The 288,358-nt window shown below is 40.3% G+C and overlaps 4 protein-coding genes, 3 long non-coding RNA genes and 3 pseudogenes across 9 annotated transcripts in view; 5 read left to right on the top strand and 5 right to left on the bottom strand.

Moving 5' to 3' along the window:
• Positions 1-26: 26 nt before the first annotated feature.
• LOC143272913 (uncharacterized) lies at positions 27-3,390 on the top strand. Of its 2 annotated transcripts, none has more exons than XR_013050565.1 (3): positions 27-478; positions 1,116-1,408; positions 1,984-3,390. It is a non-coding gene; the product is annotated as an uncharacterized LOC143272913 (long non-coding RNA). The 2 variants fall into 2 exon arrangements; XR_013050564.1 differs by having other exon boundaries at positions 31-478; positions 1,987-3,390.
• Positions 3,391-16,024: 12,634 nt separating this feature from the next.
• Positions 16,025-102,850, top strand: Itgav (integrin subunit alpha V). 2 transcript variants are annotated; one of them, XM_006996797.4, is made up of 30 exons: positions 16,025-16,565; positions 26,772-26,899; positions 39,080-39,171; positions 42,969-43,083; positions 48,528-48,589; positions 50,536-50,581; positions 52,853-52,978; positions 53,772-53,816; positions 54,593-54,636; positions 55,056-55,112; positions 55,667-55,719; positions 56,520-56,722; positions 60,910-61,101; positions 64,382-64,427; positions 66,357-66,464; positions 68,186-68,244; positions 70,021-70,175; positions 73,750-73,887; positions 76,038-76,105; positions 76,751-76,898; positions 77,432-77,524; positions 79,500-79,579; positions 79,948-80,028; positions 80,430-80,535; positions 81,072-81,230; positions 82,350-82,457; positions 97,756-97,869; positions 97,966-98,073; positions 98,869-98,991; positions 99,250-102,850. In XM_006996797.4, the coding sequence occupies exons 1-30, from the start codon at positions 16,381-16,383 to the stop codon at positions 99,343-99,345; spliced, it is 3,138 nt and encodes a 1,045-aa protein (XP_006996859.2). In that variant the 5' UTR covers positions 16,025-16,380; the 3' UTR covers positions 99,346-102,850. The 2 variants fall into 2 exon arrangements, with proteins under 2 accessions (XP_006996859.2, XP_006996858.2); XM_006996796.4 differs by having other exon boundaries at positions 16,118-16,565; positions 26,769-26,899.
• LOC102915970 (DNA (cytosine-5)-methyltransferase 3-like pseudogene) lies at positions 34,830-38,251 on the bottom strand (annotated as a pseudogene).
• Positions 102,851-107,915: 5,065 nt separating the features above from the next.
• Positions 107,916-160,135, top strand: Fam171b (family with sequence similarity 171 member B). Its single transcript, XM_006996798.4, has 8 exons — positions 107,916-108,337; positions 142,691-142,924; positions 144,832-144,924; positions 147,926-148,084; positions 150,374-150,544; positions 152,074-152,190; positions 154,649-154,772; positions 155,810-160,135. Exons 1-8 carry the CDS (start codon positions 108,112-108,114, stop codon positions 157,155-157,157), a joined length of 2,472 nt encoding a protein of 823 aa, XP_006996860.2. The 5' UTR covers positions 107,916-108,111; the 3' UTR covers positions 157,158-160,135.
• On the bottom strand, positions 131,823-138,029 carry LOC121829184 (small ribosomal subunit protein eS10 pseudogene; annotated as a pseudogene).
• A 21,359-nt stretch (positions 160,136-181,494) lies between the features above and the next one.
• Zswim2 (zinc finger SWIM-type containing 2) lies at positions 181,495-198,375 on the bottom strand. Its single transcript, XM_006996799.4, has 9 exons — positions 198,145-198,375; positions 196,899-196,975; positions 195,212-195,252; positions 190,726-190,936; positions 189,174-189,425; positions 186,425-186,509; positions 184,846-184,955; positions 183,769-183,922; positions 181,495-182,814 (listed from the first exon to the last, which is right to left on the bottom strand). The coding sequence occupies exons 1-9, from the start codon at positions 198,307-198,309 to the stop codon at positions 182,008-182,010; spliced, it is 1,902 nt and encodes a 633-aa protein (XP_006996861.2). The 5' UTR covers positions 198,310-198,375; the 3' UTR covers positions 181,495-182,007.
• A 17-nt stretch (positions 198,376-198,392) lies between these two features.
• LOC143272916 (uncharacterized) lies at positions 198,393-212,353 on the top strand. The gene is made up of 3 exons (XR_013050567.1): positions 198,393-198,714; positions 202,311-202,409; positions 212,084-212,353. It is a non-coding gene; the product is annotated as an uncharacterized LOC143272916 (long non-coding RNA).
• Positions 212,354-262,245: 49,892 nt separating this feature from the next.
• On the bottom strand, positions 262,246-263,519 carry LOC143272914 (mitochondrial glutathione transporter SLC25A39). The gene has a single exon (XM_076569776.1). The coding sequence runs from the start codon at positions 263,480-263,482 to the stop codon at positions 262,406-262,408; it is 1,077 nt and encodes a 358-aa protein (XP_076425891.1). The 5' UTR covers positions 263,483-263,519; the 3' UTR covers positions 262,246-262,405.
• A 3,247-nt stretch (positions 263,520-266,766) lies between these two features.
• The window catches only part of LOC143272915 (uncharacterized), a 25,826-nt gene continuing 4,234 nt past the window's right edge, over positions 266,767-288,358 (top strand). The window contains exons 1-2 of the long non-coding RNA XR_013050566.1: positions 266,767-267,200; positions 279,338-279,534. This is a non-coding gene — a long non-coding RNA (uncharacterized LOC143272915). The remainder of the gene's footprint in view (positions 267,201-279,337; positions 279,535-288,358) is intronic.
• On the bottom strand, positions 284,264-284,980 carry LOC102915656 (mitochondrial intermembrane space import and assembly protein 40 pseudogene; annotated as a pseudogene).

Consider the following 288,358-nt stretch of genomic DNA (forward strand, 5'->3'; position numbering starts at 1 on the left):
CTGTTTCCCAACGACATGGTCACTGCGGTTGCTGCTGGTGAGAGCGGAAGATCAAGAATATTCTAGGATGTCTTCCCTTGCTCAGTAGTAGCGTGATCATCTGGCATGTTCAAGGCCTGGGGTTCACTTACCAACACTGCAAAAAATAAATAAGTAACACGCTAAGTATTATTGACTTATAATAAATAAACTACAGGACGGGATTGAGCAGTGAAGAGGGAAGTGCTGAGACAGCAGGGTGAAGGAGAAGCAACACATGCTGGATGAGGCAGACCAAGGGGGGGGCGGGGACATCAGAATAAAAGTGAAAAAGAAAGGTCAAGACACACACAGAACACTCCTTCGTTTAAAGAGGACTGAGCAGAAGACAGAATGGCGATTTAAGAGAGCCGGCATCAAATGGACGCCTCGGAGTTGACAGTGATTAAGAAGACCAAAGGAGGTATTTGGCCAAGAGCTAGCCGGCCATCTGTTTCCTGTAAGTGTGTGTTATATTCATGTCTGTAGCTCTGAATACGCACTTTTATTAATGTTGACATGTCTTTAGAGGGAAAACAGCTTAAAGGTTTGATGTCCTTCCTCAAGACATATTCCTGACTCTAGCCAAGCCTCACAGAGAAATATAGCAGAAATTCCATTTTTTTTTTTTTTTTTTTCAGGATGAACTACACTGAGGTAGTGGTTGTTTGGCTTCCACTAGAAACATTAGGAAACATAATTTTAGATCCATGGAAAAGTATTTTCCGACAAGTATGATGTTACAGATAAAATTTCCAAACCTGGAAAATATTTAGTGGAAATGTATTGTTTTTCTCAGCTGCTTGGAAAGCATAACTGAACACGGACTCATTAGAGGGGACTACTGGTAATGTTTCAAACTCCAACCCACGAGATCACACTAAAAGGAAAATAATATGACCATTCTGAGTAAAGTGACTCAGGAGGTGGAGGTAGAAGGTCAGTTAAGTTAGATATATCAGGAGTTCAAGGCCAGCCTGAACGACATGAGGTCCTATGTGTGTGTGTGGGAACCCAAAAAAACCAAAAATCAAAAACCTAAGTGTGTAATAATCAGCACTGTAATTCCCTTTTTGTTTTGTTTTATTCCCCTAAAGAAATCACCTCCCACCTTGTGATAAACCTTACCTGGTATAAATGTGACTCAGTGGACAGCCATTCTCAACTTCGGCTGAATTTAAGAAACACCCGAGGAGGAATTACAAGCATGAATACTGACACCTGGCTCCTCCCCCAGGCGATCAGCTGTTGGATTCAGACGGAATGCACTCCAGTTATGAAAGTTTCAAAATCTCCCTGGGAGATTCTTACACCCATCAAAACTTGTGAAACACCAAAAACCTTAACCCAGGGCCACAGGTGGCTAGCACAGCCTTTCCCAGGAAGCACGGTGAGCAACTGAGGATGAATTAGAATCTGGATTTCCCCAAGCCTCCCGCGCAGCATTGGAAAGAGTGAGAACAGTCTGTAGGAATTCTTGTCAGTTGCCAGTGTCATCTTTCTCCGATGCTAGACAGTAATTATGCAGCTAACAACAGATGAAAGAAGACCCGAGCCTCCATTCTCTAAAAGGCAGGGAAGTAGTCTTTAATCTATCTCTAACGCACTCTCTGGGAAGACAAAGGGTGGATGGCACGGCTCAGATCTACCCATGGAAGGTTGGCACATAAAACGGAGGCTGCCTAATACGGAATGGATGTCAGATAAACAGTTTCCTTTTTTGTGTGTACCAAAATATGTCTCAAATATCACACGGAATGCATGTATTGTAAAGGCATTCACTATTTATTTGTGATCCAAATTTGTCTGCACAGCCTGCATTTTTCTTCTGCTAAATCTGGCATCTTTTTACATATTCCCAGGAGAGTCTCTAGGTTCTACCAGGGGGAAGTGGGAAACGATACCATATATGGCCAAGTGCCTGCCCACAAGCTGTCTAGACTAATTGACTGTGTTGTTTCTCAGCAGCCCAGATGGCCAAGACTGACTTCCCCAGGCCAGGCTGGTGACTCATTCGGCTGGAAGATTAATGGGAAATTTACTTGCTGACTCAGGAAGACGTGAACCTTGGCAAACGTTTCCTTCCATTTAAATCCAAAGTGGGAGAGAAATCCAAAATAAATATTAACTACAGGGAAATATGGTAAAATATTTTAACATGAGAGAATAAGCAAGTTAATCATGTTTTAGTTTATTAAATACTTTTTTTTTTTTTTAAAGGCAGGATCTCACTATGTAGCCATGGCTGTCCTGGAACTCACTATGTAGACTAAACTGGCCTCGAACTCACAGAGATCTGCCTGCTTCTTCCTCCCGAGAGTGCTGGGATTAAAAGTATGCCACCTCTACGCCAGGCTAATACTTTTTTTTTAAAAGAAGAAGACACTTTTGTGGTTTATCAACTATTGCCACAAAGTATTTTTCTTTTTTTCTTTTTTTGGTTTTTCGAGACATGGTTTCTCTGTGTAGCTTTGGAGTCTGTCCTGGATCTCGCTCTGTAGACCAGGCTGGCCTCGAACTCACAGAGATCCGCCTGGCTCTGCCTCCGGAGTGCTGAGATTAAAGGCGTGCGGCTACCGGCCCTGGTGGCCACCACGTATTTTTCTTGAGAATTACTGCTGCATATGCTCTCTCAGGAGACACTTTCCAAGAATATATTTCAAATTTGTCTTTTGATGCTGCATATAGTCTATAAATATGGTGGCAAAGCCTTGGAGTAGAGATTAAGTGTGGGTAGGACAACAGCCTTCCCTTTGTTCCTAACACAAAACAAAAATTGCAACCATGGGCATGTTTGGGTCTCAATGCCTGAGTAAGTATTTGATTTGCCCTTTGTCCCTGACTTCAAAGGTTGGCTTCAGTCTTTCTTTATTCTGTCCATAGCATTTTTTTTATTGATTGATTGATTGTTAGTTGTTTTGTTTGTCTTGGTTTTGGTACTTTTAGACAAGGTCTCATATAACTCAGGCTGTCTTCAATCTCATTATGAGCCAAAAATTACCTTAAACTTCTCCTCCTAACTTTAGCTCCAGAGTTCTGGGATTACAGGTGTGTACCACCATGCCTTGTTCATCATCATGTTTAAGTAAGACCTTTTGTTTTAATCAAAATCACTTAAGGACTAGTTAAGGCAGTATTTGAAACTAAGTTTCCATTAGCCAGTTCTGGCGCTCTCTCTCTCTCTCTCTCTCTCTCTCTCTCTCTCTCTCTCTCTCTCTGTGTGTGTGTGTGTGTGTGTGTGTGTGTGTGTGTGTGTGTGTTTGCAAAGTGTTGCAGAAATGGTAAACCTAAGGAACAGGAGTCAAAGTATTTACCAAGACAAAATGGATATAAAAATTTTATGAAAGGCTAGATACTGTGGACAGACAGACACACACAGAGAGAGAGAGAGAGAGAGAGAGAGAGAGAGAGAGAGAGAGAGAGAGAGAGAGAGAGAGAGAGAGAGAGAGAGAATCACTTCCTCTGAGTAGGAATAGGGTCCTTACAGCAGTTAAGAGAATAAATCTAAAGGGAAGTAGAAGACTAATGCAAGTCTAACTTGAAACCCGGGATAAGAACCTGAAGAGAATATCAGAAAATGGAAGGACCTCCCATGCTCATGGATTGAAGAATTAATACTGGGAAATTGGCTACACTATCAACAGTAACCTGCAGATTGATAGCAATCTCCACAAAAATCCCAATGTCAGGAGCCTGGAGAGATGGCTCAGCTGTTAAGAGCACTTACTCTTCTCCCAGAGGACTGGGTTTGGTTCCCATTCACTCCCAACTACCTGTAACTTCAGTACTGTGGGGGATCTGAGTGAGGTCTTTGGTCTTCTTGAGCACCTGCACTTACAGGCACACACTCACACATACACACAAATCATTTTAAAAATCCATTCCAATGCCGATCTTCAAAGAAGTAGAAAAACAATATTAAAATTTACATAGATGCATAACAGACACCAGAATGCCACAGAAGGATGAGAACAACGGACAAAGAGAACAACCCTGGAGACGTTCATATTTGGCTGCAGATAAACTATTTCATATTCGCCTTGGAGTTGAGAGCTGCGTTTTTGTGTCAACAAGGGAAAGATAGCCTCTTTCCACAGTCGTTGCTGGGAAAACTGGATATCCATGTGTAGAGAAACTAGATCCCCATCTCTTGCTCTGTATGACAATCAGCCCCACAAGAATCAAAGACCTTAATGTAAGACCTAAAAATATAAAACTGATAGAGGAAAATATGGGGGAAACATATCAGGATAGACAAGGGCTTTCTAAATTAAGACTCTAATCACTCAGATTGACAAATGGGACTTCATGCAATAAAATCTTTCTTCATAGCAAGGGACAACATCAAATGTAGAAATGGCCTACAGGATGGGAGAAAATATTTGTTAGCTGTACATCTGACAGAGGATTGCTATCTAGACTATGTGGTGATATTGTGTCCCCCAATATATTGTGCATCCTAATAAAATTATCTGGGGTCAGAGAACAGAACAGCCACTAGATACAGAGGCTAGAAAATGGTGGCACTCACACCTTTAATCCTAGCCGTCTGGAGTCAGAGATCCATCCAGATCTCTGTGAGTTCAAAGCCTCACTGGAAACAGAGCCAGGCATGGTGACACACGCCTTTAATCCCAGGAAGTGATGGTAGAAAACAGAAAGGTATATAAGGCGTGAGGACATGGAACTAGAGCCTGGTTAAGCTTTTAAACTTTTAGCAGCAGTTCAGCTGAGATCCATTTACTCAGAGGCTTCCAATCTGAGGAAACACGATCATCTGAGGAACTGGCTAGGTGAGGTTAGCTGTGGCTTGTTCTGTCTCTCTGATCTTCCAGCATTCACCCCAATACCTGGCTTCAGGTTTGATTTTATTAATAAGAACTTTTAAGATTCATGTTACAAGAATATACAGCTGGTTGTGTTGGCGCACAATTTTAATCCCAGCACTTGAGGGGCAGAGGGAAGCGAATCTCTGAGTTTGATGCTAGCTTAGTCTACAGAGCTAGTTCCAGGACAGTCAGGGTTACACAGAGAAACCCGGTCTCAAAAAAAAAAAAATGTATAATATACAAAAATTCAACATACTAAACACTAAAAAAAAAGAAAAGAAAAGAAAAATCAACAACCCAATTAATAAATTGGGCAATAAAATAAGCAGATGGTACTCAAACTATGAAATACAAATAGCCACTAAACACATTAAAAATATTCAACATTGGGGGCCGGGCGGTGGTGGCGCACGCCTTTAATCCCAGCACTCGGGAGGCAGAGGCAGGCGGATCTCTGTGAGTTCGAGGCCAGCCTGGGCTACCAAGTGAGCTCCAGGAAAGGCGCAAAGCTACACAGAGAAACCCTGTCTCGAAAAACCAAAAAAAAAAAAAAAAAAATTCAACATTGGGCCGGGCGATGGTGGTGCATGCCTTTCATCCCAGCACTCGGGAGGCAGAGCCAGGCGGATCTCTGTGAGTTCGAGGCCAGCCTGGGCTACCAAGTGAGTTCCAGGAAAGGCACAAAGCTACGCAGAGAAACCCTGTCTCGAAAAACCAAAAAAAAAAAAAAAAAATTCAACATCACTATGCATTAGAAAAATGCAGATAAAAACACCGTTGAGATTCCATCTCACCCCAGTCAGAATGGCAGCCATCAAAAATGGTAGTGAGGATGTGAACCAAAGGGAACTCATATGCTTTGCTGGTGGGAATCTACATTAGTCCAACTATGGAAATCAGTATGAGACCTGCCGTATGACCAGCCACTTCTGGGTATTACCCAAAAGACTCCAAGTCAGTACATCACAGAAATACTTAGGCATCAGTGTCTATTGTAGCTTTGTCGTGGAACCAGCCTCCGTGCTCCATCAACAGAGTAATAAATAAATAAAATCTTGTCTGTAAACACATTCATAAAGGAGAACAAAGTTAGCTCATTGGCAGCAAAGTGGAGTCAATAGAGATAATTACATTACAGTAGTCAAGTCAGTCTCCAAACGACAATCACCACACCATTTCTTTCATTCCTGTGTCCTTGACTTTATGGATACATAATATGTGTATGTATAACATGAAAGTGGGAGCGAAACTGTCCAGGGGAACAACGGAGCCCAGTGAGAAAGGAGGGAAAAGGGAGAGTAGTGGGCGGGGAGCAGACCCAATGTACATCGTACACTTGTGTGAAAATGACTTCACGTAACCCAGGAAAACAAAAGGAAATGGAAAACCAGTGAGGGAGAGAGAATGAACTCTCTGGTCTTGTCACCTGTGACAACTGAAGGGCAGCTGTTTGCCAGAGCATGAGAGGGCAGCTCACTGTCTTTGAGGCAGTACATTTATGGCACTTTTTGTCTTCCCTGAGTGAGGGGCTGCTGTGGGCCATTGGGAGTTAAGCTCTAATTGTATGGAGAAGGCATCCCAAGCCCCTGGGTCAGGTCCAAGAAGCTCAGTCTGACCATGAAAGAGTAGATAGCTTTGCTTTTTAGCTTCGGCCTTCTTTCTCTCATACAGTGTTCAGTGAGCACATTCTAGAGCAACACACAATTCTTTTGTACTAATAATTGTTCTTATTAAATAAGTTCATAGTTGCTGTGCATGGTAGCATGCACCTCTGTTCCTAGCACCTGAGAGGTAAAACAAGCAGATCGCAATAATGAATCCCCAAAACTTCCAAGTATATTTTAATTCCTCTGTAATGAGAGGTACTCCTTTTCTCTTCCATCTTCTTCTCTCTCAAATCTTTCCTGGGGAGGTTTACCCTTTGAGCTTAAGGATACCACTAGCCATGATATTGAAATATGCTACTTGTGAACAAAAAAAAATTCCTAAAAAGAAGCTGTCTGGTTGTGAACAAAAAAACTCCTGGAAGGAGTCTGTGTCTGCAGAGACTGATGGGCAATTGGAATTTCAGTACTATGGAGAGAGTGGAATTTTGTAGGTTCAAAGGCTAATTACCTTATCTTGAGCTGATTTTAGTCTTCTGGAACAGCCATTCCTTGCCCTATTTTATCTGAACTAATACCTTGTGATAATAAATAAAAAACATCTTAAAAGCTGTTAATTTAAACCAACATCTCATGATAATAAACAAAAATCTCTTAGCAGCTATTAACTTAGCAGAACACTAGCCTCCACCACTCCAAGAGTGAGGAATGTCATCAGATAACATTTTAGGCCTATAAAAAAGCTTCCCCCATCTCCATATATCTGCCTCTCTGGTATGCCTACTAGCGCATTTCAAACTTGCCTTAATTTCTAATTTTCTTAGTTCTGCAAAAACTATAAAAACTTCATGAAACTGTTTCCACATTGGAGGACAGGATTTTGGGGTAACCTAAATCTGTATTCCTGAGCTATGGTATAGAATAAGTGTTCTGCCATGGTCTAGAATACAGGCTCTAGAATAAGTCATATCTTCTCTTTCTTTGAGGTAAGGACTGTTTCTTTTGTTGATGTACTTTTTGGACCTAAAGCAAACCAATCTGTTTCTAGGAAATGTTAAGTAGCAACTTCCATCTCAGAGAAAAGTCCTCAAATAACATATTCTGCAAGTTTCATGGCACTGCAGTTGTTGATGAAATCATGGTGAGTTCTCAAAGTGTTTTGAAGGAAAATAAATATCATCACACGTGTTTGCGGTTGACACTCTCAGAAATCAAGAGTGTTTCTCCATACCCTGAACCCAGTCTGGACATGTAATTCGCTTTTACCCAATATATTGTGGTGGAGATGAAGTTGCACAAGCAAGCCTGTGCCTTAGGAGGTGTCTCAATTCATGTTCTGTTGCTGTGAAGAGACACCATGATTATGCCAACTGTTATAAAGGAAAGAATGTAATCAGGGCTTGCTTACAGTTTCAGAGATTTGGTCCATTATCTTCATGGTGCAGGCAGATATGGTAGCTGAGAGTTCTATATCCAGATCCACAGGCAGCAGGAAGAGAGAGACACTGGGCCTGGCTTGAGCATTTGAAATGCAAAAGCCCACCCCCCCAGTGACACACTTCCTCCAACAAGGCCACATTTTAATCTCTGCCAAGTAGTGCCACTCCTTGATGTCAAAGCATTCAAACAGATGAGCCTCTGGGGCCATTCCTATTCAAATCACCACAGGAGGGCTTTCAGATTCTTTTTGCCTCAGGACAGTTCATCCACTGAAAGCTATGTTGGAGAACTGCTCCAGCCATATAGAGGATGAGTCATGAGGGGAACCAAGGTGCCACTGTGACATTGGCATTGCTGTACACAGGAGTGAGGTCAAGATGGTTCATCAGCTAAGAGCACTGGTTGTTCCTCCAGGGCCCCAGGTCTGGTTCCCACATGGCATTTCACAGCCCCCGTAACTCAAGTTCCACGAGAATCCAATGCCCTCTTCTGGCCTCCTTGGGCACTGTCAGTATTGCAGCTCAGATGGAAAGGAATTCCTAGCAGTGGAGAGCCAAGGAATACCCCAAAGTCACCATAAGCATAGCCGCTTACAGCCCTGCTCCAGGGAAAGGTTTCCCTAATGGAACAACGTAACAACTCTGCTCCAGCAGAGGAGGGTTTCCCCAGCCAAGTTGTTGCAGTTCTGCTCAGGACTTCCATACTTTGATAGCTGGACCTTGGTAGTCAGCTTCCGGAGAAGGAAGTGGCCAAATAAGGGAATAGACCTTGGTGGCTAGCTTTAGGAATGTAACCTAATAGTCTTTAGCAAAGCAGAAGGAATGGGGGAGATCCTGTTCTCCAGGCCGGATCTGGCTAGAGTTCCTTCAGGTAGAATTCTCAAATTTCAGTGTATCCTAACCTCCTTCAAGGGCACTGCTGAAAAGAGAGCTCCTGGTGTCTCTCCCCCAGTACTCCGCTATAGTAGGCCTGCCTCAGGAAACTGCCATCACATCTCCATGCAAGGACAGCAGATAGAGAGAGTCCTCAGAGCATCTTAAGAACACACCCTGGCAAAGAGTTCCTTCAGCATGGAGGAGGCCCGAAAAAGCCATCCTATGACTGTCCATTGCCCCTGCACACAGAGACACTGGAGTTGTCTGATGTCTCTTTGAGACTCCCTGGGGACACTAGGAAGGATGTTGACAGTCTCAGATAACACAAACAGCACCACATTATTTACTGAAGATCAAGCCGATCTCATCCCGCTGCTGCAGGATAATCCCACACATTTCTGTGGCTTTGTTCTCTCTGAATAGAGAAATAACTAGTGAACCTTGTATTCCCTGAGCTCAGGGATTGGCTTTCACAGATTGGTGGCTCCGCACCACATTTAGAGATGAGCTTTGTGTCCCAGCCTGGCAGAGCTGTCAAAGGCATAAAAATTAAGAGAGAGAAGGTGGAGGTGTTGATATCAGAGCAGTTTCTGGTTGCCTTTCTTCTTTTTATTTTTCTTTCCACCACACTATACTTGTTTGGTGATGCCTGAATTAGTAAAGGAAAACCTCCCAATACTAGAACTGGAAAATCAGGGGTGCAGATGGTACAGAGATAGAGAAAAACAATTACCTTCAACAACTGATACTTGGCAGCTCTGGAATGATAAGTTGGAAAGGCCTTTAGGATCTCCTGACTGATTCTCTACCCCTTGAATGAGGACCCTTTGCAGCTCTGCTCCGCTTGGGAGCCACTGGCCACATGTGACCCTGAAACATTTTACACTGCAGTTTCACTCTCCAGCCATACTGGTAACAGTTCAGTACTCAGTGGTGAAGCGAGTAGTTGGGGAGTTTAAAGATGAGTATTTCCGCCGGGCGGTGGTGGCGCACGCCTTTAATCCCAGCACTAGGGAGGCAGAGCCAGGTGGATCTCTGTGAGTTCGAGGCCAGCCTGGGCTACCAAGTGAGTTCAAGGAAAGGCGCAAAGCTAAACAGAGAAACCCTGTCTCAAAAAAAAAAAAAAAAAAAAAAAAAAGATGAGTATTTCCATTGTCACAATGTTTTTCTTTCTTTCTTTTTTTGATTACTGTATCCCAGTCCAACCAACCATTATCCATTTTTAGCTTCTTCCTCTTCTTCTTCTTCTTCTTCTTCTTCTTCTTCTTCTTCTTCTTCTTCTTCTTCTTCTTCTTCTTCTTCTTCTTCCTCTTCTTCTTCCTTTTCTTCTTCTTCCTCTCCCCCTCCTTCTTCCTCTTCTTCTCCTTCTTCCCCTTTCCTTTCCTCTTCCCCTTCCTCTTCTTTTTTTGGTTTTTTGAGATAGAGTTTCTTTGTGTAACGGTCCTGTCTGCCCTAAAACTCCATTTGTAGACCTGGCTTCCCTGGAACTCAGAGGGATCTGCCCACCGGTGTCTCCAGAGTGCTCAGATTAAAGGCATAAGCCACCACGCCCAGTACTTATTTTCTTCTTAATGAATGTCATTTACTGTTACATTTTGGGTCAACCATAATCACTAGGCTATCCTTAAAAGTTTCTTCCATGTGTTCATCTGACACTGGCTCAGGTATTTGACAACATGTATTCTCTATAGAGAGTACTTCATTAAAGTTACTGCTTACGAATTTTGTTTTATTTTGTTTGTTTTTGTTTTTCAAGACAGGGATTTTCTGTGTAGCCCTGGCTGTCCTGGAACTCACTCTGTAGACCAAGCTAGCCTCGAACTCACAGAGATTTACCTGCCTTTCTCTCCTGAGTTCTGGGATTAAAGGTATGCGCCACTGCCACCACCCAGCTACAATTTTTATTTTCCATAATTTATATGGAAATAGAAGAGCTAAAAAGAAGCCTAGTGTGCTGGTACATACCTTAATTCTAGCACTCAGGAGGCTGAAACAGGAGGATTGTGAGTTCAAATCCAGCAATTTATGTTTTGTTTCATGTATTTATTTGTATGTGGCAGTGCTGAGGATTGAACCCAGGGCCTTATGAATACGAGAAAGATACTCTACCACTAGCTATGTTACTGGCAATGTGGGCTATGTAGTGAGATATTTTCTGAATAATAATAAATGATAATAAAAACAACAGCTAAAATGAGGTATTCATAGTAAAAAAGTAACAATGTTAACTCAGAGTCAAAGAATCTTACTCATGTCTAAATAGTAGAATTAATTTGGGTAACTATTTGCAGAAGTAATTTCTACTCCAAAACTTAAAAAAAAAAAAAAAAAAATCAAACTGGCAGGGCAGATCCTAGCACTCGGGAGGCAGGCAGGTGGATCTCTGTGAATTCAAGGTCAGTCTGGTCCACATAGTGAGTTTCAGGACAGCCAGGGCTACACAAAGAAACCCTGTCTCCAAAACAAAACAAAAAACAAAAATCTAACTGTAGAAATACCTTTATCCTTTGAAATGCTGAAACTGTATCAAGCCTTTAATTCATTTTGCTCCCATGATCTAAGCCTAATTGAATTATGTAATTAAGAGCTCTGTATTAGTGAACATAATCATCTCCTGTTAAATCCAAATATTTAACATTTCATGAAAATCCCCTGGCACATTTCCATAATGATAGAAATTAGAATTCCAAATGTAGAAATTCTTAATTATCCCTTCAGCTTTAGAGGAAATTGGTGGAGACTTTAGGGAAAAAAAACAGCAAAAAAACTCAAGTCACCAGGTGGTGGTGATGCACGCCTTTAATTCCAGCACTTGGGAGGCAGAAGCAGGTGGATCTCTGTGAGTTCGAGGACAGCCTGGTCTACAAAGTGAGTTCCAGGAAAGGCACAAAACTACACAGAGAAACCCTGTCTCGAAAAAAAAAAAAAATAACAACAACAACAAAAAAAACCAAACAAACAAAAAACCCAAGTCAATCGTTCTCCAAGAACAAAGCCAGGAAAGGGGCCAGCCCAACCAAAAAGTAGAGGATCGCTCACAAGAACTTAATTCATAGATGTTATGTGAATACCAGCCACTGCAGAGCCTTCCACAGAGTCTACAAAACTCTCAGTCACTAGAAAGGGAACTTACTCCGGCTTCAGTAAATAATGATAACTTTGGATTAGCAAGAAAACTGTTGGACAATGCTGTTGTTTTAGCTACTTAAACAAACAAACCAGATATGGACAACATATGTAGATTAATTTCTTTTTAAAACAGGCAAGAATACAAATATTTGGCACTCACTTTAAATATCTTGTTAAAGAAACTAAGGTGAATGTATCAGTTAGTCTGAGTTTATTGAGAGGTAGTTCAGAAGTTAAGAGCACTGGCTGCTCTTCCAGAGGTCCTGAGTTCAATTCCCAGAACCCCTACGGTGGTTCACCACCATCTATAACTGTATTCCCATAGGATCCAATGTCTTCTTCTTGTGTGCAGATGTACATGCAGACAAAACACCTATATACACAAAATAAGTAATTTTTTTTCTTTTTTCTTTTTTCTTTTTTCTTTTTGTTTTTTGAGACAGGATTTCTCTGTGTAGCCCTGGCCTTACTGGAACTCACTCTGTAGACCAGGCTGGACTCGAACTCAGAGATCCAACTTGCCTCAGGTGTGGGACATTACGCCCCGCTAAAACAAATACAATTAAAAAACAAAGTACAATTGGAAACCAAAATAATAGCAGCTTAAACGAAGACAGCCACACCATTTTTTCTTGCATGGTACCCTGTGAAGACACATAAAACAAGCCTAGAATGGGTATCATCTTAGACCATGACTTCCATTGCTAAATGCGCTCAACATGCTCACAAAGCAGCTGTGCAGCTATCTCTACTCCCAAGCAAGTCCCCAGCAGCTGCTGTGAAGAAAAGAGGCAGGAAGTAGTGATCCTGATACTTATGGTAGGTACCCTTTCTTCCCATCAGCCTTTCTGAAGATCCTGACAACTTGTACTGGTATCTTTGGCTGTCCAGACCGGCACTTTTCCAGCCCTTCCTACACCACCATTTGTGACGGCCTTCTGGTTGTAAGTATTTACATTTATCATAAACATGAAGGGAATACATTTTAGAAGTTTAACTTATAATCTCCACTAACAGCAAAGTCGTATTTATAAAACAAACAAAAAAAAAAAGAATAGGAGGAGGAAAGCATTAGCATCCCTTTGAGGACTTGCTGGCCACATTTCAAACTATCCCACATGATTTTGTTTATGAGTCATGACACAGACACAAGTACTTGAAGAACTACTGTGTTCTTCTGATGTTATAAACACAGCTGTAGTCTCAGTACTTGGGAAGTGGGGACAAGAGGATCAGGAGCTCAAGGTTATGACCTAGAGAATGCTCAACTCCATAGACAGTTTGGGGCCAGTCTTGGGTGCACGAAGTCTTGGTCAAAATGAAGGTGGGAGGAGAAATTCCAAGCTGGGTATAGTGGCTCACTTCTGTAATTTCAGCATTTGGGAAGTGGCGACAGGAGAACTGTGAGTTCCAGTCTAACCTGGCCTAAAAACTGAGACTGTCTTAGCTCACTCCCACCCCCCACCCCCGCCCCCACATACACACACACACAAAGGAAAGGAAAAATATTGTGTTAGCAAATTCTAAACATACTGGAAATGCTCAGCTTTTTGTGACTAAGCCCCATGTGGAAGAGCACATAGAATAACTTTTAGACCTGGGATTTATGTGGTTAAAGTACTATATTAAGACAGGATTTATAGGACTATAACCATATAGTTAGAATAGGTCTATTTTAAAAACATTACAAAAAACAAAAAACAAAAACAAAAACAACTCTCCTCAAGTAGTTATCTTGTAAGAAGATGCTGTAATTTTTAATCTTAGTTCAGTAAAAGGCATGATCCTTTTTAAAATTTGTGCATGTTGACTATATGAATGGGACTCAGAAAATCCCAGGCTCATCTTTAGAATTGAGGTTACCTGCTGTCTGGAGAGCAGTGTGGTTTTCAGAGTGAGAAGCAGAGGACACTGGGAATACACAGGACAGTCTTGCTGTCCATGTGTCATTATCTCCTTAAACCCCAGACTTTAACCCCAAGTGGTGGCAGAGAATGAAGAGCAGGTACGTTTTTTTTTCTTTTTCTTCTTTCTTTCTTTCTTTCTTTCTTTCTTTCTTTCTTTCTTTCTTTCTTTCTTTCTTTCTTTCTTTCTTTCTTTCTTTCTTTCTTTCTTTCTTTCTTTCTTTCTCTTTTTTTTGGTTTATCCAGACAAGGTTTCTTTGTGTAGCCCCCTAGCTGTCCTGAAACTAGCTCTGTAGACCAGGCAGTGATCCACCTGCCTTTGCCTCCCAAGTGCTAGGATTAAAGGAGTGTGCCACCACTGCCCGGCCCGACACAGGATCTTATGTGTAAATATTCACAGAGTATTTCCTGTGATTGGTTTTGCAAAGATGCTGGCCTGTGCTTGGTAAGACCCCCCTCCCCAAAGGTTATGTAGCGTATCTTTTAGTGAAATTTTAAAAATCAAAATGATTAACCCAATTAAGTATATACATGACACTGCACAGAATTATTTAATGTTATTAGATGAATGTATGTTGTCACTGTGTAGATGTAACCGTCTTGTTAAATAAGAAACACAGAGCCAAATACAGAGTTAAAAGCCAAGAGGTCAGAGCAACAGTTAAGAGCTGAGACTAAAAACCTTACCCTTCACTGCCACTGCTGTCCTACCTCTCTGCAAAAGACCTACTTCCTTGTGTTTGTCCTGTTTATTGACTTTCTATTCTGTCTTCTCGTTGGTTATAAACCCAATCACATGACCTCATCACTGCCCATCTATACAGACCTCCAGGTCTTCTATGGTTGGTATTGAGATTAAAGGTGTGTGTCTCCATCCTGGTGGTATCCTTGAACACACAGAGATCTGCCTGTCATGTGATCGGGATTAAGGGCGTGTGCTACCATTGCCAGACTTCTGTTATGGCTTGCTATTAGCTCTGACCCCCAGGCAACTTTCTTTATTAACATACAAATAAAATCACATTTCAGCACAAATAAAATATCTCTATATCACTGAGGTGCTTTTCTGTCGTTTGAAGCATCTCCTCCTCTTCTCTCCTCTTTCATCTTCTTTGAGACAAGTTCTCACATGTAGACCTGGCCAGCTTGGAACTTGCTACACAGACTAGATCCTTCTGTCTCTGACTTCCTAGTGCTAGGATTAAAAACCTTTGCCATCACACCTGGCCCATTCACCAAATTCTTCAGCACGTTATGTACAACACAGGAAAGACTCTAGGCAAACTTTTAAAAATTGATTTTTATGTGTATGGGTGTTTTGTTTGCATATATATATATATATATATATCACGTGCATGTCTGGTGCACATAGAGGCCAGAAGAGGAATTGGAATTGGAGATGTTTGAGTCAACATGTGGGTGCTCAACCATTCTACAAAGAAGGGCAGGTGCTCTTATGCATTGAGCCGCATCTGCAGTCTCCAAGCTCTGAGCAAAATTTACTCTTCAGTCATTCACTGATTGAAAGGTTCATTGATTAGGTAGTAGGAACTGGAAATGTAAAGAAGCAGGTCAAGATTTCTGTCCAGAAGGAACACTGTTGTCCACAGCAACTGAACTTCAAGGGTTCTTATTTCCGCGGCCTTTCTTCTTCCAGCTCTAAAATCGTGTCTACCTGAACTCCCTAAATCAATGATCAGTTTTTCAAAATCTCGTCCCTCCAAGCAAGAATCCAAGAATGAGGCCTGAATTCTTCTGTGTGAATTTGGAAGGCTCACCACCTAACCTTTCCCTTACCAACGCCTTTGTCAGCCTGTGAGATCCAGGTCCACACACCGCAGCCGGGAGGGCTGTGCTAAGCTAGCCTTGGAGTTTATAATTAAGTTCAGTGTGTGGGGGATGGAAGGGGAGGGAAATAGCATATAATTACAGAGTTCTGTTGCTGAGTGCCTGCCGGGCTAAGTGGCAGAAGTAGGAGAAGCGGATAACGCTTTCCGCATTCTTAAACAAAAGTCGCGGAGAAGTTCCAGGAGGAACCTGGGAACGAGGTGTCCCCGGGCCTCTTTTCGTTTCATTGTCGCCATCCTCTGGCTTGCTGGGTTGGGCCGGAGGCCCAGGTGGAGGCGCGCGGCCACTGTCCCCCTGGTCCTTTGGATCTGGGCTGCAGTCCCGGGGCGGGTTCTGAGGACCCGCTGCCAGCGCGCACGGAAGTGCGCTCGGCCCTCTCCGGTGGGAGGCCACCGTGAGCGCGACTTCCTTTTTCGCCGGGCGGCCCGGCCTCCCTGGCTCCTCCTTCCCTCCCCCTCTTCCCCCAGCCCGAGCAGCTCCCGGTCCGAGGGACGGCGCTCGCCTCGCCACTGCTGAGCGCCAGCCGCCGCGCTAGGGAGCGACCTCGCCGGAGTCCCGCGTCGCGCACCGCGCCCCCTGAGTGGCCGGCCAGCTCAGCCGCCCGTCTCCCCGCCGCCCGGCCGCCCTTGACCGCTAGCGCACAGCACAGCAGTTCGGGCGCTCACAGGCGGCGGGCCCCGAGCCCCGGGACAGGGACAGGGACTGTATAGCCTTTGGGCTCCGCGCCCCGGCGATGGCTGCTCCCGGGCGGCTGCTGCTGCGCCCTCGCTCCGGTGGCCTTCTGCTGCTGCTGCCCGGCCTCCTGTTGCCCCTCGCCGGCGCCTTCAACCTGGACGTCGAAAGCCCCGCCGAGTACGCCGGCCCCGAGGGAAGTTACTTCGGGTTCGCCGTGGACTTCTTCGCGCCCAGCACGTCTTCGTAAGTGGCCGCGCTGGAGTCCCCAGGCGCCCCCTCCCCCACCGCGCGCCCCCACCCAGCCTATCCGCACCCGGTGGTTGGCTCCACCAAACCGGCCTACCCACTCCATCCCGCGGCTGGCTCAGGTCCTGCAGGGATGAAACATTTGTGGGGGATGACCTAGCCTGGCACTCACCATTCACTTTCACCCGGTCCCCAGCTTCTTCTGATTGCCCGGGGACACTGGGAGAGAGCTTTGAAGGAGCTCTGTTAAACATCCAGGAAAAGTGAGAGATCAGTACAGGCTGGTCCCGCGGGACTTTTGGCTTCTCTGTCATTCTGTGCCTTGCTCACTTGGTCCCAGAACTTCTTTTTCTCGGGTACCAGTTAGTCTCTTCCTAGTGCCTTTCGCCCTCCCGAAACTAGCCCTTCCCAGACTCCCTCCCTTAGTCTGATTCTTTTGATTTTCTTTTCTAGACACTAGGATGAGTGATCACATTGTTGCCTTACATTGTAAAGGACTGAGACCTCTGCGTATTTGAGGTCCACCAGATGAATGGAATGTGTCATCTGTTCCTTTTCTAGTCCACTATTTAGGTCATTGTTCAGAAAGAACGGGGGTGTTTGCTGAGTTTTCACTCGCTGCAGGCCACTTCAATACTGGAAAATTCAGCAGTTCACTTAGGCTTTCAAATTACCCTCGTTCTGTGGTGCCACGTCCCTGAGGGATTTGTAGCAGTTATTGTCATTTTTGGATTAAAAGTTGTCTTTGATTCAACACTGGGCTGGCACCATTCTTACCCCTGCATGTTAGTGTTGGGAACATCGATTTAATGGATGTCTATGATGTTTGTTACATTGTTTTGGGTGTTTCTCGGTGTTCGAAAGTGGTAACACCTTTTGTCTTAACATTTTCCCCCCAAGATGTCTGTTTTGGGGAGAGGCACTACATAATTTTGATGGTCACTACTTGGGGGGGGACCATTTTCCTGATATATGCTTAGTTTGAAGGTGGTTTATTGGGACAGTCTTCAGGATTTATTGACATCATTTTCCTGAACACTGCCGAGTATCGCTGATACCAGTCTTTAAGGCAACACATACCTTGGGTGAAGTTGGTGAAAACTAGACGTTTTGTAGCACATGGCTTTCTTCACACTGACTGTGCTTTCTGTGAGACTCGAGCGCTCCAAAAAAACGATAGAAGCACCAGCTGCAGGCACATTTAACCACTTCACATTGATGTGGTTGATCTCTTTGAGGGGGTAGAGTAGAGCTTGGGAACCTACCCAAGGGCTCAGGCTGCTGAGTCAGCAATGCACCTCTGAGCTGCACCCACACCCCCTCGATCTAATCATTGCTCACCATTTGACATTTTCTCCTTCCTGGGTATGTTAAAGTGTGTGCTTTTTATATCATGGGCATTCTGGTTGCTCCCAGGGTGCACCATTTAGATTGAATTGTACAGAGGTTCTGACTGAGAATATATTCTCTGCCTTACATCAGGAATTAGCATTTAGATAATTCAGAGTTGATGGAATGTTGTACAGGTGCTATTCGTTGTTTTATTGTTATTACTATTGCTGCTGTTTGCTTCTGTTAATCTATGGCAAAAGTTTAGTGCCCAAGACACATGGCAGGCTGGTAAGCTTTTCAACATTTTTGCTATGGAAAACAGCAGTATGGAGCTATCGGTGATATTTGCTATTGCTGATTACAAGGCATGTGACTAATCTTTGGAAAACCATATGGCCAAAGAATATGCTAGGAGCTCACACATTTACAAGACCTCATGCATGGATGTTAAGAGTAAGGTACTGTGGAACTTGAGAGATTGCACGTGGTATTTTGAAACAGTCACCAGCGACTTTGGTACCAAGAGACCAGAGTTCTCTGTCTAGCCTAACTTAAAAAATAGAAAGCAACTTTGAGCTGTTGTTACCCCCTCAGCCACAAAATAGACCCAAACAAAGGTTTCTGCTTATTACACTTACTGACTTTTTCAGATTAAATGAAGATTATTACAGAATTATGCTTAATCTTAAAACAAAACAAAAAACCAACACAATGCCAGGCGGTGGTGGCACACGCCTTAAACCCAGCACTCTGGAGGGAGTAGCAAGTAGATCGCTTGAGTTGGAGGCCAGCCTGCTCTACCCAGCTAGTTCCAGGACAACAAAGGCAACACAGGGAAATCTCATCTCAAAAAGACAAAAAGAAAAAAAAATCCAAACAAACAAAATTATGCTTAATCTTGTTAAAGGCACGCCTAAATTCAGCAAGCATTGAAATCAGCAGAACTGTATTATCAGTTGCATAGATTGTTATTTCATGTTACCATAAACTTTTAAAGGAAAACTATATAATCAAGTGTTAATGAAAGAGCTTCCCCCCACCTCATGTTAGATTAGTGAGGAGAGTAGCAGTGATTATGTACATTTATGATTATTCCGGTTTCAGGGATCTAAATACTGAAGAATGGTTCACCTCTCATTTTCCTTATTATAGAAGATTATGATTGAACCATCTCCAGATTGCTGTGGGAATGAATGCATCGATATTTATTAAAAAGAAGTGCTAAGCAAGACTGCTGAGAGGAAGCTGGGCATTGTGGTGCACACCTGTAATGTTAGCAGGAGGGAGATGGAGGCAGGCGGATCAGGAGTTCAAGGCACACCCCAGCTATGTCCTGAGTTCCAGGTCTGCCCGAGTGACAGGATCTCTGTCTCAAACCACAGAAAAGGCCCTGGTTTCAAGTTCTTTTCTCCATTAGACACAATATTACAATAGTATGCAGATTATTTAGCCTGGATTAGCCCATGTGAACTCATTTTGTCTAAAAATGAATTATATTTGCATCAAGAGATGTCAGTTGCACCTCCATTTCTATTAATGGAACCCACTTTTTCGCGGTTGCCCTGGAGATCATTTCATATTCCTCCCTCTCTTTTTCTATTTTACTTTGTCTCCTACTACACTCCTCCGAGATTAGTCACCGCTTAGTCACCAGGCAGAGTGTTTCCAGTCTCTGCTTCCTTGGGAATGCTTCCTTGCTCCTCTCTCTGCTCCCTGTGTCTGCCTGAGCCTGGGTCTGGGTCGCTGAGAGCCTCTTTAATCTGCCTGTCATTTGGTTGCCAGACCTGCAAAATGCCTTATATGTTTCAACCGGTTTAATATTTCTGAAACGTTGTTCTTTTTATCTTCATATTCTGTTGCTGAATTCTTTTCAGCAGTAGTTCCATTGGCAGAGAAAACCCAAACCTTGATGAAGGCCTCCCGTAGCCCATGGTTTTTTAAAATTTCAATGTTGTAATCATTGTCACAGGATTTGAGGCTGAGGGCAGGAGAGGATTGTCCCAAGTTTGAAGCCAGCCTGGGCTATATAGTGAATTCTAGGCTGGCTAGCTTTGACTACAGAGCGAGACCTTATCTCAATACTCCCCCCTCCCCCAAAAGGATTCAGTATATTTTCATAAACTTGAATGTGACTGTTACTGTGTTGGTTAATTTTTTTCCATCATAAATAATACATATGTATAAACTATAGCTTTATTATTTAGAAAGCACATCTTAGGTCTGTCTGTTACTTCTGATTAAGGCCATAGATTTATTGGGCGAATGTGGTGGTGTATGCCTTAATTCCCAGCTCTTGAGAGGCAGAGGCAGGTGTACTTCTGTGAGTTCCAGGGGAAAATGTATGAAATTTGGTAATTACTGCTTCCGTTTTGCTTTACATAGTTGTTGACCTGAAGCATTTGTTTGTAGAACAAATCTGAAACTTGAATTACACCTCAACTGTTTTATACACATTTCTTTTTATATACATACATAGTCTTTTTTCAGGAGTTCCTTATGGTGTGGGCTCACCCTAGAGTCAGCTGCATATGTGAAACCTGCTTTATCTTGGAAAGGCCAGTGATGAAAGCAGCCGAGTAACTTAGTTCATTTGGAAAGTTTGAAAATGTACTTGTCATGGGTTGGCCAGCCGCCCTGCTTGGTAGCTGGACTTCCATTCTGTGAAGCAACTCCGCTTCCTGCCCTGCCCTGGGTAGGAAGTGCATTTGAAGGGCATCCTCACCAGACTGCCTGAAGCTTTCCTCAGCTTCCGCTTCTTTCTCTTCCTCTCTACTCCATTTTCCTTCCCATCGCTTATCTTCCATCATTTCCTCTTTTTTTTCTCTTTTTTTCCTTCACCCTTTTTTTTTTCTGCTGCTTCCCAGCATCTTCCCAGTTCTTAGCATCATAAGAATAGCACACTCATTTCTGGAGTCCCGAGGAGGCATTCCTGGAAATAAATCCAGTTATCTCAAAGCACAAGTGAAGATGTGGCTCTTGATGATGTTCTTGGACAGATGTGTTTTGGAGTGAGATGGCGTCTGTGAGGAGAAAGCTGAAGGCATGTGAATCTTACATTGCTTAGCTTCAAAATCTACTTGTTCTTCAGGGAGGTCTTATCACCCATGTGAGCAGGCTCCCCACCTGTCCAGGAAATGCCGAGAGCCGGCTCCCCTGCCCTTTGCTTTTCCTCTTTCCAGTTAATTACTGGAGCACTAATGGCTCTTTGAGAACATCCGGGAAAGAAAGGCTCCTTTGAAAGCAGATTTTAATTTTCACTTGCTATTTCATTAGGAAATAGCTTATTAATGATATCAACTGCTGTTTGGAATGCTAGTGGCACCATCTTGTATTATTCCTAAGCTTCAGACACTGTAAGTTTTCACTTATCTACTCACCACCTGGGAAATAATTTCTTTCAAGTAGTGACTGAATATTGTACCTCTGTTCCAGAGAACTGAGAACAGAGATTTCAAGTGACTCCTCGAGTGACCCCTCAGCTGACTTGCAGTGCCTGTGAGGCGTCCCCTCCTATTTGCCTTGGGCGGTGCCGCTTGTCACAGTGCAGACAGTTTCTGTCCCTTACTTCTACTCGAGGTCAACCATTGTAGACAATCAACACACGTCCAAGTAATATCACTTACTTTTTGTAAAGTTTCATTGATAGGCTTCTGGGTTGTTTTTGTAGCATAAATAACTATATAGCTTTATAGTCCTTAATTTTCTTTCTTCTTCTTCTTCTTTTTTAGGCAAGGTTTTTCTGTGTAGCCCTGGCTTTCCTGGAAATCAGTCTATGGGAATATATTATGGGAATATATATATTCATCTCCATTTTTAAGATTCTTTACTTTCTCGAAATCTCCATTTGTCTCTTTCAAATACTAAAGGATCAGTATCACTTAAATATTAGTGGTGGTACAGACCTTTGATCTCAGCATTCAGGTGGTAGAGGCAGGTGGATCTCTGAATTTGAGGCCAGCCTGGTCTACAGAGTGAGTTCCAGGGCAGCCAGGGCTATACAGAGAAGAAACTCTGTCTTGAAAACAACAACAACAACAACAACAACAACAACAAATCCAAAACAAAAACCAACAACAACCCCCCCCCCAAAAAAAAAGAACCAAAAAAACCCTAAGTATGTTTAAAGTAACTTAAATATTACAGTGACATTTGGACAAATAAACTTTATTATTCTAAATTTTTATTGCATTCTATTTATTTTCTTATTTGTAGGTAGAGGCACACTCTGTCACCATGGTACACATATAGAGGTCAGAGGACAACTTCAGAGAGTCCCGTCCTTCCACCATATGGGTCCTGGGGATCAAACTCAGATCGTCAGGATTGGCAACAAGTCTCTCTACCCACTGATCCTATTCTTTAACTTTTTAAAAATCGTTAACCTGCAGTTTAGATCCTTAGAGTCATCACCTGTTCCTTTTTATTCTTCTCCTATTTCTGTGCATTTCACCAGTGGGCAGGACTGCACATGAAGGGATGTGTAGGGAAACTGGGTTGAACATCAATATTAGCTCTTCTAATTACCGTCCTTTCATGCCTGTGATGTGCAGACAGCCTGATGAAAGCCGCAGCCCGGTTTCGGGGCTGCTCTCAGGCACTCAGGCTGTGTGCTGCCAACAGTGACATTTTTATTCAATACCCTCTCCTACTGTGCCCTTCTGCTTTTGCCAAAGGCCGTCCCCTAATAACTACGGAGGGCTCTCTGTTTTACAGTTGCCAAGTCAAGAAAATATCTGAAGTACAAAATTAAATAGAATTGTTACATGAGGAAATTATTTTAAGGATAATCTAAAGAATTGGATGATTAGGAGAGTCTGATTTCTGTGGCCCCGGAGTTGGAATACATTGGAAACGATTTACTGATGTGTGGTTAGTGTAAGACTGAAACCTGTAGTTGATGAATGTGTTGTTACCTGCCTAGGCAGAAGGGTGAATTAGAGCCCTGCATTCAAATAAGCACTTCTTCATAAGTAATGAATAGTTTTGACAAAAAAAAAAAAAATTATAGAAGACCCTGAAAAGAAATGTGCAAATGGCAATCTAGACGTGAGTTGCTTGTGGGTGTCAAGGAAGATCAGCTGTTCTGACTTGGAACCTCCTGTGGTTCACACAAAGAACTCTGCAGCGAGGACCCAAGTCCTCTTCAGGATGCAGACGTTGAAAAGCAGCACATAGACAGTCTCAAGAAACCAGATGACTGACCGCTGACTGGCCACTTTATGACTCAGCCTTCTCCCTCCCCTGATCCCAAAGCTTTCATTTCAACCTCATGTGGCCAGAGAGAAGGGCAGAGCATAGGGAAACGCTGGACACTGTCACTGCATTTAAGCCTGAAGGGTTAGGGAAAGGGACATGTTCTAGATTTGACAGCATCCCATGGAATGAGGACTGGGCTCCCTATTCCCACCCCAGTGGGAGGACAGCATCCCACAGAGTCCCACTCTGTGTATGAGTTACTTTTCTGTTTATTGGGGCTTACAGTTCCAGGGGAATAGTCCATATGGTGGAGGAAGCATTGGCAGCATGTGGCTGGATTAAGAAGCTGAGAGATCACATTTTCAACTACAAACTTAAAGCAGGAAGAGTGAACTGAAGTGGGGTGAAGCTCCACACTCTCAAGTCCCATCCCCGTGATGTGCTTCCTTCAGCAAGGCTACATCGACTGAGGTTTCCATAACCACCCTACATTGCACCACTGGCTGGGGTCCAAGTGTTGAAATGCCTGAGCCTATGAGGAGCATTCTCCTCCCTTCTGAGTGCTTATCCTAGTTCTCTACTGATGAAACCACTGATGGGAAAATCACAGTCCACGGGCCACATCTGGCCACTGCATGTCTGTGTAAATACAATTTTATTAGAACCAGAAGTATTCTCTTTCTCAGAGAAATACTGGGGGGAAAAATCATTTTCTTAAGATAAAAATGGACTTTCATGGTACCCTCTCCTCCAGTTAAGAAAAAGTTTTTTGAGAAAGAGTCTCCTATAGCTCAGGCTGTCTCTGAACTTGGCTTGTAGCACTATGTAGCCAAGGATGACCTTGAACTTCTGATCCTCCAGTCTTTTCCTATATGATGAGATTACAGACTTGTGCCATCACACCTGATTTTAGGTGGTACTTGGGATTGAACTTTTTGATTGTACTGTGTGTTTTTTTTTTTTTTTTTTTTTTTTCCCAAGCTAGGCAAGCGCTCTGTCAGATGGGCTACATCTCCTCCTCACCTTCCCTGTTTGGGGTTATTAGAGATCCAACCTTCAGTGATGCTAGTCAAGTGCTGTGTCACTCAGCTACATATCCAGACCTGTGGCCAGCTTTTTTTGATCTAATTGAGAGGAGAAAACACACACACACACACACACACACACACACACACACTTTATACATTTACAGCCAGAAAATTTGCATAGTCTGACTTGCCTATGTTAATCAACATGCTCTGAGAGAAACAGGGGTTTTGTAATGACAAGGCATTTCTTTTATCTTGTGAGTGGTTTGAATCTCACACTCAGCCTATTTTTTCCTTGTGAAAGATTCTTGCTAAGGGAAAATGCAGCTGATTTCTTATTCAGAATCATTTTGGCTGTGATGAGAGAGGGGCCGGCACTGCTGTTTTGCTTCTGCCAAATATGACTGCATAAAGATTTATTAAACAGGGTGTGGCTTGCTTGGGAGTTTAATTTGCATTTTGAACGTGTGAGTTTCAAGGTAAGTGTCAGAGTAAAGGATACCTATTACTTAGCAGTCCACTCAGCAGATTTCTGTTGATCCAAGTGAGATCTGACGGCTACTACCCGGAATAAGTGAGGTTGAAACTGATTTTTAAAAATTACAATAAGTACATTTCATTTTTAAGATGTAGCTTCGTAACTATAAGTTTTCCTTTGCCAGAATTTAAGTGACTTGTTTAGCCAAATGAAATGGTGACTAGGAACGTATCTCCTTAGTGCTGCCCCCCCCCTGCATTCCCTCTTTTGACACCCCTAAACTAAATCTGTCAGTTTCTTGAAAAGAAAGGAGGAGAGTTTCTTTTATGATACCCCTCTCTCATTCTTCCTTACCCCTCAGAGCTCACCCTTGCCAAACTTCTCCTGGGTGCAGATGTCCATTTTGTGTTGGGACTTTCAACACATGATTTCTCACAGACCTCTATCTGACCTCCAGGCCTCACAGACATAGTGATGGGACAGACTGAGAACTGAGTCCATGTTTTCTGGGATCTGTCTTCCTCTCCCCTATTCGCTCAACTAGCACGCCAGATAGTGAAGAGTTGGGTGATGTTTTTCTGTCTTCTCCATTTCTGCGTTCAAAGTCATTGGTGCTCTCTCTCTCTGTTCATTCTACTCCAGCATTTCTCAAATCTCCCCTATCTTTTCCCCCATCTCCTCTGGCTAAGACAGGTCACCATTCCCTCCCCGAGCTTGCTTTCTTTGTTCCATTTTGTTTGTTTCTTTGATTCTCTAAAGGCAAGAAAGTCACCTTCCTAAGGTTTGAAATGGAACCGAGATAAAACTGATGGTCTTACTATGTCTGAAGGGCACTTCGTGACCTAGCTTTTGCCGGGCTGCCAGGCTGTTTTGGGCCATTCCCAGCTTGCTCTCTCTTCTTAGCCACACCACTTGTCTCTTCTGTCCTGGAGACTACGTTATTTCCCACCCGGGATCTTTTTGCCGAGCTTAGGGTGCTCCCATTTTTTCACCCTCCTTTCCCTCTGTCCTCCCCTCTTCGTCAATCTCCTCTAAGCAGGTTCCTCTCAGTTCACTGTGAGTTCCCGAGAGACCATTTCCCTGCGTGCTTATCTTCCGGTTCTCCTATGAGCCCTTCCTGGAGAGTGTTCCCTTTATCTCCAGGAACTCTTTCCCCTCCATTCCTGGAAGATAACTTTCCTTTATCTAAGGGAGGCCTGCACTCCTTATTTCCAAGAAATCTTCTCTTAGCCAATTGTTTGTCTCCTTCCTAGCTCCTGTCAGGTCATGTCGAGTGGTTTGTTTGTTAGCTGGTTTCTTGTGGGGAGGGCAACGTCTAGAACGTCTAGAATGTCTTTAGTGCCAGAACCGAGCCCGATGTAGCACGTGTGTTCAAGCCTCACATTAATTTTTTTTGGATGACTAGAAAACAAAAAGTTGGCCAGGTGTGGTGGTGCATGCTTTTAATGTCTGTACTGGGAGGCAGAGACAGGGGAATCACTGTGAGTCCTTTAAAAGAGGAGGGGAGGAGAAAAAGGAATAGGAGAAAAAAGTACTGTGTGTGTGTGTGTGTGTGTGTGTGTGTGTGTGTGTGTAGGCATGTGGACTATGGCAAACATGCATGGAGGTTATAGGTCAACTTTTGGGGAGTCAGGTGTCTTCTACCATATAGCTTCTGGGAATTGAACTCAAGTCTTCAGATGGAAACAGTCACCTTTACTATGTCATTGGCCCAAAAAACTCTTATGTATTTAAAATGTACAGTTTGGGGTTGGAGAGATGGCTCAGTGGTTAAGAGCACTGGGTGTTCTTTTAGAGGACCCAGGTTCAATTCCCAGCACCGACAAGCAGCTCACAATCATCTGTAATTCCAGTTCCAGGGGATCTGACAGACACCCTGTTCTGAACTCCTTAGGTACCAGGCACAAATGTTGGACACAGACATACACGCAGGCAAAACACTCATACACATAAAATAAATACATCTAAAAAAATTAAGATGCACAGTTTGGATGATGTACATTTTTAAACGAACACAACAGGAATTATAGTGGGGAAATTACACCATTCGAAAATAGTTTTTAAAAGTATTGGTGGATTAAATCAGAAGAATGTTTCATCATAAATCATAATGTAAATCTTCCGCTTTGTGTCATCTGAACTATCACGGGCCCTTTTGTCTTGTAGCAGGATGTTTCTCCTGGTGGGAGCCCCGAAAGCAAACACAACACAGCCTGGGATTGTGGAAGGAGGGCAAGTTCTCAAGTGCGACTGCTCATCGAGCCGCCGGTGCCAGCCCATTGAATTTGATTCCACAGGTAAACTTCCATTTGTCCATTCTCCGGTGTCCGTTCTCTTAATTCACGCCGTTTGGTTGGTTGGTTTGTTTTGGAGACAGGGTCTCACTGTGTATCCTTGGATAGGCTAGAACTCTCTATGTAGATCAGGCTGGTTTTGAACTTATAGAGATCTGCCTGCCTCCATCTTCTGAGAGCAGGGATTAAAGACCACCATACACAGGTTCATTTGCTCCTATTTTTTTGCTCTGTTTTTGTTTTAATGTAACAACAGGGCTGGAGAGGTGGCTCAGTGTTTAAGCACACTTGCTGCTCTTGCGGAAGACTGGGCTTCAGTTCCTAGGACCCACTTGGCATCATACAACCATTTGTAACACCATTTCTAGGGGATCCTCCAAAGGCACCAGTCGTGCCCGTGGTACCCATACATGTGTGCAGGCAAAACACTCACCCACATAAATAAAAGCAAATAAATCTTTTAAAAAGTAACAGCTTAGTAACATCATCACCCCACATGCACAGGGAGAGTGATCTATATACGTGATTTGTATGTTTTGCAGCAATTCTGTGTATCTCCATTGTTTTGGATGTCTTCCAACTTAAATGGACAGTGTCAATATGTAGACATTTTGGGAAAAATCTGTTACGATAAGTTTATATCTCTTCTGGGAAGAGGGAGGTCTCAAGAACATCGGAGATTGCTGCTGTTTTTCTTGGAGCCAAACTGAGGCATGACTCACTGACCACTACAGATTACTCTCTTCATGAATGTGTCCCAGGCCTGGTGTGATGCAAAAAAAAAAAAAAAAAAAAAAAAGAAAGAAAGAAAGAAAAAAAGGTGAGGAATCACCTTGAGTATTCAAATAGATTTAAATGGCTAAAAAAAAAATCAACAAAATTTTATCTAAAATGTATTAGAAAAATTATTGTGTTACTGATAACAGTATAATTTTATTTTTGGAACACGTTTCAATGTAAATCAAGGTGGTGGCGGTACAAAAAAAAGTTAACCTCAGGAAGATGAGAGATAATTCAAATTTTATATTTATGTCATTGGAATAGAATGTGCAGGCTCCCTCATACATTTATGTTGGTATATTCTTATATATATACCTTGGATAGGCTAGAACTCTCTATGTTGTTGGGGAGAGGCTGGAGAGGTGGCTCAGCAGCTAAGAGCACTTGTTACTCTTGTAAGGACCGGGGGTTTGGCTCTCAGCACTCACATGGTGTGGCTAACAACCATCTGTAACTGCAGTTTCAGGGGTTCCGATGCCTTCTTCTGACCTCTGTGGGTATGAGGCACGCATGTGGTACTTACATATCCATGCAGTCAAAACACTGCGTGGATATATATATATGGATATAGATGAGTGTACAGATCATTCATGTAGCAGGCTAATGTAGTCTGTTACTTCTGCTACATGTCAGAGCCACTATTAGTTTCCTATTGCTGATATCATACGTTATCTCAACCGTAGCTTCTTTTATTATTGCTGGGAATTGAACTCAGGACCTTGTGTGGGAACGCATGACCTCTGAGCTTCCCCTTCAGCCCCCAGATGTCTTTAAACAAGTATTTGTTACCATCACTCCTGGAAGTTAGGTATCTAAAGTGGATCTCACTGGGCCAAGGTCAAGTCAGTGACCCTGCATTTCTTTTGGAGCCAGCAGGGTGAGGGGTGGGGGAGTGGGGGGGGAGGGGAGAACCAGCAGCTTGGTTCCCCTTTGTTCAGCCAAGGCCAGCAGTGTCAACAGGATTCAATGCTGCCTCACTCTACAGTTGACTGCCCTGCCTCCCCTTCCATACACCAGACTTTTCAAGGTTCTGCAGTTGACCACACCTGCCAAGTCTTTTATGGCATGTGATTTTCCATATTCGTTGGGAAGATTCTGGAAAGTAGGGCCTACATCTCTCATGGAGTGGCATTATTCTATTGGCTAGAGTCTCTTTACATATTTTTAAAAATTCATATTGATTATGCTGAGAGCTGCTTCCAGCAAGAGCTGTGTTTATATAAATAGGCTTTGCTCCTTCCCTTGTTTCTTTTCTGTTGGCAACTGTGGTTATTTGGAATTCAGACGGGACTTAGAAGACGGAGATTCAGGCTGATACTAATGACCTTGGGAAAGGGTTTTCATTTGCTAGTATCAGTTTCCCTGTTGGTCAGAGAAAGCAGGGCTGCCATGTAGATCAGGGGAGTTCATAACTATGACCTCGCTTTACAGACAACCAAGCACTTCACAGGGGAAGAATGGATTGTTTATTACAGCCCCTCACTAAACCTGCACAAAGAATAATCATGAAAAGGGACTTAGGAAAAAGGAAAGACATAAAGATAATTGTGGCTGCTAAGTGAATTATGTCTTGGTTTACATTTTAGTCTCTGTTACTGTGAGTTTTGGGGAAACCCTCTCATTGCCAGATGCTTTCTTTTTCCAAGGAAACAGATGTTGCAAACGTTTTGATGACTGCCCAGTTTTATTAAAAAAAAAAAAAAAGAATTATTTCCAGCTGGAAGTGGCCTCATGTGCCTCTTACTCCAGCTCTATCGTGGGCAAAGACAGGAGGGACCTTGGAGCATGCTGGCTGCCACACCAGTTCCAGGTCCAGTGACAGACTGTCTCAAGGGAAGAAGGCAGAGAGATAAAGGAAACACTCAGTTTTCTGGCCTCTGCATACGTGAGCATGGGCATGCGTATCCACACATCCGAGTGCATATATAACACATGCCTGCCCCCCTCCCTCTTCCAAAAACACTGGTCTCCACTGGGGAAGGAAGGGGCATGCCTCTTTCCTTGGAAATACAGGCTTGGCTGCAAGCTTGAGAATCATGTCTTTTGAAAGCAGAAGAAAGCCCTAACTTCGTCCTAGAGAAGGTCAGATGTAGGATCCTATTCTTTTTGTCCTGAACATCTTGCTGCTGCAACACTCAAGCTTGTTTCTAGAAGGTTTCAGCTGCAGGCAGTAGACAAGCCTGGCCACGCAGACTCTCATCCAGAAGAATGTTGTGGAGTTATTTCCCCACACATTCCTAGGCATTGCTTTAAATAACAAATGTAAAACTGGCCTCTGTGTCGAGCACTTTCCAGCTCACTGAGACGAAAACACTTAGGTAGACTCTAAAACATATTCCTGCAAGTTTAACTTCCTCCAGTTGGTGAGTTTTTGTCTCTCAGAGATACGTCCAGATTGAGTAGCCTTATAAATACAAAGTTACAACAAATGAAACATAACCTTCTCCTGGTTGCTACAGCCTGAATTTAGACCAAAGTTTTCTCCCTTAATGAACATGTATCTCCTGTTAGAATCAATCATCTCCTGGTTCAGAATTGTATGATTGGAGGTCTGATAAGCCCCTTTGGAATAGATAATTTTGTCCAGTTCTTTTTATTAATGATTAACTAACATATAGCTAATAATATTTTATTCAATATCTGCAACATTTGACAAACCAGTTTCTCACGATCCCTTTAAATCCTCCTTCTGCTCACGGTTTGATCCGACTCATACCCATTCTTCAAGACTGGGGTTGATTTGGTTTTTTTCCTTTGAAATCTCCAGTAAAGAGATTTTGTTTGAAACTGTCTGGAGCTTTCAGATCCCTTCCTCCCCAACACTAGACGGGAACAATCCGCCATTGAGAGAGCAGCACTGTCCCACAGGCCTTGTTCTTTGTGCTGTTTCCTGCAGAAGCTCCGGCACTGCTGGTGGGGTGAAGGGGGAGGGTCTGAGTAACTATAAATAAACAATGCTGGTACCCAGAAAACAAGCTTCAGCCGCTGTCTTCCGGATACGCTTTGCTGACTCCTCTTGTTTACCTTTAGAGGACAGCTGTCTTAGGTAAACAATGTTTCTGGATAGTTCTGTGGAAATTAGTAACAGCTTGCAGCTTTGGGAGGGACACACAGGGGGTATGAGGGAGGGAGGGGACATGCACCTAGCCAGCCAGATCCCCTGGAGTCCACCCTGGTGATGAGCAGAGTGACAGATGTCATAGCCACATTGCTCCACATCTATGTTTCTCCACCGGCAGAGGCCTTGTGTCTCATTCACTGTTGCCTTCCTAGCATTTAGACAGAAGGTTTAATGTATGATCAAAGTGATTTCTTCCTCTGACCTCTGAAGTTTCACATAAATAATTAATTCAATTGAGAGATTTTTCTTTCAACCAGATTTATTTTTAGTAATATCTGAGTCGAAGTGGCATTTGGGGTGAAAACCTGCTTAAGGAGGTTTTTAAAGTGTTTGTTTTATTCAAGGATTAATGTGGGATGACATTGTTTTAATAACTTATTCTAGCAAACAAAAAAACAACAAATTCTCTAACGACCTAAACCATCTCATTATTCATAAAAGCCATAGTAAAGAATAGGACCCAAATGACTAAAACCACATTTAACTTCTAAATAAAAGTTTACTCTCTTATTTCTTTTTACTATTTCAGCATTTCTGTTTTAAAAAGAGTGGTATAATCTTGTTCTAAAAGATGTTCTTTAAGCATAAAAAGAAGAGACAAAACACTTAGCTTTGGGGTAGCAGTGTATCTTCGTCTTCAGATTCAGCATTATGTTAATTATAGTCCAGTTCTCCAGCAAGCTGAAGGCCAACTGTCTGGCAGTAGTTTGTGAAATACTTGGAAGGAGAAGACCAAGGAAATAAGTGTTAGGTGCTCACAAGGAGGCTGGGACGGTATGCGCTGGCCATTGCTTCTGTCTGTACCATTTCGTCATGAGAGTTTGGTAAGGTGCAAATAACAAATTTTGGAAGCTTGAAAAAAAATAGGTGTTTAATTTTCAAGTCTCTAGTGATTTGTGCCATGATTATATTTATTTTATTTATTCTTTTCAAGACAGGTTTTCTGTCTGTAACTGCTTTGGCTGTCCTGGAATTAGCTCTGTAGACCACACTGTCTTCAAACTCACAGAGATCCACCTGCCTCTGCCTTCCGAGTGCAGAGATTAAAGGTGTGCCACTATACCCTATCCTCTGTCGTTTTGGGATAATACAAGTGAATTGTCCAACGCATTTTGTAATTGTGGACAGAAATCTTTACAGTCTTGAGGTGAAGTGGTGTTTGAGGTCAAAAACAAAAACAAACAACAAACAAAAAGCATTTCTTCCAGTCCCAGATCCCCTGGTCTGAGTTCTGTTTCCTTTTCAAGTGTAGCTCCTCAGTCCAGCAGTCTGGGCGTTCCGGCATAACGAAAACGGTGACTTCAGAGCTGTGACTCAAAATATTTACTTCCCTCTTGTGTCCCAGATTGGCTGCCAGCTCCGGCCAGGTCCTGAATGAGCTGCTTGTGGGTTTGTTTGGAGAGAAGCCTTTCCTTCTTCCTCCCGCCCGCCCACTCTATTCACACTTCCTTTCTGTGAAGACACTGTCTGATGTGGAATCTGGTATTTTAGGACTTGGGCTTTGCAAAGAAAATTCTGATTAGTGAAGACAAACTCCCTTTAGAGCAAGCTTCTTGAATTGATGGTGATTTGAAGTTGTGACTGTTGACGCTGGAGGCAGTGAATGCAGTAGATGGCGTGTGTGTGTGTGTGTGTGTGTGTGTGTGTGTTCATGATGATTGACTTAACTTTAGATGTCAATATAGGCCAATGCATCATATCAGCTGTGTTTAGTGATGCAACTGAAAAGTTTTTAAAGATTTTTTTATTTTTACTTTATGTGTATGAGTGTTTTGTCTGCATGTATGTCTGTGCACCATATGTGCAGTGCCTGTGGAGGTCAGAAGAGGGCGTTGGGTCCCCTGGAACTGGAGATACTGATGGTTGTGGCCCACAATGTGGGGGCTAGGAATCATTGGGATCCTCTGGAAGAGCAGCCAAAGTTTTAAACCTCTGCACCATCTCTCCAGCCGCAAGACTAAAAAAAATTAATCACATGGCTGCTGATTCCGAACAGTTCTCGGTTTCAGAGAATCTCCAAGGTCATTTTTGAAAATGAGTGCCCCTCCATGAAGTACCACTTCCCCTAAGGCAGTGGTTCTCAACTTGTGGGTCATGACCCCGTGGACAGTTCATACCAGTAGCAAAATTACAGTTATGAAGTAGCAACAAAAATAATTTTGTTTTGGGGGTAGTCACCCCAACATGAGGGAGGAACTGTATTAAAGGGTCGAAGCATTAGGAAGGCGGAGAACCACTACGCTAAGGAAACTGGCCTTCTACTATTTAATTTTTTTTAAATTTAGTTTTTAAAGATAGGGGTTGTCTTAGGGTTTCTATTGCTGTGAAGAAGACACCATGACCATAGTAGCTCTTATAAAGGGAAACATTTAGCAGAAAATTTAAAAACTAATTTAAGGCAGGCTTGGTGATACAAACCTTAAACATTTAGTTGAGGTGAATGCTTACAGTTGCAGAGGTTTAGTCCATCGTCATCGTGGTGGGAAGCATGACAGCGTGCAGGCCGACATGTTGCTAGCTGCATCTTGATCGGAAGGCAACAGGAAGTGGTCTGAGACACTGGGTGGTATCTTAAGCACATATGAGACCTCAGCCCAACTCCACAGTGGCACCCTTCCTCCAACACCACCCCTACACCCGTAAGGCCACATCTCCCATTAGTGTCCCTCCCTTTGAAGGCCATTTTCTTTCAACCCACCACAGGGGTCTACTTGCTATGTAGGCTGAACAGACAGGCTTCGAACTCATAATTTATCTGCCTCAGTGTCCTGGGTGCTGTGATTACAGGCTTGCATCACCATGCCTGCCTTAAATTAGTTGAATTTTCTTCTTTCATCAAAAAACACCATGTTTCATGTCTGATGCTTTAAAAAACAAACAAACAAAAACCCTGATTGTTGATTTGTTCTCACTAAGTGGTAAATAGTTTTTCATATGGAAAAGAACAATGGATTTTATACTTGTTGACAAGTATAAAAACCAGATATATAAAATTTGCATGTATTTTCTGTGACTTTTTCTAGTTTTAATTAATCTCATATCCAGAGACGGGTTCCTGAGAATCATTATGACAGATATTTTCTTCCTTCCTTCCTTCCTTCCTTCCTTCCTTCCTTCCTTCCTTCCTTCCTTCCTTCCTTCCTTCCTTCCTTCCCTCCCCTCCCCTCCCCTCCCCTCCCCTCCCCTCCCCTCCCCTCCCCTCCCCTCCCCTCCCCTCCCCTCCCCTCCCCTCTCCTTCTCCTCCTTCTCCTTCTCCTTCTCCTTCTCCTTCTAACAATCCTATAATATATATTAAACATTACAACAGGAACACAAATGCTTTTGGGATACACTGTGAGCTATTCCATCAGGATCTTGTGCATGACAGTGGGTACCTCCCACCCTCACAGTGAGCTGCATGGAGGCATCTGTATGGTAGGAATCAAACCGGAGAACCCTGAAAGCAAGCAAGCAAATGGAAGGAAGCTCTGCAGAGGCAAATGTAGCTTGATTTTTCCGCCTAGCCCACAGTCAGGACAAATCTCTGTCACCCGCCAGTCCCACAGCCGCTCAGACCCAACCAAATAAACACAGACACTTATATTGCTTTCAAACTGTATGGCCGTGGCAGGCCTCTTGCCAACTGTCCTTATCTTGCTAACTGTGCTTTTATCTTAAATTGATCCATTTCCATACATCTATACCTTGCCATGTGGCTGGTGGCTTACTGGCGTCTTCACATATCTCCTCTCTGTAAGTCCCGCTTATCTTTCCTGCCTAGCCACGGCCGATCAGGTTTTATTTATTAACCAATCAGAGCAACTTGACATACAGACCATCCCCCAGCACAGCCAAGTGCAGACCATCTCAAACACCTGCACTCAGGCCCATGGTCCTAATCATCCTCTATACGGACCTGCTGGGTAACGCCACAAAGAACCTGAGAATGGGCTCCCACAGGACCTACAGAACATCCCACAGCAGGCAAAAGGCCATATAGGAGGAAGGTTGCCTCATGCGGTTCTAAGAAAGTCTCCCTTTTCATTGTATGATTCAATTGTAAAAAGGAAGTGAGTTCTGAGAAAAATATTTGAAGTATTCTAGTAGGGGGAAAAGGTGGTTCTTCACCAGGGGGCCCAGTCTCAGGCCTCCAGCTTGGCTCTGGTACTGATTTGGGATTGCAGGGCCTGTCCCTCCTCTGGTGTCAGGGCCGAATGCTTGCTCTTCACCCCGGGGGTATAGCGGCACCCGCACAGCATTCTGAAAGACTGCTGCTGACACCCTGGAGGTCACAGCCTCAATCTCAAGGAAGCAAGCTGCTGTGGCTTGGTCTTCCTCCTCAGTCAGCAGCAGATTCCCGCAAACATCCAGGAGAAGGGCTGCAGACTCCGTGGGTGTGGTCGTGCGTACTGCAGGACCCTTACCAGCTAGGGCAGTGGTCACGGAAGTAGAGGTGGGGTTGCGGTTGCGTCCAGCCATACTCAAGGTTACAGGAGCCCCATCCCTACACACCTCTCCTCACCATGTTTGTGACAGCTTCCAAGTTCTTCAGTCTTCCCCTTTCAAAACCAGATCCACTTTCCCCAAATTCCAAACTCTTCAGCTCTTTCTCAATGTCCTCTAAAAGGGTCAGCACCCGCACTGGCTTTCTTCCACACAGGCCCTGCTGTGTACATCTCCACAGGGCTCGCCCCATCCAGGTCACAGAAAGCCTTCAGCCGGTGGCGGTGGCGCTGCTTCCTCTGCCTTTGCAGCAGCCCGCTTCGAGAGAAAGGCAGACAGAGAAAGCAAACCCCGCAGGCCGCGGCATGGATTCACTCTGAGGTCCCAGGGCCCACCAGGATACCCCCACACTCGAAACAGTAGCATCTGTTGTAGTCGGCTGTCACAGATGAACAAGATGTCCACGAGCAGCAGATGGAGTGGTAGCTCGGGCTCCTGTCCTCATGGAAAAGGAAGAGGGTCTCCAGGAGCTTGTCCTTACGTGGGGCACACATTCTTCCCTCCAACAAGGGGTGCTGCATATGCACCTGGAGACTTCCACAACGGGGCGATGTCTTCCATGTTCCATGCGTTCACGGTGACTCATTACTTGATGATCGCTCTGCCTGGTGGGGGTGAGGCAGTGGACAGCAGCTGCCTGGAGTCTACCAGTACCACATCCATGTTGTGCTTGGCAGTCACGCTCAGGAAGGGTTTTGGCCACTGCTCTTCTAGGTGGTGGGCAGGGGCAGGGCTAGAGCCGCCTGGAGTTTCCAGGTCTTGGAGCAAGAGGAAGGTGCCTCCCAGGAACCCACTGAGGTTGTCTGCTAGAAGGATCTGTGCCCCAGGGATGGCGGGTGGCTGGAGACTTTGAAAGGTATAGGAGAAAGTATTTTCTATTCCACTTTATTTTCATCTTATTTCTATACTCTTCAAAGATTTGTTTTTCAGTTATATGTAATTTTGAATGTCTGGGTCATGTGTATGCAGGTGCCCTCAGAGGTCATTGGATGCTCTGAGGCTGTGCGCTGAACTTGGGTCCTTTGAACTATTTCTCCATCTGTCTGTACTTCGTTTGTTTGCGGGGAAGGAGGCTCAAGACAGGGTTTCTCTGTGCAGCCCTGGCTGTCCTGGAACACTGTAGCCCAGTCTGGCCTCAAACCTCAGAGATCTGCCTGCCTCTGCCTCCAGAGTGCTGGGATTAAAGGTGTATACCACCACCACCGGGCTGTTGCTTTCTTTTTGATTTTTTTACTTTTATTTCATTTGCATTGGCGTTTTGCCTGCATATATGTCCGTATGAGAGTGTTGGGTCCCCTGGAACTGGGGTTACAGACAGTTGTGAGCTGCCATGTGGGTGCTGGGAATTGAACTCGGGTCCTCTGGAAGAGCAGTTAAGTTCAATGCTCTTAACCACTAAGCCACCTCTCCAGCCCCTGTTGCTTTGTTTTTTAAAGAGAGAGTTAGACCATGGTGACCGTAACGAGTCTTGCTTCTTGACAATACACGGCAGCAGTTCATGCTACTATATGCAAACTTAGAGCAAGGTACATTTGTGGAGAAAACATTTAAAATAGTTTTGGAAAGCGGAATAATTAAATAATATTTTACAAAGAGGAAACATCTTCCAAACAACCAGGACTAAAGTAATTGAAGAAAAATGACTTAGCACGGAGGGTGCTTGGATGATCCTTGGGAGGCCATTCTCAGCACAGCAGAAAGACACTTGACAACTGTGTTCCTGGCTTTTCCTCCCCTAGTCTTAGACAACCCTTAGTTCTCTTATAAGTCCAGGATTACCTACTCTTCCATTTCTTTGCACAAGAATTTCTCTTGGACTAGAACAGTGATTCTCAACTTTCCTAATGCTGTGACCCTTTAATACAGTTCCTTATATTGTGGTGACCCCTAACTATAAAATTATTTCATTGCTACTTCATAACTGTAATCTTACTACTGTTATGAATCATAATGTAAATATCTGATATGTGAGCCAAGGGGTTGTGACTCAGATTTAGAACTGCTGGTTTAGAAAGTATTCCTTTCTTGGTACTGTACAACTGTATTCAAAGGTTCTCATGATTGTATTGTATTAGACATGTGTTTCCAGAAGAAACCCTGGCATCATGCATTAGGTCATGAATGAATATCATCTGGAATTTTAGGTAGCATCAGAATTTCAAGTGGAAGGAATGAAGTTTTCTAGGCAAGTGAGTCTTGAATACAAAGGCTGTGTGTAGAAATGAGACTGCCTAGTTCCATGGACTGAAGACAGCAGGAAGGGAAGACTTACATATCATAACAGGCATATCTTGGGGCTTTGGTAGAAGTATATCCATTAGGATAATACTCAGTCGTATGCCATGCTCTTGGAGGTTTTATCACCCTACTTTAGCCATGGACCTGTGTCCTAGACCCCAGTGATAGGCTTTGTTGAGATTCCTATGTGTAGTGAAAAAACACATACATGTGACTTGAGGGTATATGAAAGTTTCATAAATAAGACTGAAATAGGCCCACAGCGGAAACAGTAAGAGATACAAAGGAGTCATTAAACTATTATATGGTTATGGTATGGGGTATTGCACAATACCGAAGATAATGCCAGAGATTTACCATCACTGATGGTTTGGAGGGGAAAAGGTACATATGTATTTTAGTAATAATTTTAGTGTGTCCTAGATATTTTGCTTGAAGTACCTGTTTATGGCTGAAGATTTATGCCTTATGTTCATGAAAGCATTTTTTAGGATAGAAGCCAAAAATATTAGCAGAGGTTGTTTCTTTGTGGCATTTAGACCCATCTTTACATACACCTTTATTTGTGTGTGTGTGTGTGTGTGTGTGTGTGTGTGTGTGTGTGTGTCTGTGTGTCTGTGTGTGTGTGTGTGTGTGTGTACATGCATGTGAAGTCATGGGCCACTCATTTACTCTGTCTTTTACTACCTTGTGCCATTTATAAGAGTTGCACGTGATTTGATATCCAAACACATCTTTATGCTATGGCAGGATTACCTGGGAACATAACAGGTGGTCACAGTGTTTGTTAGCGTTATCTAGCAATTTAACTACTTGAACTGAAAAACCTGATTTACAATCACTTCTCCACATCTGCGATATGATAAGTGATCATGTTAATAGCAAACGAGACATTTACAAGTCATCATGCAATTTTCTTCCTTTTTAAAGATTTAATTTCAAATTTGTATGTATGGTTGTTTTGCCTGCATGTATGTATGTGCACAATGTGCGTGCAGGGTTCGTGGACACCAAAAGAGGGTGTTCTGGGACTGGAGTTCCAGATGGTTGTGGGCTGCTAAGTGGGTCCTGGGAACTGAGACTCCAATACTCTGTAAGAGCAGCAGGGACTTTTAACCACTGAGCCATCTCTCCAGCTCCTCACGTTTTTATGACTAGCTAACATTCCTAAGCTCTGTAAAAAACAAGAGATAACTGCAATGTAGTCAAAGTGTTTGGCTAATCAAAGATACACTATTCTTTTTTTTTCTTTTTCTTTTTTCTTTTTTTTTTTTTTGAGACAAGGTCTCACTATGTAGCTCTGGCTGTCCTAGAACTCACTGTATAGACCAGGAAGGCTTTGAACTCAGAGGTCCACCTGCCTCTGCTTCTCTGCCTCCTGAGTGACTAAGGGCATGTCCTCCTCCCCGACAGACACACACACACACACACACACACACACACACACACACACACGCACACACACACAAAGGTATACTATTCTAAATCTGGCTGGATAGAAATGAATTTTCTTGTACTAAGAACAGTCTATTTTGTTTCTGACCACTCAACATTTTTTCCAGGTAATCGAGATTTTGCCAAAGATGACCCATTGGAGTTCAAGTCCCACCAGTGGTTGGGAGCTTCTGTGAGATCAAAGCAGGATAAAATCTTGGTAAGTCTTTAGGAATTACCTCAGGTGAGTGGGGCCAGTTTATGTGGCACGGGAAGTTTTGTATGTTCAAGTTGGTCTGGCCAAGGGCACAAGGTATCATGAAAGACCAGCTCTGATCCAAGGCTGACCGTGTGAGCATGCTATCACTCTTGCCCTCCTGAGATGAGACTCCTGCTTCTTCTGCCCTCTGATCTACACTGTTCATTTCTTCCTGTTCCATGGTAGTCCCCGCCAGTTTATTTCTGTCTGTCACATTTAGGAGTAGAATGCTTTCGGCTGATCAAATGCTTTCCTATTTCTTCTTTAAAAACTGCAAAAACAAACAAAAACCCAATAAACAAAACAAACAAACAAATAAAAAACTGCAAACAACCTGCTAGTCTTCCGTTCTGCTACAGCCCTGTTTCTCTGCCCAAACAGTTGTTTAAAATGTCCTTTGAACATGAACCGCCTCCACTTCTAATGTTATCCTCCCAGTAATCTGAGCCAGGCATGAGAAGGCCAAACCAAGGTCACTCAGACTTCAAGATTATTAAAATTTTACTGCTCCCTCATTTTCAAAGAGATGTTTGTTACCGTAATGTGTTATTTTCTGCATGGGTACTTAATTCTTATCTTCTTACCCCTCAGCATCATTGAACAAAGTCAGCCCTGTTCTCTCACACACCTTTTTAAAAAAATACTAAGACGATTTTATTTTGTGGGTGTGGGTGTTTTACCTGCTTGTATGTCTCTTCACTGCATGCATGCATTGCCAACAGAGGCCAGAACAAGACGTCAGATCCCCCGTTACTGGAGCTGCAGACAGTTGTTAGCTGTCGTGTGGGTGCTGAGGACCTAACCTGGGTCGTCTCGAGGAGCAACCAGTGCTCCTGACTCATGAGACGTCTCTGAGCCGTTTCTGTACTCTCTCTCCTCCCCACACACGTTTTGGCCCCCCGCTGCCCGCTTTGAGACATGATCTCACTCTGTAGCAGGGCTGTCTTTGAACTCACAGTCTTCCAGCCTTTACCTTCCACGTTCTGAGATTACAAGCACATGTCTCCATGCCAGGCTTAGTCTTATGACTATTTTGTAGTTTATGTGACACCACATGTTCATGTTTTATTCCTCAGTATCTTGCTCACTTTTTTTTTTTTTTTTTTTTTTTTTTTTGAGACAGGGTTTCTCTGTGTAGTTTTGGTGCCTGTCCCGGGTCTCGCTCTGTAGACCAGGCTGGCCTTGAACTCACAGAGATCCGCCTGGTTCTGCCTCCCGAGTGCTGGGATTAAAGGCGTGCGCCATCACCGCCCGGCCTTGCCCACTTTTTTGATGTCTCAGTAATGGTTCTTCTTCAGTTCCTAAATGTTGGGGTGTCCTTGAGCACTGCTAAAGGCTCCATTGTTTTCTCTAGCTAAACCATTTACCTAGAGGCTCCTTTCTTGTTCCATGTCTGTGAATACAAACTGTTCAACATAATCTTCAAGTCGATGTCTCTAGCTGTTAGTTGGTCCTAAATCTTTAAAGGCATTTTCCTAAATTATCTCTCTGCCATTCTTAGTTGTCTGTTTAGTACACCACTGTGAATGAATGTGGTCAAAGTGGGATTCTTGTTACCCTCTATCAAAGAGCGTGAACAAATAAGCAGAAGTAACTTTTTCCTGGATGACTTCTCTGATGTGTTGAGAGGTATGGCTTCCCACTCTAACTACCCATGATCCCTGTGAAAATATATCCACCTCCAAAGAGATCTATTGATTGCTCTCCATCTTCGTCATCTGCCCTGCAGTGGACTGTCACCATTGCTCATCCAGGCCAGTGCAAATGCTCTTCTCATCAGTCAGCTTCCTCATGCCCCAACCTCATCCTGTTCTGCATAGCAAGACTTAAGGGGATCAGCATTTCACCCTTTTGATTAAAACAGTAGAGTGGCTTTCTATCTCTGAAGTTGATCAAACTGGCATATATGTGCTATTACAATCAGGTTTGCTATAATGGGGGTTACTATTACTGTGATAAAATGCCATGACCATGAGCAACTGGAGGAGAAGGTTTATTTCAGTTTACAGTTCCACTTTATAGTCCATTATCCAAGGAAGTAAGGGTAGGAACTAGAGGCAGAAGCCATAGAGGGGTGCTGCTTACTGGCTTGCTCCTCAGGGCAAGATCACCAGCCCAGGGCTGGCCCCCACCCTGATCTGTGTCCTCCCACATCAATCTTTAATCAAGAAGATGTTCCACATGCTAATTTAATGAGGGCAATTTTTTTTCCTCTGTTGAGGTTCCCTCTTCCAAAATGACTCTAGTGTTTGTCAAGTTGGCATAAAAACCAGTCAGCACAAGGTTATAGACTGTCTTTCTGTGTTACCTCAATCCGTCTTAAATATGTCAATGACACGTGTCTTTCAGCTTATTTCTTCCACATAAATCGTACGTAGTTTCTTCCATTTCAACCAGTACCTAGAGTTTATGTTCCTTCTACCTGGAGGGTGTTTTGTCGATTCTTATTCAGTCATCTCCTTTCATTCAGTGTTCACTTTTAATTTCATTTTCTCAGAGAGTCCTCTTTAATTATTTCATTTTTACTTATCATTTTTTAAATGTGATGATGGGGTGTTAGGGGAAATCTGTTAAAGAGTTGAGGTTTCTTTTTTTTTTTTTTTTTTTTTTTTTTTTTTTTTTTTTTTTTTTTTTTGGTTTTTCGAGACAGGGTTTCTCTGTGTAGCTTTGCGCCTTTCCTGGAACTCACTTGGTAGCCCAGGCTGGCCTCGAACTCACAGAGATCCGCCTGGCTCTGCCTCCCGAGTGCTGGGATTAAAGGCGTGCGCCACCACCGCCCGGCTGAGTTGAGGTTTCAGTAGGACATGAGAAGGCATGTCAAGTGTCAGCACTTAGAGCTGAAGGCTAGTGGGAGGGAGAAAGATGTATAAAGCAAAAGCAAGCTCAACACGCTGCTCATCCACTCTGCAGAGTCCAGGACAGACATGCAGAGAATGACTCTTGTCTTTGAATTCCACCAGAGTGGATGTGAAATAGTCCAAGGTCAGAGTTTCTCTTAAAAAGTTATTATAGAAGTATGCTGAGCTTTCTTTTAGCAGCTTAAAATGTTAAACTTTTGGAAGTTTTGTATGCCATTGAAACATTCATTATTCTACCACTTCTATGAAATATTGAAATTGGACCTTTGGGAAGTTTATTTGGAAAGTACATAGAAGAAGCACGGCAGGGTATTTTTTGTTTATTACTCTTATTACTTGCTGTATAACTTAGGGGTATCTCCTGCAAGCACAAGGATGTGATGTAGTTCAGAAGTTGACTCAACCTGTGACCTTAAAGTCCAAAACACAGCACCCAGAAACAGTGCTACTTGAAACAAGAGCTTTGCTGACTTTTGAAAACACACAAATGTAGACTCCAAGTATAGTCTTTCAAAAATCTATTCCTGATCTTACCTGAGAGGCTTAGAAAGGACAACAGAATCTGAAAAAGACCTTTCTTGTACATTAAAAATTTTTTCAAGACAGGGTTTCTCTGTGTAGCCCTGGCTGTCCTGGGACTCACGTTATAGACTAGGCTGGCCTCGAACTCACAGAGATCAACCTGCCTCTGACTCCTAAGTGGTGGGATTAAAGGTGTGTGCCACCACTATGCAGAGAAAAAGACACTTCTTTAAAAATCTTTATTCACTCTTGTGAGAAAGCAGAGGGTAGTTCTGAATTTCCCAATGCTTGGACTCTTGCATTCTGAGTTAGCATAGATATATGAATTATTAACTTTTCAGAGGATTCCTGTATCATGGACCACACCTTTGTTTTTAGGCTTGTGCTCCATTGTACCACTGGAGGACCGAGATGAAGCAGGAGAGAGAGCCTGTTGGAACTTGCTTTCTTCAGGATGGAACCAAGACTGTTGAGTATGCGCCATGCAGGTCAAGTATGTATGAGAAGCTGCACCTGCTTTCGACAAGAGACCGCAGGAGCCTAGTTGTTGTGTGAGATGCATTGTGTGTGTGTGTGACTGTGTGACAAAATATGTAGACATCGTGAGGTTTACAGAGCAAATGAAAAATATTCTGCTCATACAAAGACATTAGAAATATGAATTAATCATGCTTCTAAGAACTCAGTTTGGCCATCTTTGGCTTCTGATAATTATTATCTGATTTTGGAAGTCTGTTATTTCCAGTTCAGTGGAAAGATACTCATGGGAGCTTTTCTCAAGGAGAAATGGGCATCACAATTAAAGATTGTGAGTCACTAGAACAGGCCTGGAATCTACTTTTTTTTGTTTTTGTTTTTTTTGGTTTTTCGAGACAGTATTTCTCTGTGTAGTTTTGGTTCTGTAGACCAGGCTGGCCTCGAACTTACAGAGATCCGCCTGACTCTACCTCCTGAGTGCTGGGATTAAAGGCATGAGCCCCCGCCACCCGGCTGAATCTACATTTTTAACAAGCTCTATAAGGTAGTTTTGTTGGGCCCTAAAGTTTGAGAACCATGGTTGTAGAAGAATAATGATGCTAAAAGTAAATTTTAAAAAGATGGCTTTCTGAGCCAGTTGGCAAAGGAGGGTGAAGATAGAGTTGAGGTGTCTTCAGTCTCCATTTGCCAGGCTTTACTTTCATTGGAATTTTAACTAACAGTGAAAAGCCCACATGTCTGTTGGTTATCCCAGCAACCTCAGGTTTTTCCCTAATGTTGGTTGAAATTCCAAAGAAAGTAATGTCCAGGTGATTTCAAGCACATATCATTTTGGTTACACCTTTTCTCTGCATATCTTTCTTCCACATGAGATCCCAGACCCTTTGCAAACCTACTCTTTGTTGGATTGACCATCCTCTTTAATACCAAAGACATAAAAATAAATTGTTGAAAATGCAGTCTTGCCTGATCTATAGGGCAAATTCTGCAAGGTGTTCCATCTACACCTAAGACCATAGACAGTACTGAATCCTATGTGCTACTAAATTTCTTTTCACGGAGTGTTTATTTAGGGCAATTTCCCAAGTAGTAACTTCAGAACATGATTAATAGTGAGTAACTGAAACAGTGAGCAGCCAAATTGTGCTATTAAAGGAGATTCCATGTATTGTTTCCACCTGGTACAGAATTAATTAGCAAAGTCCCAACACCTAAGCCTCTTCCTGCGAGGCTCATCCTTCCTTGTTAGGTGACATTATAACAGCAGGTCAAAGGAATGGCACAGGCTTCTGGCTTCTATGTATTTGGATCTCCAGGGAATTGCAACTTTTTTAATTGAACAATTATTAGTTAACCCCTTGATCATCCTACCTATTGTAAGTGGGAACAAAGGAATGATACCTGTGTAGAGAGCATGCCCTGCATGGGTGAAGACAGAGCTTCATCCTCAGGGTTTGATGCCATCTGTCTCATTACATTTGTGATGGCGTTTAGGTCATGGTACCATCATTTTTGGTACTGTAAAAATGTGAGGACTATTGTGTTTCTAATGTCCATATTGTAAAGACACTCTCATTTTGAAAATATAACTCCATAGCTACGTGGAGGGGGTTAATCATTATGTGTCAGTAAAGCTGATGTAGAACACATATGCACATACATGCATATGCATGCTTATAGACTAGTGCATGTGCATGTGGCACACGTCACACACACACACACACACACACACACACACACACACACACACACACAGGCACACCAGTGATCTTTGTTCTCATTTGAGAAATGCAGAAACTGAGACTCAAGACAGGTGAAGCATTTTCCCCCCACCTAAATTCCCTGGTACTGAATGGCCAAATAAGAATTTAAACTCAGGTGGTCACTTTTTTCTTTTTGGTGCTAGGTGTTGTGTCCAGGGCTTCATGTATATCAAGCACTTTCACCCCTGAACTATGCCCTCTGACCTGTAGGTCTATTGTATTCCAAAAGATCCCTTCCTTGCAGAGAATACGCTTTCCATTCCAACCGCCTCTGGAAAGCGTTCTAGTGATGAGTCCTGTGTATCTGTTTCTTAAGGCTTCCATTTATTTGCTTCAGACATAAAAATTATGAAGTAATGAAGCCTTATTTTCTAAGATAATTAACATTCTAACTATAGTGGTCTATAATTTGTGAACTTGCTTTTAAAAATACTATTTTATGGAACTAGGCGGTGGTGGCACATGCGTTTAATTCCAGCACTCAGGAGGCAGAGGCAGGTGGATCTCTGTGAGTTTGAGGCCAGTCTGGTCTACAGAGAAGTACCAGGACAGGTAGGGCTACACAGAGAAACCCCGTCTTGAAAATCAAAACAAAAAAATTAAAAAACAAAACAAAACAAAACACCTCTTTATGCCCCCCTCCCCTATTTCCTGAAATATTTAACTGTCTGGCTCTTTTCAGAAGATGTTTATGGAACTCTGATCTAACTAAAACATCTCAAGAAAAAGCATCATAAAACATATAAGCAGAGGAAATGCCTTTCTTTAGCAAACCAGGAGTACATGCTGCTTGGTCAAACCTTTGAAATATGAGACGCCTGCAGGCTCTAATTAAGAGGGGGCCACTTACCCAGAGGGGACACTCAGGAGGAGGGAGAGCTTGAAACTCTGGGTCACAGCCTCAGAGTCTACAGAGTCTACCCTGTAACACTGGGTAATTCCCTTAAGCATACTGAGCTCTCGCTTCATTACTGGTAGAACACTGGTCCTGGCCAAGCGTTTTAGAGGAACTCTTTGATAGTTTGTGTTTTATGCATGCTTCAGTAAACTGGACAGTCCAGAGCAGGAGGATTCCAGTTTTTCGAGGCTGCATGCTCACCTTTTTGTATCTTTGCTTGTATTGGCTGTGTTGGTTTTTGTATGCGTGTGCTGGTGTTTGTTTCTGGGTTTTTTTTTTTTTTGTTGTTGTTGTTGTTTGGTTGTTTGGTTGTTTGGTTTGGTTGGTTGGCTAGCTGATTCATTGATTTTGTTTTTCACATGACCTATGTGTACAGCCTGGATAAAGCGCTTCACTGCTTGTTTTCCAGTTACTTCTTTATTGCTTGTGATTACTTTTGGCTTTCAATGACAGTATCCACGACCATAGTTGGCCTTAAGCAGTAGCCAGATGTCCATCTGTTGAAAAACTGCCTGAGTCACATGGTGTGAACACTTATGTTCCCACTGACTCCTTTGTCCCTGATCTCTAATTTTGATAACCATATTTGGATGCTTTTCTCAGTTAAGTTTTCTAGTTTTTTTTTTTTCTTCTACTTTTTCCTTATCCAGATAATAATGGTCTGGTTGTTGAGAGAGGTAGCCCAGCCAGGTAGTATTCAAGAACATAGTCGTAGTTAGCTGGTTGACCATTATCAAGATAGTTAATTTCCCCAAGCATTAGTCTCCCCTCTGTACAAACGGTGACTAATAATCACATCTCCCCAGAGATTGTTGTAAAACCTGAAAAGAAAATGCGATGTGAATAGCTTCCAGTAAGAGCCTAATGCACACCAGTTGACCGCATTGTCCTAATCACCAGTAGTCATATTATTTCCAGGCCTGACCAGTGGGAGAAGTGTTGGAGAAGTGCTGGTCATCTGTGGAGATAAACACTGAGCCCTTCACTGAACTAAGTTGTATTCAGCACAAAAGTTTAAATTGTCAGACACACCCAGCTTAATATGTGCTGGTTAAGGAAATTTTAAGGAAGTTGTGTATTTCAGCTGGATGTCCCAGGAAACCAGCCAAAGCAGACAGTGTCATAGAACTAAAAAAGGCAAGTCTTCGTAGATAACTGAGGATTGTTCCCTGCTGTAGCTTGACTGGAGGAAATGCAGGGCTGCCTTGAGGTTGAGGCACAATTCCTTGGTATGATTCACCAGACGCTGGAAAGCCCAGTCTACATTTTCCTGGTCCCTCTTGGTTAGAAAAATTTACATTAGAGTAGTGTTACACTCTTGTGACTGTTTTCTTAAAGCAGAAACTATTTTATTGTGTAATCTTGGGGCAATTCCCAGATTTTAAAAATGGGTTCAAAAGTTTTGAAGGGATTATTTCACATGCACACATACACATACACACAAAAATTTTTGGAAGTTTGACATTATGATTAAAATGAACTACTTTTGGTGTCTGTATTGAGTGACCTGGGTGTGAGGAACTTTGGATATATTTGCAACATCGGGGCATAGATTCTTTGGTAACTGAAAGATGGCATAAAAAGGAAGAATTTAAAAACAAGCATCTCTGTGCTGAGTGCAGTATCGTTCATGATTAAAGTTAGTTCAAATTAACTTGCTAATTACTTAGTTCAAAATTGGTCACTTTTTCTGAGACACACAAAAAAAGAGTAATTACAGGAAAGCAAATTATTAACTGTTGTGGTTGGAAGACACCTTGAGAGCCATGTTTAAATGAATTTAATTAGCTCCTATGTCTATAGTAAGAATAGTTGCATATTTTACTTTTCATAGAACATTAAGTTTGGACTTTGCAATTTTCTGAAATTCTGCACCATGTTATTTGTAGTTCTTTTTTGTTTGTTTGTTTTTGAGAGGGTCTTTTATGTAGCCCCGGCTATCCTGAAACTCACTCTGTAGATCAGGCTGGCCCTGTAGATCAGGCTGGCCTCAAACTCACAGAGATCCTCCTGCCTTTGCCTCCTGACTGCTGGGATTAAAGGTGTGCACCACCACTGCTGGCTTAGTTTTTCATTTTTATCATCATCTATAAAAACGCATACATAGGAAATATATGTGTGTGTGTTTTTGTTGTTTTTCCTAAACTTAGCAAAGACACAGCAACCGCAAGGCACTAGGAAGAAAGAAGCATTTCGGAAAGAAGGCTTAAGTTTGGGCATGAAAGCTCACTGGTGTTTCATGTATAATGGGTCACTATTGGTATCTTTTCAAAAAACAAGATATAATTGAATAGAGAGTGTACCTTATAGAGTACTTTGCATAGCATAGTGTCTTGTGAGATTTTAAGCTATGTATTTATTTTGCATACTCAAAATGTTTGACGAATTGTGATACAAGCTATACTCTTCCTGTGAGTTGTGTTTGAAGCAAGTAGTTTAATCCAGCTGTGGGGACATGTGCCTTAATCCTAGCACTTGAAAGGCAGAGAAAGGAGGATCCTGAATTTGAGGCTGGTCTAGACACTACATAGTGGAATTCTGTCTCAAAAAAAAAAAAAAAAGATCTTAGCCCTTGGCAACCTGCCCACAGAGTCCACTCTCCAGTGTCTCTGTTTTTGTATCTGAGATGAAGAAATTGTCCTGAGAAGCATGTGAGCTAGTATGACAGTAGCCAGGTGCCTGAGTGAGTCCTTTGAAGAAACCATGGGTTCAACAGTAGCAGATTTATTTGTTTCACGCTTTGTTTGTGTTATTTGCTTGTTTTGGGGTTTGTGTATATTTCCAATCTTTTTATTTTAGAAAATATTGATGCTGATGGACAGGGATTTTGTCAAGGAGGATTCAGCATTGATTTTACTAAAGTAAGTTCTCATTCAAGACAGTTCAGATCTTTACTGACTCAGCTGGGTTTGAAAATGCATGGTCCTTACTTCAGCTTTCTTATAATTATTATTATAATTAATGAAAAGAGTCATGAAGCCTTCTGTTCATTTTGATATTCTTTGGCTTACAATGTTCCCTCTTTCATAAACATTGCTTATGTGAAATGGTGAGACAGCAGAGTGAGAATGGAGGAAAGGAGAAAATCTCTTCAGTAAATGATTCTAACTATGAAGACATTACAGTTTCTAGGGCAGTGAGATTGTCTCAGCCAGTAAAGGCATTTGCCATCCAAGCCTGATTACTTGAGTTCAATACCTGTAATCTGTATGAACTGACTCTATGAGTTTGTCCTCTGATCTCCATATGCACACCTCTTTTACTTACATCATGCCCAAAACACACTCATACACACACATATACACATACATATACATACTACACACACATATACACATACACACACTCACACACATATACACATACACTACATACACATATACACACATATGCTATATAAACATACACACAAAACACTCACATATACACATTCATGAGCACACAATACATTCACACACATATATACATACACATACTACATACACATTCACACACACTCACACATATATATACACATACATATACACATACACACACACTACATACACATACACACACTATATAAACATACACATAAAACACCCCATACACACATTCACAAACACATATTTACACACACACTTAAAATTTCCACTTATGGAGATTTATAGACTATTAGTTTCCTTTTCAACTGAAATTGGCTCTTCACAAAAGCTATCAATAGGGCTTTTGTTACAAAATCAGCTTGATTACATAAAAGCCGAGAACCGTATCTGTTTACCATCTGTTTTTGGTCTGTAGGTGCCAAGTGAAGGTGAGGCGGTTTAATAATGGGGAAATCGCTTGAGCAGGATTCTGTTTTTAACTAAACTGACATGCCCTGCACGCCCGATAGTCTTCAGTCCACCCAAGTAAAGACCCCATCGACATTTCCAAAGACAAGTTTTATAAGCGTGCTTCTTTATGGTGTTCTGTTCACTTCACCATCTGTTCGTCAGTGTCTAGACATTTTGAACATCGAGTTGGTGATATCAACCCCTCTTGGGAGAAGCTGCAAAAGTAGATTGATTAAATGAGCTTCCGGCCCTGAGAGGTGGCACATACCACAATCCCAACACTCAGGAGGCTGAGGCAGGAGGATTGCAAGCTTTGGAGCTACTCAGCCTCCACCAGAGTAAAAAGTAGCAGCCAAAGCAACAACAGTAGCAATGAAAGCAGGATGGAGAGTGATATGTACATTTGGGAGGAAAACAACGCCTTCCCTCTAGCAAGAAAGCAATTCCGAGACACCATGCACAAACACAAAATACCTTTGGTTAGACCCTTACACTTTGTTACAGGTTTAAAAAATGCTGGTGTCCTTCACTGAAACTTCACCTCGGAAGCCACACTTCGTTAAGACTCTGAGATACTAAAATGGTTTCTCTTTGGCAGAACATTCCTCAGTGATCATTGGAAAACATATCTTAAGTGGTCATAAATCTAATAGACAAGTGAAGAAGCAATCTTTTCCTTATTGTAGCAAGTGCTGTTTCCATCAGTACTTCAGAGTGTACAGGATAGTCAAGGTCTCCCGGAAAAATGTTTCCATGTTAAATGAAGACGTTAGACTCCTTAGTACCTTTAATAATGATAATTAAGTTCTTAATTCTTCTAGAAAAGTAAATGCATACTACTGAAACTGAGTCAGCTGAGTTAATGGCTTGTTATTTAATTATAATATGTTAATTTAATACATGCATAAGTATCTGTAATGTTTAGCATACCGATTTCTGTGTCCAAGCTAATTGTTTTAAGCATCTCCCTTCTGTTCTCTGATTTGATCTAGGCTGACAGAGTACTTCTTGGTGGTCCTGGTAGCTTTTATTGGCAAGGTAGGTTCATATTTTTTAACTGAATACTTGGCTACTTATTTGCCCATGAAGTATCTCAAATTATATTAAAGAAATGTAACTTAATAAGTAACTTAATTATCTACTATACAATATTTTTAGAAAAGAATTTGATGTGCTTTCTATGGTATATATTAAATGTGCATATGTTTGAGACAGGAAGTCAGCAGTTTTAAAAGTAAATTTAAAGTAAACATATAAAATCATTTTAAATGTTTTTTTCTTTTTAAATTGTTAAGTGCTGTGTATTTTATTTTTATACTCCAGAGGCCATGGCACATAAATTAGTGACTGTACCCTTCTGAAAGCTCAGGGTTTTAAATTGCTCATTAGAATACCCAAATGATGGCTTTAATTTTTCTAATCCCTGCCCTTTAAAGTTAGAAGACTTGTGAATGTGGCGGCGCACGCTTTTAATTCCATCACTTGGGAGGCAGAGGCAGGCAGATCTCTGTGAATTCGAGGTTTACCCAGTGTGTTCCAGGACAGGCCTGGCTACATAGTGAGACCCTGTCTCAAACACAAACAAACAAACAAACAAAAGATCTTAACTTGATAATTAAATTGGCAATGATATAAAGATAAAACACTATCCAGCCATTCTAGAAAAGTCTAATTTAACCGTCATCTAAGTGTAGAAGAGGTCATTATTGCCAACAGTTTGAGGGAAGAGGTGAGAAAAGACGAAAGTCATGCAGCAGAGACAACACACTAAAATAGGCAAAAACATCATTTGTTTGATTTGTTAGAGATGCACATTTATGTGGCTAATATGTTATTTGTTTAATTTCTCCTAAAAAGTGCTGTTCACAAGGTCAGAACTTCCCTTTTTTTGACAGCTCAGTTTTAAGGGTCTTTGCTTGGAAGCACGGAAGACAGCATGACTGTATCAGTTTGAAAGTCTTTTAACTTTGAGTTTTACTTTTTTATTTTGCTCTGTAATTTTTCCAAATGAGTCTCTTTGTGGGGCACTTCCTGCTTTCATTCCATATCTTGAAAGAGATGGAAAAGACAGGTATTTATTGCAGGAATAGGGAATTTGATGAATGAGAAATAACAATAGAGTCCAGAAAATCCAGGCATCAAACCCGTGGGCCAGTCCTCGAGGTGCACTAAGATGTGTGAGTGTGGGTTTCGGGGATTCATGCAGCTATGGGGAGGGAAATTTAGGAAAAGTAATTGAGTTTTAGTGTTGTAAAACAAACGCAGCATTTTGAAGTGCAGATGAAGGAACCAGGACCACTGCTTCTTGTTAGGCATGACTGTGTGGACAGTTTCCCTTTATAACCTGGGTGAGCAGTTTTCCTGATGGAGTCCTTAGCAGGCCTGTGGGGCTTCAACCCCCAGCACTGGGGTGGGGGATGATAAAACAGAACCAACAAACTTGGGTTTATTTTTCTTCCGACTAAGCGGAGCCAAGGGAGGTAGATGAGTATTCCTGGGAAACAACCATGAAAGAGTCTAGATTTTGTGATTCTCACCAGCCCACTGATTTAAAACACATCTTCTATGATATATTGATATCGTGATTATATCAGTGGCCTGCAATATACAATTAAAGACTCAATTCACAGAGAATATTTTAGACAAAGTTGTTTTTTTTTTTTTAAATGGTTTAGTGTAGCTAAAGTTTTCCTGGTCCTGCCTGGCCCACAGTCAGGACAAATCTCTCTCACCTGATAGTTCCGCAGCTGCTTAGACCCAACTGAGTAAACACACAAAGACTTATATTACTTATAAACTGTATGGCCATGGCAGGCTTCTTGTTATCTAATTCTTATATCTTAAATTAACCCATTTCTACTAATCTATAAGTTGCCACATGGCTTGTGACTTACCGGTATCTTAACATCTTCAGCCTTTCACTTCCCCGAATTCTCTTCTCTGCTTGTCCCGCCTATACTTCCTGCCTGGCTACTGACCAATCAGCATTTTATTTATACAGAGCGATATCCACAGCAGTTTAGGGTTATTTGGGACTAATAGTTAGAAATAGTGATGCCTAGTCAGGATTGATGGCGAACATTAATAAGCCCATCACTCAGAAGCTGGGACAGAAGAATTGAGAGTTCAAGGCCAACCTGGGCTATATAGTAGGACCCTCCCACCCCACAAACAACAAAATGAAACAAAGCACTAGAAGTAATAATGTCCCCCAGGACTTTTGTCCACACAGGTACCACCCATTGCTTGTACCCCGAAGTTCCCCTTAGAAGTCTGTTTCACACATTCATGTCTGCCTCCCCTCAACAGGCCAGCTCATTTCGGATCAAGTGGCAGAAATCATATCTAAATATGACCCCAATGTCTACAGCATCAAATATAATAACCAATTAGCAACGCGGGCTGCACAAGCAATTTTTGATGACAGTTACTTGGGTAAGTAAATGCAAAAATATAGACTCTTTGTATGGAGTTGTGGTGTATTTGTCCTGTTTTGCATAAACTACTTCAAGTAAAAAAAAACAGTTTATGTGAAATAGATTATTTTTTTAAAAAATATCTAAGGGGCATATAGCATTGGATGGGTGTTGAATGTTTAGGTTATGCGTGTAATTTGGTCATTGAAACTGAAGACAGTGCTTATTTATATACTGCTAATAATAATAGCTAACCTTGGAATGTGATTCCCGCGTTCTAGGTACTAAGTGTTTTCTTTGTGTTGCTCGTGGAAGCCCCACAAGTCTGTAGAGTGCACCATTCCCACTCCTGTTTTGTACGTGATGGCGCTGAGGCCCAGCTGCTGGTCGACTGTGCTGTGTCCCAGCCTAGGCATTTTGGCTACTGAACTTTTAGACAAGGTTCTGGTTTCAGGATTTATTGGTGTTTGTTCTCGCCCTTTAAATTTCTTTGTTATTTATGGAAACAAGTCACACCACAGAAGTAGGACTTGATGACTGAGAGAATCTGTTATTCTTTGTTCCTTTGTTCCTTTTGGGAAAACTGCAGATTTACCCTGTTTTTTTTTTTTTTTTTTTTTTTTTTTTTTTTTTTTTTTTTATACTCCTTTGTCTTAGTTTTCTAATAGGGACACCCCCATGTTGAGGATTTAACTGACTCACTGCCTTTAAAATTCGCCTACCATATGCATATGAATCTTTACCCCAGAGGAGAGAGAAGCTTCAAATACTCTGAAGGGATTCACCATGTCTCCCCTTTCATTCCTGTCTAGGTTACTCAGTGGCCGTGGGAGACTTCAATGGTGACGGCATTGAAGGTAAGAAGAGTTTGGGCCACCCTTAATCCTGGTCAACTAAGCATTTGAAACACAAGACACTGAACATTTCAGCAGTTTGCGTCCATCACTATGGAATATACAGAAGGAAGGAGGTGTTGGGGGTGGAAACCCCTGTTCTCTGCCACGAGGTCTGCCTGGCAGGGTGGCTGTGGCCCGGAGTTCTTTCCCTGTCCCTTTCCAGGCCCTGCTAAGTCCTGTCTGCATGGAGAGGCTTTTCCTCCTCTGGGCTGCCCACGAGTCGGCTCTTCCTCCTTCCTCTTTGCCTTGGTTCAGAAGTCAGTGTAGCAATCCCGGGCATCAAAAAGGTCATGCTTCTGGCCCCAGCCGCCAGTCTCATTTCAGTTGGCTTTGTATTGTTTATCATTACTGTAAATATAGCTTTCCTTAGTTTCTTAGTTGATCTTTCTATTCTTGTTTAATAAAATGGCGAGTGATTTGAGGTCTTGCTTGCTTGTGTGAGGTCCTGGCTGTCCTTGAACTCACTCTGTAGACCAGGCTGGTCTCTGCTGTGATTAACGGTGTGTGCCACCACAGCCAATGTATTTGAGTTCTTGATAATGTTTTTTTGACTTACAAATTACGTTTTTATAATTTAAAATGCAAGGGTCACTTCATATGCAACATCAATTCAAAACAAATTTCTAGTTTGTTTTCTACTAGATTAATAAAACTTAAAGCTTTCTGGAAGAATACCTATGTTTATAAATTCCAGTGTTTGTCTTAAAAATGAGTAATTAAGTTTTTTTCCTCCCTAGATTTTGTTTCAGGAGTTCCAAGAGCAGCAAGGACTTTGGGAATGGTAGGAGTGATAAAGATTATTTTAAACATTTGGGCAGGGGCTGGGGAGATGGTCCGAAGATGGGAGAGTTCTTGCTACACAAGCCTGAGGACCTCTGTTTAGTTCACCAGTGCAAATGTAGATGCAGACCCATCACACTGTAACCATAGTGCTGTGGGTTCAGGTGTAGAGTCTGGTGGATCCCTGGAGCTTACTAGTCAGTCGTCACACTAATGCACGAGCTCCAGGTTTAGAAATAGAGACTGTCTCAAAAAAGGACAAAGATATTCAACTTCCACCTCTGGCTTCCACACACATACACGTGCATCCTGTCCTCCATGCACATATCTCCACAAACATGTTCGTAACCCCCACCCCACCCCAGTCCTTAGCTATCATCCGCTTGACTGCATTTCATTTACTTTTGTTTTTCTACACAGGTTTACATTTATGATGGGAAAAACATGTCCTCTTTACACAATTTCACTGGCGAACAGGTATGCTATTAAAACGTCACCCGTCCATGATAAGAATTCACTGAAGAAAACGTGGCAGTGCAAATACAGATGTCATACACAGTGTAACGTGACACAGCTGTGGAAGTGTCCTCCTGCCGCTGCTTTCTCTCGAGTTCGAGTGTGTGTGAAAGCCACAGTTCATGTCTTCTGTTTTCAGTTTGGCTCTCTAGTCAGTCAGTTACCAGTTGGTAACAATAAAGGAAAAGTTTCACAGTAAGCAGAAAGAAAACAAGACCTCCCAGTTTTGGTATCCCAGGGCTTTAGCTTTCTTATTTCCTGGAGTGTGCTGGGCTTTGGGAGAGAGAAACCTCATGGTGGAGACTCTGGAATGATGAACACGAAATGTGTTTCACCCGTAAATTTAGAAAAATTAAAAAACCTTATTAAGTGATTGTCATCATGTTAGTAGAATAGACAAAGACTGAAGCCCTAAATGCACAGAAAGAGGAAGCATCCTATCAGTGGGCTATAAATGTGAACCACATGATCTGGTAGGATGAAGTGTAAATGTTTTGTTCCATCTTCTTCTGCAGATGGCTGCATATTTTGGATTTTCCGTAGCTGCCACTGACATTAATGGGGATGAGTAAGTTTTTAAAAAATGTTCCCAGAAACCGTTTTCCTCTGTGTTTATAGATGCTTGACTAAAACTAAACAGTATTTCTTCTGTTTCTTTGTCTGCTCCCTGTTAATCCTCTGTCACTCTAAGGAAGGAATTTGACACTCCCTAATCATGACTGTGGGGGAGCCTTCTAGTTGGTCCTAAGCTTTAAAATGGTCTACAACAGTGGTTCTCCACCTTCCTAATGCCGTGGCCCTTTAGTACAGTTCCACAAGTTGTGGTGACCCCAGACCCTCAGACAAACAGTTATTTCATGGCTGCTTCATAACTGTAATTTTGCTACCGTTACGAATCGTAATGTAAATATGGGCAGGATATTTGATATCCTGCACCCACGGGTTGAGAACCGCTGTCTTAAAGCATGACACTGTGATTCTATGCGTGATCTGCAGTGCTTCTATGTTGCCCTAAGAGGCTTGCGGGGGGGGGGGGGGGGGGGGTGGGGGGGGTGGGGGGGGTGGGGGATGGGAAATGGAGTTTTAGTGAGAATGTGCCGATGGGGGGCTGGAAAGACTGCTCAGTGGGTAAGAACACTGGCTTGTCTTGCAGAGGGCTTGAGTTTGAGTCACAGCACTCACATGGAGGATCATAACCATCTTAATTCCACTTCTAGGGATCCAGTGCCCCTTTCTGGCATCTGAGGGCACCAGGCACACACAGACATACATGCAGGCACAACACCCATACACATAAAATAGAAAATTAAGAGAAATGCGGTTAGATGGAGTTTGATCTGGTGTGTGAGGACATTCTCTTTTTTCCAGTTATGCAGATGTGTTTATTGGAGCGCCTCTGTTCATGGACCGAGGCTCTGATGGGAAACTCCAAGAGGTGGGCCAGGTCTCAGTGTCTCTGCAGAGAGCATCGGGAGACTTCCAGACTACAAAGCTGAATGGATTTGAGGTTTTTGCCAGATTTGGAAGTGCCATAGCTCCTCTGGGAGACCTGGACCAGGATGGTTTCAATGGTAAGTTCAAAGTGATTTTCTGTGTCACCTGAAGAAGTCCAAAAATGCCTTCTATAGAAGCTCTTATGAGCAAACCCCCCACCCCACCCCACCCCACCCCCACCCCCGCCCAAGGCGAGCACATCACTGACACCAAATTTAAAAACAATTTTTTTTTTTTTCTGAAAAATGAGCCAACATTTTGAAAACTTGACTTTCATGAGCTAGAATGTCAAATGATTAAATTCTGAAGGGACCTTCCTTCCCGGGGAGCCCTCTGCATCCTGCTGCATGGCGGTGCCCTCTGCTGTCCATTGGGCTCCAAGTGAAAAAGAGCTCCCAGGCTCCTTGTCAAAGCAATGCTGACCGAATGCCTGCCTCAGGTGTGAGTTTCCACTAATATTTTTATAGCCGTAGCTTTATAGTGGCCGTGGAACCTCAGAGAGAGGTTGTATGTTTTTTCATGGGGACCTGTAAAAGGCTTAAGCCCATTGTTTTATAGTAGTCCCATTTCAATAGTTGTAGATCCCTTTAAAAAGAAAAGCTGGCTTTTGCTACATAGCTCTTTTCCAGAACCTGAAATACAGATTAAAAGTTAGAAATAAGAAATATAGATTACAAGGGTTTTTTTGTTTTGTTTTTTTGTAAAAGAGTAGTAAAGAGAGAAGAATTGTTGATTTGTTCGTTTTATCAGCTATATATATATATATGGGTACGCCCCCCAAATGTAATAGAAAGCCATTAAGAAGGAAACTTGAGAATTTCGATAATACAGATGTCACTGACCCTCTAGTGGAAAGGAAATGCCTCCACTCTGGCCTTGAGGACAGTTGCATGTCATACACCAGCCTGAATAACCGTAGAGGATTTCAGGGTTAGTGAACACCCAGCCCAAGTTATATTTTGCTTCCTAAGATAGTCTTAGCTCTTTATTTTTCACCAAAGAACATAGCAGCAACTGTAGACTAAAGCTCATAACAGGCTGTGGGAAGACAACAGTCAGCCAGGCCATATCATTACTTAGTGACAACAAAACGTTGAGATAAGAAGGAAAACCGTTCGGATTTTCTACCTTGTGGGTCCCTTGCATTGTAACTGGGTCTGTGGAACAGCTAAGACACGTGTGTCGCTTTGTCCCAAAGGTCTTCCAGTCACTTTAAAGACATTTCCTGGGTATTGCCATCTTACTTTTCATATTTTTACTATATTATTTGACAACAAAATGTGTAAACAACAGCAAAAATCTTTTAGTTTTATAAAGTTTTTTTTTTTTTTTTTTGGTCTGTCCTGGAACTCACTCTGTAGACTAGGCTGGCCTCAAACTCAGAGACACCCACCTGCCTCTCCCTCCCGAGTGCTGGGATTAAAAGTGTGCACCACCACTGCTCCATTTATAAAGATTTTTTTCATAAAGAAGCTTTAGATAAGTTTGGAGATAAATACCTAGGACGTGTTGAAGGTTTATAAGAAAGTGTGAATGGTAACGTCTCCAGTGGAAGATTTGCTGAGGTATGTTTATGTAAATATGCTCAGATGTGCTGTTAGCTAACTCCAGTCTAGTTTTGTTCAGATCTGAGTGCCTCTGTTTCAGTCCCCCAAGCCCCAGCAAAAAGAAAACTTAGATATCATCAGAAGGTGAATTAGTTACTTGCTGCTGTTACCTGATATGCAGCAGCGTAAGAGAGAAAGCATTTACTCTGGCTCCCAGTGTGAGGGGATGCAGTCCCTCATGCCACCGAGAAGCATAAAGGGCCTGGTCTCGTTGTGTCCACAGGAGAAAGCAGAGAACAGACAGACAGGAAGGGAGGCCGATGACAAGACCCAAAGGCCTGCTCTCTCTCCCTGCAACAGTAATCTACCCCCTCAGTGAGGGTCGACCTGTGGTGTTCCACAGCCTTCCAGAACAGCATCATTACTTGGAGACCAGTGTTCAAACCCATGAGCCGGTGGGGGTGGGGGACAGGACACTTCACATTCAAGTCACAACAAAATGACACGGAAAGCAAAACAAGTAACTAGTGAGGTTTCGTGTTTTTGTGTGGACAGGGTCGTTTAGTCCAGTTTTTGTCATTATTGCCCAGCAAAATGAAGCGGAGCAGAGGGAATGAGGTGACACCTAGAAGGGACAGCCGGAGCAATCAGAGGAGGAAGTGACTTCCTGACCGTGCCAGCCGGTCCAGACAGGCAGCCTGGAGGGAAGACGTACACAGAGTGCGGAAGGGTTTAGAAGAGACAGTTTATATCAAACAGATTAGAGCCATCTTTTGCTGGGAAATTACTAATTAATATTTTATTATTGTTATTAAGAGATTTTCTATTCATTTTACATACCAACCACAGATTCTCCTGTCCTCCCTCCTCCCGCCCCCCCTCCCCCAGCCATCCTCCCCAACTCCACCCTCCATTCCCACCTCCTCCAAGGCAAGGTCCCCCATGGGGAGTCAGCAGAACCTGGTACATTCAGATGAGGCAGGTCCAAGCCCCTCCGCCCTGCACCAAGGCTGCACAAAGTGTCCCACCATAGGCACTGGGCTCCAAAAAGCCAGCTCATGCCCCAAGTGGGTCCCAATCCCACTGCCTGGGGGCCTCCTAAACAGTTCAAGCTAAACGACTGTCTCACTAAGTCCAGTCCCATGGGGGCTCTTCAGCTATTGGTCCACAGTTCATGCATTTCCACTAGTTTGGCTAGCCGCAAAAGAAAATTGACTAATTAATATTTTTACTGCATATGTCAATTTGAAGTTATCCTTTAAAACTTGGAAAGGGTTAAAAGGACTATTTACACAATGTAACTAATTATTTCTAAAGAATGACATATTCTTAGGGCTTATAGATACCAGATAGTCTTTTAAGTGCTGAAAATCAGAGGTAAATCAAGACTGGGTGTGGTAGGGCACACCTTTAATTCAAGTGCTGTGCAGGCAGAGGCAGGCAGATCTCTATGAATTTGAAGCCAGCCTGGTCTACGTAGCATGTCCCAAGTTAGCCAAAGCTGCATAGTGAGATCCTGTCCTAAGCAAAACAAAACACCAAGAAACAAAGAGGGTAGTCACCTACACACATTCTTAGCCAGGCAGTGGTGGCACACCTTTAATCCCAGCACTGGGGAGGCAGAAACAGGTGGATCTCGGAGTTTGAGGCCAGCCGGGTCTGCAGAGTGAGTTCTACATAGAGAAACCCTATCTCCAAGAAAACAAACAAATAAACAAACGAGAGAAGAGGGTAATCACGCACACACATTGTTAAGGAACCCAGCATGCAATACAGTGTGTATATGTCAGAAATATTTTTTTAAAAGGCCACTAGAATATGATTCCCGTGGTGTTTGAGATACTCCCAGGCATGGTGGTCTCACAAAGAATGAGCAATTCAGACATGTTTGGTATCTCAAGAGATGTCACTGAGGAGGAATAAGGTGGTTTAGTACAGTAAGGATATCAAAGCAGTTTGGTGTGGTTGGTACAGGGTGGCTTTTAGAAGCCACAGAGACATCCATGTCTAGGCTGGTAGCATCAGAGAAAAAAGAAATTGGTATATTACATTCATTTTCAATCTAGGAGTGGCCACCATGACCATTTAGTAACATTTAGGGTTGTTTTAAAGAATTTAACGTTTTACATGCTTATTTTGTTTCAGTATAAATTGAACAAAATCAAGAAGTCAGAACTTTGAAATTTATGAACCAGATTTTAATTTTGTAAAATAAAGCTCATGCATGAATTAGAAGAAGGACCAGAGTGAATTTCAGATGAGGATTTTCATGTATCCTCACCCCATCTGTAATTTAAGATGAAGAATTTTAGGTCCAGAAAACTGAAGTCTCTTTCTTGTCCAAGGTCAGACCCAGAACACCTGCCTCCAAATTAATGTCATTTTGCACAGTTTTCCTTGGATCTCTTTGAATTAGAATGCCACTTTTTGTTTTGTTATCTGTTGTTTTGAGAGTCTCACTGTGTAGCCCAGGCTGACCTTGAACTCACAATCTTCCTGTGTTAGTCCTTTGAGTGTTGGGATTATAAGCCCGTGACCCTGTGACAGCCTAGACTGTTACTCTGCAGAACTTCAAATCACCAGTTACTGTAACAGATGGGCTGTATGAATAGTATTAGCACCGAGAATCTCTTCTGGCCATCCTTGCCCACTTTCCTAATTCCCCATTCTTCCTCTTCTGTCATTCATTGCCTCCACCCTGCTCCCTTTGTCCACAGATATTGCAATTGCTGCTCCCTATGGTGGTGAAGATAAAAAGGGACTTGTTTATATCTTCAACGGGAGATCAACAGGCCTGAATTCGGTGCCATCTCAGATCCTTGAGGGGCAGTGGGCTGCTCAGAGCATGCCCCCAAGCTTTGGCTATTCCATGAAAGGAGCTACAGATGTAGACAGAAATGGATATCCAGGTACTTTCCCACAAATACACATGGCTCTTGGCTTTTTCAGTTCCAACAGTATTAGTTATTCTGTTCTTGATGTCATTCCTTTTTATGTTTAAGTACTGATGAAGACTTTACTATCATCGTCAACAGGGGCAGGAAGAAAGCACAGCCATATTTGATGGGAGTATACAGTATGAACATACACTTTTTATTTATTGTCCTAAAGCTTATAGTAAAGTATCAGAAAAAAAATTATAGAAGCAATCAGCAAAAGCCAAATGCACATTCTAAGTTTTGAAAGTGGCATCCATTGATGCTTTCAATGAGCTAGTATTTTTATGGACTAGTGCAATGACTGGTGTGTGTGTGTGTGTGTATGTGTGTGTGTGTGTACTCATGCATGCGCGCAGACACACATGTATGAGTGTACCTGTGTGTGGAGGCCAGAGATTGTATCTAGTGTACAAATGCATATAGCACCATACTTGGGGGATACAAACTTGCTTTACTCCTGGAGCCACCAGCCCAGCCTGGACCAATCACTCTGATTAAAAAACAAAACAAAACAAAAAACAAAAAAAGTACCATTTCATTGAATTTTCTCAATTACAATTGTGTGAGATGTAAATTAAATTAGGTCACAATAAAAAAAATGAAACAAAAACAAAACAAAACAAAAAAATTAGGTCACAATAAGGCCATTTGGTGGATGTGAAAAGTAACTGAAAAAAGGTAACTCGCCCAAGATTTTCCACTGGGTTAATCTGCAGAGTAGGACCATCAGTTTAGATTTTTACACCCTTTGAGTATTATAATGGATCCAGAATCAAATGGCTCCTTTTCTTTACATGAAATCTATAAATTTAGAAAACCCAGATGACCTTTGTTGTTGAAATAGCTAATCCGGATTCTATGTCTAAACTCAGTGGCATGCTTATGAGCACAGTATGTGCATTACAGAGCTTAGCATAGCAAAGTGTGTCTTTCTGTTCTCCCTCTGATGCATCTCTACTCTGTGATTGTTTGAGGCAGGGTTTTGTTATGTACTCCAGGCTGTCCTGGAACCCACAATCCTCCTGCCTTTGTCCTCTGAGTGGCTAGGATTACAGGTGTGCAAGAGCATCCCTTCATTCACACGTATGTACACCCACACACATATGTGTGTATACATATATATGAGTATATAGCACATGGGTTTTTGTTATTTTATGTGCATGGGTGTTTGGCCTGCATATATGTTTGTGTATCATGTGTGTCCAGTGCCTGCAGAGGGCAGAATAGGGTGTCAGATCCCCTGGAACTGGAGTTACAAACAGTTGTGAGCCACCCTGTGGGTGCTGTGAACTGAACCTGGATCTGCAGGAAGAGCAGCCAGGGCTCTTTAGTGTGGAGTCATTTCTCTAGTCTCATATGTTTTTCTTTTTGTTTTTTTACTTTAAAAACAAACAAACAAGCAAACAACAACAACAAAAAACCCCAGCATCATGGTTTATATGCTGTCATTGTATATTCCTTTAAAATTTTAGGAACATTTATTCTAAAACATGTATTTCATGTCTTCCATTCTAATAAATAATTGTGTAGTATTTTATTTTACCTTATATTTTGGAATTTATATCTGATGTATAATTTTGTTGTATGCCCCTAAATATTTCCTTAGGACAAAATTCTGTATTTGTTATTCGGCAGCATGCTGTTTGTATGTGTGTGTGCACATGCATGTGTGTGCGCTGTGGTAGTGCTTCTTAGTATATGTGGCTGTGGGTGCACACATACTTGTGCATGCACTGTGGTAGTGCTTGTTTGTATGTGTGGCTGAGGACATATTAGGAGAGTAGAGAATGTCTGTGGAGGTCAGAGTATAACCTTCTGGTTGATTCTTGCCTTTCCACCTTATTTGAGACAGGGTCTGTATGCTGCAGCGTAGGTTGCCTGGGAGCTTCCAATTCTCCCATCTCCTAGTAGGGGCATGCTAGGACCTTAGATTTGCACTATGTCCTGCTTTTCCCTGGGTTCTGACAATCTGAATTCAGGTCATCAGGTTTTCCTGGCAAACACTTTTTTCCCAGTGAGCTGTATCCCCAGCCCCAAGAAGCATGCCCTTTTTGAAGCCATTAATATACATTGCCAATTTTCAGTTTTATTTCCTCCACAAAATGGCTTTTGTCAACTTTTTTAACACTCAATAGCAATGAACAAGTGCTTAGTTTCCCACACTTGTTGTTTTATAATAGTTTTGTCTATATAATAGGCGAGTAATAATTTCAGTGGCTAGTTTTTGGATATTAGTGAGGATAAGTATTTTTGTATATTGTATATTCACTTTTATAAATACTTAAAATATCTTTGTCTTCATTTGAAGTATTTTTTTCCTTTTCATTCATTTTTTAAAACCTGTCCAGTGCCTCAAATATTGAGATACTATCTTCTTAATTCTTGTACTTATTTCCCAGTTTCTCATATTTGCATCGCAGGTGTACAGAAATTTTAGATTTTCATGAAATCCAATCCCTCTATCTTTATATTTTCCTATATTTTTCTGTGTTGAGAGAGCCTCCTCAAATTTAGCTTGAGGAGAATGTGGGATAGAGCTCTGATTTAATTTTATCCAAATTGTGAGCCAGTTTTACATAAGAACAAGTGCATTTTGTCCTTGCTGCTTTGAATCCCATCGACTCCCATATACAGAATGTTTGTTTGTTTGTCTGGGGTTTTGAAACAAGAGAGAAAGAAAAAAATAATTTCCTAATGAAGTTAGAAACTGCACAGGCATCTAAAAGTTGTCTTTTGGGGGGGGGGTGTATTTGGGCACAGATGCTTCCTTACTGTTGTTCTTTTTACTAAATTCCTATTAAAAAGATTATTTTTTTAGCTATTTATTTTTTCTTATTATGTGTGTGGGTGTTTGCCTACTTGTATGTACATGTACTGTGTGTGTGCAGTGCCCACGAAGGCTGAAAAAGTACACAAGATGGAGTTCACCAGTGCGCTTGGAAGTGGAGTTACAGAGGTTGTGAGCCACCATGTGGGTGCTGGGAATCGATCCTTTGTACTCTGGAATCAAACCCTGGGCCTCTGGAAGAGCAACCAGTGCTCTAGCCCTTAGAAATACTCTTATCTACCCAAATGAGAGTCTAGTGGATAGCGATAGTTTACTCACCATTTTGAAATAGTTTTGCCTTGTCCATTTCATCTTAAAATTTCCTGGCTTTGAGAATAAAACCCAGAAACATGAAGCATGTCATAGAATAATGCGTATTTTAAAAACCATTTTTATAATTAACATTTTTTTTATTCTCTCAAGACTTAGTTGTAGGAGCTTTCGGCGTGGATCGAGCTATCTTATACAGGTATGTACCGTATTCTTGAATACAGGAATATTCTGAATTATTTGAAAAAAATTAGTTAAGTACTTGTTTTTGAATTTCAGTTTAATTTCTTAAAGTAGTAACATTATTTGTTCTATTCAGGATTTGCTGCAAATAGTATATAATCAAGGAAGTCTTAAAGAACAGAGATCTGTAGTTTTAAGAAATATTTTTAGAAAAATATTCAGAAATTCCCTTCATTAGCTTTTAAATTTTGTTTGGAGACATTCTTCTGCAGTTTCAGTCAGTCATCAAAAATGTGTGAGTAGTAGCTGGGAGTGACCTTGCCTGTGTACTGGCCTCTGTTCCTAGACTCCGACAAAAATGAATTTAAGACGATAGAGGTTTTCATTTTCCTAGAAGAGGTGCTTGTGCCTCAGTGCTATGTGACCATAAAGGTGGTATGTCGTAAATATCAAACTCATTTATTTAAACCAGAGCCTAGTGTATAAATTCTCATTCCTCAGCTGTACCCATGCTCTCAGCTCTGGATGTCATCACTTTCTCTGCTTCAGAACACCAGCTGGCCTCTTAAGTAGGTTGAGGTTCCTGCTCTGTTATGGGCTGAACTTGGCAAGAGCGTTGTTACCACGGGAGTTGTGTAAGGCACTGCGATCCATCAACTCCTTCATAGCCGTGGAGAACATAAACTTTCAGATTTCTAGACTTTTATCATTTGAAGCAGCTTCTTTGACCTGACTCCACTGGTTTTTAATATAATTCTTAGAGTTGTGCATCTGAATTTTGCAAAATCATGTTTAAGGCTGAATATCTTTTTATTTGAAATGCTTTGAGACCAGAAGTGTCTCAGATTTTGTAGCTGTATGGGTTTTCAAGTATTTGTAGAGACTTGCCAGTTAGGCATGTTTAATCTAAAAATCCAAAACTTGAAATAGTCCGAAACATTTTTGAGCATCTTGTTGGTACTCAAAATTTTGAAAGTCCATAGCATTCCAGTTTGGATATTTTAGGCTATGGGAATACTCTCACTGTATATTTTAGTTATAAAATATTGTTAATAAAGAAACACCTCCATGAGGTAAATATTTAAATAATTGAGAAGGTGAACATGGGCAGGAGAGAGGACCCTAGTTTAATACCAAGCACCCACATAGCAGCTCATAACTGTCTGGAACTCCTGTTCCAGGGGATCTGACACCCTCACACAGACATACATGCAGGCAAAATACCAGTGTACATAAGATACAAATAAATAATTTATTTAAACATTGCAGTTAGGAGCATATGCTGCTTTTGCAGAGGACCCAAGTTCAGTTCTTAGCACCCATGTCAGGCAGCTCACAGTGGCCTGTGACTCCATCTCCATGGGATCTGATGTCCTTTTGTGGCCCCTGCATGCACCTGCACTCATCCCCAGCCCATACACATAATCAAAATAATCAAAACAAGTATTTAAAACGAGCATACAGTAAACATGTGTATGCTATACTGTAAATACTCTACTCATTAATTTCCTTTGTGTGTGATCTGTGGGCATTCTGTCTGCGTTGCAGGATCTTTTCTCCTTTCCTCTTCACATGCCTGTCAGCACAGGTGGGTTTCCAGCACTCACATGCCTCACTGTGTCCCCTCTGATTAGTCGGATGTCCTACAGCTAGTAACAGTTGTGCTTTATTGTGCTGAATTCAGATAGGCTGACCATTAGTCTCACTTGCCTGGCATTGAGCAATTGCCAAGACGCAGGCAGGCCTGAATCAGGTCAGTTGTGGGTAAAATGAGACTGTCGGTCATCTTATGTTTACATCTAGGCTAGTAGGCTAGCGCAATTGTTGATGTTATTACCAACAGTAGTGGCCGTTGAATTGCATCTGTGGTGAATAAGAATTTAATCAATCTATTTTTAAATAACATTTTCTCTCTTTTTCTTTTTCCTCTTTAATTTAAAACCAGAGCCAGACCGGTTGTCACCGTAAATGCTGGCCTTGAAGTATACCCAAGTATTTTAAATCAAGACAATAAAATCTGCCCGTTGCCTGGGACGGCTCTCAAAGTTTCCTGGTAAGGAGCTTTGGTTAGGACTAGTTGTGATTAAGATGAACAGCTGAGTCACTGTAGCGGCAACAGAGTTAGGTGGTGGGGCTGAAATATCACTGAGGCAGCTTCTGTGAATGCAATCTGTGTCCATGCCGGATTAGATTCGAGAAAGTCAAGTTTCAGGAAAGCTGTCTAGGAGGTCCCAGAAACGATAATATGAAAGACCTCAAAGCATTTTAAATTTAATTCTAAACAGGCTCTTCTGAAAATTTGAATTTATAAAAAGATATGTTTTTCTCGGACTACCTACATGTGAATAATGTTACAAAAATTATTTTCTCTAAGTGAATAATGTTACAAAAATTATTTTCTCCAACAGTGTGCTGGTCTTTTGCTTGTTACACACACACACACACACACACACACACACACACACACACACACTGTATTTTCACAAATCCAGTATCTGAGTTCTCTATATCATAATGTCTTTTTTGTCTTGCATATGAAATTTTCATGATTTCTGCTACATTTTCATTTAACTGTACTATAGTTATTTTTTTACTTAAATGGAGTCATGTTATTTTAAAATTTTTCATCTATGTCAAAGTAAATATAAAAATTAACTAATGAAAAATCTTGGCTCACATATAATGAGAGCCACGAAGTGCAGCCTGTCTCGAGGAGCACTTCCTGGTTCCTACACAGAAAAGCTAGCTAGAATCATGGGTGTGGTAGGACACGAGCAGATCGGAAAACTGCAGAGAAAAGAGTCTGAGGAGGGAGGGCTTCCTCCTGGCTTCCTGGAATTATTTCTGTAAACACTGGAAGCCTGCCGTTCTTACTTGACGTTGAATTCGGTTAAGCAATATGGAGCGCCAGCTCCTTGCTGTTCTGGTTGGCAACCAAGCTGGCAAGGCTTTGGCTTCCATTTTTGCTGCTCTTCTCGGCACTCACCTTTCCTGGGGGTGGCGGGTAAGTGTTGCTAATTTAGTCAAAATTAGAAGGTTTCAAACAGATACCTAGAGCAGTGTGTGAGACACAACACCATTTTATAGAAGAGCCTTTTTACAGTCGTGACCAGGGTGCAGAGCGGCAAATATATTTTACATCATATTTCCGTGAATAAGAGACCATGTCTCCAAAAATAAGGCAGAGAACAGTAGAGGAAGACACCCAAAGTGGACTTCTGACCTCCATATGTGTTCACACAGGCGAGCTCCTCCCTGCATCTGTACGCACACGTGCATGCAAACACAAACACACAGACACTTAATGCATAAATAAATAAATAGAAGATACTAAGACGTGAAAGAAGGTGAAAGTTTTTTTGTGGCACAGACTCCTCTGTACCATCAGGTTTCTGCACCTGTATTTGTCAGTTCATCCAATTATGGATAGAAATAGCCAATAAAAAACTGTCTGTTCTGGATATGTGGAGACTTTTTTCTTGTCATTCCATAAAGATGCAATATGGCAGGTATTCCCGTAGGATTTACATTGTATTAAGTATTAAAACTACTCTGGGGGTGATGTGCTGTATGCAGACACAACACCGGTTTTTATCAGAGCCCTCAATATCCACTGATTTTGGTCTCTGGGAGTGGACGGTTGGTTCCTAGAACTACCCTCCACCACCCCAGATACCAAGAGGTGGCCACATTAGAAAAGTGAATTTGGGTGGTATTCAATATTATACCTAAACTAGATTGTAGGATTAACATTTGAAAACATTTTTCTTGCAGTTTTAACGTCAGGTTCTGCTTAAAGGCGGATGGCAAAGGAACTCTTCCGAAGAGGCTGAGTGAGTATCTTGTGCAGAATCAGTGTGCTCGGGGTTCTGCAGGTACACTGCTTATGTTACACACAATCAGGGCACACAACCAGTTACTCAAGTAGTTGTTGTTATCATTTTAATCTGCACTTTTATGCTGAAGACATTAGGATACATAATTATCTATCATTACTTTCTTAGGCAGCTCATGGACCCATTCCGATATAGTATATTTGTTGCTGGACATTATGAGCATGGGAATGGTAAATAGGCAGCATTTAGAATGTTGAGTGGTTAATGATGTGAGGTAAAGAGGTGTCACTGGGGAGAGGTCATTGTTTATGAGTCCCTGCTCTGCTGAGAACCGGGGAAGGCTTCAGCCTTCCTTAGAAAGGGTGAAAAGTTTGTGCTACTACATTTAGTCTGTGGAGCCGACACCATTCCTTCTTAGCTGAAATGATTGATGTGGTCCTGAGAGCAAGCTTTGCCAGCTGAGTGGATAGTGACTTCTGCTAGCGAGTAGGGATAGGGTGGAGAAGAGTGCCAAGAGAGCTGGCTGCTCTCAGTGTGGATGTGCAGAGGATGGCAAACGGGGCCTCTGGAAGACCAGTCTTGTGTAGAGACCTCAAGGAAATGAGAGAGCGGGGGTGGGGGTGGGGGGGAATGCCTGGGACTGTTTCACACCTGGAAACGGCCCTGAGAAGCCTGTGGTGGAGTGAACCCACTGTGTTTGAAAAGCCGCCGGGGTAGGGCAGAGCAGCTGTCAAGACCAGAGAAGGGATACACCTGCATTCGAAATTAACATTTAAAGAAATTTACCAAGAGACTAGAGGATTTAAAAATTTGTGCTCTATGGGAGGAGGGAGGAGGGGGGTGTCTGTGGATAGCATGAGGAGTGAGTAGAACATTTCTTAATAAAGAAAAAAAAATTGTGATGTAGAGCTGGGAGGCGGTAGCACACACCTTTAATCCCAGCACTCAGGAGGCAGAGGCAGACAGATCTCTGTGAGTTCGAGGCCAGCCTGGTTTACACAGTGAGTTCCAGGACATCTAGAGTTTTTTTGTAGAGAAACTTTGTCTTAAAAAAAATAAAGTGTAAAAGTAAAACAAAAAAAGAAAAAGAAAAGAAACTACTTAAAGAAAAAAGTGTTAGAAGGCAGTAATTATAACAATTGCCCGGGTATTAATTTTAAATGATTCTTAACCTATTAGGCTTTCTTTAGTCACATGCTGCAGGAAGGACATACTCAGTTGTCACTTTAAGGGGCAGCTTCGTTGGAAACGCTGTTTCAAGTCATATAAACTATTCATAGTACACAATACAATGATTAGATGCGCACCAATCAATACTTCTTATCAAAATCAGCAAGACACTTGGATTAATAGTAGAAGTTGTGTGTGTGGTGTGTGCCCATGTATATTGTGAGGGGGTGGAACCCAGGGTCTCACACACTCTACTACCAATCTGCACCACTCATCCAGTGATAACAGTCTTAATTTACTTCTATTTCATTCTGTGATGTCCTTCCCTTAGCTTAAATTAAAAGCCTTTTTTTTTTCCTTCTGATAACCTGGTTCCATTACCGTCACTGTAATTATGTATGGCACTTTTGGGGGATGAGTGAATTATTTAGTTATTATTTTCTGGAATTAATGTGTTCCTGTCTCACCACAATGCTTAGGCATTTAATGAATGTAGAAGTGAGTTACTTTTCAGAAATGAGTTTTCCAGGAGACCTCTAGATTGCTAGGACAGTGACTTGCCCCCAAGGAATGTGTTGGTTATAAATGCTTTGGTTTGTATAGACTTCCAGGTGGAGCTTCTTTTGGATAAACTCAAGCAAAAGGGAGCAATCCGACGAGCACTGTTTCTCCATAACAGGTCCCCAGGGCACTCCAAGAACATGACTGTTTTCAAGGGGGGACAGATGCAGTGTGAGGAGCTGGTCGCCTATCTGCGGGTAAGAAGCACTCCGCGCCGTTATCTTTTCCTGTTCATTTCTCTTTCCCGTGGATGATTTTTCTCTTCTGTCAGTCAGCTTTTCCACTGTCAAAGCTCAGTGGAGATATAGTTCACCCCTGTCAGATGGGAGATTGAGGAGGCCCTCCACTACAGTATTACTAAATGAGTTGTGAGAAAACTTATTTCTTAAATATTGCTGGACACTCCAGTATGCAAAGAGTAGGCAGTCTGCTCAAAGTCCCCGGTGGCTAAATTTGAAATCTGAGTTGTAAACCACTGTGTGAGTCTAGTGTGAGGCAAGAGATGGAGTCCAAGGCAGGGATGGTTTTGACTGTAGACATCAACCAGGGATTGAGATTTACCTGGGACCTTCTGCAGTTTGAGACTTGACTGAGCCTGGCCTGGCACGGAAGGGTCCTGGCACAGAGGTACATCCTGACTCCAGCATGAAGAAGTCCAGTTTGGGAACCTGGTGACATTGAATCAAGCAGGAATCCGTTGACTTAGTCACTCATTTGCTTTTGTGTGTTTATTTATGGTGTGTGATGGTTTCACTTGCATGTATGTACATGTGCCCTGTGTGTGCCTGGTGCCTGTGGAAGCACCAAATCCTCTGGAACTGTACTTACATACACCTGTGAGCTGCCATGTGGGTACTGGGAACTGAAGAGGTGGGTACTGGGCCTTCTTTAGGGGCAGCAAGTGCTCTTTCATGAGCCGTTTCCCCAGCTTCATCAGATTCATTTCAGAAAAAGAAAAACAACAACCCAAACCCCCTCACATTTCATGGTCAGGAAGTAAAGAGAGAAGCAGCAGCCAGCTTCCTGCAGTCCCTTCAAAGGCACATCCCAAATAGTAAGACCTTCTACTAGGCTTGCTTTTCAAAAATTTGATGTGTATGGGTCTTTTGCCTCCTGGTGTGACTGTGTACCATGTGCATGTCTGGTGCCCATGATGGTCAGAGGGGGCATCAGATCCCTGGAACTGGAGTTACAGATGACTGTGGATTGCCATGTGGGTGCTGGGAATTGAACTGAGGTCCTCTGGAAGAGCAGCCAGTGCTCTTAACCGCTGAGCCATCTCTCCAGCCCCTAGGCTTACTCCTGAAAACATCTGTGATCTCCCAATATTACCAAGCCTTTACCACATAGACCTGTGGTGGATACTTAAGATCCAAACTACTTTAGAAATCAGTAATAGAAAAGTAAGTTGAAAAGTGATTTTCTGAAAAAACACCAGAAATGTGATTTGAGGTGAAAGTGATGATAATGGAGAATTATTTTTACCTAATTATCATGAAAATTCTATACATCACAGTGGACTATCATGGAAGTAGAATATAGGGGAAATGTATGTGTACTTTAAATGTTATTTAATTTAAATGAAATGTTTGACAAATTTGAAAAAATTAACAAATACCTATAAAATTTGAAATTGAAAAGGGACATAGTGATAGATAAAATTGAGACTTAAATTACAGAATTTCTTGAATAATTATGTACCAACATAAAGGAAAACTTGGATTAAAAAAAAGAAAAATTCTTAGACACATATAACATGCCTGCTATAAGAAGATATGAAAAACTAATAGCTGTAGGATCACTCATATCTTTATATGAAATATATTCATTATATATAATGTTTATATGTAATCATTATATGATTTATACTCATATCTTTATATGGGTGATCCTATTGCTATTTTAAAAATGGAACTTTCATTGTAAGTCGTTTTGGGGTTTTGTTTGTTTTTGAGATAGTGTCCTCTGTCATCTAGGTTGGTCTTCAACTTAACTTTGTAGCTGAGGATGACCTTGAATTTATGATCCTCCTGTCTCCACATCCCAAATGCCCATAAAAAAAATCTTTACACAAAGAAACATAAGGCCTTGATGACTTTTTTATGCAATACTCCAAGAATGAGCCATTTCTGATGGTAAACACACTTCAAGAGAAAAGCTGGAAAATTTCTAATGTTCTCTGAAGCTTTACATATGTCAAGCTACCAAATCAATAAGCAGACCAAAATGAATTCATTCTAGGGTGAACTAACACTAAGAATTTAAAAGGAGAACTTTCTACATGAATAAAGAAAGACAAAAACCTGACCATCTTCCTTGGCTGCAGACTTAAGAGACAGGAGAGGCAAGCATCTAAGTCATTAATGTGAACAAATCCAAATTTAAATTAACTGAAGTCTGCCAATGTTTGTTACTAGTCAGGGTGTGATGGATGGAAATTCATTCGTTGCTGGTGACCCTTTAGTAGTTATGAAGTTTTGGGACAATAACTAGTATAGTAACACAGAACTGATGAGTGTTGCCACTATTTATAAGAATCATCATTGCAACAATTTTTTTGTAATAACAAAACCAAATCCAAATAACACAAGTAATCTTAGACAGAAGAATGGATAAACTGTCATAAGATAACATATTGACTTGAAGTGAAGATTAATCTTGAATATATGGATGAAGCTCAAAGTGTTAAATAGAAAGAAAATGATTATGTATGCGCTCATTTCCAGTTAGCCAAAAGAAAAAAAAATGAAGAATGCACTGCTCTGTGTTTATCAGTGTTTATGCAGTATTTATCAGGTCTATATAAAACATGGCACCAGCAAATCAGATATATAAATATCGACCATTATGAAAGAAGTGACCATAAAAGATGTGAAGACAAGCTTGAAAACCATGTTCTCAATAGAGCAAGCAGGGACGGCAAACTGAAATTTCCGCAGCTCTTACCCTGAGAAGGGGAGGTTGAGAGGGAAAGGCAGAAGTCGAACAACTTAAACTACTTTAGTGTTCTGTTTCTACGTTGGGTAGTTACCATGTTGACATAAAGTAACAGCTACATTTAAAAGATGACAAGAAAATCACTTATTCTGGGAATGTGAGTGACCATGGCCTGGAAGCTGCCCTTCCCCCCACCCCGAGCACAGTCTAGGCTGCGTTGTGTGTGTTCTTACAGATACAGAACAAAGGAGGTTGGCAGGGTCATCAAGTAGGTGAGAGAGAAAGGACAGTATAATACCTTCTGTAGAGTCCAGATGTCATATTTAACAAGGGAGAAAAATCTACAGGATGTAGATCTTTATCTCGTTCTTTGGTTGCTGGAGGTAAGAGATCCACCAGGCCCATGAATTCCAGTAGTTAATCACAGAAGTAAGTTGGATGCTGAGATTTATAGCTAAGAGTTATTAAAAAGACAAATGATAGCCTCTTTATCTGCAGTATTACATCTCTCCATAATTGGCAGAGGTCAGCGGTTGGCAGGCTATTATATACTCGTGTGGTTTCTCCAGAGAACTTTGGTTGACAATTAATGTGCTTCATAGGTATTTTTGTGAGTCAAATTTTACATTATGAAACAAAACTTGATGAGTAGTTCTTACTGAACAACCGTGTGAGTTTCTCTTCATGCTTACTACAGTTACCACAGTGTTTTAGAGGTTGTTAGAATTGAAGGTTCGAAGGATAAATTCGTCTGGTTTTGTGGCTTCTCTGGTTGTGGACTCCTCCAAATAGTTTAGGTTGATGTCGTCTTAACTTGAAGCTCTTTTGTTTCAGGATGAATCTGAATTTAGAGACAAACTCACTCCCATCACTATTTTTATGGAGTATCGGTTGGACCACAGAACGGCTGCTGACGATACAGGCTTGCAGCCCATTCTGAACCAGTTCACTCCCGCCAATGTCAGCCGGCAGGTAAAGCACTTCCCAGTTTATTTCTTATCTTGTCCTTTGATCTTTTGTTAAGGTTTTACAGTTTGTGTTCATAAATATCATAAGGGATTGTTTTTTACAGTGTTGGTAGATGTTTAACTAAAGAAACCAGAGGAGAAATAATCCGAAGAGTTAGGTCTGAAATCTTTAAATCTTTTCAGTAGTCATAGGCACTGGAACACAGGGTCACATTTCATATACATAGAAGAGTAAAGTGATCCAAGGAAAATAACAAAATACCAGTTTGTTTGTATGAATTTTTTAGTACTTACTGAACATCTACAATGCTTCTTTTATTTTGTATTGAAGAAGTGTATATATATATGTACTTTTATGTATATATCATATATAAGTATTGCTGAGTCCAGCACTGTTTAGTCCTGGAAACCTGACTGGGAGTGCTGAGGGACTGAAGGACAGACAAGCATACATGTACAGGAAAGCTGGGGTCAGGTGGGGTGTGTGAATTCTTATAGAGTGGCACCATCCATCACACAACTGAGAGCTGTAGTGTGATTGTTACGTACAGCACAGCGGGAGGGGCTAGGATGTCTCTGGAAGTGAGCAGTCTCGGGCCCTAAACATCTGGGAGGAGGAGGTCTCTGGAGGTGAGCAGTCTCGGGCCCTAAACATCTGGGAGGAGGAGGTCTCTGGAGGTGAGCAGTCTCAGGCCCTAAACGTCTGGGAGGAGGAAGCTGCAGTTGCTAGTTCTTACACATACTGCCAATTTTTGCACTGCGACCAGAGGAAGGCTTTGCCAGTTCTGACCCTGACCTGTATGGGGAAGGCTCTGCCATTCCTACGGGTCTGAGGCATTGGTCCTCAACACAGCCATGCCCATGTCAAACAATACACATTGGCTCAGGACTCCATCTGCTCTCTACACGTTCCCTCGGCTCCCCACAAGCAATTCTTTTCATAAGGCAACACAAAACTTCAGTTTGGTAATTTTGCAAAAACCGTTACAAAACATCTCTCTTTAAATATTATTATTTCCTGTCTCACCCCTGTGGTTTATTTCCTGTTCATAGGGCTAGGTTAACACTATTCTCTCAGAATTCATTAGTGTGTGTTAGGTTGTCATATTGTCTTTGACCTCTTTTCTAAAATCTCACGAGTAGCTTTTATTCTGGGGGCATAACGGTAATACGACAACATAGAAAGCAAATTGAAATATTTTTAAAAGTTCATTTAAAAGTTCATTTTTTATATATTTTAACAAACATTATGTCTTGTTTTGTACCTTGATAATTTACTATATAGGCCTTTTTTTTTTTCTATCCACTGGGACTTGTGAACAGTTCTGTGTTCACATTTGATGTTTGGGGTGGGTGGATGTTGTACCGATAGTTCATTTAATATGTGAGCATCTCAGTAGGTGTGCTTTAATGTGGTACTTTATTCAGAAATAACTTTTTACTTGTGTATTATAGTATGCATTTTGAGATATGGTCTGTGATTTTTTATAGTTTTATAATATTTTAGAAATCTTTATCATTATCATTACTATTTTTTGAGACAAAGTCTGAAAGTAAAATAAACTGAGAATGACTTTGCCTTTATTTTCCTTTTTTCCCCTCATGTTTTTGTTCCATGTATCCTACCAAGATCTGTCTGTGTCCTTGTATTCTGTCTTTTGAGGGTTTTTTTTCTTCCCCCACACTCTTCTTTATGGTACATTCCCATGGCCAGATCCAGAAAAAACAAGTTTAGACTTTACGCCGTTTTCTTCAGATTTATCATTTTACTGCTGTTTTTTTCTTTTCTTTTTCATTTCTTTCCCAGTGGGTTTGTACATGCTGGGCTTATTTTGGCCATTTTCTCCTTCCTTGATGTGTGCAGTCAGTTTCTCTGATAGCAGCAGAGGCCACACTGTCTTAATGAGGAGTTCTTACGAGGACATTTATTTTGTCCCAGTTCAGACAATTCAGACAGGAGCACAGTTAAAATGAACCCTCATTTCTTGTACTAGATTATATTCCAAAATGTTAACAGCTAATTTGAGATATACAAAATTCTAAGCACTTATATTTCATCATTTTTTTTTCCTTATTCTTGATTGCCTACACTGACATGTCTAAAGATGAGCGGCCAGAATCCATGTTGAAAATAATAACGTATTTTTCTTTTAGGCTCATATTCTACTTGACTGTGGGGAAGATAATGTCTGTAAACCTAAACTGGAAGTTTCTGTAGATAGGTAAGTTTTACTCCAAACAGTAAATATAAAATATAAGAAATTTAAATGGAAAAGCACACTTTTCTTTTCAAAATGCTAATGTTTTTAAGGAAAAATTCTTGCAGTAAAGGATAATTTATAATTAGCATATGATAATTCATGATTAGCATTAGTATAAGACAATTAATACCATAGTTAAAAAATACCCACTATGCTTTGACTAGGTGCCTGGCTTGGCAGACTTATGACCATTAGCTTTGGTTGTACCATGAGTCCTACTAATCGTCTCGATAGGATCATTGTGGACATGCTCTGAACTGAGGAATGTCCTCACCAATATGACATAGGGAAGACTGTCATGGAATTATGACCAAAGAGCAATTAGCAAGAAAAATCAAGGAATTAGAAGCACACGCACAGATATAATGTGACTTTGGTAATATGTGTGGACAGCAGTGGTGTGTGACTGGCATCAGTGTTCTAGTCACAGAGAAGAGCACTGAATTTGCACCCAGTGTGCTCTTTTCTGTTGAGCTGTGGAGGAGCCTTGAACTCTCCTGGGACAGGGGAGGATGTCAGTGCGGTGACTTATCTCCTGTTTCTTTGAACAGTCCCATGCTCCCCAGGAAGTCTTTTTCTCACTGTTGGATTTGAATTAACTTGCAGTGATCAAAAGAAGATCTATATTGGGGATGACAACCCTCTGACCCTGACCGTGAAGGCGCAGAATCAAGGGGAAGGAGCCTACGAAGCGGAGCTCATCGTCTCCATCCCACCGCAGGCAGATTTCATCGGGGTTGTCCGAAACAATGAAGTAAGCAAGCTGCCCCTTTGAAAACCACAGCACACTCCCAGGTCTTATTAACATTAATGAGGTAGTCCCTGTTTAGTGAGGCCCAAGCTTAGCCATTCTCTCTAAGACTAAATTGCTAGACAATAGAGTACCCATCTTACATAATTCCTTTCAGGCCTAATACTTTGAATAATATATTGATGTGCAATCATTACGTTTGCCAGCCGAGCATCTGAAAAATGAGGTCAGCTAGATAAAGTCTCTAAGCCTGCCCATCACATTATTAGTCAGAGGCAGTAGGATCAGAATCTAAGTCCTCCAGGGAGCTTCCCAAGGCTTTCACATTTACATGCAGTGGTTGTCCACAGTGCTGGCTTCTTTTTCTAGCTGCTCAAATAGATTTATTTGCTTCATAGAGAAAGGAATTTAAATATCTACTGGATATGGGATAGGGACTTTGTAGTTTCTGCTTTCTTGGCTACTATTAATTTTCTTTCTACATTCCCCCCAACCCCACTCTTTATTTTCTTTTTTTTTTTTTTTGTCCATCAAAGGCCTTAGCAAGACTTTCCTGTGCATTTAAGACAGAAAACCAAACCCGACAGGTGGTGTGTGACCTTGGAAACCCCATGAAAGCTGGAACTCAAGTAAGATGTTTTAATTCAATTGATTTTTCTCCTTATAAATAGAACATAAATATTTCCCCCTATAAATATTTTTTTTCTCTAGGTTTCTTTATAGTAACTTCAAAATAAGTTGGGTTTTTCTTTGCTATTGTGTTTGTGGGCAGTGCTAAGGACTCAGCCCAGGACCTTGCACATGCTTGGAAAGTGCCCTACATACTTAGCCATGTTTTCTTTGTGTTTTTAAGATAGGCTCTTGCTATGTAAGGTCAACATGCCCACAAACTCCACTTCTTCCTGGCTATGCCCCCTTACGTGCTTCATGACAAGGGTGGCGTGGACCACCAAGGCAGCTCTAGGCAGTGTCTTTATTTTTATTTATTTATTTACTTACTGTGTGTATGAGTGTTATGCCTTTGTATGCATGCACGTATGCTACTCACACTGTGTGGAAGTCAGAGGACAACTTTTGGGAGCTGATTCTCTTCTTCCACCATGGTAGGACCTGGGGACTGAACACAGGTCATCAGGTCTGGTAAAAAATGCCTTTACTCAGCCATTTCACTTGCCCTCAAAGTAGTATCTTTAAGTTAGTGTTGATTTAGAGTTTAGTTATTAGTAGAGTTCTATTCAGTTTAACTAGGATATTAAAATTATAGTTAAAGCTGCATACTCTTCCACAAACTTCTCTTCATGCTGCCTTAAATCTGGTGAATAGACAAAAACACGATTTCAACTAAGGACTAAAATCATAATTTTAGTATTTTGAGCTGCCAGGGTGTCTATGGAGCCTTGAACGCCACCTTGGCAAACACTAGGACCTGTTACTCTTAGGTGAGATGATGCCATCTTACTAAAGCCTTATATCATCTTAGTAGGAGAGACTTAGTTGGGTGAGGCTCCCCTTCTGATGGTGAGCGGGAAGCTTTAGGGCAGGAAGCCAAGCACTCAGGGAGGCTCTTCCAAAGTCCTCTGGAAAGGAAACAGTCCGTGTGTGTTACTGGTACTGAGGAAATTATAGCTGTACATGAGATGCTTTCCAAGCAGCTTCACTGACTGGCACACTGATGGCAGTTATGTGCAGATCTGTTGCCATGATCTAAACACTGCATGCTTCTCTAAGTGTGTTTCCACAGGCTGTCGTTATTCTGCATAGATGCTCCCTGCGGAAGAGCTTTTCATTTTCTCATTCTCTCTGGTTTTCTAGCTCATACCTCCTTTAGTTCCTAGTTTTTCTAAGTAGCCAACTCCAGTAATGTGAGTGCAGCCACACAGAGGTACCATTTTTACATATCATTTATGTGATCCCCAAGAAGCCTGCTGTCTTTTTTTTAAAAAACTTATTTATTTTTATTTTATGTGCATTGGTGTTTTGCCTATATGCATGTCTGTGTGAGGGTGTCTGGTCCTCTGGAACTGGAGTTACAGGCAGTTGTGAGCTGCCGTCGGGTACTGGGAATTGAACCTGGGTCCTTTGGAAGAACAGCCAGTGCTCGTAACCACTGAACCCTAAGTCTGCTATCTTATAACTTCCGTTCAGTTTTCTTTAAAATCAATCAGTACTCTGCCTGCTCAGGATGTCAGGTGCTGGGGAGGGGACTGGGAGAGGTGTGAGGAGAGAGAGCATGCTCTTGGTCCAGCTCCTCTAACTGTGCTCTGATAAACCCTCCAATGTTTCCTGTCTGGCTTCTTAGCTCAGGTCAGTGGTCAGCTTCCTAGAGCGACGCTTATACTCAGTTGCAATGTTTTCATTGCAACAACAAACATTGTAATCTTTAGAAAGACAGTTAATATCATAGGGAAGTATGATTATAATTAATAATTGTTAAGGAGCCTCCACTATGACATCAGTGGAAAATCAGCTGTAATTATTTTTGTTCACTTTTACCATAAACTCATAAAAAGCATATTTCAGAACGCACCTTTTTATTTGGATGTCAAGTTTGAAGTTTCTGATTTAAATGAGCCACTGACCATCACTGTACCTTTCCCTCTCCAGCTGTCTGCTGGCCTTCGTTTTAGCGTGCACCAGCAGTCAGAAATGGATACTTCTGTGAAATTTGACTTGAAAATCCAAAGGTATGAAAACAATGTATTAGGCTAAAATAACCATTTTTCCTTATAAATATATTCTATACTGCTCCTTAAAGATGGAATAATGTAAATTAAAATTTCAGTACTTTATTATAGGGTTCTTTAATCAGTATTTAATTATACAAATGATTGTCTTGTTAATTTGAGTTTATAAAACAAAAATTAAGCACTAGGAAATAAAATTTATCTTCAGTTTTGAATTACACGGTAATTAAAATAATTGCTTGATTGGTAGGACCTGAGTTTCTGTACCGCTTTGAATTGTTTAGTTTTAGTTCCTCTGAGTTTTCCCTTTTAGAGCTTTGATGATAAATGTGCCCAATTCAGTCCTGAGCATGTTTTTCCTTTTTCAGCTCTAATTCTTTTGACAATGTAAGCCCAGTTGTGTCTTACAAAGTTGACCTTGCTGTTTTGGCTGCTGTTGAGATAAGAGGGTAAGTGTGAGTCTCAAGTTGAATATCAAGTTGTTGTGATTGCTTCTGAAATGTAGCTACTGGACCCTGGCTTCCCATGGGCAGCCCCGCCAGCTTAGTGCTGGTTTCCCAAGGCAGTGGGCTCTGTAGAGATAAGACCTTGAAGGTGTTCCAAAAGGCACAGTAACAGCAATCTTAAAATACATTGATTGAACTTTCATGGCACTTGCTTACCGATTAATCTGATGCACGCTGATTTAGCAACAGTCAATTTTATGCATAGAAAGCTTGTTCATTCACAAGCTTTTCCTTTGAGGCTTTTTAAAATTAGGTCTGATTTTATTCAACTGAATACAGAATACTTAGGAAAATGCACTATGTTGTTCGATATTCATGGTAGGTTTTCTTTGGTCATTGTTTAGGGTCTCAAGTCCTGATCATGTCTTTCTTCCAATTCCAAATTGGGAGTACAAGGAAAACCCTGAGACTGAAGAAGATGTTGGGCCTGTTGTTCAGCACATCTATGAGGTCTGCAGTTATTGGACCCAATAGAAGGCTGGAGAAGGGGGCATGGGGTGGTGGAGAGAGCAGCTAAACTTTCAAAACCCATCTTAGACTATTTTGATGTGGAGTTTGCATAGTTTGAACATAATATACCAGAAGTACTGTTTGTAAGTTCATTTTTATAGACAAATATCTTTGTTTAAAGAAAGCAAAAGCAGCTCTATCTGAATTAAAAAAAAAATAATCCTGTGTATGCTCCACAGTATTTTGAAATTCTGACTAAAAACTGGAAATGCATGTAATTAAGCAGTTTTATTTTCTCTACAGAGGCTATATAGTCAGCATTCCATTTTCTTTACATTGTCATCCTGGTAGATCTTTCTATACTTGAGAGATAAACATTGCTTGATTTTTGTGCATAATGGTCATGATTACAGTCTAGCGGTAGAAACTGCTGATATTCAGATCCCATTGTTGATATGATTTCTAGTGATAACTTAATGGAAGGAAAGTGGAACTAATCTTTGTCCAAGGTGCTTACATTTTCTTTTTCTTATTAGCTGAGAAACAACGGTCCAAGTTCGTTCAGCAAAGCAATTCTAAATCTTCAGTGGCCTTACAAATACAACAATAACACTTTATTGTACATCCTTCATTACGACATTGATGGGCCAATGAACTGTACCGCAGATACAGAGATCAACCCTTTGAGAATTAAGGTAGTGTGTTTTAAGTAGCTCTTTATTACTGTAGATTTTTATTTTCTTTCTAAACGTATAAATGAAACACATGAAACGAAAACAACTATTACAATGTATGAACTCTACAAAAAAGTATTTTAGTTCAGCTGGGTGGTGGCGCACGCCTTTAATCCCAGCACTCGGGAGGCAGAGGCAGGCGGACCTCTGTGAGTTCGAGGCCAGCCTGGTCTCCAAAGCGAGTTCTAGGAAAGGCACAAAGCTACAACAGAGAAACCCTATCTCAAAAAACCAAAAAAAAAAAAAAAAAAAAAAGTATTTTAGTTCATAACTAGTACACAAAAAATTAGTCCATTTATGTGATAGGTAAGAATCATTTCTGTAAAATTATAATGAACCATAGGTTTATGAGTGTTCCATAAGCCTCAGGAATTATTCTTGACCACAGTATCTCAGTTTATTAAATGTATTATATAAGGCTATTTTATTGTAGGAATTTCTGTCTTTAGAATAACATACACCATTTTACTTGTGACTCTTGATTTACAGGGCCTAGGAAAATGTTATTTTATAGGATTTTTTATTTTTTTTGGTGATAGTGATTCTTCTACAATATATATTCACATAAGAATATTACATCTTATATAATCTAAGGAAAGTTCAGGAAACAAATAAAATAAGCCAGGCTCTATGGCACATACCTGTAATCCCATAACAAGTTTGAGGCTATCTGGGATTACGTTTTGTGTTCAAGGCCAGTCTGCTCTATATAGTAATATTCTGCTTCCCAAACTCCAAACAAATTATACTCAAAACTCCTATGATGATGCTCATCATAGACGTACTGTAGAATTTCAGGCTCTCTTCAGTGTTGGTATTGGTTTCCCTCTAGGGATGCATGGGAAAAAAGCAATGGTTAGGAAACGGGTAGATTAATGATAATTTGTAGGGTACATTAATGACTTTGGTCTTTTATTTTCTGTCTTTTCTGTTCACTGACCATTAAGCGGTACATTTTCGGTCTTCCCACATTTTCATGGACTGTGTGTTAATCCTATCTAAGTATCAACGCCCAGATGTCGATGTGAACTGTTTCCCATTATCATTTAACCCCTGTCTGACAACGCAATCCACGTCTAGTCTGTGCAGACACCCGAGAAGAATGACACCTCCCCTGGACAAGGAGAACGCAGTCATCTCATCACCAAGCGGGATCTCACCCTTCCTGAGGGAGATGTTCACACTTTGGTAAGTGCCATCCCACGGACGCACAGGGTAAAGATCTAAAAATACGTGATTGTGGGACAGATGGATGACCACGTGGCAGCAGCAGTGGGATCTGCGTCCTATAGATCGTTTAATAAAAGCGTTTTGTATCTGTCTTCCTTGACTGTGCTCCTCTAGCTAGACTTTTCCGATCTCATCTTCCTCTTTGATAGTTCAGTGCCGCATGGCAGGAGGAGCCAGGAGGCCCAGTGATGAAAATGTATGAAGGAAATGTGTTGTTTATTATTTAAAATAAGTAGCTCTGAAACCAACACATAGAAAAACTGGTAAAGCCCTTTTGCAATCACTATTTATTATTAATTATTATTATTTTTATTATTTTGGTTTCTCAAGACAGGGTTTCTCTGTGTAGTCCTGGCTGTCCTGGAACTCACTCTGTAGACCAAGCTGGTCTTGAACTCACAGAGAACTGCCTGCCACTGCTTCCCAAGTGCTGGGATTAAAGGGGTGCACCACCACTGCCTCATAATAACATTTTATTTTATTTATTATTTATTAATCTATTTGAGACAGGCTCTTGATGTAGCCTGGTTTTTCTGAAATTTACTATGTGGACCAGGCTGGCATCAAACTCACAGAGATTCACCTGCCTCTGCCTCCCAAGTGCTGGGATTAAAGGCGTGCCTCACTATCCCCTACAGTCACTACTTTTTAAAAAAAACCTGTGTTTTTGTGTTACATTTTCATTTGTGTGTGTTTGTGTATTTGTGGCACACACTTGCCATGGTATACCTGTGAAGGTCGGAAGACAGCTTGTGGGAGTGACTCCTTTGCTTCTAATACGTGGGCCCCAGGGAATGAAGCCCCCAGGCTTGGTGATGAGAACCTTTGCCTGCTAAGCCATCTTGCCAGCCCACAAACACTGTTTTTCTATGACCTAGTTCTAGGGTCCTTTACCAGGCTCATTGTTCAGATACTAACTTTCCCGGGCATCGTCTTTTCAAGGGCATCATCTCTCCTGGTTTTCTATCTGCCTCCTCCTCCTCCTCCTCCTGCTCCTCCTCCTCGGTCTCCATTTTCAGATCCTACATTGAACTTCAGGGTCTGTTTATCTGCTGATTAGAATTCCTCTTACATGTCTATCAGAAAATAGCTAATCTAAAAATATATCATGGAGTTTTCCCAACGCCTCTCTTTCCACGGTGACCCACATGTAGTGAATATAAACTGCATTCTCTGTACAAATCCTTCTTTATCGCTCAACACCGCCCTACATTTCATCCAATGTCATCACTATCTACCTTGTAAAGCACTGAATTCTGACCCTCTTCACCAGCTCCACTCCTTCAGTGTGACTTAGACCACCCTCTTTCTCTTAACTTTTACCTGCTGTGACCTCTGACTTTATGCCCTTATCTCCCCGAGTTTATTTGCCACAGAACCTGTTGGGGTTCTTTGACTCCAGGACCTTCTCAGCTGACTCAGAAAATTACAGGTGGCTGGAGACAGTGCCCAGTGGTTAAGAGCATCAGCTGCTTCTCCAGGGGATCTGAATTTGCTTCCTAATACCCACAGCAGGCTATAACCACAGCTCCAGAGGGAGCCAGCATGTCTGGTTTCGAAGAATACCATGTTTGCAGTCGTGTTTGCTTATCCTCATACAGTTACATGTATTTAAAAATAAAATATTCATAAAAAAAAAATAATCAGAGCTCCTAATGTAATAGGCTTTATAGTGTCATAGTCTGTAACCCACACACACTCCGGGACTGGCTGTCTCTCTGTTTGTACCTTTCTCTCTCCCCCACTTCGCTTTAAAAAAATTAGTATTTATTTATTTTTATATCAAAATGTTTTTCATACGATATATTTTGATGAGTTCCTCCCAGATAGTTCTCCACATTCCTACTCACCTAATTTTATGTTCTTTTTCTTTTTCTCTTTGAAAGAAATAAAAAGAAAAAAAAATACAAAAAAGTCCCACAAAAACACAGAAACAGAAGGGGGGGGGAGCAAAAGACCAATAAGACAGAAAAATGCCAAAGCAAAGCAAAATGGAAAAAGTCCACCAGAATACTATTGAGTCTCTCTTGTGTTGGCCAACTATTGCTGAGCACGGAGCCTGCCCTGGAGTGTGGTTGATATAGCCAGAGAGACTCTATTGGGGAAAGCGATTTCTCCCTTTGCCAGTGGGCATCAGTTACAGCTAGGTTCTTAGTTAGGGGTCAGACCCCATGTTCACTTCCCCTCAGTTCCCCGCCTTTGGCTTGAATCTGGGCAGGGTTTGGACATGCTGTTAGCGGTTTCTATGAGTTCATATGTGTACCAGTCCTGTTCTCTCTAGAAGACCTTTCCTCAGTCATCCATTACCTCTGGCTTGTAGAATTTTTCTGCCTTCTTTTCCACATAGACTTCACATTAAAGCCTTAAGGGGAGGGGCTTTGATAAAGACATCCCATTTAGCACTGAGTACTTCAAAGTCTTTCGTTCTCCACACATTGTCCAGTTATGGGTCTCTGTGCTAATTCTTGTCTACTTCAAGAAGAAGCCTCTCTGATGTGGGTTGAATTAGGCACTGACCTATGGGTATAACAGTATGTCATTAAGAGTCATTTTATTGGTATGTTCCTTAAGCAGAATAATAAATAGTATTAGGTTTTCCCCTTCTCCTATGACCTATCTAGTCTCAGGTCTTTGGCCACTCTTGTGTAAATGGACCACATTTTCATTATCCATTCATCGGTTGATGGACAGCTAGGCCCTTTCCAATTTCTGGCTATAGGAATAGGGTGGCAACAAACATGGATGAACAAGTATCATGTAGAGTCCTTTGGGTATATCCTCAAGAGTTGTATAGCTGCATCTTGAGGTAGACCAATTCCTAACTTCCGAGTAGCTGCCACATTGGTTTCCACAGTGGCTGTACCAATTTGCACTCCCACCAGCAATGACTAAGTGTTCCCCTTTCCCCACACCCCCACCAGCATGAGCTGTCATTTGTTTTATTGATCTTGGGTAAGATGAAATCTCAAAGTAGTTTTAATCTGCATTTCCTGACCAGGGATGTTAACATTGCTTTGTTTCCCAGCCTTTTGTGTTTCATCCTTCAAGAACTCTTTGCTTAATTCTGTGCCTCATTTTTAATTGTGTTATTTGTTTTCTTGATGTTCAGGTAGTTTCTTTTCCTTCCTTTTGTATTCTAATACTTGTAGCTTGAATCTTTAAAAGGTCTTATTAATAAAATCAAACCTGAGGCCAGTTATTGGGGTGAATGCTGGAAGATCAGAGAAGCAGAACAAGCCACAGCTTCCTCACCTCGCCAATTCCTCAGCTGATCCTGTTTCCTCAGACTGGAAGCCTCTGTGTCCTCATCTGAATGGGTCTCAGTTGAACTGTTGCTAAAAGCTTAACCAGCCAAAGCTTCTAGTTTCTGGTCTTCATGCCTTATATACCTTTCTGTTTTCTGTCATCATTCCCTGGGATTAAAGGCATGAGTCACCATGCCTGGCTGTTTCCAGTGTGGCTTTAAACTCACAGAGATCCGGGTGGATCTCTGCCTCCCAAGTGATAGGATTAAAGGTGTGTGTGTGCCACTATTTTCTGGCCTCTGTATCTAGTGGCTGTTCTGTTCTCTGACCCCAGATAAGTTTATTAGGGTGCACAATATTTTGGGGAACACAATACCACCATAGATACTAACCTATCAGATGTATAATTGGTAAAGATCTTTTCCCTTTCCGTAGGCTGCTGCTTTGCCTGAATGGTAATGTCCTTTGCCATATAGAAGCTTTTCAGCTGTGTGATGTCTCATCTACTAATTGTTGGTCTTAGTGCCTGGGCTAACAGTGTTCTGTTCAGAAAGTCCTTTCCTGTGCCAACAAGTTCAAGCCTGTTCTCAATTTTCTGTTCTACCAGATTCAGGGTATCTGGTCTTATTGGAATTGTCTTTTGTGTAGGGTAATAGATATAAATCTGTTTTCATTCTTCTACATGTAGCCATCTAGTTATTTATGAAAATGCTGTTTTTTTTTCCAGTGTGTATTTTTTGCTTCCTTGCTAAAAATCAAGTTTCTGTAGATGTGTCGACTTATGTCTGGTCTACGGTTAGATCTATAGATCAACATGTCGGGTTTTACTTCAATACCATGCTGTTTTTATAACTAGAGCTCTGTAGTACAATTTGAAATCTGGAATGGTGATACCTCCAGCAATTCTTTTATTATGCAGGATTATTTTAACTATCCTGAGTTTTTGAGTTTTCATATGAAGTTAAAGATTATTTTTTCAATTTCTGTAAGAAGAGAACTATTGGAATTTTGATGGGGCTTGCTTTTGATAGGATGGCCATTTTCACAATGTTAACACTACTGATCCATGAGCACATTCTGGTCTTTTCTATGGTTTCTTTCTTCGCTGTCTTAAAGATTTAATACAAGTCTTTCACTTGGTTGGTTAGAATTATCCCAAGATTTTATTTATTTGTTTGTTTGGTTTTTGGCTGTTGTGAAGGTGTTGTTTCCCTGATTTCTTCCTCAGTCTGTCATTTGTATGGAGGTAGGCTACTGATCTTTGTGTTAAATTTCATATCCTGCTACTTTGCTGAAAGTAGAGGTTTCCTGATGGAGGCTTTAGGGTTTTTTATGTATAAGCAGATATCTGCAAATAAAGATATTTTTATTTATTCCTTTCCTATTTGTATCCCCTTAATCTCCTTCAGTTGCTCCAGCTAAGACTTCATATTGAGTAGGTATAGAGAGAATGGACAGCCTTGTCTTGTTTCTGATTTTAATGGAAATGCTTTGAATTTCTCTACACTTAGGTTGATGTTGGCGATAGGCTTGGTGTAAATTGTCTTTATTATGTTGAGGAATGTCTCTTGTATCCCTATTTTTATCATGAAAGGATGCTGCATTTTGTCGAAGATCTCTTGTACATCTAATAAGATGATCATGTGTTTTTTTTGTGTTTGAGTTTGTATAGTGGATTACTTTTATTGATTTATATATGTTGAACCATCCCTGAATTTCTGGACTAAAACTAACTTGATGATAGTGGATAATTCTTTTGATGTGTATTTGCAAGGGTTTGTAATTATGTATTGAGAAACTTTTGTGTCTATGTTCATAAGGCATATTGGTCTATAATTTTCTTTTTTTGGTGGATCATTTTGTGTGGTTAGATATCAGGGTAATTGTGGCCTAGTAAGGTAATCAGGCAGCATTCCTTTAGTTTCTATTTTGCAGAATAATTTGAGGAATATTGACATTCATTCTTCTTTAATGGTCTGATAGAATGTTGCACTGAATTCATCTGGCCCTGGACTGTTTTTGGTTGAAAGAGTTTTAATTACTGCTTCTATTTCACTAGGGGCTGTGGGTTTGTTTAAATTACTTATTTGATCTTGATTTAACTTTGGTAGGTTGTATATTTCATATATTTCTTTAAGGTTTCCAGTTTGGTGAAATGCAGATTTTAAAGTATGTCTTTATGATTCTCTGAATTTCCTTGATGTCTGATGTAATGTTTTATCTTTAATGGCACCAATTTGGATCTCTTCTGTCCATCTTTTAGTTAATTTGGCTAAGGATTTGTCTGTTTTGTTAATTTTCTTAAAGAACTAACTCATCATTTTATTGGTTCTTTGTTGTTTTTTGTTCACATTCTACCGATTTCAGCCTGAGTTTGATTATTTATTGCCATCTGTTCTTTTTTTTTGTGTATTGTTTCTTCTTGTTGTTCTATAACTTTTAGGTATGTTGCTAAGTTATTAATATGAGATTTCTCCAGTTTTTTTGATGTAGGCACTTAGAATTGCCTTCATTGTGTCCTATAGGATCAAGTATGTTGTATCTTCATTTTCATTCAATTCTAAATAGTTTTTAATTTTAGCCATCTTAATTTTAGCCTTGACCCATTTTTCATTCAGTAGTAAGTTCAGTTTCCATGAGTTTGTCAACTTTCTATTGTTAATATCTGGCTTTGATCTGTGGTGGTCAAATAGGATGCAGGTGTTATTTCATTTTTCTTATATCTATTGAGAGTTGCTTTGTACCCTAGTATGTGGCCAACTTTGGAGAAAGTTCCATGAGTTACTGAGAAGAAGGTATATTCTGTAGTGTATGAGTGAGATGATCTGTACATGTCTGCTAGGTACATTTATGAAATTATTTAACTCCAGCAGTTCTCTGTTTAATTTGTGTCTGGATGATCTGTTTATTGGCAAGAGTGTTGTATTGAAGTTACTCATTATCACTGTGTAAGAGTCAATATATGATTTTTGCTGTACGAGTGTTTCTTTTATGAACTTGGGTGTCCTTGTGTTTGGTGGACAAATGTTCAGAATTGCAATATCCTGCCCACGGGTCTTTCCTTTAATTATGTTGTGTCCTTCCCTATCTCATCAGATTAGTTTTGCTTTGATGTCTTATTTCTGAGCAATTAAAATATCTATATCTGCTTGCTTCTTGTGTACATTTGTTTGGAATACCTTTTTCTGTCCTATTACACTTAGGTGATATCTTTTCTTGATATGAAGTGTGTTTCTTGGATGCAGCAAAAAGATGGATCTGTTTTATAATCAAATATGTTAGTCTAGGTCTTCTTATTAGGGAATTGAGACCATTAATATCAGGAGTTATCAATGATTCCTGTTTATTTGTTCTTATGCTGTGGGTTTCCCTTCTTTTGATTTACTGTTATGGATTATTTATTCCTGTGTGTCTATTTAACTTCTTCAGACTGAAGTTTTCCTTCTAGTACCTTCTGTAGAGACAGGGTCTTTCCCTGAACCTGACCTCTTTGATAGACTAGACTAGTGGCTAGCGAGCCTCAGGGATTCTCCTGTTCCCTTCCTAGCAGTAGGATTGCTGGCATGTGCTTCCGTGCCTTACTTTAGTCTGTGGGTGCTGGGTACTTTACTGACTCGCATACCTCTATTTCTTGCTTAATTCTATTCTGTTGATTTCTATGTGTATTCTATGTGTATTCTTTTTTTTTTGTTTTATTTATTTTTATTATTATTATTATTATTATTTTACAACACCATTCAGTTCAACATAATAGCCACAGAATCCCCTGTTCTCCCCCTCTCGCCCACCCCTCCCCCCAGCCCACCCCCCATTCCCACCTCCTCCAGATCAAGGTCTCCCCCGAGGACCGGGGTTGACCTGGTAGACTCAGTCCAGGCAGGTCCATTCCCCCCTCCCAGACCGAGCCAAGTGTCCCTGCATAAGTCCCAGGATTCAAACAGCCAACTCATGCAACGAGCCTAGGACCTGGCACCAATGCACAGCTGCCTCCGAAACAGATCAAGCCAAATGACTGTCTCACCCGTTCAGGGGGCCTGATCCAGTTGGGGGCCCCTCAGCCTTTGGTTCATAGATCCTGTGCTTCCATTCATTTGGTTATTTGTCCCTGTGCTTTATCCAACCTTGGCTTCAACAATTCTCGCTCATATAAACCCTCTTCTTTCTCACTAATTAGACTCCCAGTGCTCCACCAGGGGCCCAGACGTGGATGTCTGCCTTCAGATTCCTCAGTCCTTGGATGGGGTTTATGGCACCACTATCTGGGTGTCTGGCCATCCCATCACCAGAGTAGGTCAGTTCCTGCCGTCTCGCGACCATTGCCAGCAGTCTTTTGAGGGGGTATCTTTGTGGATCTCCGTGGGCCTCCCTAGCTCTCTGCTTCCTCCCCTTCTCACCTTCTCATGTGGTCTTCATTTACCATGGTCTCCTATTCCTTGTTCTCCCTCTCTTTTCTTGATCCAGCTAGGATCTCCCACTCTTTCCCTCGACTGTCGCCCTTCATTGTTCCCACTCATGACCAGGCTATTCATGTAGATCTCGTCCATTTCTCCGTGTCTTTTTTTGGGGTCCCGTTTTCCAGGTAGCCTCACTGGTGATGTGAGTAGCAGTCTAGTCATCCTTGTTCCACATCTAGCATCTTCCTATGAGTGAGTATATACCATATTTGTCTTTCTGAGTCTGGGTTACCTCACTCAGGATGATTTTTTCTAGATCCATCCATTTGCCTGCAAACCGTGTGATGTCATTGTTTTTCTCTGCTGAGTAGTATTCCATTGTGTATATGTGTCACAATTTATTTATCCATTCTTCAGTTGAAGGGCATCTAGGTTGTTTCCAGGTTTTGGCTATTACAAACAATGCTGATATGAACATAGCTGAGCAAGTGCTCTTGTGGTATGATTGAGCATTTCTTGGGTATATGCCCAGGAGTGGTATAGCTGGATCTTGGGGGAGATTGATTCCCAATTTTCTAAGAAAGCGCCATATTGATTTCCAAAGTGGTTGTACAAGCTTGCATTCCCACCAGCAGTGGAGGAGAGTTCCCCTAGTTCCACATCCTCTCCAGCATAAAGTGTCTTCAGTGTTTTTGATCTTAGCCACTCTGACAGGCGTAAGGTGGTATCTCAGAGTTGTCTTGATTTGCATTTCCCTGATGATTAGGGAAGTTGAGCAATTCCTTAAATGTCTTTCAGCCATTTGGGATTCCTCTGTTGAGAATTCTCTGTTTAGTTCTAAAGCCCATTTCTCAATTGGACTGTTGGTCCTTTTGATGTCTAATTTCTTGAGTTCCTTATATATTCTGGATATCAGTCCTCTGTCAGATGTGGGGTTGGTGAAGATCTTTTCCCATTCTGTAGGCTGTCGCTTTGCCTTGTTGACCGTATCCTTTGCTCTACAAAAGCTTCTCAGTTTCAAGAGGTCCCATTGATTGATTGTTTGTCTCAGTGTCTGCGCTACTGGTGTTATATTTAGGAAGTGATCTCCTATGCCAAGGCGTTCAAGACTATTTCCTACTTTCTCTTCTAGCAGGTTCAGAGTAGCTGGATTTATGTTGAGGTCTTTGATCCACTTGGACTTAAGTTTTGTGCACGGTGACAGATATGGATCTATTTGCAGCCTTCTACACGCTGATATCCAGTTATGCCAGCACCATTTGTTGAAGATGCTTTCTTTTTTCCATTGTACACTTTTGGCTTCTTTGTCAAAAATTATATGTCCATAGGTGTGTGGGTTAATGTCAGGGTCTTCAATTCGATTCCATTGGTCCACATGTCGGTTTTTATGCCAATACCAGGCTGTTTTTATTACTGTAGCTCTATATTATAGCTTGAAGTCGGGGATTGTGATGCCTCCAGAAGTTGTTTTATTGTACAGGTTTCTTTTAGCTATCCTGGGTTTTTTGTTTTTCCATATGAAGTTGAGTATTGTTCTTTCCAGATCTGTGAAGAATTGTGTTGGTATTTTGATGGGGATTGCATTGAATCTGTAAATTGCTTTTGGTAAGATTGCCATTTTTACTATGTTAACCCTGCCTATCCATGAGCATGGGAAATCTTTCCATTTTCTGAGATCTTCTTCAATTTCTTTTTTCAGGGACTTAAAGTTCTTGTCATATAGGTCCTTCACTTGCTTGGTTAGTGTTACCCCAAGGTATTTTATGTCATTTTTGGCTATTGTAAAGGGTGATGTATCTCTAATTGCCTTCTCAGCTTCTTTGTCCATTGTATATAGGAGGGCTACTGATTTTTTTGAGTTGATCTTGTATCCTGCTATGTTGCTGAAGGTGTTTATAAGCTTTATCAATTCCTGGGTGGAATCTTTGGGGTCACTCAAATATACTATCATGTCATCTGCAAATAGGGAAAGCTTGACTTCTTCCTTTCCAATTTGAATCCCCTTAATCTCCTTATGTTGTCTTATTGCTCTGGCTAGAACTTCAAGTACTATATTGAATAAGTATGGGGAGAGTGGACAGCCTTGTCTCGTTCCTGATTTTAGTGGAATTGCTTTGAGTTTCTCTCCATTTAATTTGATGTTGGCTGTTGGTTTGCTATATATTGCCTTTATTATGTTTAGGTATGTTCCCTGTATTCCTGATCGCTCCAAGACTTTTATCATGAAGGGGTGTTGGATTTTGTCAAATGCCTTTTCTGCATCTAGTGAGATGATCATGTGGTTTTTTTCTTTGAGTTTGTTTATATGGTGTATTACATTGATGGACTTTCGTATGTTGAACCACCCTTGCATCCCTGGGATGAAGCCTACTTGATCATGGTGGATAATTGTTCTGATGTGTTCTTGGAGTCTGTTTGCCAGTATTTTATTGAGTATTTTTGCATCAATGTTCATGAGGGAGATCGGTCTGTAGTTCTCTTTCTTTGTTGCATCCTTGTTTGGTTTAGGAATCAGGGTAATTGTAGCCTCATAGAAGGAGTTTGGTAATGTTCCTTCTGTTTCTATTATGTGGAACAATTTAGAGAGTATTGGTATTAACTCCTCTTTGAAGATCTGGTAGAATTCTGCGCTGAAACCATCTGGTCCTGGGCTTTTTTTGGTTGGGAGACCTTTAATGACTGTTTCTATTTCCTTAGGGGTTATTGGACTATTTAAATAGTTTATCTGGTCTTGATTAAACTTAGGTATGTGGTATCTATCCAGAAAAATGTCCATTTCTTTTAGGTTTTCCAGTTTTGTGGAGTAGAGGTTTTTGAAATATGACCTTATAATTCTCTGGATTTCCTCAATGTCTGTTGTTATGTCCCCCTTTTCATTTCTGATTTTGTTGATTTGGATTCTCTCTCTCTGTCTTTTGGTTAGTTTGGATAAGGGCTTGTCTATCTTGTTGATTTTCTCAAAGAACCAACTCTTTGTTTCATTAATTTTTTGTATTATTCTCTTAGTTTCTAATTTATTAATTTCACCTCTCACTTTGATAATTTCCTGGCGTCTATTCTTCCTGGGAGACTTTGCTTCTTCTTGTTCTAGAGCTTTCAGATGTGCTGTTAATTCATTAGTGTGCGATTTCTCCAACTTCTTTATGTGGGCATTTAGTGCTATGAATTTCCCTCTTAACACTGCTTTCATAGTGTCCCATAAGTTTGGGTATGTGGTGTCTTCATTTTCATTGATCTCTAGGAAGTCTTTAATTTCTTTCTTTATTTCTTCCTTAACCCATTGGTGATTCAGTTGAGCATTATTCAGTTTCCATGAGGTTGTAGGTTTTCTGTAGTTTTTGTTGTTGTTGAAATCTAGCTTTAAACCATGGTGATCTGATAGAACACAGGAGGTTATTCTGATTGTTTTGTATCTGTTGAGATTTGCTTTGTGGCCAAGTATGTGGTCGATTTTAGAGAAAGTTCCATGGGGTGCTGAGAAGAAAGTATATTCTTTCTTGTTAGGATGAAATGTTCTGTAGATATCTATTAGGTCCAATTGGGTCATGACATCGGTTAAGTCCTTTATTTCTCTGTTAAGTTTCGATTTGGGAGATCTGTCCAATGGTGAAAGTGGGGTGTTGAGATCTCCCACTATTAATGTGTGGGGTTTTATATGTGGTTTAAGCTTTAGTATTGTTTCTTTTACATATGTGGGTGCCCTTGTGTTTGGGGCATATATGTTCAGAATTGAAACTTCATCTTGGTCGATCTTTCCTGTGACGAGGATGTAATGTCCTTCTTGATCTCTTTTGATTGATTTTAGTTTGAAGTCTATTTTGTTGGATATCAGGATGGCTACCCCTGCTTGTTTCTTAAGACCATTTGATTGAAAAGTCTTTTCCCAGCCTTTTATTCTTAGGTAGTGTCTATCTTTGAATTTGAGATGTGTTTCTTGTATGCAGCAGAAAGATGGGTCCTGCTTTCGTATCCATTCTGTAAGTCTATGTCTTTTTATAGGTGAATTAAGTCCGTTGATATTAAGGGATATTAATGACCCGTGATTCTTCATCCCTGTTATTTTTGGTGGTAGTGTGTGTGTACTTCTCTTCTTTGGGGTTTACTGTTGTGGCTTTATCTATTGCCTGTGTTTTCAAGTGTGTATCTGACTTCCCTCGGTTGGAATTTTCCTTCTAGTGCTTTCTGTAGGGCTGGGTTTGTGGATAGGTATTGTTTAAATCTGGCTTTGTCTTCGAATGTCTTGTTCCTTCCGTCTATGATGATTGAAAGTTTTGCTGGGTATATTAGTCTGGGCTGACATCCATGGTCTCTTAGTGTCTGCATTACATCTGTCCAGGTCCTTCTGGCTTTCAAAGTCTCCATTGAGAAATCGGGTGTTATTCTGATGGGTTTACCTTTATAGGTCACTTGGCCTTTTTCCTTGGCTGCTCTTAATATTCTTTCTTTATTCTGTACATTTAGTTGTTTAATTATTATGTGTCGAGGGGACTTTTTTTGGGGGTCTAGTCTGTTTGGTGTTCTATAGGCTTCTTGTATCTTCATAGGCATTTCCTTCTTTAAGTTGGGAAAGTTTTCTTCTATAATTTTGTTGAATATATTTTCTGTGCCTTTGAGTTGGTATTCTTCACCTTCTTCTATCCCTATAATTCGTAGGTTTGGTCTTTTTATGGTGTCCCAGATTTCTTGGACATTTTGGTTCATGACTTTGTTGGCTTTAGTGTTTCCTTCGACTGATGGAACTATTTCTTCTACTGTATCTTCAATGCCAGAAATCCTCTCTTCCATCTCTTGCATTCTGTTGGTTATACTTGCATCCGAAGTTCCTGATCTTTTACTCAGGTTTTCTATTTCCAGCATTCCCTCTGTTTGTGTCTTTTTTATTTTTTCAATTTCCCTTTTCAGTTCTTGGACTGTTTCCTTTGTTTGTTTCATTGCTTTTTCATGATTTTCTTTCAGTGCTTTATTGTTTTCTTCCAGGATTTTAATGTTTTCTTCCAGGACTTTATTGTTTTCTTGGAGGGCTTTATTGTTTTCTTCTAATTTGTTTGCCCTTTCCTCTAGTTGTTTACAGCGTTCTTCCAATTTTCTTGTCTTTTCCTCTACACAAGCCTCTACCTTCTTCATGAAGTTACTCATAAGGCTACTTTCTTCTGCTTCTTCCAATTTTTGGTGTTCAGGTCTAGATGTTGGAGGCGAGCTAGGTTCTGGTGATGCTGTATTGCTCTTCATTTTGCTGTATGTACTTCTGCTTTGACGTCTGCCCATCTCCTTGTGGTTTCTTCTTGGTCTTATCAGTGTACTTGTTTCACAAAGAGCTGACAGACTCAGGAAGACTCTCTCTCTTGTCCAAAAGGGAGTTCTCTTGTCCAACTCTTTGGTCCAGAAGGGAAGTCAGGGGCAAGCTCTGGTCCAGAATGGCAGTCGGGGACAGGCTGGGAGCTGGGGGCCAGTCTCTAAGTCTCAGGAAGTGGCTGGGGTCTTGGGCAGATGGGCGTGGGGGCAGGGCGCGGAGACTGCAGGGGCTGCCGGGGGCTTGGAAAAGGGGATCCCTCCCGGTGGGGCTAGAAGGGGAACTGCCCGGTGGCCAGAACCTGGTGCCAAGTTGGGCAGGTCCTCCCGGGGTGGCTGGTGGCCAGGGATGGGGTCCGGGCTGGACCCAGGCACTCACCTCTGGTCCAGAAGGGAAGTCGTCAGGGGCCGGCTGGGAGCTGGGGGCCGGTCTCTAAGTCTCAGGAAGTGGCTGGGGTCTCGGGCAGATGGGCGTGGGGGCAGGGCGCAGAGACTGCAGGGGCTGCCGGGGGCTTGGAAAAGGGGATCCCTCCCGGTGGGGCTAGAAGGGGAGCTGCCCGGTGGCCAGAACCCGGCGCCAAGCTGGGCAGGCCTCTCAGGAGTGGCTGGTGCCCAGGGATGGGGTCCGGGTTGGACCCGGGTACTCACCTCTGGTCCAGAAGGGAAGTCCTCTATGTGTATTCTTAATGATGATAGCAAATTGTTTTTATTACTATAGCTCTATTTCCCTCTTCCTTTCTTTCCTTCTTCTTGTCCTCCCTCCCTCCCTCCCTCTTCTCTCTCTCTCTCTCTCTCTCTCTCTCTCTCTCTCTCTCTCTCTCTCTCTCTCTCTCTCTCTTTATCTTTCTCTCTCTTCCTTTCTTGATCTCACTGTAGCTTATGTTGGTCTGGAATTTGTACTGATCCTCCTGCCTCAGCTTCCTGAGTGCTGGGAATACAAGCTTGAGCCACCATGTTTGGCTTTTTTTCTTCTTTTCAAGGTGATTTTGGATGTATGGTATTTATAGCAACTCCTTATGGACTTTCAGGTCAGCTTGGACATTTCTTCGGGCCATTTGTATCTTATTAGCAGTTCGTAATTCTGACTGTGAGTTTGAAAACTCCTGCTTCCTAGAACACAGGCTATCCGGTTTGGTCTTCTTTAATTCCTTTCAGCAGTATTTCTTAGTTTTTAGTGTACTGGCTTTGCACTTGTAATTGTTGAGATGTTTATTGTCCTTTTGGATGCTGTTGCTAGTGTACAAACTTCAAGTCGTTTTTGTAAGTTGAACTTGTACCCTGCAAGATCTGTGCTGTTTTGTTTCTGTACTTACTTATTAGCTCTTTGTTAGTTTTAGTGTAGTTTGTTTCATTGTTTGTTTTTGAATACATTTGTAACACATAAGATCTTTTCATCTACTGAGAGACAGCTTTTCTTTACCTGTTCACTACACTGCTGCTGAAGCACGCTGACTAGAACTGTGCAGTTGACCAGAAGCGGCATGACCAGACCCCCTTGCCTCGTCTGTGGTCTTCTCTGACTGTAGGGTTAGTTGGGATTCTGTCAGATGCCCTTTATCGGGTGGAGGGAGCTCACTTCTCCTCCTTTCCTCAGCTCCTGGTGCCTCTCACTGGACAGCACTGCTGTGAGGTGCATGCACGTGACACAGTGCAATGTGACCAGCACACGGAAGGTGGTGGATATTTGTTTCCCTTAGCCGCCAACCTTCAAGTTCTCACTGAAAACACTAATTACGGCAGATGTCCTCAGCATGTGATTTTTCTCTCTGCGGGTCTCACACAGATGAACAATTAAAGATTCACTGCTTTCTTTGCTTTTCTACAGTGTTGCTGTGATCCGATGTTTATGTCTTAAAATGACCACGTTGAGGGGTTGCCTAAAGAAGGTTGAGTTGTCATAAAAATGAACTTTTTGGTATTATATATTTATGTTTCTAGAATAATTTATGTTAAAAAAAAACAAAACACACTGCTTTTGCTGGTTATGACGGCCCATACCTTTAATCCCAGCACTAGGGAGGCAGGAGCAGGTACATCTCTTTGAGTTCCAGGCCAGCTTAGTCTACATAGTGAGTTCCAGGACAGCTAGGGCTATAAAACAGGGCCCTGTTTCAAAACAAACAAAAGTTACAACAAAAAGCACTGTGACAAGAGCACAGAGTTAGCTGCTGGCTTGGCTGTTAAGCGTTATCCCTAAAATACAGAGCGATCTATGCAATTTCTCTTCCACCTTCCTGTAAGAATGCTTAATGTTCAGATGTTAAGTGTTAATGTTAAAAAAAGACAGTGTGATCTTATTTTGTAAGTAAAAATGATTCATTCTGGCAGGGTTGTGGAGTTGCGAAGTGCCTGCAGGTCGTCTGCCAGGTTGGTCGACTGGATCGAGGGAAGAGTGCCATCCTGTACGTGAAATCCCTGTTGTGGACCGAGACGTTTATGAATGTAAGTAGATAGATGTACCGGCAGATGCACACATTTTTCAAAGGAGTAATCAAGGGCTGCTACCTAAGAAACCTTCCTGTTGTTGTTTCCATTCAGAAGGAGAACCAGAACCACTCTTACTCCCTGAAGTCGTCCGCTTCATTTAACATCATCGAGTTTCCTTACAAGAATCTGCCGATCGAGGATCTCTTCAACTCCACACTAGTAAGTCACTGCGTTCAGAAAGGGAACGAATGCATGCAGCGCAAACACTTTCGATTCTTTTAATGGAAGTTTAACTACAATAATTGAAAGTAATGAAGCTACTTGAGAGGATTAACATTTTAGACTTGAAAGCATTTCCTTCTTTTTATTTTTTAATTACATTTGTTGTGGTGGTGGAGGAGGGGCACATGTCACATTATTCATGTGGAGGTCAGAGGACAATTTTCCAGAACAGATTTTTTTTTTTCTTCCATCATTTCGGACCTGAGGATTGAACCTAGATTACCGGAGGATTGAATCTAGATTATCAGTTGTGGTGGCAAGTGTCTTTAGCTGCTGAATCATCTCACTGTTCCAGGATTATACTCTTGTTCTATGGTATACTTTATTTCCTTATCCTAGAGTTACTAGAGCTGGGCCTTTGTCTTTAGTGCTTTGTTTAATGTAACAGAGTTTTTACTATATACCAAATTTATTGGGAGATATTTTTGGTTACTTTCTCCTCACTAAGTTATAAGGTTGGTAACTAACTACAACAAGTAAACAAATTCTGAAGATATTTAAATACTGAAAATGGGATCAGCTGTCATGATCTGTATTGGGTTATTTACCAATCATCTCATACAAAATCTGATGGGAGCTTTGTGTGCATGCTGTTGACACCTAACGTGCTCTCGCTGAATTATTGTATCAAAACAGAACATGATGTGAATACCACTAAAATAAAAATTAAAAGTAAGTCATCTACTGCTAAGTCAGAGAGCTGTCTAAAGCTCAATGTGTTTTCCCCCACAGGTCACCACTAACATCACCTGGGGCATTCAGCCGGCACCCATGCCTGTGCCCGTGTGGGTCATCATCTTAGCAGTTCTCGCCGGACTCTTGCTATTGGCTGTTCTGGTGTTTGTCATGTACAGGGTAAGTAATGGACTTTGGGAGGGAAGGGGAGAGACGAGGAGGAAAGGGGAAGGGACAGTGGGGGGGGGGGGGGGAAGGATGAAAAGAGTAAAGAAAAGAAGGAACGGAGCCACAGTGACGCTGCTGGGTCAGCCGGGCTTATTTCAGGATGGGAAACTAAACAAAAATGCCGTTTGAACTTTCGAGCTGATGATAGAGTCACTCAGTCGTATTTGTCGCATTCTGTTGAGAGAGCTGTGCTTTTTCTCTAACTGACAGATGGGCTTTTTTAAACGTGTCCGACCACCTCAAGAAGAGCAGGAGCGAGAACAGCTCCAACCTCATGAGAACGGCGAAGGGAACTCTGAAACCTAACTGCGATTCTTAAGCTGCGCCACTTCCGGATCCACTAAAGTTGCCACTTTGGTGATAGATTTATATATCTTTCATGAAGAACAAAATCCCAAGATTGTATTGCTGAGGGTACCCAGTAGCCTCAGTTTACCCACAAAACTGAAACGAGTATTTGCCAACTTCTCTTTATAAATAGGTTCAGTTTAACATTTACTTCACATACACTGGCGAGTGTTTTTAGGCATTTAAGTGAGGAAATTTCAAGTGATAATCCTTGTTCAGTGTACATAAGGCACTTGAGTTACCACATTATATAACACGGTACCTCTTCAGTTACTGTTTCTAATTTACTATGTGGGGTTTCTCTCTTCTTCGGTGTTATGTTAAAGCAATTAGGATTTTTAAAGCAATTCAAATTTAGACCTTAGCGTCAATAATTTTGCACAGGTACTTAGAACATTAGTACACATTACACTACAGTTGATTTTGTAAGCTACTGAAGACTCTGCAATTGCATGGACTTAGATTTTAATATCATTTATGTAGTAGAACTTTAAAAAAAAATCTGATGCCATCAAAATTCTTTCCTGGGGCTATAGCTCACGTCAAAGCATGTGCAAGTCCCTGAGTTTAATCCTCCACACTGGGGGAAAACAGTAGCTTCCTGTATTAACAACGGTACAGTATTTTTATATGAAAATTAGGTTTTTATTTATGTTTAGTCTGCATTGTATTTTATTTTATTTTAACTTTTGTAATTTAAATTCTATATCAAATCCTTTAAGCCATTTCATGCTGAAAATTCTATAATTGAAAACACTCATTAAGCAATAGTTTGATCTCATCTGAATCATGATGATGACTGAAGCCATAGGGGTTGGAAGTTGTTTCTGAGGCACATCTGTTTCCTTTGTCTGGCTGTTTGCTACATGTGAAAGATCGAGAGACCCTCTTTGTGGTCCTCTGCTGTAATTGCTCACCAAAATGACATTCTTTAGGTAGACTGGGGCTTCTAATTGGTGTTAATTTATTTTTCTCCTGTATTCATATTTTCCTTCTATTTCCAAAATGGAGAATGGGTCAAGACTGTCTTTATAACCTGTAGGAAGGAGCCTGGATCTCCCACCCTTACCCCACGAGAAATGCTTGGAATTAGCCTTCCAAAGGTAGCTCCTGGCTTGCTTCTAGCATGGGTGAGAGTACCTCAGGTTAAGCAAGCAATGCATAAAACCTGCCTCAGCTGTCAGAATAAATGCTAAAAGAAATATTTTTATAAGCAGCTCAGGTTACTGAAAAACTTCTGAAGCTTTCTTACATTTGTTAACACAAATTTTCTGGGGCTTTAATAAAGGCAGCAGAGTTAGCAAGTTATGGTCTTAAGTGGCTCTGATTTATTCACAGTTCCTCAAGGCCATGGGATGACTATCAATTATAGCTATTTTTGTGCAATTACATCATGCTATGCACTAGAAGTTGAGAATTTTAATAGCTTTTTAAACTGCTGTTCTCATTAAGGAATGAAAAAATATTTCTCCTAAATAATTGAATATTTTTCTACATTTTAAAAATAATTGAAGTTTGTCTCACCATATCTTGTGTTAATTCCATGTGCATATGGCTGAGCTAATTTGGAGAATTTATTTTCATAACATGAAGCACATTTCGGTGAGTTGTACAAGTTAGAATATAGATAGGACCCTATATTTAGCTTTAATGAACTTTTAATAACTTTTGGGATATAAAATTTTTTAATGGCTTGAAAGATCATAATTATATACATAAGTATATTTTTAACCAATAAATTTAAATTCTTTTAAGAAATATTTTTATCTTAGGGCCAAGTGTTGCCCACCACCATGCAGTCACTCAGTTGGCCTATAAAAACTTTCACCTTTTCTGTCTTCCTTCATTATAGCTGCCATTCCTGAAAATCAATGAAATTCATTCTTTGGCAATAGAATCAATATTGATTTTTACAGTTATTCCTTTATGGCTTCTTTGCCAAGGAGTAACTTTCTGTTACAGATTGAAAGATGTTGCAACTGGAAATTAACATGAGGTGTGGTTTTCTACAGTAGTATGGATTTTCTTTGAAAAAGTATAACTTTGTATCTCTGTAAAATTAGGAACTGTAATTTCACAGTCAACTCTGAAAAGAATGTTGATTCTTTTTCTTCTATAGCAGCATATGAATATGTTCGACAGAATATCAAAAGATCATTTTAGCTTCATATTTACTGAGAATTAAAATTCATTTCTAAGTATAAAGTTTTCATAATCTAGTTCAGTTAAAACAAATTGAGTGATCCAGAGGACATTTGACAAGTGTGAGAAATATTGACACCAATATTGATTTCTTACAGAGATATTTTTTAGAGTTGATACTTTAAAACATTTGTGTCAGGATCACCCTCTGCCACACACACACTTATGTTTAATTATCATCATAATTCTGAATAACTATAAAAGGTGAAGCCATCAAAATGTTATTGTCTTAATTCTACCTGAATTATGAAATTACTTATTACTTAATCCTCACGAATACAACATTATTTACATAGTGAGGAAATTGACTAATAACAGACAAATTTTGCTGTTGCTTTAAGACAGCCGTGGGGGCTTTGATAGTGAGCCTAACCCCAAGGAGGGATTTCTGTGGCAAAGTATAGATAGAGCAGCTGGTTCTTGTAGGGCAATAGAGTGCTAAGGTGGTATCTGTTCCCATGTGGCAGAATGTCATGAAGAGCCTCATGGAGAAGAAGAGTAAGTTGTTCTAGAATACCTGTGTGGCCATCACCTATCTGAATGTCACCTTGTTTTTATTCATGGGTGGCTTGTACATTTAATTTGATGAGTAAGGGGAAAAGACAAACAAAATTGTATTACAGGATCTAAAAAGGCAAATAAAATTGCGTAATGTCTAATGATTTGTAAAAGGTCTCTGAACTATGAACCTGTGGATGTGCCGTCTGCAATATACACTGGCATTCCTTGTGATTCCTGCTATGTCATGCTTTCTGTGAGGGGTACTGAATCTTTGGTGTTTGTTGTCATTGTTCTCAAGTGCAATATAACAATGTAATGAAACATATAAGTCACTATTAATTTAGTAAGCCTAATCTCAATAGAGACTTATTAGTATTTTTTTTTTTGTTGTTGTTGTTAGCAGAAAATTCTGCTGTAGCTGTAGATACACAGGTGAAGTTTTTTACTTCTAAACTATTCATTCTGCATTTTATTTTAGGTGGAAAATGAACTATTCCATATTTGTTTTAAAACACTTTCAGCATCTTGGGGTAACTTGGAAGATGTGTCTATCAAATTACTTTGCTCTTTAAGTAACATGGAAGGTAATTTTCTTTGGCTTCTCTCGTGATCGCCCACATTGGGTGAGACATAAAATGAGTCTGTCCTGAAATCTGTCGTTTGCTAACTTGGTTTGAGTTAGTACAAGTAGGTACCACGTTCTGCTTTGTTTCCAATGTGTAACTTGGGACTGTACAATAAACTTGAACATATGGTGCCAGCTTATGTGTGGATTTTTCCCTCTCCTACGGTCTCTTGTTTCTTGTTTTGTTTTGTTTTGTTTTGTTTTTCGAGACAAGGTTTCTCTGTGTAGCTTTGCGCCTTTCCTGGAGCTCACTTGGTAGCCCAGGCTGGCCTCGAACTCACAGAGATTCGCCTGGCTCTGCCTCCCGAGTGCTGGGATTAAAGGCGTGCGCCACCACCGCCCGGCAATTGTTTCTTAGTCTCACAAACCAGCAGTAACACATCAAAACAGCGACTTCAGCGTGGTGACACAGCTCTCTAAAAGTTCAAATTTTTAAGAGGGTTTAGCTATCCAGACAAAAGAAATGCACAAACCAAGAGCAAAAAGATCCTAATGTTAAGCCACATTCTTAGAGAGGAAATACATTCTTAGCATTTCAATAGCTCTGGAAATAATAGAATCATGCAAGTGAGATCGCATGAAATTAAAAGGCTTCTGCACATCGAAGGACACGGCAGAGTGAAGAGGCTCTCTCCAGAACAGATGAAAATCTGCTTTACGGCCAGCAGAGGATTAATACCTAGAATATGTAAAGTACTCACAAAACTAAACCATCCAGTCATTTAAATGAGCAGACAAAATACTCAGGCTTATTTCTGAAAAGATGAAGTCTCCGTAGCCAGTAAATACATGAAAAATGTTCAATATCTTTAGCCATCAGGGAAATGTACATCAAAACCACAGTTAAATTCAATGCCAACCCAGTCAGAGTGGCTATCATTTAAAAAGCAAGCAAACAAACAAGTACTAGGGAGCACGTGTCAAAAAGGAACTCCTTGCCATAACTGGAGAGGACATAAGCCAGAGTAGCTACTATGGAAATCAGTATGGAAGTTCCACAATAAACTAAAAATAGAACTGTCGTATGACCCAGCAATAGCAGTTCTGGACATCTAAGCACACAGGGTACACTTGATCACCCATGTTTATTGTGGCATTGTCCAGTCCTAGTCACAATAGCCAAGCTATGGAATCAGTGTAAGAGTCCATCGATGGATGGATGGATAAATGAAATGTGTTTACAATAGAATTTTATTTTCGCAATTAATAATGCCATTAGTTGAAGGAAATAAATGGGACTGGAGCTCATCAGATTAAGTAAAATAAGAATCAGGAAGACATGTTGTTATGTTTTCTCTCGTTTGTTGATTGTGGCACATGTCTAAAATGACTGAAAGGTGAAGGGGAAGAGGAAGGCAAGTGGTGGGGAAGGGGAGGGTGGAGAGAGGCTAACACAGGGTGTGTTCAGAGTACATGACACACTCGAGACAATGGCATTGTGCAGCCCATTGCTTTGAAGGCTAAAATACACTAAGAAAATAGAAGTCTTTAGGGTAAATACAAATTTGCTGGAAATTTAAGAATATATTTCTAAACAAATGATCTCTAATTTTCATTGCACAGAACTTGATTATTTTCACTCCCATCAGGTTGCTTTAAGTAATATACATTTACCTCTTCATTTCTTAAGTTTTTATGTCTGTACAATTCTAGTGGAATAAAACATTCCTAATACCCAAATCCAAACAGCTCCCATATTCCAAACTTCCAGCTGTGAGATTGGTGAACAGCGTCAAGTTGTGTAATTGGTTAAGACTGTGCATGCTACAAAATCTGAAACACTGCTGACCCCACGAATGTCAGATAAGAAAGCTCAACATGGAAGAAGTGTCCTATACAAATTTTATGGAAGGTGCTTTCCAGAGTGGTGTTTGCAGTGTATCACTCATCATAAATGTTTGCCATGGGGACAGCAAGCTGGATGCAGACATTGTACAATGTAACACTGAAACCACATTAATGTACAGTTTTAGATTTCCTGTCCCAATAGTCACTGAACTAAAGTGGCTGGAAAGTGATACACACATGATTTTTAGAAATGATTGGATGGAAAACTATTTGTTAAAAATGAAACATTTTTCCTGGCACATTGGTGGGTTTTAGTGTCATTTTAAACACCATGCTCCTAGATCGCCTTTCTCACGCTCCTTTTTTATCCAAGGAATGTTCTTGCAAACGAGGGGCCGTTTGTTGCAAAGCACTCTTGCTTTCGTTTCAAACAGCTTCAGTTAACACAGCAATACAGTTCTGAGCTAGAGAGACGGCTCAGCGGAGCTGTAGACCACAGCAAAGCATGAGAATTTGACTTTTGTCTTCAAGCCCCAGATTGTGGTTAGACACTAGAAGAAGTCTTGGCCCTGTGGGAAAAGTTTGGTAAAGGAATATGCTTTTGTTTACTTTAAGGTAAAATAACTACGTAAGATGTACTTCAGATACTGATTTTTAAATGTATTTCACCCAATGTTTTTTTGATTCATGAGTGATTAGCCCTCATTGAGTCAGATAATGTGGATTTTGTAAATTCCACGCATAGTGCCCATGTCAACTGTATGAGAAATGGAACATATAAGAACCATCTGAACACTTAAACTTATCTCTAAGAACAGGCTACGATATTGACCGACACAGATCACTTGTAATAAGGCCATGTTGTAGCACATTTGTTTACAGAAGGTTTGATTGTGGGAAAATAAAGGTGATTTATCAGCAGTCAGGTCTCTGGAGCTGTCTCCACGTCCTCCTTTCCTCTGCTCGGATGTTGAGGTAGCTTGGACTGCAAAGCAGGAAGACAGACAGCTTGAGGAGGCTGAGGAAGGCTCCCAGCCAGGAGCCCCTCTGCCAATACCACCTGCTCACACAGGCAAAGCCGACAGAACCAAAGTGCAATGTGAGGCATCTCCCTTTGGCAGCTGTTTTCCAAGCAACATGTAGTCCATATATATTTTATACAAGATTCACTTAAAAAATCAATAAAAGTTGAGACTAGACATTTCAAACTGTAAATGGCAATGCCACATACTCCTGGTATAAGCGTGGGCAAAACGCGGAGCCTCTCAGGTGTTTACTGCTTCCATCTGTTTAATAAGACAATGGGAGTTACTTTCTAGAGCTGCTCTGAAGAATATAAGGAGAGAATGCCTGTAAATGTCTTATTTTATTTTATATAGGCATTGTTTCTATATTCTTGACCACAGCGATTTCCCACCACTGTGTAGACTGTCGTCTCCACCAAGCCGGAAACATTGAGAGGGATGATAACCTTAAGAACGGGGAGGTTGAGGAAAAAGCAGCTCACGGGTTCTGCCAGCTAGGAGGTAAAGAGTGATGTCCCAGCCAGATGAGACCCACAATACGTACTTCCTGCAGGTGCTCCAAATACAAAGCAAGCTCGTTTGTCAAGCTAGGTCCCTTCCCTGTAGATGTATGCGGTACTCGGTTCCACCAGCTGATCTCCATAACGTCATAAGCAGCCACCCAAGATCTCAATTTGGGCGGTTAGACCTCAAATTCCGCACACTCAACCCTGTCCCCATCAACTCCAATTAACTATCTCTCTTGATGCTAATCCCAAATACCGATTTCCCCTACCTTTCCTCTTGTTTCCTCATGCATCTTTGGCAGCTTCCCATTTTGTTATTGTTGTTGTTATTTGTTTGATTTTGTTTTATAACAATGCTTAAATATGGCTGTGTCTTTTCCGTCTTTCCCCCTCTAATCTGTCTTTCATGCTGATACACAGTGGTCCTGAAAATACATGGCTGATTGGGTATCTCTTTCCTGTTTAGTCTCCTCGAAACGGTCTTTAGTGTAGAACTCTGCTTGCTTATATAGCATCCAAGAATGTTGGAGCTGCCATCTGTGAAACGCCAGAACAGTGCCCTACACTCTAAGTACATACGAGTGTCTGCTAGTTATTTTTAAACAGCCTCGTATTTTCCACTTTCCTTTCACTGTGGGAAAGGGTCAGTCCTCTGGTATCTGCTCTCATGCTTTCCCAAGCACATTGCGCTTTTATGCATCACACACACACACACACACACATACACACACACACACGTGCGCACTTCCAGTTTTTAGATGACCTGGTTGCTCCTATTTCTATGTGAGCTCCTATTTGGTACACTCTGCCTCCCCCAGTCCCTTCCATAGACCATACTTAATTTCGTTCAACTCTGTGTGACCTCTAAATGCCTGGACTGCTTCCTCAGTTGTAACCACCACAGTGGACTGTGCTTTGCTTCTATATTGCCTTGCTCTCACAGGTGGTAAGCTTGTCGAACGAAGGGATTCTCTTTTATTTATTCCAAGCTCCTGACTAATTGCGCAGTGAGTACCTTGTTAAGTATTTGTTAAGTAAGTAAGACTTTTGTTTGTTTGTTTTTGTTTTAGTTTTAGACAGGATCTTTCTATATATATAGCCCTGGATGTCCTGGTATTCACTATGTAGAACAGGCTAGCCTCAAACTCACAGTTATCTGCCTGCCTCTGCCGGGAGTGCTGAAATTAAAGGTGTGTGCTGCCATATCTGGTAAGACTTTAAAAAAAAAAAAACAAACAAACGGGCCAGGCCACGGTGGCACACACCTTTAATCCCAGCACTCAGGAGGCAGAGCCAGGAGGATCTCTGTGTAGTTTTGGTGCCTGTCCTGGATCTCGCTCTGTAGACAAGCCTGGCCTCGAACTACACAGAGAAACCCTGTCTCAAAACAAACAAACAAACAAAACAAACGAAAAACCCCAAAACACATGAAAAGTGTAAGTTACAACAGGTAAAAGTATAATTAGGAATATTTTATGATAAGAAAGAAATTCTCATTTAAGTAGAAAAAGAAAGTTTATTGAAAGTCTGCAGAGCATCAGTTGATCTTGTAAGCAGGCCAAGGCACAGCAGAAAGTATTCAGTTAAAGGAGCCTGGCCTTTGAACCAATGATACCTCATGGTTTCTTGAGGGTAATCTTTGTCTACATCGGGGTCAAGTGGGAGGAATTTCATTCCACTTTGCACACATTTCCCTGTTGCCTCGGTGAAGACTGAGGATCGGAAGGTCCTTCAGCTCCGAGAAAGTCTCTCCTGTTAGTCTCTACCTAGCTAAGCGCCCGGGCACCAGCATCACCTTGCGGAGCACTTGCCCGGTGGCGGCGGCGGCGGCGGCGGCGGCGGGGGCCCGGTCCCCGCTCGCCCCTCCCGGCGGTCACGTGCACGAGGATGCGAAGCCCGCTCGCCACCCTCCCGCCGACCCGCTCCTCCTCCTCCTCCTCCTCCTCCCGCTGAAGCTGTGCACCACAGACAGCGCGAGGGGGAGCGAGCGAGCGGGCGCGGTCGGGTTCCGCAGCCCTGGCGCCCGCCGCCGCCCGCAGCCCCGCAATATGCCTCCGTGGCCCGCTGGCTCTCGGCCATGGCGAGGCTCTGCCGGCGCATCCCCTGCGCCCTGCTCCTCGGCCTGGCCGCGGTGCTGCTGAAGGCGCGGCTGGTCCCCGCGGCCGCCAGAGCCGAACTCAGCCGCTCCGACCTCAGCCTCATCCAGCAGCAGCAACAGCAGCAGCAACAGCAAAAGCAGCGGGAGGAGGCGGAGGAGGAGAGGCCAGAGGTGCCTGGGGCATCCTCTACTTTGCCGGTTCCAGGTAGGTCCCAGCAGCCCGGCCCTGCTTTGCATCTGTGCCAGCGATCTCGTCTGGCTTCGCGGGATTTTTAGCTCCTTCCCCATCTCCTCTTTGCCTATCCTTGCCGGTCCCTATCCCTCCGCATCTTTCCAGGTTGCCCGTCCGGCCTTTGGTTCTTTGCTCCGGTGGGAAATCTTCCCCGCAGAGCACTGCGGTGGGCTTGAGAAGGGTCGGGGACCGTAAAAGGAGAGGGGCAGGGGGAGTCAAGGTGGGTGCCTGCTTCCACTGATCTTTTCATTTTTTATTTATTTATTTTTTATTTTTCCCTCCCTTCTTTCTGTACACACACACACACACACACACACACACACACACGCTCTCAAATCCCTTTTGCATTCTGTTCTCTCCTCTCCTAGATACCGAGCAGTTTTGCCATATACACCCACACAGCTTTTGCACTGTTTCTCCCTGCCTGCTGTATTTAAATTTAGAACCGGAAAAAGAAATCTCGATTTATTTCATTCTATTTCTCTTCTTATCCCAGGAAAGGTTTAAAGCCGCTTGCAAAAAAAAAGGGGGGGGGCATTTGTTACAATAAGGTGAAAGAAAACAATGAAACAGGAGTTTGTAGTTGAAGGAAGGGATGAGGGAGGGAGACAGGTAAGCGTGGAGCGACGCTTTGCCCCTCCCCCTGAGGGGAATCTCCTTGTAGTGGAACTTAAAGGAGCCTTCTCCTGACACATTCGGTAGGGGCGATGAAATACGGGTGTAGTATATATGACCATTTCAGTCCCCTATTTTCTGTCTTCCCCTCCCCCAGTTAAAGCTCCTGGGTAAGCAAAGAGCTCGGCTATCCATTTAAATAGCCTTTACCCAGCCCCCAACCCAGTTAGTTACCTTCTACACTGTAGATTCTGCCTGGGTTTGGAAAGCAATAGGGATTTTTATTTTTATTTTTTTTTAAGCCACCAATTTTCTGACTAGTGGGCTGAGGTTTCACAAACCGAAGATGAGTGCTATTCTAACACTGATTTTTGTTTTAAAATCTGCCTAGTAACATGACAGAAGATGCTGAAAATGAAATTCTGTAGAATGGAATCAGCATCTTAGTTTATCTTGCTTGCTCATCTTCAGAGAGCAGTTCGGAGGCATGCCAGCTGTGATTCATGACACAGCCCCGATGATTTAATTTCTCGGAGTGCTTTGAGTATAGGATGAAATCACCACAGCGCGCAGGAGAAAGCTTGTGTTTCTGACACCCTCTTAAAACGATTAATAGCACTCAAAGGTGGCTAAAATGGAAAGACATGCAGTGTGTTTGGATCTTACTCAGTTTTTAGTACCTGAAAGTGTTGACACCATGGAGTGCACAAGGCTGGTGTTAGACATGGTAAATGTGGAGAAGTTGGAGATAGTGTTTTCATTACAAGAGAGAGTTCTTACATCAGCAGTGCAGTAGAAGTCTGGGAGAGTATTGATGAGTTTCATGGTTTCTGATGTTTGGGTCTTTTAGGAATATTAGTGAAATGGGTTTGATTACCATAACATAATGTGGTCCAATGAGGGTTATGAATAACTGCAATAATTTGAAAACTTTGTATTTAGAGTGAAAGTTAAACTTTTTGTTTTCTGATATTTATGAGAGGTATTTGGAAAAGATGATTATTTGGAAAGCTAGCAATCCCTGTTTTATTTAGCTTTATTGAGATAAAGGATCTGCTGCCCAGGAGTTCACACTGAGGTCTGAAGAGTAGCATGGCTCTTTTGTCTTTCTCAAACACTGTAAACCCCAGTCCAGCAGCAAACAAGTGCAACCCAGTAGATTACAGTCAGTTAGCCCATATACAAATGAAGTTAAAATGTCCCCTGAGCTCATTGTGATCTCCACAGTGAATGGGTCCTATTTCAACCTTTGTTCTTTACCCAGATAAACATTTCTATAAAACTATTAAGTGGGAGAATGGCCTATGCTCAGCTCATACAGTTGTGTGGAGGAAACTGGTCCCTTTGGTTTCTACCTTCCTGCAGTGCTTGTCCTGGCTCTCCAGGATAGCCACACTGCCCAAATGTTTCTTTCATTTGTAGGGGGTTCAGGGGCCAAACTTCTGCACTTCCTGTTTTCTCTGCACGGAGTTCTGAAACTTAAGTGGGGGGGCATGCATGCTAACTCCTAATCTGCAGCCTCTTCTGCCTTGGTTGATCCCCACCCCACGCCTACCCTTCTTTTTAATTTTAAAAGTATTTATTTATTTATTATTTATTTATGTGTGTATGTCTATGGGTGTGGGGGTGTAGGTGTCATGATTGGGGAGTCGAGGGGACAACTTAAAGAGCTGGTTCTCCTTCCACCACATGGGCCCTGGGACTCGAACTCAGGTCATCAGGCTTGGTGGCAATCCCTTGACCTGCTGAGCCATCTCACAGGCCATCCTCAGTAAGCCCATGAGGGCATAGACTTTGCTGCGGTCACTGATGTATTTCTGTCACCTAGAGATCACTTGGTATGTCTAGACACTCATCTGTTTGTGGGTGAGTGAGTGAAGAGGTGGATGAAGAGGCTGGCATCAGGGGACACTCATTTCCCAAGTGTTTGTTGAATATTTAACATCTTATGAAATTCTTCATTAGAATTTGTATAAAAATAAATGTTCTATGGAAAGACTTGTAAGTATAGATGATAAAGGATATATCTTGGATCTTTAGCGTTCACTATTTCCAGTGTTTGTTTTAGTTTGTCTACCTGGAACTAATTGATACTGATACTTGAGGCAATTACTAGACTCTGTCAAGAAGATTCTGAACCTGAGTGCACTTATAATCCCCTTGTGACCTAGGTGGCATTAATGTATTACATCTTTAAATAGTTGTGGCTGAGCCTGATCTGTTCTCTGCCGCTGTGTGACACTTCTCATGCCTTGGACATGGAATGCGAAAACTACAGAATTTTCCTCAGGCAAAATTTAGAAAACTAAGACACATTGAGTGATGTATGACTGAGCAGAGAAATTGACCATCGGCCTTGGTAGTTATTCCCTACAGTTTACTCTTCTGAAAATTTCTCTGTGTTGTTGAGAAATAAGAAAGGTTAAAAAAAAACCACGAATATATTACTTTTAAAAATTAGGATTTAAAAAAGTATGGTTCTATTTTCTCATTAACTTATAGAATATTGTCTTTAGAGAGTGATAAGGAGAAAGGCCAAATTTGGGATCTGTCAGGTCCCTTTGTTTCTCTAGCATGTGCAGAAGTCCTCATCTCCCCATCTGTGCTAGTGTTTGCTAGAAATAGATATTTGAGGGGCTACCAAAGAATTAATTTGGGAGCTGGTGGTAGTTGAGTCAGCGATATCATATTCACTCTGATGGCCCATTAGGCAGGAGACATGTGGAGCTGGAGGCACGGGGAACTGAGAAAATAATGAGTGGCATTAAAATTCCCCAGGAGAATGTCTTTGGCACATAGAGTCATGAAAAGCTTAATTTTTACGGTCTGAAAAATTTTAATCATGTGTTTATATCTATGTAAATAATTTTGAAAAATGCTGAATATATATAAAATAAACAGATAGTGTGATAGACTGTACCAGTCACTTGGTTTCACGATTCTGCCATTATTGTTTCACTCATCCATCTAACCATTTGCAATTCATGGGTTTCTTTTCCTTCTTTCTTTCTTTCTTTCTTTCTTTCTTTCTTTCTTACTTTCTTTCTTTCTTTCTTTCTTTCTTTCTTTCTTTCTTTTTTTTGTATAGTTCTTTTTTGTGGGGATGCGTGCACATATGTAAATGTACATGTTACTGTGTTCTTTTGATAGACAGGTTTTTACATCTAACCAGTACCGCTCTGGGCATGCAGTGTTTATATCACGGTGAGAAGTTCTTCTTCACCCCCTTCCCAGGCTATCCCTGCCCTTCACTCAGAGTTCAGTGCTGTTTTGATTGTCTTCATTGCAGTTTAGTTATGCATTTTCTAGAACTTCAAATGTGGGTTCTCATATCATGTGACCCTTTGTGTTCAGCTTCTCTAGCTTGGAATAATTTTTATTAACTTCATTAATTTTCTAGCACATTAGTAACTTACTTCTCTTTACTGATGAGTAGTGTTCCATATTGAGAATTGCACCGGTTCCGTTTAGTGCTTCTTTTGTTATGATTGTTCAGATTGTTTCTGGTGACGGAGGCTGCTACCATCCTTAAAGCTTTATGTGAACATGCTTTTTATATATCCTGCATAAGTGCCTAGGAGTGGAATTGCTGGGTCAAATGGTGTACTTTAACATTTGAATATTACCCAGTAGTCTATGTAGCTGGGACCTATATCACTTAATCTAACGATCAATTAAATTACAGAATTATGCTTTTTCTTGACTTGAAATGATTTTTGTATGAAAAGTGTACAGGGCCTATCTACAGTACTCAGTATGATATTCTGACACACATAATGGAATAGTTATTATAGTAAAGCACTGTAAATGTCCATCTTCACCTTGAAGTTACCAAAAATGTATTCTTAGCAAATTTCCATCATATAACACAGCGTGGTAACTCTCAACATTGTAATTCCTTATTACCTATATTTGATTTGCTTGCTCAGTCTACATATTTGCAACTTTGTACCCTTGTCCTGTGCCTTTCCTTTGTCTTGGTAGTCATTGTTTTTCTCCTTATTTTAATCTGCTGTCTGTGAAAACATGTTTATTTACTTTTTGTGATCAAGGAATTTGAAAAATCAGTAGGAAAAGTAAGATTAGAAATTGTTCCATTTGGAAGTACTCATGCTTTAGAGGCCATATTCCCAGATGGATGATTATGATTTCTTTCCAGGATTTTAACAACCAAAGGGAACATTTAGTGGATGCTGATTACAGGTTGAAAAAACACATGTCATTGTGTTGAATTTGAGTCCAGTTGGTTTTGTGGTGGTTTTTTACAATGTTCTTAATGTGACTCAGTAGAAACTGTACCAAATATTTTTCTGAAACAAAACTCTTCCCTCAAGAATACAAATATTGAGCTTGATTCTCTTTCAAAGTTCTGTCTGACTGGGTCAGCCACAGTATTATTGTCATCCATTTGCTTGGCCTAGTGTGATGTTTAATTTTCTTTTGTCCAAATTGCCTTAGCTAGAAAATGAGTGCCGTGTTTTCCATCTATAGTCGATAGAATTTGTGTTTTGGAACATTTACCTCCCTAGAAGATTCTAAAAACCATGAAAGCTCAGCATTTAAGTGTTTAATTGATACATAAGCTAGACAAACAGCTTCAGTTTGGGGCCAAATGGTTGTGGCACACACCTTTAATCCCAGCACTCTGGAAGCAGGGCAGGTGGCTCTCTGAGTTTGGCTAGCCTGGTCTATAGAGGAGTTCCAAGGATACACAGAAAAAACCCTGCTTCAAAAACACAAAACAAAACAAAACAAAAGATTTCTGTTTGGGGATGCCTTTTGAATTGGCCTTTTGTGAAGAAATAATCTGTATGTCCAAGACGTTAGATTTCTATACATATTGCTTTTCATGGTTGTTCATATTGTTATTAGGCTGTATTCTTGGGCATAAAATGAGTGAAGGATTCCAAATGCTGCTTCATGGAGAGCAGTGGATGCTGAGGAAGTAGCAGTCACTCTCCATCATTTCCAACGTGTCAAACTCTCCTCAGTACCTAATGAACCAAAGCGAGCTAGCCCCAGTAATGCATAAGGCCTTTCAGAACCTCGAGTTCACAAAGGAAGGTCTCTACGTTAAGGTTTTACATCTTACACAGATTTGGAATTAATTTCATTTATAAATGAGATTTCAGTTTCTTTTTAACATGTCCCCCCAAGTAAATTTCTATGTTTTATAGTCCTGGAGGGAATCACTTAAAATTTAGATAAATTTTTGTCAGTAGCAATGTCTATTCTTTAGTATAGACTTTGAGACTTCAGTAAAAAAATGTTGCTTATACAATTTATTATTTTTATTTAATTTCCCCTCCTTTAAAGATTGTATCTGTTTGTGTACCTCAGGATGGCTTTGAATTTATAATTTTCATGCTTCAGCCTCTTTAGTGCTGGGATTATTAGTGCATGCACCACCACTCTTGACTTAATGGACATATTTTAAATTCATTTGTTCTGCTGAAATTTAGAGTACTTACTGGGCCAAGCCAATTATCATTCCTTTGTATGGACCTCAAAGCTGGGTAATCCCTTGGGTAGCTGGAAGTCTGTAGATGTGCCTGGCTTTAACTAGGGGCTCAGGGTGAGAAGGCCAGGCTTACAGCGGAGCTTCCTGCTCTAGGTGTATCACAGGCTTCCATGCTTCGACCTCTCTGTGTTGCTATTCCAAAGATCTGTTGCTGTCATTGTTTGTCTGTTTTGTAATAGGGATGTGACTAACAAATCAGAGGGCTAAACAGATGATTTATTGTCCTTAACCACGTTGATTGTACTCAGAGGCTGGCCGGAGAATGCAGACACCCCGGCTCTTGTGATGCCTGCCACTTCTGCCTGCTCCCTTGTTTCTCGGGAAACAGTCCAAATTAAGTTATCTGAATGTGGCTCAGGATGGTTAAATGGGTTATGTTTCTTCAAAAACATAAATACATGCTCCATGTCTTCCACATTTGCACGAATAGGATTGGTTGATAAATGTCTGGGTGACCAAGGCAGGGTGTGCAGGGTTACCAAAGGAGTGCCTACTGACTGTGAAAGTGAAATAGAGAGAGACCCTGCAAGGGGCGGGGAAACAGCAGCCCACATGACAAGCACATTCAGCTAAAGCACAACAAACTATATATGGTTTAATAATAAAACGTGTGCTGTGAAATAAAAATTGTGAGTAATTAAATATGTGGGGTACTACTAAGTTGTGGTGGCTGGCCTTGAATTTGTAATCTTCCTACTTTAACTTCCCGAGTAGCTGAGATTATAGTTATAGGCTTGTATGTGTGGCTCAGTGTTTCTTTGTGTTAATTAGAGTTCAACTTTTATTATAATTATAGATGAGAAAACTATAGTAATGCATGAAATAACTAATCCTTTTAAAATTTCATTTACAGTGAGGCAGTGTCTAAATTTTAAAACACGTAATTAAAAAATCAGAAGTGTTGCCATTGTAGGTGGTACCTGGGTCTGTGCAAGTGTTTTGGGAACCAGGGCCTCTTGGACTAGAATGAAAATGATCTTGTCTTAAGGGATTTTTTTCTGGAGATGTTTGAAAAGTGAATAATGGGAGCTAAAACAGGTCATTCAAAGAAACTGTATCACCAGCTATTTACCAAATCCAATAAAGCTGTCCATTAATGATAATCTAATTCTTAGAAAATATGAGAGAATGAGTTTTCATCGTAATTTAAACATTTGTTGCCACCTGGTTCAAATTTGTGAATTAGAAGAACATGAGTTTCAAAATTGTTTCTCTGCTATAGCACTTCCACTAGGGAGGAGGTCTCGAGACTCAAGAAACTTATCAAATGTAGGAAGTAAGCTAAGTGTATATCTGAGAGGTCATACAATTCATTGTGACCATTTTGTGACTTCACTGACCACCCCTCCACCACCACCAGTAGGAAAGCACTCTCCATCATGAATCCTTGTATATGTGAAGGAGTTTTTGCCCCTCCTACCTCATCCTGCAGGGCTTCTAAGCAGCCAGTGGAAAGATATGGAGGGCTCTTGAGAACCCTAAGAGAGACACATCATCATTATCAGCTAGTGTTCAGTGTCTATGAGATTTTTAAGAAAATCCTTAGTCCCCAAAGTTTAAGAAAACTTTGCCTGGTTAGTTAAACATTTCTAAATGGACTAATTGGGAAAAAAACAAAGGAATTATTCAGACTGAAATGATTTTTTTTTGTGTTTTCTTAATGTGATTTTTCTTTTAATTTTTGTGTAAATTATGGTGGGTACAATTATGATGCTTGACAGGAATATAAGCAATTCTTCCAGGAAGCCTAAAAACAGCAATTTCTTGGGACTTAGCCCTGTGGCCAGTTCTTTCAGGGTTGGCTTTTCAATTCTGTTTGCACAGTGACTACCAGTACACAATACCCTTTTGATAAATCATATGACTTTGAATTGTTTTACATATAGGTTCTGTTATGCAGTAAGCATACATATACCCCAAAACCTGTTACTTTGGCAAACAGCTATAAAATCCATCACTTGGCTATTCCACAGGAGGACGGAGTCACTGAGATGGAGGGAATGACCTTCATCCAAGCTGTGATGATACTCTCATCTTTGGGTTCTGCCACACCTGAGTCTAAGCCTTAAGCTGTTCTAGCAAATAAGGGCTCACCCTGGGAGTCAGAAGCTCCCAAAGAAGGCTTTTATGAAACAATACTTAATGTATTAAACTTTGGTCTTTAAACAATTTACAGGTCAAAGTAGTAACTTCAGCCTGCAAAGATTTAAATCTTGTGATTTAACTATCAGTTTTCATTGCCAACACCACATCAGGCTTTGGAACTAATACCATCTTTAAATTCAGTTGAACATATTTTTCTTACTTTTTTTCATTCACGCCTTTTCTGCTTTCAGGAATAACTAATGGATTTGGGATTTGGAAAAGCTAGTGCTGTGAAGAATGAAAGGACTCTGGCAGCTGCCTCTGTTTTTAGGACTTTATCTATCTTGTAGCAATTATTCCTGCATTTGAAAACCCAGACAGGGAAATGCAAAGATTCAACAAGTATATGTTGAGACCCCCTCAAACTGCAGTTACAGGGAAGAATGTGGCAGGACAGACATGGAGGTCGCAAGGATGGAGATATCTATCCCTGACAAATCTTGGGGCTTGTGGCCATTTCACTTCCTGTGATTTCTGTGTGTAAGGACTCCTGCTGGGACCGTGTGGGCCCAGCATACATGTGGTGGCTCCGGCACAGGTTTGACAAAGGCAGAGGAAAATGTCTTGACTCAGTTTCTCCCCTTATTCTTCCCGTATCAGCACTCCTTACCAGAAATGCAGTAGAAAATCTGTAATTCTTGAACAACAACCTAATGATTACATTAAAAATTGCATTTACACATTAGTATTACCATAAAAAGTTGCTGACATTGTCATATATGCTCACTAAATAGATTTATATTTGACAACAAAAATCAGTGGGTTTTTTCCATTTGATTACTATTTTTGGCTCTTAATTTTTCTGTCATGAGGTGACTTCATGTACTGCAGTGTCTTTAAATGCCAGCTAGATGCTAAGATTCCCCTGAGCTCTTCACGTGGAGATATAATGGGCATTTCTGCTTCATTATGTATGAGACTGGAGTTTAAGTTTTCCACCACACCATGCAGAATCGACATCTGCCTCACATTTCTTACAACAAAACAAAACAAACAAACACCCAGTGCTGGAGCTGGCATGGAGGCCTATGTCTGTAATTACAGCATTTGGGGGTGGAGGGGTGGGGCAGAGGCAGAAGAAAGAAGAGATTGAGAAGAGTTTGGGCTACATGAGGTCTTGTCTCAAAAACAAACAGAAGTCCTAACTAACCAACCAACCAACTAACCAAACAAACAATCCAACTTCCAAACCAAAGATCAAAACCAGTATTAGATATCAAGCCCAGAGCCGTCATGCACGCTAGCTCTGTACTCTACACTGAGTTATATCCCCAGCCCTAAATATTTTCATTTTGAAACCAACTTCCCAAGTTGCTACTATTTGCCAGGTACCGTGTGAGCTACCTGCGTTACTTACTTGTCTTGTCATTAACAGACACAGTATAAGGAAGGAAGGGCTTGCTCTGGTCCCCAGTTCAGTCACACGACCTTGAAGCACAGCCTGTTATGTCCCTGTAGACCAGGGAGCGGAGAGGATGGGCTAGAAGCAGGGTGAACCTCAAATGAGAAACATGAGGGTCCCTTCTTCCAAAATGACTCGAGTTTGTGTCAAGTTGACATAAAACTAGCCAGCACATTAACATACAGTAGAAAACTTCCCTTTGCTGGTAAAAGCATGGGGGTGTCATGGCCTTGACCAAATGTTGTTCTATTCTTACTTAGCATGTCAGTTCTCCACATAACTTAACAGAGATGGGGTGTGTCTTGACATCTGTTAAAGCCTTCCTCTCTTGTCCCTCTGTGGCATGTGCCAGCCTGCTGACCCTCATGAAAGCATGTAAACGTGCTTTCTTTCCCAGTCAGCAGCTCCAGACTTTGTGACTTCATGTTGTTATGTTATCTGAATGGAGACTTCTACAAAATACAAGTTTCTGCATAGCGATCGCCTCTTTCTGCTGAATGAGGAAGCTCTTGAGGCTTATGATGCATCAGGACTCTATTCATGAGTCCTGGTATCAGGTGAGGCTAGAAGTGTGTTCACAGCCAGAAGCCACATAGCTGGAAATTCCCAATGCTGAAGAAAAGGTATCAAACTGACTATAAGCTGTATACCTTGATATATATTTTTCCTATATATAGCATGCATTTTATTCAATTATCTGTTTAAGACTATCTGGGGTCTGGATGATAAAATATGGCAGATGAGCTTTGTTATTATGAGGTTCACAGTTTAGAAAGGAACAGAAAGGTTTTATAGTTTTTCTTTTACCACTTCAGGCCTCTGGTAAAGCAGTTTCTACGTAAAAAAAAAAAAAAAAAAAAAAAAAAAGTCCATTAAATTCTGTAAATCTTCCAGGCTGGGAGAGCTGAGACATGAAGCAGGTGGCTTCCCGGGGAAGCATATGGACAGATTGTGGCTGTTCTCCCTCAGGCTGGGGCCCAGGATTCTCAGGGCACATGTATATAGTTTGTCGTCTTTTTGGGCTTTCAGAGACTGAGGGGAAAGTTATACCACATCACCCCAGTGACAGGGAGAACTATTATTTATAGCAGTAAATCAGTATAAATCTCTGCAATGGAAAGACACCATCTTAACCCCCTTAGACCTCTATTTCTACTGTTTCATTCATCACCCTCCCAGAGACTCAGAAATCATGAAGTCTGGGTTCTCCCCTGCAATTTAAATATATGGTCACTGTGGTTTTTGTGTCTGTTCCTGCTATTTTATTTGCTTAGCCATTTCCCCTGGCCAAATCCCGTTCCATCTGTTTGGACTCTGGTAATAATATATTAGGTCTCCCTATGTCTCTTCCTTCTAATTCAAACAACCTGGTGCCATGCAACTTCCCGGCTTTCTTTTCTTGAAGGATATAATTTCTAATATAAAAATGAAATTTTACCATATTGATACTATGTTATGTTAGAGGTCCCCATCTACCTGCTCCCCATGACTGTTTATAATGAATACTTGCAAATATGAGGGAAAATTGAGACAGAGTGATGGATATTCACATACACTATCAAGGTAGAGCACACGTTAAGATGTCACCATATTTACTTATCTCTATTACCCTCTATTTTTACTCTCTCTCTCTCTCTCTCTCTCTGACTCATGCAGCTTTGCAGGGTCATCTGAAAAACACATCTGAGTTTCATTCTGAAAATATTTAGCTTGCTTTCTTAATATCTAGTTAACTTTCAGCAGATAAGTTTTTAAATGAAACAATTTAAAAAACTTTGCAAAAAGAACTATGCAAACATCAGTGAAGAATAAAATACAACAAATGAATAAGTGAGTCTGATAGTCCATGGGTGTAGAGGATTGGTAAGATTCACTTTGATGTTACGTTGGTAAAGATGGCACATTTATATCTGCATGCCCACCCAGGATGGTAGCACAGTGTTATTTAAGGTAGTAGTGTTCTGGCTGTATTACTCTCTGCCACGCGTCCTATTTGTTTTCTTCTTTGGTCACTGTTTCACCAGTCACTGGCCGTTGTCCCCCTACCCTGTGTATGACTCTCATGGTGGATGTATACATGCTTATACAATTCTTTTCTGTCCCACCCTTCTGTCTATGCTGTCCCCATTGTTCCGTGTTTGTGATGGAGATTGGCGAGCCCATCCTTGGTCTTTACCCTGAAAGAGTCAGGTATGCTGTGAGCAGAAAAGAGGAAGGTCAGACACAGAAATGGACATCTCGTAGCAGTTAATGTCTGGCTACATGACTTCTATCCTTGGGGTTTGTTTGTGTAAAACACCTTCTTGGAGTCAACACGAGGATGGATTCTCATGTTTGCATCAGCAAATCCTGATGGGATTTGTATAGCTATTGGCCAAAGAGTCTTAACTAGTTCTATGTTGTTTCCCACACTGTCTTAAAGCCAGGCAGATTTAAGATCTGTTGACTTCCTCTTCCTTTTGGCACTATCCTGCTTCTTTCTCATCTCTGACTCCAGCAGAAGTCCACCTAAGTCGGCCTTCATCACATTTGCTGACTTTCAATGATCTCTCAACAAACCACTTAGACCCTTTATTGGATGAGTCTGTATCTGAAACATGGTGTTTAAATGTCCCCATTCTCAGTGTCTCATTATTCTTCCTTTAGAGTTTGTGAATTCCTTTAGACCATAAATATATTTATTCACCCATTTTGTATCCAACCATGTCTAACATTAGGTGGCTGAGAAGTATGCTGAGTGGGACTTATTGGTAATTGTCTGTCTGCTTGTTAGTGTGAGGATCTGAACTGTATTTCTATGGTCCTCTGCTACGTGAGAAGCACACCAATGTCTGCAAAATGCTTCTTAATTAGCAGAGTTTGTTTCAGATTTATGAGTTTAGGGCAAATGCTGATGGCATTATAATGAACTGAGAGATGAGTTCACTGAACCCATGAAACACTTTGAGATTGAGAATCGTCAGTCCCTTTGATATCAATATCTCAAAGTACCATTCTCAAGTCTAGAGCCCTTCTTGGGGAAGATTTTCCCCCCTCTGTTCTACATTCTTTTTGTTTCTTTTCACTTCAATTTTTTTTAATTCTTATAGCACTTAGTTTGTCACTTTTTGGTCCAAGCTGTGACCTCATGCCTCCTCACTCCTGTTCCCCCCTTGTTCTCACCTTCAGCATTTCCTCACTCTACAGGATTAATTTAGATGTCCTTAGAATTCTTTCTTCTAAACAGGAATCTTTGCATTTTTCTCCCTCCTCTCAAAATATTGTTCACGGGCCTCTGACACATAAGTCACATTTCTAAATATACACTGCAAAATTGGTATACTAATTTGTCCCCAATCATCACCAAATGAAAGGTTGATATTTGTGTGTATCACAAAAACATGACAAGGTTATGCTATTTTTTTTGAGCACTTTATGAAACTAAGTAGCTAATTATGTAACACTTTAGGGCTGTAAGGTTGGAGAGGGATGAAATAGGTAGATCTGAGCTTTTACGAAGTTGGAGGGTAGGAAGAGTAAGATGAGTTGAGGGTAGGAAGAGTCTCTGGGCTTGGGGTGTGAGGAGGCTGGGCTCTGCTAAGGTCAGAGCCAACCTTGGTCTTTGCACACTCCTGTAAGCTTCCATGTTTGACGGAGGTGACTGAGAAGTCATTCAGGGCTAAGCGATTTGGTGGTCAAACATGCACTTTGGTACTAAGACACAGGGAGTCCAGATTCTTATCTGTTCCCTTTTATAGGGTGTTTTTAGGTGAACTACAAACAAAGGTCTTTGAGTTGGAGATGTGGATGATGACAGTTTGTAGGCAGAATTGTGGTAGAGATGGCGTGTCTGACACCCAGGACTCAGTGGACACTCATCAAGTAATTACTACTACTGTTCTTTTTAAAGAGAGTTCATGCTGTAGCCCAGGCTGACCTTGAACTAGCAGCAACACTCCTCCTCCTGGGACTGCAGGAATGAGCCCTCACACTTGTCACTAGACCTACTAAGAATGATTTTTAGGAAATTATATATCATAGAAATATGACCATTTTATCTTACTGACTTTTATTCTATGATATTTTGTTAGAAAGGGTTGAATAAACTAAAGAGGAAATGTACCCATCTTATGTGATACTAGTTTTTTTTTTTTGTGTGTGTGTGTGTGTGTGTATGTGGTTTTGTTTTTCTATTCTAAAAGTGAATCTATGCTTCTGCTAAGAAGTGTTAAGGCATTTTATGAGATAAAATTATTTCTGTTTTTCTTTTTCAAACAACCTAGAAACAGTATCGTCTTTGAAACACTGCCTAAAGCAAACAAGGGAAATATATTGAACAGCAAAAAATTAGTGAGGTATTCATTCATCTGTGAGCTTCAGTTTTTCAGTATTCCATTGATCCCTTTTGTTTTGCTGAGAGAATAAATTGGCTCACAAGAAAGGCCGAGTCAAACAATGGTAGCTTGTCTTTCTTTTTTTTCCTGTCCAGGAAATCTTAGCTTGAGCTAACAGTATTTTCAGCATACAAATAAGCCAATTAAAGCTGCCCTGGTCCTTTGGAAAACTTATTGAAAAAGATGGCGTTTTAAATAAGAAAACCCCAGTGCTCAACAACCCTCCTTTGTCTCTCTGAATTTGGCATTGTTGGGTAGTTTCATTTGTTCACTAAAATGTGAGTCCTGAAACACTGACTTTAGAAAGCAATTCTGCTGGAAAGCAGATGAAATCCGCGCCCCCCCCCCCCCCCCCGAATACTTAACCTCAAAGGAGTAGTGAATTATGTTTCTCTCTAGTAATGTAGTCACTCTACAACAGAGAAGAGCATTAGCATCCTAATGGAGGCAGCCAATTGATTCCTATATTGATTAGATTGAGAAGACTGTGTTCTGTGAAATTTAAGGCTGATTGAATCCTAAAATTGTTATGGCAGGTGCATTTAAATAATTTAAACATATCATTTTAAACAAAATTCACAAGCAAAGCAGCATGCTAAGGCACTTTCCTTGAAATGAAAAACCACATGTTAAAAGTATTCACAATTTATTTATCGTTCATTCCATGTCTATAAGTAGGAAACAAAAGAAAGCCATGAGTTATTAAGGCCAAACAGGATTCCTCAGGAGTTTATTAAACGTTACTGTTTATAATATGGGTTTTCCAAATTAAAGGAATAAATCCAGTATGAGCTTAAAAGTTGGTAGGACAAAACCAAATAGGGGTGTCAGGATTTAGGAATCATTTTTAGTTCATTTTGGTTACGAGTGAAAACAGGTGACTCAGTCATGTTCTAGTTCAATGTCATGCTGGGTGCCTTTTAGATGTGAGTAAGACTATCTTAGGAGTTCATACAAAGAAATGGAATCACTGACTTATGTTGTCTGTATAATGTTTGTGTGTCTGAGGCTATCTACTTAATTCTCAAAAGAAGTTGTAGATCATGAAAATGGCCTTTGTCTACTAGTAATCAAAAAGTAGTCCCACGTCCTGCATTTCCTGGTTATTGTGACTGCGTGCTTTCTTTCATTTTGTCCTTTTTAGTGAGTTGTCCTTCTGCATTCCTTGTTTGTTCCTTCTGGGACTTTTCCCTCTTATTCCTGACGTTGTTGTTCTTTGGAACAGTAATCTTTTGGAGTGTCTGTGTTTTGCGTGTTGGTTTTTCCACTGTCTGATCAGGCTTTTAACACTGTCTTTTAGACTCTTTTGTGGCATTCTTTTGCATTTCACTTGAATCACATTTATTAATGACTGCGTTCTTGCTTAGTAATTCCTTACATAATGTCATAGGATAACATCCGCCAAAACAAATCAACCCTGCATTTAATCTTACAAAATTTTCTGTTCATATAAGTTCATAGTAAGTAAGTCTTAGCCAATCCAGAACTTATTTTGTGTAAGGCATGGGGTAGAAATAAAGTAAAATGATTTAAGCTCTTGAGCATCTTTAAACCTTTATATGTTGTATTTCTGGTTCTCGGTGAACCTCAAGAAACACTGGAAAGTTAAAAAGTATCCATCCCTTTTAATTATGTATTTATGTATTATGTATTTATTTAATTATGTATTATTATGTATTAATAATAATTAGTTATTTCTACCTTGTATGTCATCATTTTTATTTAAATATATATTCTAATCTCTTAAATTATTTATGGAGTAATTATTGCTTTAGAAAAGCCTTCAATATGAGCATGATCTGTGAGACAAACGATTTCATGCCATATATTACATTAGTGCGAGAGACTCAATACTCAGCTCAAGAGGTTAGTAAACTCATTTATTAATGAAAGGATGCTGTGTGTAGTATCCACTAAGACCTGAAACAAGATGATGTCTGTTAAATGAAGAGATCACCATTTAATACCAGAAAAACAAGCAAGACTCCCAAATTTGCTTATTTACCGATGTGGAGTGTGCTGCTGACCCATACAGTCTTTCTTGCCAGTTAAAAAACAGACTTTACAGTATTGTGTTAGCATTCTGGGACTGGATGCCTATTGGAGGGGTGGAAGTGTGATGGGAACAGCAGAATCCACTCTCTCAGTTTGGCTGGGTGGTCAGAGGGCTGTTGGCAGGGTGGGTCCATTCCTAACTTACTGATGCTCAGGTCCCTTGGCAGGTTAACCAATTTTCAGACCAGCGCTGTGGTTCTAAACCCATAGAACTGGCATACTGATTAATGTTTCATGCTTCTTCTTGTGCCTACCTATTACCATGGTTACAGAACATTCTGTCTTAGTACTGTGAAGATTTCTTTTATGTAGCATGATCTGTTTCCAGAATTGACTGATCCATAAATTTGACTATTTTATATTTTCTGCAGAGAGGCTATTATTCAGATTTGGGGGTAGTAAAAGGCAGTATGTCTGGTTTTGGGTGGATTTGCCTCTATACAGCTTTTGGCATGGCTTGAGTTGGGGGAACTACATTTACGTTCATATAATATTCTGTAATCTACTAGCTATTATGATATCATTTGATACTTCATTTGTTTATGTTTAAACAAAAATGAGATTTTATTTGTTTATTTATTTACTGGTTTTTCAAGACAGGGTCTCTTTATATAGCACTGGCTGTCCTGAAACTATCACTATGTAGACCAGGCTGGCCTTGAATTCACAGAGATCTGCCTGAGTCTGCCTTCCGAATGCTGGGATTAAAGGTGTGTGCCACCACCACACAGCTTAAAACAAGATTTTCTGAAACTGGGGAATACTATATGCACTACTCTGTAGCTATGAGATACTGAACAACAATACCGACAATTTTTTTGTCTTGTTAAAATTGGAGATAATACCTAAAGTATTGGTGAGACTTAAAATAACCTGATAACGTTTGCCTAGAATACTTCCCGGTGGTGGTGCTTCTTGCTTAGTCAATGTGTATTGACTAAATAAATCTTCACTTTAAATTAGACTTTTTCTGTCCACTTCATCCTTGATCAATTCAAAGAATGTTAAATGAACAGCTCATTTTATTCTTAATAGAGGTGATGAAAGCAAACCAAGTGTTTCTTTCAGTCGCAAATGTGGATCATGGATCAGCATTTGCCATAACATTTAGTAAGCATCACCACGACTATTATGTGAATTATATTATATCAAATATTATATCAAAGTTTTGTTGGAGTTGTTTAGTTTTGTAGAAACAGTGTGTTCTGAGGCTCCCATAACAGGGGCCGAGTTCTCAGCCCCCTTTCCATTACCTGCTCAGTGCTCCTGGCTGAAGCCTGGCCCTCGGCTTCATTAGGACTGGTGTCTTTGCCCACCTGCCTAAAGTTCCCTCCCGTCTGGATAGCCTCTGCTTGCTAAAGTGAAGAGACTTCCTGACAACAGCTTTCCTTCTGTCAGGAATTGTTGTGGACCTTGATCTGGCTTTATGTCCTGACTAAGCATTTCCATAGGGTTCCCCTCACCCGAGCTCCCTGCGCTCAGTTGAAATGGCCTATTGATCTGTCTGCAGCCTTGCCCAGACTTTCTGTTCATAGAACATGGATCAATGTTATTTTGTTCTGTTCCGCTGGTCATCAGTGACAGCCTATCACCCCAATTGACACTTATTGCTTAATAAATAATTGTTAAATAAATATTACCTTCAAAGCACAGAAATCTCAGCACATTAAAAAAACCCAACATGGTACTCATTACTTGCCAGGTTGCTTTTGCTTTGGATCCATGCTCCGACTTTTGCTCTAGTTTTGATTTTTCTTTCTTTGATCCTGGTGTTTCAGCAGTTGTCTTCAGTTTCTCACTATGCAGCTTATTACAGATTGCTCCCAGAATGGTCCTTTTAATACCCTGAATGTCTTGCTGAGAGGCTGGACCTTCCTTCCATGGGCAACATCCACTTGTCCCTCTGCTCCCTGCTTTCTTGGTTGCTGTGACTGTCATTCCGTCTTTCCCTTCAACACTGCATTTCTTCCCTTTGAAAGAAAACCTTGGTTACACTCATGCTTCCCTTTCTTCTGGATGTGTCTTCACCTCAAATTTTAGAACTTATGGACTCTTTTGGTTTTAGTATTAACCAATTCATAAATGAAAACATTCAATATCCTGGACTAGAACTCATATTCCCTCTTCTGTACACCTATAATTCTTTATCCGTACCATTTTCATAGGATCCTCTCACTAGAGCTTGGCCTGCCTTGAGTGTGGAGCTGAGGAAAATCAGATACAGTGTCAGCATGCATAAAATGTAACATTGCTGCTGACATAGTGCATTGAATAGACTGGAAACTGGTGTGAGCGTTGCTCATGCCTTCGTATGACGTTGACACCTTCATCATGCCTGGTTAGCATCCAGTACGGTTTCCTGAGGGGAGTTTAACTGGCTTCCAACACTGAAGTGCTACATGTGGACTTCCCTTTCATGCCAAGTATGGATTGCAATTGCATTGTGTCATGTCTGTTTCATCCTTTACAATCTTCTGGTGTACTTTTCACTGAAAAGAATTAATTAATGAATGGTTACATTGCTTGCAATTTCCAGGACTGGCATTACCTATAAACTCTGCCTCCCATTCATGCTTTGAGTTCATGTTGGCTAAGGTTTTGGGCAGACCATGTTCTTCTGGTACTTGATTTTTTTACCCCTTTGGCTACCAAGTACTCCTTTCAAATGCCAAATTACAGGGAAATCCTGAATTTTTCTAAGGTATTCAGGGAGCCTTGGAGAAAATGCTGGGACTCACTCCATTTAAACCCAACCACTCTTCCAGGTTGGTGGTCTCATCTGGTTAAATGGAGTGTTGACAGGCGGTTTCAAACCATTTCTAAAAGACACATTGAATGAAGTGCGCTCCTGGCGGTTTCTAAGTAAGCTCCATTTTCTCTTCTCCGATTGAAACAGACTTTGCACGGAGCGCTCTTAAAGAGGAAAGTGGGTCTTATTAAGCCATTTCCACTTTATTTTACTGTGAGTAAAGGGTATGAACCCATCAGAAGAACCATAAAAAACGAAAGGACACCAGCAAAGCTCTTGTTGTTCTCTGTCTATCGTTTGTGTCTTTAATTTTCCTGCTAAGAATTCTCTCAACCCACAAAAGAGGTGTTGTGAAAAACAAAAGCAAATGACTATGTAGGGAGGGAAGGATAAGTTACCAGGAAACATACTGATTTTAAAGCTTTATTGAACATTCTCTCTTATGCTAGCTAGCTCCCTAGGGAGATATGGGCAATTACATTGATACATTGACTATAGTGAAATAAAATAGGAACATTCTCCTGCTGAAAATATAAATTGGTTTCTCGTTCTGGAAAGCATATTAGCAATTCCCATCAAGCAGCTTTGAAGCATCCATACCTTTGACCTATTATTTCTCCTCCCCACGAAGTAATCAAAGGCTCAGACAAGGTACTTAGATTTTAATTAAAGCATTGTTTGCAAATGTGAGAAATTGGACATGATTAACCACACTGTAATAGGGTATTTCAATAATCTGTGGGGTTTTCTTTAATAATATAATGCTGATTTTGAAGAATATTGAATATCGTGGACTTAGGCTTATGATACGATCTTAGGAACAGCACATCGGTTATTAGTTGATTGTTTTTATTCCTCCTGCCTTAAACACTTGCTATATTGAGTCAGATCCTGATCTCCTGAGGTTGTTGAGATGGTCAATGGGAACAGTTCAGTGGGTTTCTTTCCAATCTGTTCCATATTCAAACACACACACACACACACACACACACACACACACACACACACACACACTGCAGTGTCAGCTCTATAGATCTATATTACTCTGTATGTTTTTTTTTTTAAGTGCCGAATATAAACCAAGTTACTTCTGGGAAATAAAGGAAGAAAAACTTTATTTTCCTTAGGTTTTTCTAAATTCCAAATTTTCTATATAGATTCTATTTTTACAAAGCAATTAAAGGAATTGAGTAAAAAATACTACCAGGTATTTAATATGGGAAAGACACAGAAGCAAATGACCAGAAACTATTAGGAATCAGTGGGTAATTCTCCCCTGTCCCTAACAACAACCTAGCAATAGCTATCAGAAGGCTTAGCTGCTGCCAAGGTCAGCTTTACTTTTCTCAGTATCCTGTATCTGTGGCTCTGGGATGCTCACTCCTCCAAGAGAACACAGTAGAGGTACCATGAACAACTAATTGTCATCCTGGCTCAGCGGTTCTCAGGCTTCCTTGCAGTTTAAAAACATCTCAGACCTTTTGAAAATACGACTCACTGGTCCCCATCTCAATGGTTCTGATAAATTTGGGCTGGAATAGAGCCAAGACTATGAGCAACATTTCTCCAGGGCAATCTGCTTCTAACCAGAGTTGAGAACTGCTATCCTAGGTCAAAAGAGTTAAGTATTCTGGAAAAGGTAACAATGATAATGTGCTACACACGTGTAGTCCTTTTGTGTAGTATATGTTCATGTTCTTGCCTGTGTGTGCACACATGCATTTGTGTGTGCGCACATATGGAGTCCAGAGATCGACATCAGATGTCTTCTTCAATTGCTCTACACCTTATTTATTTATTTATTTAGAGACATGGTTTCTCTGGGTAGCTTTGTGCCTTTCCTGGAAGTCACTCTGTAGTTTTTTTTTTTTTTTTTGTTCCGAGACATGGTTTCTCTGTGTAGTTTTGGTGCCTGTCCTGGATCTCGTTCTGCCTCCCGAGTGCTGGGATTAAAGGCATGCGCCGCCACCACCTGGCTGGCTCACTCTGTAGTTTGACACGGAGTCTCACACTGAACTTGGAGTTCACCAGTTAGGCTAGACTGCTCATCAGGCCCTAGGGGGGTCCTCCTTTCTGCTGTCTGCCCAGCACTGGGATTACAGTCATTTGCCATTACACACAGCTCTTACACTGGTGCTGGGGTGTCAAACTGAGGTTCTCATGGTGCACAGCAAGTGCTTTACTGATTGAACCATTTCCCTGGTCTCTTAAATTGATATGATCTTGCAGGATTCTCATTCAGCATTTTGTATAGTCAAGCAATCAATCGTGTATGCAGAAGATAAGCAGACACATGCATTTGCAATACAGGGCCTTTAAAAGTAAAAGGTATGTTCCTCAAATGTTTTTGGTAAGATGTGTGTTCAGAGTTTGTATATTGGGGCTGTGCCGACGGGCAGCCAGAACCCTGGCCCACCACTGTGTGGCTGCTGGCCACAGGGGACATTATGATAAGCAAGTATGTGGTGGAGAGATGGAAAAAATTTTGAGGGATTTTGGGAGGGACATTTTCAGTATTAGATGCGGCCCTTCTTAGAATATCAAATATATGTATATCAGTGGACAGTTCACCCACTGGCCTGGAAAATACATCATCTCATCTGGTCTCTGTCCATCAGTTATATCAAACTGGGACTACTTAACATCACATCATTAAATTTCAAGGAAAGCTAGGGCACGCTGTATCTAACTCAAATAATTCACACCTAATCAGTCCCCAAGGGGACATTGTGCCCTAGCTAATGAATCTAACCTAATTTCCACTGTTCATTCATGAGAAGGAACACTGAGGAATTGTGGTTTCCTGGAAGGCATTTTTGTCTTTCCCATATCTATTCCCACCAACATATTTGAAAGACCTAGCCGACAAATCATTGCTATTCAAAGGTCCCTGGTGGATGACTCTCTCTGTCGCTGTCTGTCTGTCTGTCTGTCTGTCTCTCTCTCTCTCTCTCTCTCTATATATATATATATATATATATATATATATATATACACACACTATATATATGTATATATGTATGTATGTATGTATGTATGTATGTATGAGAAATAATATAAATAAACCAGTCCACAACTGGTTTATTTATATTAAAAACCTACCAACTAGAAGTAAACTCATCTTACAATTAGTAAATGATTAAACCTGACTCTGGTACATCACTACCATGAAATATTACTGAACTGTAAAGACAAAAGAACTGTTGATACATACGACTTGGATCTCAAAGTCTCATGTTAAATAAAAAAGACAAGCTCATTTAAAAAGCGATTGTATTAGTGACCTTTCTCGTCGCTGTGACAAAGTACTCAATAGAAGAAACATAATGGAGGAAGGCTTTCTCTGGGCTCACACTTGGAGGATAGAATCCTTCACGGGAGCAAAGGTGTGGTGGCAGGGAGAGCTGTGTGGACAGGAGTGCATGGCGGCAGTCTTTTGAAACTTGGTGGGAAGGCTCCAGAGAACCAGATTGAAGCTAGTCCGGACTATAATCTTCAAAGGTTATACACAGACTGACTCACCTTCATCGAGCAGACCCCAACCCAAGAGGTTTCTGTAAGCTTCTCAAACAGCACCCTAAGCTGGGGACCAAGTATTCAAACACATGAGCTCGTGGGAGACAGTTCACATGCATACAGCAGTGCAACAGCCATGTCCCAAATGAGTCCATTGGCATAACGTTTCTGCCCCTGGTACTGGAGATTGAACCTCAAGCCTGGTGCATGATAGATGCTCTACCACTCTGCTGTATCTGTAGCTCTTTTTTAGATTAACATCATTTTTATGTACTCTTTGAAATTTTCATGCATATATACAATGTATCTTGATCACATCTATCCATCACTGCCCACCTTCAATTCCTTCCCCTCAGGATCCCCATCTTATTTCCCCCATAACTTCATGTGGATTATCCTATTTTAAGTGGCAGTTTATTAAGAAGCTCATTTCTTTGGTTGTAAAATAGATTTTGGAGCAACTGCATTCAAAAAGTTCTTAAATCATTTTCACGAATTTGTCTCTTTTTTTCCTAACAGTCTCCCTACCTATATTCTCATTTTTATTACTAGCTTCCATTTTTGTTCCAGTATTTATTTATTTTATTTATTTATTTATTTATTTATTTTTTTTTCTGTGTAACTTTGGAGCCTGTCCTGGAACTCTGTAGACCAGGCTGGCCTCGAACTCACAGAGATCTGCCTGCCTCTGCCTCCTGAGTCCTGGTATTAAAGGCATGCGCCACCACTGCTCAGATACAGTATTTTTTTTAAAAAAAGATTTATTTACTTATATATTTTATGTATATGGGTACTTTGTCTGCTTGTATATCTGCACAGCAGAAGAGGGCGTATGACAGTTGCTAGCTGCCGTGTGAGTTCTGGGAATTGAACTCAGGACCTTTGGAAGAGCAGTGAGTACTCTTAACCACTGAGCCATCTCTCCAGCCTTGTTCCAGTATTTTTTTTAAAGCTGTATAAGAAACAATGGGAGATTCATGTTTGCTTTCTTTCTTTTCTTTTTAAAAAATTAATTAATTAACTAATTAATTAATTTATTTATGGATTGTAGTTTATCCAACACAGACCAGTCTTCTCCAACTTCACTGAGGTGGTTGACCACATCCTTCACCAAAGAGGCCTCTGAACTGGAATTCTGTTGCTCTGCCAGTCCCCAGCCTCAGCTTTCAGTACTAGGGTTACAGCAATCCTTCTGTAGTTGTCTCTGTCGGCTTCTCCTCTTGTAGATCTTGAGGTTGCTCACTCTGGAGACCTTAGGGCTGAAGCCAGTCTCAGGACGGGTCTGGTGCAGGGTAGCAGGGTCTGTCTCTGGAAGCTGGTGGAGATAATTGTGGGAATACCGGAGACCCTCACTGGTAAAACACCCAGAGAAACGTGTCCGTGCTCACTGCTTCTTCACACGGCCTTCACGTCATGAAGACTGGGCACACGCTTGTGTGCCAGTTCTGAGTGTGTGGGCATGTGGACATGTTTCTTGACTATCATTATCCCCTCCTTAACAACTTCATAAACAGCAATCGATTCTTTGTGGACCTTGCGCTGCAAGGTTGGAGGCCGAAGCTAGAAAGGAAGCCATGTTTGTTTCTAAGGAGAGGCGTCATTGGCTGCCCCTTTTTTGTGTGATTTGAAGTCCTTTTGACAGTGTAAGAAGCAGTGTCTGTGTGGAAGAGGTTGCTGAAGGAAGCTGTTAAGAATCAGAAAATTGCTGGGGGGTGGGGGTGGGAGTGGCGCACACCTTTGATCCTAGCACTCAGGAGGCAGAGACTGGCAAATCTCTATGAGTTCAAGACCAGCCTGGTCTACAGAGCAAGTTCCAGGATAGCTCTGTCTCGAAAAAACAACAAAACAAAACAAACAAACAAACAACAAACAAAATCAGAAAATTTGTACTTTGTCTAAAGTACAAAACTTAACAAATGCATTCTCTCTTTGTTCCATTTGCTGCTTGAGTCTTAGCTATCTCCTTTGTATCATTCTTTGAGGTTACTAGCTGGTTCTGAGTGCTCCTACCTTGTGGTACCATAAAAAGAAGTCCATTCATTAATCCAGCCCTTCCTTCCAAAGCAAGTATTTAGTATTTGAGGATATTGCAATAAATAAAATGAAAAAGTCCAAAATTTCCCAAAGCTGGAATTCCTGTTAGGGAGACAAAAATGAACACAATGAGGAAATGACATGCATCTTAAGAAGGTAGGGTGGGAAGGGTTAGAGGCTGGGGACTTGGCTCAGTTGGTGCAGTATTTGCTGCAGAAGCGTGAGAATCTGAGTGTGGCTCTCTAACACCCGTGTACAAAGTTGGGCATGGTGGTGTATGTGCCTGTAATCGCCATGCTGGGGAGGCTAAGACAGGATGTTCCCTGGAGCTTGTTGGTCAGTTGGTCTAGCTGAATTGGGAAGCTCCAGGTTCAATGAGACACCCTGTCTTAAAAGGGATAATGATAGAGGAAGATGAAGAATGAGCCTCTCTTCACATGGGTACACACATAAACATGTGCATGTGCAAATGCCACAGCTAGCATGCACACACATGTATGTGTACCCGAAAGAAAGAAAATATTATGGTAAGAAAAAAAAAAGTTTGAAAAGATTGTTAAGCAGCAAGCCTGATTGCTTAACGTTTGTGTGTTATGTGTCTGGGAATCTTAATTGCTCTTGGTCAGCTTCTGGAGTATGACCCTCGAAATATTCCTTCGTAACTGATTGGTGATGATGTCTTATGTATCAGAAGCTATAGTTCCAGCTCATCAAGGCTTCCCAGGAGTGTTCAGTAAGTTCCTGATGTGTAGCTAGTATTTATGCTGGAGTACTGTGGTTTGCTACCCTGACTTGTCATGTAACAGGAGTGTGTTCATATAACCAGTGTCTCTATGATAGCCTTGGGTTCTAAGGCTTAATGAGCCTTTCCCACACAGAGACACCTCACATTTTTCTTTGTAGCACACCACTAGAGATAGTTCCAGAAGGCATAGGCCCAAGAACCCTGTGTACAGGTATGGATTATACCATGGGTATATTTTTCCTTTTGTTTTTCATTATCCTCTACTGTAATTAATCTTCACAATGGGTATAACCTGTCAGTTAGCCCTGAGAGTCATTCTGGTGTGTCACAAAACTTGAAGGTGGCTTTAGGAACCCGTGAGGGAGATTGGGTCATGAATGAAAGAAAGTGTCAATTGATGAAGCTTTTTATGAGTTTATGCCACATGTCATTTGATATCTGGGAGGTGTGAACATGTATGATGTGTTCAAGAAGTGTAAGGAAGCTTCAGAGAACTAGGAATTAGCAAGGATTAAGAAGGGAGATTGTACCCAGAAAAGAGAAACAGCAGGACATGCCATCAGACAGAGACATTCTTGATGACATCAGCATGTGCTTGTTGGGTGAAGCACTGTGTTCCCATCTTTTCTCTGCTGAAGAATATCTGCACTTGTTTCTATTTTTGTTTGTTTAGTGCACTTTTTCTACTTTTTTCTTTTTGTAGATTCTTCATATCTTCTTTATTGTTTTCTTTTTCTTAGTCTTTTAAAATTTTTTGTTAATTCAGAAAAGCTTCACATTCTTTCTTGGTCTCTAATGACAAATTTGACCATGGTCTTGGGTGGTCCCTCAGCTTCAGTCTAACTCTATCCTTGCAAATGAGAAGAAAAATCACTCCTCCCAGCATCCCCACATACCCTGGAGAATGTCTCGCTACAGACTGATGTCTGTGCTGAGTGTTGAGGAAGTACTCGAAGCTTTCTGGGAATAAACTACTTCTCCTAAACATCTTTGACACTCACTTCTGGGTTGACCTCTACACAAGAGACCTCTTCTAATCTCAGGCTGAGCTAGACACCCAGTCCTTCCAGGACAACCTTAACCAAGGTTTTTTAAACCCTTAAATTAGTAACGTGCTCTTTAACTTTCTCCCAGTGGATTATAGGTTCTTTGTACTTCATGCCTTCTCAGATATCCTACATAAGAAGCCTGTATTGCATGTATTTACAAGGAAGGGAGTGATTTTTGTGAGTGACTCTAAGGTGGTGTGTGGTTTGAATGTTATTGTCTGCCATAATCCCATAGTCTCATAGGGAATGGCATTATTAGAAGGTGTGGCTTTGTTGGAGTAGGTAAGGCCTTGTTGGAGGAAGCATGTCGCTGTGGGGGTTGGCTTGGAAGTTTCCTATGCTCAGGATACAGCCCAGTGTCTCATTCCACTTCCTGTTTGCCTGCAAGATGTAGGACTGTCACGCTGCCATGTTTTCCACCATGATGATAATGGATTGAACTTCTAAAATTGTAAGAGACTCCCCCCCCCAAATTAAATGCTTTTATTTGTAAGAATTGCCATGGTCATAGTGTGTCTTCACAGCAATAAAAGCCTTTACTAAGACAGGCAGTATAAAAAATTGAGACACACAAAAAAAGCCAGGATGACTTTTGGACAGTGTGTTTAGGAGCCCGGGTAAAGCTAATTCATTTCCACTGAGGAAAAGGGCTCTGTGGGCAGGAGCGAGTCAGATCCCGATAGCTCAGGGCTCTCATTTCCTCCCCAGCTGAGTTCCTTGTTCTTGAATTGTAAAGACTCTTTGTGTGATCTATTTTGTTAGCTTTGGCGAACCACACTTCAAGTTTTCAGTCCTACTGGGAACAGCCAGGATTTTATTTGTTCTGTAACATTTTTTTTTTCATCTTTGAAGACCGTGTCCTTGTGGTAGCTCTTTAATTTCTGAGATTTGACATTTCCTCTCTAATAAACACTAGTTTATAGTTTATTGCAAATAAGTTTGTTTCCAAGATAAACAGTATTTTCTTTCTCTCTCTCTTCCTTTTTTTCTTTCCTGTCTTTCTTTCCTTTCTTTCCTCCCTTCCCTCCTGTCTTCTCCCCCTTCCTTCCTTTGGCTTCCCTCTCCACAGCCCATAATATTTATGCATCCAATTCTGGGAATTAAGCATTGAAAAGGTGGCTTTTCTATTTTACCAAGTTTTTTTTTTATTCCATGCCATTTTGTGCCTTTAAAGAAGGTAGTCAGTGTGTCCGTTTGAAATGCTGTAAAGATTAAGCCGTGTAAGCCCTCTCCACACTGCCTTACAGAATGCATAATTACATGTCCTTTCTCTTCCTAAGCTCCTTTGCTGGCCTATTCTCCTTTCTAAGCTTTCAACTCCTGTTTCAGTTAAATAGGGAAAATGAACTCACATCCTGGAAGAAAGGCTTGCAAAACCACCCTCTTGGTGCTTGTTTGTAACTGTGATAATAAAAGGTTTAATCTTTTCTGTGGCCTGTTGTCTTAACATTTAGGAAGCTCTGCCCTTGCCTTCTGTAGTGAACTTTTCAGGTTAAATGTTTTCATGCAATGTCTTAGCAATGTATTCTTCCCTGGCAACTGTGAGATTAAAACTTTGTACTTAGTTCTGAAGTTTGCATCCGGCAGCGATTTCAGAAGAGCAACCTGCTTCTCCCAGGAGCTTGGCCACTTTGGTCTTCTCCATTCTCCTCCTTGCTCTGTAACTCTCCTTTCCTCATCTTCTCCTCTGTCCTTTCCTTGCTCCATCCTTTTTCCAACCGGTATATGCCCACATGGCAACCCTTATCAAGCCCCATAACAGCATGAGGCTGTGTGGGAAACTGTTGGTTATTGAGATGTCTAGTCTTTTGAGCGAGAAGACAGATCTGTAGAAAAGGCAAGCAAACACCAGCAGATACCATGTGCTCTGGGACCTGTCAGAATATAATGTAGATGACATGGAGAAAAGATGTATATTTGAAAAGGGGTGTTTGACTTAAACCAGAGTGAATTGAGATTTGCATAGCAGAAGTTTTATTTTTATTTATTTATTTATTTATTTATTTATTTTATCAAAGTTGTTTGTCTTAGGGATATTATCGCTGTGATAAAATACCATGACCAGAGCATCTTGAAGAGGAAAATGTTTATTTGGCTTATGTTTCCACATCACTGTTTATCATTGAAAGAAGGCATGGTAGGAACTCAAACTCAAGATAGGAACCTGGAGGCAGGAGCTGACGCAAAGGCCATGAAGGATGCTGCTTACTAGCTTACTCTCTATGACTTGCTCAGACTGCTTTCTTATAGAACCCAGGACTATCAGCTTAGGATAGCCCCATTCACAATGGACTGGGCCCTCTCCCATCAATCACTAATTAAGAAAACATCCTACAGCCTTCCTTGTCTGCAGCCCTATATTTTGGAGGTGCTTTCACAGTCAAGGCTCCTTCCTCTCCAATGACTCAGATTGTATCAAACTGGCATAAAACCAGCCAGGATGGTATGTATTTGAGGTGGAAGTAAGAAATGGATAATTCTATCATAGCCAACAAGTGGGTTGGTCTTGGATAGTGACTAGTGATCCATTTAAGTATCAACACAGAGGAGGATTCTGCAACATTTTTCTGTAACATAATAGTTATATTAGTCCTTGCAGGCCGTATGGTCGCTGACACAACTGTCAACTTTGCCAGGGTAGGAAAGTAGCCATAGATTCATAGATGAATGAACTTGACTGTGTTACCAGAAAACATTTTTACTAAATCAGGCAGGGGGTCAGAGTTGGTGAGCAGGTTGTGGTTTGACAGACCGTGATGGAAGAGCAGGAGTAGAGAGAAGTAGGTTGCATAATGGCGGCAGATGCCAGAGGATTTTGGATGCTAGCCTTGAGCTGGGAATCGATATTCTCTTTAATGAAAACCAAGCCTGCTCTATCTCCCCTTAAAGTTATAAATACACAGACGTTTAAATTAGAGCCAGATGTTTTCTATTTATAGCTTAAGATAGCTACATGCCCAGCTATTAATTAAGACATATCTGCGACTGAATATTAAATGTATTAAAGTGGTACATGGAGAGCAAATGTGACCTCTGAATGCCCCAACTAAAATCTGAGTTGGGTCAGAGGCAGAAGTGTGGAGTCTTTAGACTTCTTACTATGACTGCTCCTTAGGAAGGGACCAAAAAGTCAGCTTGTAGAGAAAACCAGAGACTGCTTGACCAGGCCCTCTAGAGTCTCTAAACTCAAAATGTCAAAATTCCCCTTGTTTAAAATACCAGTGTGAACTGATCCCAAAGTAGATATTGAATCCGCGTCTTGGCGGTTGATAGGCATCGTTAGCATATCAGCTCTGAAGCAGCCTCTGCCTCATTTCACTGAACACCGCGTTAGGTGCTACAGAAGGTGCTTTTGTCCGCTTCAGTATTGCTGTTGCTTCCACCATCATTGGAAATTCTGCAGTCTTCTCCTCCTCCTCGCGTGGTGTGTCCCCTCTAGCCAACCTTCCCCAAGGCTCCATTAACGTTTGTATGCCCAACACTACCCCAGTGCTGCTGCGACCTGAAATTGGCAGTTCGTGAGCCCTCACTGAGTGAATTCGTCGTGGTCAACATTTGTCCTTGTTCATAACAAACGTTTTGAAAATTGTATTACTGTGTTCTCCATTGCTGCCTATTTTTCATTGAGGATTACATCTTCTCCTGAAGTCTTTTGGATTTATTTCCTTAAAGTATGTACTGCTCAGTTTATGAAGGCTTCTATTTTGGCATTATAGTCCTAGGAAGGCGTTGCAGTGTGTTAAATGAAATTATTGTGGTTGCGCCAGGGTACTGGGGAGAATTCAGGCTGGGTTTTACACCAAGAAATCCGGACCTTAGGTGGTGCTGGCTTTGTACAGTTGTAACCTACATGTTGGATACAACACCATGAGATGTTGCCAGATTCCCTCAGAAAGACGTAGGCTTGTAATTGTTTTCACCTATCCCACGTGAAGATGTTGTCACCAAAATATATGCCTGTAAGTATTTTTAGAAATTCTTTCCAAAATTTGACTTACCCACCCTATAGAATAGGAAACTGTTCTTTTAAAAGGACATTTCTTTGTGCTAAGTTAATATTCATTGAATTTTGGTGATTCACACCAATTAATACACATGATAAGTGATAATCAGTAATCACAGGACCTAGATCATCAATATGTGCTTTATTTTAGGTTTTTTTTTTCAGCTTTTAAATTATATGTTTCCTAGTGTGGCTGAAATCATTTGTTATTGGCCCATTTTTAAACCAATGGTGACATATTGAAAAGAAGATTATGTGGGCATGAAATAATGATTATAATTAAGTGACAGAGAAAATAATATGTTCTCAGAAAGCTGAATAAACAATGGAGAAAAGTAGGTAGATCATGGAGACAATTGCATTGCTGGTTGAAATTATGTATGTTTAATCATGGGATCTGCTTCATGTAGTGGCAAGTGTTTTTGATGGTAGAGGGAGTGGGGAAGCAGGGGTGGGGGTGGGGTGATGTGGTATGTAGTGCCTCTGGCTGCCAGTGCCGCCTGCTTCATCTGCTGCTGCTCCGTAGAAGTCAGAGCATTCTGTTTAAGTGATGAGCAGGTCATTCTTCATAACTTGTGTCTTTTAAATTGTTTTGACCAGACTTTCACGCTTTCAGCCTTTTTCTTTTCAAAAAGCGTTTGCTGTAGCTTATGCTGGGGTGAGAAACAAATCGTGTTCAAGGACTGGGGAAAGAAGCCAGAGATAACAATTGAGTGTTTGCTTTTAAGGATTGGTGAGGAGGAAACAGACCAGTCAATGTGATGAGGGTCACAAGTAAGGGATAATGGGGGACAAAGAGCCCGGGAGGTGGTATCAGAGGGACTTACTGGCTTCATTTCTCCTTGCCTTAACATTAGCAGATACCTTTTAGGTTTGCTGGATAGGATGACATGTAGTTCCAGCCATGAACCCAGTGTGTGTGTGTGTGTGTGTGTGTGTGTGTGTGTGTGTGTGTGTGTGTGTGTCTGAAAATGCCCGTGTTTTAGGATGCCAAACAACTACAAGAGCAAAGACGGTTAGTCTTTTTCCAAGTTGGACTAGAGAAGAATTTGCTAGCAAGGCCTCCTTGTGCCCTAAGCTTATTAGGTGATTGAAAGTGTAGCTATAGGGATGTCATCGGGGTGACACTGTAGTGTTGGTAATCTTTTTTCCCCCCGAAGTACGTCTTCTGATCAAATTTGTAGCACATTCTGGGGAGGGATTGTTTTAAATCATTTTATTAATTGAGCCCAGCTTTGGGTCATCTGGAGCCTGTGTTCTTTATTTTGATTTCTGTTCTTTCCTAAGCTTAGAGCAAATGGAATTTTCAGTTATTTTGTGAATTTCCTTTAGGATCTTATCCACCCATTAGGATTTTTTTTTAATAGAAAGGCTCTGAGAATTATTTAAACTGATATTTAAAGCACATGAATTAATAAAACCCTCTTTAGGTTTTCTTTCTTTCTTTTTTTCTTTTTGTTTTTTCGAGACAGGGTTTCTCTGTGTAGTTTTGGTTCCTGTCCTGGATCTCACTCTGTAGATCAGTCTGGCCTGGCCTTGAACTCACAGAGATCCTCCTGTCTCTGCCTCCCAAATGCTGGGATTAAAGGCATGCACTACCACTGCCTGGCCTTAGGTTTTATTTCTTAGTGCACTCTGGAAGGAACTATTTTAAGTACATTTTGTTGCTACAAGTACTTTACAAAATTTTAATAGGAAATTCATTTAACTTTTGCTTTTACCCAGGTTTTGGTTCATCTTTCTTTCTTTCTTTCTTTCTTTCTTTCTTTCTTTCTTTCTTTCTTTCTTTCTTTCTTTCTTTCTTCCTTCCTTCCTTCCTTCCTTCCTTCCTTCCTTCCTTCCTTTTCTTCTTCTTCTTCTTCTTCTTCTTCTTCTTCTTCTTCTTCTTCTTCTTCTTCTTCTTCTTCTTCTTCTCCTTTTTTTGGTATTTAATATATTCTTTCTTTCTTTACTTTCTCTTATACAATAGAATGGCTTATCAGTTAAGCGCATATATTTGTAGTTGTACCCTGTGGCTTTTAACCTTTGTGTTTGTGAAGCAAGCAACACCACCTCTGGCTGTAATAAATGCAGGGAGCTCATAGGAGGGATTATGAAGATGCTCGTAGTCCGAAAGGAAACTTGGGACAGTGCTGAAACAATATGGGTTAGAACTCATAGGTTTTCTAGGACAGTTCAGTTCTAGAGCTGTTAGCCTCTGTGCCTTTATTTCCTTTCAGGGTACTGGAGGTTTGACCCCAGTGGGTGAGGTGGCTGATGGAGTAGCAGCTGCTGGTCTCCTCCACCTCCCCACTTAGATTTTTTTTTTTAAGTACTAGCTGGACCCATTCAACTACATTTTGTATAGAAATCCATTGTGCCGTTTACATGACAGTATTTTGCTTATGCAAGAGTTTAGTTCCCATTTAAGCTGGAAGGTGTCAGCCCAGAAGGCGTCAAACTTGTACAAAGAACTACAGGCCAGTAAAGACTGCTGCAAGTGGGAGGATTAGTCTCCCCAGGAAGAAGCACAGTGAATGGTTATTTAATACCAACTGGTCATCCCTGAAACATACACAAGTAATATTATGCAGACAGAGTGGCTTGTACTTAGGAATACACACACACATACATACGTGTGTGTGTTTGGGGGGTGGTTGTGTGTAACTACAATTGATAAAAAAGGGTCATGAAGTTGAAAGAGAGGAGGGGTATATCTGAAGGTTTGGAGGTAGGAAAGGGAAAGGAGAAATGATGTAATCATATTAAAATATCAAAAAATAAAAAAATAATTTTTTAAAAGTTGGGAGCCATGATTTAGGGTGTGTGTATGTGTATGCACGCACACACATGGTCAGAGAGCACTTTTTTTCCTTTTAGTTGGTATGAAGAATTAAAGGTCTCAATAATGATTGCAATGATGTGTTCTTTGAGATACAGTCATGCGACATGTAAGCTCATCTTTAGACTTTGGAGAGGATCAGAACATTTTGTTTTTCAGTCTGCTGAAATGCACCTTCTCAAGGATGGAGTGATTGTTAATTAGTTCTATTTATATTTAAAATGATCCAAAAGCAATTTGGGTGTGGTTAACAAAGTTGGAATAAACAGGCCTGATAGTGATTTGTTAACAGTAGTGTGGCTTAGTCAGCATTAAGTAGGATTTCTCTTTCTACTGCACATGCTTTTCCTGATAAAATGATGCTAAGTAAGAATGGATTTGTTTTCGCAAATACAGAGCATCACTATTAGTCCTTAATGAGGTGTTTACAAAAGTGCTGGAATGGCTGTGATGTGGTTTCCAACTGTAGAAAAAAATTATTACTAATAATCACATTAATAACAAAACATATTTGCATTAACTTCATTTTGTTTCCTTAAGTAATTACCATTCTCCCGGTGTTCCAGATGAGCATTTGGACTTCAGAGTGACAGACCTGTGGTCACATAGCTAAGGAATAGCACAGTGGGTCTCTGCTCACTCCAGAGCCCACATACAGGATGCTGTGGTACTTTCTTCCAAAGGCATTTCTATGTTGCACATTCTTTGTTTTTGCCAGAAACCATGGGAGGTAAACCCCAGTGAGCATACAGTCAAGATCTACACTTGAGAAATAAGACCAGAGGGTTCAGTAATGCTGGCTTTAGTTCTCCTTGTCTTCACTTTAGATTAGTATAACATCTTATGTGGGTAAGGAAGAATTTTGTTTTTGATTTTGGAGAAAGGTTTCTGTGTGATATTTCATGTAGTTGAAACAGAAACTCATTCCCTGCCTCCTAGCCAACAGAAAATGGAGTGTATTCAATTAGAGTTAAAATTCTGTAAGTTGAAAATAGACAAAGTAAAAAATGTGTTTTCCTCAAGATCAGTTCACTGCTCTCCTTTTAAATGACAAAAATTACAATAATAATACTGTGCTTTATTAATAATAAGTATTCTAATTTACTTTGTTTTACAAAGAGTAATGAATTGGATGGAATGTTTTTACCTTTTTGTATAGCCATTAATATATATCTCCTAAATTTAAAAAAAAAAGATTTGTCTTGTTATTCAGAAGTATTGAATGACATTTTAATGTGCAATGCCATACATTCTAGGGTTCGACCTGATTCAGTTTCTGTTTTTTTTTTTATTTCCAGTGTCTGTATTTATGTTAAAAGTCCAGGTGAATGACATCATCAGTCGCCAGTACTTGAGTCAAGCAGTTGTGGAGGTATTTGTTAACTACACGAAGACAAATTCTATGGTAACTAGAAACAATGGAGCAGTATTGATAAAAGTGCCCTACCAATTAGGACTCAGCTTAACCATCATTGCTTACAAGGATGGCTACGTCTTGACACCTCTGCCTTGGAAAACCGGAAGGATGCCAAGTAAGTACTTCAGCGGTATTTTGAATTCACCAATGTAAATGATTTCTCTCTCTGGTGGGGGAAAATCTGTTGAGCTGAAATTGAGAATACCTACAAGAATCCCATATGGTATGTTTAGAAGTAAAAGGAAAATTTGTAGAAAACCCTCTTTGCCTATTTGGATGTTAAAACAAAGCACCACAAACCAGGAAGCTTGTAAACAACAGAGATATTTTACACAGTTCTGGAGGTGAGGAAGACCAAGGTTGAAATGGCACTGGGTTTACTACTATCTGGTGAAGGCCTGCTTTCTGGTTTAGACAGCTACTTTCCATTTTATAGATGTCTTCTTCTCACTTTGTCTTGACATAGAAGAATCTTTGGTGCTCTTTTTTTTTTTTTAAAGGCAATCCAATTCCATTGATGAAGCTTCTGCTCTCTTAATTACTCTGGGACCCCCCCCCCCTTTTTTTTTTAAAACACCAACAGCTTTCTTTGGTGGTGAAATTTAGGTTGACAACAATACTGGCATCATAGCAAATCGTGAAGTCACTTTATCTTCCACAGAGACTTGTACACTACCCAATTGTGGATGCCTTTGGTAATTACCCTTTCCTGCTAAGTAACTTCTCTGATGAAGGTTGAGTGAGGCACTGATCTAGGGTGTAGCAATAAATCATTGGCAGTCATTTTATTGCTATGTTCCATTATCAGAATGATCATAGTAGGTTTCCCCATGACCTATTTAGTATCAGGTTCTTGGTCACTTTAGCAATGTCAGGTATGGGTTCCATCTCATGAAAATGAGTCTTAAGTTCAATGAAGTGGGTTGGTTAGTCCCATAATATTTGTGCCACTATTACACCTGTTTATCTTCCAGACAAATCACTGTTGTAGGTCTCAGGGTTTGTAGCTGAGTAATAGTGATGATTACCCCCTCTCCTCTGGTTAGTGTGTAGAGTACTTTTCAGCGCCACAGATGATAGTCAGTAGGGGTAAAGCTTCCAGTTAGTCCTCACTCAATTCCCACATGTTCAATGATATAAGTGTGTGATGTCTTCAGCAATAGGGCCTTTATCGTCAGGATGTGAGGGTAATCAGTAGCCTTGGCAATTGTCTGTGATGTTTGGGGGTGGGGAACCTATGGAACTTCTCTGTCCAATGATTCAACAAGATGTAACCCATTCCCGGCACTGACGGATTTATTTAGCGGCATAAGATGTCTAGGTGGGGTGTTCTTTCTTATTATATGATGATTCAGTTTAAATTTCTCTCAAATCTGTATATATTTTAGGAAGCTTCTACAGTAGTAGGTTTCGATGTGACTTTGAAAAGGCCTTTAGTGGGAATGTCCCTCCCCATACTCCCTCCTTTCCTCTGCTCTTCCACTCCTCCCCATTTATTCTTCCTTTTCTAATTCCTCTCTATTTCTTTATAACTACATTATATTTCCCTTTCCTTGGAAGGTCCCCTCCTCTGCCTTGGACCCTTTCTGGGTACCTATCCTAGGTGATTATTTTAATCCAAACACATACATCTCCAAAGCTTTAAAGTTAACATCCATATATAAGAGAAAACATACAATATTTGTCTTTTGGCTCTGGGTTACCTCACTTGGGATGATTGTTTCTAGCTCCCTCTATCAATTTACCTGCAAATTTCATTTTCCTTAACAGCTGAATATTATTTCATTGTGTCAATGTACCACTTTTTCATTATCCATTCATTAATTGATGAATCTAAGCTATTTCCAATTTCTGGCTATTATGAATGGAGCTGCAATGAACATACATGAGCAAGTATCTCTGTAGTAGAATGTAGAGTCCTTTGGGTATATCAAGAATCTTTTGAGGCACACTATGACAGAACTATGCCTGCCTCAGTTTCCCCTACATTAAACATTTTGATTGTATTGTCCTATTTCACAGTATATTCTTCAGTTACACTTTCACTGTTCCCTCAAAGCCAAGCAAATATATGGCTCTTTGAAGACACTGTTTTGATTACTGGAAAATTAGCTGGTAAGTACACTACTTTCTTACTAATGAAGTTCTTAGAATGATTATTTTATAAGAGAATCAGGGTTGATTATAACTTGACAAAAGTTCAAGTTGGGGATTGGTGATAGGTTGATCTGAACAAGTTCTTATCTTATCATAAAATTGTATTTCTGTGTATTGAAAATAACTACCTTCAGTACCCACTGCACATGGGAATATATGATATGAGGAAACAGTAGAAATTGCTGTCTGTCCTCTCTGTCTCAACTCTCAGTGGGGCTTTTATAGCTGGTGAAACAGTGACAAGGACAGACATGTTTCCTAGACCTCTGGGCTCCCTAACTGTTTCTGTCTCCTTCTGTGCCTCCAGTGTGAATCTGGATGCTAATGTGGGAGAGGCCTGTCCCTGGGGAGTTCCGATCGACCGTCTAGGCAGCCTTCACTAGCGGTATTTGTTACTTGCAAGTCCACAAGAAAGAGTGCAAAAGGCCTCGTTGGGGGTATTGGTCAGGCAGTTGTCCTCCCTGATTCACCAGCGATGACGATGACAGTTTGACCCTTTCTTCACCTCCATGTGTCCCGTAATTGATTCTTAAGAGAAAGATAGACATTTTGCTTCTGTTTTGATACACAATACATAACGCCTTTATAAATTACAACTATTTGTTTGATTTGTATTGGTCTATTAATGTTCAGCGCTAACATAATGGAAATGACTAAAAGGCAGAAAATCCTCACGAATGAGTCAGTCAAGAGAGGCATGGCCTAAAGAATTGCTTGTGAAAACTCACATTTAGAAGCATTTCTGAAGTATTAAATAAGAACACTTAATAGTACTCAAGTTAAAACTTGAGCTTGGGCTTGATTAATCTTGGAGTGACTTACTAAGTAAGGCTGTAGACCCTCTTTCCCTAGATGTTAGAGCATTTGGTACTCATTTTGCTAGCGTTCAGCAGAATATAATGTGGAGTTTTGTGTGGAGATTAGAAAGTGAAAAGGAGCCACATGGCTACAGAGAGTCCTGGTTTCATGCTGCTGGGGTTTTAATGAAATTAGATACAGATGTTTCTAACATTGTTACATCTCTCCATAAAGTACCTACTTCTTTTCTTAATGCTCATAAAATATTTTGTCAAGAAGGGATTTTTTTTTGGCTTGGGTCGGGGGAGGCTAGAGAAATGGCTCAGAGGTTAAGAGCACTGACTGTTCTTCCAGAGGTCCTGAGTTCAAGTCCCAGCAACCACATGGTGGCTCACAACCATCTGTAATGAGATCTGGTGCCCTCTTCTGTCATGCAGGCATACATGCAGACAGAACACTGTATACATAAATAAATAAATCTTTTTTTTTTTTAAAGAAGACATTTGGTTTATAAAATAGAAGTGCATTCAGTATATATATATATATATATATATTTGTAGACAGGGGAATAGAAAAAAATGAAAACTTTTCTTAGGAAATGCAGGTAATTTACACAGGATGCATATTTTTACTTATAAGAAATTTGTATATTCAGCATTATTAAGCCATATGTTTTTAAAATTTTGTTTAGGTTAGCATATGAAAATGTATATTTCGTCATGATATCTCCATACACAAAGGTCACATATTTTAAAATAGAATGTATTAGATAATATTTTGAGTGATCCAAAAATACCAGATTGTTTCCTCAAATAGCTAAATAATAATGAAGATATAATTGTGCTATTTTATTCCAGTGTTTTGCAGGTGTTATTTTTCTCCCTTTATGAAAAATTCCTAGAAACTGATTTTAAGAATTATCTGACATTATCTTTTAATATCACACAAATCTTTAAAAGTTGATACATTTTTCATCCTAATAATTTAAATGATTTCTTCTGCATTTATCTGTTATCTTATTTGAGTCCAAGGCCAAAGGTAATATATCTGATAACTTACAATTTTAATTTTGGAATTGATCTTTGGCTTGTTAAACTGTGTTGGTTATAGAAATATCAATATGTCACTGAATTCTCAATTGATAAATATCCAAAGAGAGTCCATTCAACACCACTGAAATGAAGTAATATACACATACATCTGAAATCTGGCATTTGGAAGACTTTAAAATTACTGTGTATCTGATGGAGAAACCTACCCACTTTAGTATGTGGCTGGATGTCCCGAAGGGTGGCTATTATTGAATGTTGCTAGAAACCTATCCTAAATTAGCATAAACCCAAAGGAACCATTTATTTTTTTCAAAGCAGGCTCTACTTTAGGCAAGGTTTAATCCGAAGGACTCAAATTGGAATAATTGAAAAACAATTTTTCCTCTCTCCATTTCTCAATTCCACCCTGTAAACACTGCCTCCATTTTCAAACAAGCTCTCATTTTGGGTTACAAAAAGGGACCCTGTGGGAAACAAAACAAGCCTTCCATTCTGTATCCAGGCAAGCACACACCTTGGTAGTTGTGCTTGGGGCTAAACCTATCATTAAGCATGAACAAGATGCTTGATTGGTCTTGGCCCATTCTGACACACACCATCAACCTCACTCCTGTTACAGAACCACGCAAGCTGAGGATGGTCAGTATATGGTTCCCTAAAGTGAGATCTGAAAGAGCCATGAAGAAATTCTGGGCAGAATCAAGCAGTTCTGGTCTGGAGGTGCTTTGTGATCTAAAAGAACCATATGTAATGTGAATACTGAATGCTATCTTTTCTATTCCAGAACTTTACATTAGTATTATTCTTATTACTGACATCTTTTCCCACAACTTCTGCTTGTACTCAAGTTTCTTACGTGTATCCATGTAAGCATCAATGGCTTATTTGTGGTTCACAGATTGATACTATTGTGGAATAAAAGTACTCTTTATATAAATAGAAAAAAAGGAAGCTTCTTGGTTCTGAATTTAAAGTAATTATGTGAGATGTTGATGACACTCAGAAATAATTATAACCACATCCTGTAGAAGAAAATGTCCTGACCAGTGATGCTGTTTTTAATATGCGTATGTTTTTGTCCATTTGTTAATGGGATTTCCTTTGTCCAGATGCCAAATCTCAACCAAGTGTTCAGTTTTCAAAAGCCTTCATTAAACTTCCTGACAACCATCATATTAGCAACGTGACTGGCTATCTAACAGTTCTACAGCAGTTTTTAAAGGTGGACAATTTTCTGTATACGACTGGAATCACTCTTAACAAACCAGGTATTTTCTAGTTTTTAAATATGTAATCACATTTCTAAAAAACATCAGTACATAAATTTTTCATCAAATACCATTTATTTATGTGCATGATATTACACATTTGATTTTTACTAAAGCTTTGCAAAATACATGTTGCTTTTGAAATATCTAAGTATTAATTGTTTATAAGCAATTTCTTTTTATTCAAGAAAGAATAGTTAAGCCAGGTGTGGTGGTCCAGTCCCTGAGAGGCCAAGAGGCAGGCAGAGATCTGTGAGTTTGAGGCCAGCCTGGGTACAAAGAGGGTTCTAGAGCAGCCAGGGCTGTTACGCAGAGAAACCTTGTCTCCCACAACAAACAAACAAACAAACAAACAAACAAACAAAAAACCAGAATAATTATACCACAGTCTTTGGCATCTATTATGTCAAACTAAATGCCCTTTCATTTTAATTCATTAAATTTCATTTGAACCAAAGTAAGTAGGCAAAATACAGAAAAAGCTGTGATTATTGCAAAATTTACAATATGATACAGTTAGCAACTTTGACTTAAATACATATCCCATTGACTTTCTATGCAGTTAGTCTTTAGCAAACTGATGAGAAGTGTCAGTTAAATAGCCAGAGAAAGTATGCTATCAGCTAGTCTCTGAGTTATGTTTACCACGGTGACAGAGCTGAGTCAGCGATCGTGGTTTCTACTTGATCTGTCTTAGCTAGGAAAGAGACTAGTACACAGTCCGCAGCTTTGTTGTTAGGCTCGTGTGATTTAAAAGTTAAGGGATGAATGGAATTTTGCTTTTAAAACAAAATTTAAAACACAACCACATTTGTCACACCATTTCTCCTATTTGTGAATCTAATTGAAACGCCACTGTTTAAAATTACCTCAGAGGGCGGGTGGGAGGAGGGAGGACAGGGGAATCTGTGGCTGATATGTAAAATTAAATTAAATTTTATATAAAAAAATTACCTCAGACAGTTTATAATTTTAAGTATTTTGGTTGTGTCAAATTTTGGTTCATTTGGGTACATCTAGAAATGAGAGTAAAAAGAGTATATTATATAAATAATATATACTATAAATTATAAATAAAACTGGTATTTCCAGTGTTGCAGCCAGACGAAGCCCAATCTTCTGTCAAACCTGTTTGCTACTGCACACATCAGTCACTGCTTGAGGACACTGCCTGGTCCATGAAGCAGGTTTTGTCCTTACATGGAGCATATCGGAGTTGACACGTTAATACTCCTATTTCCTTGCTTTGGCTAGTGGGCTTGTTCTGGAGTTATCTCCCTGATTCTCCTTCTTTACTGTGTCCTGTGTTGGCTTCTTTCCATGTGTATTAACCTTCCACTTCATGAGTGGTTATTTCTGGGGATTACTTCCCCGGTCAGTTCCTGCTCAAATTATCCCAAAGCCTGCTTCTTGAGGAAGCTGGTCTAAGACATCCGACAAGGTTTTTCTAGATGTAAGTTAGAGGATGCGCAAAGTAAAGACAGTTACATGAATTCTACACCACTGGCTGTCTCAGGTGAGCTCATGCTGTGCTGGAGGATGTTCAAGACAAAGCTCATGAGACTTGGGCAGGGTCACAGTGAGTTTTCCTCTCAAAATCCTGCTTTAAACATGCTGAGTCTTGTAAGGGGACTGACTTCTCTGCTTTGTCTAGCCTGGTGTCACTGGTCACACATGCTTACTGAGTTTGAGATGTCATCAGAGCACCAAAGGACCAGGTTTTGTATAAAAGCCACATGCAGCTGGCAGCCCACCTATTGGATTACACAGTTCTAGAGCCCTATGAATCTACAGGTGCTTTTTGGTTTTTAAATTGAAAGTTAGGATTAGCGCTTAGGGCATAGAGTATGTGCACTCAATGCAGTATGCCTGTGGAGGCCAGAAGACATCTTCTAGGAGCCAGTGCTCTCCTTCCAAGCAGGAATCAAACTCAGGTTGTCAGGCTTATACAGCAAGGACCTTTACCCACTGAGCCATCTCGCTGGCCTGGGATTACACCTTCAAAAACATTTGGTTGGATTCCAGTGTCCTTAAATCAGATGACTCTGAGACAATTAGACTAACCGAAGCTTACACCCATTGGCCAATGTTACATTCTTAGCCAGTAGCTATTTATGAAATATATTAAAATTATATTTAAAAAAATCTTTAATGTACAGCCAATAGAGTATGCATTAGAATGGGTAACAATGATGAAATAATAGAGTAAAATGAATTTTAGAGTCATAACAATTTATTATGTATATGCAACCTCTGAGTATAATCCTAATAAATTATACTCTCTTTTAGGTTTGGAAAACATTGAATTGACTCCTCTTGCTGCAATATGTGTGAAAATATATTCTGGAGGAAAAGAACTAAAGGTGGATGGCTCTATTCATATATCTCTTCCTCTTCTACATACAAATCATGTAAACATGGGAGATCGCATCCCTGCTTGGACATTTGATATGAACACAGGTATGGTAGCTAAGATAAAATAGAATATTTTTCTTTTGGACATTTGGATATTTAATCTTAGAGCTTTATACATATCAAGGCTTTCACTAACATTACCACTCTGCACACTTTGTTAAGGACCATAATTGACCTCACTGGTGCATGTGTTTGTGAGGGGGAATGATGCTAATTCACTGTCTTGATTGCTTTTCCAATTGCTGTAATAAAATGCCCTGTGACAAAGGCAACTTAAGAGAGAGAGATGATTTATTTTGACTCATAACCGTGATGGTTGTAGTCCATCGTGGTGGGGAAGCTTCAGTAGAGGAGGGGTTGAGGCAACTGGTCACGCTGCATCCATCGTCAAGAAGCAGAGAGTGATGAAGGCTGGTGCTCGGCTGGCTTTCTCCTTTCACACTGTTCCGGATCATGGCCCGGTGGCTGGTGCCACTCACAGTGCGAGTGTCTTCCTACTTCAATTGACCTTCTCAAGATAATTCTCCACAGGCGTGCCAGAGGAGACCCATTTCTCAAGGTGATTGTAGCTCTCATCAAGCTGACAATTGAGGTTAACCATCATACACATTATGTAAAAACAAACAAACACAAATTTGAACATTATTCACCTACATTGTCTTGTGTTCCTCTAACATTTTGAGGAAGAAGTAATTTAAGATGAAAAAATATTTCCTCAGGAAATTTTAGTAGACAGTATGAGAGTATCTAAAATCTTGGTTAAAACCATCAAAAATATGTGTGAATATCTTGACAATAAATTCCACAAGAGATGGAAGGAGTGATGGTCCCCTTTAGGGACTCACCTAGTTACAGATGCTGCGGTGATCTGGGTTCTACTTTGGTCATTTAATCATTTCCTCCTGGATCTTCTGACTTCATTCTCCATTGCAAAGAAGACCAGCTCTGGGCTTGCTTCCCAGCTACAGCAGCACGCCTGCAGTGAACTGCTTGAATTTCTGACACCTCAAATGAAAATTGCATGTGAAGTCTGACTCATTCATAGGTGCAGCTCTGGATGGAAAAGAAATTGTTCTGCAAAAACTATCAGTAGCATTAGAACAACGGTTCTTAAAGTGATAAGGTCACAAAACATATGCTGTACATGTGTTTAATCACAATCTCAGGACAGGTGACAAATAACTACCTGTTGATGAATTGGGATTTATTCCTCTCTTGTTAAGTGTCTGGTGCTAGAGACTGAACTCTGGGATTCAAGCACTTTACATCTTAGCTAGCCTTTAAATTAGAATTTTATTCCTCACATCCTCAGGGTACCTAAGTTGAGTTTTGTTATAATGAATTTGTCTCTTTTAGTCTTGTCAAATCATTCACAATATGTCATCATGTATGCATTCTACTGAGTATGGTGTGATATTTAAGATTTATCATCCTAGATATTTAGTATCATGGTATTTATAATTTCTGAAATGTTCTGAATTCTTTACATGACTACCAGCAAACTGTTTGTATACTTTTGGTTTAAGGTTTAGAACTATCCCTAATTGTTGTTTTTCACTTACCATATGTTTTAGGTGCTTGGGTGCATCATGGCTGGGGAATAGTCAAGGAGCATAACAGTCATTTGATTTGGACCTACGATGCACCACATTTGGGCTACTGGATAGCAGCTCCATTCCCAGGAGCTAGAGGTACTGTAAAAGTGAAACAAAGTAATTTTAAAGAATAACACACATAGCATGCTGGAGTCAATATCAGCTGGCCTCCAACTTAGCCTAAGCATTGCCATGTAGCAGGTGAATGAAACCAGACAACTCCTCCCCCACCCCCTTTTCTTATACACAGGACCAAAGGATTAAGCCTCTTCCTGTCACATCTAATGAATCTATGAAGACTGAAGTTGCTTCCAGTATTTTCTAAGTTTATGTTTTCATGAGTAAATTCTGCCCAGCACAGTTAGATCCTCTGGCTTTAAGAAACAGGGACATTTTGAGTAATTTTTTAAAAGGTGAAGAATGTGTGTAGTTTACAGGTTCCTGGGGAAGGCAGACATCTCTGCAGCTCCAGAGAGCTGACCAGAGCTTGCTCAACTCCTCACCAGGTGGCTGCCACCGACGCCAGTCCTTTCCAGTCTTTCTGCCCACAGTGCCTGATCTTTCTGAGGAGGAAGACTCTGGGGGACATGAGGGGAAAGGATGTTGGATAGTGTCTTTAGATTGTTTTGAAAGATCAGATAGATGATATGATATACAACAAGATCATTGACCTGGCAATTTGAACAGAAGGTGACTGGAAGCTGGTGGCCACACATCAAGAATTCTTCACTAGGGATAATCCATGCTGATCTAACACAAAGTATTTAACATGGTATCAAATTATGCAGGGAATCTGAACCTAAGGAAACCTCACATTTATCACATCCAGTAAATTTATCAAAAATTAAAAAAAAATCATTATGTATTCAATATATTAAATCTTCCTGAATAGAACTGGGCATAATGATGCACACCTTTAATCCCAGCACTTGGGAGGTAGTGGCAGGCAGATCTCTGAGTTTGAGGCCAGCCTGGTCTACAAGGGAGTTCCAGGACAGCCTGAGCTACATAGTGAGATTCTGTCTGGATAAAGCTGTAATAAACAACAACAACAACAACAACAAAACAAAACAAAAACAAAAACAAAAACTCACCCCCACAAAACAAGCAACAAAACAACAATAAAATAAAAAACAAAACAAAACCCCCACAAAACCTTCCTGAATACAGAAACATCCTTTCACATGGTGGAGGCTGGATGGTTCTGTTACCCTGGCCATCACTCTAACTCAAATTAAATAAGAACCCCATAGTTCTATATTTTGCTACTGCATAATTTAACTTTCCATTTTTACAACTTCCTTAAACAATTTCCTTCAAAGTTCTCTTTAGGGCTCGGAAGCCAGGACCACATATTTTAGGGTTTTGTTTTCTCAGCATCTCAGCAGTGGGATTCTTACCGGTTCTGTAAGAGCAAGCTATTGTGCAGCAGCCAGCCATTTTAGCCGATATATTATTTATATACAAGGTATTTGAAGCATGTGAGTGTTTGGGGTTGGCTGCTCTGCTCTTGGGCTTGGCATGGTTCAACTCAACATGTTTTCTCATTTCAGAACTCAGGTTGAAGGCATAGTGACTTTCTGGGACGTACTCTTCCCATGTCAGAGAGCCTTAACAGGATGGCCGAGCCACATCACATGCTTTGGTGCCACATTAAAAAAAAAAAGCCTCTTCCTCTTGGATCAGTTCAAACCAAGCGTGATCCCAAATGTGGATTCTGCACTTCTCTCCCTGTATCTTTCTGTCTGCTTCTAACAAAGGGCTTTGTTCCATATTTATCAAATAGCACAGAAAATATGGTATAGGAAGGAAATGAGGAATCTCTTAATTTTTTTTTTACCAGCATTTACAAAGGAAGAATTTACTGACCCCCAAGTAGCACTCAAAACTGCAAACAGATGCTACCAACCTGTATCCACCTGTTGCTTCCAACATTTATGGCGAATGTTTATTTTCTTTAAGTTGTTTTCAACATACTGACTACTTTCTGAAAAAGAATGCCAAAATGCTTACCCATTATTCTGGGTCAGGGGCATGAAAGAGTCCCAAAGGAGAGATGGGGAAAATGATTTTAGATTAAAGCTAAACACTCTGTATTTTGTAAAAGTGAATTACATGGGAATTCCAAGGCATAGTGAGGTGGGTTACATTGTTTTCTTAAAGGTAAGTTAAACTGAATAGGCTGAATACACAGTAGGGAAACAGATTGAATACAAAAATTTAGATGATTTGGATGCATGTTATTAATCAGGATGCAATATTAAGCAAGAAGTTCAGTTTCTGAAGGCAAGTGGTATTTTGGAAAAAGTTATTCCCATAGTCATGCAACCTCATTCCAAGTGTTCAAAATTCAATGGTGAAAGCAAGTCAGTTGATTAATCCCACAGGGCACAAAAGATGTACTTCACCCACAGCAGTCTACCACTTCTTTGAAGGAAGCAAACCAATACAATTGAACACATATACTCAGTCTGCCTCATTCAGGATAGAACAAAACTAAAAATCTAACCCCAAATAATATGTTTTTCTGTGTTTATGTTGAATCATCATACAGGTTCTGGTATAAATGAAGATTCTAAAGACATAACTGCCTACCACACGGTGTTCCTTACAGCCATATTAGGGGGAACAATAGTTATCATCATTGGATTTTTTGCCGTACTACTTTGTTATTGCAGGTGAGAACAGCACTAATCTATGTGTATAGACAGAGTTTTCATATTATAATATAATTTCAGTATGTTGTGTGCATTATAGAGTTTATTTATAGAAATAATTATTAGGGGCTGGAGAGATGACTTAGTGGTTAAAAATACTTTCTCGGCCGGGCGTTGGTGGCGCACGCCTTTAATCCCAGCACTCGGGAGGCAGAGGCAGGCGGATCTTTGTGAGTTCGAGGCCAGCCTGGGCTACCAAGTGAGTTCCAGGAAAGGCGCAAAGCTACACAGAGAAACCCTGTCTCGAAAAACCAAAAAAAAAAAAAAAAAAAAAAAAAAAAAAAAAAAATACTTTCTCCTACTGAGGCAGCAAATACGAGGCTGGCAAGGGTATGTACCAGGTCCTCTGCATATATGTTGTAGCTGCTAGGTGGCTTTTTTGTGGGACTCCTAACAGTGGGAGCAGGTATGTCTCTGTTTCTTTTGCCTGCTCTTGAGACTCTTTTCCTCCTATTGTGTTGCCTTGTCCAGCCTCCATATGAGGGTTTTCCCTTGTCTTATTGTATCTTGTTTTGCTGTGTTTGGTTGTTGTCTCTTGGAGGCTTGCTCTTTTGTGAAGGGAAACAGAGAGGAAGTAGATCTGGGGGAGAGAAGAGGTGGCAAGGAGCTGGGAGAAGTGGAGGGAGGGGAAACTGTGGTCCAGGTGTACTGTATGCAAGAAGAATCTATTTAAAAACAAAACAAATAACCAAAAACAAGCAAACAAACAAAAACAAACCACTTGCTCTTCCAAAGGACCTGAGTTCTGTGCCCAGCACTCATATCTGCCTATAACTCCAGTTCTAGGGGCTCTCACATGCACATACGTACACATAAGTAAAAATTAAAAAATTACAAAGAGATCACTTAGCCTTTAATATATTTAGATTGGAAATCAAAACAAATGTATTCTAATAATCATTAGATATGTATTTATATGTTTTGGTATATTTTTCTTTGGTGAATCTTATAGATTGTAACTTTTAAGTATCCTTTACTGTTTGCTTTTTCTCCTCTAGGGGTAAATGTGGAACACCACAGAAAAGAGAAAGAAATATCACTAAACTTGAGATCCTCAAGAGAGACCAGACAACATCAACAACACACATAAATCATATCAGTTCAGTCAAAGTTGCATTAAAAGCTGAGGACAAGGCACAGTTATTTAATGCCCAAACCTCATCCTACAGCCCCCAGAAAAAGGAAAGCACCAAGAAGGAAGCAGAAGAAAGAATTTCCATGGTGAAAACTCGGGACAATTTTAAAATCTACAATGAAGATGTTTCCTTTCTGTCAGGCAATCATAGTAACTACTCAAGAAATCCAACACAGTCTTTGGAGCCAAGTATAGGAAGCAAACAACCTAAGCATATTAACAACAATCTCTCTCCATCACTAGGTGACGCTCAAGAGGACAAGAGGTATCTCACAGGAAGTGAGGAGGTATATGGGCGTTCCCACATTCCTGAGCAGCTCATGCACATCTACAGCCAGCCCATTGCCATCCTTCAGACATCAGACCTTTTTTCCACACCAGAGCAGTTACATGCTGCTAAGTCCGCCACTTTGCCACGAAAGGGGCAGTTAGTCTATGGCCAACTGATGGAACCAGTGAACAGAGAGAACTTTACACAAACATTGCCCAAAATGCCAATGCATTCTCACATCCAGGCCCCAGATGCCAGAGAAGAAGACATTGTACTTGAAGGTCAGCAGAGCTTGCCATCCCAGACTTCCGATTGGAGCCGATATTCCAACAGCTTGTTGGAGTCTGTGTCTGTTCCTGGAACTCTAAATGAAGCTGTTGTGATGACTCCCTTTTCATCAGAACTCCAAGGAATTTCAGAGCAGACCCTCCTCGAGCTGTCCAAAGGCAAGCCCTCTCCCCATCCCAGGGCATGGTTTGTGTCTCTCGATGGAAAGCCTGTGGCACAAGTGAGACACTCCTTTATAGACCTGAAAAAAGGCAAGAGAACCCAGAGCAATGATACAAGTCTAGACTCTGGGGTGGATATGAATGAGCATCATTCAAGCAGAAAGCTGGAGAGGGAGAAAACATTCATCAAAAGCATGCATCAGCCCAAGATCCTTTACCTGGAAGATTTAGACCTGAGCAGCAGTGAGAGTGGAACCACAGTGTGCTCCCCTGAGGATCCTGCATTGAGGCACATCTTAGATGGGGGTGGCGGAGTTATTATAGAGCATCCTGGGGAAGAGTCTCCAGGAAGGAAAAGCACCGTGGAAGATTTTGAAGCCAACACATCTCCCACTAAAAAAAGAGGCCGACCACCACCACTAGCCAAAAGAGATAGCAAGACTAACATCTGGAAGAAACGAGAGGAGCGTCCACTGATTCCCATAAACTAATTGTGAGAGCCATGTATCTCTGTCATTTCATGGTGTGTATTCTTGCTTCTTGTAAATTGCAGTATGAATTTAGGAAGCTGAGACTGAGCAATCTCATGGGCCTTTGACACATCTCAAGCAAAGTAGATGGTAAAATAATAATTCAAAAATCAGAAATGCTTTCTCTGGCCCATTCTTTTCTTTTGCTTTTGAGTGATGAAGCTATCTAAGTTTTCAAAAATGTAAAATATGTTATCTGAAAATGTTGCTCAGTTTGCCAATTGGTACCGACTCTTAAGACTACAGTAGTGAAAAGTGTGCTAAAGCTGCTTTCTAAAATCTTACCTCTGCCTTGGTCTCGTGGGACATGAAGGCAGGTGTCTTCTTCGGGCCTCATCCTCCTGCAGTGTGACTATGATGTCTCTTCCTGCCTATGCTTAAAAACAACTTGATAAATGTTTGGACGGATGTTAAAGACCAATCAACACTTTCCTTCTTAAGATTCATGGTTTGTGGATTGTCAGCACCAAAGTAAATCCTGTGCTCCTATAACACGGGCAGGAAGTCCCCAGTTCATCAGAGGAGACCCAACTCTGGTTATTTGGGGATATAGGTTTACAGAGAAAATAAGGCATTGACTTAGGTAGAAATTTGAGAAGTGAAAACTCTGCTGTTGTCTTTTTATTTTCAAATGAAGTGACCTTAGTTGCCAGGTGAGAGGAGGCTATGGTTTGCTTTGAGGTTCACTGATCTGCATAGGCTAAAATCTGTTTTTAATACTCTTGTCACAACCCCAATTCAAATTCAGTCATTTAGTGACTATTACACTTGATTAAAAAAATACAAAAATTTCTTGTGAATGCCAAAAAATGAAGACTGTGGAGATAAAGGAAGTGAATATTCCATGTAATTGGGTAGGAAAGGAAAGGCCATTTTCCTGATATTCAAACAATCTCCAGGGTATGAGTTAGGTTTCTTCATGTTGACACTGCTAGGAGATGTTTGAAGAAAACATTCTGGGTTTCAAGGGGGAGCTTGCTTTGTCGCTTGTGTCCATACAGCCTCACTGGTCAGTTCCAGGCATTTATCAGTGTCCTTTCCTCAGCGTGAGCTTACGAGCTGTTTTCAATTATGTGTCCTTAACTCTTCTACAGATCAAAGCTCTTTGATCCAGTCAACCCATCCTGTTCTACCTAAAAATTCTCGCGAGGACACATTTGTGCAGCAGCTCTCCCTTCCCTTTTGGTGGGAAGGAATGGTTCTTCTCACCCCCTACCATTCAATGTATGACAGCAGAGGAGATTCAAGCCATCTCAACAATTTAAGGAAACTAAAATAGACACCCCAACTTTGTAGAATTGTAGATAGTTATTCAATGGAAGTCAGCACCCCACGCCCCCATCAAGACAATAGACTTCAGCCAGTTTTTCCTGCAATCCCTTCTGTAGTATCCTACCTGTTGGAACTCACCCGGCTTTATGAATTCAACCCAAAGAATGCAAAGACCTTTGCCTATGTTTCTGTATATGACTACTCTCCATATGTGTTTGGGTGACACATAGGCTTCCTTTTGGGGGTAGAGTGACAAGGCTCACATTTAGACAAGGGGGCTTTTATTGGTCTCACACAGAAATAGCTCATAAACAGCATGGAATGACTTGGAGAAGTTTAAGGAGTTAGTGCTCTGTGGAAGTGCCTTTGACTCGGACTTGCGTTAGGAGGATTAATAACATCTTTCTTCAGTGTACATCTTGTTAGCCAAATTAAACAGATGTGCAGGTATTAAAAACTATGGAGCCCTAGTGTTTCACGTTGGAACAATGAATTTTGCATGTAACATTTTCTTTTGCGTGCTGTTTCTTGAGTCCACAACATATTGGTAAATTGTTTATATTGGAATGTGGTTAGGAACTACATAGTAAAGTGCTGCATCTCCTTAACACTGTAAGTGTATAGCCTCACCTTTAAAAAGGTTTTGTGTCTCCACTGGGCAATGAAATACACATATAAACATATGAGTATATCGCCCAAGTACGCCAGTGACTTCCCTCATTCTTGTCTAAGGGAAATGAGATGATGCATCCTAAGGGCTTTTGTAGAACTTTAATTTCACAAAATCACTTCAAAAAATACTGCATGTGCTGTTTTTGATTGGGAATTTTAGGCAGCTTATCTTTTCTAATCAGAAGAATGTGACTTCTCATTTGTGAGCAGTTCACAATTCCCTGTTTAAAAAGCCGAAGCCATCTACTTTTTCTTAACCCACATGATAAACCAACACTATTCACTACTTTCTTAAATTTTTAAATTGAAAACCAACGCAGACTTTTGCATATGTAAACTAGCAAATTTTGGTTACAAATTGCTGACATTTGTGGATCCTTTGTACATAGTTTGGATATATCTTGAAGGCAAAGCTATCAATTAACCAATAGATTCATTTACTAAAGCACAGCTGTATGCAGTTTTGATGACCTTGAAACTTTATAAAATCCATTTTTATGACTTTGTGCAGTTGAAGAGGGATCATGCCCTTTTATAGTTCACAGTATGCTACGAAGATCACAAATGCTGAGGAATAAGAGCTCTGCTTTGCTTTGGCAGTTACTGTCTGGCCAGTTTCTATGTATTTGGATCCTCTGCTATCGATATATACATATATTATAGGGTTTTAGAGGTTTTGGGTTCAAATATTGTCCTTCCAAACTTCCCAGAAAGGTGAAGCTCAAAACTACACATTAATTTTTATGGCTTGAGTTACTTATTGTCGTGTGCTGGCATCATAGAGAGACCTGACTTGGTTTCCACTTCAGATCTAGAGTTGACGTCTTGCCCTCTTGTTCTCAGGTGTTTCTATTCTTTTCTTCTTTGTATTCTTTCATTAGAGAAATCTCATGTTTTGGTGTATTTATTGATGTTGCTGTATTTCTTGAACAGTCTGAAGATTTGTAAAATGTTATAAACAGTTCTTTAAGGATAATAAAAACAATCTAAATATATACTTGTTGCAGTGTTTAATTTCAAGTAACAAGCAAAAGCTTCCTCCCTATATTATTATATAATATAGTAAATAATCACTTCTTTTTGTTCATTACATCCCATGGTAAAATGAACCCCATGTATATAATGAACTCGATAACTATTTTTATGTCTCCGTAGTTCCCAGTTTTACTATTGAAGCTGAGTATAGACAACTAGTTTTCCCTGAATGGGATTCATTAATCTCATAGCCATTTTTAAGATTATAATTTATTTTAAATTCTAAGTGAAAAAATGATATAAAGCCCCCACACCTCTTTTCAAAATACTCTTTGGGCTTTTGACCTCAGACTAAGTGATGACTCAAAGGCCCTTCACACTCAGATATCCAAAGTCCTCTCTTAGCCAGCTGAACAACATTTGGGTTCAGGCAGGTGGTAGTTGGGGGGCTTTAGAATACCTTTGAGAATTATCCTGGCTGCCATGTTTTTAGACCTCCCTAATACCTTTTATTCATTATGTGACAAGATATACTTTTCAATACATCTACTGGGTATTGGACTCTGAAGTCACTTGGCATGCAGTACTGCAGACACACTGATTCCACTGGCACTGTGCTAGAACCTGCCACCTGGAGCCCTGCAAGCTCCAGCACGGTTGAGGCTGCCTGTGTGTCAGAGCCCGGGTGCCTGAAGGCTATCGGATTCTAAGAAGCGATGTGGCTAAGTCATGATCAGAAGCATAGCTGCCGGAGCAGTGAGATTCATGAGCCGATCATGACACTCTGCTCTCAGAAAGAAAAACAGTGTGGGAAGAATGATGGGAAATGTAAAGAGCTGCAGAAAAAGAAGCTGGGTAGAGACAGGGATATTTTAATGTTACGGAAAGTGATTCTTCTCATATACTTAATGGTTGGAACAGATAACCAGGGCCCTGCCCCTTCGACTACATACTGGAAAATATGAAACGAGGCCTTCGTGTTGTTTTATCTTAGCTCCATAATTAGCACCTTTCCTCTGCATCTTTAATAAGAGATTCCGTTGTCAGGATACATGACAAGATAGCTTCCTTCCAGAAGTATGCTCTCACACCAAGGGAAGGGTAGAGAAAAGTGCTTTACTGTATGAGATTTGGATTTGCCTCTCCGCCAAAATGAAGATTCTTTCTTTTCTTGATATTTTTATCTTTATTGAATTCAGATTCTTAATTGTTTAATGCCAGAAAAGTAGTCAAGAACTCGGTAACAGTTTTTAATGCTAAATGTAAAATATTTTGGTATCATTAATATAAACTCATTACTATAAATGCACAGGAAATTTCTGGGAGGGGAAATAACTTTTCTTCCTGAAATAGCTCTGCTTAAAGATCACATTTTTTACTACCTGTGACACTTGTCAAAATATTGCAATGACGTATCTCTCCACTTTGCTTGCCATGACAAGTAAACACCTTGGCGTTTCTGGTCACATGATGAAGTATATGCTGATGGAACATTTCTTAGCTGAAACCTGCATTTCCTGGTCTTTATAGCTAAACTAGGTGTATTGCTAAATAATATTCCATAATTTTGTAAGGATAGCCTAATTTTTTCATGAGTTGGCTCTTTTCCTTCTTTTGTTCAGGTTGACAGTGGGTTTCATAATTCATGTGTTCACTGTTTCTAATCCCTGTAGACCTTATTAAAATACTAGACTAACTCCAGACAGTGATTCAAAACAAACTAGATAATTACAGCCCCAGGAGTCTCTCAGCTTGTTATACTTCGATGACTTCATTAAAAAATCTTTCAAAAATACAGCACAGAAGAGGACAATTGTGGCTACTAGGAAAGGTGAAATACTGTCTCAGACTACTTTTTATTTTGTATTTCCATCTTTTAGCTCAGAAAATATATCTCTGTCATATACCAAAAGTGCTTGTTAAAAAGTTATGCACAAGTTTATCTCTGCTAATTAGCACTTTGTATTAAGTGTATTTTGAAATCTTAATTTCTAACTTAGATAATCTCTGAAATATTTGTATCCATTAAATAGAAAAAAAATTAATTGTTAACATGGCTTTTACAATTTTTCCTGTTGCTCATTTTTTCATTTAGTGTTTATTTCTAATTTTTAAATGTTTTAATTCCATGTATGATTTATTAACTATTTTGTTCATTCTTTAAAGATTTTATATAATTACACAATATGTTTTGAACTGTTTAATAAATATTATTTATTTGGATACTGACTGTTAAGGTAGATGTCAATGGTGAGAAGGAGAGGTTTGTAACTCAAGATTTTCTTTTTTCTAGGGAGCACTTACAGTTATAATAACAAAGGAAGAGTAGGAAAAACAATTACTGGCCTAGGCAGATATTTTGCTTTCTTTCTGTGTTGATAAAAATGACAAATTATTTCTTAGTAGGATCCTAAAAGTCAATTTATTTTTATTTCTATTAATTAATTAATTTATTTATTTGCTTGTTTTTTGGTTTTTTGAGACAGGGTTTCTCTGTGTAGCTTTGGAGCCTGTCCTGGAACTCATTCTGTAGCCCAAGCTGGCCTCGAACTCACAGAGATCTGCCTGCCTCTGCCTCCTGAGTGCTGGGATTAAAGGTGTGTACCACCACCACCTGACTCTAAAAGTCAATTTTATACTAATGATTACTAATACACATACTCATTTTCTAAACTCTTGTTTGTTTCTCAAAAAGTATTCCTGCCTGTGGTATGTTATTTTCCTTACAATCAAAGAACAAGTTCTAAATTATTTACAACAGAACTGTACTTGTCCTTCTTCTTATTCAGACGTATCTATCTCATCCTGCTTTCTTTTAGAAGTCAAGGTGAAATTTAATACTATTAAAATTAATTTTAGTAAAACAATTTCAGTGTAAGTCAGATAATTTCTAAAAACTCATCTGTCCAAGACATACTCCTCAATTCACTTCTAAAGAAAAGAAAGCTGGCATGTTAATTATGTATGCCTCACTATACAAGATGTTCTAGGTTCTTATACTGTACTGATAACTTATATTTTGTTTGCTAAGACCACAGTATCCCTGTGAACGTGAACTGTGCTTTAATACCTTTCATTTCCAATAATACCTTTGTGACATACTAATAAACCGATGAACGAATACACGGGAATGGATTTTGTTCAATGGAAACATCTGAAGTGTTCTGAGACGTGGGGGGAGTGGTGTTAGCAAGATGGTAGAGCTCCTGTGGTCTGGGGAGGGGACAATAGTGCTTGCTGCACAGCATGACGATCTGAGTTTGAATCTCAGCACTATCATAAAAGCTGGAGGCACGTTCCTGTGACCCCTGTGCTGTAGTGGGGGACAGAAGTAGGAGATGCTCACTGGCTGTCAGCCTAGGCCCGGGTTTAGTAAGAGATTCAATCTCAAAGGAATAAGACAGAAAATCATACAACAGGATATCCACTGTACTCTTCTGGCCTCTGTGTATGTACCCATAGACAGGTACATGCGTATGCCAGACACATATTTGTGCTGTGACACACACATCACACACACACACCACACAACACACACACACACACACACACACACACACACACACACACACACACCACCTACCCATCCATGTGCATATGACACACACATGTGCATAACACACACACACACACACACACACACACACACACACACAGCCTCCTTGCTTGCATCTACAATAGCAATAATTTAATATCTCTCCACAAACCAGAGTCTTTATAGCAACATTGGGATATAGGTAGGAGGCTATAAAACACTGGTAAGGGTCCAAACTGTAAAAGCCTATTTATATTGTTAATATTTAAAAATTAAATTGTTTTAAGACAGTTTCATACATGTATGCAATACATACTGTCCACTCTAACCCCACACCATCCTCTCCACAAATCTCTCTCATGTTCGTATCTATTTTATTTGTTTTGTGATCCCCTGGCGCCTGATGGGCTCAGCAGGAAGTATAATACTAAAGACAGTGGTGTTCCTGCCAGAATCTACCGATATTTCATACCTAAGTGATAAATAATGGGATCCCCTGAGCACTGCCCTTCCTTGTATTAATACTGGGTCTTGTGTGGACCCAAAACAGTTACAGCTATGAGTGAATGGCTGTAATTGTTGTATGAGTCAAGAGAATGGCATTTTGTAGCCCCTCACCCTATCTTCCACTCGTACATACTTCCTGTTGTCTTCCACAATGCTCCCCAACCTTTAAAGGCTATGGTATGAATGTCTTATTTGGGCCTGGTCCACGTGGTCAGTCAGAAGACATCATCAGGGGCATGACTCATACCTGGTACTGTAAGTCCAGCTAACAACCCAGGGCTGGTGAGGTCACAGACTCAGGCAAGTCATTTACTACTGATATTTAACTAAAATAACAGTGCAGCAAACTTTCTACTAAATATCTGTGCATACACTGTGTCTTAGGGTTTCTATTACTGTGACGAGACACCATGACCACGGCAAGCTCTTATAAAGGAAAACTAACTGGGGCTGGCTTACAGTTTCAGAGATTTAATCCATTATCATTATGGCGGGAAGCATGATGGCATATAGGCAGACATGGTGCTGGAGAAGAGTTCAGAGTTCTACATCTGAATCCAAAGGCAGCAGCAAGAGGCTGTGACATACTAGGCCAGGTTTGAGCTTCTGAGACCTCAAAGCCCACCCCTAGTGACACTTTCTCCAACAATGCAGCACCTACTCCAAAAGGCCACACTTCCCAATAATGCCATAAGCATATGGGACCGTTTTCATTCAAACTACCACACGCTGATAAGCAAAAGATGCTTTCAGCCTTAATCAGAGAAGTTTCTCTCTACAATAAACAGTGGTGAATGCAGAGAGTAATGGCTTCCCAAAATGCCAAGGAAAAGGGATGCTTTGAGAGGAAGGGATTGGTTTCAGATGTTAGGCTGGAAGTCTGCTTCAGCCCAACTCTGGGTTCAGAAATGGCTCTGCCCACTTGCAAATGCTACTGACGTGTTTGATTTTAACCTCTGAGCCCTTTAGGTGTCAGCCTAGCCGAGTGGTCTAAGGCGCCAGACTCAAGGTGACATGTTTGATTTTAATCTCATCTTTAAAAACATCAAACAAGGGAGCCAGAAAGAGTCATGGCCACCAAGTCTCACATAACAGGCCTGCCATACTTGTTCCTAGTTGTGGACCCTGAAATGGTCCTGATATGTGACTGCAGCCTATCTTAGCTATCAGTGGAAAGCAGTGTTGTCCTCTTTTAGAAACCCAGAGGGTAGAAACACACTTGTCTAGTGGCAGGGCTGCAGACCATGGTCTCCGCTGTGGAACTGACTTTGGTTAATGATTTGTTCCCAGTACGTCTTATCTATGGACAAGGGCCAATACTCCTGGCCCAGAGACTTACCCAGGAGCCTAGTGGGAGCTGTCCTAGGGACCCATAGGAAGCCACACCAGTTAGCATAGGTAGTGATTTCCTTGTTGTCTGAGGACTTTACGCAAGCCCTCATCCCAATAGGGCTCCACTTCTAGGAATGTATCCCCTGGTAATAACATTCAGACCAAATATGGATATGGTAGCAGCTGCATGACCTGGTTTTAGCCCTACTTGACTATAATCCTGGAGGCATTTATATAAACCGAGAGACCAAAAAGGACAAGGACTTACCTTGACAAAACCAGTTGGTAGTTACAGGAAGAAGTGTTTTTGCTTTCAGATGCTAGCATTCAAGGCTTTGCAGGTAATAGATGACTTAGCAAACATGAAACACCAGAGAAAATTAAAGATCCAGGAACCAATCCTGAAAAAAAGGAGGCCCACAAACTACTTGAAAAGTCATTCACAGTGATTCCCTTAAGGCTCAGTTAACAGCAAGAAAACACCAACAGAAAACTACACAAGATCAGGGTAACAATGAATGATGAACCTGGAGATTTAATTAAGAAATAGAAAGAGGACAACAGAACCAAGCTGAAATCCCAAAGCTGAAGAAGGAAACAGGAGAACTGAAAAATCCAGTTAGGACCTTCAGCAATGGAGTCCATCCTGTAAAAGAAGTAATTAGATCGAATACAGTGTGCTTAAGGTTAGTGTATTAATAATAAGAAATATAAAAAAATGAAGAAGCAAAGGACTGATGTGATACCATCAGATATCTCAGTAAATAAATTATTATATTTTAGAAGGAAGAAGAGTAAGATAGAGGAAGAGAGGGAAATGAAAAAAGAAGGAAGAAGGGGAAGAAGGAAGAGAGAGGGGAAGAGGGAGGAAGAAGAGACAGGGAGGGGGAGTCTATTCAAAGAAATACTATGTGAGAAATCCCCAAATATTGGGAGATGCATGGACACCTAGATTAATAGAAGGATTTTAGGCAACATTGAAACAAATACTATAATTAATGATAAATAAATGATCAAAAGAAGATAAAGACTTTTTCTAGCAATAAGAAAAAAGTGATGACTTCTACCGAGGCGCATCTATGGTGCCATCAGTGGGCTTCTTAACAGATCCTTGTGAGTTTAAAGGTGGGGTGGGATGATATACTCAAAATGCTTAAAGTTCCCACAACTATAAGCACTGTTCTAGCCAGAAAAACTGCTCCCTTAAGATGAGAGAAACATTCCCAGATGAACTAATGCTGATGGAATCCATTGTTATTAGATCTTCCTCAAGAGGAGGGATCAAAGGATTCTCTGTGTGAAACAACATAAGATGTGAAAATATAGAGCTCACTGGTTAAAGTAAATACACAGTCTGACTAATACAGAAATAGTATAGAAATTACCTGCCTCTTTTGTACAAAAGCTGAAAGCAAACGTATTTAAAAATGTAGTTCCAATAATGTTAATTTATTATTAAATTACTAAAAGGCTGTAATGCATAACATCAAGAGCATGAAGATGTTGGAGGAGGGAAGTAAAGTGTAGAGTTTTGCGTGTGCCTAAATTTAAATTATTATTTGCTTAAAATAGAACATTATAAGTGTGTTTTATGTAAAGTCTCATGATTAATTAAAGGGAAAATTTTCTCTAGTGTGCACACAAAAGATCAGAACAAAGGAATTAAAATCTGCTAGTATAAATTTTAGAAAATCATAAAGGAAGATGGAAATATTGAAAAAAAACAAAGAAATTACAAAGTAATCAGTAAACAAGTTAGAACATCAACAAGAAGTCCTTATAAATCAATCATTACTTTAAATGCAAAATAATAAATTCTCTAACCAAATGATGCACAGGGCTTGCAACTAAAAATCATCAATCAAATATCATTCTTTACTAGTTCTTCAAGATCAAAAAATATGTTGCATACAAGAGACTATTTTAGCAGGGCTGCCTATGAGTGTATCAGGCAAGATAGCCTTCAAGTCCATAACTATGTGATAACATCAATGTCTTTGGCAATGAGTCAATCAAGAGAATCTAATATTTATAAATCAGTGTGTCCTGAACATTGGAGTATTTACTATACTACAAATATTAACAGATCTTCATGGAAAATTTTACAGGAATACAAAAATATATGAAGTCTCCAATAACTCACTTTCAATAATGGATAGATAATACAGACCAATATCTCTAAAAACAATTAGATAAGGCCTAGAGCAATGGCTCAGTGGTTAAGAGCACTGGTTGCTCTTCCAAAGGACCCATATTCAATTCCCAGCACCCTCATGGCAGCTCACAACTGTCTATAACTCCAGTTCCAGGGGATCTGACACCCTCACACCAATGTAAAAATTAAATAAATAAAAAACAGTTAGAACTACATGGAAACAGTAGACTTAAAGACATTCTAGACCAGATGGTTATAAACGTTCACAAATAGATCATGGCTTCCAACAGCAGCAGAGTACACAACCTTCTGTAGCATATGTAGAACATTATTCAGGAATACTAAAAAATTGTGTGGCTACTAGAATGATCTCAAATGCAGATCATGATGGTAACTCAGTAAGATTCTTGATTGCCACCCCACTAACACATCAAGATGAACTGCTATTCATGTACCGAACTATCTTTACAAGAGCTGAGGAAACTCTTTCGAGAAATCACAATGTCTGTCATTAGCACAAAAACTTAAAGAGGTGATGCTGATGACAGAGGCAGATGCCTGGTCACCCACTCAGGTTAGAAATGTGCCAAGCCTTCATTCAGTTTTAAAGCAGTCCAAGATGGAAGTAGATGTACCTACCCCTTTAGGGAGTAAGAAGAGAGTCAATCTCGGCTTTGGATTTGAAATCCAGTACCAGGACTTCTGCAATGAAATCCTATTTTGGGAAAAGCCACATAAACCCTACTCTTCCAGCCAACACTGATGGATGAAGCTGCTGGAACTGTTAAGCCAAGTGGTTCCTGGTTACCTTACCTCACAACCATGGGCAGCAGAGCAGAGAGCAAGACTCTGAGGACAGTGCCAGGCTTATTGCCATGAGACACAGCGCATAGTAGACAATGAAGGCCACGTATACAAGCCAGAATTTACACTTGGAACCTCACAGGCCCTGCCATCAGCCTGAGCCCTTTGGTATAACAGGTATAACAGACTCAAGCTTTGGCCTGTGTAATTTCCAGCCTTGGAGTAGGTAGGATGCATCTGCCATATTCCTGAGACTGCAAGCCTCTGGCTATAACATTCTGTCATGATGCAACTTAATAATAGCCTTTGTGTCCAAGGGATTGTCTCCTTCACTTGTTCCTCCAACTCTGGGTGGTAAAAATATCACCATGCCAGTACTTGTAGATAGGATTCCACAGCTGCCTTGGCACCAAGCCTGGATACCAATGGGATGGAGTCCTCTATGGGTCTACATCACTGCCAGCTCGGGCCTGGGTCCCAGTGCACCTCAACACTCAACAGAACTCAGGTTCTGTTCTTGTGAAACTGACGTATCCTTTAGAGCCAGCATAGGTGGCCGAAGGACTGCCTTCCACCACCCAGCCCCAAGCAGCACAGCAGAACAAGACCCCGTTAACAGAGGTAGGACAGTACACTAAGTGCAAGATTTTGTACTGGATCTTAGTGCTGGACTGGTGAAACTTAATGCCACACAGGCCCTTGATAGCCTCATTTCTAGCCCTGCCTGTGGATAGATGAGACCACCAGGCCCTCTTCCTTCCCTAGGGCTGTGCTGACCATGGAGGGCTACAAACTCAAGGTGGGACACAGTTTGGTGGCACTGGTAGCCACAGGTGTGATACCAGAGCTGAGATCGGCCTTTCCCAGAGCCAGGCTACATCCTACAGTAACTTACTAAGCCTGTGCCCCAGGGAATCTTTTTTAGCCAGTACTTCTAGATCTAATTCCCAACTCAGCTCTACCTCCTGGGTGAAAAGAAGTTTTACTATGATATCTTGTGTTTTTTTATTTGGATGATTAAAATGCCAGTTAAGCATACCTATAGTCTATGATTTGATTTTCAAATAAAATCAACTTAAATTATCTTTGATCCATATTTTAAAAAAATTGGCATAGAACTGTTATACGGACTGCTCTGAGGGTCAGTTTCCCTTTCAGAGTTCTCTCCTTTCCTCTTTACTCCCAGGGTTTCAAAACATTGAACAAGTAAACATCTCAGAAATGCCTTTCAGTTCTAAAGTCAGCTGGGCGGTGGTGGTGCCTGTCTTTAATGCCAGCACTCGGGAGGCAGAGGCAGGTTGATCTTAAGTTCGAGGCCAGCCTGGTCTACAGAGTGAGTTCCAGGACAGCCAGGATGACACAGAGAAACCCTGTCTCAGGGGGGAAAACATTCCTAAAGTATATGGCTGTGAAAGTGTTTATTTACAAACTGAAATAGACTTTCAAGCACTGAGACTCTCAACCCGTGATCTACCACATTCTCTTTTATATGAGTCATTGTTTTTCATGTATAACCTGAAAAACCTCCCTTCATCTCCAGGAAATCATTCACACACACAAATTATAATATTAACCACATATTATTTGCCTTATTGATCCTTGCCCTCTGGCAATTTAATTATAGGATCAAAATGATTAAGGATCAAAAATGGCTCCATGCTTATCACTCATTATTGTGGTAGAACTCCCCCTTCTCCGCACTCTTGGGTTTCATCTTTGAATTAAATTTTAAGCCCCACTGTATCATTGGTAGTTGTCTCATAGATGCACACCCACCTACAGTTCATGTAGGTATCTTGTAGATGTCTACTGTCTTAGTTAGGGTTTCTATTGCTATGAAGAGACACCGTGACCATGGCAATTCGTATAAAGGAAAAACATTTAATTTAGGTGGCTTACATTTTCACAGGTTTAGTCCATTGTAATCATGGTGTAACATGGTGGCATGCAGGTAACGTGGTGCTGGAGAAGTAGCTGAGAGTCCTACATCTTGACTTGAAGGCAACAGAAGTAATGTGTCACACTGAGGGAAGCTTGAGCAAAAGAGACCTCAAAGCCCACCCCACCGTGGCACACTTCCTCCAGCAAAGTCACACCTACTCCAAAAGTCAAACCTCCTAATAGTGCCATTCTCTTTAAGGATCATTTTCTTTCAAACTACCACACACACTAACCTACTTTTGTGGCTCAAGGATTTCAGACAGACACTCTTGCAGTCTGAGTTTGTCCCTCTGTGATTAAATTTTGACTGCTTAGGAGTAATGCTAGGTTTGAGAAGGTATTTCCTGTTAGGTCTGTTAGGGATGCAGCCATCAGGCTTTAGGTGGCCTACTCTATATGGGTAGTTCAGCTATAAACTGACTTTAGAGCTTCTTGCTCAAATAGGGCTGGTCCTGGCAGTAGAGACTTTTGTTCATGCTCATAGGCAGTTGCTGCAGACTCAGCCTACCCACTGGAAATCACTGAATGGATGTAATTTACCAGCAACTTTGAACAGCTGTGTTGAATGGACTCCAGACTGCTAGAAATCCTGGTTGCTAACTAGATGACCTAGTCATGCTGTAAGAATAGAGAGGGTATGTCTTGCTGTTGCTCCATGCTTTTCTCATTACCTTCCAAATTTAATTGCATCTTTTCCAGATTGTCCATTTGAAATGCAATCATCTTTGGAATGGAGGCTGCTGAGACAACTGAGCTGGGTTTAAGCTCCAGCAGGGAAAGGTAGTAACCCTGGACTCTGAATAAGACCCTACCAGTAGTAGTTCTGGATCAGTTTTCACAGAATAGTTTATATGTCTGTTTTTCCAACTCACAAGAATGACCAGGAGCTAGAGACACTGCTCAGCAGTTAAAAAACACTTGTTGTTCTTGGGGAGGACCTGAATTCAGTTCTAGTTCTAAGGAATCGGATGCCTTCTTCTGACCTCCACCAGCACCAAGTATGCTCATGATTTCATACATACAGGCAATATACTTATACACATAACATAAAATAAATTAATCTAAAAAGTGGACAGGGGTTAAATAATCCATGACAACAGCAAATTTATTATTTATCGGTCAATGACATTTTAACCATGAAAGAAAAGTTCACCTTGGGAAAAGACAGTAGAGGTAGAACTTGTTTCACAGTAGAAAAAAAAAAGTGGTGCCTTTAGTATTTAATGCTCTAATTGGCTCCTTTGATTCTGCAAGTATATAACTCTGCAAGCATATACCTCTTAGTATTTCATTATAATGGTTACTTTGAACAAAGACTTTTTTTTGCCATGTATATACTACTAATTATAATAATAGTCCTGAAAATACTTACTCAGTGTATCACAGATAAGAAAGAAGCTAATCTACTCCCACTAGAGTGATTTGCTTATATGAGCCCCAGAGAGCACTGTAGCAAAACTCTTGACAAAAGTCCTAAGTGGGATAATATTCTGTCAATGAAAAAGTCAGGAATACTCAGCATGTCTTACCACAGGGAAGGGAATAAAACTAGCTTTCTGTCATTTTTCTCAACTTACTACAATCTCAAGTGATACTTTCAAATACTTATTTCCCTCATAAAGTTGAAAGAATCTCTAATGTTTCTCTAAGTATTAAGCTTTATGAACAGGATGGGAGAAGTCAGGGCTATATAAAATTAAAAGGACAACAGGAAAGAATCCCACACCCTCTGTATTTCTCCCTCAGGAATGTCAGAACATCACTTATACCTGCTAGCTGTGACTTCATAAACTTGTAAACACTGTCAGGTCTCAGCTTCAAGACATCAGACACCCCCTTCCAGGTGGACTATTTTTCTCCTCCAAGCCATGAACTTCATTCTTGAGTTATGTCTATACCCTGTTTCCAAGTCCTCACCACCATTCTTTCTTCAAACCCACACAGTTTGGCCTTTGCTCACATCAGTCCACTTAAACTGTCCTCACTAAAGTCATTGATATTTCCTACCACACAATCAAACCTGCATTCTTCAATCTCAAGTTAGAACATTCCTGTCTCTCAGCCCCTTTAGTAAGCATCTATTACTGATTTGTAGATGTCGGTGTCCTCGAGAGCTCTATCAAAAGCCCTGTTTACTCAATACCCACCCTTAGTTGATATTACCCATTTATGTAATTTTATACTGCATCCCCATTCCCCATATGTAGATGTAACCAATCGTCTTCTTAAAATAAGAAACACAGAGCCAATGTAAAAGAGAAAGCCGAGAGGTCAGAGCTCAGAGATAAAATCTTAACCTCCTGCAGTGCTTCTAGCTTCCCCGAGAGAGCTTCTTCCTGTTTGTCTGTCTTGAAATAGTCTTTCTGTTCTGCCTTCTCATTGGTTGTAAACCCAACCACATGACTGCCTCATCACTGCCTGTAAGTACCTCCCTCCAGGTCTTAAAGGCGTATGTCTCCAATACTGGCTGTATCCCTGAACACACAGAAATCTACCTAGCTCTTCTAACCACCACGCTCTTGCTCTGGCTCTAATAGCTCTGACCCCAGGGCAACTTTATTTATTAACATAAGATTAAAATCACATTTCAGTACAAATAAAATATCACCATATTTCCCCTTTTCTATTTTAATAAAAAGAAAAAAGGCAAAAGGTTATAACTAACAAAAGAAAAACTATATACAAAAGTACAATAGCTATATACAATATATACAAGTAACAAATACCTAAACGATGTCTAGTCCATTTGTATTTGACAAATCAGAAAAAATAATTCCCTTATCTATCCTATTTTAATAAGTCCAAAATGTGTCTAATTCACTTTCTATCCTAATTAATCTTCAACTATAACTAACTAATCTTCAACTCCCTCAGAGACCCAAGAAGGAAATAATATTAGCTAACAAAAATAAAAACAGGAAGTGCATGCAAGCAGCTTCCAAAAAATTTGTGAGTTGACAGAAACAACCAGCTGCCTGGACAGTCACCTGAGGTTTCTTCGCAGTGTTGGGGCATCATCTTCAGCCTATAGGCTTATCGTATCTGACAGACTCATTTGTGAAGTAGGTTGTACACAAGGTCAACAGTTCAACCTCACATTGGGTGAGAGCAGTCCATGTACCAGAAATGCCTGAATTCCACTAGTGTCATGTCATGATTCAGGATTTTAAATTCTGGAAATTGTTGACAGTTTTTGAATTCAGCTGTCCATTCTTCTTGGCTGTGTATATATGGCTTCATCTCAGCATCCCCTTCTTCTCCACATCCCACTATTAAATGCCAGTCTACTATTGAGAGGCGTGAGCTTTCAGTTGCTGTTCCATTGCACAACAGAAGCCATCGGCCCACTGCCTGTTCAGCTGCCTTCGAAGAAAAGGGCACTGTACCTTTTCCAGATTGTGAAGGCCACTTCAGGAATGGTGCCATATTGACCTGTCCTCAGAAGATGCCTTCTGATAAAGCCATAACCACACTTGTTTTGGCAGGAATCGGTAGTCCTTTGTTTCGTGTTCTGTCTGTCCATTTTGTCCTGTTGATTCGAGGATACTTTGTTGCCCAGTGGCTAACTTTTGCCACAATGAAAATTAACTCCATATGCAGTTTCTTCAATGCCCATATTTTCTCTGAAGTAGATTGGTACTGCCAGGAGCTGACATGTCTCAAAAAAGAAAAATTTCTAAGTTATTAAAACATTTTAAATGCCATATTCGGTAGATCTCTGCAGGGTTTGAAGATGACCTGTCTAAAATATATCTGCTCAATTTTTAAAACATATCTAATATGACTGCAATTTCTATTGTAATGTCTAACTACTAACTTTCATTTCTTTATATCCTAATAGTTGGTAATAATGTAAAGTATTTAAAACTAGTAATTGTCTTTTTCTTTTCTTTTTTTTTTTAAACAAGAACCTTAAATCTAATCTCCTTTGCTTAGCCTTTTTCCTAACCCTTGACAACAACGTGTAACCAACCCCCCTAAACAATGAAAATTATCCCAGACCCAAAACCCATTAAAAGAACCAAAAAACCACCCGCCCCACGTTGGGCGCCAGATGTAGATGTAACCAATCGTCTTTTTAAAATAAGAAACACAGAGCCAATGTAAAAGAGAAAGCCGAGAGGTCAGAGCTCAGAGATAAAATCTTACCTCCTGCAGTGCTCCTAGCTTCCCTGAGAGAGCTTCTTCCTGTTTGTCTGTCTTGAAATAGTCTTTCTGTTCTGCCTTCTCATTGGTTGTAAACCCAACCACATGACTGCCTCATCACTGCCTGTAAGTACCTCCCTCCAGGTCTTAAAGGCGTATGTCTCCAATACTGGCTGTATCCCTGAACACACAGAAATCTACCTAGCTCTTCTAACCACCACGCTCTTGCTCTGGCTCTAATAGCTCTGACCCCAGGGCAACTTTATTTATTAACATAAAATTAAAATCACATTTCAGTACAAATAAAATATCACCATACCCATAACTTTAAATTCACAAAACATCCATTTTGAGTGGTACACTTGCTTACTTCAAGGATGAGGCTGACAGAGGTTGTTTGCTCCAGTACTGTCTGGAAACATGGCTTCCTAGCTATTCTGGCTGTGGAGGAGAGACTGGAACATACAGGAGCTTTGTGTCATCTATGGCAGGAAGAAACTATTTTTACCTTCTCTCTAGAGCCTCAATCAGAGCTAGTTATGTGAATTTGTAACTGCAATGGAGTCAGGAAGGGGAGAAGCTAGTGAGCCAGGTATTGGTGAGCACAAATTGTATACATCAGAAAAGAATTACCATGGACTTTTCTTCTTCCCAAACTTATCAATAATATTCTAAAGGGAATTTTGGTCTAATTTTCTCCATCACTGCTTATGGGAGAGCATTTTTAAAAAATCAGATTAATGGAAAGGTTTTGCTTCTTCAGGCTCTGTCTCAGTTGAAGAGCCTACCTAATCAAGCCCTTCCAACAATGGTGAGCCCATAATTGATCGTGGCAGGAGTATGGTCAGGGCTTAACAACAGTAAGCCCTGCTTAACTTGCCAAATCTTATTTACAGGTGAAAAGGTGAAGAAAGCTAAACAAAATATCAGCATTTTAAGTAGGTTCTGTGTTAGTGTTCTCTAGAGGGACAGAATTCATAGAATGGATGTGTTAAAAGGGGATTTATTAAATTGGCTTCTCCAATATGGTTGAACTGCTCCAACCATGGCTGCCTTAAACTGTCAAATCTGGGACTCTGTAAGTTATTCAGTCTGGCTGGGTGCCTCAGAGTTCCAGTCTGGCACTGAAGGCCCGGAGGGCTCCTGCAGAGTGTCTAGTCTTCATTCTACATTGTAGTCTGTCTTAATTGGGTTTCTGTTGCCATGCTAGAACACTCTGACTAAGCAACTTAGAGAAAAAAAGAAAAGGATTTATTTCAGATTATATATCCCCCATCACAATCCACTAGAAGGGAAGTCCAGGCATAACTCAAGGTAGGGACCTGGAGGCGGGAACTGAAACAGACATCACGGAGCAGTGCTGCTTACTAGCTTGTGTCTCATGGCTCTCTCAGTCTGATTTTAGCACCAAGGGCCACCAACCAGGGTAGCACTGTCCCAACATTGAGCTGGGCCCTCCAACATCAATCATCAAGAAAATGCAGCATTGGCTGGCCCACGGGCTAATCTGGTGGGGATATTTTCTCAGTTGAGGTTCCCTCTTCCCAAATAACTTCTGCTTGTGTCAAGTTAAAATAAAACCAGTAAGCACAGAGTCCAAAGAAGCAAAGGAATTAGCAACAGCAGCAGCAGCAGCCTAGACAAACTTGCAGCAAAAGCAAAGGCCTTCTATGTCTTCTGTATCCTTTTATTTGGGTCACTACCAGAAGGTGATACACATATTTAGGATAGCCCTTGCCTTACCAGTTAAAGCAACAAAGACAACCCCCCATAGCCAAGTCCACAGGCCAGCCCAATGTAGCCAGCTCCTCATTGAGACTCTTTTCTCAGGTGAGTCTGGGTTGTTTTCAAGTTGACAAATTAAAATTAACCCTCAGGTGGAATCAAACCCTTTCTTTTGTTGGTGTTACTGCTGAGTGCAGAGCCTGCCCACCAAAATTCTATTTAAAGAATTATTTTTGGAAACAGATAATGGGAGTGATTCAAGAAAGCCATTGAGACTTCAGGGTTTGTGAGCTGGATCACTTTCAGCATGTTGACAATGAGGTCTCTGTCTCTAGTAAATGGAACACGGGCATCTTTTGACATTAGGTAGATGATCAGTTATTGAAATTCTTCACTGGTGAGTCATTGAAAGTATGCTGCTGGAATGGCTAAGATAAAAAACACTGAGGACAGCTTATGTTGGAGAGGATGTGGAGTAAGGGGAACACTCCTTCACTTCTGGTGGGAGTGCAAACTTGTATAGTCACTTTGGAAATCAGTATGGTGGTTTATCAGAAAATTGGGAATCAACCTACCTCAAGACCCAGTGATACCACTTTTAGGCACACACACACACACACACACACACACACACACACACACACACACACATATATATATGTCTCCAAAGGATGTTTGTTCAACCATACCACAAGGCAACAATATTCATAAAAGCCAGAACCTGGAAACAACCTAGATGCCCCTCAACTGAAGAATGGATGAAGAAAATGTGGTACATTTGCATAATGGAGTATTACTCAGTGGTAAAAAAACAATGACAACATGAACTTTGTAGGCAAATGGATGGAACTAGAAAAAATCATCCTGAGTGAGGTAATACAGACCCAGATAGACAAACATGGTATGTACTCACTCATATGTGGATAGTAGATACAAAGCAAAGGATAGCCAGGATGCAATCCACAGGTCCAGAGAAGCTAGGTAAAAAGGACCTTAAGAGGGACAGGAATGGAGGTCCCCAGGAAGGGGAAATAGTCAAGATCTCCTGGGTAAACAGAGAGGGGGTAAAAAGGAGGGGATGGAGGTGAGGAGTATGAGGGATCAAGATGGCTGAGTTGGGGGAGGGATGGAGTGGGAGAACAATGAAAGAGATATCTTGATAGAGGGAGCCATTATGAGCAAGGGAGAAACCTGGTGATAGGGAAATTCACAGGATTCCACAAGGATGACCCCAGCTAAGATTCCTAGCAATAGTGGAGAGGGTGCCTGAACTGGCTTTCCTCTGTAATCAGATTAATGACTACCCTAATTATCATCATTGAACCCACATCCAGTAACACCTACATCCAGTAACTGATGGAAGCAGATGCAGTGATCCACAGCCAAGCACTGGGTTGAGCTCCTGGAGAGAAGTTGAAGAGAGGGAGGAGGGATGATATGAGCAAGAGGAGTCAAGATGATGATGGGGAAAACTACAGAGGCAGCTGGCCCAAGCTAGTGAAAGCTCACAGACTCTGAACTGACAGCTGGGGAACCTGCATAGGACCGAACTAGGCCCTCTGAATGTGGGTAACAGTTAGGAGGCTTGATCTGTTTGTGGGGTCCCTGGCAGTGGGACCAGGACTTGTACCAGGTGTATGAACTGGTTTTTTAGAGCCCATTCCCTGTGATGGGATACTTTGCTCAGCCTTGATGCAGAGGGGAGGGGCTAGGCCCTGAGTCAACTTAATATGCCAGACTTTGTTGACTACTCAAGGGAGGCCTTACTCTCTCTGAGGAGTGGATGGGGGGGTTGGGATACACGGGGAGGTGAGGGTGGGTAGGAGAGGGGGGGAACTGGGGATGGTATATAAAATTTAAAAAAATTAAATTAAATCTTTAAAAAGTAAGTAAGTTGCTAAATGAGACTGATATTTACTCCTTGGTAGGAGTTATAAGTCCTTTGAAAAAACAGGAACTATAATGGCATTGAGAATGGATGGGCACTGTTAAGCTCACAGCTACCCTGGAAAGCAATAAATGAAACACTGTGGGTGATTAAACACCAAATGTGAAAGCCAGAGGACTTTCCTGATGACTAATAAACACTCCTGTGTGTCAGGAAGGCAGAAAGAGCAGAGGGCCCAGCCTTAGTGGTGTGGCCGAGCTCCAGGAAAGGTTATATGTTCAACCAGTGCAGGCAGGTTATGCCAAGTTCACAGCATGGTTAGGAAAAATGTAGAACCCAGGCACATGGCCATAGATTATCTTAATGATCTCCCCCTTTAAGTTTTGCAGCCCTGACCCTCTCTGAAAATGCAGAAGCAGACACTGTCCTTGTTCGAATGCAAAATGTTTCTCCATACGGCTTCATGTGTTCATTCAGGACTTGTCTTTATCTTTTATTATGGCCAATAGGTGTATAATTAGAGCTAACTCTTAATCAGGCCAGCCAGGGACGTGCTGGTCCTCATAAGGCCTAATATCTTCAAGAAGAGATAATCCTACTATTGTGTATTGTTAGGTGTTGGAGGAGAATATGTAGGTCTGAACTAAGAGATTATTTACCCCAGGTTGCTTTCTGTTGCTGTAATAAACATCATTGCCAAAAGCAACTTTGGGAGGAAAAGATTTGGCTTACACTTCCCTGTTACAAAGTTGTAAAGTGGGCTGGTTTCATTTGCAATCCATCACAACATGGACTCGACACATCCAGTGTTGGCCATTAGCAATGTCAAAAGATAATTGCTTGAGCAAAGAGCTCAGAGTCCCATGTTATCCTCCAGTTTTGGACCACTGACCTCCCTTTAGCTTACAACTATGAGTTGATTGTGAGAAGCAAAAGCCCCCGCGTTTGGTTTCTGAATGGGTCAGCTGTGTAGGAAGGTTAAAGTGCATGGGTCACTAGGTATGGCCTTAGCAGTGGTAACGAAAAAGGGATATTTTTTCCCCCAGTGGGTGGAGTTACGGCAGTACCTTCACCAATGTGTCGTTCTCATCCCTTCATTACACACTAGGTTATCTATGCTTCTGGGACCCAGCCAGCCTGGTAGGAAAGTCACTGCCTATGAGACTGTACTACGTGAATGGGGGGCATTTCTCCTTTTGTCATGAACAAGAAGATACTCTGCCTGAAATGTGTCTAACAAAGTAACAACAAAATTAACTAGCGTCTTTTTGAGTCACCGAAATTCATATCCTAAACTGTGATTAATGTTTTGCGCTTGGTATGGGATTAGGTCAGGTGTATTTTGTATGTAGCATACTATGGCAGTAATAAAACCCAAAGTCATTCTAAAACCTTCACAAACAAGTTTGATGAGCATAAGACTATACCAGTTTATCTTCCATACAAAACTATTTTACAGCATCATTTCTCCAGGCTGGCATCTGGATGTCATTCTGTTCTTTTGTAACTCTTACACAATTTTGCTTTCTAAAACATTTTATCCTTAGGGATGATTTTGAGAAGACTGAAATATTTGTTAGAAAATAAATAGTATTTGGCTAACTGAAAAATTACTTTGGCATCTCCTTAACTTATGTTTCAAACAATTAGATAAATTCTGGGTTTGCTGACAAATATATTTGACCATCTATTTGAATACCAGAACAAGCCAAACTTTCAGTTTTAAAATGCAGCTTATGTTCAAATTCATTGTTGCTACATTTTTATAATTACTTCCTCTTTTTAATTAGTCTCAAGTTAATTAATACGTTTTAAAAATTCAAATGCCTCCTACGTTCTTTCCTTTCCCTCTTCAGTAGGGTTCTCTGATCTCTGAGGGAGGGACCTAATGGAGATTTTCAGTTTAGACTCTTTCTCTGCATAGTGTCTGGCTGTGGGTCTCTGCACCTGCTCCCCCCTGCTGCTGGAGGAAGCCCCTTTGATGACTGGGCAAGGCATTGATCTATGAATACAGCAGAATATCAGTAGCAATCATTTCATTGATTTTTTTTCCAGTTGTGTTTGGTTCTACCCTAGGTCTCTGGGCTATCCTGCCTTTGTCTGGTTCCTGGCCATCCAGGCGGTGTAGGACATGGGCTCCCTCTTTTGCCATGGGGCTCAAGTTAAACCAACTACTATTTGGCCACTCCCATATGTTCTTCACCACTGTTACCCCAACACATCTTGCAGGCAGGTGTGTCTCTGACTCATTTGCCTACTCTTGGAACTCTTTTCTTACTGGTTGCCTTGTCCAGCCTCGATGTGAGGGCTTTTGCCTTGATTTATTTTGTCATGCTTTGTTGTCTTCTCTCGGAGGCTTGCTTTTTTTCTGAAGAGGAAATGAAGGGGGAGTGGATCTGAGGGAGAGGGGATCTGTGGGTGGGGAGCTGGAAGGAGTGTAGGGGAGGAAACTATGGTCAGGAGGAACTGTATGAGAGAAGAATCTATCTTCAGTTTAAAAAAAAAAAAACCAAATGCCATTTTCTTTTTTTTAGTGCAAAATAAATGATTTTAATTCTTAGCTTTTTAATGGAATCACAGTTGTTCATTTAAAATATTAAATATTAGTCTTCAAATGCCATTTTCAAAGAACATCCATACTTTTAGAACTGTTTGACAAAGCTATGTGTTCCATTATCATCACGACAAAAATATGGGAGGTATCCTTCCATGGTACAGATAATAAAAATCAATGATATCATGATGTTTAAAAAGTACTATCAATCTTGAAAGCCCTCAAATGCTGGAAGGAAAGAGCTAATTAGCATCCACAAGTTCTCCTTTGATTCCATACACATGGCATTGCGTGTGTGCATTCATACACATATACACATAAAATGAAGAGTATTATTTGAGAGGCTTGGGAGATGACTCAGTTAACAAAGAGCTTGCCACACAAGCATGAGAACCCAAGCCCAATCCTCAGCACCTATGTTTAAAAAAAATAAAAGCTGCCTGTAGTGTTTGTAATCCCAGCACCACAAAGGCAGAATAGGAATCCCTGGGGCTCGGTGGACAGCCAAGTGCAGCTGAATCCACGAGCCCCAGTCTTAGTGAGAGAGACCTGACTAAAAAGATAAAGTCGATGTCTACTGCGTTGGCTCCTGCTGTCCACATGTGAACCCTCCCTCTCAATTCTAAAGTTTCTATCAAGTATTTCAAAAACCACCAAGTCATAAAATATAAAAGTAAAATAAGCATCTGAAAGTTATATTTTTCAGAAACCAGGATTATTTTAAAATAGCTCAGGTTTAGAAAAGAAATCATAAAATACATATTTCTTAAAAGTAAAATGGCAAAACCACTATAAATGTGTCATTGTTTATTGCATTATGTTTCATTTCATGTGCAATAAAACTCCTTGAAGGAAGCCTAATAAAAAAATCACTACTACAATCTTTGTATAGGTTTGTAGTGATTGTTTGTGTAAGAAAAATGAGAAATCTATGTAGTTTCCCCCAAATAATCCTGCATGCAGTGTTAGCCTCTGGCCTTTTTAGAGCAGTGACTCAAAGCAGGGGAGAATCTGTTTCTTTCATGAAAAGAATTAATCAGCATAAAATAAGATATGAATGCTCTATTACTTATTCGCAATTCATAACATCTTGAGTATTCTCATTAAAACACATATTGCATAGTCTCCCATGTAACAGGGTGACCTCTATAAGCTCAGTAAGGTACTCAGAGACAGGAAAGCAAAAATGGCAATAGAATATTTTATATATATCTGTCAAGAGTGTACATGACTTCTTATGTTCTACAAGTAAAATATTTTGCATATTAAATATTCAAAATTTTATGATGTAATAAAAATATTTTTTCATAATTGAATTCCTTTCATTATTAAAGACAGGGCAGCACTTTGTGTTTGTAAAGGGGGGTGTGCAGGTCGTCTGGGTGGACGGCTATATTTTTGTCTAACTTTCCCTGTGGGATTGTTGTGTCTTTTAGACAGACTAAGCTTTGCTGTACCCCAGTTGATAGGAAGATTTAAATCTTCTGTAGGTAAGGTACTTGATCTTTTGTCTTGTCTTACATTAGTACCGAGAGATTTCTTTGCATTATAGTTCACATGTTCACAAACTCTGGTTGTCTTTTGACTCTGACCAGTGTGGTAGTTTTCATAGACTTGTGGGCTTCCCCTTCTAGTGAGACAAATACCCTTATGAACAAGGGAAGGAAGAAATGTTTGAGATGATATTTGCCCCAGTGACCCAGTGGCTGGATCTTGCAAATGTGTGGAGAAATGTCGACCAACTTTATAATCATAGACTAATTTTCTTGAATCTGAATTATCTAATTTGACTGAGCATAGGTCATCTATTGTTAAATTCTGATAGTTGTCTGATGGACTTTGAAATGTTGCCAATGTCTGAGAATTACACTGAGGAATGCTAGGTAAAATTCTAGTTCTATTTTGTTGTAAAACTAACCCAGTACCAGGAATAAAAAGATTTGGCTCTTGCTGCTTTGACAAACAGGTGATGTCTTTGTTTGAAGCCAACTGATGTGTTTGTCCATCCAAGGTGGCGCCTTTCCAGATCAGAGGGTTGTATATGACTTGTCTGTCTATAGGGCAGGCATTGCACTTGTACAATAGCCAATTGTCAATACATTTCCTGTGAAACTTGAAACAAAATGTTGCAAGTTAATCAGATCTACAGTAACACAACTTACATAAAAATTTCCAGCCTAGTTGTATATTGAAACTATTGAGCAAAGAGGAAGATAATTCTAACTTATCAAGTTTAATGAAAATATTTTTGAACAAGTTCATTAATAAATACAATTCCTGTACTGACTGATTTCCATTTCCACAGTAAATGCTAAGCCCTTTATATATATATCATCTTCATAACTTGGTTAGAAACTCACCATTCAAGGAATTTTTTCATGCTAATTACTTCTAATGAAAGAAAACTCTTAAAAATTAAAAACTTATAACCAACTAGAATTGAAAAAATGAGTCTAACAATTATGAGATGCAAAATAACACACAGAGTTTCGGTTATAAAAACACTATCAAAAAGTTGAAGTGTGACTTTAAAGCTCTACATGCTTATTTAAGCAATGTTATTTCAGGGAAAATATGATTATTAACTATGGCTGACAATTGACATTGGACTTCAATTTTAGTGAGTCCATATGAATAATTTTCAATAGTACAATAGAACCCAAGGTTTTCTTAAGTCAAAGATAATAAATCTAGTGAGTCCTTATGAATAATTTTCAATTAAGGCACTTCAATTTCATCTAGAGAACTGTAAAATGACATGGTACAATTCTAAGATTCTATAGGCTTTTTTCATGTCACATGTAATGAAAGTACATAAAAGAATACAGCTAAAATGCCATTTATCCTAACTAGACGGTGTATAAAGAAGCAAGTCTTCCTCGGTGCAAATTTGTCATGGGGGACAAGCTACATTCTCTGCAACATCTTGTCCATATGTGCTGTGGCAGTGAGAAAGCATCTCGGCACAGAGCACAACCGAAAAATGAAAGAGAAACGTCAACAGCCACTTCATTCGTGAGAAATGGCCCTTTAGTAAAAGTAAAATGAGAAGGACATAGCTTTTACCTTGTGAGTACATGGTAGCAGTCTTGTATATTGACCAAGACAAAATGACTTCAAACAAAGTCGACACTGGTACCCTGGAGCAAGCAGCTTGCTGTTCTTTGTAATCAGCAGGAGAGGCAGTGCCTTTACAACATGTTTTGGTGTGCAAAACTGACTGAATGAAGATAGATAGAGACACCTGAGTGCCCATGTGTGATAACAGATGAGAACGCAATTCAGAGCACAAATTTTCTACATACGTAATACAATGGAACCCAAAGTTTTCTTGAGTCAGAGATAAGAAGTCTGTTGTACAGATCTTGAATCCGGTAGAGCCGACTTCATCAGGGACATATTGTAATTTAGCCACATCAAGTAGAAATATTAATGAGATTTTTATTTATACTTTAAATTCAATAAAAGGACAAAAATCTGAGGGTCAAACGCTGAAATTATTTCACTTCTAAGTATATAGTTAGACATACGTTTAGAAAATACAAACTAGTTTGCTTGTCAACTGGTGAAGTGGACAAGAGTAAGCTCAAATATTCAAGGGTACTGATATCAATTGGTAGATTACAACTTGTGAGAAAATTCATGGGGGGGGGTACATGCTTACTCCAATATTCCCAATATTCTCAGAATAACAGTGCAACTTTAAAAGCACTGGCTAACATCAAGGAATTCAGTGCTGTTAGCAAGCAGTAAAACAGACAAAATGGTATTTAAAAACAATGGCACATTTCAAGGAGATATTTTGGGTCATATTCACATAGTCTACAGAAAAGTTAACATTTTGTGTTATCTACAGATCGATGCCCACAACAGTATAAAATTATTCCTGTTTCAAAGATGAGAAAACATGCAGAGAGAAGTAAAGTTTGTATCCCAAAGCCATCTGACAGCCTGTACTTGACCAGGACTGGATTCGAGCAGGCTGACTCAAGTCTCTTGCTCTTCCATGGGGTGCGAAATGTTACTTGGGATACATATGCAATTGCTTAACAAATATGAAACCAAGGAACACGTATAATCCATTCAAATAAAAAATTATTCAAAGACCCTGTGACGTAAGAAGTGTAAAGCTGAGACTCTCACCCTTGCTTTTCCTGAAGATAAGGTGTATTTTCTTCTCCCTCATTTTTAATATCTAAATATTTTACAACATCTGATTTTTTTTCTACTAATCTCCATCTTTGGTTTCTCTTCTGAAATAGATGGAAAATGAGTAGATGTTATTTTGTAAGCCATAAAAATTGTTTTCTGATTAAATTATCAAGGTTGCATATTGATAACATAATATTGTAAAATGCTCATTATAAGAATATCTACTTTATCACATTAAAATTATAAATTACTAGTGTATCTCCTGTCCTACTGTGAGGCTACTAGAATGACTTTACTTTCTTATTTTCAACACTGAGGTTTTAACCAATGGAACACTGAGCTTTACACACTACTTTGAATTCATTAATTTATTTTTAATTTCAAAAAGTTACTTTTTTATGCGTATGACTGCTTTGCCTACACGTATTTCTGTGAACCACATACATGCCTGGTATCTATGGAGGACAGAGCAGGACACTGGATCCCTTGGAACTGGAGTTACAGGAATGTTCTGAGTCACCGAATGGGTCCTCCAGAAGAGCAGCAAGCATCCAGATCTTAACCACTGAAAAAATCTCTCTCTTCTCTTATTTTATAAGTTCTGAGGCAGGATTTCCTAAGTTGTGGAGACTGGCTTCAGATTTGTAATACCCAGCCTTCTGCGTAGCTGGGATTATAAGCATGTACTGCCATGCCCAACATTACTACGGCTCCTCCTCCTCTTTTCCTTATTTTATCTAGTGTTCTCTCTATCTTTGTCTCCCCATCTCTCTCCCTCTCTCTTCCTTTTCTCTCCCCCCGCCATGTGTGTACACGCAATGGCACTTGCATTAAAGACAGACATTAAATTATAGGAAGAGATCCTCTCTGTCTACCATGTAGGTCCCAGGGATTAAACTTGAATCACTAGGCTTGACAGCAAACACCTTTACCCACTGAGATATTTTGCAGGCTTGCCCAGTTATTTTTAATATAAAAAATATCAATTATAATCATAGGTGTTTTATTTTATGGTAAGAAAAAGGTAACATTATTCAGCACCAGGAGATATATTATATCTCATCTCATATATCTCATGCTAGGTTTCACTAAGTAGTTCAGACTAGCCTCAAACATGTGACTGTCCTGCCTTAGCCTCCTGAATGCTGAGATGAAGGTCTGTGCAACCACACCTGGCTTCCAGAGATGCTTTTAAAATGTATAGTTCAAAGGATGCCTGGAAGTTCTATGTATTATTATTGTGGGCATGAGAAATTTTAATAGAAAATCATAATGGTTATCAGAAATGTTATGGTAAGCCTGCCCACAGACTGGGGGCTCTATAATTCATTTTCAGGCTGAGGGCTACAGTGCCTGCTGTTAAGGTTTCTTTGTGATACAGTGCTTGTTATTTTATAAAGCATCAGTACAAAAATTGGTTGCTTTGTGTACACAAGAGAATTCTAAAAAGTAATTTTTAAATTGAAAGTTGATTAGTTCATTCCAGAGTGTCACGTACTTTACGTGCTCCTAGATTTACTGATCTTTACAACATGACAAATGCCACATTCAATTTAAGTGCGTACCTTACCTCACGAAATGCAAAAGTGTGGGCAAGATGGCAGCAGCTGTTGAAGCATCCTTGGCATAAGTGATACTCCACACACTCAGTGCACCTGAAACACAACACATCAAAACACAAGAGAGAAAAACCCAGTCATTGCCATGGTGTTGACTCATCTTCCTGCGAATGATCCACACATGGCAAAATCCACTCTGGTTACATTGTAAGTTAATTTCCTATTGCTTCTGTAGGATTGTTTTTTAGCTTAAATGACACTCATTTATTATCAGATAGTTCCAGAGAATGGAAGCTTGATGAGTCTCAAAAGGATAAAAATAAGGTGCTGGGCTGGCTGTGTCACTTTCTGAGGCTTCAGAGGAACATTGTTACTTGGCTGTACCACATTCTAAAGGCAGCTTACACTTCCTAGCTTGTGGTCCTTACTCCATTTTTAATGTAATTAATGGCACTATCTGCCATTCTTCCATAGCTGTATTTCCTTGTCACTTTCCATGCTCTCTCCATCTTTCAAGAGCCCTTGTGATTATTTTGGGCTTATCCAGGTTGGAGTCATCTTATTTAAAGATTAATTAATAAGAAACCTTAACTCTGTTGTAACCTTAATTCCCCCCTGACATGTAGCCAGACATTCAAATTCTGTGATAAGCCTGTGGATATGCTTGGAGACTTACTATTTTGCCTCCTCCAAGTCCTTTCTATGATGCTTTTTCAGTTCAATTTAAGCCCCACTGATTTCTTTCTCTAGTGTTCTGTGGGACCTAAGCTCATAGACCTATGATTTGTCATATGTCTATGCAGCACTGACTTCCAGTTGTTTCATGAAGAATAGGGTTACATTTAGCAGGAATCTTTGACCACAGAATCATATTCTTTTTTCCTCCCCACAAAAAGATAAATGTATGAAGTCTCAACAAAAACTATTAACATAATTTTAAAATGTAGCTTTTCACAGAAGCCCATTTTCAAGCTTATACTATTAGCAAAAATTTTACCACATAGGATTTCAGTTTACTTGCTACAAAATTCACCAAACAAATATTGTGGGCATTAGCCAAACAAGTTTATTTTTAAATTCAATTTTTCTAATGTTTAGAAAGCCATTTCCCTGAGAAATAAGAAAAATATGTTCTCAGATGTTCAGAAGACCCAAGTGTTAATTTATTTATTATCACTACTCATATGTACAGTTTTTTAGTAATCAACATCACAAGCCAGCAATGATGTAGTTCTCTTGATACATCAGAGTAGGCTGGGATAAAAACTTAAATAACTCTGCACTGTAACATACTTCCAATGCTTTACCAACTAGTCTAAAAAATGAGTCAGCTGCGTCATGACACACTGATGGAGAGACAGCTATTGCTTGTATTTCATAGAATTGGCCTTTTGGGTTGTCTGAAACGTTTGATTCCTTGAACAAAGAGTGGAAGATGGAGTCACAAATGCCACACATGCAGCTTTTATTTGTAATCGAAGAGTAAGTTGTTACTAGTAGTTGTTAGCCAAATCCATGGACAAGTCATGAGAAGCCATCCTCAGATGAGACTGAGCGTGGAGCCAGGGAAGCATGATACAGAGTTCCTGAAAGGACAGTCCACCAGGGCAGGAAACAGACAACACCTTGCAGAGGAGTTGACAGCATCCACAAATCCATGACAGCAGTGTTGACCATCTTTCATAGAAGCAGCTGAGCCACACATTAACCCTTTGAGGGATACCTGAGTACAAGGGCCAGGAACTTCCTGCTTTGTCCCATGGCTCCTCTTCACAGCCTTATCGCTCACATATGGTATTTGGTCCCTAACTGTTCCAATCTGCTTTTCATGAAAATGATGGAACTGTCCACACAACAGCTGCCAAAGACCAACATCCCGGAGCTAGCCCACCTCATGCTAAATGTCTGTACGAGTTCTGTCCTCCCCTTGCTCGAGTTAGATGGCTCTCTGGGGGCCCTCTCAGGACAGCCGTTTTCCCATACTGATTTCCATTAAAATGATTAATTTTCTTCTGTGTCGCACAGAAAACAGGATTAAAATCGAAGAAAAAAAAAGGAATAAAGTACTATTGGGATGAAAAAAAATTCTGGTTTTATCAGAAAGTTAAAAAAATATTTAATTTGGCTCATCATAGTAAGTACATTGATATATTTCAGAAAAATTGTAATGAAGATTGAAACAAAATATTTTAAAAAATATATATAACTTAAAACATTATTCAAGAAAACATAGTTATCAAGGCATAGCAGTTGTGTAGTGGTGGCAATTATAGGAAGGTTTGGGGGTTGTAAACTTTTTTCTCTACTAATAGCATTACTTTTGTTATCACTGAAGTAAATATGAATGAAAACAAAGCCAATACTAAAAGTAGATGGTACACAGTCTGTAATTTGGGGCAGGTAGAAATGGATGAAAAATTCAGCTAATCAATTACTATTCTATTACTACTAGGAGACTTTGGCAATGACCCCCCTCATCCATAGTCCATAGTATTATAGGATGTGAGATATCCAGCAGGACCCTGAACAACCCTGACCCTGAAACTCAGTTGGCCAAAGACATAAGAATAATGTCGGCGCTTCCAGATGCTGCTTCACCATCAACCCATATGAGAATGCAAAGCCAATATTCCTGTGAAAGTGAGGGAAGTAAAATGAAGTCCTAAACCAGCTGTCATTGCACAAGGCAAATATGGAGGAGAGAAAGGGGGCAGCTTAAAGACGCTCTAAATGCTGATTATGACTCTGCTGGGGACTTACCTGTAGCACTTCCCCTCGATGGGTAGCTGTCTGCAGTTATTACAGGGAATTCCCAGGTGTCTGTCTGGTCGTTCTTTCTCAGACATAGTCATCAGTTTGTTAGAGTTTTTGAATTCCTCCAAGATAACTTTTAGTGGTGCAAACTCTTCCCTGCACAGCGGGCATTTTAACATGGAGCTGTTCAACACCATGTCTTGATAACTAGCTAAGATCTTCATGCATTTTATATGAACGTTATTGCCGCAGCCAAATCTATCAGAAATAAAAATTCAAGTTTATCACTCATGGTATGTATTTGTTGGAAACACTCATTTAAATTAAAAGTCTCTCTGGGACCATCTTTATTCCTTATAAAAATGCACTTTGGACTGATTTATAGATACAGCTGGATTACAAAGAGACAAAAATATAATTTGTCATCTTTATCAGAATTTCAAATATTAGATTTTCCCCATTTAAAGGGAATGGTAAAAAGTTTTACATCATAAAATGACGTTTCATTCATAAGGCCAGAATGAGAGCAGCTTCAACACAAAGGAAAATTAAAGCTGCGATTTTAAATAGAGGGTGGCGTCCGACTCCTCTTCTCTCTCTCTCTCTTGCTTTTTTTGAGAAATCCTGTAGTACCTTAAACACTTGAGCAACCTCAGCTGGGAGAAATTATGTTGGGGAAATAGTGAGCAGTTTTCAATATTCGATGGAAGCAACCACGTGGAAACGTGCAAAATAGGTGTAAACTATTTGGCAAGCATTCAAGAGAAAAAAATGAAAAGCTTTCCAGCAGCCAATGGCTGCTTCAGTTTTTAAAGTCCAACTTCGGAGTGTCATGGAAAATAGCATGAGTGACATTCTCTCAGTGAGGACTTTACTAAGTAAAAATTCGAACAATTTCAGTTAGAAGATAGAATTTCTTAAAAATTGAAAAGAACATTTATAACTTCAAAGTAAAATCATATTTACATTCGGAAAATATTGTTGCAGTCATATATCATTACCCTCCCCTCTATAAAAAAAAAACAGGGGCTGGTGAGAAGGCCACGTGACTAAAGGTACTTGGCGCCCAGTGACCTGAGTTCACACTGATCCCTGGAACACACAAGGTGGAGGAGAAAAGAAACATTTGCAAGTTGTCCTCTGACCTACAAACATGCCAAGGCATGTATGTGCTCCTACCTCCCCAAATCAATCAATCAATCAATCAGTCAATCAATCAATCAATCAATCAATCAATCAATCAATCAATGTAAAATAAACCTTTAAGGGCTTTTTAAAAATACCAGAAAAGTCCTCCTATTCTTCATTACTTAGAGCAGAGGGATGAATAACTGTGGAATGATACTTGTAATGTTCACCCTTAGGACACAGCCTAGAAATATTAAGAGCAGTACATCTCATGAGACACATATTAGGAAACAAAAGAACATAAAGGAAATAGGAATTAGACACAGGGGAAGCTTTATTTTGTCTCTCAAGGAAACTCATAATGTAACTTCCTATGAATATTAGACTAGAATTTTCCTAAGACTTTAGAATCCAAAGATCAATCCATCACCTGCAGAAGGTGACGGGGAGTTTCTTCTCCAACAGCACCTCTTGACAAATGGGGCAGATGTCCTCTGCACTGATGTCCTTCTGTTTAAGGCAGCCATCTTCTTCCACACGTGCGTTCTCACCACTTGCTCCACACTGGGGAGTGTGAACCTGATGTATCCCCCGTAGCAAGTTATTTATTTCTCCTTCCACAAGACCCAACTGGAAAGCAGCTGGTGAAAAATATCAAAGCCTTAGAATTTGGTGGTAAGAAAGGAAACACAAAGATGTAATAGCAGAGTGAGTTATAATTTTTTTTTTTTCAAATGCTGGAAAGATGGTACTAGTTGGATTATCAGGGTCACACTGACCAGTTCTTTGTGTTCTGTTTGGAAGAAAAATGGTTAAAAAAAAGTAATTTATAAAAACAATTCAATTGCCTCCCCCACTTGTTTCTCAAAATAGTCCAGGATGTATCACACATAGGCTTGAGATGTGACAATTGTAACCCTGGTTTTGACATCATGGTGACATTTTGGTCTTTTCATGTACCTGTAAACAAACACTTCATCAATATACAACAGTATTAAAATAAGGGCTGGGGAAATGACTCATTAGTTAAGAGCACATATTACATTTGCAGAGGACACAGGTTCAGTTCCCAGACCCTTGCAATTACAGCTCCAGAGATTCCAATACTCTCTTTTGGCCTCGGTGAACACTCCCCATCCCCCACCCTCACCCCCATAGTGTATACACACAGAGACACAAACACATACACATTTAAATGCATTAAAACGAACAGTAGTAAGAATACAGAAAAGAAAAATAGGGACATATGAGTAGGTATGTTTGGCTGTTAGTTAAATGAGTCGATAAAGGAGGGGTAGATTAGTTGTGCCTGCCTTCCTGTTTTAGTTTTGTATCCATAGAAAAGAGTGCTTTGGTTATCAAGTTCATGTCAGATGTGGACAGTGTTCTGCAGGACATCCCATTAGGCTCTGCTCTGCCTGTGCCCTGGGGGTGTACATTCTTGAGTTAGGAATTTTCTCCACCCTGCTGTTCTTACAATCCACTGTGTTGCTGATCGTATATAGTTTTAATCTTGGAACCCGAGATTCCTTCTCCCTGTCTGTGGCTCCTTCCCCTGCCTGCCCCCTCTCCCTAACAGAGCACAATTTAAACTCCAGTTGTTATCCCCCCCCCCCCCCGTTCTGTTTATTTTGTATACTTTGAATACATGTAAGTTAAATATTCTATGCAGCAACGTGAAAGCTCTGTTTTCCTGGAAAGATTCCTCTCCAATTAAACACCAAAAAAGGAACAGAAAAAAAAGATGGTATTTTTGTTTCAATAAAGAAACCTCGTTTCTTATCTGAGGTGACGTGGCAGGTGCAGGTGGTCTGTGGGAGGAAATCAACTTTAATTACCCAGGACTTGGAGGAGGGTTGTTTGTCATAGAAAAACAACAACATCTGCTTTCCTAAAAAAAAAAAAAAAGAAAAAAAAAGAAAAGAAAAGAAAAAAAAAAAAGAATTTCACAGAAGCAGCTGCCCAGGAATTGTTCTGTGTGGTATAACACATATTAGAAAATAACAGAAACACTTGCGATTGTATGGGAAAGGTAATGTGGGAGACCAAGAATATTCTTCAAGATAAGAACAGGCGGCTAGCCTTGTCGACAAACCTCAATTTATTACACAAATAAAATATCACTTATTTAATGTTCCTGTGGTCTTGTGAGCATGAGGCAAATAGAGCATTTGCATATTTATTAAGTTTTATTTAGTGTGTGGTCCTCCCTTATTTTTAACTCACTTCTTTTCCAACTCTAATGAAATTTGCAAGGCTATCACCCATCTCCATTTGCTATTTGGACTTCTCTATGTATAAATTATCCTTTGACTGATTATTGGAATGAAACTGAAAATTCTTTCAAAACATTTCAGAGATTACACTTCTTTGCAAATGTGCTCCTTATGTTTTCTCCGTGGCTTTATTAATTTTTTTAAAGCATATGGTTTCTTTGTGCTGCTAAACCTAGTTCTTTTTTCTTTTCATGTATGTGCATTGTTTCAATCCTTTCAAAGTTATCTTTTTTTAAATAATGGCAATAGTCTTTCTAATCTCTTTTGCTGGCTCTTCTATTGTTTTTGTTATTATGGAATCCACGTGTGGTTGTGCTGGTGCAGGTTGGAGGGCACTGTTTGGCTTGAATTAAGCATCTCTGTATCACCACACAGTTGCCTCAGTAAATTATTGAGAGAAAACTCTTTCATCCTTCTTTCAAGTGAATTAAACCAAGAATAAGGCAGAGACATTAAATGAAATCTATTAAATAAATAAATAATAAACAGAAGTATACATTTTCTATATTTAAAAAGCTATTTGGAGGCATTTTTGGATTTTCTCTATAGGATCGTTTGACATGTGGGTGAGTGGAAACAATTCTCCTGCTTAATTTAGTAGTCAGGAATAATTGGCTAGGAATTTGCATCTGCTGTTCTTTTCATTTTACATGACTTTGTCTAAAATTACAGTAATATTAACATGTCAAAATGTTTCTATGTATCTTTATTTTTTATTAGAGACTTAAATATGTAGTTAGTACCTTAAAGTTCTATTAGACATGAACCTAAAAACACAGAGAAATATTGACACACTTCTGAACTCGATGTAAATCAGTAAAAAGTACTTGAAAGAGCAATTTGCATGAGAAGCAAACAAAATTTTTTAACACTTCTATTAAAAATAATGATCTGTGAGGCTAAAAAGATCAAAACAAGAAAGCTTCATCTAAAAGAATATAAAAAGTAGAAATGAAATAAAATTTAAATAATAGGAGGTTAATTTTGATATACCATATTCAGTGGAACATTAGTCATTTGGTGAATTTATGACAAATACATAGACTTGAAGGTAGGAAGTGATAGAAATTGTGTGGGAAAAGCAGAATACAGAATTTCAACAAAACAGGTTTCTATATATATACATGTTTATGTTTATATGCACATATATAAAATCATAAAAGCAACATAGAAAATAAAGTTCCATATATTCTTATGTGTTAATTTGGAAGTTTTAATGTGTTTTTATTTATCTATTAACAATTTAATAGAATGACAGATGATTTTGTACATCATTGAATTAAAAAAAACCACTAGATGATATACTTAAGTTTGATTAGGAATATACTTTTGGTAGAAACAGGTTCAATGTTCAAAATATTTCTTTCATTAGGAAGAATAAAATTTCAAAATTAATTTATAGTCAATATAAATAATTTTATACTTCCTGAATTGATAGTTAGAATAACAATGGCTTCTGCCTTTAAGAAATGAAAAAAAACCCACATGAATTATTAGAATGATCCATATATAAATCCTGTTTATTTCTGTTCTTTAACTGGAATATAGAAGCTTGTGAAATGACATGGAAAAACAATATGAAGACTTGCAAGAATGAGACTTTTGGAGGAAGTCAAACATTTAACGTGGAAGTAGAAAAGAAAATATGTATGAGATCATACAACCTTGCCATCATGCAAGAAAGGATTTGAAGAGATGACCAAGGAGGCGCAAAGGGCAGGCTGTGAAAACAGAGAAGCTGTAGAGATGAGGAATAAGGGCTTACGGTGGTTGAACTATGGTACAAATTCCAAGGATAGGAACATTTAGAAATAGGTCGGGTGTAGAATAAACAGGATCTGCAGAATGACTAGACATGGAAGAGTAAAGACTTGCGTGATTTCTAGGTTTAGAGAGGAAATAGAAGGGGAAGTCAGTACGTGTGGTGGTTTGAAGAAGAATATATTTGAATATATTTGAATGCTTAATCACCAGATAGTCCTCCTGAGTGTTGGGATTAAAGGAGGGCACCATCATGCCTGGTTTAGCCAAAGTAGTTTTAATTGCAATTATGTGTCATGGTAATACTGGTATCTGAAAATTTTTATTTGTCCTATATGAAATTTGTATATAAAACCACTGTGAATCTTTGCTTAGGACAAGGTAAATTATTTTCTTCCAAATAATGCCATTGCTTCATCTTTGCTTTTCTAATTTAAATTTTGAGCAAACTTTCAAGGGAGCATTTGTTATTTCTCGTCAGTTTTTATGTTTTCATTATTAATATGTGCGTGCACCTTCAGTTGAGCAAGCACCACATTGTACGTGTGACACTCAGAGGACATTTCAGGAGTCCTGTCTTTCCTTCCAACATGTGGGTTCAGGGACTGCATTCGGGTCCTTGGGCTTGTGCTGCAAGTAATTCTGCCTGTTGAGCCACCTCCCCGGTCCTCATCCCTGTTTTTATTAAGGATCTGATTTTGAACGTAATATGTAAAACTTGCATTTTTATTTAAGAAGAACCTGTTTGGGGAGAGATAGTTTCCAGGTTCTTTAGGAAAATAAAGCATTTGAGTTTAGAATATGTTTCAATAAAAAGTTCTTATTTTTTGTTAATTTCAAATTAGCAAAAGATTAGGAAATAAAAAGCCAGAAACTTACATTCATGGTCCCTGGGAAGCTTGAATTTTTTCAACAACACCCTAATATTCACAAGTAGAAAAAATTAAAACATTAATTTTAATACAATCTCAAGACATATTGTTTAAACATGTAGACTATAAAGAGAATTATTTGACTTGTAATGCAAAAAAATGTTATGAATAAACTTCAACTTAATTTTATGTTAATCATAGTTGTGTTTTAAAATAAGTTGATATTGAAATTGACAAGCAAATTATGTCTGTGCTAATGAGTTTGATCAGAAAGAGTGCATTTATTTCTCAAGACACAGTCCTTCCAAGGATAGTGAAGAAATCCAGGTATTCACAATACTTTCTTTAATTTCCTTGCAAGTGAGTGACAATTAATTGTTTTTCTACATCTACCATTTTAGTGTACAACAGAAAACTTTTAACTCTCACTAAAATTGTGACATTTAAAGAGGGAGGAAATATATACTTTAATTAATGCATCAGCATTAATTACATTAACATTAATATACACTATATACTTGGATAATATTTGCATTTAGTTTATAGTTAAAACATTATATGAAATGAATTGTGGTATATTAAAATCAGAAAACAATGACCATACCCTGCCTTGTCATAAAATAATATTGGAGACACCTATCATAAGTGTTATAGTGATACACTGTACATTTGAAAGGACAATATCTTTATCTTTCTCTCAGATACAGCCAATAACCTATGTTATCAGAGATTCAATAAAAGTGACCAAAATGGAAGAGTCTCAAACCTATAAAGTCAAGGCCTTAGAAAGCAAGATACACAGGTATGTCCTATCATGACTGGTTATAAATTATAAGAATGTATTTACTGGGGCTTCAAAGAATACAGGGGCTCAGTGGTTAAGAGCCCTTGTTCTTTCAGAAGACCTGGGTTCAATTCTCCACACCCACATGAAAGTTCACAACCATCTGTAACTTCAATTCCAGGGGATCCAACATCCTCTTTTGACCTCTGTGGGCACCAGGTACTCACGTGGTGCATATATACATACAAACAGGCAGGCAAAACACACACACACACATACACACACACACACACACACACTAAAAATACATCTAAAAATTTTAAAATAATTTTAAAAGGGTATATTTACTAATTTGTTGGTGTGAGTATAGGAAGGCGAAGCAAGCTTAAGTTGGGCCTACTAAATGCTGAGATTGTCTTCCATGTGTGGAAGATAGTTACCCAATACATAGGTTTCCCTAACACTGTAGAAGTTTCAGATTTGAGAAGTGACCTTCAGTTAGAGACCTCATTTTTATCTCAAAATATTTATATTGAAAGTGAAAAATGTCTGAAGCCTGAAATATAGAAAGCAACATGATTTTCATGATAGTGTATTTCAGGAGACAGGAAGTTGTTGAAGAAAGTAATGTCTCAAGAGTAACCATAGATTTGATCATTAGATTTTGACATTTGTGCACATGCTATGTATCAATATTTTTCTACTTTATATTATTAAACTTTTTCTACTGATTTACTCACTTTTCAGACTGAATTGGAATACTTGGAATGATAAGAAATACATTAGTAAAGTGTGGCTACTTTAACTTTTAATCCCCCAATACCAAACTTCTTTATTTTTCCTATACTCAAACCATGAAAAATGGTAAGATGTGTTTCTTTGTGGAAGGTCGTTGCTAAGTCTCACTCACCAGCATATATGCTTGCACAGTTCCCCACTCTTCAGAAATGTGGGGCAGTTGCATTCATGAGGGTTTCCTAGCAAAACCTTTAAAAGAAAAGTAAGACAGGGAAAAAAAATCCCAGTTAATTTTTAGAGTTAGGATAAAACTAATTTGATGAAATAACTTTATTAAAAGAGATCTAAAACATTAATTTAGTGACTCTGAACTGGATCTGTGATTGACTGGCACCCTCTGAGGATTATCCTTTCTTGACTTCCTAGGCTGTTTCCACTTCTATATTCTTTGCCTTGGTCAACAACTAGTGCTATGAATCAACACATTTTTTAAAGGGCATCTGTACTCAGGTGGAATTAAATCTAAAATTAAAAGCTTTCACCCCAAACCATTACATTTTTAAGGGATAGAGTTAAAGGCATTTATCTTTTCTAAGACGGTTTGCTCACTCTGAATTTGGGGGCAGGCATCTGAACTATTTTCATTAGAGAGTATTTTACTTATTCAAGACTATACAACTGTCTAAAATGGTTCGTTAAACTCAATTGTGTGGTCAGCAAAGTAAGAAAGCATGCTTTGGACAAAGTACAGAGTGATAAACTGTATCCAGTACTCAACTACAAGGCAATAAGTTTCGATTTCTAAAGCAACTGAGAAGTGTTCAGTAGCTCATCTTTGACAGACAAGAGGACATGTAAATATGAAACATCTGTCCTCTTTCAGCAAAATGAAATGGAACTCTTATTCACTCACAAATTTTCAAAGTATCAACATTCAAACTACCCTTTAGTGAGCTGTTATAGTTTTAAAAGCCAATAAAAAGAAAATGAGCATCGTTAAAAAGTATTATAGAGAACCAGATTTTAAGGAGCAAACTTTTAGAAGATAGTAGGATTTTCATTTGATTTACAGGGCTGGTGACCACTAACAAGGCATCCAGGAATACACACTTACCACAAGCCAAATGTTCCTATAACCCTCCCCTAGATTTGTTTTTAATACTAAATTCAAGGTCCATCATCTTACAGGAGTTGGACGCAGTTCGAGTTCCTAACTACCAAGGAAGAAACTTTTCTGGTAAATACTCTCTCCTTCTATAACTTGCATAGTTTTAAAGTCTAGGGAGCATTTGTGGGGATGCGTCCTTGGGTGAGGCCCCTGTGTGTGCAGGGTTGAGGAAGTTGGCTTAGGTCACCTCCCCTATGGCCCTCCTTCCTGTCCCCAAATCCCCAAGGAAGGTTGGTAGTGCCATCCTTACTCGGAAATTCCCCTTGTCTGGCTCCTCCTCCCTCAGAAGAAAGCCGGTAGGGCCGATCTGTCGCAGGAGATAGATGCTGCTACTCAGCGCCTGGTCTTGTTGCCAGCTAAGGCTATCATTCAAGTGTCTTCGCCTTTCTGAGGCTTTATTGCCTCCCCGAAGCATCTCCAGCGGCCCAGGCGCCACTGAGCTAGGCTTTCTGAGTCGCCTTGGGTCTCTATGGCAACAGCGTGCAGCGCGGTTGCCTTGGCGACGGTAGCTCTGTCCTAGGCGCTCCAGTGTGCCTTGCTAGAGTTTGGGGCGGGAGAGATTTCCCGAAGTCTGCCTGCAGACTTTCAAACCCGGGGGCCATAGGCACAGCGGCAAATTCCTTACTCTTGTTGCAGATTTGCTTACAGGCAGAACTGGAGAGATCAGTACGTTGGGGCAGTCGCAGACCCGGTTACAGTGTGGTTCCGGAGGCTAAAGTTACTCTCTGCGTATTTCTCATCCATTGTCAAAATCTCAGCATGATGGTTGATGTTCAGAATTCCACAAACGTTTCCAGTGGCTCACAACAGCATACAATGAGTAAGTCGCTGAGGGAAGATGGAGAAAAATAGGGATAGCTTTAAGCAGCTCAGCTGTGTGTGTGTGTGTGTGTGTGTGTGTGTGTGTGTGTGTGTGTGTGTGTGTGTGTGTGTGTGCTGTGTCGGTCTTAAAGCTAGGGGAAACAAATTGCATGTTGGGGTTGGACATTTGATGTGCTGTCACAGTATCCACAGCCTCTAAACTTATAAAGCTCCATTTTAAAAAGTTAGATTCCCCCCCCCCCCCAAGGTATGAAATGTTGACCCAACAATCTACAATTTGTTTCTGAACTTCGTTTCTATCTTCTGAGTTGAGAGCTATCCTAAAATATTAGTCAACAGTTTGAGTCATGGTTACTGAATGAGAAGTCATGTCGCTGGATTCTCTCTAAGAAATCAAAAGCAGGAGAAAGCTCTACTTGGTGGGTTACAGGAACAAGGAAGGCATTGATACTCTCTTATCAGGGGAGGAAACCACAACTAGATCAGGTCAAAAACTCGAAAAAAATTGGCAAAAGTCCCACCCCAGTGTAAAGATGATGGTTAGGGCAGCTTGACAAGGCATCAAGGCATGAGCCATCTACATAAACACCATGGGACCTCAGGTCCAAGGTTTGAACTGACTTAATTTTGTTTTGCTTTCTTATTAAGTAGTGAAGGGCTAACAGCTACACGACCATACTTCCAACATTAGCATCAGTCAAACGTGTTAACAAAGAAAAACACTACATATTAAGAAAACCCCTTTAGGTTTTTAAGAGAACAAGATAAATCATAAATTCATTTTATACAATAGTATTTATAATTTAACAACTCAGAATTAATGAATGTCAATTCATATTTTCTATGTAACAGAAGGAGTCAGGTTTCATGTTGAAGATACTTTCTGTAGTCACTTTTCCCCCCATCTTCCATGTTCCTGAATGTGTGTGTATGCATTTATTTAAGTTATTTAAGAATTTAAAAATCAAACATCAATCAATATTTAAGCTATTGCATTTTATTTAGAGTGACATTTGCTTTACATGTGATAAATACTTTTTTCAAAAAGGTCCCATACTTAAATTATAAATTGTATAAATTGACTATAGTTCATTAATTCCATTTTGAGGAATAGTAAAAGTAACAGTATCCATGTTCTCATGGGAGTTAAAAGGAGGAAGTGCAGATTGCTGAACAGAACTGTAGTCTCTCTGGCTGACATTTGTCTTTATAACTGACAGTTAAAACTTTAGAAACAGCTTCAGAGTCAGGTGACTGTCCCATCTGCTTTCGTCATCTTTTGAAATTTTGATGACAAGAGTAATACATTTGCAAATGTTTTAACTTGGAGAATTAAAATTTCTCCTTGAATTTACACTATTATCCTTTATGTTATATGTCAAGGCATATTTTCTCCAAGAAAACTGATTGAGCTTAATGCATTGATAAGTTTGTTTAATGAATGAATTATTAATGCTATTGACCATAGAAGAAAGGTGTCAGTAAATTCCTGTATTCCCAACCCAAGATGTAAAAACGCTAGACTTGCAGTGTTAGCCTAGAAGGAAGAAGACTAATTAAAGTCAGAGGGAGAAGTCAGTTGCTAATCTCAACATGGATGTGTGTAATTAGTCTAGGAGTGATGAACATTGAGATGGGTTGGTGATGATTGAGCCTAGCTGGGACTGCTGTGTGTGGGAAAATCCTTCAGGAACAGAGCTAGGGAGGCCTAATCTACCAGAAATCTTCAGTTATTTTGCTTTGTTTAACACATAGGAATATGCTAGGTATTGAAGGAAAAAAAGATAAATGAACTGGATATAATGTTTGGCTTCTGTCTTGGCTGGTTTTATGTCAACTTGACACAAGCTAGAGTCTTCTGAAAGGAGGGAACCTCAATCATGGAAAAGATGCCTTCATAAGATTCAGCTGTAAGGCATTTTATTAATTAGTGAGTGATGGAGGAGGGCCTAGTCCATTGTGGGTGGTGCCATCCCTGGGCTGATGGTCCTGGCTTCCAGAACAAAGCAAGCTGAGTTAACCGGAGGGAGTAAGCCAGTAAGCAGCACTTCTCCATGGTCTCTGCATCAGCTCCTACCTCCAGGTTCCTATCCTGTTTGAGTTACTGTCCTGACTTCCTCCAATGGTGAACAGTGATGTGGAAGTGTAAGCCAAAGAAATCTTTTCTTCCCCAAGTTGCTTTGGTCATGGTGTTTCCTTACAGGCCAGCTTAGAATGATTCAAGGTGTACAGAGAATATCAGAGTTGATGTTTTCCTCTAGTAAATGTCCACAAAAAAAAAAAAAGAGAGAAGATACAGAATTCATTAAGCTCAAGACTGACAAGAAGCAGAACCAAGGACTCTAATAGAAGGTGCCAACATGGTATCTTAAGCTTAAGAAAAGTAAAATAGTTTCAGTTACAGTGTAACTGTGTAAATTACACCGTGTAACTGTGTAAATGTAGTGGACACCAACAGGGAACCCACTGCCAAAGTGACTAGTAAGAATCTAGAAGACATTTATGAGTTTAAGACCCTCACCTTTGTTATTAGACTCAAATTTACACACACTTCAGTTTCCTCCTGCCCTTTATACCTTTTTGAGAAATATAGAGAGTGGCGTGTTCGATAGTTTTGACTGTCAACTAGACAAAATCTAGAATCATCCAGAGTGAGAGTATCAATAAGGGATTTTCTGGATGAAGTTGGCCTGTGGATATGCCAATGAGGGTTTTTCTTCATTGTATTAATTGATGTGGGAAGATCCATTCTCAATATTGGCGGCAATGTTATTCATGGGCTGGGCCCTGAATCGTGTAAGAGTGAAAGGGCCAAGTTGAGCGAGTAGGCATGCATTTATTTCCCTTTCTTGATTGTAGATATGGTGTGACTAACAGCTTTAAGTCCCTACTATGATGGACTCCACCTGGACTTCTGAACTAAAATAAGTTTCTCTTTAGTTGCTGTTTGGGTATTTTCATCACAGCAACAGAAACTAGAATAGAGTAAAAAAACAAACTTTTTCTCCCTATTGACTAAGATGGCCTTAGCACCCATTTAACTCAACTAAACCTTAGACCATTTTTCCTGCTGGTTTCAGATCCCTAACTTGCCTTGCCTTAGAACAATACTTCAGAAAATTTCCAGTGGAAAATTCTCACTTTTCTGAGATGCAAGTATTCTTCCAGCCTTGATGGTATCAAAAGCCAGTAAAATTCTACTGAAGACTATGGGCACCACCCCTTTGATAAAGAATTACCAAGAAAGAGAAGACTCTAAACCCCACCCTCTGCAGCAATGCAATCCCGATTTAGTAAAATGTCAAGTAATAAAAACAATGGCTGAGTCACAGTCGCTAACTTCTCTATTCCCACATAGCGATGCTTTTCCACTAGCTCTTCCAAATGCTCACAAATTCCTGTTCTTATCTCACTGTAATTGAGTTTGATCTCTCTGCTTATTGCAATGGCATTTCATGAAGTCTTATGTGCCTGTTTAACTCTACCCAGCACAATATTCCTTGACAATAGATATTATTTAGCTAAGATTGTTCAGTTGTTAACTCACATCAAATTACATTTAGCAAGGAGTTTTCTTCTTCTTCTTGAATTAAGGAAAATGGAGGCCAGCAAAGGTCATTGAGTCATTTATGGAGAAACTCTATTTCCATGCTTCACAATCAAGATATAACAGAAATAAATTTGAAACTCACTGTAAGTATTATTAGGACTTTTAATTCAAGATGCCAGACTGGGGGACTGGAGCGATGGTTCAGAAGTTAAGAGCAATGGCTTTTCTAGAGGACCAGGTCCTGTTCCCAGTACCCATGGGAATGAAACCTGGGTCCTGCTACCTATATGGCAGCTCACAACTGTTTATCACTCCAGTTATAGGGGATAGAGCATCCTCTTCCTCTAGTCTCCAGGAACACCAAGCATGCATGTGGTGTACAAATATACATGTAAGCAAAACACCCATACACATTAAATAATAGGTAAATATATAAAATAATAAAAGATGTCAGAATGAGTAATACCAGTTTCTTTCCAGTTGAAGACTATGAGATAATAAAAAATAGATTTTGACATTAAATTATGAGTACAGCAAGAGATGGCTGAACTATACAGAAATCTAAGAGTAACCCTAATGATGGTTGCCCTTATTTTTTTTCCTCTTGTGAGAATGTGCTACCACACAGCAAAGAAGATACTGCAGTTGCCGTTAGTTACTAATCAAGTGACTGGGCTGTTTGAAAGGGAGATGATGTGTGGTGGGCTGCTAGAGCGTCCTGAACACTGTGAAGTCAGAATCATCTCTGACCTGTAGCAGAAGGACAAATCAGAGCGGGAGCATGGTTCGCTGGCTATCTTGAAGATGGAAAGGAACACGTGAGAAGGGCCCCTGGGGCCTCTGGAAGATTAGCTTTTGACTGACAGTGGTCAAGGAACCTACAACATCAAGAAAACTGGATTTTCCCCGTCAAACTAAATGGGTTGAAGGCAGATTCTGACTCAGAACTTCCAGATGAAAGCATAGCATGGTTGGCAAATGGAATTCAGTTTTGTGAGACACAAGCAGAGGACCTAGCTGAGTCTGCCTGGACTTCTGACCTAGAGACTTGTGAGCCAGGGAATATTGTTTTAAATCACTAGGTTTCTCATAATTTATTTCACAGCAGTAGAAAATACTGGTAATGAAAACAACAACAACAACAACAACAAAACAGCAGGAACCATGCCAACCTAAACGGCCTACGCCGCTATCCCGGGGCCAGTGAGGAACAGGGCTTATATGTCTGGGTGCATAGCCCAGCAGCAGCCAGGGTCTGGGCTGATGTCCATGGCTTGTGCTCTCTACCACAGGGGTTCATAGGAACCATGCGTGTTGAAATCTGAGGACCGTAATGAGCCAGCCCTGTCTTTCACTGGCCCAGGGATAGCTGACCCCGCCCCTCGCTGGACGAGGCAGCAGGAGAGTTGCCACAGCACCCCCATGAGAGAGCGGATCCCAGCACTCAGGAAGGATGATCCCACCTCTCACCACAGGCAGGGGAGAGCCGGCCTGATGACATGGGACTAGGAGAACTGGCTCTGCCTGCCACCTGAGAGGGTGGTCCCAACAGCCTGGACTGGCCAGCTCAGCAACCACCCAGACCTGGGCCTTGGGTTGACTCACCCTAACAGTTGCTGCATCTGTGACCTGCTGGAGTCTGTGAAGGGACTGGTCCTGAGAATGATGACCTCAGGATCTCCATGACTCAGGGCAACAACGGGATATCTGAGAGGAGTTTCCATGAAGGCCCAGTGATGATCATGTACCAGAAACTAGAGGCCTTGAAGCAGACCAATGCCTCACTGCAGTGGACATTTTACGAGTGGGGCCGATTGGACAAAAGAGGTACACTTCATGACACACCACAGCTCCCAATGGCACAAGGATGTAAGAAGAGGTGTTAAAAGATGGATGAGCAAGATGGGTTTTTTGTTTGTTTTATTTTTAATTAATTTTGGGGGGCATACATTGAGGGATTGGGAAGTAGGTAAGCTTAGGGCACATGATGTGAAATTTCCAAAGAATCAATAAGGAATTATGTTTTTTTAAAGGAAAGACTGGCAAATGAATAATTTCAAAAACTGTTAGAACAGATAGGTGGAAAAGAGCCGATAGATGAAGGGGAACAACACTTACATGAGCAGGGAACAGTGTTCTCAATTATTTGCCTGTGTTGGATTGGGCAGCAGAGTCACTTCCGTTAGTTTTAAGTATAAAGGAGTTTATTATAATTTACAAGCTAATTTTCAGGTTGTTTAGGAGAACCACAGGATCAACCTTTGATCTGAGAGGTACTCAGGGAAATTGTTTCCCTGCATCATGAGGTTCACCTGCATCTTGGAAAAAATCTCCAATACATTCACAAAAATCTGAGGACTTGACATCACACCCTTGTTGTGAATGTTGCTGAAGCAGCAACTAGGGACTTTATATTATCACTGTCATTAGACTACAGCCCAGAGCTTCAGGTCTGCCTTTGGAGAGTCATCAGGACTAAGCTGTGTGCTTCAGTACCAATGACAACAGCAATCTGGGAGAGCTTGTACTATCAAATTAGAGAGCGAGAGAGTGAGAGCGAGAGAGCGAGAGAGCGAGAGCGAGAGCGAGAGCGAGAGCGAGAGAGAGAGAGAGAGAGAGAGAGAGAGAGAGAGAGAGCGCAAAGAGGGTAAGGAGATTGAGAAGCTGGAAGAATTTGGCCAGCCACAAATCCAAGCCATTAAAAGAAAAGCCTAATCAGAAAGAGAGCCTTTGCTGTTGACTCCCCAGGGAAGACCTTGCCTTGGAGGAGGTGGAAATGGGGGGTGGTGTATTGGGGAGGAAGGCTGGGAGGTGGGAGGAGGGAGGACAGGGGAATCCATGGTTGATATGTAAAATGAATAAAAAAATCTCTTAATAAAAAGAAAGAAGAAAGAAAGAAAGAGAGAGAGAGAAGGAGGAGGAGAGCCTTTGGCTGAGACAGATATTTTTCCTAGTTCTTTTAGAAAAATTGGTCACCCATTTTGGTGATTCCTTCTACATTTGGTGTTTATTCTCAAAATGGGGGAAGTTGCTTTGTTGCTTTGTCTCCATTTCTGCCTGTAACTGTTGTAATTCTGTAGTCTTTCATGCAGGCAGAATGGATTCCAGTTCACTAGTTCAGGAAGAGGAAGACATGAACTCCATGGGAACTTGTTTCTGTAAAGCATTTTTAAAGACACTCTACCCAGCACTTAGTTCTAACTCACAAACAAAAACTTACATTTTTGGAGATGTAAATTTGAATTTTTGATGTTTGCAAGATAATTAGCTGAAAAGATGTGTAGCTAAACTCCCTACATACGATCTTTGAGTGTGTTGCTTTGAGATATGCATATGCCATATCTTTACTGTGTTTTGGCTTTCCTGGTCAGTGACTCAGATGACAAAAAGTATTTATTAGCTGGATAGAGATACAAAGTTGGTTTTTTTTATAATTAAAAATAGTAATTGAATTAAGCAGTCTTCCCAAACATTGTTGGGTTATTGTTGCTGGAGGGCTTTTCTCCAGGTTCCACCAAACCCCGCAGTCCCACAATCCACGTATAAAATAATCACTCAGACGCTTATATTACTTACAAACTGTATGGCCGTGGCAGGCTTCTTGCTAACTGTTCTTATATCTTAAATTAACCCATTTCTATAAATCTATACCTTGCCACGTGGCTGGTGGCTTACCGGTGTCTTTATATGCTGCTTCTCCTGGTGGTGGCTGCAGTGTCTCTCCCCTCAGCCTTCCGCTTCCCAGAATTCTCCTCTCTCCTTGTCCCACCTACTTCCTGCCTGGCCACCTACTTCCTGCCTGGTCACTGGCCATCAGTGTTTTATTTATATAGAACAATATCCACAGCATTTCCCCTTTTCTTCTTTTTTTTTTAAAAAGTAAGGTTTTAACTTTAACATGGTAAAATTACATATAACAAAACAATTATCGAGCAAGAATTACAGTTACAATATTAAAGAAGATGTCCTATCTATCTTATATTTGTGAATTTAAGGTTTTATATCTAACTTATCTTTTATCATAACTGAGGAAATTACAACCATCTAGATTTCAACCACATCAAAGACCTGAGAAGGAACATAATGGTACCTGAGAAATGGTAGATGGATGCAAGCAACTTTCGGGAATCTTGCAAAAGTAGACCAAGACAGCTGGCAGCCTGGACAGTCACCTAATGTTTCTCAGCATTGTTGGTGCATTTAAATTGGCTACAGGCCTAGAGTATCTGACAGACCATTTTTAGAAGCAGGAATTCTGAGAGACCATCTTACCCTGTCTTGGCAGAGTACAGTGGTCACTTTCCTTGTGTCCCGCTTGTCCAGAAAGGACAGCATTATATTTGTACTGTCAGCCGTCAAGGCAAGGGCAGTTCTTTGCCCAGTAGGCCATTTTGTGCCAAAAAGACAAACTTCCAAATGGAAATGTCTTAGAAGCCCAACATTCTCTCGGGATCAATTGGTGCAGCCAGGAGCAATTGTGTCTCACGTCACCAGAATTTTAAGTTATTTAAATGTCATATTCTCTAGGTCTATGAAGTGTTTGAAGATTACCTATCTATCTGAAATATATCTATGTATACCTAGAAGACTTAACTAACATGGCTACAGATATGATTATCATAGATGACTAATTATTAATCTATTTTTTAATTATCCATTACAATTTTAAATGAGTTACATAAACATAATACCTCAAACAAGAATATATATATATATATATATATATATATATATATATACAGTATAACAAAATTAACTTCAAGTTTGTATCAATAAACTAAAATTTATACCAATGTAAAACATTTTAAACATAAACTAAAATCTATACCAATGTAAAACATTTTAAACAAGTTGTTCTTTAAAAGTAGGTTCATTAATCTACCCTTTTATCTTATCATCTCTATATCCTCCTATATATCTATATCATATCCCCTTTTCTTTTTTAGAAAGAGATCACATTTATAATCAACCTGTTTTAAATAAAAATATTGGTTTTTCTCTGTCCCACACCAGAGGGCTCTTCTGATTTGGGACACAAGAATCTCTTAACCATTTTTTTTTAAAGCACTATGTCTGGGTTTAGAGGGGGAGTGAGCCAATTCCACCTCTAAAGCCAGCTTGATATATTTGGGAATTTGGGCATAGCGTCTCTTACTACTTCCTGCTGGAGGGGGGCGCTGTATCTTATGGGGACGCAAAGAAAATTTTAGGCCTATGGGGTAGTCCGTGAGGCTGTATTGTGTGAACCAGTTGCCTTGAAACCACTCTGGATGTTGGATCATCTGGGCCATGGTGTCATCGGAGACCTTTCAGGGGGTCTTGGCTGCTGAAACCTGATGTATCTTAATCTGGAACAAATCCACAGCCTCTGGCTTTCTGTGGAAACAAAAGCAGAACCTCTTTTCCAAAGTAACATATCCTTATATCCAAATTTTGAAGTCAAGTTACCTTTAAAATTTACATTTTGGCATAACTGAACAGCTTTTATAATCAAATGTTTTTCTTTAGTTACGAATATCAAAGAAAACATAATCAAGATTTTGTGTGTGATAGTCATCTTTACGTGGCTTATTACTTTTACTGTTTTTTTTAAACAATTTATTTTTAGATACTATTTGTTTATATAATGGTATATATATATATATATATATATATATATATATATATTGTCTTTTAAGCCTACGCATATTTTTACATGTATTATAAACTATTTTATCTGAATCAGTCTTACTGACTGTAGCCCTCTAAGCCTGAAACGGTGCTGGCTCCGCCCCCTTCAGCTTTTTAACATGGCGGTGGTACGTTTTCCGCCAGCTCTGGGAGTCATCAAGTCTCAGAAATAGTGGGTCTAAGCTTTTATCAAAGCAGCATGTAGCCCAGAAACCTCTTTTTTTTTTTTTTTTTTAAATAATAGCAAAAACTAAATCTACCACACAGCTTAATGTGCCGCTGGCAGACGCCTCATTCCTGCCATACTGCCGGTCAAACGCACACGCCAGGAACCAGCCTGTGTTCAAACCTGCGTTTTGCGGCATCTAGCTGCCCATATGAGAGAAGAAGCAGGAACCTGGTTTTGGCTCTGTTTAGAATTGGTTATTAAATATTCTCAGGTTTAAGGTGGAAACTCGAGCCATTGGGCGCCATTTGTTGCTGGAGGGCTTCTCTCCAGGTTCCACCAAACCCCGCAGTCCCACAATCCACGTATAAAATAATCACTCAGATGCTTATATCACTTATAAACTGTATGGCCGTGGCAGGCTTCTTGCTAACTGTTCTTATATCTTAAATTAACCCATTTCTATAAATCTATACCTTGCCACGTGGCTGGTGGCTTACCGGTGTCTTTACATGCTGCTTCTCCTGGTGGTAGCTGCAGTGTCTCTCCCCTCAGCCTTCCGCTTCCCAGAATTCTCCTCTCTCCTTGTCCCACCTACTTCCTGCCTGGCCACCTACTTCCTGCCTGGTCACTGGCCATCAGTGTTTTATTTATATAGAACAATATCCACAGCAGGTTATAGTGAAGGAATGTTTTGAATGGCACATGCCTACAAGTACAAGGAGAATTAGAATGGAGACAGAAGCAACATTATTTTGAAAAATTTGTAATGATTGGTGAGTAGTGGGCACCATGGCAGACTGGTAGAAGGCCTAAATTGAACTTGTGTTGGAAAAGTAAGGACCAATCCCATTTAATTTGAAGAATTCCAAAAGAGCCAATGGATTTATGGGGTCAGCCATCTCTGCCAATGCTACAGAGGGTGCTACAGGATAATATTCCAAAAAAGAAAAGTTGATTGAAAACTTCCCCTTCCTTACTTTGACATCTAGGCAACTGTGTCAGCCCAGGAACATTATCAGAGGTTTATTTTACCAGAGAAGTAAAATAGAAGGACTTTCCATAACAGGGTCCCATGCCCAATAGCAGATGGTAGTGCTGTAATTACACAGAGCTGCTAAGATGTCTGCATGCACAGAGCCTAGATTTCTGCCCCTAATCTACACCACAACTAAATCAAATATAAGCTAGAAACCAAGAAATTGCACATAGAAGACGTCAAGTAGCTGAAAGCCAAAACCTTGGAAGAACCATCCTGCCAAGATGAAAGCATGAAAGGTGTTGTGATGTCTTTCAGAAAGATGTCAATTAAACCTATAAAATAAGAATACTGCAAGAAAGAAATATGAGGATGCCAAAGAACTTGGAGCTGTGGTGGTATTGTGTCCCCCAAAATATTGTGCACCCTAATAAACTTATCTGAGGTCAGAGACAGAACAACCACTAGATACAAAGGCTAGAAAATGGTGACACTCACACCTCCTAGCACTCCAGAGGTAGAAATCCCTCTGGATCTCTGTGAGTCCAAGGTCACATTGGAAACGGCCAGGCATGGTGACACACGCCTTTAATCCCAGAAAGTGAGCCTTTAATCCCAGAGAGTGGTGGTAGAAAGTAGAAAGGTATATAAGGCGTGAGGACCAGAAACTAGAAGCATTTGGCTGCTTAAGCTTTTAGGTTTTGAGCAGCACAGTTCAGCTGAGAGCCATTTGGATATGAGGACACAGAGGCTTCCTGTCTGAGGAAACAAAATCAGCTGAGAAGTTGGCCAGATGAGGTTAACCTCCAGTCTGAGGAAACAAGACCAACTGAGGATCCGGCAAGGTGAGGTAGCTGTAGCTTGTTCTGGTTCTCTGATCTTCCAGTTCACCCCAATACCTGACTCAGGTTTGATTTTATTAATAAGAACTTTTAAGATTCATGCTACATGGGCCATTAAAATGATGGCAGAAGACTCAAGAGGATTGTGAGAGCTCAGGAAATTTCCCCCAAATAAAGCAGAAGAAACAAAACCCAACCATAACCACCCAACACAATAAGAAACTGAAAGAATTCAAATATGTGAAGATGTATATGAGATTTTATATCTAATTAATAGAAAGTTGAAAAGAGAGAAGAGAAAGAGGGAAGAAAACAGTAAAGAAACATTTTTAAAAACTTGTTAGAGAGCTAGAGAGATGGCTTACCGATTAAGAGCACTGGCTACTCTCCCGGAGGTCCTGAGTTCAATTCCCAGCACCCACATGGTGGCTCACCACCATCTATATCGAGATGTGATGCCCTGATAGAGCACATAAAATAAATCTAAAACAAAACAAAATAATACTTGTTAGAATGGCCAGGCACTGGTGGCATATACGTTTAATCCCAGCGGGTGTTTCTTTGGAAGTTCAAGGCCAGCCTGGTCTACAGACTGAGTTCCAGGACAGCTGGATCTACACAGAGAAACCCTGTTTCAAAAACAAACAAACAACAAATAAAGAAAACAACCCCCTCCCAAAACCTGGAAACCAAAATCAAAAACCTTGTTAGAATAGAAAAGGGATGAATTAAGCAATCAAAATTATTGCCAAATGTAACTGAAAAGGTGTGCAACCACACTGTTGACTGTGTTTAGGCTGGGTATCAAACAAAGCTGAGAGAAGATACATTCTTGGATATAGTACTAGAAATAAACAGGAACTCTGTGTACTTGACAGGTAGGTCCTGAGTGGTCAGTATCAAGATTGAATGGGAAAGTCCATAATTCTAGGGATGGACAGAAAAGTCTCTCTCTCTCTCTCTCTCTCTCTCTCTCTCTCTCTCTCTCTCTCTCTCTCTCTCTCTCTCTCTCTCTGTCTCTCTCTCTTTCTCTCTCTCTCTCTCTCTCTCTCTCTCTCTGTGTTAAGGGAAAGAGGAAGAGGAGAAGAGAAGGAAGAAATTGAGAGACACAGTTGCAGAAATAGAGAAAGGATAAGAGAGATTAATTACATGGTCTGGAGTAAAAAATGTGTTTGGGTATTTTATTTGTCATAAACACCTCTGAAACTATAACACAAAGAATAATCCACTTTGCTCTTTCCAGGAAAGGTATGTCTAATCCTAAACCCTCTGGTTTAGATCTAACAACCTATCCCTGACAGGTCATATTTAAAAGTTTAGTTGCTAGTGGAAGGGCTTTGGGGAAGTGATAAAACCGTAGGAGTGGGGCTCAGTGAGAGAAGGCGGCCCTTAGGGCCATGGCAGTAGGGATATCTTGGTACCATGTTCTCTTCTCTCTCCATTTCCTAGCCCAGGTCATGGAAACAGCTTTTCTCCACCACACACCACACAGCATCATCCAAACATAATTCAAGAATGTAGTCATGTGAGAAGATTTCTGAGTGCTTGTGAGAAAACTCCAAGAAACCAAGAGTCATGTGACTTCTGTTTCTCCAAAACACAGAAGTGCTCTTGGAACGTATTTTCTTGCTCCTCCCAAGGGTAGCAGATAGGAGTGAGTTTACTTCAAATCATTTATTATATGCCTCTTGTGGAAAAAACATGTTTTTGCCACGCGCAGCTTGTCCACCACATGCAGCTTGCTCACCACATAGAACTTGTCCAAAAATGTGTAGCTGGCCTTATGTTAAGCTTGTACACCATTTTTTAAAGAAAGGAGAAACACAAGCATTAAAATCACAACTATTAGATTGCTTGCAAGTTGTTTCCAGAAGGAGAAACTTTAGGTGAAGAATTGTGGGATAGAGTCCAAAAGAATATTGAAAAGGCACATAAACAAAAGGAAAAGATCCCTGGTCAATTTTGTGCATTGATTTGGATTGTTTGTCAAAATGCTTAAGGAAGATAAGGAGGATATTAATCATGAGGAAGAGGTGGATAATTTCTTTCCTTTCTTTCTTTCTTTCTTTCTTTCTTTCTTTCTTTCTTTCTTTCTTTCTTTCTTTCTTTCTTTCTTTCTTTCTTTCTTTCTTTCTTTTTTTTTTACTTACAATTTCAAAGGTCCAGTCCATTATCATCAGGATGGGGAGCATGGCGGTATGCAGGTAGATGTGCTGGAGCTGAGAGTTTTACATCTTGACTCAGAGACATCAAGAAGTCAATCGGCAGTCACACTGAGAGAAGCTTGAGCAAAAGACCTCAAAGCCTGCTCCCACAGTGACACACTTCCTCCAACAAGGCCACACCTCCTAATAGCGCTACTCCCTTTGGGGGCCATTTTCTTTCAAACTACCACACTCATCATGTGCCCCAGTTGTACCTCACCTCCCAGTGAGTACCACATGAGTAACCCATGTCCGCCCCCTTTCCCCTTCTTCCTGATCTCCTTCCCCCACAAAGCAAACAAACAAACAAACAAAAAAAAAACAAACAAGTTGATTTTGTGTGATCCATATATTTACTGGAGCATGGTCGAGTTCCTCGTGTCCTAGTGTCCAGGGACAGGGGACGATGAGTCTTTCTCTGCCTGCATCCACACCAGAAGCCATCAGCTGAGGAGAGCAGTGTGGTGGCCGGAGAAATCGCTGTTGTGGTGTCTCTCCAACCCCCCTTGGCTAGTGGTGAGGGACCAGCTCTCCACAGATTGACTGCCAAGGATCCGGGCCAGCTCTCCTGCACCAACAGACTTAACATGACTTCAGGCGGCAGCCATGACCATGGTCATCTGCATGGGCTTTGTTGGTAACATGGGCTGCAAACCTCAACTCGGCCCTTGCCCTTATCAGGACCACTGAATCACTCATGGCCGTCAGCGGCTACAGGGACCACAGGCCTCAACATGGTCTCTGGTGGTTACACATTCCACTCATGTCAGTCTGGCTTGCCTGGGTAGTTTCTTGAATGAATATTAACTGGATAATCAAAGCTTAAAATTGGTAAAAGAGGCAAAAAGGGAGATTTTCCCCCATTCAGGCAAAATCGGAAGTAAACACAGTGCCACAGATAACTAACTCTGCTGGTGACCCTTAACCAGCAGAGTTAGTTATCTGTGGCACTGCATCGGGCGCCCTAACCCAGCGTTCGGTTCATCCCGCAGCGCCAGTTCTTCACTGGAGCCTCCATTTCCTGAAAATGACCCTGAAGCGTGGAGTGAGGAATTAGATAATCCCTCTAAACGTGAATTCTTTCCACTTCTCGATAAAGATGTAGGAGAACCTATAAAAAGCTGTTTACAACCTAAGCAGCTAGGGAGGGCCCAGCAGGGCAAAGGAATTCATTTCCCGGTCCCTTCCCAGCCTCATGAGGTATGCTTGGTATTTCTAGTGCAATTTCAGCAAAATCAACATGTTTACCTATGACCAATCTATTTCAAACTCTAGAGGGAAAGACAGCTTGGAGAGTCCTCAAATATTATCTCCAGAGGCAAAAAGAACTACAGCGCTCAGGATTCAGACTAAAAGAGACATTGTGCATTGTGTAGATTCTTCACCCCTTTCAGCTTGTTTTCCCCATGAAACTTTCTCCTGCAGGCATTATTGCACAAGAGGACAAACCTTTGGCATGGATTTATTCACACCATCAGGATCACAAAACAGTAACTGCTTACTTACCCTTTTCTTCTTGCTCAATTAGTAAATCAGCAAGGACCTGATGTCAACAATTGTACGTGTGGTGATATTTTATTTGTGCACCCCAATAAAGCTTATCTTAAGATCAGAAGAAAAAGCCAGCCACTATATTAAACATAGAAGTCAGGCAATGGTAGCACACACCTTTAATCCTGGCATTCAGGAGGCAGAGATTCATCTGGATCTCTGTGAGTTCAAGGCCACACTGGGAACAGAGCCAGGCGTGGTGACACACACCTTTATTCCAGCACTAGTTAACCATAGAAGTCTGGAGGTCTGTACAGACAGACAGGAAGTGACAGAGCTGAGTGGAAAGAGAAAAGTGATGTAGCTGGACAGAAAGAGGACATGAGTGGCAGGCACAGAAAAGATACAGGCGTGAGTATAAGGAAGTGGCTCTCTTGGGCTGAGGATTTGCTAATGGTAAGAACGTGGCTGGGTTCTTTCTGCTTCTCTGATCTCTTAGTTTCAACCCCAATATCTGGCTTCAGGTTTTTATTAATGAGACCAATTAGCAATTCGTCTTACATATATGGACTTGCTCATTGATGCATTATATTACCCCTAACTAAAAATTTTTAAGAGAGTTAGAGAACTCTATGGATTTTCAAATTTGATTTGCAGTTTACTGTGGAAGGATAAGAAATCATTTTCCAGCTGGGGATTTCCTCATACAAACTGAATTTGTGGTTACATTGTCCAACCTTCTCCCATTCCACAGATATATATTTATTTTGTTGATGCTTCATCTAAACCCTTAGGAGGGATTCATGGTCCAGATAGTCATCAGTCTGTTAAAACTTCTTTTTCTTCAGCTCAACAGGTAGAACTGGCTATTTTAATTAAACTATTACGGTTAATTCATAAACCCTTAAATATTGTTTCAGATTCTGCTTATACTGTAGGATTATTTCCAGCAGTAGACTCATACTTGTGCACACTCTGGCCTCCCTGGTTTTTTTGCAAAAAGAAGTAAGCAAGCTGATGCATTAATCTGTCCTGTTTTTACATCTCTAGAAGAAAACTGGGAAGGGGTATGTATCTGTCTTTGTAGATGGATCCACTGAAACGTTATGGATTCCTCTTCTGTTCCCCTGGCTCCAAGCCATCAAGAACAGCTGCAGAGGGTGAGGACACAGTCTCCAGAATAGCAAACCTTCAGCTAAAGAGCAAAATGAGATATCAACCATATCATCAGAAGTCAAGTTTGCCCACTTGGGCCAAGTCAAGGCTCTATGTACCAAGGGAGGTATCATTCTATGAAACACACAGAGCCCTATGCCACCTGAGAGTCTTTGGTGACGCTATTCTGCTTTGACCTGTGCATCGCAGTGAGTGCCTCTGAGCATGTGTATTGGTCTTGTGTACCTCATCCTCCTTTGCTTCAGCTTGTAGATGGTATGAATCCAGCTCCTGTTATCTTTACTAATGACTCCATGTTTATGCCTAGACCTTGAGATCGTAACAGACTCATCCTGTCGCGGTAATGCCCGCATTACCGATATCCATTTACCATGTCTGAGCGAAGGGCTGCGGATTAATCCCCTTATAGTAATCAGCATACCTGGAGAACTTACCGATGTCGTAGCCGTTCCTGGCGAACTTACTACCGACATCACTGTTCCTGACCTGGAGAACTTTCCGACGTCACGGCTCCGTGTGTTGAGTTCTGAATCCTCTTCCACCCCTCACCTGGTGTCCGAAGTTTCCTTCCCGGGTTTCGGCACCAGTTGCGGCGTGCTCCTCGGCCAGCGAGGAAGAACGACCACCATGCGAGGATTCTTCTCAGATCACACTTTATTGGAGCGCCTCTTGGTTAAGGGAGAGCGGGAGGGGAGGGGCGGCCCCGAGGACTAAACTGCAGCTGCTTATATAGGGAATAAGGCAAACGTGCCATACTGCGATTGGGTCCCGCCAGAATGCTAGCACGGGGAGCCACAGGATAGGCTGAGGACATAAGGCCAATTACCATACTCGTGCATCATAGCCAAATATGGAGTTGTTTACAGCTAGGCTACCAGGAAGCCAGCGCCATCTTAGAATGGCGGCTCCCTACATCATCCGACTGAAGAAGGGACTGTGTTTAATTTTTTCTTGGGATTTAAATTATTTCCAATTTACATAGAACATCATAACATTTGTGTTCCTATTAAAGGACAAATATGGGCTTATAGTCTATAAGAGACCAGAATTATTAATCATACGGTTCTCTTTTCAAGCTATTCTCTAGACCAGCAGTTCTCAGCCTATGGGTTGCAATCCCTTTGGGGGGGGGGGTTGTCTAATGACCCTTTCACAGGGGTCGCCTAAGACCACTGGAAAACACAGAAATTTATATTACAATTCATAACAGTAGCAAAATTACAGTTATTAAATAGCAATGAAAATAATTTTATGGTCAGAGGTCACCACAATATAAGGAACTGTACTAAAGGGGTTGCAGCATTAGGAATGTTGAGAACCACTGCTTTAGATTTTTCTGGTGAATATAATAATGTAACCAGTAGTACTGGACATAGTTTGGGTCCTATTCTTGGTGGCAGAGAATCCTGCACAATACTTTCACTGTTCTGCTATTATTCATTGTGTTTATAATTTCCTTGCTTATAGGATACTGGTGTGTAACAATTGGAACAGGGGCTGTCCCTAATGCTTTGGATGGCTCTTGGGAACCTACTCCTCACACTGAATTACCTTGCCCAGCCTTAATATGAGGGGAGGTGCTTACTCTTACTGAAACTTGATGTGCCATGATTTGTTGATACCCATGGGAGGTTTGCCTCTTTCTGAACAGAAGTAGAGGAGGAATGGATGGAGGAGTGGAGAGGAGGTGGGGGGAGGGAATGGGAAGAGAAGTAGGAGGGGAAACTGGTCAGGATGTAAAAATAAGTAAATTTTCAAAATTACAATTAGATTGAAATACAACATCTCAAACAAAAACCTTTTAAAAAATAAAAAAGGTGGAGGTGTTGGACAGGGTCCAGGAATGGAGTAGCATGAGAAGATTTCTGAGTACTTGTGAGAAAACTCCAAGAAACTAAGCCAAGAGTCTTGTGACCTCAGTTTCTCCAAAACACAGAATCTTTTTTTGGAATGTGTCTTTGTGTTCCTCCCTGGTGCAGAGGATAAGGGTGGGTTTACTTCAGTGTATTCATTATATGCCTCCATGGAAAAACATGTTTTTGCCACATGTGGCTTGCCTATGATGTGTGACTTGTCCTTGTGATTATATACTTTATGCATGTGACTGTTTAACCCTCAGAGTATAAACTGATGCTCTCTATTGCATGAGACTTTAGTCTGCCTCATTTATCAGCTCCATTCTTCCAGGTCCCACCACCTCTAGAGCAGTAAATACCATGATTTATTCCTCCTTATGGGACCAGAAACAATGAGGCCAAGAGGTCACAGACAGAAACCTCTGAAGCTGTTTAAGTTTTTCAGATATTTAGTCACAGAGATAGAAAGTTAACTGGCATAGTAGTATTATGCAGGTAAGAAAACAAACACTTTGTAGATAGGCACAAATTTGAATATTTACCTCCTACCTTTATATTTTGCCTGCACCCTGGAAGCTACTGGAGTCCATGCTCTCTGCAATCATAGAATCAAATGAAGAGAGTCTCACTGCCACAGGGAATCCTGTAAGAGATACAGATGTCCAGGGCATATCTCGTACACAAGTGTCTAAGCAGTTCAGAAACCTTCAGATTTATTTTGAAGAAGAACATATTGGTAGAAAAGAGGATGTGTCTAATGTATTGAGCAGATTTCCTTTTAAGATAGCTTCAGAGCTTCCTGTAACAGAGACAGAAAGTTAAGAAACAATCTGAGAAGGTCTTAGATGCAACTCTATTTTTTTGGTCAGTTGCTCATTTTTTAACATAATTTTTTTATTGATTCTTTGTGGATTTCACATCATGCACCCCAATTACACTCATTTCCCACTCCTTCCATAGCCACCATCCACCCTGATAGCCCACCCCCAAAGAAAACAGCAACAAAACAAATATAGTACAAAACCAAAACGACAATCACAATGAAAAATTTTGCTCCTCCTTCTTTCCCACCTTTCCATCATATATTCTTGTGTCATAGTAGCCTTGGAAACTGCAGTATGTCACCCAGTATACCCTTTTGCTCAAATAGCTTTACTTGTAAATGTTCATTGCAATGAGTTGGTTGGTCTGGTTCAAGGCCTCTTGCTTCTGGTACACCATCAATGCTGGACCCTCACTGAAACTCCTCTAGGGTATCCTGATGTTGCCCTGAGTCATGGAGATCCTGCAGCTCTGGTCCCACAAGATCAGTCCCTTCACACATCAGCAGATCATAGATGAGGTGGATGTTGGGGTGGGCCAACTCAAAGCACTGAATGTGGGACTGGGTGGTAGCTGAGCTGATCAGTCTGGGTTCCATTGGGACTGCCCCCACTCAGGTGAGGGTCAGGGCCATCTCTCCTGCACCCACACCATCTGGCCAGTTCTACCACAAGCGTGGTAAGGGGTGGGGCCAGCTTGCCCATTGCAGTGGCCAGTGATGAGGGGGGAGCACGGTTCTCCCAGAGCCGGGGCCAGCTGTCCTATGCCCACACTACTGGGGCCAGTGTGTGTGTGTTGGAGGGACAGAAGCTGTCCTGTGTTGAGGCAGCTGGCAAGTGGCAGGACCAGTTCTCTGGTGCCCAGGCCACCAGGGCCAGCTATCCCATGGCCCCCAGTGGTAATGTGAGTCACAGACATCAACACAGATCCCAGCTTGGGTAGGGCCACAGACCCAGACATGGCCCTCAGTGGCAACACAGGCCCAGACATCACATGGCCCCAGGTTGGGGCAGCATAGGTCACCCGTGTAAGCTGGTTCCTCACCACCGTCTCGTCTTCAGTTCCACTTTTCTCCACACTGCATGAACCACTCTGCTTCTCCTTTTCTCCCATTTCTCCACCACACAGAAGCCCCCTCCTGTCCAGGCCTGTAGCTCCGGGTGGGCCTGTGTTGGATGCAACTCTTTTGGTGATCTTTGGGTCATGGTTTCAACCCAGTAGCAACATGATTGTCAGACTTCACATGAGCCCAACCTGACAGGGCCTTATTTTTACATCTGGCCATATGTCACTGGGCTCTTGTTTTCCAGGCTGACTTGTTGCTATAAGGCTGAGATGTTGCTCAGAGGATCAATCATAACTTCTCTAGAATGGAATTAGTAGCCGGGAAGCAGGACTTTCAGTACTAATTTGGGGCATAGTTGAAAAGGTTGTGGGCTTTAATACCCTTCTCCCAACTGTCCCAAAATACAGTTCTGAATACAGTCCTGCTGCATGGAGCACCAGCTAATCAATGCCAAAAGATCAGTTCATTAATGCATGTTCTCATGTGTTCTCTGCCTTCCCGGCCTCCCCTCCCCCCATTTCTTCACTTCTCTTCTCCTGGGATTCCACACACACATATATCTTCCCCTGAAATATTGCCATTGAAGTTTTACTCTAGGCTCTTATCCGAGAACTGGGCTCAGAGGGAAACAGACTGTGTCTTCAGTAGCAATAGATTGATTGATAAGACAGAATGTTGTTGGGAGATGCAAAATGGAATTGTAGTTTACCATATAGCATTCTCTGAATACGATTGACATACTCAGGACATGTTCATCTGTGACAACATACCAAAAGCATGATGCAATTCTTTCATGAGAATGACAAGGCTGAAAGGAAAAAGTCAAATTCTCAGCTTACTTGTGGGAAAAGCAAATAAAACAATTTAAGGAGTTATTATAGGGTACAGACATGAAAATAAAACCCCGCTAAATTAATTGGCACGTGTCTTCAGAGAGTGGATGACAGTATATGGTAAAAGAGGGCCCATTTCGTCTTAGCAAATGAATTTTTAATTTAGAACTTTAGTGAAAATAAAATCTACTGATTGTTTTTTAAGTAGGCTAATTTTAATTTTCATTTGCATGGAGTTTGGTGAGGTGTGGCTTGAAATCCAATGGTGGTGTGTGATATTTTGTTTGTGTTCTGACAAACAAGGCTTGCCTGGAGATCAGAGGGCAGAGCTAGCCCTTCGTTAACCATAGAGGCCAAGAGGTGGCTCGCGCCTTTAATCCCAGTACTCAGAGGTAGAGAGAGAAAGTGATAAGGCAGGGTAGAGACAGGATCTCCGTCCTTTTGGTGGGAGGATCCGGAGAGGTAAGAAGTCACCGGTGGTTGCTCCTCTGCTTCTCTGATCGTTCGGGTTATTACCCTGATATCTGACTCCTGGTTTTTATTGATAAGGCTAATTAGGCTCACACTTCACAATGGACTCTGTTTTTAATTTTTTTCAAGTAATTTAAATGAAATCAACACTGACGCTGTCTTGCAGATATTTATGTGAGTGTGTTTTTGTGACTCTATAGGGTGAAGGGTGGAAACAGATTTCCTGGCAGCAGTGGGAGGGAGCTTATGTTTATTCCACTAGGTGTCAGCAGAGCACTGCACTGAATGCTCTCTTGGCAAACATTCGTCAGTCATTGCTTGTCTGTAAATAGCTTTTACTTATCTCCTGAATGGTGAGGTGTCAAACGGAAACTCAACAATTTCATTATCTGGTGCAGTGCGGCACCCTTCTTTGCCTCATCCTTAAAACCATTCCTATTAGAGTCAGCCATTTAAATTAGTTAAAGTTTGGCGCCGATTCCCAACGAGGGAACTGGAGAAGAAATCGACTTCACACAGCACAGGAAGGACAGTAATTCGTGTACTTCCTGTCTCTGCACTCAGGGTTTTCAGTTGGTGGCTTTTCTCTTCAGGAGGTTATGAAAGACATTTGAACTATGGGAAGATCAAACGTATAACGTTTCCCCCTTCTGTCGTCTCGTTTATAAATATGCTTTAAAGGACATGGGCCATCCTCGAGTAGTAGCTGAATGCCATGGGGACTGATGTGCTTACTCCTTAGAAGACACACGTGTAAGCTAGATATTGTTTAGCTCCCCTCCCCCTCTGGCTACTAAAGCAGCATCATTTGTGTTAGCTGTGTGTTGGCTTGACCCTGACTCATCCGAATGTAAGCTTCATCTTATATTAAGCACAGGAAACACGTCTAAAGTCAGTGTCTGGATATCTGTGAAAACCTTTATTGTACACTTTCATCTTCTTCATGCTTATAAGAGCTTTGCTGTTTTGCTTCGTATAACCCTTACTACAATTTTTGTTTTTGAGATAGGGTCTCACTATGCAGCTCTGGTTGGCTTTGAACTCACTCTGTAGACCAGACTGGACATATACTCAGAGATCCACCTGGCTCTGCCTCCCAAGTGCTGGGATTAAAGGTGTGCGTCAGCATAACCAGCTCTCACTATATTTTAAACAAACAAACAAAAAAATGCATGCCTAAGTATTTTTCCAAACAATAGGAAATAAAAATGCATTAAAATGCACACTTCAGGACATTTGCTTTTAATGTAGTTAATATTATTGAGTTCTTGAGGTATAAGTGTCAGGACAAGATATTCTTATTTTCATTAGGTATTTTACACTTGTTAATCAATGATTGTTAGGTATGTGTTTGCAGTTTTCCTTTTAATTTTTCTTAAAATTATGGGAAAAATGTATTCGACTATACTATATTTTTATAATAAAAGAATTTTATTCAACGTTAATATACCCACAACAATAATTGCATAATAAAAGCCAATATTTAATACAAAGCAACCAACACAAATTATAACAAATTGGGGATATTAGACTTTCATAGATTAGAGAAAACAGAGAAATGTTGAACAAACAAGGGATATTAGATTATTTCATAGATTAGAGAAAACAGAAAAATGTTGAACAAACTAGTATGTCTACATGCCCTTCCTTTCTTTCCATAACAATCATAACAAATTGAGAATTGTAAGCTGGAGACTATATATGTACATATATGTAAAAATATCTAAAATAGGAGTAGGTTTACGTTTGTCTCTGTTAATTATGATTAAAACAATGTAAGGAACATAATACGTGTATAACAAATGTTTGCTAAAAGGATGAATCAAAGAGAAAAGGAAAGTTTTATTCAAACACCAGTAAGACTTGATTACTTATGGAAGCAGAAATTTGAGGAATTGAGAAAAAATTTTGGTGCTTTCTAACTTAGAAGCCTTGGTAGTAACATTCATAATCAGTTGTGACGTCAAGAAGAGATATAAATTTGGCAGGAAATACAGTAAATTCAGATTTGGAGATTTTGAGGTGACATAGAGACTGACGTGCCATACTTTCTGACAGAAGCTGACTGTCAACACGTGCATTTAGTGGGAACGTGTGAGGTGGAAATGGTGATTGTGGTGGTTTGAATGAAACTAGCTCATAGAGAGTGCCATTAGTTGAAAGGATTAGGACACGTGGCTTTGTTGAAGGAAATGTGTCACTGGGGGCAGGCTTTTAGGTTTCAAAAGCTCAAGCAAGGCCCAGTGGCTCACTCTCTCTTCCAGATGTAGATGTAGAACTCTCAGCTCCTTCTCCAGCTCCATATCTGTCAGCATGCTTCCTGCCATGATGACAATGGACTGAACCTTTGAACCAGAAGCCATGCATGAGCAGGTTCTGCAAAGTCAAGGAAACAATGAAGAACAAAGTAGAGCTGAGGAACAATGACAGTGAATATTAATTGTGCATTATGACGTGTTGGATTCTGAGTAGTGAAAGAAAGGGAGAAGATGAACAAGTTGGTTCAAACTGGGATTTAGTGGGATAATGGATCAGTAATCTTTGTACATACATATGTGCATTGCTGAGGCCCAGCAAGATTTTACCAAATGCATGGGCTTCGATAATATAAAAAGGCTAAGGGTCTAGCTCCTCAACTTCCATACACACTTTTTCCTAAAACAAATCAGCCTGAGAACTCAAGTTAAAAACTTTTTCTTTTTTCCCACACTTTGATTTGCAATCACAGTTTCATCATTTCATGAAGCAAAGTTAGATTTCATATTTCTTACAGTTTGTATCTTCAGTTCTTGAAGGCACGGGAGCTAAAAGCTTGGTTCCCAGATTGTGGGTGACACTATTTATAGCAGTTGGAATCTTTGAAGGTGGGGCCTAGTGGAGGGAAGTGGGGTCCCTCTGGGGAAATCGGAACTTCAGTATCTCTTACATCTTTTGATGCTTTACAAGCATCATGAGGTGAGGAGCTTTGTTCCATCACGTGCTATCCACAGGACCAAACATAATGTAGCCAGGCAACCCAAGCCCCTGACACTATGAACAAAATAAATTTTTCCTCAGATTATGCAAATTCTGTTTTTGTTTGTTTGTTTGTTTGTTTGTTTTTCGAGACAGGGTTTCTCTGTGTAGCTTTGCGCCTTTCCTGGAACTCGCTTTGGAGACCTGGCTGGCCTCGAACTCATAGAGATCTGCCTGCCTCTGCCTCCCAAGTGCTGGGATTAAAGGCGAAATTCTGGTATTTTTGTCATAATGATTCAAAACTGGCTGACACAATGTACTCTGGGGACACTGATCAAAAGAAAAATTTGTAATGATTATAATAAAGTGAATGCCTCCAAGTTTCCAGAAAGAAGTCTTTCTGAAAGTGAAATTAGGTGTTGTGACGGTTAATCTACATTGTCAACCTGACGGATTTAGAAACATGCAGGGGACAACTCTAGCTTTGTCTGTGTGGCTCTCTCTAGAGAGCTTTAACTGAGCAGGGAAGACTTAGGCTGAATATGGGCAGCACCCTCCTATAGGCTGTAATTGCAGACTGACTATGAAAGACAAAGCTAGCTGAAGACAGGCATTTATCCCTCTCCGTTTCCTGATGACAGCTATAATGTGACCGCCACTTCAGGCTCTGGCTGTAACTGTCACAGAAAAAAAAAAAAAAAAAGGCAACTGAGAAAGGGGTTTTCTAGTTCTTTGTTTTCAAAACAGTTGAAGGAACTGATAGGTCATTATGATTCACTTTTTCCATAATATGACTGTGAATTTTGGCTTATAACCTGAACTGAGGTCAATAGTTGAGTTATATTGGTAGTACCCAAACTTTGATTCCCATCTGTCCCGTCCTACACTGTTACACTTTTCTCAGTTGCATAAAAACAAGGAAATAATAATTAGTTCACCTGTTTTGTTTTGAAAAAAGTTCTCATTATGTAGACCTGGCTGGCTTGGAGCTCTCAATTTAGACTAGGCCGGATTTAACTCACAGAGCAAGGATTACTATGTCCAGCCTAGTCATTAAATTCAGGCTGAGCACTGCCATCCACTATGAGGCTTATTAATTGTTACATATAATAAATTATAGAGGAAAGGAACCCCACAGAGTACAAGGGGGAAATGCTAAGAAGGAGCTAAGCAGCTGGATGGCTTGGGAGGTATGAGAATGAGAACACAGAAGAAGCGAGACCACTGGGGGACCTGCATTTTTGTACTGAAATGGCCAAATCATGAGAATGGCATTAATGTCTTCAGGAACTGAGAATTCTTATGATGTAGATGGAATAGGAGTTCTCAAGTGATGTCAACTGTCCAGAGAAACCAAATATCCCATGACTAGTTTTTCTGCGAGAATGAAGACTTGCAGGGATTCGCCACAAGATATGCGATGGATGGATCCTGCCGAACCCTGCATACTGTATAGTTGCAGTGTTAACAGGTCTCAGTACATGTCTCTCATGAGGGATAGCAGTTTGTTTGATGTCCTCAGTGTATCATTATCTTTGTTGAGAACTTTGAATGGCTTAGGGTTTTTTGTTGAATGAATTGGCAGTGATGGAAGTAGGTTGACGGGAAACAAGATTTCCAAGTCTTCACTTAGTAGAACTATTTGGCTAATTATTTTTATTTTTGAAACAGGGTCTTATGTAACTCAGGCTGACCTAGAACTGGTCATATAGCAGGAAATGACCTTGAACTTCTTTTTTTGGTTTTCCGAGACAGGGTTTCTGTATGTAGCTTTGGTGCCTGTTCTGGATCTCACTCTGCAGACCAGGCTGGCCTTGAACTCACAGAGATCCACCTGACTCTACCTCCCAAGTGCTGGGATTAAAGGCGTGTGCTACCACTGCCTGGCCAACCTTGAACTTCTGATCCTCCTGCTTTTGTGTCCACAACTTTTTTGGATTACAGGTGTGTACCACCATGCCTGATTATACAGTGCTGGGAATCAAATCTGGGGCTAGGGCAGTAGGCAAACACTTTCGTTAACCTGAAACATACCCTCAGCTCAGCTGACTAACTTTTGGTAAGGATTATTTCATTTGAAAGTTTCCACATACTATCAAAAAAGAAAAATTATAATTCAAATTAATATCATTAATTAATTACATTTTTATACACTGGAATTAAACCATGTATAAAAGAAAAGAATGTTTCTTTGAATAACAACATAGATGTTGACAAACAAAAAGTGTTAATGTGACTTGGTATGACAGAGATAAAATTGTCATGGATTTAGCCTCTGTAGTAAGACTAAAAGATGCTATAACATAAGATTAACAATAGTCTTCAGCTGCTGTCTTTGGAAACATGGGGATGATACTGAAGTAAAGAACTATTTTTAATTTAATATGTATTCATTAAATGATTATAATTCACAGTTATTTTAGTTGAGTTTCTTAGAGGCTGGGGTGTAGCTTAGAGGTAGAATCTTCTATATGACATAGTGGGGTTCTCTTTATTTTCATGGAATAGTGTGTTAGTTCATTGGTACTGCCGTAACAATGACTACAGAAGGATAACTTACAAATGATAGAAATATCTCACCTTCTGGAGATTGGGAAGTCCAAGATCAAGTGTTAGCAGGCTTGGTATCTGGTAAGGACTGCTTTTTATCTATGCTTCCTAAATAGTTCTTATTTTCTATTTCATCCGGAAGGGAGGAACGTGTGTGTTCATTTCTCAGAAGGGAGAAAACTGCAAGTGCCTGATTCCTTCTACCTTGAACTTCTTTACACGATGCTAATCCTACCCACAAGAGTGGACTTCATGACCTAGTAAGCTCCCAAGGCCTGTGCCTTTACTACTATGGTTTGGAGAATTGAGGTTTAACATGAATTATGGAGTGCACCCTTCCAAACCATAGCTATTAGTGATAGAGGTATTTGTAGCTGAACTACGAATTAAAGATTCTTCCCAGAACAGGGCCTGTCTCCGACCTGACTCTTTTACAGGCTCTTATGGCCCTACTCCTTATACTGGGTCTCCTTGCTCAGCCTTAATACATGGGGAGATGTGTAGCAGGAATCTTAAAAGTTCTTATTGATAAAATCAAACCAAGGCCAGTTATTGGGGTGAATACTGGAAGGTCAGAGAGACAGAACAAGCCACAGCTATCTCACCTTGCCAGTTCCTCAGCTGGTCCTGTTTCCTCAGACTGGAAGCTTCTGTGTCCTCATCCCAATGGCTCTCAGCTGAACTGCCGCTTCAAAGCTTGAATGCTTAACCAGCCAAATGCTTCTAGTTTCTGGTCCTCACACCTTATATATCTTTCTGCTTTCTACTACCACTCCCTGGGATTAAAGGCTGGCTTTCTGGGATTAAAGGCGTGTGTCACCATGCCTGGCTTTTTCCAATGTGGCCTTGAACTCACAGAGATCCAGAGGGATTTCTATCTCTGGAATGCTAGGATTAAAGGTGTGTGCTATCACTGCCTAACTAGTGACTTTTCTGTTCTCTGACCCCAGATAAGTTTATTAAGGTACACGATATTTTGGGGAACACAATATCACCACAGAGGTGCTTATTCTTACTGCAACTTGATATGCCATGTTTTGTTGATACTTATGGGGGACCTGCTCTTTCCTAAACAGAAACAGAGGAGGAGTGGTTTGGGGGGTGGGAATAGAGGGAGAAGTTGGGAGAGGCTAGAGAAGAGGCAAGGGAAATTGAAGCCAGGATGTAAAATCAATCAATCAATCAACCAACAAATAAATTTATTATTTATTTTAAAAAGTTCTCCCCAGTTGATTAATAAGCAAAGTAATGTAACCCCCAAACATTTCACATACTCTCTACATAAATTAACCACACTATCAGATCTGTTGCATCAAATAGGTGAAGCAGACGTTAAAAAACACAACAAAATGCACAGTGACTGGGATTATCCTGTCTCCCTAGGAACTCTCTAGATGTAGGCAAGCAATTTAGGGGATTTAAGTGGTTCTTCTCTTTAAGGTCAACCAAGATTTCAAGTCCCTTCCACTTTGTCTTTCCTGTCTGCCAAGGGTGAACTGGCTTATTGGCAGGAGCCCTGGTGAAGGAAGAAGAGAAATAGAGGATCTTTTTTTTTTTTTTTTTTTTTTAATAAGAAATTTAGAGAAATGATCTGGAATGTGCCCCCATCCTCCCTTTTGTATTCCAGAGGCTGGAATGTGGCTGTTGGTGACGGGACAGTGACATTTATTTGGTTAATCATGTATTGATGCAAATTTAGGAGCATTCTTATCAAAAGGAAGGAGGAGCTTATAGCAGTCTGGATACTTCGTCCCTACACTTCTTTTAGTTTCACAAACATTTAATGAGTAAATGTTAAAGATTACTTTTACTCTGAAAAACATGTTAAATTGTGTTTTTATGTGGAAAAATGGAAAAGGAAATTTGCTTGTATTGGGACATTTCAGCATATCTCATGTCTAATACACTTTAAAAGTCTTTGTACATGGTGATTCTCTTGGGAGTTGCTCAAATTTTTTTTAAATTAGTATGCACGTTTTAGGAATATTGTTAACACACATCTGTCAGTTTTCTGTTTGTTTGTTTATGAGACAGGATTTCTTTGTGTTAACAGTCCTGGATGTTCTGGAGCTTCATTTGTAGACCAGGCTGGTCTCAAACTCATAGAGATCCTCCTGTGCCTCTGCCTCCCAAGCGCTGGGATTAAAGGCATGCACCACCACCACCCAGCTTGTTTGTCAGGTTTTAAGGAATGAAAATCATGCTATTAAGTGATTATAGTTTGTTTAATTTTTAAGAAAAGTTACTATATATTTACTATATTGCTTTTAAAAAGAATTAAATTATATTATTTTAATTAAATTATGACATCTGTTGCAAAGGGGTGTATAAAAATTTGATTCCAATGGAATTGCACGGTTGCATCCCTTTTTTGAATTAAAATTACTTTTATTTTATTTTCTAAATCAAAAACATGAGCATAAATATTAATAGCTTTTGTAACATTAGTAACCTAAATACTTTTCTGAAATTGTTTTGTCTGCAAAAGTGTCTCTTAACCTTCTTGTAACTTTTTTTTTTTTTTGCCAAAATGTTAGTAAGTTCTGGAAAAAAGTATAATTTAACATGTTATACTCTTGCCAAAAAAAAAAAAAAAAAAAAAAAACCAAAAAAAAACAAATCCTGGCTTGGATTTTATCCAGGAAGACATCTGTTTGCTAAAACTAATAATAGCACAACCCTAATGATGTGCCAAACAAGTTATTTTAATAGAAGTGCTTGGTTTTGAGGGTTGAAGTTGGGTTACTCAGCAGAACCACTGTGTTTCTCAGGGTTTCGTGGGTAATCTTCACGAGGGAAGCTGGTGGGACACAGGAGCTGCGGCACATTTTGAAAGTCAAAGCACCCATTGAGTGCTCTCTATATGATCTTCCAAAAAAGCACTCACTGAGTGCTCCCTCTCTGACCTCCCAAGATTAATTGCATTCAAAGAACGGGTGGATGCCCCGCAGCAAGTCACTACTTAAATTGTGGAAGTAGACACGGAGATTGTCCATTGTTTCAATAAGGACAAATACTCATTCAAATGTCTACCAACTGTCTCAAAATTGCCTTAAAATAAAAATTCCACTCAGATTATTTTGGTCTCATTATTTCTCATCCCTAATTTTTCTCTAACATTTCAAACTATCTGTATAAAGTAACAAAGAAAAAAAATTCTACAAATCGAATAAGAGTTTTGAGATTGAAAAGGGGATAAAAGTTGTGATTGTGTTCACATTAGCTGTTGTGGTCACCTAGCATGTTATTGGCTTTTAAAAACAAAAAATCAAAACAAACCAAACAGGGAAACAAATACTTCCATGTTACAGAGACAGTCACTCATCAGCCCTAAGACTGTGGTCTGATTTCTGTGGTTACTTTGTACATTTCTCATTAAGCCAACACAGCTTTCACTTAAACACTAAATCCTGTGTCCCACCTGGCCCATGGTCAGGACAAATCTCTCTCACCTGCCGGTCCTGCCACTGACTAGCTCTTTCATTTAAACTCAGCCCATTTCTGTTAATCTATATGTTGCCACATGTTCTGTGGCTTTACCTTGTGCCACTACATGCTGCTCCCTGGACAGCGGACTGGCATCTCCTGACTCAGCCTTCCTATTCCCCTAATTCTCCTCTCTGCTTATCCCACCTATACTATACTTCCTGCCTGGTTACTGGCCAATCAGCGTTTTATTTATCAACCTGTGCCATTACATCAGTGACTATGCTCATTCAGAAATACATATAGAATTTATCCAGTAGTGTCTTAGGTGTCAATGAGGAAGTATTCTTTACACCAAAAACAAGGCATCCTTGTCAATGAGAGGAAGTAGTGGGATGTCTTCATTACAAGAAAACATTTAGTATTTCATTTTCTTGATCTAGAACATTAATATAATTTAAGCAGCATAAAAAGTCTCAGAACTTAGAATTAAAATACAGTATTTTATGCAAGAAATTTCCGTGCAATAAAATTATGTAAGGCTAACATTTCTGAAGGGTTTCTTACTGAAATACCACTGCTATTATGTGCATTAGATCACCATTTTGTATTAATTAGCCATCCTCCACAGGCACACAGGATTCTGGATGCTCTGTACAGAAAGCACAGCCAGGGGACCATTTTTCTGGCCAGCTCTGGCTCCACATTTCGCTGCTGGCCATGGGAAACAGATTTTGGAGGACACAAATGCTAAGATTATTCCAGGAGCTTTCTGGAGCACCTGGCTGTCTTCTAAACTAACTGGTCTCTGCTGACATGATTTTCCAGAATGAGGATACTTTTCTGGGAGTATCTTTAAGCAAAAGACTTCATCCTAGATCCCAAGCCAGTTTCAAAAGAAATACAGTGAGGATACCAGGGAGCAAGAGGGAGCTGTAACATGCTGCTGCTTACCTTAACAAGAGAAAGCTCAATTGTTGTTTTTATCTATTTTAGTGTGACATAATATGGGGTACAGTTTTTTAGGGGTGCAATTTTATGACTACTGTGATATTTGTAGTGAGTAAGTGTGATTAATCTAGATGGAATGCATTTATAGTATCAGAAATATTCTCCTCCATGTTGCTTTGAGGCCAGCCTCCTTCCCCAAACCCGATGTGTTGTCAGATAACAAGACCTCTAGATTTGCCTTTCTCTGAATATCCTAACTTAAATTATATAGTCAGTGGTTTTTATGTCTGGTTTCTTTCACATAGCATGGTGCTTTTGACTATTATGTATGTTATTGCCTGTACTAATAGTTATTTTTTTCCCCTTTTGCAGAGACTTACTGCTTTTAATGCTTATGGGATCCAAGACTTAAAAGTGTTCTGAGACAATTCAGGGCAATTACTTGCCTTAGGTAAGTAGTCTGTTTCCTTTATTCCTGTACAAACAGAAATAGCCATGTGATTGTTTAAGCAAGTATGAAGTAAGGGTGACTTTGCTGGAGAATATTTAGCAAAGAGGTTTCATCTGTTGTAGAGAGGCTGCAGGGGGACAGAAATTATACTCCCATTAATTGCTCACTTCCAGATTCCTAACTTTAGATCAGGGGCATCTGGAGATAAAGATGCCCTACTGCAGCTATGGAGGAAGTGTCAAGAGAGCTGTGGAGGTCCAGCTGCAGGGCTCAGCACATACCCAGGGAAACCTGTACGCAGAGAACTGTTCTCTTTGCCATCAGTGTTGGGATACACCCACTAGAAATAGCCTGAGAGGGTAACTAGTCATACACAAACAGTGGAGTAAGATAAGACACGAAATATTTTGTTAATAGGACAGTTTAGTCTAGTAACTTAGATTAAAAATTGTTTTAGAGTTGCGTTTGTTTTATGTCAAGCACACACTTTGTTTGCTCAGAGGGTAGATTCTTTGGCTGTGCAGAAGCTTTTAAATTCCATGTATCCACTCCTGTTGGTCCTCATGGCCTGCTCTTGTGCTGCAGGGGTTCTGTTCAGAAAGTTCTTGTCTAAACCTACAGTTTTAATTGCATGCCATATACATTTCTCTAGAAGCTTCAGAATCCCTGATTTTAAATTAAAATTTTTAATCTATTCAACGTGACTTTCTACAGGGTGAAAGATACAGATCTAATTTTACTCTTCTGTAGGTGGATGTCCAGTTTGGCCAGCACTCTGTTTAGTTTAGGCTGTCTTTTTGTCCACCATGTGTTTTTGTTTTTAGTATATGAGTGCTCTGTCTGCGTGTACATCTGCACACCAGAAGGGAGCATTGGATCCCGCTGTAGATGATTATAAGTCACTATGTGGTTACTGGGAACTGAACTCAAGACCTCTGGGAAAGCAGCAAGTCCTCTTAACCACTGAGCCATCTCTCCAGCTCCACCATAAGTTTTTGGTGCCTTAAAATAATTAGATGGCCATAGCTTGTTGATTTATCAATGGACCTTGTACTCTGTTTCAGTGATTTTTCTGTCTGTTTTTAGGCCAACACCAGGCTGTCTTTGTCACAATAGTTCTGTAGTGTATTTTGTGTTCAGGTATTGTGTGATACATATGCTGTGTTCTCTATCCTTAGTATTTCTTTTCCATAGAATGGGGAAGAATCTTTACCAAGTGTATTTCACACAGAGGTGCTAGCATCAGAATTTACCAAGATTTGTTAAAATTCAATGCCAAAATCCTTGAAACTGCTAATTAACAAATGGGCTAAGGAACTGAATTCAAAAGAATAAACACAAATGGTCAATGAATATTTACAGAAGTGTTTAACATTCCTAGCCACTAGGGAAGTGCAAATTAAAGCTAGTTGGTGATACCACCTCACCCTGTCAGAATAGCAGTCATGAGGAAATTTGATCACAGATGCTTGTAAGGGTGTGGGGAAAGAAGAACACTTATTGGTTGATGGTTGGATTGTACATTAGTACAGCTTTTATGGAAATCTATATATAAGTTCCTCAAAATTAAAACTATGATATGACCCAGATATAGCACTCCTGAGCATAAACCCCAAAGATTCCAGATTCTACCACAGAAATGGTTGCATGTCTATGTTCATGACTTCCCCTATTCACAATAGCAAGGAAATGGAATCGACAGATGTCCATCAACAGATAAATGGACAGTGAAAATGTGGTGCATATACACAATGGAGCTTTTTTTCAGTTATAAAGAATAAATGGAGCTATTCGATTTGCAAAAAAAGTTATTGGAAGTGCAGAGCACACGTAAGGTGATCAAAGCTCATAAAGACAAAAGCTGCATGTCCTTTCTTACATGTTGATTCTACCTGGCAATGCATACATGTATGCGTATGGCTGGATGGAAATGTGGGCCAAGCCTTAAGAGCTAGAAAGGCAGCCAAGAAAGGGCGAAACTAGATGATAAATGATAGGAGACAGGCCAAGGACATACAGAATATAAAAGACTGAAAATAACTCTTCAGGGGTTGCAGAAAGTGGAGAGAATGAGGGTCAGAGATCTAGAAAGACCACTTTGCTAAAAACTGTCCTAATGATATCTAGTACCTTGGATGGTATTTTGAAAAAGAAAAGGATGCAAGAAAAAAAAAAAAGAGCTGTAGAAAGTCCTGGGAGCTTGTCATTATTAATTAGCAAACCTTAGAACAGCTTGTTTCATGATATCTTCCTAGGTAATAGTTAGAAGTAGCTTTCATTTGAGTAGGTTTACTGGTTCCCTTGCTGTTGGTAGGATTCCCTGCTGAGAACTGTAGTGGGTAGCCATTCCAGCTTTGATCTGGAAGTTCCAACCCCCAATGAGGCTTCAGTAACTGTCACGCCTACAAGGCGGGGCCAAGGGAGGACCCCTGAAGACCTGAGATCCGGATAGGCAAGTTCTCTTGGTTCCTGGACCCTGGACGCTGGAGGTAGACCAAGCAGAGTTCTCCAGAGAACATGGCCAGACTGCGCCACACCTTTCCCAGACCCTGTAGCTTATCCCTTCACTTGTAAGTTACCCCACAAAATAAACCTCCCCTTTAACTATGTGGAGTGGCCTTAATAATTTCACCAATAGAGAACAGTGCCATCTTCTCTGAAAGTGCAGGTTGGAATTTGGGGCTCACAGTTTTAACCTTCTGTGTGCCTTAGTTAGACAGTCGCCACCTGTACTTTCTAGAGTAGCTTCATGTTGTAGTTGGCATGAATTGGTCCCTAGCACTTTCCTGGGAGAATTCCAATCCATCAGCTTACATAAGTGACTATAGTTTCTCACTTTTAAAGATTTCCCCCACCCTTGGACCCTCTTAGTGTTTCTAGACTGGTTTCAAATCTATGAAAATCATAATGTTCAAGATGTGACATCATTCTTTTAGAATTAAATTTAAGCATGATTTTCATATCATTTTGTAAAAAGAATCGTCAACTAGAAAATTCAATGAATAAGAGCACACTAGCCATACTATCTTTATAGTCTAACAATTGACTTAGTCAATGGTTATTCTTTTTATCTTAGGTTAAGAATATCTACTCTTTGCTGAAAATGTAACCCATTTAATAGAGTACTTGCCTAGCATGCAAGGGGTCTTGGTTTGATCTCTAGCACCATATAAAACAAGTGTAGTGCAGAACCAACTAACATGGGCCCCTAAGGGCCCACAGAGACTGAACCAATAACTAGGGTGCCTGAAGGGGATTGACCTAGGCTCTCTGCATATATGTTATGGTTGTGTAGCATGGTCTTGTGGGACTCCTAACAGTGGGAGTCGGGGCTGCCTCTGACTCTCTGCCTGCTTTAGGGACCATTTTCCTTATGCTGGGTTGCTTTGTCCAGCCTTAATACGATGGAAGGTGCCTAGTCTTACTGCAACTTGATATGGCCTGTTCAGTTGGTATCCATGGGAGGCCTGCCCTTTTCTGGAGAGAAATGGAGGAGGAGTGGATGTGGGGGGGCAGAGAGAAGGAGGGGGTAGAGGGAGGAGAGGAGGGAGAAGAAACTGTGGTTGGGATGTAAATAATAATAATAATAATAATAATAATAATGATAATAACAATAACAACAAATAAAGGAAAATGAACAAACAAAAAACAAGCATGGTGATATATGCCTGCAATCTCAGCATGTAATTGGCAAGAAGATCAGTAGCTCAAGGTAATTCTTGGATACATATGATCTTTGAGACCAGTCTGAGGTCTAGCATATCATAAAAAAGGATATATGAATATACACCATTAAGAGGTTGTGAAGTTATCTCAATATGTGGTACAGTGCTTGTCTGGCAGGAAAACAGCCCCAGATTTGGTTCCTGATACTTGAAAGAAAGAAAAAACAAGAGAGAAAGTATGGTGATATTTTATTTGTATTAAAATGTTATTTGTATGTTAATAAATAAAGTTGTCTGGGGGTCAGAACTATTAGCAAGTCATAGGAAAGCAGGGCAGTGGTGGTGCATGCTTGTAATCCCAGCACTTGGTAGGCAGAGCTAGGTAAGTCTCTGTGTGTTCAGGGATACAGCCAGTATTGGATACACATGCCTTTAATCTCAATACCAACCATAGAAAACCTGGAGGTCTATACAGACAGGCCATGACGAGGCGGTCATGTGGTTGGGTTTACACCCAATGAGAAGGCAGAACAGAAACTCTATATAAAGACTTTAACACAGGAAGTAGCTCTGGTTTGGAGAGGTAGGACCACTGCAGGAGGAAGGGTAAGGTTTTAACTCTTAGCTCTGACCTCTTGGCTTTCTTCTTTGCATTGGTTCTGTGTTTCTTGTTTACTAAGATGGTTGGTTACAGAGAGAGAGAGAGAGAGAGAGAGAGAGAGAGAGAGAGAGAGAGAGAGAGAGAGAGAGAGAGAGAGAGAAAGAATATGCCTTTAAAAGAGTATGACGTATCATTTACTCTGTGGAACTGAGGAAATATGAGTGAATGCATTTAAAACAAATTGAAATGAATGGAAACTATTTTTGTAGGTAGGCCTGCATATTTATTTGGAGTCTGTCAAATATATGCTATTATTACTTATTATTTGGTACTTGGCTCAAAGTCATTCCAAATCAAGGTCCTTGTAATTTTGCAGCCACTCAACAGGAAATCCTGTGCTTAAAGAATTGTTCTCTTTGCCATTAATGTAGGCATGTGTCTCCTGGGAATAGCCCAGGAGGGTAACTGGCCCTGCACAAATAGTGGAATAAGATAAGACATGAAATGTTTTTGTTAATAAAACATTTTTATCATAGTGATTTAGATTGAAAATAGCTTTAGAGTTAAGTCTGTTTTATGCTGAAATCACAGTAAAGAGATTGAAAGTTTTTTTTTTTTTTTAACTCAAGAAGGGTCCATATTCAGCTATTACCCCAAAGTGAACTTTAATGCTGTCAGAAATGAATAACTGTTATGTAATTGAGATATTCATGATATTTTAAAAGTTACTGTTAACAGTGCAAATGTAGCCTGGGTTTGAAATTGAGTAATTACCACCACATATCTTTGTCCATATATTCAGTAACTATAAATAACTAAGGAATAGTTTTTTTTATTAGTCCTTCAAATAGCCCACAGAACAGTCATCATGTTTTTTTTCTAGTGCATATGAAAGGCTCATTCTTGACAGTACTTATTCCAAATCTTTGCTTCCTCAATGTGAATGAGTATTATAACAATGGAGAATCTCAGTTGATATTTGTGATTAGATTGTCTAGCAGGAGTGTTCAACCTGCAGCCAGATGACAGATGGCACCTCGTGGGCCTCTAGATAGCTAGCATTCAACCGTACACCAAATCACAAACTTATTTAAAACATGAAAATTTTGCATTTTTTGGTAACGCAATTGCAGGTTCCTGAGGGTGAACTGTTTAGATAGCAAAGTGTTGCAATGTCAAAGGTTTTGAGCATGCCTGAAGGGGTCCCCCAGAACTTGAGTTCTGTCTGAATGAAAGCGGCCTTCCACATCATATCAATCGGAAACAAAGAGGCTGATTCACCCACTAATGTGTATACTCTTTTCTGAAGTTGAAAAAAAAGAATTTGTAGATATTCTTTTGCCCTTATTGTTTTCTACAGTTCATGAGAGAATGTCTGCTATATCTCTGCTGTATCTGTCTGACATATGAAGAAATGGTTTGATAAACACTGATTTATATTAAATCACATTACACATTAGAGAAACAAATGACTAGAGAGGGGAAATAACTTGCCTGATGTAGAATAGCTAGCTGCATTGATGCATAAGCAAAATGGGCTATCAAACAGAAAGGAGTCATTCTGTATCTAGCCCTGTCTGTGCCACCAAATTGTTGGAAACCTCAGCAGAAAAATGACAGTAACCACATCCAGTAACTGATCACAAACACGTAGTGTGTAGCTTCAGAACTTCGTGTTTGTAAGGTCCAGTGTATGGAAGTGGCTCCTACTCTGTACCTCACAAGCCTTGCTTTAGCCATTGATCATTTCAGCCACTAAGGAGAGCTAATCCAATGCCAGCGGTATTAATGTTATTTCATGGAGCAAATAGAAGGAGCCACTCAAGGAGGAGGGCTGAGTATTGTGATGGCAAACTATGGAATGGAAGTCATGGTCAACTGGAGTGACTGGAACCACACACAGGAAGAGGAAGGGCCATTCCAGTAGCTGATATCTTCAAACACCTACTTCTCACAGGCACCATTCTAAGCACTTTGCATTCCCAATATCCTAACAGCATTATTTGGAGGTAAATTTTGACATTTTTTTCATTTCATTTCACTCAAAACAAAGCCTAGCTAAAATAAATAGTTTATTTAAAGTCACATAGCTTGAAAGGGGGTGAAATAATGATTTATTTGGACTTTGATAGTGACAGCTGGACTCATATCTCCTGGAAGTAAGAGAAATAGCTAATATCAACAACTGCCAGTATCTAGGTTTGGTTTTCTATAAGAATAAAATTTTTGTACTTGTAGTTTCTATGCAATTTACCATAGAATGTCTGAACCTTTTTGCATGAATTCAGTTTGTTTGTTCCTTAAACAAAAAGAGCTTTTATTAAATGTTGGGACATTAGTATCAAGAGTAGAGATTTCAGGAAGGTTTTTATAACAGGTTATTGAAGCTATGTCCACAAGATGCATATGGAGTAGCTGACATGGTAGCACTGTGTTAGAGATTTAAAAGATGGTTTATGGGGAAAAGAAAAAATGAAGAGAATGGAGATCTAAAAGTACAAGCATGTGTAAATCCAGAAATTTGGAGTATACTGCTAGATTTATGCTCAGAATTTTAAAGCTATTCTAGAACCCAAGAGTTGGGAGTGGGGTGTCAATTGTTGGGAGTTCCCAGGTGAAAGATGCTGTCTTCTAATTGGTTGCTTGTAACATGTCAAAATACATCAAGTCCTGCAGGATACACGTCAGAGGAAGAACTGCATTTCATCTGACTCTAAGAAAACTAGACAGTTCACACAAATGTTCCAAAGTTTAGTTTTTTAATTATGTCATTGACTTGTGACTAAATCATCCAAGTGACACACATGCTATATAACCACTGTGGCTTGTTTTCACCTTCTCAAGCACACATTCAACTCTTGTTGGGAATTGACTTCTAGAGTGTTTCCATATTGCATGACCAAAAATTTGCATCCATTGAGTAGCAACTCTGCATTTATCTCTACTTTCCTATTCTTAACAAAAGTCAGTATGCTTTTCACATTGATGGATTTCACTATTTTGAGAACCTCATATAAATGGAATCACTCAATATTTGTTCTGAGATCAGTGTGTTTTATTTGGCATACTCTCCCTAAGATTCATCTCTGTGGTTGCATATAGCAGATTTCCCTTCTTTGTAGAAGTGAATGTACTATTCTTTTATGCTGGCCCCACAGTGTGAGTTAGGGAGACTTTCTTCTTTTTCAGAACCCCTTAGAAGGGTGTGCATTCAGTATTTTACAGGTTTGCATAAGGTCAGCTGTGAAATCATCAGGTCCTGACTTTTCTTTCACAGATTATTTTTTAAATTTCTCTAGAGATGTTATGAAAAAAATCCTAAATGGACAATTAGAGATTTTTCTAGTACTGTTCTTTCTTTCCTCCTTTTGTTAAACACAGATTATTTCTCATACAATATAACCTGCATACAGTCCTCCCTTTATTCTTTCCAGTTCTTCCTCATCTCTTCTCTCATCTGGAACCACTTCCTTTCTCTCTCTCATTAGAAGAGAACAGGCTTCCAAGAGATAACAAAATAAAACGTAAGATAAAAACCATCATATCAAAGTTGGACAAGCCAAGCCAACAGAAAAACAAGAGAGCCCCAAGAGAAGGCACAAGAATCAGAGACCCACTCATTTACACATTTAGGAGTCTCATAAAAGCACTAAACCGAAAGCTATAGTACGTATGCGGAGGACCTGCAACAGACCAGTGTAGGCCCTGTGATTGCTGCTTTGGCTTCTGGCAGTTCACATGTGCCAAATGCTCAGTTGATTTAGACTGTCTTGTTCTCCTGGTGTCTGCCATCCTCTCTGTCTCCCCATTCCTTCTGCCTCCTCTTCTGTAGGGTTCCCTGAGTTCTGAGGGAAGGGACTTGAAAAAGACATCTCATTTAGAGCTGTGTGTTCCCAGGTCTTCTCTGTAATGTCTGGATGTGGGTCTCTGTATTTGTTCCCCTTTGCTGCAGGAGGGAGCTTCTCTGCTGATGGCAAAATAAGGTACTCACTATCTATGAGATGAAGGTACTCATAATCTATGAGTACAGCAGAACATTATTAGAAGTCTTTTTATTTTATTTATTTATTTATTTATTTATTTATTTATTTATTTATTTATTTATTTATTTTAGACCGGTAGTATCTGGCTTTACCCTATGTCTCTGGGGCTATCTAGTTCTTGGTCACCCAAGCAAGCAGTGTCAGATATGGGTTCAATCTCATGGAGTAGGCCTTAAGTCAAATCAGACATTGGCTGGTTATTTGTACAAAATTTGTGCCACCATAGTCCTATCATATTTTGCAGGCAGGACAGATTGTAGATAAAAGGTTTTGTGTTTGGGTTGGTATTTACCTTTATCTTTTGGTATCCTGCGGAGTTTGTTTCCATGTCATAGACACTAGAACATGGGGATGAAGGTTCTATGTATGCACCAGCTCAACCTCTCCATGACCAGTGAGTTGTGTGGACTTCCCTTCTAGACCAGAGAGGTGAGTATCCGGGCCCAACCCGGACCCCATCCCTGGGCACCAGCCACTCAGGGAAGACCTGCCCAACTTGGCCCCAGGTTCTGGCCACCGGGCAGGTCCCCTTCTAGCCACACCAGGAAGGATCCCCTTCTCCAAGCGCCCCCCACCCCCGCAGCCCCTGCAATCTCCATGCCCTGCCCCCACGCACATCTGCCCAAGACCCCAGCCACTTCCTGAGACTTAGAGACCGGCCTCCAGCCCCCATCCTGCCCCTGACTTCCCTTCTGGACCAGAGGTGAGTATCCAGGCCCAGCCCGGACCCCATCCCTGGGCACCAGCCACTCAGGGAAGACCTGCCCAACTTGGCCCCAGGTTCTGGCCACCAGGCAGGACCCCTTCTAGCCCCACCGGGAGGGATCCCCTTTTCCAAGCCCCCTGGCAGCCCCTGCAATCTCCGGGCCCTGTCCCCACGCCCATCTGCCCGAGACCCCAGCCACTTCCTGGGACTTAGAGACTGGCCCCCAGCTCCCATCCTGCCCTGGACTTCCCTTCTGGACCAGAGAGGGCTCCCATCTTGCCCTGGACTTCCCTCCTGGACAAGATCTCACATCCTGACCTGGACTTCCCTTCTGGATAAGAGCGCACATCCTACCCCGGACTTCCTGTCTGGACAAAAGCTCCCAATCCTGCCCCAGACTTCCCGTCCAGATAAGAGCTTCCATCGTGACCCGGAGTTCCCATTTGGACAAGAGAGCTCCCCTCTGGACAAGAGAGAGAGACTTCCTGAATCTGTCAGCTCTGTCTGAACCAAGTGCACTGATAAGACCAAGAACGAACCACAAGGAGATGGGCAGACGTCAAGGCAGAAGTACATACAACAAAATGAAGAGCAATACAGCATCACCAGAACCTAGCCCGCCTCCAACATCTAGACCTGAACATCAAAAATTGGAAGAAGCAGAAGAAAACAGCCTTATGAATAACATCATGAAGAAGGTAGAGGCTTGTGTAGAGGAAAAGACAAAAAAATGGGAAGAACGCTGTAATCAATGAGTTGTGTTCATGTTGTCTTCAACAATGGGGCTTTGTTATCATTTTGTGGAGAGCAACCTATTGTCTTGGCAACAGCCTGGGTTGTTTGGGGATTTTCATGGGACACTTTTTGGCCAACAACTCAACTGGATGAAACTCAGTCCTGGTACCGGAAGCTTCCTTTGGTGACAAGAGATGGCCAGTTGGGGTTCAATCTCTCTCATTGTTTAAAGACTTCACTAGGATTGCCGTCATGTATTATAGGAGGACAGACGTTTTATAAGTGTTTCAGTCTCTTTGTTGGTGACCTGTCTTTTTAGGATGCTGTCTCTAGAATGAAACTATTCCTACCAAGTTATTCAAAGCTTTAACACATTGTTCTTCGTAGTAGTTCATTATGCCCTAGAAATTTTGTCTGCTTTTCACATTTCTGATTTTATTATGTGACACTTTTATCTTTTTTGTTGATCTAAAGGTTTGTTGATTTTATTTTTTTTCTAAAATGTCAATTTTTATTATTTTTTCTATTCTATTAGTTCTGCCTCTGATCTTATTATCTACCTACCTACCTACCTACCTACCTAATCTATCTGTCTGTCTATCTATCTACCTACTTATCTATCTGTCTGTATATCTATCTATCTGTCTATCTATCTATCTATCTATCTATCTATCTATCTATCTATCTATCTCACTGTTTCCTAATTTGGGACCTAATTTGTTCATTTTACAATCTTATTATTGAATGGAATTGCATTAATATACTTTATCTTTTTGATGTAGGCATTTATTGCTGTAAACTTCCACTTTAGTACTGTTTTACTGTGTGTGTGTATTGTAAATTTTCCTATTCTCTACTTTCATTTTCAAACATTGTAAAGTATTTTCTAACTTGACTTTTGATTTCTTGTTTGAAGTACTTATTCTGTAGTATGTATAAATATATCTGCAAAGTTTCCATTTTCCTTCTGCTATTGATATCTGATTTTATCCCATTGTAACTGGAAATGATTTTGGAAAAATTCAATCTTTTTTACTTTGTTCAGAAATTGTTTTGGGTCCTCATGTGTATCCTATCTTGAAGAATGGTCCAAGTTGCAAAGATTGTATGTTCTGGTAGAATTGTGTGACATATTCATATGTATGTTGTGCACACACACACACACACACACACACACACACACACACACACATACACACAGAGAGAGAGAGAGAGAGATTGGCAGCATTTGGTTTGGACTGGTTTTCAGGACCTCTCTTTATCTTCTTCTGCCAGTTTTGAAGGCGAGGCATTAAAGTCCTGCACATCTGTGCTGTTGTTTGTCTTTCCCTAGCGTCCCAGTGGTGTGGTTCATAAGCTCAGGTGTTCTGATGCTGCTGCACATGCTGCCCCCACTGCCTCTTCCTCGTGGGTTGACCTTACTGTCATTACAACTGCTCTTCTTTGTCTCTTGTGACAGTTTTTGATTTGTCTGTTTTGTCTGCTGTAAGTTTGACCGTTTTTATTCTCCTTTTGTTTCTGTATGCCTAGAATTGTTTTCTTTTATTTTCAGTCTATGTCTTTAATTCTAAAGCAACTCTTTTGTAGACAGCTACTAATTGAATTTGTTTCATTTTTTAAAAAAGACTACTCTCCACTGAGTTTTAGTTAATATACATTTAAATATTTAAAATATTTATATTTATATTTTAGAGATTTATTTTAATCTTTCTCTTTATTTTTATTTTTCCATTTTTCTTATATAACTACAATTGTTTTAGCTTCTTTTTTTAGTTAAAATTATTTCTTCAGAAAATATATTCTGATCACCCTTTCCCCTACCCCAACTCCTCCCTATCTTCCTGCCCACCTGATTCCATGCCCTTTCTTTCTCTTTAGTAAATAAACTGGTAAACAAACAAACAAACTGAATTAAAGAAAAATAAAAGAAAAAATGCTAGAAACATACATACACACACCATAAAAACACAAAAGCAGAAACAACACAAAAGAAGAAAGCAATATGAGACAAAAATTCCCCAAATACCACTGAATTCCTTTTTTTGTTGGCCATCTATTGCTGAGCATGGGGCCTACTCTTAAGTGTTGGTAATATACCCAGCGAGACTCCATTGGAGAAAACTATTTCCCTTACAAGTGGATGTCAATTGCAAATCGTGTCTTGGTTAGTAGTGGAAGCTTGTCTGCTTCCTCCTCTGAGAGCTGGGACCTCATCTATCTTGAACCTGTACAGGTCCTATGTGTACTGCTATAGTCTCTGTGAACTCATATGTGCATCACTCCTGTTGTGTCTATAAGACTCTATTTCCTTAGGAGCATCCAGCTGCTCTGGCTCTTATTCTAGTTCTGTGTATGTGTGTGTCTATGCTGGTGTATGTGCAGGTGCAGGGGCCAGAGCTTCTGATCCCCTGGACCTGGAGTTATAGGAGGTTGTCAGCTGTCCCACCTGGGTACTAGGAACCAACTCAGGTCCCCTGTAAGAGCAATATGTGCTTTTAACTTCTGAGCCACCTCTTTAGTTCCCCTTCTGTGGAATAATCCTCTTGTATGCTGTAAAAATTTGTCACTCGGATTGGTTTAATAAAATGCTGATTGGCCAGTAGCCAGGCAGGAAGTATAGGCAGGTGACCAAACTAATAAGGATGAGAAGGAGAAGGGCCGAGTCAGGAGTCACCAGCTAGACACAGAGGAAGCAAGATGAGAATGTCATACTGAGAAAAGGTACCAAGCCACATTGGCTAAACATAGATAAGAGTTATGGGTTAATTTAAGTGTAAAAGCTGGCTAGAAATAAGCCTGAGATACCAGTGAGCATTTATAATTAATATAAACCTCCCTATGGTAATCTGGGAAGCCTCTGCTGGGTATTTGAGAGTTGCTAGTGGAGGAAACTTCTACTTATGTCTCCCAACCTAATTATTGACAGAGAATGACTTATTATTTCTATTTGTTAAATATAACACAAATTGTTAAATGGTCTTTTAATAAAGAATCTGGAACCAGCTATTGGGGTAAATGCTGAAAGATCACAGAGACAAAGGAACAAGCCACCTCTTACTTCTAGAATTCCTCAGCCTGAAAAGCTTCCCTCATCTAAAAGACCTTATTTCCTGTCTCCTCGTGCCTTATATACCTTTTTCCACCCAGCCATATCATTTCTTGTCTCAACCTTCCTAGTGCTGAGATTAAAGGTGTGTGACTCCCAAGTACTGGGATTAAAGGTGTTTGCCACCGCTGTCTGGCTCTGTTTCTCTCCTAGACTGAGTCAATTGCATGTAGTCCAAGGTGGATTTAACTCACAGAGATCCAGACAGATCTCTGCCTCCCGAATGCCAGAATTAAAGGTGTGTGCCACCACTGCCTGGCCTCTATGTTTAATCTAGTGGCTTGTTCTGTTCTCTGATCTTCAGGTAAATTTTATTAGGGTTCACAATATGTCACCACAGTTAAATTGTTTCTGCTGTATAAGGTTCTTTTGCTTTTCTTTTGCCTTTCCCACTGATATTTTTTTTGATAGGGTCATGATTTAATACCTTTATAAGTCCTTTGTTTTTCTTGTTTTCTTTTTGGTTACCATGAAACTACCCTAAAATTTCTTATATTTATAACAATCGAGTTTAAGTTGATAACTTGAGTTCAACTATATAGAAACCACACTTTGGCTCTTCTCCACTTTATATTACTGTCTTTGATGATGATGATGATGATGATGATGATGATGATGTCAGCTGTTTAAAGAGGCAGGAAGAGGTTGTTGGATCCCTGGGGATGGTCTTATAGGCAGTTGTGAGCAACCATGTGGGTTAGGAGAGCCAACTTGAGTCCTTTGTAAGAGCAATAAGAGCTCTTAGCAATGAGCCACTTCTCCAGTCCTCACTTGATGTTGTTTGAGGTTCCAAATTACATCTCCTTTTGCTGCATATTTTTTAAACATTTTTTTTAAGTCATGGATGGCGATGTCTCCCTTTTTTAAGCATTTTAATACTTATGTCTTTTAGCTCTATCCCAGAGTTTAAAAATCCTCCCTGTACCCTTGTAACCACATTATTGTATCCCATATTTGTGTAAGTAGTTAACCTTTTCACCCTTTATATGGTCATGTGCTTTCTTATTATTCTTCATCTTTCTATCTCCACCTGAAGGACTCTTCTTAACCACATCTTACAAAGCAGATCTGATGCAAGTGGATATGCTCAGCTTTTGTTTTTCTGAGAAAGTCTTATGTCTCCTTTACTTCTGAAAGATCATTCTGTAGATTCAGTATTGGCCTTTGGTCCCCCACTCCCATTGTATATATCTTCACACTTCCTGTTGCTCTGCAAGGGTCTTATAGAGAGCTCCCCTGACAGTCTGAGTTCTCACTTCATGTGATAAGTCTCTTTTCCCTTTATCTTTGGATTTTCACTTAGGGTATTGTGTGGCTTGGTGTGCACCTGTTTGCATCGTCTTAATGTGAATGCACGGGACTTATTGAACTTGAATATTCATCCCTTCCCTTAGATTAGGAAAGTTTCCAGCCATTAAAAATAAACAAACAGAACTTCATGCTCATTTTTTTCTCTTTCTTCCTCTGCAACCTTTATGGTGCATGTATTATTTACACGATGGACTTTTATGACCCACTTGGGTCTCCTTCACGATTTTGTTTTTTCTTTGTTCCATTGATTGAGTAATTTAAAATGGCTCATCCTGAATGTTTGTTTGTTTTTTAAATTCTCATTTGTCATTGCGTAATTTTTTCTTCATCTCATTAAGAATCTTTGTGTGTGTGAGTGTGTGTTACTCAAGTGCCACAGTACATGTATGAAGCTTAAAGAACCATTTTCAGGAATAGGTTCTCTTCTTATACCGTAGATTCTGGCCAGCAAGTTCAGATAGTCAGGCTTGTGTGACCTGGCAAACACTTTTACCTGCGGAGCCATGTCATCGGCCTTTACTGAGCAGCCTTATAAAGCTTATTTAGAACTGTTTGCTGGTAATTAAAATTCTTAAATTATTTTATATTGAGTTTCTGAATAGTTACAATAGTCTATATTTTTTATCAGTCATTTACTGTTTTTATTCACTTTCCTTGTAATTTTCTGTTGATTTGAAAATACAATATCTTTTACTAGTTTTTATAGATTTTTAGATTGGCTCGTCTTTGGATTTTACAGCCTTTAGGTTGGCTAGAGATGTTGCAGATTTCTGTGCCCTGCTCAGAGTTTGTTCATGTATATTTCTTACTAGACTTAGCTGCCTGTTTTCCTTAGATGTTCTCAATGACTTCCTCTCTTGTACTGGTTTGCTTTACCACAAGTCCCCTCAGGAAGTGGCATGCTACCCAATTCTGTTGTTCTCTGTGGCTTTCAGGCCTCTAGAACATGCAGGGTCTTACTTGCATCATGAATCAGGCTTGATAGAAACATATCTTTCCCCAAAGCTAGAACACCTCTTTCCCACCTCAAAGGCCTGTAGGCCTCTGTCTGGGTCCTTGAGAATAGTAGCATATCAGCTCTTGTCCTTTGCTTTCAGTGGGCTCTAAGCAGCCAGGCTAGGCCAGGACCTCCTGTGTATTTGCCCAGATGGAGAAACACAGGAGCTCTCCAGAAAGTCTACCATCAAGTCGGAACAAATTTCCTGCTCTTTTCTTCCTCTCCCGTGGGAAAGGTTTTGAGTTCACTTGGCCTCTGTTTGCTACATTAGGGACCTTCTGAAGTAACCAGCATGACTCTCCAGAGTTTCTAATTCTCTAAAATTTTAGGTTTTAATAGAGAATCTTTAAAGAATTCTGTCCAAATTTGAACTTGAAACACAAATCCCGATTTAGTTACCAGACTTGGGAGTAGAAAGACTCATGCTTGTATGTACATTTAACAAATACAAATCCCTTCTATGGTCATGATTCTCTGCCCAAATCCTTATAAATTTGACTCATTTCATGAGAGTAAAACTAGAACTTAGTGCACTCTCAGGAGTACTTAGTGAAATCACCCTGAGGTGCAGAACTGAGCCTAGAGATCTGCTCTTGCTTGGTTTCAGCGCAGGTACAAGGAACCTCGGCAACTATTGATCCAGTTTTTCTCACAGTATTTTAAAAAACTTCTTAAAAAGGGAGACACAATTTACACCCCCAAATAAACTACATGTGATCCTGGAGGGTTGTGTGTTGCTGTTTGGGTTGTCCTAGACTAGATGGTACATAATAGTGCCCTGGGGACAAAATCAGCTGTCTTTTTCATTTGTCTAGCTCAATGTTTGTAAAAACAACTTTTTAATTTATTGTTAATATTTCAAAAATTGTGTTGTTTTGTATAGAAACCTGGATTTGGGAATTGTCCTAATAAGCTGAAAATCTGTAGGAGTGGATTGAACCGATCTAAGGTAACAACAGTTTGAAATTAAGTAGAAGCCTGGAGAGATGGTTCAGCAGGCAAGGGAGCTTGTTGCCCTTCCAGAGAAAGAGTCCCAGCACCAGTACGGCTGCTCACAATTGTCTGTAGCTCCACCGGATCCAATGCCCTCTTCTGGCCTCCACAGCACCAGGCACACATGTGGTACACAGACATACATACAGGCAAAACATCCTTACACACACACACACACACACACACACACACACACACACACACACACACACTGGACCCTTCTTTTTAAAGTTTATAAAATTTGCATTAGGCATTGACCTTTTTACTTAATGGACTTCAGACTTAATTTCCAATAATGAAGAGAATATTGTTTTGGCGAGAGTAATTTACGGCCTGCTAGGCTTTGCTTGCTGCTTTCTGTAGCTTACCTTAGGAGGGTTTCATTGTCTGGAAAGACTGATATTTGCAGAGACAATTGTCTAGTGCCACAGCACGGAAGATTAGCAGTGACAGCTTTCTGAAATATATGCTTCCCACTGAGGGGGCCTCCTCCACTTACTTCCTTTAATGATATCTGGTGAGGATCTGATAAGCCGCATTGTACTTCTCTCCGGTCAAAGGGCACTGCCTTCCCCTTCACCCCAGCAGCCAACAACAAAGCCTGGCATGCATTATCACCATCGCACAGGAAGCTGCAGCTGGCTGTGTGAAGCTAAGCACAAATACAGGAAAAGCGTCCACAGGTTCAGAGTTGGCGGAGCTGTGCTTGGAGAATATTCTGCTAATAATATTGCACACAGCATGGAGCTAGGCAATCAGAGTTCAGCATCGAGTACCTAGAAGTCTGCAGACACCGAGGAAATGCAAGTGCCCCTATCCTTCTCTCTCTAGAATGATGATCTAGAACGATTTCGATTAAAATACGAAAATAACAGCAAGATTAAAAACATTAAGACATGCTAAGATTCCTCCAAAAATACAATTACAATGTTCTTAATAATTGAAATTGGCCCCTTTTGTTTTGTATGATAAAAACCACTTCTTTCAAAAATAAATGAGGGGATTTCCGCAGTGCGGTTTTGCATTTGCTGTTGAATAAAAAAGTGTGTCTTTTGAAAACTGAAGAGCTTGCTTTCCTCGGGAGCGCATATGTTTGCTTAAGGACAGTCACCTTGTTTGAAACTGTTATTTGGACTGTAGTGGGTATATGTAGAATGAACTATCAATATAGTTTTACAACTTGTTGAAATGTGAAGGATCCTTTTCAAATCCTTTCCATTGAAAAGATTAAAAATGACTTGGTTGTCACTTTTTAAAAAAAATACCACCTAACCTCCTTTATTTCTAATTGTAGTTTCTAGTTGGAGCTCACCAATTAGGTAGAATGGTTGAGAAGGAAATCCCAGGGATCTTCCAGTTGGTGAGTCCTTATAGCTGAGCTTATAAGTAAATACCACCATAGCCTGTGTTTTTATGAGTCCCAGGACTTGAACTCAGGCCCTTATGTTCACAAGTCTAGCACTTTACCAAAGGTCCTTGAAGAGTACCTTCCTGTTTGGTTATGTTACATCCTTAACTGGGCTAAATATAATCTCTCTGTGTCTAATTGTATGGGAAAAATGCCATTTGTGTAGTGTGCTGGTTAGTTGTTTTTTTGGTTTTTTCCCTCAACCTGACATAAGCCAAGGACGTCTGGAAAGAGACAACTTCAATTAAGAAAATAACCTCCATGTGGTTGGCCTGTAGGAAAGTCTGTGGGGCATTTTCTTGATTAATGATTGATAGGGAAGACCAGCCCACTGTGGGTGGAGCCACTCTGAGGATGTGGTCCTTGACTGTGTTGAAAAGGTAGCTGAGCAAGCCTTGGAAGTAAGCCAGTAAGCAGCATTTCTCCACAGCTGCTTCTTCAGTTCCTGCCTCCAGGTTCCTGCCTTGAGTTCCCGCCCTGACTTCCTTTGATGACTGACTATAATCTTCAAGAGGAAAGAAACCTTTCCTTCCCAAGTTGTTTTTGGTCCATGTTTTATCAGGACAATAGAAACCTAAGACATCCTGTCCTGTTAGGACCCAAATAGAATTGTCATAGTCGCACATTGATCACCGTAATCTGACATGATGCACCGAATATCTTATGCCCACTTTATCTTCATCGGTGAGTGGTTGCCCTCATCTCAGGAGCATTATTATGTCCCCTCTGATACCCAGAAGGTAAATATGATCTTCATTTCACTCTTCCTCTTTTCTCTATTTCACCCGCCATTCCCCTTTGTGGTCTCGTGCTCAGGGTCTTGTGCACGCTAATCCAGTGTTCTGTCTCTGGGCTCTACTACCAGCCCTCTGTCTTTTCTACCTCTTGTTTGTTTCTTCCATCTCTTCCCATATCTTCATTTGTTTAAAGGTGAAGACTTCAAAACCAGCTTTAAAAAAGGATTTGAAGCTATTCATACATACACAGACGCGCGCTTATGCGCGCTCACAAGCACGTGCACACACACACACACACACACACACACACACACACACTCACACACACACATATACAATGTCACAGGGAAAATATGAAACAAAGAAGTATTTTTTATCCCCATAGATGTAATGACAACCTCATTAATTTTATTATGACTAAATTTATGCTGACCTTACGCTTTTATCATTCCCCAGGGCAGGTAAAAATCAATGTTTTTGCATTTAAGGCCATATTTACAAGAGTTTTCCCATTGACTATATATAGTTTAATGCTTTTTCCCAGCTAATTATTTTTTGAAAAGACACAATTATAGGAGAGAAGCCTGTTGTTTCAGTTTGATTGAAAATAAGCCATTTTTTAACGTGGGAAGACTACACGTGGAGCAATCAAAAGACTGACTGTTTCTTACTTCATTTAGCTTTGTGTTGGGCTGATACCGCACAAGCAACAAAGAGTCTTTGCTGCATCCAGATGTTACAAAGCTGCTGAACTTGAGTCTGACTGACCCAGGAGAGTCATTTGGCTTCCAGTGCTGCCCTCCTTCTGGCCTCGTGGAGATCAAGGGAAGCCCTCTGGCCTGTCTAGAGCCGGACTGAGGGTGTCTAGGGCTAGCCATAGAGGACTTTGGCAAAAACTTTGGGAATTGTGCAATCACACTGTTTCTTTTCCCTCTCAAGATCACATGCTTAAAACTGGGCCATGCAGCTGTGTGTGGGTGGAGTGCTTATACTGGAGCTCTTGGTTTGTGGGTGCAGGTCAAGGGTACATTATTTCTGCTTTCCGCCCCAACCCTGAGAAGCCTGAGGAGCAATCTCTTGAGATCTGCTGGTAACTTGCTGTGTTTGCCCTGATGTTCAAAGAGGCTTTGCTTTCACTGGGATCCTGTATATGCAGCTAGAAGCTGTCAGATAGTATGAAAAATCTTCCAGGAACTTGCAGGATCCTCACAACCAACAAAAACTGAAACACTTACCTTTTGTTTCTGAAAAGGATCCCAAACTTAGCTGTCAGTTTAAAGTTCCACAGATGTTTTATTAATCCAAGTGTTGAGTATCATGAATATATGGTAGTCTTCCTATATAATTCTTTAGGAACACCTTTGAAGCCCTCACTGAACTTAGCCTAGTTTTCTGTGAACTGTAGAGCAGATGTTTCAGCATCCTAAGGACTTGGTCCTTGTGCAAGATCAGAGAGCAGTTTGTTAGACAGTATTTGTTACAGTCTGCAGAAGCATTAGTCCATGTTCTTGTGGATCCAAAGACATTAATTACATTTTATTATTGCTCAGTCTACTTTGGGTCACCTCCCCCCCTCCTCTTCTCGTTCTCCTCCCTCAGTCTCCCCTGGGGAAGAGCTTGCACATGACATCAGAAGTTTCTCACACAGTGATGATGGACTGCATTTCTAAAGCCTTTCACCAGAAGGAATGGAACAATGGCAACAGAATACTAAAAGAATAAAACTCTGAGGCCATTTATGAGGTTTCTACGGATATAGATTTTCATAGAAAACTTTAAGCCAGATGTTAGATAGCTTAGCAATTATTCCATTAGTGTATTCTTTTATTGATAAATGGAAAAATTAATAGCCACTGTTGTGTTTTCAGACTGGTTCATAAAATTTTATTCCATTAATGCTATCTTCTGATTTGAAACAAGAGGCTTCAGTTTTGATAAATCTGTTAAAATCAAACCAAAGGATAAAAATGTGATGTGAGAAATTCAACCAAAGAGATTTACTTAGATTTTAAGAATATCTCTGTGTGTGTGTGTGTGTGTGCGTGTGTAATTCAATTTACTAAGCACATGCATTTTCACATACTAGTTAAATCTTTAGTGAGCAATATTTACATGAAAACTCATTGCTCAGTTTAAATTCCAGGCATAGAAATGCTTGAAAAAAGAAACAGTCTTGGGGGTGGGGGCTAGGGAAATTGCTCAGTTGGTAAATGCCTGCTGCACGAGCACTAATCCTAAATTTGGATTTGTAGCACCCACATAAAATCAGACATGATGGGATGTGTCTACAACTTTGGTGCTATGGTGTGGGGTAGAGGGAGGTGGTAGGTCTCTGTAGCTCATTAGTTAGCCAGCTTAGCTGTCTCCATGAACTACAGGTTCAATGAGAGATCGCAAAAAATAAGGTGGAGAGCAATCAAGGGATGTCTTCTGATCACCATATGCACATGCACACATGCATATACATCCACACACAGTGGTGGACATACCCACACAGGCACGTATGTATAGTGTACACACACACATACACACACACACACACACACACACACACACACACACACACACAAATGACGTTTTGGGAAAATCACTCTGTTATCCTCCTCACAGCTCTTTGAGATGTATAAATATTCTCTACGAGTATCAGACAGCCAAGTGAATGTAATCAATGGCCTGTGAACAATGCTGAGCTTTTCATGCAGGGTTTCCTTTGGTCAGGTTCTTCCTAGTCTCACAGCATCTACCAAGTAGGTTAGGCAGTTATTAATACGAAAAAGAAAGAGAAGTCAAAAGTTCAGTAGCATTTGTTGAGTAGTTATAAGAGGCCAGGCTCCTAGACACTGTACCCTATTTTCTCCACTGCACTAGAATGTAGAATGTAGGTCTAATCCACAGAGAAGAAATTGTTTGAGTAACTTACAAGCCACAATTTAGAATTTATTAAATCAGAATGAACCTCACATTTTCTAATGATAATTCTTGTGAAGTTTTTCTTATCATAGTGATGTTTTTCTTTCACGAACTGTCTGTATGTTCGTGTCAATGTGAGAAAATAGTAATCATACGGAATGACGGCTAGCTAAAATGTCATGTGAATCAAGTTTTGCTGAGTGGCTTTCTCTACTGGTGTCTTAAAAGAAAGCTGCCGAGGACAGGACGTCACTAGCCCAGTGTTGGATTTGCTGCCTACAAGGAACTGCTGGCAGGACAATTGCTCATTTCTCAATTCTCTGATGAGATAATCCCATGCTGTGTAACCTTTGGCACGAGCCTAGTTGTAAAGGGATGGTGATGTTGAATAAAATTAATATTTAGACAACAAGAGAATCTTGTATATATTTCATGACAAAGAAATAACTGATCTAGTGACCAGGAGCAAGAATATTTACCTCAGGACAGATGGTTTAGTACACATTGGTTACTAGATTGATCCCAAATGAATGTTCTTAGGAACTCATAGGTTTTGATAGTAAGGGGTAAAATGTGAAAGTTACCCAGTTTTAGGTTGCTATGGAGAAATTAAGTTCTCAGCAGGGTGACCTTTTAGTAAGTAAATAATAAAAAATGAAATTATTCTTACATAAAATAGTACAGATTAAAATGCAAAGTAAACCATTACCAAGCATGAAGAGATTTGGGTTTCTTTTAGATAAACTCTTCTTTTTTCTTTATTGGAATTAATTGTACAAATTAATGGATTTCACTGTGACTTTCAGTGTGTGTGTGGTGTGTATCTTGAGCATTTGGTAGCATTCATCTGTTCTCACTGTGTCCTCCTCATTCTCTCTCCTCCTATGAGTTCCTTCCCATTTCCTTAGACTTTGTCCTCTGTTTTAAGATGTGTTTCTCCTCTTTCTTTCTGCCCTTCCCCTCCCTCTTTTTACTCTTTCTATTCTACACATATGAGAGAAACATGAATTAGTTCTTTACTGGCTAAGGTTGTTTATCATGACAGGCTCCATTTGCACCCACTTTTTCTGTAGGTGACATAATTTTGTTTTTACAGTCAATGAATAGCCCGTTGCACAACATACATTTATTTTAGACCATTCATCTCTTGGTGTGCACCTAGAATGGTTAGACAACATGATTATTGTGAAGAGTGCAGGTTGGATGAATTCTCCATTCAACAAAGAGTGTATGGTTCAAAAGCAAATTTACAGAGGACCTACTTTATGCCAGCTAATGTGGAGTTTGGGATACTTATTTCCTTATTTTTCATAGACATATCTACATGCGTTTCATCAATTAGAAAATTAAATACCGATTAGAAGCCATAGAGCTAATTGTAGATGAGACGAGGTCTACCTGGCTCTGAGCTGTGAGGGTTTTACTTTACCTTGTACATCAGGGAGCTCTTCAGCTCACCAACCCTGCGCCAGTCCTGCTTCTGCAAGCTCCCCTCGACCACTCCTCACTTGCGCAGCTTGTTTGGACACGGTGGAATGAACAGGGCTTCTAGTCCTTCAAAGGCATGTGTTGAAGCTCTGTTCCCTCTCTACTTTCACTTTTAAAACTTGCCTGGTGATTTTGTCTGGGACAACTTTTTTCTAACTTTGAAAAATTTTTATACATGTTGTAACTCAGAAAGTCCTGAGATCTCGATTTTTATACTCAGGCCTGTTTGTGTGAGTCGAGACAGTGAAGCTGAAGGTAGGAGAAAATATTAGGGACTGCCATGGGTCTGCTAGTCACACTCCTGATAATCTAAGTTAAGATCCATCCTGGGTGACCTGGGCCTTCTCTAACAAAGTCATCCTTCCAGTCTTATTCTGCTCGTGGCCCTGGTATCTGTTTCCATGTCTCCATCCTGCCACCCAAACAAGGGAGGAAGGAGGTTGGGCTGCAAGTTTTACCCATTCCTGGTTGTGTGCCATAGCAGTAAACTATCTCAAAATGTTTTACTTCGGACATACCACATGTCTCTACTTTTCTCCATCATGCCCAAGAAAGTTTGACTTGTAGAAAACACAAGGATTTAGATTTTATAAAGGCATTGCTATGATAAAAAGAATTTCATAGTGATGATGTAAGGAGAAAGTCTTGAAGCAAAGATTCAAATTATAATGTTCTGTGGTCACACTGAAGCATCTTCACTGGCCAAGAAGAACCTATCAACTGTTAATGTTGTATCTAATCTCTTCTTATAAACACAATTTTTGTTATAGAAGTTACGATGGTTTCAGCTAGGAAGGCTACCCAGTCAAATGGTCAAATTCCAAAAAGTAAAAAGCAGCAAGGAGTATAAGTTGACTCTTTTTCTCCAGCCTCGCTTAATAGAACCAAAGATTTAATCATGTCAATGACTTACAGTTAGTCAAATGTGTTAGTCCCCTTACATTGATTGAATTCATACAAGACTGAGATACGTAAACAAGAACGGCATTGTATCATTTGACATGAAGAATGCAACAGCCAGTATAAAGCCACACAAAGTAAGCCAACACTCTTTTCCTCTCACCAGAGCATTCTTCATCCAAACAATCAGGAACAGACTTGGGGCACTTGATATCAGAATAGATTACGTATTTGACTTGAGGGTTTAACAGCCTCTATACAATAGGATTGTTTGGGCTAGTAAACCTATCTATTAAACATTGCTTGAATGGGTCAAAAATTGCCTTTTCAGTTTATCATACTCACACCATGATTAATCCATCCTTCCCTTGCACTTATAAATATCCATTGTAGTCACAATCTAATTTTTAACCCCCTCAAAATTGAATTTAAATTATTGTGATTATAATTACAAAGTTTTATTGATTACTTTGGTTTAGGTTGTTAGCTAAATATACTTTAGAAATTGAAATCTGCAGTTTTTCTCAGCCAATCATGTTTACAGGGTATGTGGGAATTTATAAGCATATCACAGTTGAGAAAATTACCAAAAACGCCTGGAGAGATGTCGTAAAAGCAAAACAAACAGAACTGAAGAGCAAGAATGCCCTGAAGCCCCTAAAGCCATGCATAACATACAGTTTCCAAGTATATCCCATGTTAAAAGTAAAGATAAAAATTCCTTAGTTATGTCAACTACTTAAAAGCTTTTGTGTAAGATGAGTCCCAGACACAGGATTCATCTGTGCATCTACTGAAAACCCAGGGACCTCATTCTGCCCATCTTGCTCAATGCAAGGAAGGGGCCTTCAGAGCCACACACCTGCATTTTCATCTAATCATAAGTGGTTTCTCTTTAGCGCTGTCCGGTACTATTACGTTAGATTTTGCTTTTCTCTTGTGAACCGACTAGTGGGAACCAGCAGTGAGTGTTTGGAACCAGGTACAAAGTTCTAGATATTTGCTATTTCCCATTGTAAATCTTGATAAACTGGCTTCAGGTAAGCAAATTCTGGGGCAGATGAAGTGGGATAGAGGAATGGCAGCTCCCTAGACAGTGTCTACAAAGTGTATACAGAGCCTGAACAGAAAGTTATGTGTCAATCATGCCAAAGTTCACACAGGATCCTTTATTTAGTCTGAAGACTGCTTTTTATATATAATGTATTTTGTAGGTTATTGATTTGATACTCTCTTCCCCAAGGAATTTTAAGAAGTCACCAATTATTTTAATTTTATAAATATTATAGGTTTGCCATTGTAAATGATCTTATTTATATAATTTATGGATAAAAATCTGAAATATGTAATTATATATTTTATTTTTCATTATTTAAAACAATTTCAAATTCAAATACATTTTTATTATATTCTTCCCCTCCCCCAAGTCCCTCCAGATCCTCTCCTCATCTCTGCCCACTTAACTTTAAGTCCTTGTTAAAAAAAAAACCCAATACAATAACAAAACCTCCAAAAAACAAGATAACAAAATAAAAACACATCTAAAAAGGAAAAAGAAAAAAAAAACCTATTCCCACTAAGATCCCAAACTGTAACTAAACCAAAGCATGAAAAGCCCCTGTGGAGTCCACTCTGTATTGGTCAACTACTCCTGAGGATGAGGCCCATCCTGGAGTGGTTGATAGGCCTACTCAGTATCACTGTATTGGAGAAAACTATTTTTCTCTCTCTCAGCACGTATAAGTGACAGTTAAGTTGTTAACGTTTACCCTAGTAGCTAGGTTTTAATTAATTATTAATTAGTTTTAAAAATATAATAAGATAAAATACAGTAAAGTGAAACAAAAAACTATGACATCAAAGCTGTGCAAGACAAACCAACAGAAGGAAATGAGCCCAAGAGAAGGCACGGGTATCAGGGACTCACTCATTTGCACACTGAGGAATCCCATAAAAACACTAACCTGGAAGCCATCATATATGCACAGAGAACCCAGTGCAGATGCAGGCAGGCAGGCCCTGTGCATGCTGCTTCAGTCTCTGCGAGTTCATATGAGCTTTGCTCATGTTGACTTAGAGGGCCTTATTCTCCTGGTGTCCTCCACCCCCTCTGGCTCTAATACTCATTCCTTCTTCTCTTCTGTGGGGTTCCCTAAACTCTGAGGGGAGGGATTTCATGGAGACATCCCTTTTAGGGCTGAGTATTCTAAGATTGCTCACCCTCTGCATAATTTTTAATTTTAAGAATATTTATTTATGTGTATGTGTTTGTATGCACATGCACTGTGATATGTGTGTGGAGATCAGGACAACTTGCTGGAGTCAGAATTCTCCTTCCACCATGTGGGACCTGGGGACAGAATTAGGTTGTTAGTGGGTAAGCACTGCTACCTACTGAGCCATCTCACTGGTTCTGAAATACAGATTTAAAACAAAAACTGACATATAGAATAACAACCTTCAGGTTTGCTTCAGGAGCTTTGTTGTGCAATGTTTAAAGTGAGTCCCCAGCACTTGATTTATACTTTTAAGAAGACTTTCAGTTAGGGAACTGACTCACACTGTTCTACCTTTCTGCCCTTACTTTTGGTAACTTCCATTTCCCTGTGCATAAGCGGTCTTGTTTTGTCCCTCAGCCCTTGGAGTTCTACATCTTTAGTGACTTGTTCCTGTTATAACATGCCAGCTCACCATTCCTTCAGCTTTGATCATTCACCACTTCTCCTTTGAAGTGTTAAAGTCAAATGAAGAAAAAAAATATCTTTATGTGTATTTGTGTGTGTGTGTGTGTGTGTGTGTGTGTGTGTGTGTGTGTGTGTACACGTGTGCATCTTTGCTCCACTGGATTTTTCTTTTATTCACCAACACAGCTGTGCTAGCTAGTTTTAAATTAACTTGACACAAGTTAAAGTAATTTTGAAGAGGAAGCCTCAATTGAAAAAATGCACCCACCAGGTTGGCCTGTGGTGCATTTTCCTAATTAGTGATTGATGTCGGTGGGTCTGGCTCACTGTGGATGATGCCACCCTTGGCATTCAGTGTATAGCAAATCATGCTGACAGTGTTCATAAGGGCTCACAGAGACTGAAGTGACAATCAGGGAGCCTGTACGGCTCTGGGCTAGGTCCTCTGCACATATGTTATGGTAATGTAGCTTGGTGTCCTTGTTACAAGTGGATGACCTCACTTCATCCCACAACTTTCCTCGCTGGGTTGTGCTTTAAGCTATTCTGTGGGCCAAGCCCTCTCCCCTTCCCTTTCCCAGTCACTCCTGGTGTGGGGTCCCTGTTATCGCTCTGGAAAAGTCTCTCTTGTGAGACTCCTAACAGTGGGAGCAGGGGCTGTCTCTGATTCTTTTGCCAGTGCTTGGGACCCTTTTCCTCCTCCTGAGTTGCTTCAGCTAGCTTGATATGAGGGTATGCACCTAGTCTTATTGTAACTTGTTATGTCATGTTTGGTTGATATCCCTAGGAGGCCTGCCCTTTTCTGAAGGGCAGTGGAAAAGAAGTGGATCTGGATGGAGGTGAAGAGGGGAAGCAACTGGGAGGAGAGGAGGGAGGGGTGTAATATATGAGAGAGGAGAAGGAGGAGGAGGAAGAGGAGAAGGAGGAGGAGGAAGAGGAAGAAGAAGAAGGAGGAGGAGGAGGAGGAGAAGAAGAAGAAGAAGAAGAAGAAGAGGAAGAAGAAGAAGAAGAAGAAGAAGAAGAAGAAGAAGAAGAAGAAGAAGAAGAAGAAGAAGAAGAAGAAGAAGAAGAAAAAGAAGAAGAAAGCAGTTTGAGCAATCCTTGACTAGCAAGACATAACCAACAGTCCTTCAGGGCTTTTGTATCAGTTCCTGCCTCTAGGTTGCTGCCCATTTTGATTTCTTGCCCTGACTTCTCTCAGCAATGGACTTTGTTGTGGAACTATAAACTGAAATAAATTCTTTCCTTACCAAATTGCTTTTGGTTATGGTGTTTCATCACAGCAATAGAAACCCCAACTAAGACAACAGCATTAATTCTAGATCAAGTTATTGTTCGTTTCTGTGCCTCAGAAAGTAGACAGCCGAGCAATGACAGAAATTACACAAAAGGTCAGGGGTTGTCTCTTCATTCTTATATTTAAAAAGTAAATTTTATCAAATTCGGTCCTTTGACAGTTTCATAAATGAATTCTGATTTTTTTCTCCATCCTCTTATTCCCCCACACACTGTCAACCTTCCCTCCTCTCTGCAAGTCCCTTTCCACATTTGTGTCTTTTGTGACCAACTGACTTTAACCAGGGACATTTGTGACAACAGATTTGGAGCTATCCATTTGGGCCTGGTGGGCTCATCAGTGGGCACACAACTGAAGATCATGACTGCCTCCTACCCCCAGCTCCAGCCCCATTAGTAGCCAATAATTCAGTAGGAAGGGGTCGGGCCCTGTGAATACCTCCTTGATCCATGAACCATGATTCATTGTTGACAGGCCCAGTGCAGACCACTGTGGCTGCTATGTATTCATATTGCATTCCCAGAAGAGAGCATTTTACAGCTCTTCCCTGTCCACCAGCTCTCACATGCCTTTTCCCCCTGCTTCCAGAATGTTCACTGAGCACTCATCCGTTATTTATTTATCATTTTGTTGTTGTTGTTGTAGGTTCTATAACTTTATTTGACATTCAGCAGTTAATTCTCATTCACAATGACTGTAGGTTTTTTGTTTGTTTGTTTGTTTTTGTTTTTGTTTTTAATATGGTGACAGGGACACAGGTGTAGAGCTTGTTTGGCTCATCCTCATCATGTTTTCTGGACAAACATGTATGGATACTAAATGGAACATTCCTTATTCCTTTGGCCCAGATGGCTTTACTGAACCTGGTATCAATGTGCACCTCTGGAGTCCCCATCTCTTTCTTGGCAAATTTCCATGTTCCTTTGAGTACCCAAGGGCACACTTCTTGAAGCCCACTCCATAAATGCACTTGTGAATGGTGATGGTGTATTCTCGGGTCACCACCTCCATGATGGCAGAAAGGTCCTTCTAACTCTCCCTACCCTTATTTGAGCGAGCCCTTCTGCCAGGCCCAAGTTCGAAAGGCCATGTCCTCATTCTTACTTGCACTCCAGCCCTTGGGAATGCCACACTGTCTTTACAATAATCATTCCATTCACTCATTCTCCACAATGCTGTTGAAAACAGCCGTATCTCTATTCAAACTACAAAATATCTGGATTTAAGATTAGAGCTAACACTGTTTCTCCTGAAATATCAAATGTACTTATGTTTCATTCATTTACTTAGACCCTCTTTTTATTATTTTGTATCTTATAGATGATATTTTATCTAGCTGGCTTTTGACTCACCCTTTCACTTCAGCCTTTTATCATATATGTATATACATATATATGACATATACAATCCTATCACTTATCCATTTTAACAGTTTTATTTTTCAAGTACCACTACACCTGTGTCCTTTAACCAGCTAACTGGGTCTACACTAGGTACTGAAGCAGTCACTGTAAGTATCTTACCTACACTGTGGCCTCTTTCCATGCAGTTCTATGGAGCTACTGGTAAAATTCACAAGCTTTTTAATTTTCCTGTAATCATTGTGTCAGATTTACTCATAACAAAGCTTCAGTTCCTCAACTTAACTCAAGGTCTTTTCCAATCTGTCCACCTTCCTCCTGTTTCTCATATCAAATATCTTACAGAGTCTTAAGTTACAGGCTAACTTATCTTGATTTTTTCCTATTCCCTGTACTGTTTTCTTTGCATGGAACTTCTTTTATTGAGATCACATTTCCTGGGACAAGTCTCCATTCTGCCTGCTCTGCTTCCCTCTTCCTTCTTTTATACCGTGATGCTTAGCCCATTGCATCTCCACTCTGCTGTTAGGACTCCACAGTTAGAAACTCTGAGGACTGGTTCATGATATCTCCAATGTCTAACACAAAATTGGCTCATAGCTTTCAATAAATACTTGGAGGATAATTTCAGTGAGTGTTCAAATGCTTCTAATGATATACGATATGGTTCACTTAGTACTCCACGGAATTTCATCATGCAATAAAACACCCAATAAAGGGCTATAAATAATAATAATGATAATTCTTGGACTGAAGTGAAAATTGGTCCAGTGACCTCATATTTGTATGTTTACTCTAAGATCGTTTCCATCTTTGAGGACTGAGAATAACTCAGAACTCATGAAGAAGGTTGTCAGGCACAGACAGAGAGGACAGCTATCTTTATCTGAGATCCAAAGGTCATCCAAGAAACATGGGCCAGAATCATGGCCTTATTTGGTAAATGTAAGCAGCATTGGCCTTGAACGCAAACAAACCTATTTGTAAAAACTGGAGCCACTGAGAGAGACATGTTACACAGGCTGAGTCACTTATCAGGCTTTCAAGTTCTCATCTATAAACCACAGGTAATTTCAATTTATATCAGGGGTATCCTGAAGGTCAAGTGAGGCAGTGTAGGGAATGTTCCTAACACGGCACATGCTGAAGCTGCTGCTCAGTATGTTAACTTCTTTTACTGTGTGATGTGATTACTATTGCAGGTTCAAGACTCTTATCTCTAGAAATGTCCCTATAAATGCAACTACCAGATGTGAGAAGCAGATGTTTGTACTGTGGCTCTCTTTGCTATTTGTCTGCATGTATGGGTGTGTGGGTGTATGTATGTATGCATGTATGTATGTATGTTTGTCTTCTCAATGGTTATATACTGGACACTGCCATAAAAATGAATAGGACGCATTATAGAATTGTGTGATGTGATGGACATGGAATATATGACATTGAACAGGGGAGGTTTAAGTATATGTTGGTCCTGGGCTTCTACAGAGAACAGAGAAATTCTTGGGAAGGCAGATCAAGGCTCTGTGCAATGATTGGGAGTAAGTTAAATTTTAATCTAAAATTTGAAATAAGGTGGTTTCAACTGGATTGTCTTTGAGAACCCAAAAGGGAACACTCATGTCGAGACTCTTGACTTTTCACTTATGGACCAATTTTGTAAATTACCTAGCAGGTCTAGAGCTTATTTGTAGCCAGGTTGGCCTAGAACTTGGGATCTTCCTGCTTCTGTCTCCCAACAGCTGAAATTATAGATGAGTACCATCACACCTCACTATGTTCCACTTTTCAGTTATAACAAAGTACAAATGTCTGTGGGAGCAACAACCGTTCCTCTATTTCTATAAGGGATATATTTTAATATATCTCATTGGCTGTCTGGAATCACAGATAGTACCAAATCCTATATATATACAAAATAATTTTCTTATGCTTATATACCTACAATAACTTTTAATTTATTAAGGCACTGTAAGATATTGACAAGAATAACCAACATGAAAACAGTTAAAACAATGTATTGTAATAGTCTCTGAGAATATGAACTTCTTAAATATCATCTGATACATCTTATTGTACTTCTACCTTTTCAGTCAAATGAAATGCTTGATGGCTTTTCTTGGTATATTTGAATTGCCATCATCTAGGTTTAGGGTTACTATGTTAAATGAGATATTTGAACACGAGCTCTGGGACACACGGCAGCTGATCTGATAAAAGAGTCAGTTACTAAGTGACTAGCAGGGACCACTGTATTCAATAGAAGTGTGAGTTATGAGTCAATGAGTCTAGTTTACATCCATGTGAAGACTTTTAATGCTTTTTGTTGGGTAATTTAGTCCTATGTATGAAGAAATGTAGATATTTAAAGATATACATATTGAACAAAAAAATTAAAATTTAACATAGCACCAAATTCTGGTGAATTTCTCTTTCAGTGAATTGGTTGAAAAGTAGAACTTATTTTTGTATTTGTGACATTCTCTCTAGGGTTGGTAGTCCAGGTGTGGGCACTCAGAAGCTCTGCAGAACCTGGTAGGCAACATTTACGTTTCATTTAGCGATCACCAGAGGGAGTAAGAGCTCCACTAAAGATTCCACTTTCCAACTTTTCCCAAGTTGTGCAACAAGAGCCCTGTGAGTCCCAAGGGTCAGCTGGTGTCTCTTTCCCATTCTCGAAGAAGCCCTTTTATCTGCCACCGATTTTGAACCAATACTACCACATACTTTCATAATAAAACCCAAGTGTGTGAAAATATTAGACTGTTTACATTTTGTGTCATTATACAAAATGCTTGAGGAGTTCTGTTTTTTTTTGGTTTTTTTAAACACTGCTGGACTGATCTGCCTGGGTTAGTGATCCTGCTCTCAGCAGCTCAGTTGTTGCAAGAAAGCTGGGTGTGGCAGAGTCACACAGAATGCTGAGATACACTGCAAAAACAGAGCATATGGTGTAAAGAGAAAAATCTGCAATTCCTCTTCTTTTTTTTTTTTTTTTTTTTTTTTTTTTTTTTTTTTTACAGAAGGTCATCATCTTTAGAAGGGGAATCAACAGGGCTGCCTGGCCCGAGATCCTGATTCCTCGGGGCCAGGCTACAACAAACATCAGGGGATACAAAGAGAGGGGCGGCTGTTAGATTTGGTCTTGAACTTGGAGGTGGACGAGAGGTCGTGGTGGGAGCAGCAGGAACCCACGTGTGAGGGTAGCCTGGATGACTGGGTAGGAGGGAAGGCACTTGGCTCAGTCTCCTGTCCCGACCCGAGCAAGAGCTGGTTGTTCCTTGCCCTTCAGTGGTCCAGAGGCTGTTCCTGGTTGAGCCTCTGGAAGAAGCTTTTGCCAAACTCGTAAGTGCTGATCATGATGGCACACGAGGGCGCAGCCTTGATGATCCTTGGGAGGAACCCTGCAAAGAGGCCCCTGGTGCCCGATTCGGCCTGGATTCTCCGAAGCAGGAGCCAAGTGGAATCAACTCTTGGGGGCTTCACTCTCACAGCCTCCACTGTCCCCAGTGCGATCTGTCGCTGGGTCTTCACCACATCAAAGGGCAGAGTAAGAGTGGCAGCCACCATTCCTGAGACGCCACCAGCCACGAAGCTGACGCCCACGGACGTCTGGTCTTTCGGTCTCAGCCCGTTCAGCCAGCCCTTTGCCAGCTCGTAGTTGAACCAGTACAGAGCTGAGAAGGGCACATCTCGAAGGGCGGTGGGACCCCAGCCCAGCCACAGTGAGCGCCAGCCCCCCTGAGCCACCGAAGCTTGAACACAGGTCGCTAGCTCGCGGTAGGACACGTGCTGAGCCTGTAGCTTGGTCCGCACCAGCTCCAAGGGGCTGATCACCGTCACGGTGCCCATGCGGGCGAGGGCACCGGCCATCATGGGTGCACAGAGGTCAGAGGTCAAGGATTGAGCACATAGGAACGCCTTGAGCTGGTCATAGGCAGTGAAGTAGACAGCAGTGGCTGGCACAGTCATCACCAAGGTGGCTGGGAGGCCGCTCCACAGGGTCCTAGTGCCCTCATGCCTCACAATCTTCACAAAGGCATCCAAGGTGCCAGTGAATCGGGTAGGATCCTGAAACCAGGTGGCGCAGCGGGTACCATTTGGGCACAGGTACAGCGGCTCCAGGATGCCGTTGCAGTAGAGGAGGCACTTCCCTGGGGACTGCAGAGCCGAGGGCGATTTCGTGTAGGAGAGACTCCAGAATCTGGAAGGTGTCAACTCGCTGGCTACTGAGGGCCTCTGAGACTGGAGGCGGACCTTCACCACATCCAGGGGTGTCATGAAGAGGGAGGTGACCACAGCCCCAGCTCCCGAGGCCACCATTTGCTGAAGGGGGCTAATGCCCCCAGGATCCTGATCATCCATCTTGGCGTTTCAATCCTGGCTCTGAGCCCGTGCTTGCGCCGCCTGCAATTCCTCTTCTAAGGTGTCTGTAGTCTGGGAGAACTCACTGTTTTTTCTCCCAACATCTTGTTTCCTTTAAAGAGCAGATACTGGAGGGGAGTCAGTAATGCTGTGTTCTGTGATGCTCCATAGGCCACTAGGTAGTTTGGGAACAACAGCTGAAAATATGCCCTATGCCAAGTGCAGCACTGCTGACCCTTGGGGAGTTTCCCAGGAGAGAAACACATATACCCTCTGCCGAGGGCAGGCCTTCCTGAGACAGCATCTGAATGTCTGTTGTATATTCTTTGATAAGACTGAGTGTAATTTCCTCCAAGATTATTTCTTTCAGCTTAAAGAGTCAATGATGGGCTAACCTTCAAGAATTCTGTAGCTACTTAATGAAAGAAGGCCCCAAATTTAGCATCAACTGAGTTCTGTGTCTATTTTGCTTTATGCATGAAGACAGACATGATGAGAAAGTGACATTGCAATGCATTAAAAAAATCTTAAAATTTTTAATAATAATTATTTTTTTCAATTATAATCATGTCATTTACCTCTTCTCTTTCCTCTGTCCAATCCTTCCACATACTCCATTGATCTCTCTGATACAACACAGTTTTAAAAATATAAAGGTGTGTCTGTGTGCACTTGCATGTGAGTGTGTGCATGTACACATGTGTGCTTGCACTGCGTGTGTGTGTGTGTGTGTGTGTGTGTGTGTGTAGATCAGAGGCCAACTTTTTGGAGTTAGCACTCTCCTTACCTAAAAGTGGGTTCTGGGAAATGTATGCATTTTGTCCAGCTTTAGCAGCTGAGTCATCTTGCCATTTCACACAATATATTTTTCTAAGGCTTAACATAAACTATGATTTTTTTTTCTTGGTCAGAAATTCTCACAAGAATGAAGTGTGCAGAACAAGTTAGTTACCAACATAATGTAGCTTCATGTATAAATTCTCTCTAATTATGGGCTAAGTATGTAGATACTAAATGGCATTCAAACTCTTCTCTTTGGAATATCTACAGGAAGTATTCAGCCATGATGTAGGCCCCCGCTACAAGTCATTTCTAGTTGAATTCATCTGAAGATTTTGCTGCCTGTGTTTTCTTTTTCAGATTTAATTCTGTCGTAGCAACTCTGGGCTGTAAAAGAAGCACTTGTTATTGTTTGTAATGCCTCAGCTATGATACACGTCAGCTTGCTCCATGCAAACTTCTGGGAATCCCAAATACCAGTACTTCCCCACCCCACCCACACTCCTACAGTTTCCCACAGTTTTTTTTTCCTTTCATGCTGTTTACATTTATTAGACTTTGAATACTTTGGGTTGTCATAAGCACTCAAAAGAATTGACTTTGCATTGTCTCAGAGTCTTTAATGCAGAGTTGTTTTAGATGACAGAAGATACATGCTTTCAGACAGGACCATTGTAAGATCTCATATTGTTTAGTGAACTGGACAGATAGTAGACTTGCCCTTCGTAAAATGTTTCTTTACACGTACCTTGGCACAAACATGAAGCAGAGTACCCATGCGGAGCAGGGCTCAAACCTGCTTTTTGAATTGTAACTTCTGCTGTAGAACTTGTGTGGTGCTGGAAAATTAAATAAATCTATGTTGTGTAAGACAAAAAAGTTTTACAGAGAAAAGGAAATGTGTAAGTTCATTTTAATGTTGAGTTCAAATTCTTGGAATTCAAAGATGGTGTCAACCAAGTATAGGCCTTCAAAGATCCTAGGAAATAGATACATAAATACTTATTAAAATAGAATTTAGTAAGTTACATGACACAGAAAAAATAAAAATATGGGTTTAAGAATCCTATGAGAGGAAATGTCTCTAATGAAAGTTAAGATTATTTCTTATTCAACAATATATAACAACAAAGAGTTCCTGTAGGAAATAATCCTACCATCTTTGATGCTTACCCCATAGCCACAAGCTTATTTTGCTTTATTCTCAGATCACTGTATTGTGTCCTAGCTGGAAACTATTGTCTATATTCTTTCTAATGGCCACTGGATGTCAGTTCATAAACAACCCATCAGTCAAGCTGTTGTTTTTAAAATTATTTTCAATCTTCTTCTCCTCTATTACATTTTGTGTTGTTCAAACCATAAACAATACCCTTACAAATTGTCACCTTTCTGAGAACAGTCTTTGTATTCCTTCTATTTCTTGTGCTTTGAGTAGAAGATAAGCTCAGTGACACTTCAAAATGACATTGGACCAAGAAATTCAGCTGGTTAAATAGAGCAATATTCCTTTAGCTTTCCTGTCCGTATGTATTTAGAGAAAATGCCAAGTGCATTTATGACTTTCAATATAGTCATTAAGCACATGTTCAAATTCTCTTACTAATATTGTCTTTTTATATTTGGTGATTACTAATAAAAAAAATTTAGATTTGGATTTACTAGAAAGATCATGTTTTCTCTTATATACACATGAAAGCACTTTATGAGGTCTCACCTCTACCAATATAATGTTTATATGTATATATACTAATATATATTTATGTACACATTGTGTATATGTGTGTATAGAAATTTCAAACATTTTAATCTTGTTTTAAAAATAAGAGAATTTATCATGATTCTAAGATCCAATCACTGTGGAAGTATTCTATGTATATTTCATCTTGTGTCTAGGTAAAATGATGGTAAGCAATTGAATAATCTTAGCAGAACACTCAAATAAAGATGATATCTACATATATGACCCACGGAAGGTATACTAGTTATCGAATAACCATAATAATGCAGTATATTGTTATTTCATTGTTAGGGGATATCTGTTTGTGTTGATTGCTCCATAGAGTCCAACCTCAGTTCGGAGAGGGGAGTCCACATTCAGCTGGCTGGGATGGACGAAAGAGTTTTCTGGCTGACTCAGAGAGATACTGAAAAACACATGGGGGAGGAAGAGGAGGAGCGGAGGAGTTGCTAGGGCCTTTCAATTCAGGAAGGGGAGAGGGGCAAGATCACGTTTTGGTCATTCTGTGGTTCTCTCAAGTTTATTCCCTAATATTTATCCCCAAGTTTTTTTTAATAAATGATAAAAGGAATCACAACATTTGATAACATTATAAAAATACTAAAATTATATGATTAACTATATGTTTAGAGACTATTGACTAAAACAGAACTGATAATTAATTACATTTTGAATATGTAAAAATAAAGATTACCAATATATTTTTGATGATGTTGAGTAAAAATTTTTGTAACTGATTATGTTCTGTATAAGAAACGGCTTTTGTAAATTTTACCTACTATCTAATATTGCAGAATATTGGAAAGATTAGACTTCGTCTTTTATTAGTAACAGTTACTATCACTGATTGCCTTTTGTATTCTAGGCATGAGAGTCAATGAGAATGGGGTTGGGATAGCTACATTGAATGGGATCCCATTCATATGTAAAGCTTTTATGATTTTATGTATATATCGTATGTTTGCATTTATGTGTAATTTAAAAATAAAGGATGAAATAACTTCCTGTTTCCTTCAGTTCAGTTCTAAAGATTTTTAGCAGGATATTTTGGGAGCCCAGAGCAATGAGGAAGACTGGGAGGAGGCTTCCAGCCTGTGTACCAAGTGCATATGAAAAGGAGCGTAGCCTGTCATCACCCAGAGAAGCAGAGGAAGGAACTGCAGAGCTGTGCGGCAAGTTGAAGCCTTTTGCTGTTAGGTGAGAACAAACTTGCCAAGTAGAGAGGGGCAGAAATGAGACAGGCCTTTTCAGCGATGTATGTACTGAGTCAGCAATGTGAAAACTATTATTTGATTTGTTTAATAATGAGTGATATTCGTTAATTTTGGAGACTTTGCTGGGCCCTGTGAATACAGCAAGGAATGTGACAAAAACACTATTGTCATGGAGAGTCAGTCTGGGATTAGTTCATGTAAGCGTTGTAATTTAACCTGTCATCAAGGGTAAGGTCATTCATGTTACTTTAATCAGAGAATCTGTGGGTCAGATTTGTGTGGTAGGCGAACTGCTCTGGCAGCTGTTTAAGGTGGAGCAGGCAGAGCAGGAGAGCGGGTGGGCCCACTTAAGCTGCCACCCAGTTGGGTGGTCAAGGCACCCACAAGGAGAGTGGAACATAACCTCTATGAGAATTAGGATCCAGTTATTCACTGAGGACTGCTCAGGGGTGAGCTATGATGGAGAGGAAAAACTCCTTTGACTTCAAAGTTATTTAACCAGGGCTTCAAAAGAAGCATTTTTTTGTTGTTGTTGTAGTTTTGTTTTGTTTTTTACATATAGCAGTATAATTTTGTTTTTTGAATATGAATTTTGATTTATAATTTTAGTACGATATATAGTACATTTTAAGTAGCAAAAAGCAGAGAGAGAGGAAAAAATATGTTTGCAGTGTGGGAACAGACTTTTAAGTGACAGCTGAGATCAAAATCCAGGCGGCTTGACTTCTGCTCCCCTTCCTTTCCCAGTCGTCTGTGTCTCCAACATCTTCTCTCTGCTGCTCTTTAAACTGTAATTTTGACTTAAATGATATTACCAACCCAACATTGCAGTCCTCCTGTTTTGATCAATATCACAAACTGTTTTGAAGTTCGGTTTTATTTTTAATGACTTTCATCCAAAACAACGGAAAGCCTTCCCATAGCTTTCCTAGCAGTCTTCTATTTTTATTTTATTTTTTTAAGCTATAGTTAACTTGTCCTCATGTAAGGATTTATATGGTTCACACAAGAAATGATTGCTCTGTGTAACATCCACCACAAATAATGCTTTGAGATGTTTGTTAATGTCTGAAACAGTACTGACAATCTGGTTGTAGCTACTTTATGTGTTTGTAATCTTAGAGTTGAGATATGGAGAAACACTTCCATCTTTTCTCCTCTTCCTTCCTACCATAGAAAGTTCTGTGAAAGGGATTCCTGATGCTATTTCTGCCACTTGCTTACATTACATGTATTTGTTCCAAGAGGGCACACCCTTTGAGTGTGGGAATCAACTCTTTTGGGCAGAGCATTCAGTACTGCAATTATCCTAGATGAGGCTATGGGGTTGCTTGATTTCTCCAGGGAGCTTCGGTCATAGAGTTCACCAGCTCTCCCTCCTGCTGCCCTTCCAGCCACACTTATTTTCCAGCATGCCAATCTATTGTAATTATCTCACCTTTAACCCCACATCACATGAACCTTCTAATTCTGACCCATTGCTGAAATGAACTTGGGAAACACTTTATAATAATAATTAAAAGAGGAAGTTAGGCGTTCAATGCTGCCAGCTTCAACACTTTAAAAGCTCCAAACTCAATAGCTTGTTACATTACAGAAAAGGAAGACTCTTTGTGAAGCTTAAGAGTTAATCAGTGAGTTGGATGTAATCTAATGTGAATGCATCCTTTAGGGCCAAGTTATTACAAACAATTCCAAATTAATCAGTTTTAGCATTGTTAACAGGTATTGGAGCTAAGAAGCATAGCAGAATTTGTAACATGTCAATAAGCATAACATCCATTTGCAGAAAGTTCCCTATCTACTGTCTAGGCAGCCGAGGTATGTACTGGTACCATCTCCTTTTATGGCGGAGGATACAATCATATTTAAGTGACGGGCATTTATTATAGTCTTTAATTAACACTTCATAGTGAAGATTAATGTGTGTTTTCAGGATGCCAACTAATTTTAATTTGAACCTATAAATGTTCTGGCTGAGTAATTTATTTTTGTCCATAAAAGCTTCCACAATTGATGTATCTTAGGTATAAGTCGAGGGTAGTTAAAGCTGCTCTTTAAATTCAACATCTGAGAAGCATGTTTATAAAAGTTATTTTGTTGCTTTATAACCTTTGAAGGCTTATTCCTTTCTGAAGACCTTTTTATCTGAGAGAGTGTTTTTGTCTTGGCAGGACTTAAGTAAACTGAATCATCTGAGATTAGATTCTACTGAAAAGGTCAAGATGATTTTAGATGTTGAAAGTTATGAAGTTCGAGTTATAATTCCATTAAGAATGTACTAAAATTCCTTTAGAAATCTGTTACACTAACTCTTGTGTCTCTCATGTACATGGTGGAAAAGTTCACTTTTATGGTGCTCCTAAGTACCATTTAAGTCCAATTAAGACATGGTGTTCACACACACACCCAGACACGCGCACACACACACACACACACACACACACACACACACACCAGTTCAAACACCCCAATTTGTGATTTGGGGGACTTTTTGTTTGAGATTGCTACAGTTTGATTCAGAAATTTCTCCTTCATTAAGTAATCTTATTTTGTGACTACTTCATAGAGTCATTTAAAAAGCAGAATTGAAGTAGACTTCATGCTCCATGTTTATATTCTTATCAGATTTGGTTTTAATAATGAAAGTCTGAAAGAAGAGATTGATTACTGTTACCAATTGCTTAGGAATGAGGAAATAATAAAAGTGAATGAAAACAGTTGACATTTAATTTATAAAGCATAAATGTGCTTCAGCCTTAAGTTTAAGTTTTAGTAGACTTATTTTCACTCTGTCTTTGTGAAATAGACAAGAGAGTTTTATTGGCGAAATTATTAAGGCCACTCCATGTAGTTAAAAGGGAGGTTTATTTAATGGTGTAACTTATAAATGAAGGGGTAGGTAGGTGGCGGGTTCTGGGAAAGACGTAGCACAGTCCAGCGGTGTTCTCTGGAGAACTCTCCTTGGTCTACCTCTAACATCCAGGGTCCAAACAGGAAGAGAGAGAGCGGCACGCATCCTGATCTCGGGTCTTCAGGGCCCTCCCTTGGTCCCGCCTTGTAGGCATGATAGTTACCGAAGCCTCAATGGGGGTTGGAACTTCCAGACCAAAGCTGGAATGGCTACCCACTACAGAGTTTTCAAGGGGTATATTAAGCTTGAGAACAAGGCAGGATCATGCTTGAGTAGAAAGGAACTGAGCTGCAGTGTTCAGTGCTAAATCCCTTATCAAACACCATGATCAACACCACCACAACTCACACAGTGCCCTTTCACTATTTTGGCTCTCCCAGGTCTCCATCCAAAATCAGAATCTGGAATATCATTACTTTTGACACTGCATAAGACTCTAGGTACTGATTAAATAAAATCCAACGTGTTGGAGAATACTGAGAATTGAATACATTTTTTTAAATCTAATCCTCAACAGTCATTAGGCAACAGCTTATCAATGATAAGAACAAACGTTTGTATGGGACCCTAGGAAACGCGACTAAAGACAGGAGGAAAAGCTCCTTTGGATAGGGCTGCTATTCCTTAGATCTACAATGAAGACAGGTATGAAGTAAAACATTATTTCTTCTCTGGCTTGGTTTGTGAAGCCTACTTTACTTGATCTTTCACAAGAGATTTTTGTGGTCATCAAGAAATTTTCTGCCAGGTGGTGGTGGCGCACGCCTTTAATCCCAGCACTCAGGAGGCAGAAGCAGGTGGATCTCTGTGAGTTTGAGGCCAGCCTAGTTTACAGCGCGAGTTCCAAGAAAGCCAGTGCTATGCAGAGACACCTGTCTCGGAAGAAAAAAAAAATCTGTGTAGTTTAAAGATCAGAGATATTATTACAATGGATGAGCAGAGTGGTAAACTCTTAAAATCTTGTATTTTCCCTTTGATGTCTCGTTGATAGGCATCAAATTTAATCAAATAAAACTGTATGTCCTAGTTGGGGTTACTATTGCTGTGTTTAAAAACCACATCCAGAAGGAAAGGATTTATTTGCCTTAGGCTTCCCTATCACAGTTCATCATCAAAAGAAGTCAGGACAGGAACTCAGGACAGGAAACTGGAAACTGGAGGCAGGAGCTGAAGTAAGGGCCTTGGAGGAGTGATGCTTCCTGGCTTGCTTTCCCTGGCTTGCTCAGCCTGCTTTCTTATAGAACCTAGGATCATCAGTCTAGGATGGCCCCATCCAGGATAGGCTGGGCCCTCCCTCACAAATCACTAATTAAGAAAATGCCCTACATGTTTGCCTACAGCCTGATCCTATGGAGGCATTTTCTCAACTGAGTCTCCCTCCTCTCTTATGACTCTAGCTTGTGTCAAGTTAACATAAAACTAGCCAGCACATGGTGTTTATCTGACTGATAGCTTAAGTTCAATGTATTCTTCAGGATATTCAATCAGATGTGCCATCACTTTAATATTAGTGTCATCATATTCAAAATGGTTGATGGAACTGAAATTTTTAGAGTAACAAATTTAGATGGAAGTTCAATAAAGAACTGAATGTATGAGTGGGAGATATAGATTGCTTCCTTGAATATGAGTAACTTTTCTTGGGCACTCTGCGTTTGAAGAGCAAATGTTTGGCAGCTGATTCAGATGTAACATGTCATCTATTTTTTGCATTGTCTTGTCAGAGTTATTGGGTCATGTTGTCAGTGCCATCCTTCATATAATCAGTTGCTCAATCATTATTTTGGGTTCAACAATGTGTGTAGTATGCACTAATTAATCTTCACTGTAAACATCCCCCTTATAGAGGATATGCCGATCCTGTGTTTGAAGAACACAGAGGAGTTTGTGTTGTGCAGAGTTCTGGATCACATCCTCATCCCAGATGTTCTTTATACTACTGTAAGATCACAGGGTGCATTTTGTCTGTGCCAGGGAATGGAACTAACAAACTGAGCTCTTGCTTCGGCTTAACATATTTATCTAGAGGATTTTTTCCCAATTATATTTGAACACAAATGTGTTTAAGTGTCTTCTTACATATTATGAGCATGTGAATTTACATTTCTGAGAAATATCTGTCCATAACACCTGTATTTTTCTATTGCGTCCTTTCTTTTTGTATCAATATCATCATATTCATACATTTAATCTGGAAAATATTAAAGTACTTGAATTTATTTATTTATTTATTTATTTATTTATTTATTTATTTATTTATTATCATTTTGGTTTTTTCGAGACAGGGTTTCTCTGTGTAGTATTGGTGCCTATCCTGGATCTCACTCTGTAGACCAGACTGGCCTCAAACTCACAGAGATCTGCCTGGCTCTACCTCCTGAGTGCTGGGATTAAAGGCGTATGCCACCACCACCCTGCCAAGTACTTAAGTTTAAAATGCTTTCTCCCAGTTAGAATTTCTCTTATCTATCTTCTTAGTAGGAGTCAAGGAGGTGTTGCCAATTGGTGATGAGGTTTGACGGCTGAGTACTTCCTTGGCTTGGGGGTTCTGTCGTTGTACTGGTAGTGTAAGTTTTGATGACAAATTCAAGTGAAATCAAGCCCATGGTTAAACAAATTTCCATAGAGAAAATTTTCATGAACAGTCAAGGTATTATTATCATTTAAAAATTATCCCTTTTAGTGTAATCATCAAGGACTTCAAATATTTGCTTTTGTTTTAGATATCATACAAACCTTAACTTTCATAAATTCAAGTAAGCCAAACATAGAAAGATGAGGTTAAGAGATGGTTTACTTAAAGCTGTCTATAGTAATTTATCCAGAATCCAGACGTTTATACTGGAAGCTTTCAGAATAAAAGGTCATGTTGGCAGACCTGGGCTGGGGCCGAGGACCATTTCTGGGTCTGTGGTCCTACCGCAGCCAGGGTCTATGTTGAAGTCTGTGGCCCATGTTGCCATTAGGGGGCACACAGAGGCCTGGGGTCTAGGCCACAACCTGCAGCCTTGTTGGAGTCTGGGGGTCGTGCTGCAGCCAGGGACATACAGATCTGAGTGGCCTGTGCTCCACCTGGGGCCATAGTGTCCTCTCGGCCTGGCCTGCTGCCGAGGGCCATGACTGCTTGCGTGGCTCTATGGCACCCACGATCTGTGTTAATGTCCATAGCTCCTGTTGCCACGAGGGCCAGGTACATTCTTGGGGTATGGGCTGCCCTTTGGGGCCATGTTTGTGTCTGGAGGCTCTGCTGCCACCAGGGCCATGCCAGTCTGGGTGGCCTGCACCACGGTGATGTCTGGGTCCGTGGTCCTACCTCAGCCAGGGTTTGTGTTGAAGTCCGAGGCCACCAAAGGTTACACGGAAGCCCGGGGTTGGGCTGCAACCTGTGGTTTTGTTGGTGTCGGGGCCATGGCGCCACCAGAGCCATCCTGATCTGAGTGGCCTGTGCTTCCACTCAGAGCCAGGATGTCACCCGGGGGCCCAAGCTACTGCCGAGTGCCATGTCTGGGATCGTGGTCCTGCTGCACCTGGTGTCTATGTTGATATCTGTGTCACCCCGGGGGCCCATAGGAACCATGTGTGATGAAATCAGAAGGCCATGCTCCTGTCCATAGCTGGTCCTGGGATAGCTGACCCTACCCCTCGCTGGATACTGCAGCAAGAGAGCTGGCCCTCACACTCAGGAGAGGTGACCCCACCCTCACCACAGACAAGGGAGAAATGACCCTGATGACATGGACTTAGGGGAGCTGGCTCTACCCCTTGCCTGAGGGGTCAGTCCCAGTGGCCTGGACTGACCAGCTCAACTACCACCCAGGCCCACAGCTGGGCCTCGGGTTGGCCCACCCTAACATCTACGCCATCTAGGACCTGCTGGAGGTTCCCACTCTTGGTGAAGGGACTGGTCCTGTGGAATGATGTTTGAATCTTAGATGGTCTTTTAATAGAAAACCCAGAGCCAGATATCGGATTGAAAGCTGAAAGATCAAAGAAGCAGAACAGCCAGCCCTAGTTCTTACTTCTACGAAATCCTCAGCCTAAAGAGAGTGAGTTCCTGTTTCCTCATGCCTTATATACCTTTCTCTGTCCTGCCATATTACTTCCTGGGATTAAAGGTGTGTGTGCTTCCCAAGCAAAGGCATGAGATCTCAAGTGCTGGGATTAAAGGTGTGTGCCACCACTGCCTGGATCAATCTCCTGTAGCCCAGTGTGGCCTTGAACTTACAGAAATCCAGATGGATCTCTGTCTCCCAAATGTTAGGATTAAAAGTGTATGCCACCACTGCCTGACCTCTATGTCTAATCTAGTGGCTGGCTCCGTCCTCTGATCCTCAGGCAAGTTTAATAGGATACACAATATATCATCATTGAATGATACCCAAAGGATCTCCATGACTCGGGGAAGTCACGGGATATCTGAGAGGAGTTTCATTGAGGATCCAGTGTTGATGATGTACCAGAAACCAGAGGCCTTGAACCCAACCAGTGACTCATTGCAATGAACATTTGCAAGTAAAGCTGACTGGACAAAAGGGTACACTGTGTGGCACAGTGAGGCTCCCAATGCCACCAGGAGGAATGGAGAGGTGTTGGAGAGGCAGGAAAGATGAAGGAGGGAAGAGATTTTTGGTTTCTTTTTGATTTTTTGTTTTTTTTTTCATTTCTTTTTGTTTTTGTTTGTTTGCCTGTTTTGTTTTGTTTTGATTGTTTTAAATTTTCTTTTGTGGGGCCTTGTAGGGGTGAGGGGATATGGAGGGATTAGGATGTAAATAGAATTAGAGTATGTGATATGAAATTCCCAAAGATTCAATAAAGAAATTATGTTTAAAAAAAAAAAAAGGTCACATTGGAATCTTAACCCATATTTCCCACGGAATTTCTGCTTGGTGGTCCCTGTAGTCAGTTTTACAGCCAAATAAAATACTTTAAAAATTAGCTTTTTTATTTTGGGTTACTTTCAGGTTTATAGAAAAGTTGCAATAGCAACAGAAGTTTCTTGTCTACCTTTCAGACAGTTGCCTCTCTTGCTGACATCTTACACAACTCCAATCCATTCACAGGGCAAGAACCTGCAAAGAAACATCTTGCCTGCTTGAATTTCACAACTCTCCGTTTTCTACTATGAGACTCCACCCAGGCGACCACACCGGTTTTCGGCTGTGAACTCTGCTCTGTAGCTCAGTCTATAATAGTTTCCTAGACTTGTTTTTCTTGATGTTGACAGTTTTGAGGTGTGTTGGCTGAAGGTTTTGACAAAAAGTTTCTCAAGGTTTTATGATGCTTTGGTCATTATTGGTTTGGAGTCATTAGTTTCTGTAAAGGATTTCACAGAAGTAAAGTGCCCTTTTCCATCACATCTGGTAGGGTGGCTGCCATTGGCAGGACTTACTTATCTCTGGTAACTTTAAGTCCTATCACCAGGTCACAGTGGTGCTTGCCAGATTTTCCATGGCAAAGTGGATATGCTGAGTTAGCGTGAATAGCCTAGTTCTGTGGATGATGTTTTAAAACAGAAATAATATCATTTCCCATCTTTCTGAGGATATGAATCACACGTCTTCACAATGCTATTTGGCACATTTTGTACTTTTCTTTGCTACAGTCATCTCCTGTGTGTGGGCAGGGCAATACATCTCTCTCAGGTTTGATTTTTCTCAACCCTTTGTTGACCCTTACCAGAGGATAATCCAAGTAATTAAAGTAATTTAATTTGTGGTCTTTTGTGATTACCTTCTTTTGTGTGTATCTTTGTGTGTGTTTGTGTGTGTGTGTGTGTGTGTGTGTGTGTGTGCTCACATACATGCGTGTTTATGTACACGTAGAGGTTAGAGGATAATTTGGGTGTCATTCCTCAGGCACTTTCCACTATCTGTTTGTGATAGCATCTTTCATTGGGCTAGAACTTCACCACGTAGGCTAGACTGCCTGGCAAGCATCAGGAATCTGCCCATCTCACTTTCCCATCCGGCAACAGCTGGAATTATAAGCATGCACCAATATGTCTGGCCTTTTACACGCCCTCTAGGGCTCAAACTCAAGTCCTTCTGCTTATGAGCCAAGCACTTTACTGACTGAGCCATCATCCATTTCTTCCTCTCCAGTGACTGGCTTTTTAGTGGACAGTTTTCAATAGCCTACAAAGGACCACATCAACACAGCCATTTAAAGAGTGTTGACTCAGCACGTTGGTGTGCACAGATTGGAGGCTATTACAGGCTTGCGGCCTCTGGATGACCAGTTCTATTTCCATCATTAATATTGACCAATAGTTGACACATCATGTACTAGGAAATGTGCCAAGTACTTAACATATTGTTTTATTACGTTCATCAAGTGAGGTAGGTATTACTACTTCCATTTACTAGTGGAAGAAACTTTTTTTTTAAATCTAAGTTGTTTTCCTAAGATTTTATATAAATCCTGGAGAAAATTTAAAGCTAGATTATAAAGTTTTAACCAGTGGTTTTCAAGCTGAATTTTATATTAAAATCGTCTGAGAGTCCTGTTAAAAACATACAGATTTAATGAGACCTGCGACCCAGGAGATCTTGTTGGAGTCTGAGTCTCCATGTTAATAACCACATCAAATATCTTGACTATTGATGACCTACTCAGCATGCCTTGAAAATTGTTGGCTCTCATTTCTGTCACACTACTGCTTTGCATACTACACAACTTTTAAGATTTGAGTTGTACTGCTGTGACACTTTTTGATCTCATCCTGGTTTTGCAACTCCTTCTCTCTTCCCTTCCCCTCAATAAACCTCCTCCATGGGCACTGTTATAGGGTGTGACTCCTTCCCTCCATTGTTAAAATACAACAAATGGAGTACTTTTCATTATGCATAGAGAGAATTCCCAACGTATCTGCACACTTCACATAGAATCTAGACAGTTATCTGAGCTAATACGAAATCCTTACTAAGATGAGCTATTTAAATACCTGTCCAGGGTTCCATTGACCACAGATTTTAATAACATTTATATTAGGTACTTTTAAAAAGAAATTGAGTTAGAGTTTATGAGAAATATAGTTAAATATAAATTCAACTATGGGAATTAGTTGAAAGAGAGGCACTCAGGGAAAGGATAGTACACACCCAACCATTGGTGTGCACTTTTTAAGAGAGAGTTGGCCTTCAACATAATTTTGGTGGCCTCTGAGGTAACAGCTCTGAGGGTTGTTAGGAACCTTCCCTCCCTCTTTTTTAGTAAATAAGGGAATAGGGTGCAAGAAAGCTAAGACAGATTTTTACCATGAATGAAGTTTAGAGTCTTGTTAGTGAGATTCCATGTTTTCATCTGGAGAAGTAGTAAGAAAGGTAACCCCAAATGTCATATATTCTTAGCCTTGATAATTTAATGTTGTTATTTGAAGATGCTTTATGCAAGACGTATTATCTCCCTGTAGGAAACCTACAGGGAAACAGCCAATGTTAACTATGCTGGAATTCTTTTTTCTCAGCTAGCAAGAGACCTGGATGCTTGGAAAGATTATGCTCATATAAAAGATGTTATATAAGCTCTTTGGGATTTTTTTTTTGTTTTCTATTTCTTAAGTAATGGAAATTCGTGATCATAGATGCACCCCAAATATAGACACTATTAGTAATGCACCCTAGCACCAAGAGTGAAGAGGTGTGTTCATTGCAATGATCACATCTGTTCAGAAACCAGGAGGTCCTGTTTTGTCCCAAGCATAGGTGACTAGATTTTGGCTTCATAGGGAAAAATGGGCATAAAATATGGGGTTTTTCTTCTCTGAAATAGATTTTAAAGAATTCTTCCTTGAACACAGGCCTGAACATGAAAATCTTTTTTGTCATCCAGACACCTCACATTTATGGCCATGGTGCAGGCTCCCCTTGCCAGTGCCATATGCTGGTGATTATGGACTTCTGCTCAAGTCAATTGAACAAACTTCTCTTCTGACAGAAAATTTTAAGTACAAATGGCAAAATGATCATTTCAATGGTCTCACTAATACAAAGCTTCTTTCTATTCAAAAGTCCATTATTTTGACATATCAATTATGTACTAATTTAAAATAAATTATAACCTATAATTTTAAAATAATTCTGTTATCTTTAAACTTTTACATTAAATACATGTGATAAAAAAACTTAATCTTTAAATGTATATTCATATTCATAATCTGATAAGTTAATGTTTTGAAACTTCTAAGTTGAAATGTAATCTTATACCAATTTTTGCGGAACCAATAAATTATTTCTTAACTGATTTAAAATTTAATTTTCAAGTTAAATGGAGAAAATTAGCTGTATCTTTGAAGATTAAGATTAACCTATGTGGATAATTTGCTCCTAATAGACAGCCCGAACTGACCTACTCTGGTGATGGGATGGCCAAATACCCTAATTGTTGTGCTAGAAACCCCATCCAATGACTGAGGGATCTGGATGCAGAGATCCACGGCTAGGTCCCGGGTGGAGCTCCGGGAGTCCAGTTAGCGAGAAAGAGGATGGTTTATATGAGCGAGAATTGTTGAGACCAAGCTTGGATAAAGCACAGGGACAAATAGCCAAACAAATGGAAACACATGAACTATGAACCAATGGCTGAGGGGCCCCCAACTGGATCAGGCCCTCTGAATGGGTGAGACAGTTGATTGGCTTGGTCTGTTTGGGAGGCATCCAGGCAATGGGACCGGGTCCTGTGCTCATTGCATGAGTTGGCTGTTTGAAACCTGGGGCTTATACAGGGTTGCTTGGCTTGGCCTGGGAGGAGGGGACTGGACCTGCCTGGACTGAGTCTACCAGGGGGGAGGCTTTGCCCTGGAGGAGGTGGGAATGGGGGATGGGCTGGGGAGAAGGGGAGGGGGTGGGAGGGTGGAGAACAAGGGAATCTGTGGCTGATATGTAGAACTGAATTGTACTGTAAAAAAAAAAAAAAAAAAAAAAAGATTAACCTATGTGGATAATTTGCTCCTAATAGATTAGCATGGTTACAATTAAATTTAAACCTAGAATTAAAAGTTAAAAATTATAACTTCAGATTAGAACCTTAGTTATGTTATAATGTTTGGTAATGTTCTGATGTTAAAGGAATAATGTAATACAAATCTCATAAAAAATGGAAGTGTACAAAGTTCAAAGAAGTTATCAAAGTATGAGATATCTTATTGGTTAAAAATACAATGCAATAATTCCTAACTTCATTCTAAATATTTGTTCTTATATCCACAGATAAGTGTAGTCTCCACCACTCATCAAGGAAACTTCCCTTTGTAACAGAGACCATTCGTGATGGCCATTCTTGGTTGTCAACTTGACTACATCTGAAATTAACTAAAACCCAAATGGCTCGGCATACCTGCAATTGATTTTTTTCTTAATTAATTCATTTGAAGTGGGAAGACGCACTTATAATCTAGATATCTAAGGTGAGAAGATATACTTTGAATCTGTGCCACACCTTCTGCCAGCCGCCTGTATAAAGTACACGGAAGAAGGAAGCTTTCTCTCTTTGCATGCTTCTCTGAATTTTGCTAGCAAATCCATTCCTTCACTGGCATTAGAGCCTACTTTTTCAGGTTTCCAGCATATACTGAAGACCAGCTGAGACATCCAGCTTCGTAGACTGAACAACTACTGGGTTCTTGGACCTTTATATGTGTGTGTGTGTGTGTGTGTGTGTGTGTGTGTGTGTGTGTGTGTGTGTTCATTTTATAAGTTCTGTTCCTCTAGAGAACCCTGATTAATATACCATTAGAGAAAAACACAACCAAACTGCAGAGTTCTAGAGCCCAGTCCCAATGCATACATTTTATAAAACATTCCTGTATCTGAGGCTCAGAGATCATTGCAGAAGAGGGAGTGGAAGGTTGTAAGAGCCAGAGGAACAGGGAGTTTGCTGTGAGATTATGTCTCCTAGAAATTTAAGGAGCCACAGCCAGAAACTCTCACCAACTTGCCTGCCTAAACATGAGATGAGCAAGGACAGCAACAATAGACACTCTAAAGTAGACAGGGAAGCCCACAGGCCTCAACTCTACACAAAGAACTACAGGCTACTAAGGAATGCTGAGAGTGGCAGCAACAGTCTTCCCCAAGGAAGAGCCCAGGAACTGGTGATCAAATACCAAATAGTCAACCCTGAAAACACACATACAAGTAATATTATACAGAGTGAGCAGGTTGAATTTATATATTTAGGAGTAAATATGTATACACATATGTGTATGTAACAACAATTAATGGGAAAAAAGAGGCTATGGATTTGAAAGAGATAAAGGAGGGGTATGGAGGGAGGAATAATGAAATTATGGTCCTCAAAATGGAAGAAATAGTAACAGTAAAAGCGATTCAGAGCTGGAGAGACGGCATAGCAGTGAAAAGTACTTGTTAATCTTGCAGAGGATCTAGGTTCAGCTCCAGCACCCATATGGTGGTCCACAACCATCAATAAATCCAGTTCCAGGGGATCTGACTCCCTCTTTTGATCTCTCCTGGCATCAAACATGCATGTGGTACACACACATACATGCAGTCAAAACACTCATACACCTACAATAATAAACAAACAAACAAATAAATAAATAAATAAACTGAAGGAAAGTAAAAAGCAATAAAAACAAACAAATTTTTCTCTAAGAAAAGAAAAACCAAGCAAGATTCTTTCAGTATAATGAAAGTAGAAAATTCTTAAGGTTATATAAAGTGATATAAAAAGTGTGACTTACTGTCCATTTGAATTAAAGTATAGAAAATAACAACTGTTTTTAATTTAGACTCTTATCCAGGTTGCAGAGATGTTTAGAAGAAAGCTACTGTGGCTTTAAGGAGGCTCCCTGGATCAGTGTATCCTGATGTATTACTTCAACTCTGCTTCCTGTCCATAAAGAGTGAAGGGTGGCCTGCACTTCCAGAGCTACAGCCAGTGCTTAAAGAGGATGCCTCAAAAACAAAGACCATGAGAGGACTACAAGTTTTCATCCATCCGTCCAACACAACCACCATGCCTGGGTTATAAGGGTCATTAATATTTTTAGTGGGTTATTATACATTTGGGAATGGAATCAAGGACCATGACAACTGGATCTTGACTTACCTTCTGCTTCCATCAAGGAGAAGCATGCTTTGAAGCAAGCTCTGGCACCGTCCCTAGAGTAATGGAATTTAAAAAGTATTTTTAAATATTTTCTTTTAATTAAAGAAAGCCTCTAATGAATTTTTAAATAATTTTATCACATATTATTGCAGAGATAGGTAGTAAATTTAATGAAACACATAACCTCAAATTTAAAAAATATTGTAAAAACAAGCATATTTATTTGTTTTATTACTAAAATCTAGATTGCTGCTATGGCCAGCACATATATTCCATAATTTAGAGTTTTAGCTTTATCTTCACACAAATAAGTCAACTGTTATTTATCATAAATTTACGAGGTTGAATAATGAACACACTTCTGTGTATCTTTCCACTTCCTAAGGCTCTGTCCTGTCTTTTACACTTTCTTATCGAAGCCAGCAGACATCCTCCATCTTTCTTCAAACCCTTGACGGGATTTTGAAGTTTAGGCGGAGCTGTGTGTGGGGTTATCTCTCTCTGCTTCTTGCAGCCTGAGTCAAATAACTTAAGTGTAAGAAACACTAAAAGCAAATAACATATTGTCTCATGCCTTCGGTTTGCCTCTTCCTTTTCTAAATAAGAGCTGCATTGTACAGTGTGTCTGTGGAATTTTGTAGCTTCCTACTGTGAGAGAAATGCTGAATAGACCTTTGCTGCTACTCACGTGTCCTGGACCTTTAAGATAAAGGTGGCGCTTGGGTTTGGAGGCAGCTTCGGTGTGAACCCGGTGGGGGTGGGGTTGTGAAAACACTTTGTGAATTCAAAAAGTGCTTTTGTTGTTTGACTTACATCCTTTTGTCTGTTACTGAATTAAGGGTAAGAAGCAGCTTGTTTGAGCCAAAGTACTCTATGCTCCATAAAAAAATAAAACAACAATGACAAAACAAAACAAAAAAACCCAAGCAAACAAAAACCCAGGATTGCTCAGCTTTGAGCAATACCTTGCAAGTTTTAAACCAGTTTAGCTACTTGTGTAATTTAATCTTAGAAGCTGATTAAAAAACAAAACAAAACAAAACAAAAAACCATAGTTGATTTTCCTTACAGTTCTCTTTAGAATTTCCCTTACAATTCCATAGTTGATGTTCCTTACAATTTCCTTTCTTTTTGTTTTCTGTGCTGTTGTACTATTGTAAATAGTGTGAAACTTTAAAGTTTGAATTAATACAAACATGTGTGCAGGTTCTCAGAAGTGGCAAAGCACTGTATTGGGGTGTGCCTCTCATCTAGCCCATGTTCATCTCATCCTGTGCAGCCTAGGTGTGCTAGAGTTCTTCCAATCTATTTGTCAGCCAGAAGGGTATAAAAATCCTTCCCTGCTTCTACCATACAGGGTTACAATGATTCTGTGAACATTTTGAAATATAAACTTCTTTACAAATGTAAGTCATAGTACCCGTGACATACATGGGCATTGTGCTAAGCACAAACACAAATACTTGACAGGCTTCCTGGGAATACCCATGAGAAATTCAGATGAAAAAAAAAAAAAAAAGTGAAGTCCCATTCACCCTTGGAGGTGAGCACCTGTAAACTCAGTTACTTCAGAAGCTGTGCTGGAATTTTCAGGCAATCCTGGGAAATGCAGAGAAATCTGCCTCAACAGAAAAAGGGAAGTCACATACCATCCTTCCAACAAGGAATGAAACATGTCCTCCAGCTTCAGCTATTTCAGAAGAAAATCGTGCGTGGATAGTAAACTGATTGGCAATGGAGAAACAATAACAAAGGCCACTTGTCACCTGAGGTGTGAAATGGGATGATCTAGACTTCTTTTTCATTCTTTTCTTCTCCCTTTTACCCCACTGTAGGCTGGATGTCAACTGGAGCCTTTACACCTTATTCAAACAAGAAAAAACATCCTAGTTACTTGCTTTCATTTGCAGTAAACTTTAATCCTAGATCTCCATGGTACCTAAATGGAGCAAATCACTTCATATTAAGTAATTTCTATGATTTATTCACTTTATGCAGGAGTTGGATTCAAAGGAGCCAAATACATGGTGCACGTTTGATTTTCTTTTGTAGCATAATGAGCAATGGGCGACTCCTATTGCTCAACAACCTTTTTGCATTTGCATCACTTTCTTTCAAATGGAAATCCTTTTTGATTACTAAGATCTCAAAGTGGCTTCTGAATAGCAATTTCTATGCATGATCCAAAATATTTAATCATGTCACCTTAATTTCCCTTAAATCCTTCATTTGTAAAATAAGGGAATGGCAATAGTAGACTACCTCTCCATTCTATTTGTTTGACCCTGAATTTTTAAGCGAGTTTCATGTACCATTCTTCCAGACCTCCATACTTTAACTGGGCATGTTTATTCAGCTGGATAGCAGGAATTGTTGCTAGAAAGAGGAGTGGGTGAGATGAAAGACTTTGGATCTGTTAGATATGTACTTAAGATTGGTAAGCCTTTAAATGGTTCTTTAAAATTAAGTTTAATCTTAGCGGATACTTATGAATATTAATATTATTATTATTTTTTTCAGACAGAAATTGTTTCTTTTTAATTGAGTACTTCATTCAGACAGTTTCCTCTGTTGGCTTCTGCTCTGGAAGCAGCTAGGTCCCCACCTCAATATCACAACTGACTGGGTTGAGTGAACATGGCAAATCAGGGCTTTCAGAACAGCAAAACAATAAACCGAAAACCAAGCCTCTCCTTCCACTCCGGAGGGACTGGGAGTCACAGCGTCCAATCCCTCCCTGCAACTGTAGACACCTTGGAGTCTGGGCTGCTAACACAGACACTTGGGTACCTAGACCAAGGCAGCAACCCCATACACTCCAGCTCAAGGATCTGACCACCAACCTCTTCCAATAGGAATGGACACTCTTGAAGGAGTTCTGGCATCTACTTAATTTCCCAAAGAGGTGTAAAATCTACCAAAAGGCATAAAATGGGTCCGAATAAATCAGCTCTCTCACGATAAACTTTCCTGAGTAACAACTTTTGGTTGCTGAGAAGCCTAAGCACAGTATTTCAAAGTCGCAAAATCCAGGGCAAACACGGAGTACATCCAGCAGTAGCTTAACGCTCAAGGACAGGTTTATGCAGGACATAGGTGCACACCCCCCGCTTTTCTTCAGTGTATATGGCAAGTAGCCAAGACCCTTGATCATTAAAATAAGTTATTTTGTACCTTACAGTGCATAGAGGGAGAGTTTCACAGAGGTGACCAAAAGGCATTGTGCACAAAGTCCTGTGGCCTTCAGGAGCTTGACCCCTGTTCTTTGGCTGCAGAGGCCGTAGCAGCTGTTTCCTCCGCCTGCTCTGCTGGCTTTGCCTCCTCTTCCTCTTCCTCATCTTGGGGATAGAGGTCCGGGTACTTCTGCATGCACTCCTGCATGGCCCGGAACTGGTCTATACAGTCTGATCCCTTGATTTCTTCTTTGCTGTAGTGGAAGCAGGAAAAGGCAGACTTGAACTGTGTTCCCCACAGGGGCCACTGGCCATTCCCCCAAGACATGGGCAATTCCAGTTAATATCTCCGTTGGGCAGTATCAATCCGTGCTCCTCATAGGGATCATTGGGGTCATCAGCCACCAGCTCTGCACTGCTAGGAGTTTCATGGTCTTCTTTGGTCACAAATATGATCCGATCCTTTCCTTCTTGCCGGCAGTAGGACATGGATTGCTCCCGAGGCTCGCAGCTCTCGAAGACAGCCGGGACGGCCGGAGCGGATACACACCTTCACTCCGTGACCTCCCTTCTCTCCTCAAGCCTGGCGGGAGGCAGTGAGGCCCGCGCGGACCCGCCCCCTCCAGTAATATTATTATTTTAACTGAAAAATTAATTGGATAATTATTACATTCAAGGCACTTCTGCACATAGTATAGGCCCTAACAGAAATAACACATGCTTCATTCTCTAGCAGGCATCCGTGGGAAAAACAAAGAAATAATGCACCTTTTTTTTTTTTTTTTTTCTTCTTTTATGCTTGGCCTCTGCTAAGATGACCGGTTCCTCCCAGGAAGCCAAAGAAGGCTGTTCCTTCACCTGGTGACTAGCACCATACTCCGTGTTCTAGTTAGGGTTACTGTTGCTGTGATAAAACACCATGACCTATTACATATCCCAATTATAGTCCATCATTGAGGGAAGCCAAGGCATGAATTCAAAGCAGGAACCTGGAGGCAGGGACAAGAACAGAGACCAAGGAAGAATGCTATTTACTTGCTTGCTCCTCATTGCTCACTCAGCTTGCTTTTTTATACAACCCAGGACCACCTTGTCCAGAGGTATCTCTGCCCACTGTGGGCTGCGCTGCCCAGCAATCATCAATCAAGAAGATGCTTTACAGACATGCTTATAGGGTGATCTGCTGGAGACATTTTCTAAACAGGTTACTAGTTCAGTTTTCATATTTTAGAGTCCAGTCCATTTATCTTAATTAACCATCCAATTATTTGGTTTCTAGTTACATGAAGTCAATTGTTTAAAGCTTTGTTTTAGCTATGATGCTCACTGAAATTCATGAACACATTTCCCAATATCAAAAAGAACTTGAGCTAACTCCTGGGACTTGATTGTTTTTCTTAGTCATTAACCTAAACCATATCTATATAGCGTCTCAAGAGAAACTCATGAGTCCAAGCTGTGTGACACTTCCTTATTCCTATTTTCTATCCCCTGTAGCCCCTGCTTTATCAGGGGCAGGGGCAACACTTCAGATGGTACAGCTTAAGAGGATATCATGTAGCTAGAGTTTTCCTGCCTTGCCCACAGTCAGGACAAATCTCTGTCACCCACCAGTCCCACAGCCGCTCAGACCCAACCAAGTAAACACAGAGACTTATATTGCTTACAAACTGTATGGCCGTGGCAGGCTTCTTGCTAACTGTTCTTATAGCTTAAATTAATCCATTTCCATAAATCTATACCTTGCCATGTGGCTCGTGGCTTACTGGCATCTTCACATGCTGCTTGTCATGGCAGCGGCTGGCAGTGACTCCTCCTGCCTTCCTGTTCTCTCCATTCTCCTCTCTGTTAGTCCCGCCTATACTTCCTGCCTGGCCACTGGCCAATCATTGTTTTATTTATTGACCAATCAGAGCAGTTTGATACACAGACCATCCCACAGCAATATCATCTTCATAATAATCCACAGGTAGAAATGCCCAATAGAAAGGGATATTTCCATTAGATAATCACACTGCATTAAAGACAGTGAGGATCCACCACACACACCCATTCACACCATGCCAGATACTAGAGAAAAATGGCAGCAGCAAACATGTAAAGGCATAGAAATAGCAAGAGACAGTCTTGCTAAAGCCCTCAGGGGCCTTGCTTAGCCAAGATTCACCCATCAGTGTGCCTTGATTCCTGGTGGACTGTTCTCCAGAAGCTCAATTGCCACCTGCTACTCCTCTGATATGGCTACCAGCAGAGGACCATTTTCATTCACCTCCCCCCCCCATCAAAGAAACTTCTCTTTGCAGCAGACTGAGATAGTTACAGAAATCCACAACTGGTCAAAATGCAGAGAACAATTGACCATGGGATGCTTGACCCAATTTGATACATCTACAATAGAATCCCTAAACCGATGGCTTAGGGGAACAGTTCAGAAGTAGAGGCAGAAAGATTGTAAGAAAAGAGAATCAGAATATCTGCTGAGAGATACAGTCTTGTACATACCATAGAGAAACTACTTCCATGAAATCTCAACACCATCAACTAAACGAGACCAGTACAATAACCACATGGGTTAGCAATGACTGCAGAAGGGAGGAATCTCACAAGGCCCTATCCCAAGAAGAAGAGGTAGAAACAACCAATGGCTGCTGGAAATTCAGTCTTCTCCAGATTCAAGACCCCTTATAGGTTATCCAATCTCAAGTAATCAGCATAAATACATAGACAAATAAGCAACACTAAATGACAGAGTGAGTTGTATTTATGTATACATATTGCATAGTATGACAATAATAATTTTAAAAGAAGTTTGAGGGGAGTTGAGCGAGCACAGAATGAGGTGAAATAGGTATAGAGGGGTGGAAATGTAAATACAGTACTCATATAGGAAATTCTCAAAAAAAAAAAATTCCCTTTAAATTAAAAAGAAGTTAATAAAAGAACTATTTACAGGAAAAATAGTAATAGAATATTCAAACTAAAAATATAGACATAAAAGATAAAAATTAGGTATGTTTATAAGACATTACTTGAAGAACACACTGCATTATTGAGAAATACAAATATAAAACGAATTTAAAATAGTTGCTTATCTTTAAACTTTTATAAGTATTAAGTATGAATTTTAGGTACCGTAACACTGAAATGAAGATATGTTGCAATTAATACCTGGTAAAGTAATGGTAAAATATTTCAAATATTGTAGAATGATAGCATGTTCAAAATAATTCTATATATATGAAATTTTCTATCAAGAAATATTTAATTGACCTAAATAAACATCTGAAGAAGGCAATTTAAATATTGAACTTTTATACCTCTTAGAATAACAGTGAAACTATAAAAGATGTTACTGTAATTCTGTATATATATATATGTACATATATACTATTTATATAGTGTACATATATACATACATATAAACAATATATATATATATATATAATTTAAGAAAGAATATTTTTTGTAAAATTGACACATATACTTTTTTTCCCCCAGGTGAAGTTGTGATTTTTCTTTGAAGAAATCTGATTTTTGGAGAAAGCACAAAAAAGAATAGAACACTCACTTACAGTGATAATAACAGTGATGATGATAATCATCTTATAGTACTTGATAGTCTTTATTCTAAAATAATTGAAGTATGTATCTGTATTTACACTTAAAAACACATAACCGTTTAGCAAAGAAAATGATGCAACTTAAATATATTGGTTTAGAATTTTCAAAAATTTGGTGCAGAATCATAAAAGTAGAATTACAGTAACATCTTTAATAGTTTCATTGTTACTCAGATTAGATATAAATGTTCAATGCTTACTTAAATTACCTTCCTCAAATGTTTGTTTGGGTTAATTAAAATATTTCTTGATACAAATTTTTTTTCATGAACCTCTGTTATTTATGTGGGTCTAGATTGTTAATACTTATCTGATTATATAAGTGAATTCATAACTATATAAATGTCACCAAAAAGTACTTTAG

This window comes from Peromyscus maniculatus, chromosome 4 (assembly GCF_049852395.1).
Source record: "Peromyscus maniculatus bairdii isolate BWxNUB_F1_BW_parent chromosome 4, HU_Pman_BW_mat_3.1, whole genome shotgun sequence".
Taxonomy (NCBI): Eukaryota; Metazoa; Chordata; class Mammalia; order Rodentia; family Cricetidae; genus Peromyscus; species Peromyscus maniculatus.

Coding starts and splice junctions, on each gene's coding strand:
- Fam171b (XM_006996798.4), top strand. CDS start 108,112: ATGGCGAGGCTCTGCCGGCGCATCCCCTGCGCCCTGCTCCTCGGCCTG. Junction 150,545..152,073: donor GACATTTGATATGAACACAG/GTATGGTAGCTA, acceptor CATATGTTTTAG/GTGCTTGGGTGCATCATGGC. Junction 154,773..155,809: donor GTACTACTTTGTTATTGCAG/GTGAGAACAGCA, acceptor TTTCTCCTCTAG/GGGTAAATGTGGAACACCAC.
- LOC143272914 (XM_076569776.1), bottom strand. CDS start 263,482: ATGGATGATCAGGATCCTGGGGGCATTAGCCCCCTTCAGCAAATGGTG.
- Itgav (XM_006996796.4), top strand. CDS start 16,381: ATGGCTGCTCCCGGGCGGCTGCTGCTGCGCCCTCGCTCCGGTGGCCTT. Junction 26,900..39,079: donor CATTGAATTTGATTCCACAG/GTAAACTTCCAT, acceptor CATTTTTTCCAG/GTAATCGAGATTTTGCCAAA. Junction 54,637..55,055: donor CAGCAAGGACTTTGGGAATG/GTAGGAGTGATA, acceptor TTTTCTACACAG/GTTTACATTTATGATGGGAA.
- Zswim2 (XM_006996799.4), bottom strand. CDS start 198,309: ATGCTTCGGGGAGGCAATAAAGCCTCAGAAAGGCGAAGACACTTGAAT. Junction 190,937..195,211: donor GCTTCCCAGGGACCATGAAT/GTAAGTTTCTGG, acceptor ATTTTTCACCAG/CTGCTTTCCAGTTGGGTCTT. Junction 186,510..189,173: donor ATCGAGGGGAAGTGCTACAG/GTAAGTCCCCAG, acceptor GTTGTGTTTCAG/GTGCACTGAGTGTGTGGAGT.